The following is a 288,358-nucleotide window of genomic DNA, read 5'->3' on the forward strand; positions in this document are numbered from 1 at the left end:
CTGATCTACGTTCGTCAGCCCAATTCTCCTATCACCCTCCACAATTGCATTCACTCCCATTTGACCATGCGTCGGCATGGGATTAACATTAACATTTGGAGATGGTGCAAAATTGATGGCCTTAGAATCCACCAGGTCCTGAACAACATGTTTAAAAGCTTTACAATTCTCCATGTTGTGTCTAAGGGCACCCGAATGAAATTCGCATTTGGCATTTTCATCATAGTTGGCAGGCCTCTGGTCTGGTCTCAACGGAGCCAACGTCCTCAGCTGAACCAACCCCAAATCTTTCAATTTCTTCAGCAAGAATGAGTATGTCACAGGTGGCCTATCAAATTGACGATCAGTCATTCGCCCTCTCACCTGATACCCGGCCCTCTGCGGTCTCTGTTGAAATGGTTGTCGTTGCTGTTGCGGTTGTTGTTGTTGATGTTGTTGTGCAGGCTGATTATCAGTAGGAATTGTTACCGCAGCAGTGTGCTGGTAGTAACGATCCCTACCTTGTCCCCTCTGGGCATACACGGCACTCGTATCACCCTCCTTCTTACGTTGGCCATTACCAAAGGGTTTCTTCGATCCAGACGACGAAGCACTACCCTGTATCTTTCCCATCTTCAACCAGCTTTCAATGCTTTCCCCAGCCACCACTATGTCTGCAAAGTTGGTAACCGGGCATCCCACCATTCTTTCTGCAAACGTCCCCTGAAGGGTACCCATAAACAGATCAGACATCTCCCGGTCTACCAACGGAGGTTGAACTCTGGCAGCTAACTCTCTCCATCTCTGTGCATACTCTTTAAACCCTTCATTTGGCTTCTGAGACATACCCTGCAATTGGGTACGGCTAGGAGCCATGTCAGCATTGAATTGGTATTGTTTAAAGAATGCATCCCCCAGATCCTGCCAGCTCTTGATATCCGACGACCTCAATTTGGTATACCATTCCAGAGACCCACCAAACAAGTTGTCCTGGAAGAAGTACATCCAAAGCTTCTGGTCCATTGTATAGGCAGAAATCTTTCGGACGAAAGCCTGGAGATGAGTTTCCGGGCAAGAACTCCCATTGTATTTATCAAACGCAGGCGCTTTAAACTTCTGCGGGATTACAATCCCCTCGACTAGCCCCATGTTCGACATATTAACAACCCCAGGAGTAGCATAGCTTTCCAAAGCTCTGATCTTCTCTGCCAGCACCTGAATCTCTTTATTTGGCGGTTGAACACCCCACTGACCGAACTGTTCATTCATCATGGAGAACTGATCCGCTTCCTTATCTTCCAGGGCTTCAAGGAAAGGAGGAAACTGATTATCCTTCAGATTATTGCCCATAGGACCTGGTCCACCACCTGCAGCGAAACCAAAACCTCCACCGTTATTGAGCACCACATCAGCAGTAGTCTTCCTTCTGGGATCACCACCATCCCTAGAACCACCAAGACCATTGTTGGAAACACCCTCTAGATTGTTACCACTGTTGGCAGCCGAAGCCCGCTCGAGCTTTTCCACTTTCTCAACCAGTACCTTCTGCCCCAAGGCGAACCCTTGCATAACATTGATCAACTCTTCCATCTTCTCTTTCAGCTCGAGAATATCTGCGTTGGATGTATCCATCAGTTTGGATTTGTTGTGTCTGGTAGGATATCGGTGTGGACGTGCTACGTGCAAGGGAATGATTCTACGTGCGCGAGCAATGATTCCTGAAACAATCAAACACGTTAGAAGCTGATACCTGCAAAATAGAAGACATGTTATTATGATTATGCATGAATGCAATATCTATCCATATGAGGAACACTCTGTCTTTCGATCCTGGTTTCATCGAGACAGATAATAATTTGACAGCAACATTCTGACATCAATCATCTGGTTTCATCATACAGAGCAGAGAATTATGATTTAGCAAAGATATCACCCGACCATGTGTGTGCTGTGTCAGTGAAGCATGGCAAAGCACATAAAGCTTTGAGATCAATCAATGAATGATAATAACCACTGTATCAAAAGTGCACTATACGTGCAAGAGTCATACATCAAGCTGATACAAATCAAATCACAATTCTCCAGAAACAGAAAGGAAATACAAGCAAGTGAATTTCGTCAACATGCCTGACGGTAATCCACACATAACAACAAAAGTCTAATCTGCAGAAGGTCCCACAGAAGGCCCTACATCATCAACCATCTTGGTAAACTTCACGGCGAACCTGAGCTCAGTGTTCTCCTGCTGCAGTCTTCCCACCTCCTTCTGGTGAATCTTCATCGGAAATAATGATCCCTCTCAGCAAGATAATGATCTCTCTCAGCCATAATCTTCGCTTTCTCCGCTTCCTATTCTGTGGTAAGGACTTTGGCTCTAGCTTCCCTCTGAGTCTTCACAAGGATTTGTATTCTCTTCTCATCTTCAATGACCTTCAAAGCTCTAGCCAACTTCTCCTTGGTAATGTCATGCTCCTTCGTAGATGACTCCAAAGCTTGGCTGACCTTACGATAATAGGCGGTGTCTATCTCAAAACACTTCACCGCAAGAGCATGTCTCTTATCCTGGTCTTCTATTTTCCCTTTGATTTCCTGATTAGCCATTAGGATTCTAGCAACACTCATCTCCAACTCAGTCTTCTCTGCATGCAGATGATCTCTCTCCCTCTTCATCTCAAGGAACTCTTCCATATTGACAGAAGAACGGGATTCCTCAATCAGCGGATACCAAAGATCACCCACAGGAAATGGTAGACGAGTGAGCTCAACTCTCCTTCTGAGCCAATCATCAAACAGAGGAAAAGACCTACTATTAGCTCTACCAAAAGGAATCTTGCCTTTCCTCTGAACATTACGCCACGCCTCAGATACTATCTCCAATCCTGACCGGTTTCTCTCAACAGGGAAATAACAAGAGTCCTGAATCTCATACTCGAGAGGAGGAACCTCCATAGCAAATCCCCTTTGTCTCTTAAGAAGCGTCGGGTTATAACTGATACACCCTTGAACTCCTATAAGAGGCACATTAGGAAAACTCCCACAGCTGCAAATGAAATCTCGTCCAGCCTTATCAATGTGAGTCCAAGCTATGTCCTTGACTCGCAAACCCATCAACTTGGTTGCCCAGCTGACCGTATGGTCAAGAAGAACAAAGGCACCCCTGGTAGGCAAATATCCCATGAACCACTTGTATAACAACTGAGCACAACACCTAATCAATCCCCCACGCCGCTTCTCATTCCTATTATGGACCGAGTAATAGACATCCCCCACCAAGGTAGGAATGCGATTCCTCTGAGCGAACACCCGGATGGCATTAATGTCTACAAAGTTCTTCTGATTAGGGAACAAGATGATTCCATAGATGCTCACAGCAAGCAGAGCACAGACAACCCTCCAATTACCCAAAACAACATACTCCTTGGCTTTAGCCTCCAAGAAACTCAAGTGAAAACTGGGCAACTTTCCCTTCTCCTTCAAACCTCCTTTAGTCACTTCCTGGCTCAAATAAAGAGCGCGAGAGATCTCACCCACATTTGGTTCTTCCTTAGTGGCAAAGAAAGGAGCCTGGTTTCTGATCTGAATACCCAGGATGCCGGTATAGTCCTCCATCAAAGGCCCCAACAAGTAATCCGGGAAAACGAAACACCTCAAACCAGGATCATAAAACTGGAGAAAAGTATGGATGGCGTCCCTATCCTCATCTGTGAGCCTGAAAACCATCTTCAGAATACCACCATAAACCTCACGGAACATCCCCACATGGTCAGGAGTGATCAATGCTATCATACCCTTTAACACGCTGATCTCGGGATCGAAGAAACTGTATACAACATCAGCTTTCAAGTCAGTCCTCATATCTGGAACATGGATGTCTCTCAACCAGGATCTCGATCAAGAATGTACCCTGCATATGGATAAACATGAGTTAGATGCGGATAAATGCAAAATGTGAATGATGTTGATGCATGAATGCAATGCACTGTGCCATCCTCTAAATCATCTGAACATCAACTGTACGAAAGCCTTGGTCTCTGAACTGATCACAACCATCTGAGGGACTGAATAACCATAAATCCAACTTGGGAGATTCCGAAATAAACGAAACCAGAGGACATATCACCATCATCACCAGAAAATCACCGATTTGATAACAACAAAATCATCTGTATCAACCCAGGGAATCCTGAAATAAACGGATCCCCACTGATAAATACCGCGGACAGAACTCCGGCGTCTCAGAAATAAATATCCATGATCCAACTGAACCAGAGTCACCATCAAATAGTCACCAACAGAACAGGCATCTGTAGGAATCAACCCTCCCCTCACAGGTGAATTCTAACAAGGTCATCCTAAGGCGGATAATGGTCTCGACAATCGGACAAGATACTCAACGGGTTTGCCCTTTCAGGTGTGCCGTTGCAGCTCTCATAAGATCGTCTAACCCAAAGATCCGGGAAAGAACGGTCACCGAAGTCAACAACTCCAAAGAGATAAAACTCAACCATAGTGGAAACTCCACAAGGAAGAGCCCTCTCAGAAGAACCTCGTTCGGCTTGTGGTATGTCACGTCGCAACAATCATGTTAACCCAACATGTGAGGAACGTGAGACCACGCTAATCCTAGGTGTATACTCGGGTCTGGGTTTTAGCCCCACTCAGAACACCCACCCCAAATCAAAGGAACCAAACCTGTACAGAATCCAGCACAATGATAATATGATGCATGCAAACATATACGCAAATATATACAGTCACAGTATATTAATCATAAATGCAATAAATAGAACAGCAAAAGCAACCAAAACTACCCTAGAGAGCGCTAGGAGTGACTCGCTTAGGGAAGATGGACCAGCAAAAGGTCAACTTCTAGTCCCCAGCAGAGTCGCCAGCTGTCGCATACGCGAAAAACAACCGGCGGGAAAAAACAAAGCAAACAGAGCCGCCACCGTGCGTTATTTATCCCAAAGAAGGGAAAGGAAACCCTCGAAGTAAACCTGGAAAGGAATGGTCTTACGACCGGAGATTACAAGGTACGGGAGTCGGTTACGCAAGGGGAAGGTATTAGCACCCCTCACGTCCGTCGTACTCGACGGGATCCACGCTCAAGAGAATAGAATAAGGTTGCTAAATAACTGCTCAAAAGAATGCACACACACTGGAATAAAACACAGATGGATGAAGACGGAGGAAGCGGACTCGGCAGGATGTCGCATCTTGGGCCTACGTAGTTTGTCGGAACAAACATAAGAGTCGACGTAGTTCGGGGAAATGGGAAACAGGATCGCTAGGATATCGCATCCTATGCCTACGTATCTCATCTGGAATGAGAATCAGAGCTGTCGTAGTTCGGCTAACGCACGCCGAAACAAAACACAACACAAAGACGCTGAGACGTCAAAATAAACACACAAAGGAAACAGACTGCCAATGGCTGGTCTTACGTCCGACTCCGAACAAAAGAAATGCAAACAACACAAGGAAACTGAATGCCAATCAATGGGCTTACATCAGACTCCACAAACAAACAACAACAGTAGGAAACGGAATGCCAATCGCTGGGCTTACATCCATCTCCTAACACACATAACACAAAAGGGTTGAAAAAAGAAAAAGGGCGCCCGGAGAGATCTCGCACGATCTCCTGCCTACGTACCTCATCTGGTATGAGGATCAGGGCGACGTAGTTCCCCTTAACAGGGGAGAAACTTCCTTCTAACCAGAGACCGAGGGAATAACGAAGTAAAAGGGAGACTGACTCGAGCCTAATAGTTGTTATACAATCCACAATAGCCCTAGGTTGAGGTATCTAATCAAGATTTTGACTCACACAAGAAGTGAGTCAACTCAAGTCCTAATTCTACATACGTTCAACTTCCTCGAAAGTTAAACGTACGATTCCTACAGAAAAGGAGGTGAGAAGCAAAAGCAGATAAACATCAAAAGCAATCACCATACGCTATATGCAAACAAGCGGCTCATACAAGGCTGGGCTTTAGTCAAGGGGTCATATCAACCTCGACAAACAAGCCAACACTGGAAGGGGTGTATGATGCTCTTAACCACTGACATTGACCTTCAGGGTGAGCAGATGAAAGGTAATGAGGGTAAGACCTCATAGCTCTTAACCCTGGCCTGGGTGAGCTTAAGACAAAGAAGGTGTGGGGGTCCAGAATGAGGGACCCTATTCCACCTGACTGACTCTATATACAAGATTTTGGGTGTTTATTCAAAATGCGTCAGCACTTAGTGTGAGCAAAGTGAAAGACTCAACTGAATAGTAGGGGATGGATTGCACATCCCTTCTATCTGCCAATTTCCTCTTCACTTAGGAGGACTTGAAGTACATGGCACAAATATAAACAATCACAGACATTGCCTCTTAAGGAGGACTTCAGCCAAATGCCTGCCAAACATAAACGACAGGGCTTCCAGACTACATGGAGTTAGAGAGATTACCTAAGTGGTATGCCAACCACAAGCAAAGCAAAGCAACTCAAGTAATGAGTTAAAGCTACTAAAGTACCTGTAAGAAAATCAAACAAGTCATTATTCACATTCAGACAACCCAAACAATTAACAACAGTTAGACATTCCCAATATGTACAACATGTAAGCCATAAGAGGCAAACACTCAAGTGAGTTAGCCACCAAAGGACCTACAACATAACCAAGGGTTAGCAAACAAAGCAAAATCATCTCAAGCAAGGAGATCACATCATCCATTAGAACTAATTGCTTGAATTGTGAGTACAAACCCCTGGGGCAAAGCCTGGGGTCAAGGGCAAAGTAAAAAGTCAAAACAGCAACCAATATTCAACATAAATCTCATTTAAACAAGTAAGAACATGTCCTAAAAAGGACCAAGTCTAAAGCATCAAGCAAAGTCATTACATGAGCAACATATGGCAAAGGCAATTACAAAGCACACAATTGGACATCAAGAATCAAAATTCCATATTAAAATAGAAATGAATCAAACAATCATGAAATTTTTTATGTGCACACAACATGTTAAACACAATCATCATGCCAAAAATTAGAATCAACATAGCTCAATTGGCCTAGAAATGAAAATGCCCAAGTATGACATCAAATTGTGTGACACACATTGTCACACCATACAATCATGTGTCTAAAACAGAGATGAAAAATGATAAAAATGCACAACCAAGTCTCAAAAATCATGCAACATGTTGGGAATCAGCATACCAAATTTCAAATCAATTGGCCAATGTATGATCATTTCACAATAGAATGAATGAAGCATGTCACATTTGCATACAAGTTCAAATAACAGTCCACAATTAAAATTCCAGAAATGATAAAATCATGAAATCAGCATCACAAAATAATAGACATCCATATGAACATGTAGCAAAAAATTTGGATTTATTTGGATCAATTTCAATTTGTTATGATTTTTGGAAGTTGGAGAAAATATTGGAATAATGTGAATCATGCATAAGAAAAATATGGAGGGAAATGAAATGATTTGGTTAATTTGAAAATATGCTGGAGGCTAGAATCGAACCGTGTGTGCAAGTGAAAATAAGCGCTGAACAAAATAAATCCCAAATCTGCAATCGCCAGGAATCGAAGAGAGGTAATGGTCAAAACACTGCACTTCACTAATTGAAGTGGCAGCCTGGTCAGCAGTCAAATGCCATGCGTGGACACGGTCAAGGAACGGTAGCCTATGGATTTGCCACGAAGCGCTTGCGTGGACACACGCTGGATAAACCCTAGCGCCAACAAGGCCTGTTACAGACGGCGGCTGGTATGGTGGTTTCCACCGTCTTCTTCGTGAAGACGGCGGAGCTACAGTGATCTCAACCAAAATAATTTCCAGAACTAAGCAATATGTACATCATTGGAAAGCTCTTATCAAGCACAACATGGATCGAGCAATAATCTGGCCTAAAACTCAATGAATAAAGAGAATCGAACCAAAACATTTTTGCATCCAAAACTTCAAATCGTCATAACACAGTCAATACTTCACCATTTTTCATGAAATTTATATCAAGATGCTCAACATGGAAAGCTCTACAACATTATGTGCATAAAAAGGAGAAATAAGAGGTTCGAAATTCCAACCTCTTGAAGAGCAGACACTGGAAACAAGCGATTCAAGGCCTTGCAAGTGTCTAAATCCAATCCTGAGATGATATTATGAAGCTTTGTGCGTGAATTGAAGCTTGAAACGAACTTGATCTTGATTAATTTGCCACTTCCATCTTCATGTTCTTGAGCTTGCACAACTTGATTTCTACTCGAATTCTTCAATCAAGGCTTGATCTGCACTCAATGATGATCAGAGAACACGAATATCCAATAAAATTCAAGTGCTATGTGGAAAAAAATCAAGTTTCAATTGAGAGAAAAATTTGGAGGGAAGAGAAATTTTGGATCTAGAATGTTCAAAACTGTGAAATTCTGTTACAATTATCTATTTATATGACATGTTAATTATGCTACTAATCACACTTAAGCTTGGCTAATGAAATTTTAATGAAAAATGAAGTGTTATGCACAATTGGAAAATTCACCCTATGCATGGTGAATGAACGTGAACAATACCACATGCATGATCAAAATCACTTAAAATCATCTCATGCACATGTTGGAATTGGAATTTTGTTCATATGATGCACCAAATTTGAATTTGGTATTTTCCCTCCAAAATGAGCATGCATGGCCAAATGATTATATGAGACAATTTCATGCAATGCCATGATATATTTGGAAAATATGAGTCATAAGGAGCATAATGCAAAAAGAGGCACTCATTTTGGAGCTTTGGTTCAAAAGTTATGGCTTGTTGAAGTTCCATGCACCCTTGGCAATCATTTGATCATAATTCTTCAACCATTCATCAGATACTCATGATCTTGGACTTTTTGGAAATGGGAGAGAAAGATCTTAAACTTTTATGTTGGACAAAATTTCATTTTAAGCTTATTTGATGTTGGAAAGTCAAGTTGAAGATGGTCCAAAAACTTACTATTTTTGGAAACTTGAAATTATAGGTCACTTTCCATTTTGGGAAACTTTTGACTTGACCTCAAAATCTTCAATATATGTGTTTGACATGATGAATAAACCTCTTCAAGACATGAATGAAGTGTCTCAAACCATTTCTCCCCCTCCTAGCCCTCAGTTGACTTGAAAATGCACTGTGGACTTTGAGCCTCTACCACCTGAGGAAATGGCTCAGAAATGAACCCCTAGCTCCAATAAGCTCTCCACATGACCATGTGATCTCCATCTCAATAGAATACTTCACTTCCTTTAAAATCCCTGGTTGGAATAGAAGATTGATTAGGGTTGACCAGAGGTCAAAACCCTAATCCAAAGGAACTTGAGCAAGCACAATGGAGCCCTTGAGGATGACATAACCATGATGATGGTAACATATCCTTGCAGGCAAGATAATGCTCAACCTATGAAGTATTAGGAAAACCCTAATTGAAGTGCACACCCTCAGGTAGTTGGAAATCAGTCCATAGAAACCCTCAAGCTTGAATCATGCAGCCTCTCATCTTCTGAAAAAGACTTTGGAGGATGACTTCAATATTTCCACATGATATGCAATATGCAAATGCCTAATGTCCTAAAACATGAAATGCAATATGTTAAACTAGTCCCAAGAAGAGGAGGGCAAATTTTGAGGTGTTACACCATGAACTTCCCCATTTACTCACATGGCGGGCGCCATGGAGGGGTGGCGGACGCCACCTTTGAATTCCACATTCCCACTAAAGAGCAGTTGAAGGGCATCCCGGTCTTTGCATGTTGTTGAATTCCTCTAGAAATAGGTCGTTCTAGTTCACTTCAAAATCATCCAACTTAATTTATAACACTAAGACTATAATATAATCTGTAAAAGCGGTAATCCGTCACATCGAGGGGTTATCGCACCTTAGTGTAATTGAGTTGGAGCACTTTGATTTTGCCGTCATCTTTATTTTCAAAGTCAAAGGTTCATTTACTTCCTTGTACCAGACTTAAAGCCTCCATTTGGAGAAGGTTCTAATTTAATCGCCTTTTCATTTTACTTGTCATGCCTTACTTTATTTAATTCCTTGTCATGCTTTACTTTATTTAATTTCCTGCCATTATCTTTACTTTATTTAATTTCCTGCCATTGTCTTTACTTTATTTAATTTTCTGCCATTGTCTTTACTTTATTTAATTTTCTCGCCATTATCTTTATTGCTCGTTTTAATTTTTTTACATGCTTTACTTGTTCTTCACGCCTTACATTCTAAACTTCTTTTCATCATGTTCAATATCGTTGTATTTGTTTGTATTACCATGTCTGGCTAAATCTTTCAGAGGTTAGAATGTAAGGATCGCGGTTAAAGAGATGTTTCACATATTGCATCTGTAGAAATGCTTTAGGGGCTGTTTTGATATTTAATTCGAGTTTTCTAAAAACAAACTTCGTTAATTTTAACTACTCAAGGAGTGCGAAAGCACCTTGGCTTAGTTAACTAGGAATTTTTATCACTTTAAGGAAAAACGATTTTTCAAACTGTTTTCGGACGCGTTGATAGATTTAAAATCAGGAAACTCCTTGGTGTCGCAACCTGAAAAATGGAATGCGAAAAAAAACAACCGGCGAAGAAAGACAGGAGAGTCGCCACCGTGCGTTAATTATCCCAAAGGAGGGAAAGGAAACGCTCGAAGTAAACCTGGAAAAAGGAAAGGACAAGACAGGGTCTCGCAACCAAATCTTGGGTTCGGGAGTCGATAATGCGAAGGGAAGGTATTAGCACCCCTACGCATTCGTAGTACTCTACGGGATCCACTTTTGCAGTTCTTGTCTAAAGGGTGTGGGTTTATCTAATGTGTTATTTACTAAAAAAATGGGTCAAAAGAAAATGACTCGCATGGATGTCGCATCCACTGCATACGTATCTTATCTGAATATGAGAATCAGAGTCTTCGTAGCTCGGCTACCTAGGGGTTAAGGGTAATTGTGCTCGCTAAGACATCGCGTCTTATGCCTACGTATCTCATCTGGAATGAGAATCAGAGCAAGCCGTAGTTCGGCTAACTACGGGGTTATGAATTGGGTTTTGGACGAACGACGTCACTACGCAATCTACCGGATGCTCGACCTTTGGAGACTTACTCGCCTGTAGTAGAAGGAGTTAACGTGTTGCTTTGGGTTTTAAGGTTTGGGGGATGCTCAAGGGAAAAAGGGCAGTCCTCGACGAAGGAACCGCGCTACCTGTGGGGATACGAATACATACAAAACAAACATGCATAAAGTAAATGAGCCAACAAGGCAATCAGAATAAATCTCCCAAATGGTATCCCACGAGCAAAGTGGAATATCCAGCGAGCTATCCCTGCAAAAGTCATGTGAGCCTTCACAAAAACTCAACAAAAGGGTTAGTGAAACACGATAAGGATTAAGCATTCAAGGCATTATTTATACATTCATATACATTTAAAACCCGTGGGCAAAAACCTAATGAAATTCATCCATCATACCTCATACATTCAGATGATCCAAATTAAGAGCATAAAGGTAATGGGAATAAGGGCAAACTTGATTGGAGAGCTTGATTGAAATTGAGTTGCACCCGTGAGGTTTACAAAACAATCTTTAGGGTTTATGTGAGGCAGAGGTGATTCTGTGCAGTTGAGTTCCCTTCAGGGTTTGGAGGTTGCTCTGAGTTCTCTATCAGGTTTCTCTCCAGGTTTTGTCTAGGGTTTTGTTCCAAGGAAACCTCAGAGTATTTTGCTTCTCTTCCTTTTTCTCAAGTGAAGCCTTGGTATTTATAGACTAATATTGGTAGCTTAGTGGGCTTTTGAGAGAGGTCCAAGTTTGAGATTTTTTATTTATTTATTTATTAAATTTTTTTTTTCGTTTTCTTTTATCATTTTTTTTAAAATAAAGTTTCTTGGATCTGATTCTGATTGACATGATGAAATGCAATATGAAATGTTAAATGACCTAAAAATGAATGCATGAATGAGGAGGGCAAATTTTGGGGTGTTACAGCTGCCCCTATTCGATCATCAGCTAACCCGAGCAGGATGAAAGCGAACAGCTTATCAGACAAACAGGGTGAGCTGTGATTGAATACCAAAGACAGACCGAAAATTTACGCTCTGAGAACACCACAAAAATGCTGAAATACACTGCGCTGTTTATTTTTCTTCCGATCCTCTGGCTAAATCTGAATCAGTCTTCTGACTTAATCTGGAGTTTCAATCCTCTGGCTGAATCTATACTCAATTTAGTCCTCTGGTTGGATGTTAATTTTGATCCTCGGGCTGGATACGGTTTCAATCTTCTGGCTAGATCTTCTTCGATCTTCTGGCTAGATCTTCTTCGATCTTCTGGCTAGATCTCCTTTGTTTCGATTCTCTGGCTGAATCTATTTTCTTTGATTCTCTGGCTGAATCTACTTCGATCTTCTGGCTAGATCTGAATTGTTTCGATTCTCTGGCTGAATCTATTTCCGGTCTTCGGGCTAGACCTGACTTCGATCTTCTGGCTAGATCTTCTTCGATCTTCTGGCTAGATCTGAATTGTTTTGAATTCTCTGGCTGAATCTATTTCCGGTCTTCGGGCTAGACCTGACTTCGATCTTCTGGCTAGATCTTCTTCGATCTTCTGGCTAGATCTGAATTGTTTCGATTCTCTGGATGAATCTATTTCGATCTTCTGGCTAGATCTGAATTGTTTTGATTCTCTGGCTGAATCTATTTTCTTTGATTCTCTGGCTGAATCTACTTCGATCTTCTGGCTAGATCTGAATTGTTTCGATTCTCTGGCTGAATCTATTTCCGGTCTTCGGGCTAGACCTGACTTCGATCTTCTTGCTAGATCTTCTTCGATCTTCTGGCTAGATCTGAATTGTTTCGATTCTCTGGCTGAATCTATTTCCGGTCTTCGGGCTAGACCTGACTTCGATCTTCTGGCTAGATCTGGATTGTTTTGATGATAAATTCCCATCATCAGGATCTCGCATCTAGGGCATGCGCTGGTTGACCCTTTTTCGAAATCTACAGTCTTCATGTTAGATATGCAGCTTCGAGAATATTCCACTTTTGGGCTTCGTACATATTCTTCAGGCTAGAACATGTTATAACGACTTTTCGATTAGACTTTATTTTTTTAATGCGATCCGCGGGCTGGATCCTCTTGTAGGTTGATTTTTTGTTGAGCTGTCAATCTATTCCTCCAGCTGGCTTGCTGGGGAAATAACGCTCGTAGTCGACTCTCTGGCTGAATCTTCAAAATGACCCTCAGGCTGGATCACTCGCGCTTGATCCTCTGGCTGGATCTCATGACTTTGGTTGTAAAGTAATTCTTCAGTCTGCTTGGAAGAACCTGTTTATCAGCTTATGTGTATGCTTGATATGATATGCATGCAAATGCAAATGTTATGCATGGTGCAAAAGAAAAAAAGAAATCTGCTTGGGGAAGCAACTATGGCAGGGAGCAGATCGCTGTATCAATCCTTGAATGCTCTGTGGGGAACGATCCGTCTACCGGGACCGGGGAGCCACCGAAAATAAATCGGCCTTTTTTGAAAAGTTGACCTTGCTGGGGAAGTATCAACTATGGAAACTTTGATTGACGAGGCTCTGCGAGGAGAGTCTGTGAGGAAAGCACTTCTTGGGGAAATGTCGTAGGAATCGACCTTTGCTGGGGATATGAACTTGCTAATCGTCCTCAGCCTGGGGATTAAAACAAATCTGTTAAAAATAATAATCTGCTTGGGACGATATGAACACTGGGAACACCACCCTCTTGTCTGTTAGGTATGCGACTACTCCGCTGTTGCTGGGAAGATACAGTCTGGCACTGTCGACTCCGGTGGGGATATACAGTCTGGATACTGTCAACTCTACTGGGGATATACAGTCTGGATACTGTCAACTCTAATGGGGAACCTGCTCTGTAGAGGAGAGGCTTTGTCAACCGCTTAGGGGTGAGGATTCATGACTTGGCATCCGGTTCTTGTGACCTGTAACCAAAAAATACACGTATGCCCCGGGGAATTACTCGGTTTGAATTCACCGTCCGGGATTAAGCACATTCAAAGCAATTTTGACTGTTTTCCTGCGCAAGTCATATGCAAAAGCCACCATTACATTCAGATGCAATATGTTTCCTTAAGAATTCAGACATCTTTTGCAAACAAAGTGATAAATGAAAAGTAAAGAGGCTTTTTAACTGAATTATTCGACTTTTGTTGGTTGAAAAATTTATGCCAGGAATAGGCGAGTACATCAGGAAGCTGATCCCTGGAAAGAGGCGATCGCTATAAATTGAACAAGAGAAACTATCATAATGGCAATGTGGAAACGGGGTCCCACCGAGTTTCGACTCTGCTATGACTCGTATGTCCTCAAGATGCTCTGCTCATCTTGCTTTCTGAAGTGGATGATTAGTCGATCTTTTACCTTCGAAGATTGCCGGATTGAATGAAACGGTGATATAACACGGATGAACTCAGATCGCAGTTATTCGCTTATTCCCTAATTTTTGCGTGGACCGCCCTTTTGGGTTTTCAATCCACCGGGATACCCTTTTTTGCCTGAGCCGCCCTTTCGGGTTTTCGACTCACCGGGTGTACATTTTTTTTTGATTTTTATATCCCTAATTTTTGCCCGAACCTCTTCATTCTCTTTTTTGGTTCGTCGGGATGCCCCTTTTTTGCCTGGACTATTCTTTTTACTGTCCAGCGGGTCTATTTTATGCGAAGTACTTTTTAACTGGGTCTGAGTTGACAGGGGACGGGAAGTCTTCGCCATCCATGGTTGTTAGCATCAGAGCTCCGCCAGAGAAAACTCTTTTAACCACGTATGGACCCTCGTTGTTCGGTGTCCATTTGCCCCTGTGATCTGTGTTGGGAGGAAGAATTCTTTTGAGTACCAATTCACCGACTCGATACTCCCGAGGGCGCACTTTCTGATCAAACGCTCTCTTCGTCCGTCTCTGATATAGCTGGCCATGGCATATAGCTGCTAGTCTCTTTTCCTCAACTAGGCTTAGCTGATTGTATCGAGAACGGACCCATTCTGCTTCGTCCGACTTCATTGTTGGTGCAGGGAAAAGTTATTCTGGCACAAAATGGCATATGAACCCCCTCCGGTGTGATCAACACTGCACCAACTCCGCGACCATTGACGTTGACCGCCTCATCAAACATCATAATCCATTTGGATTCAGGGTCAGGCCCCTCCTCCGGGAGTGGTTCCTCGCAATCTTTCGATTTGAGAAACATGATGTCCTCATCAGGAAAGTCGAACCTCATAGGTTGGTAATCATCAATCGGTTACGCGACAAGATAGTCTGACAAGACACTTCCTTTGATGGCTTTTTGTGAAGTGTATTGGATGTCATACTCTGTCAGCATCATTTGCCACCCAGCAACCCTGCTGGCTTTTCAAAAATATACTTGACTTGATCCATCTTTGATATCAATAGAGTCGTGTGAGTCAAGATATACTGTCTTAGTCGGCGAGCAGCCCATGCCAAAGCGCGGCAAGTTTTCTCGAGCAGTGAGTATCTTTGTTCACAGTCGGTAAACTTTTTGCTAAGGTAGTATATTGCATGCTCTTTTCGACCTGACTCGTCATGCTGACCGAGCACACAACTCATTGACCTTTCTAACACAGTCAAGTACATGATCAACGGTCTTTTCCTCTCGGCCTGTAGACTGGCCCCGATCTTGATCTCTTTCTTGTCGTCTTCGGTACCAATGTTGATGGTCTCAACCACCTCCTGATAAGGTGTGATAGCTCGGTCCTCCTGTTTCAACAACCTGGCTAACTCCTCAGGCAATTCACAATCTTCCTCAACCCCTTCTTCGGCTTGATAGATAGGATTGTCGAAGTCATACTTGGCCATAGCAGTGTCGTTAGTAGTGAGATCCGGGTGATCAGTTTTACGAGGTGTTTTTTGGAAAGAAAAACGAAAAAGAAACATGAAAAAGAAACATTGTCGTTTTTGTAAAAGTAAAAATAATTGAAAGAAAGAGAACACAAAATTGTTTGCAAAAGCTGTCCTTTGTTGATGATGAAAATAATTGCGAAATATAACTAAATGGATGGCCCTACAGATGAGTCATTACACCTTGGTCAAAGTGTAAGACTTTATTATGCATGTGATAAAAGGAAAACAATAAAAATGACCCCTTCAGTAGAGTAAACCGGACGACTTTTTCAGACGACCAATTGTCGAGCTTTTCTCCTGGGGCACACGGGTGAATCCAGCTATCTAAGTCACAGTCGCTGTCAGCCTTGTCTTCATCTGCAGCATTGACGGTGTGGGGAGAAACCAAACCCCCGCTGGAGAAAGTACCGGCTTCATTTGTAACACCCTTCTAAAATACCCCAATAATTAATTAAAACAACAAAATATGAATCAGAGTAGATATGCAATTTCAGGGTGTCACACTTGGCACTTCACACCATTCACCAAAATAACTTGTCATGCTCATTTATTAATCACAATAAAACATTGCACAATTCGCAGCGGATAGAAATCTAACAACATGCAAACCATGTAACACATTTCATGTAAAATTGTTCAACAACCAAAATTGAAAACAAAGTAAAACATCCTGTCCCGATGTTACATATACCAGAGCATGACCCACTAAGGAACTACACTAGACTCCAAGCACTAGCTTCTACTCAATCACTGCTCGTTACCTGAAACATAGTTGTAAGGGTGAGTTCGTCAATCGATATAATAAGCATTATAAAATATCATGTAATGCTAAGTAAATTAACACATTCATCACCCTAATCATATCACACATTCAGCAACGGCAACATCAACTCATAATCATACTCAACACAAACACAAAACACACGTATAATATTGGAATACATCCATTCATATTATACGCCATACATACATTATGAAATGAGACTCCATGCATGCGGTACCGACTATTCGTGAACACATAGTTCAACCTCACCGATCAAACCCAGATACGGCTACCAAGCTCACTAGTCCCACTCATTTGAGACCTAGTGACTCCCTCACTAATTCCTCACCATGGGAATTAGCTACCACCATAAAGGCTATACTATGCACGCTAAATCACCTAGCATGCAAACATCAACAACAATCCACAATGGACATATGCTCACACTCTAAGCCATAAACAGTCCATCCACAATTGCATACATAATAGATATATTCACAGCATTATGCATACCATCATACATCATCAGCATATTTATCACAGAATCATATCATGTCATGCCAAATAATAAATCACAGTATTAACACACTTTACTAATACCTATACTGCTCAAAACAACGGGAAATGATCCCTACTATATCATACATCAGCTAAATTACATCACTCAGCTGAAACGACCAAAACTGCACAACAACAGCTCAGAAAAATCAAACTTCTGCCCATACACGTATCCCTCATGCCCATACGCGGATGGCACATTTCCTAGCCAAGCCCATACAATATGTACACATAATTCCATTCCAAAACGTACACAATATTTAAATATCAATTTTTCACTTTTCAAACAGTGTTAACCTGTTAACGCAATTGGTTAACCTGTTAACGCAAGACAGAATACAAATTTTACAGTATTTCAACAGTGTTAACCGGTTAACGCCCTGGGTTAACCTGTTAACGCAAGACAGAATGCAATTCTAACAGTATTTCAACAGTGTTAACTGGTTAACGCCCTGGGTTAACCTGTTAACGCAAGACAGAATGCAATTCTAACAGTATTTCAACAGTGTTAACCGGTTAACGCCCTGGGTTAACCTGTTAACGCAAGACAGAATGCAATTCTAACAGTATTTCAACAGTGTTAACCGGTTAACGCCCTGGGTTAACCGGTTAACGCAAGACAGAAGGCTGTTCCTGCGCTAACAACGAACAGAATGCAGAATTACCCGCATTTTTCGCCGTTGGAGGACTTCCGGACCTCCGATTTCGATTCCGTAAAAAGCTACACGTCCAGAAAATTATGACTCATCTAAATATAGATTCATTCACAGTTTAACGTAATTTATTCATCACAATTCAAGGGTATTTATCAAAACCTAATAATTCCAATTCAAGCCAATTAAGGATTTCAACCTAAAACATGTTCCTACCCATTGACCCAATCATACTAACCCATAATAATAAGGATTTCCCCCCCTTACCTGAGTTAATCCGGCAAATCCTTTAACTTCAAGCTTTTCCCTTCTTCAACCCTTTTTCTCTTGCTCTTCCTTTTTGCCCTTTTTCCACTTTTTAGTCGCTTCTCTGTTTTCACGTGTAAAAACCTTTTTACTAAATGGGACTCTTTACTGATTCCAAAAATCGTTCCAATTCCAACTTTATTATTCCAATAATAATAATCCAATAATATTCCAATTATTTAATTAAATTAATAAATATACTAATAATAATATATATGAATGGTTTATCTTTTATTTTGAAAAATAATACCCTCTCATTCATATTATCATCATAATATACTATTAAACTTAAATTAAATAATTATCATATTTTATCGGGGTGTTACAACTCTCCCCCACTAAAAGAGTTTTCGTCCTCGAAAACATACCTCAAGCGAATAACTCTGGATAAGACTCCTTCATCTGACTCTCAAGTTCCCAAGTCACATTGCCACCTGCTGGTCCTCCCCAAGCTACCTTTACCAAAGCAATCTCTTTACCCCGCAACTGCTTCAACTCTCGATCCTCGATCCTCATAGGTGATGTTTCAACAGTCAGGTTATCTCTCACCTGTACATCGTCTACTTGGACCACATGCGACGGATCAGGAATGTACCTCCTCAACTGAGACACATGAAAAACCTCATGCAAATTCGCAAGTGACGGCGGTAAAGCGATACGATTGGCTACCTCCCCTATCCTCTCCAAAATCTGATAAGGACCAATAAATCGAGGTGTCAACTTCTTCGACTTCAAAGCTCGACCAACCCCAATTATCGGAGTAACACGAAGAAACACATGATCTCCCTCTTGAAACTCAAGTGACTTCCTCCTCTTGTCGTGATAACTCTTCTGACGACTCTGAGCAATCCTCATCTTCTCCTGAATCATCTTAATCTTTTCCGTAGTTTGTTGAACAATCTCCGGTTCAACCACAGCACTCTCACCGGACTCATACCAACATAAAGGTGTCCGACATCTCCTACCATACAAAGCTTCAAACGGTGCCATACCAATGCTCGAATGAAAACTATTGTTGTAGGTAAACTCAATCAAAGGTAAATAACAATCCCAAGCACCTCCCTTTTCCAAAACACAAGCCCTCAAAAGATCCTCCAGTGACTGAATCGTCCTCTCAGTCTGACCATCAGTCTGCGGATGATATGCAGAACTCAATCTCAGCTTAGTTCCCAAAGCCCTCTGCAAACCTTCCCAGAACTTCGATGTAAATCTAGGATCTCTGTCCGAAACAATACTCGACGGAATACCATGCAAACTTACAATTTTCTCAATATACAACTCAGCTAATCTCTCTAACGGATAATCCATTCTGATCGGAATGAAATGAGTCGATTTTGTCAATCTGTCAACAATCACCCAAATAGCTTCAAAATTCTTAATTGTCCTCGGTAAACCAGAAACAAAATCCATACTGATACTATCCCACTTCCACTCTGGAATAGCCAACGGTTGCATTAGCCCAGACGGCTTCTGATGCTCAATCTTGGACTTCTGACAAGTCAAACAAGAATAAACAAAACTCGCAATTTCTCTTTTCATTCCCGGCCACCAAAATAACTTTTTCAAATCATGATACATCTTCGTAGCCCCAGGATGAATACTCAGGCCACTACGATGTCCTTCCTCAAGAATACTCTTCTTAAGTTCGGTAACATCCGGAATACACACCCGATTACCAAATTTCAAAACACCATTCTCATCAACTCTGAATTCACCACCTTGACCTTGATTCACTAGAGTCAACTTATCAACCAAAAGCACATCGGATTTCTGACCCTCTCTAATCTCATCCAGAATACCACTCGTTAACTTCAACATTCCCAATTTAACACTATTGTGAGTACTCTCACACACCAAACTCAAGTCTCTAAACTGCTCAATTAAATCCAATTCCTTAACCATTAACATAGACATATGCAATGATTTCCGACTCAATGCATCAGCCACTACGTTTGCTTTACCCGGATGGTAATTCAAACCAAAGTCATAATCCTTCAGAAACTCTAACCATCTCCTCTGTCTCATATTCAGCTCTTTCTGATCAAACAAATACTTTAAACTTTTATGGTCACTGAAAACCTCAAATCTTGACCCGTACAAGTAATGCCTCCATAACTTCAGAACAAATACCACAGCTGCCAACTCTAAATCGTGTGTCGGATAGTTCCTCTCATGAACCTTCAGTTGTCTCGAAGCATAAGCTACAACCTGCTTATTCTGCATCAAAACACCACCCAAACCCAACAATGAAGCATCACAGTAAACCTCAAATGGTTCCGACGGACTTGGTAATATCAGAATAGGAGCAGTAGTTAACCTTCTCTTTAACTCTTGGAAACCTTCTTCACATTTTGAGTCCCAAACAAACGCTTGCCCCTTTCTAGTCAACATCGTCAACGGTAACGCCAACTTAGAAAATCCCTCAATGATTTTCCTATAATAACCTGTAAGTCCAAGAAAACTCCTTATCTCAGAAACTGACTTCGGAGCTTCCCACTTAGATACCGCTTCTATCTTAGAAGGATCAACAGCAACACCACCTCTTGAAACCACATGACCAAGAAAACTAACCTCTTCTAACCAAAATTCACACTTGGACAGTTTAGCAAATAACTTCTTTTCTCGTAGAACTCCTAAAACCACTCTCAAATGTTCAGCATGCTCTTCTTCAGATTTCGAATACACCAAAATATCGTCAATAAACACCACAACAAACTTGTCTAGGTACGGATGGAAAATCCTATTCATATACTCCATAAATACCCCAGGCGCATTAGTCACACCAAAAGGCATTACAGAATACTCATAATGTCCATACCTTGTTCTAAAAGCAGTCTTCTGAATATCCTCAGTTTTCACACGTATCTGATGATACCCCGATCTCAAATCTATTTTGCTGAACACACTCGCACCAACCAACTGATCCATCAAATCATCAATCCTCGGCAAAGGATACCGATTCTTGATCGTCACTTTATTCAGTTGCCTGTAGTCCACACACAACCTCATAGTACCTTCTTTCTTCTTAACCAATAACACTGGTGCGCCCCACGGTGACACACTCGGACGAATAAATTTCTTATCCAACAGATCTTCCAGCTGACTCTTCAATTCAGTTAACTCAACAGCAGACATACGGTACGGAGCCATCGATATCGGCCTAGTACCAAGTACCAAATCAATCTAGAACTCAACTTCACGCTCTGGCGGTAATTCATTCACTTCTTCAGGAAACACATCAGGAAAATCACACACCACGGCTAGATCGCAAATCACCAGTTTATCTTTAGCCTCCAAAGTCGCTAACAACATAAACAACTCTGCCCCATCTGCTACTGCCTCATTCACCTGCCTTGCTGATAGAAACAAACTCTTTCCTTCCTCAATCTCAGGAAAGATCACAGTCTTATCAAAACAGTTGATATAAACTCGGTTAAACACCAACCAGTTCATACCCAGGATAACATCAATCTGCACTAGTGGAAGACACACGAGGTCCATCCCAAAGTCTCTACCAAAAATACTCAAAGGGAAATTTAAACAAACTGAAGTAGTAGTCACTGAACCCTTCGCAGGAGTATCAATCACCATACTCCCATGCATCTCAGATATCTCTAATTTAAGTTTCACAGCACAATCCAAAGATATAAAGGAATGAGTCGCACCTGTGTCAATAATAGCTACAAGAGGAAAGCCATTAATATAACACGTACCTCGGATCAAACGATCATATGCAGAAGTCTCAGAACCCGATAAAGCAAAGACCTTGCCTCCCGACTAGTTCTCTTTCTTCGGCTTAGGACACTGTGGACTGATATGACCCACCTCTCCACAGTTGAAACAAGTCATAGTCTTCAATCGGCACTCTGCAGCTAAGTGACCACCTTTGCCACACTTGAAACACTTCTTCTCAGTACTGGTACACTCATGGATACGATGTCCAGCCTGACCACATCTGTAACACTTAGCAGGGGCACTGGAGTCTCCCCCACTAGGTCTCTTCATCCCACTCTGTCTCTGGAAACCTTTGCCAGCTGCATACGGCTTCCCACGATCATTCTGATTCTTGCCTTTCCTATCAACCCTCTGCTGATAGCTCTCCGCTCTGGCCTTGGTATCCTGTTCAAAAATCCTGCAACAGTCAACCAAGTCAGAAAACACTCTAATCCGCTGATACCCAATAGCCTGCTTGATCTCGGGACATAACCCGTTCTCAAACTTCACACATTTTGAAAATTCCCCAGTAGCCTCATCATAGGGAGTGTAATACTTCGACAGCTCTGTGAACTTAGCAGCATACTCAGTAACAGACCGGTTGCCCTGCTTCAATTCTAAGAACTCTATCTCTTTCTTTCCTCTGACATCCTTTGGAAAGTACTTCCTCAGGAATCTCTCTCTGAACACCGCCCAAGTGATCTCAGCACTCCCAGCAGCTTCCAACTCAGTGCGGGCAGCAACCCACCAATCATCTGCTTCCTCTGACAGCATATGCGTACCGAACCTGACCTTCTGGTTATCGGCACACTCAGTCACTCGGAAGATCCTCTCGATCTCCTTCAACCACTTCTGAGCACCATCTGGATCGTATGCTCCCTTGAACATTGGAGGATTGTTCTTCTGGAACTCACTCAGTTGACGAGCAGCTCCCAATCCCACAACATTCGGATTCCCTCCAAGTACTCCAGCTAGCATACCCAGAGCCTCAGCAATCGCAACATCGTCTCTACCTCTTCCAGCCATCTCTATTCTGAAAACCCAACAAGCTAAAACAATAAGTACTGATAGGGTTACACAACACCTATCACATACAGGGAAAACAGAATAATTACGACTCGACTCGACCGACTATGCTCTGATACCACTAATGTAACACCCTTCTAAAATACCCCAATAATTAATTAAAACAACAAAATATGAATCAGAGTAGATATGCAATTTCAGGGTGTCACACTTGGCACTTCACACCATTCACCAAAATAACTTGTCATGCTCATTTATTAATCACAATAAAACATTGCACAATTCGCAGCGGATAGAAATCTAACAACATGCAAACCATGTAACACATTTCATGTAAAATTGTTCAACAACCAAAATTGAAAACAAAGTAAAACATCCCGTCCCGATGTTACATATACCAGAGCATGACCCACTAAGGAACTACACTAGACTCCAAGCACTAGCTTCTACTCAATCACTGATCGTTACCTGAAACATAGTTGTAAGGGTGAGTTCCTCAATCGATATAATAAGCATTATAAAATATCATGTAATGCTAAGTAAATTAACACATTCATCACCCTAATCATATCACACATTCAGCAATGGCAACATCAACTCATAATCATACTCAACACAAACACAAAACACACGTATAATATTGGAATACATCCATTCATATTATACGCCATACATACATTATGAAATGAGACTCCATGCATGCGGTACCGACTATTCGTGAACACATAGTTCAACCTCACCGATCAAACCCAGATACGGCTACCAAGCTCACTAGTCCCACTCATTTGAGACCTAGTGACTCCCTCACTAATTCCTCACCATGGGAATTAGCTACCACCATAAAGGCTATGCTATGCACGCTAAATCACCTAGCATGCAAACATCAACAACAATCCACAATGAACATATGCTCACACTCTAAGCCATAAACAGTCCATCCACAATTGCATACATAATAGATATATTCACAGCATTATGCATACCATCATACATCATCAGCATATTTATCACAGAATCATATCATGTCATGCCAAATAATAAATCACAGTATTAGCACACTCTACTAATACCTATACTGCTCAAAACAACGGGAAATGATCCCTACTATATCATACATCAGCTAAATTACATCACTCAGCTGAAACGACCAAAACTGCACAACAACAGCTCAGAAAAATCAAACTTCTGCCCATACACGTATGCCTCATGCCCATACGCGGATGGCACATTTCCTAGCCAAGCCCATACAATATGTACACGTAATTCCATTCCAAAACGTACACAATATTTAAATATCAATTTTTCACTTTTCAAACAGTGTTAACCTGTTAACGCAATTGGTTAACCTGTTAATGCAAGACAGAATACAAATTTTACAGTATTTCAACAGTGTTAACCGGTTAACGCCCTGGGTTAACCTGTTAACGCAAGACAGAATGCAATTCTAACAGTATTTCAACAGTGTTAACCGGTTAACGCCCTGGGTTAACCTGTTAACGCAAGACAGAATGCAATTCTAACAGTATTTCAACAGTGTTAACCGGTTAACGCCCTGGGTTAACCTGTTAACGCAAGACAGAATGCAATTCTAACAGTATTTCAACAGTGTTAACCGGTTAACGCCCTGGGTTAACCGGTTAACGCAAGACAGAAGGCTGTTCCTGCGCTAACAACGAACAGAATGCAGAATTACCCGCATTTTTCGCCGTTGGAGGACTTCCGGACCTCGGATTTCGATTCCGTAAAAAGCTACACGTCCAGAAAATTATGACTCATCCAAATATAGATTCATTCACAGTTTAACGTAATTTATTCATCACAATTCAAGGGTATTTATCAAAACCTAATAATTCCAATTCAAGCCAATTAAGGATTTCAACCTAAAACATGTTCCTACCCATTGACCCAATCATACTAACCCATAATAATAAGGATTTCCCCCCCTTACCTGAGTTAATCCGGCAAATCCTTTAACTTCAAGCTTTTCCCTTCTTCAACCCTTTTTCTCTTGCTCTTCCTTTTTGCCCTTTTTCCACTTTTTAGTCGCTTCTCTGTTTTCACGTGTAAAAACCTTTTTACTAAATGGGACTCTTTACTGATTCCAAAAATCGTTCCAATTCCAACTTTATTATTCCAATAATAATAATCCAATAATATTCCAATTATTTAATTAAATTAATAAATATACTAATAATAATATATATGAATGGTTTATCTTTTATTTTGAAAAATAATACCCTCTCATTCATATTATCATCATAATATACTATTAAACTTAAATTAAATAATTATCATATTTTATCGGGGTGTTACATCATTCTTCTGAGACCCCGGAATATACCCTAATCCAAACTTGTCTTCTTTTATGATTGGCTCCACAAATTTGCCCCAGCCTTGGGCATTACCAGCCTTAACCACTTCAACAGCTTGCTTGTATAAAGAGATGGAAGTCCCGACCTTCTCAGACTCAGGTGAAAAGACAGTTTCCGGCACGACCTCACTGATGTTTATGGCTTCGAAGCCCTGACACAGCATCTCATGCATCTCGCCATCCATCTCCACATACTTAAATGTAGACAGGTGGCTAACAAAAATATCCTCTTCACCACAGACGGTGACGATCTGACCTTCTAGTCCATATTTGAGCTTCTGGTGGAGAGTAGAAGTAACAACACCGGCAGCATGAATCCAGGGTCAACCTAGCAGACAACTATAGGCAGGCTGGATATCCATCACATAAAAGGTACTCTTGAATACCTGCGGTCCAATCTTAACTGGCAACTCAACTTCGCCACAAACAGCTCGCTTAGAGCCATCAAAAAGCCCTTACAACTAAATTACTCGGCCTCAGGGTGGCGTCATCGCAATCCAACTTCGTTAAGGCTTTCTTTGGGAGAACATTCAGAGAAGAACCTGTATCAACCAAAACATGGGAAAGCACCATCCCTTTGCATTCCATTGTGATATGCAAGGCTTTGTTGTGATTCGTGCCCTCAGATGTTAGGTCATAATCGGTGAAACCTAGCGCATGGCTAGTGTATACATTCGAAACTACCGACTCCAGCTGGTCAACAGTTATCTCTGGTGGAACATAGGCCATATTCAGTACTTTCAATAAGGCTGCTATGTGTGCCTCAGAGCACATCAATAGTGAGAGAATGAAGATCTTTGAGGGTGTCTGATTTAGCTGGTCGACTACCTTGTAGTCACTTTTCTTGATAATCCTCATAAACTCATCCACTTCCTTCTCGAATGCGGTCTTAGAAGGAGCTTCCTCGGTAGTAACCTCTTCGGTGGATACCTGTTTTCCTTTAGCCTTGGCAGCTGCCTCAGCTTCAGCATTCGTGTGCAATGTTGATGGTGCAAATAGGCGTCCACTGCGAGTGAAGCCACCAATTCCTCCAACATTGTCTACAACGGAGCTACCAATGTCAATGTCTTCTTCGTTAACTTTCTGCCCCTGGCAGTAGATATCAGCCCCATAGTGCCACGGGATAGCACTATCTTTCTCATACGGAACAAGTCCTGGTACCGTGATGGTGACCGGACTAATCAAAGTCGGTTGAGGGTTGTCAGAGTAAATTGGTGCTGGACTTTCTGGGAATTATATTGTTGTCGGAGCGGGTCTCTCGGGAACATGTATTTCTTCAGGAGTGAAATAAAACGTTACTGTCGAGACATCATTCTTCACTGGACGAGTCTGATTGAACTGAAGACAACCTTCATCTATCAGTTGCTGAATACCCCTTTTCAAACTATCACATCCGTTCTCGGCGTCTTGACAATTTCTGCACTCTTCCCCACAGCCCGGGAAAATCCGTCCTTTCAAGAGTCGGTCTTTGACCACCGATAGCGAAGTCTTCACTTTAGTCACATCAGAAACCAAATTCAAAGTTTCCCCACTATCAACAGCATTAATCCTCTGCCCGCCGTGAGCTGGCATCGGGTTTTGGATAATATTAGGCACCGGAGAAAAATTGATGGCCTGGGCATCTCTCAAATCTTGTACCTTTACCTGGAGAGCCTTGCAATTATCTGTAGTATGGCCAGGTGCGTTGGAGTGAAAAGCACATATGGCGTTGACATCATAACCTCTAGGCAGATTGTTGGGATCGACCGGTGGGGCCAGAGTTCTCAACGTAACCAGATTCATGTCAATCAGCTTGGGAAGTAATATAGAATAAGGCATTGGGATTGGCTCAATGACCCGGTCCTCCTTCCTTGGACGTTGTTGATAGGGTCTCTGCTGACCCGGATTACCTCCTTGTTGTTGATTGTTGTACCTGAGTTGCTGTTGCGGATGATACTACGGTTGAGGAACAGGTGTTGGAATAGTGACTGCGGCCACTTGATCTTGATAATAATTAGGGCGTCCTCTTCCCCTGCCTCTTCCGACATATAAAACGCTCGTCTCACCTTCTCTTCTTCGCTGACCGTTACCAGCAAACGGTTTCTTGGGAACTGATGAGTTGGAAGCACTGTTGTCTTGAATTCGGCCCATCTTCAACAGACTCTCGATCCTTTCTCCAGCAATCACTATCTCTGCAAAGCTGATTGACGGGCAAGCAGCCAATCTCTCGATATAATTGCCTTGAAGAGTGTTCATGAACATGTCCGCCATCTCCCTTTCAGACATAGGGGGTTGGACGGATGCAGCAATCTGTCTCCAACGCTGAGCATATTCTCTAAAGGTTTCCTTGGCAGTCTGATACATTCCTTGCAACAAGGTCCGATTTGGAGCCATGTCCAAGTTGTATTGATATTGCTTGACAAAAGCCTCTGCCAAGTCTTTCTAGCTCTTGATGGTAGTACGAGACAAATGAGAATACCATTCACGAGAAGCTCCAGTTAAACTGTCTTCAAAATAGTACATCCACAACTTTTCATCTTCAGTGTGAGCTCCCAACCTTCCCAGATAAGATTGGAGATGAGTGCGTGGGCCAAAAGCCCCGTTGTATTTCTCAAAAGTAGGGGGTTTGAACTTGTGAGGGATCCTTACTCCCTGAACCAGACCAAGATTGGTGACATCAAAACCTAAGGAATTTTGAGACTCCAAAGATTTGAGCTTCTCAGCAAGCTCATCCATACGGCGAGAGGTCTCGAGGGCCTCGTCGTGCAAAGAAAATTGTTCATACTGACAATCTTCAGTAACGGGGCGCCCGTTAATCCGAATCCCTTGATTCACATTGTACCTTCCGCCAATACCATTCCCAACATTTCCCGTGTTGCCAACATTACCCGGGTTTCCATCAATATTTGCGTTACCCGCGTTTCCAGTGTTCACAGGGTTATCAGTGTTCCCAGGGTTACCAGGGTTCCCCTCAGCACTTGGTATTTCCACCACTGGATCGGGCCTCGGTTGCTCAACCAATTCCTTCAGCTTCGCCAGGCCTTCTGCCATACCAGTCATCAATGTCATGAACTGATCCATCCTTTCACGCATATCAGCCAGTTCTTTCTGTATCTGGTCCATTGCTAGTTGTGGACGGTTTTCCTTTGTCGGGTACCTGTGAACTCGCTTGGGACCAATAATTGCCTGCAACAGGGAACAAACATTAGACACTGCGGTGACACCTGCAAAACAAACAAGGGTTAGTATGTATGGTATGCGATGCACTGCTTATTCGATTTTAAGGCCCCCCTTAAAAAGGGAATACCCTGCAAATGAATAAGCATGAGATGTTGGATGCAAATGTGCAAATGATGTTATGCAATGCAATGGCATGTCAATCAGAATTGCTGGATCCGCTTGAACATCTGTCAGGTTGCACTGCCTGGAGAGAAATTAAGAGGATCAAGCAAAGCACACCAAACAAAGGTCATGGGATGGATCATGTTATCCTTAATATCAACCATCCATTTTTGGTGGATTATGGTTTACACCTTATAAACACCCAAGTTTCATTGATATTAAGGATACCTGAACGGATCAACCATGAATCAAGGGTTTGTTGCAAGTCACGAGCATGGAGTTTAGGTTAAGAACCACCCAAAGGGAGTGTACTAAGGTTTAAACCTGCCAAACATGTTCTACAAAAGGTTCCCATAGTCATAATCCCATCTTTCGGATATTATCGGAGGAACGACTACTCATATTCCAAAAATATTCTCAAGAGAGACTCTTATGAGTGTAGTATCGCGTAACAATCGTATCAAATCTTACACTTGAACGACTTTCGCACTGCGTCCTACGAATAGGCCAAGATGGGTTTGGTAAACTAAGGTCCTTGGCTTCTAAGGTCTATATTGGAAAAAGTAATGTCTAACCACAACTTACTTGTGTGACATTATTGATCCCAACATGACCTCCACCAAGTGAATGGGCTTGCAAGTCAACTTGCTAAGGAGTAACTCCACACAAGTCAACAAGACTATGCCATTCTCCTATCCTAAGTGCACTCGAGTTCGGGTATAGAACTCATCTCACAAACATAACCAACAGATACGGCAGTCATATGTACACAATGCAATAAAACAGGTAAATGCTGAAAGATAAATAACTGTACAAAAGAATAAACACCCAATAAACAAACAACCTACAAAAGCTAGGAGGGACTCGCTTAGGGAAACCGGGTCCCCAGCAGAGTCGCCAGCTGTCGCAACCTGAAAAATGGAATGCGAAAAAAAACAACCGGCGAAGAAAGACAGGAGAGTCGCCACCGTGCGTTAATTATCCCAAAGGAGGGAAAGGAAACGCTCGAAGTAAACCTGGAAAAAGGAAAGGACAAGACAGGGTCTCGCAACCAAATCTTGGATTCGGGAGTCGATTATGCGAAGGGAAGGTATTAACACCCCTACGGATCCGTAGTACTCTACGGGATCCACTTTTGTAGTTCTTGTCTAAAGGGTGTGGGTTTATCTAATGTGTTATTTACTAAAAAAAATGGGTCAAAAGAAAATGACTCGCACGGATGTCGCATCCACTGCATACGTATCTTATCTGAATATGAGAATCAGAGTCTTCGTAGCTCGGCTACCTAGGGGTTAAGGGTAATTGTGCTCGCTAAGACATCGCGTCTTATGCCTACGTATCTCATCTGGAATGAGAATCAGAGCAAGCCGTAGTTCGGCTAACTACGGGGTTATGGATTAGGTTTTGGACGAACAACGTCACTACACAATCTACCGGATGCTCGACCTTTGGAGACTTACTCGCATGTAGTAGAAGGAGTTAACGTGTTGCTTTGGGTTTTAAGGTTTGGGGGATGCTCAAGGGCAAAAGGGCAGTCCTCGACGAAGGAACCGCGCTACCTGTGGGGATACGAATACATACAAAACAAACATGCATAAAGTAAATGAGCCAACAAGGCAATCAGAATAAATCTCCCAAATGGTATCCCACGAGCAAAGTGGAATATCCAGCGAGCTATCCCTGCAAAAGTCATGTGAGCCTTCACAAAAACTCAACAAAAGGGTTAGTGAAACACGATAAGGATTAAGCATTCAAGGCATTATTTATACATTCATATACATTTAAAACCCGTGGGTAAAAACCTAATGAAATTCATCCATCATACCTCATACATTCAGATGATCCAAATTAAGAGCATAAAGGTAATGGGAATAAGGGCAAACCTGATTGGAGAGCTTGATTGAAATTGAGTTGTACCCGTGAGGTTTACAAAACAATCTTTAGGGTTTATGTGAGGCAGAGATGATTCTGTGCAGTTGAGTTCCCTTCAGGGTTTGGAGGCTGCTCTGAGTTCTCTGTCAGGTTTCTCCCCAGGTTTTGTCCAGGGTTTTGTTCCAAGGAAACCTCAGAGCATTTTGCTTCTCTTCCTTTTTCTCAAGTGAAGCCTTGGTACTTATAGACTAATATTGGTAGCTTAGTGGGCTTTTGAGTGAGGTCCAAGTTTGAGATTTTTTATTTATTTATTTATTTATTTAAAAAAAAAATCGTTTTTCTTTTTCGTTTTTTTTTAAAAAAAAATAAAGTTTCTTGGATCTGATTCTGATTGACATGATGAAATGCAATATGAAATGTTAAATGACCTAAAAATGAATGCATGAATGAGGAGGGCAAATTTTGGGGTGTTACACTTGGGTAAACTTTCCGAATCAAAATCACTTTTCAACTAAGCTTACGAGTCTTATTTCTTAAAAATAGATTTACTACTTTAGCGTTTTGCGCACCGTTTATAAGTGACAATAAAAGGCCTTAATTTAAGGGTAAACTCGGTTCTGAATACGCGAAAGCGACAGTTCCTGTTAAATGGATTCTTTTCAAGAGTAGAAAATATTTCCCCATAAGTAGTTCTATTTAGACAATCGAAGCATTGTTTAACTGACGCGAAATACATTCAAGCCTATCTTTATCTGCATTGTATTTATCATTTTCTTTATTTACTTTTATTTTGCGACATCAATATCTCATTTGTACCGCCTTAGATAAACATCGTAACAATAGTAATCGATAGATTGACGATTTGGTCTCTGTGGGATCGATAATCTTTTGTATTACTCTGACGCGATTTGTGCACTTGCGAGTACAACGATCACATATATAAATGATCAAGATAGTTCAATTAGATAGAAATGATATTACCTCCAATGACAATAAACGATGAATGACCTTACATAGCTCACACTTATCAAAGTTATTAATCAAATAATAGACAAGCATAGATATAGAGCAAGCATCATATATAAATTTAAAAGAGATTCGAGATATCGAGAACACCAAGTTCCCTACGGATGTGGAAGAAAGGTTTTGTCGCAAGTGGTTTTGTGAAAATATCGGCAAGTTGATATTTGCTATCAACGTGCTCGAAAACGACATCACCTTTCTCAACATGATCCCTAAGGAAGTGATGCTGAATTTCAATATGTTTAGTGCATGAATGTAGTATAGGACTTTTGGTTAGATTAATGGTGCTTGTATTGTCACACAAAATGGGAATACGTTCAAGTTGAACATTGAAGTCGAGTAATTGTTGTTTGAGCCATAAGATTTGAGTACAACAACTACCGGCTGCAACATATTCCTCCTTGGCTGTTGACAAAGCAATGGAAACTTACTTTTTATTGTCCCAACTCATTGAGGAATTTGAATAAAAATGACAAGTACCACTAGTGCTTTTCCTATCCGATTTGCAACCACTAAAGTCGGAATCAGAGTATCCAACCAAAGAACAATTACTTCCCTTAGAAAACCAAAGCCCATACTTTTAAGTACCACAGAGGTATCTAAGTATGCGTTTGACGACCTTTAAGTGTGACTCTTTGGGACATAACTGATACCTAGCACACATACATACACTAAACATAATATCTGGACGAGATGTGGTAAGATAGAGGAGGGAACCTATTATACCTCTATACCTTTTTATATCTATGGCCTTGCCATTTTCATCTCGGTCTATATTTACCGCAGTAGGCATTGGAGTGTCGATTACTTTGGAGTTTGCCATATCGAAGCGCTTGAGTAAATCATTGCAGTACTTTGTTTGGCTCACAAAAGTTCTTTCTTCAAGTTGATTGATTTGAAGTCCGAGGAAGTAATTTAACTTCCCCATCATGCTCATTTTAAATTCTCTCTGCATCAACTTAGAGAATTTTTTGACCAAATTTATGTTAGTAGATCCAAAAATAATGCCATCTATATAAACTTGAACTAAAATAGAGTATTTTCCTTGACGCTTAATAAAAAGGGTTGTATCAACCTTTCCTCTTGAGAATCCTTGTTCTAGTAGAAACTTGTTAAGACGCTCATACCAAGCCCTAGGGGCTTGTTTGAGATCGTACAAGGAACGCTTAAGCTTATAAACATAGTTAGGATGCTCATAGTTTTCAAAACCGGGAGGCTGAGATACATAGACCTCTTCATTGTATCCGTTTAGAAAAGCACTCTTAAGATCCATTTGAAATAATTTGAAGTTTTGAGAACAAGCATAGGAAAGCAAAAGGCGTATAGCCTCGAGTCGGGCGACCGGAGCATAAGTCTCCTCATAGTCGATGCCTTCCTCTTGGTTATACCATTGAGCAACAAGGCGAGCCTTGTTGCGAGTTTTAAACCCATTTTCATCTAACTTGTTCCTAAACACACATTTAATACCAATTACTCGATGGCTTTGCGGAGGGGGGACAAGATCCCACACCTCATTTCTCTTGAACTGATTAAGTTCCTCTTGCATTTCTAAAAACTAATGTTCATCGAGTAATGCGTCTTTGGAGTTTTTAGGCCCAATTTGAGAGACGAAAGTGAAATGATAACAAAATTTACTTATCTTTGACCGTGTGATGGCTCCCTTTGAGACATCTCCTAGAATATTATCGATGGGATGATTCTTAGAAGATTTCCATTCTAAAGGAAAATCATTGTTATTAATTGGATGATCCTCCTCTTTCTTTTCAGATACATGATCCGGCTCCTCCTCGAATTTTTCTGGATTGGGTTCAACACTCTTTTCTTCTTGATCTTTTATTATGTTTTCGGAAGGAACACCTGCACCATCAACAAAACTACTTTTCCCGACAATTTTTGGATAAGATTCATCAAAGGAAACATGTACGGATTCTTCAACGATACATAAATTTTTGTGTACACCCTATATGCTTTACTAGATTGAGAGTATCCGAGAAAGATACCTTTATCGGCTTTTGAGTCAAATTTACCAAGGTTTTCTTTACCATTATTTAACACAACATTTACATCCAAAGACATGAAGACGTGAAACATTAGGTTTCCTACCCTTTAACAATTCATAAGGAGTTTTATTGAGAATAGGGCGAATGAGTATCATATTCAAGACACAACAAGCCGTATTTATGGCATCAGCCCAAAAATATTTAGGAAGGCCATTTTCATTGATCATAGTTCTTCCAAGCTCTTCTAAAACTCGGTTTTTACATTCCACTACTCCATTTTGTTGTGGAGTTCTTGGAGCGGAAAAATTCTGATCAATGCCATTTGTTTCACAAAATTCCTCAAAGAGGTGGTTTTCAAATTCATCTTCATGATCGCTTTGGATAGTAACTATACTAGTGTTCAATTTGTTTTGAGAAATCTTGGCAAACTTTTCAAAAGAGGAAAAAGTGTCACTTTTACTTGCTAAGAAAATGGTCCAACAAAATCTAGAGTAGTCATCTACAATAACAAAACCATAGTAGTTTCGACCTAGACTTTTAATTCTAGATTTCCGAAAGAGGTCCATATGGAGAAGTTCAAGGGGTCTCGTTATAGAAATAATGTTTTTAGATTTAAAAGATATCATTATTTTCTTTCCCATTTGGCACGCATCACATAAGTGATCTTTTGAAAATTTGATTTTGGGTAGACCAACTACTAAATCTTTTGCAACTACTTTATTTAGTAAGTCAAAGTTGACATGCGCTAATCGCCTATGCCAAAGCCAAGAGTCTTCACTCATGGATACAAGACACTTAGCGCTAGTTAAAGATACTTCATTTAAGTCAAGCATGTATACTTTATTTATCCTCAAGCCCTTAAACACATCATTCTTTTTGTTATTATGTTCAATCATGCAACAATCTTTTGAAAAGATATTTTATATCCTTTATCGCATAATTGGCTAATGCTAATAAGATTGTGCTTAAGGCCTTCAACTAAAAGGACGTCTGAGATAGTAGTAGAAGAGGGATTACCTACATTACATTTTCCGAGTATAGCTCCCTTGTTATTATCACCGTATGTTACAAATCCTTTCTTCTTAGCCACAAAGTCAAAGAATAAGGAAATGTCACCCGTCATATGTCTTGAGCATCCACTATCGAGAAACTATCTTCTCTCCGTAGCCTCAAGACATTCTACCTACAAATTAAACAAGGGAATGAGGTACCCAATTTTCGTTGGGTCCTTGTGTGTGAGTGAAACTTTGGTTGCATTTAGGCAACCATTGGAAAATGCCTTTAGGAACCAAAAATCTCCTAAATCGGCATTTTGCAATAGTGTGTCCCCTCTTGCAACAATATAAAAAATTTAAGTTTGGATCAGAGTTGCTTTTGCTAACTTTATTTTTTACCACATAAGTGTATTTTTGATATGGATTATTCATGTTACTTGTAAAATGTGATTGATCAATAGTAAATATGACTTTAAGTTGTAAAACCTTGTCTAATTTAGCTTGAAGAGTTCTAACCTCTCTTTGCCAAATGTGACAAGTTTCAAATCCAAACCATCTAAACCAAAATACCCTATCATCTTCAGTTTTTCCTTTAGTAGCCTCTATCATAGATTTCTTAAGAGTTTCTAATTCCTTGTCGGAATCAGAAACCTTCTTTTCTAAATACCAGAAAATCTTCTTATTTGAGGCTAAGCGTTTAAAAGCTTCATTGGCCTCATTGTGTAGAGTACTAAAGGCTTTTTGTAAATCAAAATAAGACATTTTATCAACATGATCATATTTAGAATGACTTACATTCTTTTTCTTCTTTTGATGAGCCATAAGGCAGAGATTGACCTTTACTTCTTCATCACTTGAGTTACCATTTCTTGAGGGCTTACTATCGTTCTCCCATGCAATGTATGCTCTTCTAGCTTTGCTAGATTTCTTGTGACGTTTGTCTTTCTTCAAAAATGGACAATTCGGCCTATAGTGACCGGCCTTTCCGCAATTGTAACATGAGCCTCTTGACTTAGTTGTCTTACTCTCTTCTTGATTTGAGAATTTTGATTGCCTTCTATAGTTGACTAGATGTTTATCCGAATGTTGAACTTCATTCTTTCTAAGGTATCGGTTATTCCTATTTACAAACAACCCCATGTCTTCATTCGAATCTTTATCATCATCACTTGATTCACTCTCACATGTATCATTGGTGGATGACTTAGAACTTGAAGCCTTTAAAGAGATAGACTTCTTCTCGGTGTCCTTTGCTTTCTCATTCTTTTCCTTCTTTTGACTCTTTTCATGTTTCTCAAGGTTTATGAGCTCTTGCTCATGCTCTTGAAGCTTACCAAATAATGTTGTCATGTCTAATGTTATTAGATCATTGGCTTCCTTAATCGCGGTGACCTTTGGTTGCCATTTCCTGTTAAGACATCTTAAGATTTTGTTAGTAGCAACATCATTAGGGGTAATTTTATCAAGATCATTTAATCGATTGATTATATGAGATTATCACTTTTGCACATCAGCAATGGTTTCACCATCCTTCATATGAAAAAGGTAAAATTCTTGATTCAAAATGTTGATTCTAGCTAGTTTGACATCATTGGTTCCCTCATGGGAAATTTGAAATGAGTCCCACATAACTTTAGCACTAGTACAGTGGGAAACCCTATAATACTCATTAAAACCTAAGGCGGTGATGATCATATTCCTGGATTTCCAATCATAGCTGTACTTTTTCTCATCCTCTTCATTCCACTGTGCTTCAGGTTTAGGTATAACAACGCCATCCGCATTGGTCACAGTTATTTCCATAGGACCATCTTGGATGACTTTCCATACCTTCCTATCGACATAGTTGATATGAATACCAATACAATCTTTCTAATAATTGTAGTTTTCACTAGTGAAAATAGGTGCTCTATTGTACGCCCCTTTAGGATTGTTATCCATTTTCTAAAAAGTTATATGCGAAGCACTAGATGAACCGGTGCTCGTGATACCACTTGTTAGACGATATTACCAATCTAAAGGGGGGGGGGATTGAATAGATCAAGTATTTAAAAATTTAGCGCTTTTCAAAATTGTTTTTAAAGGTTGCGAAAGGTCCCTAGACCAAGATGGTCTAAACGATCTGTTTCTACAAAGATTGGATAACTAAGATAAAGCTAATCAACAATAATCTTAATCAATCGATCAAATACACAACTCCTTGGTGTGCACACTATACCAAGTCTTAATTTCACTAGAAAAATATTGAGAAAACACTTGGTGTGCACACTATACCAAGTCTTAATTTCACTAGAATTGATTGTGCATAATTTTCCTTAGTTACAACCAAAGTGATTGCAACCATTTATCAAACAACTTTAATGCACAACAATTAAGCGAGATGAAGTTACAAATTAGTTTCACACAAGATTCAATTTAAGCATAAACTAAAGAGTTAAAGAAAGAGAGAACAACACCAAATTTGTTTAGGCAGCTCCCCTTTCGTCCTCGCTTCGGGTACGTCTATCCCCAATTCTAGAACTAGAATTGAGATATTTATTACCAATTGCAAAGTTTATACAAGAGAAAAAATAATAACCACCAAGGAAACCTAGTGTTGTTGTAGATCCTATTCACTTCTCTCCCCTTGATTCGAGTTGAACCAAGTGATTCAAATGTTCCGAACAAACCTCCGATTTTAGCTACCTTATTGCAAGAACTCCAAGTTCTCCAAAACTCTAACTCGGCTGATTTCGATCGAATATGCGTGAAACCTCTGATTATAGCTAGATTATTGAAAGAACTCCAAGTTCTTCAAAACTCTAGCTCGACTAATTTCGATCACAACACGCTTGAACGCAAACCTTTCTTCGCAATCCTCTGGTTGACATTACTCGTTCACATGAACCCACCGTTCTTCAAACCTTTCACTTGGCTGAATCTATGAAGCAAAGGTTTGTGCAAAATCCCCCCAAATCTTGGAGGACAAAACCCTAAGATTTTATTCAAGAAAAACCCACTAAAAACCTCTACCAAAACCAAGATACACAATCCTATTTGGACGTTATCACCACAACAATGCACTATGATCAACAAAAATTGTTATGTGTAGTTGTTGAAACATGTAATGAAGAATGAAGATGAAGAGGAACTTTAGTGTATATCTTTCACTTTTCTTGTTGTTTTTGAAAATAATACTCAAGAATATAAGGCCAAAGTTTCTGCCTTTTGCAAAAGTGGTCAAAGTTTAGAGCAAAAATAATTCACACAAAGAAGATTTCGAAAATGGAGGGAGAGATTTTGAAATTAAAGAAATGGGGAGAAGATGAAGAGGCTACCCTATATACAAGAATTTAAAAGTTTAAAGTTGAAAAGATCTGACCAAATGGGAGCAATCCAATAGACAAGTATGTCAATAGAAACCCAGAATTGCCTTAGACTTTTAGAATCAATCAACACACAAAATACACAATTATATCAATCTTACAGAGCAAAGGCATCAAATAAAGATGGCCTTATCCAATCTTATCCACTTCAAAGATCTTCTTCAAAATAGCCCATGCAACAGATGAATTCCACAAGTCACAAGCTCAACATAACAGCTTAATAATGATCAATGTTGTAGATGAATCTGGAGGGATCTAGAATGATGTATCAGATGAATTCAAACTTGCAAGTTCTTGGTTCTTCAACAAATCGGCATTGGCCAAGTCCATTAGCAAGGGAATGTTGCATAAGTTCTAAGTCCAATTGGGGAGTTCAAACAACAATCCACTCAAATGTCTTTTAGGGTTTTTGTTATTATTATGTGCATTAATGGTCAAAGACCAATCAAACAAACAAATCAAAAAAGTATATAACACAATATGGTCCAAGTGGACAAAGTGAAAATTGCATAAACATAAACAATTAGAATGATATGTACAATGTCAAATAATAATAAAACAATAAAAGTAAATTGCATTAAAAGTAAAAGCTTGAAAGTAAAAGTTAATGGTTAGTAAGTTAATAGTTAGTTTTGTTTTGCTTTTTTATTTCAAGACATTCTTTGGAGAGCACTCAACCCACTTGCCACAAGCATGGATCCTTGAACCAAAACATCTTCCAAAGGAAGGAAAGAAGGCCAAGTTTCCACACAATACCATGGAAGATATGAGACTTACAATCTCACTAACTAGAATGCTTATGCCTTTTTATGTCATAAATTTAGCGCTATGTTAAGCAATCGTAATTGGACTTATGTAGAAGTCACAACTATTTGAGGTCGGGAAATGAACTTTTGGTGTTAATGCATGTTGGAGACACAATATTAAGAATTATGCTCATTAAACATACCACACACAAAAATATGCAAAAGAGTGTGGCCTAATCTCATCCATACTCATGTTAATCTTTCAATCAACTAGCATTAGGACTTTGAGATGTCATTGGCCAATGGAAATAAATGGATGAAGAAGGGGAATTAGATGAAGAGGGAAGGGATGAATGAGACCACAAATTGGTCAAAGGAGGACTTTTACCAAATTAATATTATTCATTCATTTTGGGAGATGGAATGTACATTCCATCAATCCCCTAAATCCAATAATATTAACTTGACAAAGTCAAATCAACCTTGACCAAGGCCCAACAACAAATGAGAAACTCAAATAAGTCAATCCAAATGGTCAACACAATTTAAATGACATTTATTCAATTAAAAATATTAAAATAATGCATTAAATTCAAATATGTTTTGCCCAAATCCTAAAATCACATCAAAACACCAAATAATTAGCCATGTAATTTATCATAGGTCAAACAAGGTCAAAGTACCTTGGATAAAAAATTTCATAACTTTTGGACACTTAAAAATATTTTAAACAATTAAAAACAAATGAAAATCAATTAATTCATGAAAAATATTAATAATGATCCAAAAAATAATTTTAATTCAGAATATGAAAGAGAAAAATATTTGAATTTTTTTGGTGAAAGTCTCATTTTTTTGGGTCAATATTAAATTTATTATGAATTATTGAAGAAAATAGAATTAAATGGAAAATCAAAAAATGCTAAAATACGTGGACCATTAGATCTCCCTCATTAATTGAGGTGGTAGATCTGATGACCCACAGCGCGCGTTCCACCAACACGTGAGTCAACTGCGCTGCAAACATATTAATCAAAAGGAACGGCTGAGATTATAACATGAGAAATAGATCACACGGTTTAGACCAAAGACATCTCATCACCGGAGCCAGAGCTCCGGTTGTCTTCTCCGGCGAGCTTCGTCGGACTGGTCATCATGAACCATCACCAAAATTTCAAACAGGGACATGATTTTAAAGAGAAAACATCACTGAGCACGAATATCACCTCCATTTCTTCCAATTCCAACTATATTGAGAGATATGTGGAATTGAAAAATGAGGTTCATGATCTGAGTTGCTTCGATTTGACCTCAAAGCAACTCAAACACCTTGCCTACGTTGGTAGGACTTCAGCCAACACAGTAATCAAGAGAATTGAGCAAGAAACAAGGAGAGTCGAAGAGATCAAATTTTCTGCAAATTACCTTCAATGGAGGTCTGAACTTGCTAGATCTTGATCTGAATCGCGCTTGGCTTCACTTTAATTGCTCGCAGAAGAGGAATGGAATGGCTTAGAATCAATGGACTCTTGGAGAATTGAATTCCAAAACATTGGAGATTCAAGCTCAAATTCAACTGAATTTTTCAGGTTTATCCTCTAAGTATGAAGGGTTTTCTGTGGGGATTCAAAGCTGGTGCAAGGTGTGTGTGATTTCTGAGCAATTGAGCTTCAATTTATAGAGAATCCAAATGATATTTGCACACTCTCTCAACTTTCCAAATTTGGCAAAATGATGCAAGCATGGTGCATGGGCGCGCATAGGCCCATGAAATGATTGTTTGAAAGTCCAAAATGAAGTTCAGATGCATTGGAGATGGATTGGATTGCAAGGTAATTGAGCATTGTCATTTGAAGTTTGATCCATGCCACATGATACCAGCCTGTTTAAGCCATGTGCAGCCTATGCATTCCTCATCCAAAATGCATGAATTTTAGGTCTTTGGGAAGGGGAGATCAAGAGGAACAAGTTTGATGCTGAACACTTTTTCATTTGTGTAGCGGTGTATTCGTCGCTATATGATTTATCGATTAAACCATAAGCAAAGCATACAATGAATTCGAGTCGCCACCGCACTTTTATTTATCCAAAGGACTGGCTAAAAAGCGAACAAAAGCCTAAGAAGTTTTACACGTAGAAAACTAATAAAAAGATCAGAGAGTCTGGGTAAGGGGTAAATTACGCAATGGGAAGGTGTTAGGCACCCATCACGTCCTAGGTACTCCTAGGGAGCCCTTTTCACACTTGTTGTATAAAATTGTTATTTGTTATGACATAAGTATTGTGCAAACATGATTGGGATGATGAGAAAAGAATGTACAAATTAGTTATTTTTGTGTTCGAACGGATGAACCCGTTGCCTACGTACCTTCCATTAAAGGTAAGGATCAAAACGCCGTAGTTCGGCTAAAAGATTTCCAAAAGTTAGTGGATTCAATTTTAAACAATAGCACTGAGGCTTTTCATTATCAATGGGAGAAAACTCGACCAAGACCAACATCCACCATGCGAGGATAGCTTCGACGTACTAGAGGGGTTAACCCTGTTTTCAGTACGGAAGTCTTATAGTCGACTCACTAGGGATAAGGTGAGGTTTACATCAACCACAATGATAATTGAAACCTATGGCTAATGCATGAAAAGATTTAACAATGGACAAAGCCAAAACAAGTGAATGGGTGAAGTTAACTGATTGTGATTATGAAAGTAGGGTCAAAGTATGATTAAGATTGATTTGAAAGAAGTATTATGAAATGGAGTTTGAAAAAGTCAAGGACTTGGGGGTCCAGGTTTTTAGTTTGAAAGCATGAAGATGTTTGCACAATATCTATGTCAAGTTTGAAAGTAAAGTGTGAAAAGGTTTAGGACATAATGGGGATGAATGGATGAAGGTGGATTGTAAAACTTCTTAGAAGGTTCACCTCTTGAGATCATATAGGAGATGATTCAAGTGTGTCCTTTGGAATAGGCAATGGATAATAATAAGGTAAGCAAGCAAATGATACCGGATGCCACTCAATGGTCTTACTCCAATCTCACAAACAAAAGCGGATACCGGATACCACTAGATGGATTTACACCAATCTCCTAAAACAGAACTGGATATCAGAGGCCACTCAATGGACTTATACTAATCTCCTAAACCAAAAAAACAGAAAGTAGATACCGGATGCCAATCTGTCTGGACTTATACCAATATCCAACATATGATCATAGGAAAGCAACAGCCAACTTGCAGGGACTTACAATTGCATCCTCACATACAACAAACAAAAGCCAAACAATGGATGTCAGATGCCAATCTATCTGGGCTTACTCTAACATACACAGTATGATCCTAGGAAAACAAATGCTAACTTGCAGGGACTTACAATTGCATCCTCTCATACAACAGACAATGCAACATGTGATCATAGGAAAGCAAATGCCAACTTACACGGACTTACAATTGCATCCTCACACACAATAAACAAATGCATCAAGCAGAGATAAGATGAGTGGCCAAGGAGATGGTCTTATACTCACTTCCATATCATAGGAACAATGGCCAATGGATGGTCTTACAATTGTCCTCAATGGGCAAACAACAAAGATATGTCATAAAGACAAATGAGATGGTTATGCATTAATGAGCAATAAATGATGGTGAGTGCACAAAGCATGCAAGCAAACACGTGTATATGAAGTAAGTGATCAATCAATAAAGTCAATCAGCACACACTATAACCACACAATGAGGCTCACACAAAAGGTTAGGCATTGAAGCCAACTGGAATAGGGTCAAAGGTGCTCTTAACCTTGCCATTGAGGGGCTAAGGTGAAGCAGATGAAAGGAGATGAGGGGTGTGCCTCATTGCTCTTATCCCTGGTCAGGGAGAGCATTTGAATATCAGAAGGTGTGGGAGTTCAGAAAGTAGGAACTCTCTCCACAGATTAGACTCTATAGATCTTGGGTTTGGATCTCAATGCTACAACCATGTAATGGGAGCAAGGAGAAGACTCACAGAATAGTAGGAGATAGGCTACATATCTCTTTGATCTACCAATTGCCTTATTTAAAGGACTTTTCCTGCTTGGGACAAATGTAAACACACACAAGCATTGCCTCTTAAGGAGGACTTCAGACAGTTGCCTGGCCAAGTAACAGGCCAGGTCTTCCAGACTACATGAAGAAAAGGAATTATACCTCAATGCAAATTGCTATAAAGCAAAGCAAAGCAAGTTCTTAAAGAACTAAGCAACTAAAGGTACCTGAAATAGTCAAACAGAATCAGTACACAGCTCAAAGTCAAAGCAAAATGAGATAAGGATCAACAGTTAACACAAACAGATAAATGTGCAAAGCACAAGGCTCAAAGCTTGTGAGCCAAGCAACCTACAAAACAAAGAGGTTAGCTCATGATAAACAATCAAGCTTAATCAAATTTGTATGATCTCTTTGAAGCAATTGTCGCTTAACCTGAAAACATGAACTCAAACATGAGCAACAAGACCACTAGGACAAGCCTAGGGTCAAAAGAGGATGAGAAAGTCAAAACAGCATGTGATATTCAACCAAAATCAAGTTTAAACAATCAAGAAGCAAACTCAATTGGTCCCACATTCATATCATTCATCATCATGATTTCATAAGCAAAATAAGTCAAAGCATGGCAAATGAAAGCTCATAGAAGTCAACAGCAAGACTTAGCTCAAAACCAATCATAAACAATTCGAAAAATCATCAAATAATTCATGGTCAATCATAATCCATAACATGACATGCATATAAAATTTCAGCTCAATTGGATCATGGGAAGATGGTCAATGAAAATCAGAAAGTCAAAGCAAGTTTAAGCATGCTCAAAGAAGTCAACCAAACATGTATCAACTTCAAAAAATCATGAATCAGTGACAACATATGATAAATGAATGGGATCAACACCATGGCAAAGCTTAAGATGTCTAGCAATCACATGTCAAATTTCAAGTTCATCCAATAAAGTATGAGAATTTCACAAATGAAATGGGAACATGTGTCACAAAAGGTCAACATATGACTAAACAGGGGAGAAAATCTCAAACAATTAGGAAATGCCACAAATAATTCCAAGAAAAATCACATGTAAACTAGACAAACACAAGTTCATTCATGCAAAAATTCACATCAATTGGAGGTCAAGAAGCATGGTAATGAAAATCATCAAGTTGCACATCAATGGTGTGACACAAATTGTCACACCCTAATTCAAAAAATCATAACTCAACAACCAGAGATGATAAATTCATAAACTTTAAACCAAAATCACCATGAATGTGTCTAGTTTATGCACAAAAAATTTCAAGGCCATTGGATAATGCATCATCATTTCACAAATGTTTTGGCAAAAGGTACAAAAAATGGATACATGTCACAAACCCTAGTTCCATTTAAAATCTATCCATGCAAAAATTCTGGAAAAATCATGATAAATAAGTAGAGATCAAGCAGAGCATAATGCAAAAAAATTTCATGAAATTTGGATTAACAATGGATGAGATATGATTTTTGTAAGTTTGAGCATTAAAATGAAATAAAATAGCAAAATAGAATGATTAAATGATTTATTAAATCCGGGAATGGCAAAATGGTAAATAGGTGGGAACATTAGTGAAACGCGGCGTTTGAGGAAGACCAATGAAATGTTCTGATTGGCTCATGCCAATAGAACAGTGCCCAGAACATGCAAACACGTGAGAGGAAAAAATCTGGAAAAATGGCAATTAGGGTTTGTGAGCTACAGTGCTTCCATCTTCTTCATTCAATCGTGGAAAATTAATTTGCCCAGAACATGAAATCAAGCATGGCAATCGAACCACTAAACAACCCTTATCAACATCCTAACATCAAAAATCATGAAATCGAGCTAGCAATGGAAGAACTAAGCAAAACATCATTCACATATCCAGTTTTAAGACAACATAACTTTCTTAATATGTAACCATTTTCGATGATGTAAAGCTCAAAACAATCAGCATTGCAAGATCTACATAATGCATAACATGGTTTTGGAAAATGAGAGATTCGAAAATCATACCAGATTTGAAGAACAATGGTGATTTGTGGTTTTCAGGTTGCAAAAGGCCAAAACAGATGCTCCTTGTAGTTGGTAATGATGAATGGATAGTGACTTGTAGCTCAACGACCCTTGGAATGTCCTCAAACCAGATCTGCCATGGCTGAGCTTTAATGAAAACAGAGTGGAAACGGCTTTACAGTCATGAAATCAAGCTTGCAATGAACTCCAAAATGATGGTATATGATGTAGCAAACAAAGCCAGCTCGAGTTCTCTTTGATTTTTCAGTAATAGTTCAAAAATGAGGAAAATGGGAATTGAGAGAAATGGAAAATTTGTTTGTCAAATGTGGCCGCTAGCTAGGGTTGTGTTCAGAGTGAATGTGATGTATATATGCTGTGATTAGTGTTTGTGTTAGTTGGTTAATGGAATGATAATTACCATTTGCTAATTGGAATATTTTTGCTAAATGGTGACATTCCACTCAAGTGGTGCATGTGCATGAGGTGGCTGCGAAAATGGGCTTTCAAACATGACCAAAATGCATTTTCTGAATGTTTCCAATTGGCAAAAATGGCTGGAAGTGGTTAATTTGGAAATTCATTTTTCAACCTCACTTGAAATTAATTCATGCTAGTTCAAAAATGCCATTTTGATTGGTAATGTTTTGGTGCATGATGATGACATCTTTGGAAAGAGGGGATCAAATGTGACTTGTTGCAAAAAACCCCACCCAATTTGGCCAAATGGTTTGAGAGATATGGCCTTTTGAAGTTCAAAAATTTTGGAGAATGAATTGATCATAACTTGCCAACCATACATGGGAATTGGGTGTTCTTGGACTTTTTGAAAATGGGAGAACAAGATCTTCAACTTTCATGTTGGGCAAAAATTCATTTGAAGCTTGTATCATGATGTAGGTTTAGGATCAAGAAGTTTCCATTTTTGGCAAATTCCAATTACAGGTCAACTTTCTATTTTTGGAAATTTCTTGTCTGACTTTATTTTCTTCACTGTGGATGCTTGACATGATATATGAAGCTTGTATGGACATGAATGAGACCTCCTAGACCAATTCCATCATCAAATCACTGATTAAATGGACAGTTGACCAAGTTTGACTTTCTAGGGTTTTGGGTGGCTGAACCATGTTCTGATGAATTCCAAACCCTAATTCCTTGAGATCTTGATTCCAAATGATGTCACAAGTCATATGAACTCTTGATTATTGATCATGGTGCCCAAATTCTTCAAGAATGGCCACCATCCACTGCAATGACTGACTTTGACTGATGATTGCTTCAGCTGCAAGTAACATGGTTAGATGACAATATTTTTGTACTTTTTGGTTAGTAAACATATGAAAAGCAAAGATATACAAATGCAAGACGTGCTTGGTGATCAAGAACCACACTCACAAGATAACCCACCCACTAGGAGGGAAGCTAGGGCATGCAAAGATCCTTGAGGCCATGATATGATATGATATGGGCCATGAGGGATCTTAGGGCCAAAATTGGGGTCTTACAGATGCCCCTATTTAAGGTCATTCTAGCCGGAGAAGTGAAGTTTAGAAATCTTCATCTCGACGCGGTAGAATGGGCTTAAATAACAGTAATGAGACAAATTTTGGTCCCTAAGAGACCTCATGATGCAAATGTATGTATGCAAAAGACACAAATTCTGTGGGAAATATGATTCACACAGAAGAAAAGACGATCCATCGGAGTAATACACTCACCAGGAACAGAGACTCTAACAAGACTCTAGTTGGGGATAAACAAAACTGACACAGCGTGAACAAAACACGACTCTGATTAGGGAAACAGAAATCAGACTGGAGACCTCACTAGGGAGCGAAGGACTCACACTGGGGAAAAGAATTCCAAAGGAAAATAAATCCATTGGAGAGACACAAGCTGACTCCTGGGGAGAAGCAACAAGAAGTTCCACTGGGGGAAGCACCAAAGAACGAGATGTTACCGGTATAAGGGTAACAAACTCAGGAAGAATGAATATCTAAGACCGGTATAAGGGTGAGAGATATCAATCAACCAAACATCTGAGAAAGACCTGGAAAAGGTACATAACCTCAGGAAAATCTGACTCCACAGGGGGACCGAGGTCATAATAGGGAGCAGAAAGGAAGGAAACCGAGGATACCGGGTTGTAGGTATGTAACAGGTGACCGACCAAAGACGTGAATTGGTGTGTGTTCCAAAACACTCATCATCCTGAAGAGAGCGAAAGCAAACTTGTTTATAGGATGGACATTTGATTCTATAAAGAATGCAAATCTTACTCAGTTGGGGAAACAAACAAAGTGTTTGACAAGAGAGTGCATGAGATATATTATCTATAGCCGTCAAAACGTAGATAATGTACTCGCATGGAAAGTTATCCTGAACCGGGTTGTAGGTTGTTATAGGATAAGATCCGAAATCGTGAATTGGTTTGTGTTCCAAAACACTCATCATCCTGAAGAAAGCTAGAACAGCAGACTTGTTTATAGGATGGATATTCAATTCCACAAGGAATATGAATCTTACTATGGAAGATTATCCTGAACCGGGTTGTAGGTTGTTTATAGGATAAGATCCGAAGACGTGAATTGGTTTGTGTTCCAAAACACTCATCATCCTGAAGAAAGCTAGAACAGCATACTTGTTTATAGGATGGATATTCAATTCCACAAGGAATATGAATCTTACTCTGCGGAGAAAACAATCAAAAGATTGACCCAAGAGCGAACGAGATATAATATCCATTACCGTCAGAACGTGGATAGAATACTCACATGGAAGATTATCCTGAACCGGGTTGTAGGTTGTTTGTAGGATAAAATCCGAAGACGTGAATTGGTTTGTGTTCCAAGACACTCATCATCCTGAAGAAAGCTAGAACAGCAGACTTGTTTATAGGATGGACATTCGATTCCACAAGGAACGCGAATCTTACTCGACTGGGGAAGATCAACAAAGGACTCCAACCAAAGAGCGCATGAGACATATTATTCATTACCGGCAGACCGTGAATAATATACTCGAAAGGAAAAGACACCAGAGATACCGAAGTATATAATAGGTGACTAACCAAAAAAGAGAGAGACAATCGATACCAAGCATCCGGGTAAACGAAAGACAACTCAAAGGGATAAATTGCAAGCATCCGGCAATTATCCGACAACAAAGAAATATTCGATTCCACAAAGGGAAATAACGAATCTTACTCAACAAAGAAAACACAAAAGGCTTCGACTGAAGAGTGCATGAGATATATTATTCATTACCGGCAGACCGTGAATAATATACTCGCATGGAAGATTATCCTTAACCGGGTTGTAGGTTGTTTATAGGATAAAATCCGAAAAGAAAGGCATCGGGATACCAGAATAGGTAGATAATGATGACCATTCAAAGGGAGCAACAGACATTACCAACAAGAGGGTGAATGAAAGAAGACTCGCTGGGGATGCATTGATGAAAATCAATGATCCGGGGAACATAATCATTGACAAAAGGTGAAAGGACCCGCTGGGGATAAAATTGCTAGCATACGGCAATTATCCACAAAAGACTTGCTGGGGATATAAGTGCTGATCTGAGCAACTTATCCAAGCAAAGGAAAATCAACATCAAGAACTAGATGAAGGTAACCACAAGGGGGAAATTGTCATCGGTTGGGATGAACAACAAAGTTAACTCTGCAAGGGGAGAGAACGGGATTTACGACTACCGATTCGTAGGTAGAAAAAACCGCAAAGATAGGACTTACGACTGCTGGTTTGTAGGCAGAGGGCCAAACTCTGGTGGGGATAACCACAAAATTAGGGTTTACATCTACCGAATACGGGGTAGAAGACCAACAACTCCGCGTGGGGATAGAACAAATCACAAATCCGCACGGGAAACCAAAATAGGGTTTATAACAAACCGCAAACTGCTGGAGAGCAGGAAAATAGGATTTACAACTACCGATATGAGGGTAGAAAACTAAAACTCTGGCTGGGGAATAAAAGGTGTATAACCACAAATTCTGTCAAGAAAGCCAGGAAAAATAGGACTTATAACTACCGGTATGAGGGTAGAGGCCCAAAACTATTCCGCTGGGGAACAACCCACTGGGAAGCACAAGACATTTGACAAATAGCCAATTCGGGAATAATCCGAAAAGACGGACTGAATCAAGACATGTCCTAATGAGGATGTAACTCAAATAGGAAAATCCATCCCAATATATGTGTTGGGAGGAAACGGAAGAAACCGTCATCCACGAGGATATATCTCAGTGGGGAACTGCAGAAGGAAAGACAACATTTTCTGCTTATGGGGTTGACTCTATATGGAGAGATTTTAACACCCGACATCTGCTTGGGGAGATTTGTAAAGAGATCTACATCACCCAAAAGCAGGGAACAACAAACAAAGGATACATGGCAAGAAATGCGACATGAATATCTGAATGTTTTATGAATATGCATGAATATGCGTGATTTATGTTTGATGAATGCTGACAAAACAGACAGTTCTAACACAACAGGTCCATGAATCAAACGTCCGGTATTATACTTCCAGGGGAAACACCAACTGGAGAGCCAATCTGCGGAGATCTTCATGCTGAGAAGCAAAGATCTGCGGGTACTGCTGAAGAAGCAGAAAGTCAGAGATATCAGGAAACAACCCAATCAGGGTACAGAAAGTCACAACGGGCAGAAGCTGCCACCAAGACAAATCTGTAGGGGAACAAGAGAAAATCCAAGATATCTGCAAGGGATCCCAGTGTCAACTGAGAAACAAAAGTGCATTGCATAAGCACGAACTGCTGTAGAAGCAAACTCCACATAATTCCGCTGGGGAACAACCCACTGAATGATATCATCCAAATAGAATCTAACTGCATAAGCAACTCTACTGGGGAAAACTGTCGGCTACTCTCTTGGGGAACAAACCACTGAGGGAGGACAGATCAAACAAGTAGATTCTGCAACGAACCACTCCACTTGGGGAGAATATACATAGCAAACTGATCACAACAAGTAGATTCTGCAATATAAGCCACTCTACTGGGGATCACAAACAGTCAGGAAATCAATCCATTCACTGGAGGCCAAAGCCATCATCCAACCATACTGGGGATTGAAAGAGTATTCAACAGGCAAAACTGCCACAACAAACGCTCTGCAGACTAAGCTGAGGAAAATATGGATGCAATACTGGGATATCAACCCAATCAACCACTGAATAGGAAAATAAATTCTGCTCTGCTGAAGAGAAAAACTCTGATGGAGAGATAGCAGCAATTCTGCAGACGACTTCGCCGGGGAAAAGGTAAAGTACCGGGTATCAAACCGCTGACTTACCGAGTCTTTAAAAAGAAAGCGATCGTGCTGAGGAAACAGACAATTCCGCTGGCCACTGCACTGGGAAGAGTGACAACAACTCTGCTCGCAAATCCGATGGGGATATCAATAACAGCTCTACTCATGACTGTGCTGAGGAGACAAATAAAGTCTGGGGCAGGCGACCCACTGGAGAAAGTGACGGGGCACCAAGATGATAAACCAATCAACCGCCGAAACTCACAAGGAAACACCCATGCTGGGGAAGATTGCTGCTGGAGAAAACGAAGTCTTCAACAACATTCTGCTTGCGACTATACTGGGGAACAACCCCAACAACAACTCTGTTTGAGGAACAACCCCAACAAAGATCTGAAGGAAGAAGATACCACCAAACCAGGAATATGAACAAATGTCTTACCTGTTGGAAATCATGCCACCCTCGGGAGAGCACTGAGATATTCTTGAGTATCCTTTCAATATTGTGAATGTTCACTTTGTTTAAAACAAATTTTTTTTGAAAAATTCATTTGTTTAAAACAATGACATTTTATCAATTTAAAACATGCAAAACATTTGTTGAATTGAAACAAATAAGAGTGCAAATAATTGGATAAAAAGCTCAAATTTATTTGATGGAATGGTAGCCTGCAAATGGCAAGACTCCATAGATCTGTACAAATTTGAAATCAGTGATATATACTGGAAGAGGGCTACATTGAACATAATGATCCTTTCTCTACCAATTTGAATCTCGATGTATCCGAAGCTTCGGTTGATGACGAATCGAGAATCTTCTGACGAAATGACGACTGTGAAACAGAAAGTCTTGTCAGGATGCAGTTACTTGCCAAATCCCTAACTTTTGCCTAGATTGCCTCAGGGTGGGGTACTCAATCTAGCGGGATGCAAATATTCCTTTTTTTTCAAGTCTCTAATTTTTGCCTGGATTACCCTTGCGGGTTCTCCACCGAGACGCTCATTTTTGCCTAAGCCGCCCTTTCGGGTTTTCAACTTAGCGAGCTATTCTGTTTTTTCATTTGCATATACTTTTTTTTCTAGGCAAAGTATCTCTTGACTGCATCTGAATTTACAGGACGAGTGAAATCCTCCCCATCCATTGTTGTAAGCATTAAAGCACCGCCTGAAAAGGCTCTCTTAACAACATATGGACCCTCGTAGTTTGGAGTCCACTTGCCCCTGGAATCGGGCGCGAAAGACAAAACTTTCTTGAGCACAAGGTCACCTTCTCGGAACACACGAGGCTTGACCTTCTTATCGAATGCTTTCTTCATTCTCTGCTGATATAACTGACCATGACACATGGCAGTTAATCGCTTCTCTTCAATCAAATTCAGTTGGTCATAACGACTCTGAATCCATTCAGCATCAGTCAACTAGGGACTTGAGGGTATAATTTTTTTTCTTTTGAAGAAATCTTGAAAAAAAATTCCTGGTTTTTGATTTTTTCATCTTTTTTTTTTTATTTTTACATTACATTTGTAATGCCCCAGTTTGACTGTTTAGCTGATTCTCATGATACAGCTGAATGAGTTTCTTTGGTGCTCAAGAAGGCGGGTAATCTCATCAGGAATCCCCTTCAACATCATCTTCCTCTGCTTCGAATACAAAGAATTCAAGATTGGGAGATGGCGTTGGATCATTATGTTCAATGGGTTTAGAAATCCCTGCATAATGATTCTGGTTAATGAAAAGCTTTTGAATTTAAACAAGCAAATCATTTATGCAGATGAAAAAGCTGTTTTTGTTTTTCAGGGTTTTTTGTGATCACTGATTTTATGCAAAAAGCAAAAAGTGAAAATAAAAGAAAAACAAATGTTTAACAATGCATTAATTGAATGAAAACATCATTGTATTAAATGCTGCCAACAATGTCATCACTTCTCCTTTTGGCATGGGAGAAGGGTTTTAAACAAAGTGAACAATTACTCTGATCTATGGATGACTGTAGGAACATCTACAACGACCCAATTGTGGCAGACACCACCAGGTATGATGAAATTGTTCAAATCTTCTGCATCCTCTTCCAAGATAGCAGCAGCTTCTTCTTTAGGTTGATCAGTATGGATGAATCCTCCACTTGTGAACAAACCTTGCTCATTAAATGCCCCAGAACAGTAGCCAATGCCAGCCCGGGATTGGATAACCAGGAATAAATCCATCAACAGCACTTAGTCTGGCAAATATCGCTCTGAGTTCACAATTCTCTTGCTCAGGATGATCCATCAATCTGGCAGAGGTGGCTCTGGTATAGTACCGGCAAAGTGCGTCTTCAAAATAAATGAAGATCGCAGAGTCGGACCACTGGATGGGAGACCGGAACAAAACACCTGCTTATGCAAATGATGCATGAAGTGTTTGGGCATATGCTTGTTTTTTATTTCAAAGGAACTCGAGGGTTTTACTTGCAAACTTTGAAATATTTAAGCATTTTAATCATATATGAGAATATCTCATCAGATATATCAGGTGAAAATTTTTTCCCGGTTTTTTCATGTTTGAGAATTTTTGCAAATAAACTCCTTTGAGTTCCTTGAAAATTTTCTTTTTCTGATGACATGAAGTGCAGATGAATGCGTGAATGCATGAATGCAACAATCACACTCAAGGATCAAGCAAGTCACACCAGACAAAGGTCGTGGGAAAGCTCATTGTATCCCTAATATCAATCATCCATTTTGGTGGATTTAGGTTTTCACCTTATCGACACCCAAGTTCCATTGATATTAACGGTACATGAACCGGTTCGGACATCCTTAATATCAACCAGCCGCTTTGGTGGATTTTAGGTTTTACACCTGATCCGGGTTCCATTGATATTAAGGTTGCTTGAACGACTCAACCACGAATCACGGGTTTGTTGAGAGTCACGAGCATGGAGTCTTGGTTAAGAACCACCCAAAGGGAATGTACTAGGGTTTAAACCTGCCAGACATGTTCTACCAGAGGTTCCCATAATCATCGTCCCATCTCTCGGATATTATCGGAGGAACGAATACTCGTATTCCAAAAATATTCTCAAGAGAGACTCTTATGAGTGTAGTATCGCGTGACAATCGCATCAGATCTGACATCTGAACGACCTCCGCACTACGTCCTAAAAATAGGCCAAGATGGGTTTGGTAAACTAAGGTCCTTGGCTTCTAAGGCACATGATTGAAAGAATAATGCCTAACCACAAATAACTTGTGTGACATTATTAATCCAACATGACCTCCACCAAGTGAATGGGCTCGCAAGTCAACTGGCTAAGGAATACTCCACACCAATCGACAAGACTATGCCATTCTCCTATCCTAGAGTGCACTCGAGTTCGGGTATAGAACTCATCTCACAGATCACCAAAGCAAACAGCAATTGTATATCAAGCAATTCAAACATTACAATCAATACAGTCATCCCAAATTGTACAAAAATATGTCATATAACAAATAATAATATATCACAACAAGGGTGAAAAGTAGGCAATACCACCAAGGACCGATGTGTACTCCCCAGCAGAGTCGCCACTTTTCTGTAGCGGTGTATTCGTCGCTATATGATTTATCGATTAAACCATAAGCAAAGCATACAATGAATTCGAGTCGCCACCGCACTTTTATTTATCCAAAGGACTGGCTAAAAAGCGAACAAAAGCCTAAGAAGTTTTACACGTAGAAAACTAATAAAAAGATCAGAGAGTCTGGGTAAGGGGTAAATTACGCAATGGGAAGGTGTTAGGCACCCATCACGTCCTAGGTACTCCTAGGGAGCCCTTTTCACACTTGTTGTATAAAATTGTTATTTGTTATGACATAAGTATTGTGCAAACATGATTGGGATGATGAGAAAAGAATGTACAAATTAGTTATTTTTGTGTTCGAACGGATGAACCCGTTGCCTACGTACCTTCCATTAAAGGTAAGGATCAAAACGCCGTAGTTCGGCTAAAAGATTTCCAAAAGTTAGTGGATTCAATTTTAAACAATAGCACTGAGGCTTTTCATTATCAATGGGAGAAAACTCGACCAAGACCAACATCCACCATGCGAGGATAGCTTCGACGTACTAGAGGGGTTAACCCTGTTTTCAGTACGGAAGTCTTATAGTCGACCCACTAGGGATAAGGTGAGGTTTACATCAACCACAATGATAATTGAAACCTATGGCTAATGCATGAAAAGATTTAACAATGGACAAAGCCAAAACAAGTGAATGGGTGAAGTTAACTGATTGTGATTATGAAAGTAGGGTCAAAGTATGATTAAGATTGATTTGAAAGAAGTATTATGAAATGGAGTTTGAAAAAGTCAAGGACTTGGGGGTCCAGGTTTTTAGTTTGAAAGCATGAAGATGTTTGCACAATATCTATGTCAAGTTTGAAAGTAAAGTGTGAAAAGGTTTAGGACATAATGGGGATGAATGGATGAAGGTGGATTGTAAAACTTCTTAGAAGGTTCACCTCTTGAGATCATATAGGAGATGATTCAAGTGTGTCCTTTGGAATAGGCAATGGATAATAATAAGGTAAGCAAGCAAATGATACCGGATGCCACTCAATGGTCTTACTCCAATCTCACAAACAAAAGCGGATACCGGATACCACTAGATGGATTTACACCAATCTCCTAAAACAGAACTGGATATCAGAGGCCACTCAATGGACTTATACTAATCTCCTAAACCAAAAAAACAGAAAGTAGATACCGGATGCCAATCTGTCTGGACTTATACCAATATCCAACATATGATCATAGGAAAGCAACAGCCAACTTGCAGGGACTTACAATTGCATCCTCACATACAACAAACAAAAGCCAAACAATGGATGTCAGATGCCAATCTATCTGGGCTTACTCTAACATACACAGTATGATCCTAGGAAAACAAATGCTAACTTGCAGGGACTTACAATTGCATCCTCTCATACAACAGACAATGCAACATGTGATCATAGGAAAGCAAATGCCAACTTACACGGACTTACAATTGCATCCTCACACACAATAAACAAATGCATCAAGCAGAGATAAGATGAGTGGCCAAGGAGATGGTCTTATACTCACTTCCATATCATAGGAACAATGGCCAATGGATGGTCTTACAATTGTCCTCAATGGGCAAACAACAAAGATATGTCATAAAGACAAATGAGATGGTTATGCATTAATGAGCAATAAATGATGGTGAGTGCACAAAGCATGCAAGCAAACACGTGTATATGAAGTAAGTGATCAATCAATAAAGTCAATCAGCACACACTATAACCACACAATGAGGCTCACACAAAAGGTTAGGCATTGAAGCCAACTGGAATAGGGTCAAAGGTGCTCTTAACCTTGCCATTGAGGGGCTAAGGTGAAGCAGATGAAAGGAGATGAGGGGTGTGCCTCATTGCTCTTATCCCTGGTCAGGGAGAGCATTTGAATATCAGAAGGTGTGGGAGTTCAGAAAGTAGGAACTCTCTCCACAGATTAGACTCTATAGATCTTGGGTTTGGATCTCAATGCTACAACCATGTAATGGGAGCAAGGAGAAGACTCACAGAATAGTAGGAGATAGGCTACATATCTCTTTGATCTACCAATTGCCTTATTTAAAGGACTTTTCCTGCTTGGGACAAATGTAAACACACACAAGCATTGCCTCTTAAGGAGGACTTCAGACAGTTGCCTGGCCAAGTAACAGGCCAGGTCTTCCAGACTACATGAAGAAAAGGAATTATACCTCAATGCAAATTGCTATAAAGCAAAGCAAAGCAAGTTCTTAAAGAACTAAGCAACTAAAGGTACCTGAAATAGTCAAACAGAATCAGTACACAGCTCAAAGTCAAAGCAAAATGAGATAAGGATCAACAGTTAACACAAACAGATAAATGTGCAAAGCACAAGGCTCAAAGCTTGTGAGCCAAGCAACCTACAAAACAAAGAGGTTAGCTCATGATAAACAATCAAGCTTAATCAAATTTGTATGATCTCTTTGAAGCAATTGTCGCTTAACCTGAAAACATGAACTCAAACATGAGCAACAAGACCACTAGGACAAGCCTAGGGTCAAAAGAGGATGAGAAAGTCAAAACAGCATGTGATATTCAACCAAAATCAAGTTTAAACAATCAAGAAGCAAACTCAATTGGTCCCACATTCATATCATTCATCATCATGATTTCATAAGCAAAATAAGTCAAAGCATGGCAAATGAAAGCTCATAGAAGTCAACAGCAAGACTTAGCTCAAAACCAATCATAAACAATTCGAAAAATCATTAAATAATTCATGGTCAATCATAATCCATAACATGACATGCATATAAAATTTCAGCTCAATTGGATCATGGGAAGATGGTCAATGAAAATCAGAAAGTCAAAGCAAGTTTAAGCATGCTCAAAGAAGTCAACCAAACATGTATCAACTTCCAAAAATCATGAATCAGTGACAACATATGATAAATGAATGGGATCAACACCATGGCAAAGCTTAAGATGTCTAGCAATCACATGTCAAATTTCAAGTTCATCCAATAAAGTATGAGAATTTCACAAATGAAATGGGAACATGTGTCACAAAAGGTCAACATATGACTAAACAGGGGAGAAAATCTCAAACAATTAGGAAATGCCACAAATAATTCCAAGAAAAATCACATGTAAACTAGACAAACACAAGTTCATTCATGCAAAAATTCACATCAATTGGAGGTCAAGAAGCATGGTAATGAAAATCATCAAGTTGTCACACCCTAATTCAAAAAATCATAACTCAACAACCAGAGATGATAAATTCATAAACTTTAAACCAAAATCACCATGAATGTGTCTAGTTTATGCACAAAAAATTTCAAGGCCATTGGATAATGCATCATCATTTCACAAATGTTTTGGCAAAAGGTACAAAAAATGGATACATGTCACAAACCCTAGTTCCATTTAAAATCTATCCATGCAAAAATTCTGGAAAAATCATGATAAATAAGTAGAGATCAAGCAGAGCATAATGCAAAAAAATTTCATGAAATTTGGATTAACAATGGATGAGATATGATTTTTGTAAGTTTGAGCATTAAAATGAAATAAAATAGCAAAATAGAATGATTAAATGATTTATTAAATCCGGGAATGGCAAAATGGTAAATAGGTGGGAACATTAGTGAAACGCGGTGTTTGAGGAAGACCAATGAAATGTTCTGATTGGCTCATGCCAATAGAACAGTGCCCAGAACATGCAAACACGTGAGAGGAAAAAATCTGGAAAAATGGCAATTAGGGTTTGTGAGCTACAGTGCTTCCATCTTCTTCATTCAATCGTGGAAAATTAATTTGCCCAGAACATGAAATCAAGCATGGCAATCGAACCACTAAACAACCCTTATCAACATCCTAACATCAAAAATCATGAAATCGAGCTAGCAATGGAAGAACTAAGCAAAACATCATTCACATATCCAGTTTTAAGACAACATAACTTTCTTAATATGTAACCATTTTCGATGATGTAAAGCTCAAAACAATCAGCATTGCAAGATCTACATAATGCATAACATGGTTTTGGAAAATGAGAGATTCGAAAACCATACCAGATTTGAAGAACAATGGTGATTTGTGGTTTTCAGGTTGCAAAAGGCCAAAACAGATGCTCCTTGTAGTTGGTAATGATGAATGGATAGTGACTTGTAGCTCAACGACCCTTGGAATGTCCTCAAACCAGATCTGCCATGGCTGAGCTTTAATGAAAACAGAGTGGAAACGGCTTTACAGTCATGAAATCAAGCTTGCAATGAACTCCAAAATGATGGTATATGATGTAGCAAACAAAGCCAGCTCGAGTTCTCTTTGATTTTTCAGTAATAGTTCAAAAATGAGGAAAATGGGAATTGAGAGAAATGGAAAATTTGTTTGTCAAATGTGGCCGCTAGCTAGGGTTGTGTTCAGAGTGAATATGATGTATATATGCTGTGATTAGTGTTTGTGTTAGTTGGTTAATGGAATGATAATTACCATTTGCTAATTGGAATGTTTTTGCTAAATGGTGACATTCCACTCAAGTGGTGCATGTGCATGAGCTGGCTGCGAAAATGGGCTTTCAAACATGACCAAAATGCATTTTCTGAATGTTTCCAATTGGCAAAAATGGCTGGAAGTGGTTAATTTGGAAATTCATTTTTCAACCTCACTTGAAATTAATTCATGCTAGTTCAAAAATGCCATTTTGATTGGTAATGTTTTGGTGCATGATGATGACATCTTTGGAAAGAGGGGATCAAATGTGACTTGTTGCAAAAAAACCCCACCCAATTTGGCCAAATGGTTTGAGAGATATGGCCTTTTGAAGTTCAAAAATTTTGGAGAATGAATTGATCATAACTTGCCAACCATACATGGGAATTGGGTGTTCTTGGACTTTTTGAAAATGGGAGAACAAGATCTTCAACTTTCATGTTGGGCAAAAATTCATTTGAAGCTTGTATCATGATGTAGGTTTAGGATCAAGAAGTTTCCATTTTTGGCAAATTCCAATTACAGGTCAACTTTCTATTTTTGGAAATTTCTTGTCTGACTTTATTTTCTTCACTGTGGATGCTTGACATGATATATGAAGCTTGTATGGACATGAATGAGACCTCCTAGACCAATTCCATCATCAAATCACTGATTAAATGGACAGTTGACCAAGTTTGACTTTCTAGGGTTTTGGGTGGCTGAACCATGTTCTGATGAATTCCAAACCCTAATTCCTTGAGATCTTGATTCCAAATGATGTCACAAGTCATATGAACTCTTGATTATTGATCATGGTGCCCAAATTCTTCAAGAATGGCCACCATCCACTGCAATGACTGACTTTGACTGATGATTGCTTCAGCTGCAAGTAACATGGTTAGATGACAATATTTTTGTACTTTTTGGTTAGTAAACATATGAAAAGCAAAGATATACAAATGCAAGACGTGCTTGGTGATCAAGAACCACACTCACAAGATAACCCATCCACTAGGAGGGAAGCTAGGGCATGCAAAGATCCTTGAGGCCATGATATGATATGATATGGGCCATGAGGGATCTTAGGGCCAAAATTGGGGTCTTACAATTTGGAACTTGGAACTTGGAGATATTTGAGGTGGAAGTCTGGAAAAATTTGACATATCATAAATTTTCTAAGTGTCAAGCCATATGTCTCAACATTCCACCTTGCTTAACGTTTTATAGGAGCTTCAAATGAGAAAAGTGTCTTCATCAAAGTTGTATCTCTCTCAAATACCTTCAAAATGGTCACCAATTTCATGTCATTTGGATTTTAAATGATAGAGTTATGTATTTTTGAAGTTTGGCAAAATCACTTGATCAATGGTATAGGTCAAAAGTGACCTATAATGTAGCCTCATATCACATGTTCAAATAATTTTAATTTGCTCCCACTCCAAACATCAAAGTTTAAGTAGACACATTGAATTTGATTGTTCAACTTGGAAATATTTCATATCATAATAATTGAGCAAGTTATGATCTTGGGAAGTTGACTTTCAAATTAGGGTTTAGACAAAATGACCTATAATGTTTCAATATAGAAAATGATTTTCCAAGCAAAACTAGCTCTAGGTATAAACATTAAAGTTGTTTATAATGTCATTTAGAGTAAGTTGTATCTTGGAATAATTTTCATATGGTGAAAATTATAGGAGATAGGGTCTAGGGAGACCCAGTTTTGATTAGATGAATTCATCTAGCCAACCACCATTTACCAACTTGCTAACTTCCAATTCTCTTGACTTTCTTGGCTCATGGTAGATCATATATGCATAATATGATGAATTTTGAAGTGTCCCTTGAGAAATTTGATCAATTGGTGAGATAGCTTGTTGGAGAAGTTACTCAAGATACCCAGTCAAACTAGGGTTTCCAAGGCAAATCACCCTCAAACTCTTGAAGCAAACTTGATCAATATAACATGTAGAAACAATTGGGACTCATATATGATGCTCATAACCAATATTGAATCAATTCTTGATTGTGCTCTTTGTTCATGAGGGCCTTAAACCCTAGATGTGATCAATGAATCAAGGAGATCATGCCCTATCTACAAAAGAGTTAGATAGATACAAAGATATATTTTTGGTATTTTGGTTAGTAAAATGATAATATACAAGTATGATATAATCACAAAGTGCTTGGTGATCTCTCCCAAAACAAACCCAATGAAAGAGGGGTAAGGAGGATGCCAAGGTATGATCCCAATGCTAATGCTTATGAGGGAAATGCATGAGGGATCTTAGGGTCAAAATTGGGGTCTTACACTCATTCAAATCATTTTGTACCTTTGTGCACTTTTCCTTTTAAAACATTTCTCAAGGCATTAGACATAAGTCATTTCCATAGTTGAGATATAATTCTCATATCTCCATAGTATTGATGATAATTATTTTTTCATATGTGAGAGCTAGTGGCATAATTGTTGATCCTTATCCAAGTTGGAGTCTTTCTCATGATGATGCAAAGTTCTTATACTTCTGGGTTACTAGTTGAGTATTCTCCTTAAAATGACAAAATGTATTTTCCCATAAAAATGAATCCAAAAAAAAATCCCTTTGTTATTTTTACCACGAACTACGAAGTTTTGATCCTCCATTGCACTTTGTTGGTATGTAGGCATGAGGCTTCAAAGTCTTGGCAAACACAAAAATAAGAAAAATATACTTATTTTCCCATCTCTCCGATCTTTTACAAACAACACCCTTTTAAAACCAAAATATACATATTTTTAAAGAGATTCCCATGGAGTACGATGAATGTTTAAGGTGTTAATATCTTCTCTTTGCATAACTAACCCCCAGACCCTTGTTCTCTTTTTATTAGTTTGTTTTAAAACTTCTTCGGGTTTTGTTCGTACTTTTTCCTTTGGAAACAATAAAAGTGCGGCGACGACTCTTGCTTTATGAGTTAAGTTAATCAATAGCTTAATCTCAACAAATTTACCGCTACAGGGCCCATGAAGTGGAAGCAAGTAGGATAGGGTAGTGAGTTGGCTTTGGTCAACTGTTTGACCAAAAAGTAAATAGTTAACCAAAAGTCAACTGTAGGTCAAACATGTGTAATATTGAGTAGACTTTTCAATTTGGATCTTTTGTAATGTAAATGGATTTGTTTTTGAAATGAATGACTTGTATCTTAAGAAATATGAACTTTCCCTTCAAAACCTAAATTTTGAAATTTTGAAATGTGTTTGAAATTACATTTTGATCTTGAATGTGATTGTGCCATGATATGCCTTGAATCTAAAACAAATAGACATACAAAACTAATATGCAAGATCCTAACAAAGAATGGTCAGCAAAAGTGACCTCTAATCCCCAATGCCATAATAAAATCAACATGATCCGGATGGCATAGACCAATGTTAGGTTGTTTTCAAGAGTTAACCAAATGATGACCATGATTAGTTTTTTTTTCCTAAAGACTTAAATTACAAATGCATCCTGAAACCCTAGTTCATGAATCATCCATAATCCACTAGTTTACATCATCAGTAACAAGACCTTTGAATCAATGATGTTTTTGTAATAAAATGAAATGTAGGAATGACCTAGATACCTAGGAGGACACAAATGAATCATAAACCAAAAAGTCAGATGAAAAATGAAAAGAAGAAGAGCAAATTTTGGGGTATGACAACTGCCCCTATTTAATCATCTTGGACTTGAACGTACGAATTGCGACAACTTTTGAGCATCAAGGTAGAAGAGGATTAAATACAAGAATATCAAAAAAATTGTCCGTTGAGAGTGGATGTAATGTGAGGAAGCTAAATGTATTAGGGATATGGAATGACATATAGGATTTTGTAAAGTCATTTGTTGGGGATTGACTGAAATGTTCTGTTGGGGACACAAAGCCAATCGTAAGAGAGATGTTTGATGTCCATGATACTCACATTCTACTTTCCTTTTTAATTCCTTTTTGTTTATCCAAGTCTTAACCCCATAGTCAGCTTTTCTAGAATAATTTTCTTGCAATTGTAAGGTTAAATCTAGTTCTAGGTTTAAAGGTCAGACCTAACTTTAAGTTCAAGGTTTCGAATTTCCACCGATGAAACTACACTTAACACGACTTCTCTGTTTGAGACACACGCAACTACATTACATAGTCTTGACACTAGCTGAGGCAAAATTATCTCGGTAACTTGCGAGATTAACTTGCCTGATTATTTGCAAGAACCTACACCTTGGTCAGGGTTTCTTAATCTTGGAATATCCATAAGTTTCTAATTCCACATTACTCTCCAAAGGTTATAACTACCTTCATCGACTTCCATGAATTGTATGTTGTGACCATACCAACACTATTTGTCCCTTATCGCTAATTCCCACAGTCTTTTCTTACTCATATCTTGATATCAGTCCTTCAGTCATTCGCAGACACTTCCATACACGAGCACGTCTATGTATCATTTAACATTTTTCATAAGTCAACTGGTGTTACCTTCATTAACAGGTCAACATATATTTAGCATCCGTATCAACAATCTTAGTGTTGTGAGGTACTACGACTCTATCACCACTGAACTTCACAGCAATGTCTAGTTCCATCTAACAACTCTGTTTGTTCTCAATAGTGAAGTCACGTCTGTAAACTCACTTCGTATGTTCGTGTGGTTTATGATAAATCATATATTGCGATGATTGGACGTCCGTTCTATTGGAATCCTTCTTCCAATTGTTATTGTAATTCAGGTAACAACTTTGAATCAACTCTCCAGTTAAGTGATCGTTCCCTATATCAACTTTTCATCCTGTCTTGATTCTATTGAACGGGTATCATGCCTGGTGGTCTAGTGTTCTAATATTGGTTGAGTTTCATAACTTCTAATATACATCTACTCATTGGGGAGTTAGTTACTACTATGGTTTCAATGATCTGACATAGGGCTAAGGTAATAGCTTACTATCTTAAGTTTGGTCTTATCATTATTACTATTCTGAAACGTATATCTTAACATTTATCCTTCGTTTGTAAGTTTACTACTCTGAGTCTTAAGCTTACGTCTCTCTAGAAATTACTGATCCTCTTGGAAGGGTATGAGGTGGAATTAACTTAGACTTCTTACATGAACAGGCCAATTGGTTCATTGGATAATTGCTGGAAATTTACAATCACTCAAGGTGCCTGAGTTTATCTATGGTATGATCTATAATGAGCTACTTATGCTTGGCGAGTCATTCACTTAAAATAGACTAACTAATTGTGGTATCGATTGAAATGAAATTTGATTTAGTACTTAGGAGGATCATTATCCAGGCTACTGCTAATCTGTACCGTTACTAAGGAATCAATCCACGTCTAAGATATAACGGTGTTTGGAAATATCTACTTGTCTGCAATAGAGGCTAATCAACTTAGGGGGAAATTGTTTAGATTACCCTATGGAGTCAATGTTACTATTCGGGTAAGTAGAATCAAGTTTTCAATGATGTTGTTTTGATGAAGACAATCAATATTCTGAAGACATGATCAAATGTTAAAGTATGAAGAAACTAGTAAAATGACTATGTTATACCATAATTCTCGAAAGGGAATAAATTCTACAAGTAAGGATTTATTATATCCTACTTATATTTATCAAAACTCAAATACTTGTATCAATACCTTCTTGTCCATGATTGTTGGAAAAAGAAAAGATTGTTTTATTTTATGTGTTGTAAAATCACAAGGTGGTTTTTCATTTTGATTTAGTTAGAAGCTTGTGTATAGAATTTAGATATAGGCTTGTATAAAGTTCTAATAATAGTAAAATCTTTTACACGGGTAATGGGACTATATGTACTCTCGGATTGTGAGGGAAACTAGTATAAGTCTCTAGGAAAAACTAGAAAATTTCAAAGTACCTAATTCACCCCCTTTTAGGTGCACTTTATACTAACAATGTCTGGTTTGAGTTGTTTAACTGTTTCCGGTGCAAGGTTTTGCAGTGAGGGTTACTACTTCGAATCTTAAAGGTTTCACTATGTATGCAAAATGTTTGGTTAATGTTGGTTTCCCGTACATTTCATTCATATTTCTAATGCTTTCTTAATGTTGGGGATCTATCTTCTTCATTGACATTGAGTTAATTTAGCTGATAATTTACTCAGTGATACTTTCTGTTATCTGTCAGTTATAAATGCCAGATAGATCTCTTGTTCACTTGCACCATTCAAGTTAAAATCTTCCTACATTGTTGCGATACATTGTCTGTTAACATCACAAAATCAAATTCTGAATCATGCTCTACTGATTGACCTTATTCCCTCGACCTTTACGAATCCTAACATTTATCTCGTAGTATAACTTCGAGACACACTACTTTCTATTTAACACTAAACTTTTAGGATTCAACATATCTACATATCCCTTCAATATATAGAGTGTGATTCCTTACTTTCTCGCTTCACTTAACTTTTAACTTATGGAAGTGTCTTACCGAGCCCAATCAATTGTGAACTCCAACTTAGTTGAGACTCCTTCTGAGGATTGGTTCCTTTTCTCAATTCCTCAAATTACTTAAGCTCTTCTTCCTTGCGCGGAAATACTTCAGGTACACACACTTACTTCTGTACCACTAGTGTTGATGTCTGAATTACTCTTGTGACTACTATGTCATATATCATTCGTTTATGATGCATTATGTTCAGAAGTACCTTTTTCATCTAAACACTGCATCATGTTACTCTACGTCTTAATCTAGGGTTTTCCGTTTAACCTTCATTCTGACTTTGCACATTCTCAGGGCTTGAATCCTTCTTGGTCTGCTTTGATTTCTTAACCATAGTTTCCTGCCTATCATACACAATATTGACTTAATTAGGCACAACATATGAGGATTTCATAATAGATGACTAAGACTCTGAATTGTCCGAACTAGTTATGGTTTGAATTCCAATAACCCATGACAAGGTCTGGTATGAACTGACCTGCTTTGATATCAATTATAACACCCTATATTGATTGACTAGTATATCAAATGGAATCTGCATAATTGAATTATTATACATAAGAAGTTAAAAAAAAATTAAAACTTAAATACATGGTACAAAAAAAGTTACAAAGAAATATAGTTGTACAAAATATACAGCGGAAGTTGTCCAAAATATGACATAAAACCTTAATATCATATAATTGTACAGTATAAGAACTGCACTTCTAATATAAATGTCTCCAGTTTTGTCTTGATCTCCAACTTCCTCCGCTTCTTATGTTGCTTAGACTGTTATTTGGAAAAAATGAGAAGGCATGGGATGAGACAACATGTCTCAGTGAGTTCCACTACATGTCTCAGCGTTTCTCACATTTATTAATGTGAGATATTGGATTACTCTAATATGATCGAAGGGTAGCTTCTTGGTTTGACAACTCGACAAGACCTTAGCATGTCGTCGATGTCTGTTCACATGTTGTAGTCGAAGTATGCTAGGTTTATTAGCATGTCGTATTGGGCCTATTTGTTATGTTCAATTATTTAAGTTAGTTTATTCTCTAATTTAACATGTGTAATGAGTATGTGTGTAAAAACCCATTAGTTTAATATGTTAGTTTTCTTATAAATAGCATACTAGTTTCTCATCATTGCATAATGCAAATCTTAATTAGGGTGAGATAGGTTATTTGTTATTCGGTAACACTTGTAATCTTGTTTCAAAGAGAAAGTAAAGAATAACAGTTTATAACCAATTTGATTGTGTTCTTATTTTTTTATTCCTTTCTATCCTTGTGGGTTTCTTATTGATCAAGAAAACAATTATACTTTGTAATTCCGACATTGTTTTCACAACAAATTTGTGTGGTGAGCCTGGAGAAAATACCGCAAACAAAATATGAGATTGAAAATTTCACCGAAGTGAATGATTTCGGTCTGTGACGCTTGAAGATGAAAACCCTACTAGTTCAGCAGGGTTGTTTAGAAGCGTTGAAGGGAGCCGCAACCACGAAATTTACGTTAAAGGATAAAGAAAAATTGACTATGGCAGAGAAAGCCCACAACGTCATCTTATTGAGCCTTGGTGATAAGATTCTTCGACAAGTTTCGAAGGAGACGATGGCGTCGGGTATTTGGGAGACATCAAAAGTTTGTACATGACCAAATTATTGGTCAATCGCCTCTACCTGAAGCAAACTTTGTATTCATTCAAGATAAGTGAAGACAAAGTTCTGGCTGACCAGTTGGATATGTTCAACAAGCTGATTCTTGATCTTAAAAATATCAATGTAAAAATCGAGGATGAAGATCAAGCGTTGTTACTGTTGCGTGCTTTTCCCAAAACACGTGCTCACTTCAAAGAAACTCTCTTGTATGGAAGAGAGTCTTTGACCTTTGAAGAAGTTCAATCAACCTTGTACTCTAAGGATTTGAATGAACGAAAGGACCACAAACCATCTTCGACTGGTGAAGGTCTGCCGGTTAAGGCAAAATTCACAAAGAGAGATGGCAAGTTCGAGAAGAAGAAGGGTAAAGGTCAGCAAAAGTCTTATAGTCGTGATGCATTTGGTATTCGATGTTATCATTGTAAGAAGGAGGGTCATACAAGAAAAGTATGCCTTGGGCGCCTGAAAAATCATGGAGGTAAGGATAATGGCAACACAACCATTGTTCAATATGATTTCTACTCATCTGATGTTCTTGTGGTTTCAAGTGGCGACTCAAGTAAAGAGTGGATTATGGATTCTGGTTGCACTTGGCACATGACTCTAAACAAAGACTTGTTCGAGGAACTATGTGATCAAGATGATGGCTATGTATTTCTTGGAAACAATAAAGCTTGCAAGATTGCAGGTGTTGGATCAGTGAGATTCAAACTTCATGATGAGTCAATAAGGTTGTTGGATGAAGTCAGGTATGTACCTGATTTGAAGAGAAATTTGATTTCTCTTGGTGAATTCGACAAGAAAGGATATGTTTTCCAAGGAGAGAAAAGTATCCTAAAAGTCATGAAGGGGTCGAAGGAAGTCTTAAGAGGCGAGAAGAAACAAGGCTTGTATACCCTTGAGGCTGAAGTTGTCAGTGGTTCTGCAGATGTTGTATCCATGAAACCTTTGTCAAAGACAAAAAATTGGCACATGAGATTGCGCCATACCATTGAAAGGGGTCTGCTCGAATTAGGGAAACAAAATCTACTTGGTGGAGACAAATTTGAAAAGCTGAAGTTTTGTGAACCCTGTGTACTTAGAAAATCATACAGTGTGAAGTTCAATAAAAGTAAACAAAGAATACATGGATCCCTTGATTACATCCAAGCTAATATTTGGGGGACCTGCGAGGTGTCCATCACATTCAGGAGCAAGGTATTTTCTATCCATAATTGATGATTATTCTATAAAGTTATGGGTATTCATCCAGAAGACTAAGGATGAAACTTTTGAGAACTTCAAAAGTTTGAAGACTCAGGTCGAAAATCAGACTCCCATAAAGGTCAAAAGGTTGAGAACCGGCAATGGCCTTGAATTTTGCAATGAGGCGTTCGACATTTTTTGTGCAACCTCTGGTATCCCAAGGCACATAACTACTACAAGTACTCCCCAACAAAATGGTTTGGCTGAAAGGTTTAATCGAACCATTTTAGTAAGAGTTGGATGCATGTTAACTAGTGTTGGGTTAAAGAAGGTGTTTTGGATAGAGGTTGTTTCAATAATAACATATCTAATAAACAAATGTCCTTCGACTGCATTAGATATGAAGACACCTGAAGAAATTTGGTCGGTACATCCACCAGATCTCGACACACTTAGAGTATTTGGCTGCATAACCTATGCTCACATTATGCATGACAAGGTTGAACTTAGAGCTTTGAGACTGGGATACCCTGAAGGAGTCAAAGCTTATAGGCTATGGTGCCTAGAGCCAGGTCACATAGGGTGTGTATCACCATTCGAGATGTAGTTTTCAATGAAGCTGAGATGGCTTTCAAGAAAACTGATGACGTTAGTCGAAATGCACAAATATCTAAAGAAGACATGGAACAAGAAGAGATTCCTATTAAGGTGGAACATGTCGATGCTGAATTGCGTACCCCATATCAAGTTGAAGAAGAAGCACAAGATGATGAAGACACTGAGGAAGATGAGGAAACTGTCGATGACTACCTGTTGGCAAGAGATAGGCTGAGAAGAGTCATCAAGCCACCTTAAAGACTTGGTTATACAGATCTCATAGCTTATGCCTTAATCTCTGCAAGTAAGGTTCTAGATGAAGAACCTAGAGATTATAAGGAAGTTATGAGGATTCGAAATAAGATTGAATGGCTGAAGACCATAGATGATGAGATGAAGTCTCTTCATGATAACCACACTTAGGAACTGATCAAGAAACCTGTTGGAGCCAGGTTAGTCATTTTTAAGTGGATTTTCAAAGTTAAGGAAGGAATCAAATGAGTGACATCGAAGAGATACAAAGCAAAACTGGTCGCAAGGGGTTTCACTCGGAAAGAAGGTGTCGACTTCAATGATGTGTTCTCTCCTGTTGTGAAGCATAGGTCCATTCGAATGTTACTTGCCATAGTGGCACAGTTCGACCTAAAATTGGAACAAATGGATGTGAAGACTGCTTTCTTATATGGAGATCTAGATGAAACAATCCCGATGAGGCAACCTGAAGGGTATGCAGCAAAGGGTAAGGAAGATTATGTGTGCAAGCTTAATAGATCTTTATATGGACTGAAACAATCTCCAATATAGTGGAATAGGAGATTCGATAGGTTTATGGCACACATAGGTTTAATTAGAAGACAGTTCGACCACTATGTTTCCTTCAGATTTCGACCTGGAAATTCATTTGTTATTTTGTTGCTTTATATGGATGATATTCTCATAGCAATAAACATTGTTGAGCGTGTAATGAAGGTGAAGGATGAACTCAATAAGTAGTTCGATATGAAGGATCTGGGAGAAACATTCAGGATTCTTAGGATTGACATCCGAAGACAGAAAACAGTCGAAATTATGCTTATCTCAAGAGACATACCTACGGAAGATTCTCGGCAAGTTTGACATGTCGAATTCAAATCCTGTTGTGACTCAGACAAACCCTCAATTCAAGCGCACGGATCAGTGTCCCAGTACTGAGGTCGAAAGAGCTTATATGAATAACATCTCATATGCTAACATAATATGTTATTTGATGTATGTTATGGTGTGTACTAGACCCGACATAGCATATGCATTAAGTCTTGTAAGCAGGTACATGGAGAATCTTGGAAAGGCTCACTGGCAAGTCTTGAAGTGGATTCTAAGGTACATAAGGGTCTGTGAACAAAGTCATGATTTACTGTGGAGCATGTGGTGAAAATAGTAAAGCAGAAATCGAAGGGTGTGTCGTCTCTGATTATGCAAGTTGTATGGATTCCAGGAAATCTATTTCTAGATATGTGTTCACTATGTTTGGCACAACAATTAGTTGGAAAGCAACACTTCCGAAGGTTGTTTCCTTATCAACCACTGAAGCAGAATATATCACCCTCATTGAAGCTGGGAAATAAGCATTATTGCTTGAAGGTTTTGCTAAGAAAATAAAACTTCAAGGTCGAGTTATCACTGTTAAATGTGATAGTCAAAGTTCTATACACCTTCAAAGAAATTAGCCTATCATGAGCGAACCGAGCACATCGATGTGAAATTGCATTTCGTCAAAGGGGTAATCGAGCATGTAGAAGTCCAAGTGCCGAAGGTTTCGACAGATCACAATGTTGTTGATATGGTCATCAATACATTACCAAGTTGCAAGTTTTTCCAATGTATACAATTGATAAAGTTGCATGAAGAAAGTTATTTTGTTCCCTTGATGGTATAGACTTTGTTCCAAGGTGGAGATTTGTGAGTTATTGGATCGAACTCTAGTATGGTCAAATGATAGCTTCTTGGTTCGACTATTCGACAAGACCTTAGCATGTCGTCGATGTTTGTTCACATGTTGTAGTTGAAGTATGCTAGGATTGTTAGCATGTCAAATTGGGCTTGTTTGTTATGCCTAATTGTTTAAGTTAGCTTGTTCTCTAAGTTAACTTTTTTAATGGGTCTGTGTGTAAAAGCCCATTAGTTTAGTGTGTTAGTTTTCTTATAAATAGCATACTAATCTCTTATCATTGCATAACACAAATCTTATTTAGGGCGAGAGAGGTTATTTGTTATTCTGTAACACTTGTAATCTTGTTTCAAAGAGAAAGTAAAGAATAGTAGGTTATAACCAATTTCATTGTGTTTCTACTCTTGTGGGTTTCTTACCGATCAAAAAATCAATTATACTTTATAATTCCGGCATCATTTTCACAATAATTAATTAATGAATTTTATTTTCGTTTCTGATATAAACGAGGCTATATGGTCCAAAGCCCACTAATTAACCTTTCATTTGTAAAATGAATGTTCATATACAATTTTTTTATCAATCCTAATCGTGTTCCTTAAGATTACTTATTTCGTTTCTTTTCACAACTTATCATTAAGGTCAAGCCTTAAATCTCAAAGTTTTATTATATAAGGTTTACATATTTAATTTCTTTCTCATAGAACTAAGTCTTAGAATCCATCCGATAATCCTAATAGGATTTACTTACCTAACCACATAGGTAAGTTGAAATAATCTATTATCTTATTCTTTTAATAGTGAGGTTTTAGGGTCTTATCTATCTATTTTTTACGAATTCTTAATCATTCTTCTACTTGAAGTAACATATCTAACTTAACTTATTCCATTTATCTTAATTCATTCCTATTACGATATGTGTATTAGTTCAATTTTTGTACCTAACCTTAATTCTTCAATATAAAGGTTTTTAGAAAAGCTTGGGATCAGTAGAATAATTTCAATGCTATTTATATTTAAAAACCTAGGCAAGCTCGCCCATCGAACCTCCCCTCACTAAGCGAAAAATCATTCTGCAAAGGTTTATGACTCTACTGTGCTCGCCTAGCGAGTTAGAGCTTCGCCTAGCAAAGTTGGCTTTTGCTGTGCTCGCTTAGCAAGCTGTAACTCTCGCTTAGCAAGGACTGCAGGGACATAACCTATAAATGGTTTTTTGAAAATAAAATGATGTTTTGCAATGCTTTTCTAATGATCCCAATACATTAAAACATTAATTCTTATAGAATAAATTAAGGATAGATACATAATCATAGATATACAACATTTAGGTGGATTAATCTTACTCTAATTCATTAATTTCTAATTCCCCTAATTTACGAAAATTATAACATAACTGTTTCCAACACTGCATGCAAGCTAAAATTGGATAAGATCAATTTAAAATTCTAACATAGTAATGACATAAAATCTATCCATAGTAATTTTCCAACACTGCATGTCTTCTCTGTTTATCGAGTGATTTCACATGGTTGATCAAGTTACAAAAAGAAACAGGATAAAACTACTCTGATGCCACCTGACACAATAGGAAACCCTACGGATTAGCAGATGCTAAACCTAGAATGAAAATACAGGTTGCAAGCAACAAACATGTCATATAAAGTTATGAAATCCACCAGATATAGAAGAATGTTGAATATTATTATGATGAAAAGTAATCATGACGGCCACGCTAAAAGTATTTGAATACAAAAACAAAGAATCCTTAATGGAATTTTAATCCAAAACATAAATAAAATAGAAAATTGCGTAAAATAGTAAAATCTTGATTTTGGGCCTGAAACAAACGCGGATGACTTAAAAAGCACATAAATCACGGAAAAACCGTGTGTTGGACCCGTGAGTTGATTCCTTATTTAAAAAGGTATAATAAAAGTCATTCTAAAATTGAATGCTAAACTTGCACAAAGCATGCAGAACCTTTTCGATCTGCAACTTCTTCTTCGATACGTGCAACCAACCTTCCTACAACAAAATTGTAATAAACGTATCATTCTCAATCACGTCAAAGATTTCATTCTCTGAACATATCATGGCATATAAAATTCGGTTTGATATTGAACCTCCCACCCGTAACGCATATTCCTAAGAGTACAATTGGTGTTTGCACATAACAATCGAGTTTTAGGACTCTATTGGTCCTGTTAGGTTAAATAAAACGTAAGGAATCCGATCATAAAAAAGATGAAGTGCTTATAAACTCTCCAATTGGGACACCATCTTTTTGTCCATTTTGTAGGTATAAACCCTCTATTGTGGAGGTTCATGTCCTAAATTCACACATGGATGGTATGTGGTTAATAACTTAGTAAATTTCGTGATAGAGTAAATTTTTTTATAGTTAGAGAATCATGCAATTTTAACTGGATAATCAAAACTTCAGTCTCATGTTCTGACTTTGGTAAATGAGGAAAACATACAAAGTAGAATCATGAGTTGTGAAAGCTTTATATGTGATAGTTCAAACACATGAATTCCAAATCGTACTTTATGTAGTTGAAATTGAATGAGCCATTGACATTGAACAATGAGGAAATTCAACCAATTAATGCTAAATTATTATCCTCTTTCATCAACTAATTTATCTTCTACCTTACTGTTATATTTGTAAAATTAATATCATAAAGCATCCTAAAATATGTATAAAGAAAAACTGTCATTTGTATAACATTATGGAATGTGAAAGAATCAGGTTTAATGTATATGTAAATATGTATACGAATTTTTAACTAATTGGGAACAACATGTCAGCTAATTAAAAAATATTAAGAATCCTTCTTGATGCAACAACACCTTGTTTAGTATAAAAACGTTTTATTAAATTTAGTTATATGGAAAGATTATAGTTCTAGATATATTTTATTTTTTTCCTTTTTCATTCATTTATGATGGGTTTGCTTCCTTCGTCATATTGTTTCTCGTAGTTATTAATTTCCAAAATATTGTAGATAAACTACTTTTATTTTTTATCCCATACATTTTATAATTTATTTAATATTTCAATTCAAAGAGTCAATGTCTCCCCTACAAATTATAAACATATCACATCATAACAAGGAACATTAGATTCATATGAAGTTAAAGATTTTAATGATTTGTTCAAAAATTCCTCGAGTGAAAGGTTTCTGAGTGTTTCCATTAACTCATGCTTCGAGAATCATTTTCAAAGCTTGATAGAATACCCACTACTAAAATTTGTAGCGAAGGATTTCAAAGATATGTTCCAAAATTCCTCGAGTTAAAGGTTTCTGAGTGTTGCCATTAAATATTGCTTCAAGAAACATTTTTGAATTATGATCACTGAAGTTTGATAACATGGCCACTAGTTTTCTTTGTATCCCCAATGCACGCATATCCATCACAAACCAAATAAAATACAATAAAAATATATTTTAGTGGTAGATATAATAACAATTCATATCAGATCTAGAAAAGAATAAATACACTATTATACCTGAGATCTACTTGTTATGGGAAAATCAAAATCAATAAATACGATGTCAAAATTCACAGTCGGTAACAAAAATTACATTACTTCTTGAGCACTGTTTGTAGGTTCTGTTCGAATGCCGATTGATTCATTATGAATAATAATAAAATATAAGAATATATGTAGCTTTGACTATAGGAGTGATCCTATAGTCCAACCACTTAAGTAGGATTAAATCAAGCATAAATGCAAGAATCCAGTACATACCTAACAAACATAAATTATAACCAGCTATCACAATCCATTGAACACACTTAACGAAACAAGTAAGGAAGAAAAATATAATTTCTTATTACAAACATTTGGCCTCAACAAAATTCTATAGCAGAAAATTCAAAATCCCAATGACAGCAACAATCATTAATTAGGAAAAAACTCACCTCATTTAATTAAGAAAATCACGGCCGTTGACACTGGAAAAAAAATCTCTGACAAAAGACCAATCAAATCGAATGAGAGAAATGTTGCGGTATGAATATACTGCATCTTTAATAGTTAGAATGAAGCTACATAATTTAAAATAAGATTTATTATAAATTTGAATGAAATTAAATAGATGGGGAATAAGATCAGAAGACATTGTGCAAATACATACCTATATTTAAATCAAATTTATGATAGCTTTTGTCTCCATTGATTCATGTTGAGTTATTATTAACAGTGGAAGGTATCTATGGCTGTTGCGAAATGGTTGAAGGAACCCAATTGAATATAAATGTAGGGTTTGGAATTATGTAATGGGTTTAAATATCAGAAGTTTCGTCGTAGGGCCGTCTCAACCAATATTGAGGGTTATAGCGAACTTTAAGTATTGGACCTTTATAAAATAATTTTTTTTAAGTATAATTAATTTGAAATTTTTTTATTTTTCAGATTTTTTGAGATGCAAAATTATTTATTAAACTATCATAATCGATTTCTCGTTAAATTTCTTTTCCAATGGATAGTAAAGTCAATCCATGTAATCTTGGTTAAGATATTTTGATATTGGATTAATTTTAATTAAAAAAAAATGTAATTAGACCATTCAATTATTTTATAGCAACATCAATTAAAAATTACCTATATTTTCATAGTTACTTTTTTTTTTCTTTGATAAATTTATCTAGAGTCCCTTTTTGCGATTTAATAAAAACTTCATTTTTTTTTGTTACTTTGAGTAACCTGATTCATATTTTTGAGTTGATATTAATATTTTAATATAAAAGAATAAAATAATTCATAAAATCTTAAAATTATTATAAATAAAAATAAAATAGAATAAATTAGAACAATAGAACGTGATTTTCATAGAATTAGGTGTTACATTGTTACTTGTCTTCTTTCACGTTCCGTCAAAAAGAAATTGTTGATCGATTTAAAGCCTAACCAATTGAAAAACATAACAAATAGTTTAAAACTTTATAACCGAAAGAATTAAATTAACAAAAAAAGGAAAATTCAAAAAAAAAATGAAAACGATGATTGAAAGAACTGAATCAAACACAAGACTGCACGCAAATAAATAAATTTAAAAAAATTGAATAATTCAACATAAACAACATATACTTTAAGATAAAACTTGGGATTTGGTGAGAACAACTTAATAAACAAATAGTTAAATAGACTTGTCAACAAAACTATAAAACAGGAAGTAAGTAAGGAAGAGGATGAGAGAAAGACAATGTGTAAACGCTAAAAAAATGTGTGACATAAATAACAATGTTAATAAAGGATGGAGTGGAAATTGCAAACACTATGGCTGAAAAATTGCAACATATATGGTATGACTATCGACAACGATAATTAAGAACGATAATTAAGTAGTGCAATTAACAAAATTAAAGATTTCTTTTAATTAATAATAATTGGAAAACTTTTTTCTTACGCAAAAATGAAGTCTTTCTTTGAATTTATAAATAACAATGCACGACAACTGATTGATTTTGAATTTATTGTTAAATAAGCTACAAAAACCTTCAAAATAAAAATTGGTGAGATAATTTGAGACATGCGATCACGTTATCCGTAAGGGTTTTATATGTAATACGCTAATCCTCTATGATTTAACAAATTCCTCTTGATAAGTCAATGATACATAAATTGCAAGCATAAATATTGTAACCTAAAATAGTTTTTTTTGTGAAATAATAATTTTAGGAAGTAATTTTAGGCGGTGCACATGCCTGGTTTTTTTAATGAGTGTTATATATATTTCACCAATATCTCATACTAAAGATCCTACTTGACACTCCTGTAGGTGATTTTATTAAATATGTGAAATACAATATTTGATGCGCTACCCATCACCACGATCTTCTTAATCAACAATGATAAAATATTTTATTTTTATTTTATTTTTTTCATATATAACAAACCTATATTTTTTTACTTGTATTTTATACATATATTACAAACTTAAATGTTTTTTACATCAAAGTTAAAAATATTATTCATAAACATATATTTACCCTTGTTATATATTACAAACATCAACGACAAAATGATATTTTACAAACATCAAAGTCAAAGTCATATATTAGCATCATTTCACGTAGCACATTGAAAAAGAATCGTCTAACGTCTACCGATGTCGTTTAAGGCATTGGGGGGGAAAGGTGTCATGTCGTTAAATGTCTACATAAAAAATTGAAAAAATTGAATATCACATGATTTGAAATATAATAGCAAACTTAAACATTAAGATATTATTATAAATATTTCATGACACAATATATATACATGATCCCAAGAATCAACGATGCTGACAGAGACAATGTTTAACATGTGTTTCATAACATAATACCCACTCGTATCCCTCTTCTTGTCTCCTCGTCTACAACATTTCATGAATATATAATCACACATGCATATATATATATATATATATATATATATATATATATATATGCACGTAAAAAGAAATCCACTTACCTTGGACATACAAAATGTGAGTTTTTTTAGAATTGTTCATAATATATTGTTGCTTCATAACCCTGTATATTGAAAATGATTTAAAAATATTACATGATAAACTAATTACAAAGTCAAATAAAATATTACTATAAGTCAAATAAACATAAACTTACCTAGTAATAATTTGTTTCATTATATGATCAAGTGGTTTAGGTAAGGAACATAACGTAGTTACCATATTTCTCTCAAGAGATATGATGATCAATTGAATATGTTCACTGAATAAACACAATCATATATAATCAGTATTTGGTAAATAATGGAAACTAACTATATTAGAGAAACCATAATTTAAAAATTACTCACACATCGAGAAATGATGTTAAGTATTAGTTTTTTCTCCCATCTAACTGTGAATCTATGAATGTTTGAATAGTTTATGGAATATTACTTGTAAATCGAATACTCACGGTATCCAAGAATTCATAAATATCTGGTTTATATAATTTTAATCAAACAAGGTGAATGTACCTAAATGGTTAAACAAAATTCAAAAAATAAGTGAGAAATTACTTCTATTAAAAATGACGAATGTACCAGAATGAGATATTCAATTCTATAATTACATGCACCAAATCTGAAGGATCCCTACATCCAACCACTGTTTTCCAATTATCAAATCCTTTATATATGTAAGATCGACATAGAAACACTCTAACTCTCGATCATGTTCTAGCTCAAGAGGAATTAGATATTTTTTATGCATAACGTCACATAATAATTAGGTTATTGATTCTTCAGAAAGAGCCAAAAACTCATTATGGATCTCATTATCGGCGGGGACGGTTGAACGACTTCCCTTTGTGCTTGTACCATGTACAACAGTTCTTTTAGGCAATTGATCATCACCATCTTCATGTGTACACTGTTGGACGCTTCCACAGATTCTCTACATCATAAAAATAATAGGAACACAAAAAAGAATCAACACAATATATATCATACATTTCTGATATCACAATATTCTCACATACCACATATAACTTTCATTTTTTCCACGTCTTTCCTTCAGTTTTCTTGCAACTTTGGCTAACGCATCTTCTAATTATTCATTTTTTCTTTCCAACTTCTTATCAAACTCTGCAATTTTTTATTTTTACATATGTATGGTTCTTTTTCTGGATGTACCATAGAATAATCTCTGGTCGGTTCCATCAACAACACCATGGACTCACCCACCATGCTCATTTGTTTCGATTGCTTGTATTAATATATCATATTGTTGTTCTGGAACAAAAGAACCATCACGGGCTAACATAAATAATGAATACTAAACAACATGGTAAAATATATATTGTTAATTACCAAAGATATTTAAATAACACATAACATACACACACAAAATCCTACTTACAATTTCTAAGTGACTACTCTTGAGGCATCTCAAGTGTACTCTCCATTTTCTCTTTTTATAGATGTCTTTCACTTCTCGTATTGTGATGGTGGAGATAAGGTGCGATCACGACTCATGGAGCCCTCATCTCCCATTTATTGTCTTTTTTTTATTAATGATTGTTTTTTGCAAGTTTCCTATAACCCCCATGAGACAACTTATGGGGGTATTTGTTTTTTTTGCCTTGTTCAACTTTCTTGCTTCACTTTTAAGTTGTTATAAACATAGAAAACTTATTAACTTGCATGGTTGTCTCAATAAATCATAAGCATAAAATTATCAAAATTAAAATTAGCACTAACTAGGAAATCCTCAGAACTACGAGACTTCACAAACTTTTTTCAAAACTTCTTGTCAAGAAAATTATATCTCACCCACATATGCATAATATCAGGCTTATGATCCATTATGTAATCACGCGTGAGTTGTAACTTAAAGCCTCTCCAGCACGTAAGAACATAAGTGATCTACCTTTTTTACAACTTATCATCTTCAGAATACTTAAACATCAACTATAGTTACATTAATAAGTATGTATTAGTAATTATTGAAAGTAATATTGAATCGATGAAAATTAAGCTCCGGAGGCTAGAATTATTTGAAGTTGGAAGCCCTTGCTTCCCAAACCGAGGTTGTATGGCTTCTCATGGTATTCTATGGACAACTTCAAATAATCTACCCATTTCTACGACACCAGATTCTTTGTGTTTCCATTATCCATGATCACACACACCTTGTTCTTGATAGAAAATATGTTTTAAACAAATTCTTATGTTTCCCTTTTACTTTTGGATGCTAGTGAAATTCTCCGCAACACCAAATTTACCTGCTAATCAGATTATTCCTCTGCAAACTTAACCTTTACATATTCATCATTCTCAACTGTAAATCCTTTTCTTTCCTCCTCCTCCTCCTCCTCCATTTCTTCTATAAAAGCATCAACTCTCCTTATTGGACAAACATTTTATATGTGACCTCTTACATTACAATGATAACATGTGTCTCTAATGGGTTTAGTGTATGGATTATTCCTCCTTTAGACTGGTGGTTTACTCTACTGCACATTGCTAAAGCTTCTAGCCCCTTATTTCATGGGTTGGGATCTTTGGTTGTTTCACTCTTTTTCCTTTTTACTCGATGTAATACCCTGTATATCCTTAAATACCCAAATTCCTATTAATTAAGATCAATTGAGTTCCTATGTGCTCTAAAAGTTATCAATCGGGATAAACAGAGTAAATAGTGAGTTCAGGTTGACATAATTAATATTAATTGGGACTGACCTTTTATTAATTTGGACATTTTGGTAACATTAATAATGAGTCAATAGCTCTGGTAGAACAAATATTACAAGTTTAGTTCCACTTGAGATATGTGTTGCTACTAGTAACCACTTTCTTACCACACATTTCTCATGGCCACTTGCTAATGATCTTTGACTAACTCACCACCACATGTTATTATCATATACCACCTACCATAAGCCACTTCATTTTCTCAATGTATCAGAAAGGTTAGTGGAGTAAAGAAGAAGCTCAAGAGAAGAAGAGAAAACAAGCTAGTGGAGAAGAATAAAAGCTTGGAACCAACACCATCATCTTCATCCTCATCTCATCTTCAACAACTTCTCCTCTTCTATTACTTGAGGTGGGTTCTAGTTAGAAACCCTAGGATTTCTAGAGATTAGGGTTGTAGAAACATAGATGAATCATGAAAGTCCATGCTATATGATGAATATCTCTCTTGTTTTTGTTGATTTCCATGAACATGTGCCTTGATGTGTTCTTATGATTGTTGTGATTACATGATTTGTTATGGTTGTGGGTAAGTGATTGGTTGTGGTTATGAACTTGAAATCCATGATATATATGTATATATGAGCATCTAGTATGATGGGTTTGCTGGAAGAAGGAGTGGGTGCTTTATTGGAAATGGATTAATAGAGGAAATGGTGTTCTGTGAATTGAAAATATGGAAATGTGTGAGGACCAATCGATTGGTCCCTGCAACCAATGGATTGCACAACCCTTTTGTTTTGCAGCAAATGGAATTTTAGTAGGACCAATCTATTGACAGTGTATTACAATCGATTGCACAAACTTTCTGTTTTGGAACAGTGGAAAATTTTAGTGAGCCAATCGATTGACACTGAGGATCAATCGATTGATCCTTTGTAAACTTTGAAAAACAAAAATGTGAGTGGAACCAATCGATTGGGCATTCCCAACCAATCGATTGACTTATGTTAAAGAATTCAAAATCCATTTCTTAAGTGTTTCTAAGTGAATTATTCCAACCATTAATCATTTGTGATGCTATGCTTGTGTTGAATACATGCTAATGGTGAAAATTATATGATGAATCTTGTAAGTTAACCTAGAATTGGTATTAGGCCATGAGTTAGGTTTATAACTTAGATAACATTGGATGATGGTACTCATTCGTACGACGCTTATGTGGAGGTCGTGGACGAATGGTTGCCATGATTGAGAATGAGACGCGTTGTATGGAACATGCCATGTTATTGTTTGTGTATTATGGTGAATGAAGTCACATGTGATTGATGGATCTTGTTATGGTTTGTGGTACCGATCATGTATTTAGAATGTGTGTTTTTCTGTGATGGTGCACATCTCTATTTGGTATGCTTAGATGAGTAAGCATTGGGATGTGAGACCGATGATTCGTGCCTCAATTGGGTTTGAGTCCCAACCACGACGAACGTGGGGGAAAGGTGGACATCTAAGTGGGTTAGATTCCCATACGGTGAAAGAGAACCTAAGTGGGTTAAAGTCTAATATGGGTGACAGTCTCCAACACTGCATGCAAGCTAGAATAAATTAAGGATAGGTATATAATCACACATTTACAACATTTAGGGGGTTTCTAATTCTCCTAACTTATTAAAATTATAACATAACAGTCTCCAACACTGCATGCAAGCTAGAATCAAATAATATCAATTTAACATTCTAACATAGTAATAGCATAAAATCTATCCATAGGCTGGTTCTAAAACTAAAGGAACTCACTTATTTGATTTTGAATCTTTCAATAACCCCAAAGCAAGTAACTTGAATGTAGAATTTAGAGAGAGAGAGAGAGAGAGAGACTGTTTCAATTTTTGTTCTATTCTTGAAATGGAATAAAAGGAAAGGAAATTACTCATATAGATACTACTACTATTCCCTTATATTTAAACAATTGCCATTCCTCTCTCTTTATGAATAGATTTAATTAATCTAATTATTAAGTTTATTAATAAAATGATTAAATCAATTTTACTCATCTTTAATTTAAGTTGGTTGTTACAGCTGATTCCAGATGTTGTTGGCATTGTTCACCTGAATTGTTAAAGTCGCCATTTGTTCATTCAAAGCTGTTAGAGTCGTGGTGAAAGTTGTGGTAATTCTCTAAATATCTTCCCTGTTCACCGAGTGATCTCCCATGGTTGATCAAGTTACAAAAAGAAACCATAGAAATCTACTCTGATGCCACCTGATGCAGTAGGAAACCCTACGTATTAGCAGGCGCTAAACCTAGAATGAAAATAAAGGTTTGCAAGCAACAAACCTGTCAGATAAAGTTATAGAATCGCCATATAGAGAAAAATGTTGAATATTATTATGATGAAAAGTCATCTTAACGGCCACGCCAAAAGTGTTTAAATACAAAAGCAAAGAACCCTTAATGGGATTTTAATCCAAAGCATAAATAAAATAGAAAATTGCGTAAAATAGTGAAAACTTGTTTTTGGGTCCGAAACAAACTCTGATGACTTAAAATCCCATAAATCACGGAAAAATCGTGTGTTGGACTCGTGAGAAATTCCTTTTTTGAAAAGGTATAATAAAATTCGTTCTTAAGTTGGACTGCAAACTTGCACAAAGCATACATAACATTTTCGATGCACGACTCCTACTTCGATATGTGCAGCCAACCTTCCTGCATCAAAGTTATAATGAACTTGTATACATTTCTCAATCACATCAAATATTCCATTCTCTGAACATACCATGGCATGTAAATTTCGAGTTGATATTGAACCTCCCACCCCCAGCTTCTGTTCCTAAGAGTATAATTGGAGTTTGCACATAACTATCAAGTTTTAGGACTGTATTGGTCTTGTAAATTGTAAGGAATATCATCATAAAAAAGATGAAATGCTTATAAACTCTCTGATTGGGACACCATCTTTTTGTTCATTTTGTAGATATAAAGCCTCGGTAATGGTATGTGGTCAATGACTTAAGTAAATTTCGTGATCTAGTAGATTTTTCTATAGTTAGAGAATCACGCAATTGGAACTGGCTGATCAAAACTTCATTCTCATGTTTTGACTTTTTAAATATGGAAAATATATAAAGTAAAAGCACGAGTTGTTAAATGTTTATTTGTGACAGTTCCCACACATGAAATCCAAATCTTACTTTATGTAGTAGAAGTTGAATGAGCCATTGACATTGAACAATGAGGAAATTCGACCAGTTAATGCTAAATTATTATTCTCTTACAGTAACTAATTTATCTTCTACCAGATTTCTTAACGGCTTAAACTTACCAATGTCTACGATGATGCCAATTTCTTAACGGCTTAAACTTGTCAATGTCTACGATGATGCCAATTTCTTAACGGCTTAATCTTATATTTGTAAAATTGACATCATAAACCATCCTTAAATATGTATAAAGAAAAATTGTAATTTGTATAACATTATGAAAAGTGAAAGGATCGGGTTTAATGTATATCTAATGACGAACTAATGAATTTTGCAGTATTGGTGAACAACGTGTCAGCTACTTAAAAACTGATTAAGAAGCGATCTTGATGAAACACCATCTTGTTTAGTATAAAAGCGTTTTATTAAATTTAGTTATTTGTAAAGATAATAGTTCTAGATATATTTTATTTTTCAGCCTTTGACTTTACATTCGTGTGTCTGTACAAGCATGACAAGTACATGCACATAACCAAAGAAAATTACCTAAGAAATACAATGTTAATAAAAATTTATGTTCTCTTGTTTTTACTATTTTATTTTGGCTTACTGGAGAGTACTTCTGGTGCTCCTAACTTGTTTTGTTAGTTCATGTAATGTGATTATTTATCCTAATTTATCATCTTTGCTATAAAATAAATACATACATAAAGTTAAAAAATGCACCCATTTAAAAGTTTTAATATAAATAACCTTAATACACATTTAAGCAATTTATTTGTAACAATCATTCCTTGCATATTTAAGCGAGTTATTCGTATTTATCATTCCTTAATACAAGTGAAGCCAGTACATGTGATACTATAACTAGAAGGTAGATCTTTAGACTTAAGATAATATACAAAATTGTCACTTTCAGGATGACATTGTAATAATACGACTTCGATAATGTAATTTAAAGATTCCGATAATGTAATTTAAAGGTGTGATAATGCAGCTTTGAGAACGAAATTGTGATAATGCAGCTTGGAGGAGGATCTGGTGAATCCAATGCCATCTATTGGCATTGTGATAATGCGACTTAGAGTGGGATCAGATGAATTCATATCATTATGTGGTATTGTGATTCGACTCGAAGGAGGATTAGAAAGTATTATATCTTGTATTCGCGATGATGGTCCAGTCATAGTTTTTAGCAATGGTTCAGGAATTGTCGATGGAGTAGATTCCACCATTTCAGTAACATTACCCCTTTCATTAGTTTATTATGGATTTGCTTTCTTCGTCACATTATTCCCGATAGTTATTAATTTCCAAAATATTATAGATAAATTACTTTTATTTTTTATCCCATACATTTCATCGTTTATTTAATATTCCAACTCAAAGAATCAATGTCTCTCCTACAAATTAAAAGCATATCACATCGTAACAATGAGGAACATTAGATTCATATAAAGTGAAGGATTTCAATGATGTGTTCAAAAATTCCTCGAGTGAAAGATTTTTGAGTGTTTCCATTAACTCCTACTTCAAGCCTCAAGAATCATTTCTTAATTATGATCACTAGAGTCTGATAGCATGCCCGCAACTAACGTTTGAAGCGAAGGATTTCAATGGTGTTCAAAAATTCCTCGAGTCAAAGGTTTCTGAGTGTTGCCATTAAATCATGCTTCAAGAAACATTTTTGAATTATAATAACCAAAGTTTGATAACTTGCGCACTATTTCTTTTGTATCCCCAATGCAAGCATATCCATCACAAACTAAATAAAATACAATAAAAAAATATTTTAGTGGAAGATATAATTACAATTCATCTCAGATCTAGAAAAGAAGAAATAAATTGTTGATACCTGAGGTCTAGTTATTATGGGCAAATCAAAATCAATAAATATGATGTCAAAATTCACACCAACCAATAAAAGTTGCATTACTTCTTAAGCATTGTTTGCAGGTTCTGTTCGAATGCCTATTGATTCATTATGAACAATAATAAAACATAAGAATATATATATATATATATATATATATATATATATATATATATATATATATATATATATATATATATATATATATATATATATATCTTTGAATATAGGAGTGAGACCCCTTTAATGTACATCCCAAAAGGAAATTAAAACATGTAGATAAATGCAACTAGAAATCAGACTTAATTGGGACATGAAACAATACACAAATTGAACTTATAATCCAACCACTTTAATATGATCAAATCTAACGTAAGTTCAATAATCCATCCACTTAAATAGGATTAAATCATATATTAGTGCAAGAATCTAACAAATACCTAACAATCATTTATTATAACCAGCTAGAACAATCCATCGAACACACTTAATGAAACAAAGAGAGGAGAAAAATATAATTTTTACTGACAAACATTTGACCTCAACAAAACTCCGTAACAGAACACTCAAAATCCCAATGACAGCAAAGATCATTAATTAAGAGAAAACTCACCTCATTTAATCAAGGAAATCACGGTCGTTGACTCTAGGAAAAAATATCTGACAAAAGACCAATTAAATCGCAAGGTAGAAGTGTTGCTGAATGAACAGACTTCATCTTTAACAGTTAGAATGAAGCTGTATAATTTAGAATAAGATTTATTACAAATTAGATTGGAAAAAATATATGGGGGAATAAGATCGGGAGAAATTGTGCAAATTATACCTATATTTAAATCAAACTTATGATAACTTTTGTCTCCATTGATTCAAGTTGAGTGGTATTAACAATGGAAGGTATCTACGACTGTTGCATAATGGTTGAAGAGACCCAATTGAATATAAAGGTAGGGGTTGGAATTATGTAATGGGTTTATACATATAAATGGGTTATTGTGTTTTTTTCCAATAATAAAAATATTAATGCGTCTGAATATATAAAAAAATTATAATAAAAATACAAGATATTGGAAGGAAGATTTTGGTAGGTGAAAAGAGTGTTAAAAGTATTTAGGGGAGGATGTGAAACTTTTGAGAAACGGAAGACTATCTTTATTATTGAGTGTTTATAACTTTTGGATTGATACAAACTCAAGTACATCACCTCTATTTATATTAGTGGCATTCTTAAATCAATGACTAGGATTTTCCCACCACAAACTTAATCTAATGACTATAAATCACTCTCTAGAATAAAAAACTTATCATTATCTTCTAGAGAGCTCTATAAATATCTCTAGAATAGGCTTCTAGAAGTTGGACCTACTACAACACAAGTTTGGGCTTAAAATTACTAAGGCCCAAAAACTAACAAACCCAAATTCAATTTAAACCCCCTTAAACTTGATTTTGTTACTCCAAAAAAATATCTTAACTTGATGAAGTTTCATGCTTGAAATTCTTGGTGAAGATATCAGATGCTTGGTCGCATGACCGTCTCAACCAATATTGAGGCTTTATAAAATTAATTTTTTAAATATAATTAATTTAAATAGAATTTATTTTTCGACTTTTTGAGATGCAATTTTTTATATTAAATTATCATAATCGATTTTTCATAAAATTTCTTTTCCAACGGATAGTAAAACTAACCCATTTAATCTTGGTTAAGACATTTTGACCTTAGATTAATTTTAATTTAAAAAAAATGTAACTAGAACTTTCATTTGTTTTATAGCAACATCAATGAAAAATTACCCATATTTTCATATTTATAATTTTTTGTTTATTTTAATGAATTTATTTAGAGACCATTTTTGCGATGTAATAAAAGCTTGATTTTTGTTGTTGTAATTTTGAGTAACCTAATTCATATTTTAAAGTAGACATTATATATTTTAAAATAAATCAAAAAAATAATTCATAAAATATATAAAAAATATTATAAATAAAAATTAAAGAGAACAAATTAGAACAATAGAACCTGATTTTCACATAATTAATTCTTACATTGTTACTTGTCATCTTTCATGTTCCGTCAAAAATAAATTGTTGATCGATTTAAATCCTCACCAATTGAAAAACATGACAAATAATTTCTCATCAAATATTCCATTCTCCGAACATACCATGGCATGTAAATTTCGAGTTGATATTGAACCTCCCACCCCTAGCTTCAGTTCCTAAGAGTATAATTGGAGTTTGCACATAACTATCAAGTTTTAGGACTGTAATGGTCTTGTAAATTGTAAGGAATGTCATCATAAAAAAGATGAAATGCTTATAAACTCTCTAATTGGGACACCATCTTTTTGTTCATTTTGTAGGTATAAAGCCTCGGTAATGGTATGTGGTCAATGACTTAGTAAATTTCGTGATCTAGTAGATTTTTCTATAGTTAGGGAATCACGTAATTGGAACTGGCTGATCAAAACTTCATTCTCATGTTTTGACTTTGTTAAATATGGAAAATATATAAATTAAAAGAACGAGTTGTTAAATGTTTATATGTGACAGTTCCCACACATGAAATCCAAATCTTACTTTATGTAGTAGAAGTTGAATGAGCCATTGACATTGAACAATGAGGAAATTCGACCAGTTAATGCTAAATTATTATTCTCTTACAATAACTAATTTATCTTCTACCAGATTTCTTAACGGTTAAACTTGCCAATGTCTACGATGATGCCAATTTCTTAACGGTTTAATCTTATATTTGTAAAATTAACATCATAAACCATCCTATAATATGTATAAAGAAAAACTGTAATTTGTATAACATTATGGAAAGTGAAAGGATCGGGTTTAATGTATATCTAATGACTAACTAATGAATTTTGCAGTATTGGTGAACAACGTGTCAGCTACTTAAAAACTGATTAAGAAGAGATCTTGATGAAACACCACCTTGTTTAGTATAAAAGCGTTTTATTAAATTTAGTTATTTGTAAAGATAATAGTTCTAGATATATTTTATTTTTCAGCCTTTGACTTTACATTTGTGTGTGTGTACAAGCATGACAAGTACATGCACATAACCAAAGAAAATTACCTAAGAAATACAATGTTAATAAAAATTTATGTTCTCTTGTTTTTACTATTTTATTTTGGCTTACTGGAGAGTACTTTTGTTACTCCTAACTTGTTTTGTTAGTTGATGTAATGTGGTTATTTATCTTGATTTTTATCATCTTTGCTATAAAATAAATACATACATAAAGTTAAAAAATGCATCCATTTAAATTTTTAAATATAAATAACCTCAATACACATTTAAGCAATTTATTTGTAACAATAATTCCTTACATATTTAAGCGAGTTATTCGTATTTATCATTCCTTAATACATGTGAAGCCAGTACATGTGATAATATAACTAGAAGGTAGATCTTTAGACTTAAGATAATATACAAAATTGTCACTTTCAGGATGACATTGTAATAATACGACTTCGAAAATGTAATTTAAAGATTCCGATAATGTAATTTAAAGTTGTGATAATGCAGCTTTGAGAATGAAATTGTGATAATGCAGCTTGGAGGAGGATCTGGTGAATCCAATGCCATCCATTGGCATTGTGATAATGCGACTTAGAGTGGGATCAGATGAATTCATATCATTATGTGGTATTGTGATTCGACTCGAAGGAGGATTAGAAAGTATTATATCTTGAATTCGCGATGATGGTCCAGTCATAGTTTTTAGCAATGGTTCGGGAATTGACGATGGAGTAGATTCCATCATTTCAGTAACATTACCCCTTTCATTAGTTTATTATGGATTTGCTTTCTTCGTCACATTATTCCCGATAGTTATTAATTTCCAAAATATTGTAGATAAATTACTTTTATTTTTTATCCCATACATTTCATAATTTATTTAATATTTCAACTCAAAGAATCAATGTCTCTCCTACAAATTATAAGCATATCACATCATAACAATGAGGAACATTAGATTCATATAAAGTGAAGGATTTCAATGATGTGTTCAAAAATTCCTCGAGTGAATGATTTTTGACTGTTTCCATTAACTCCTACTTCAAGCTTCAAGAATCATTTCTAAATTATGATCACTATGAATTATAGCATGCCCGCTACTAACGTTTGAAGCGAAGGATTTCAATGGTGTTCAAAAATTCCTCGAGTCAAAGGTTTCTGAGTGTTGCCATTAAATCATACTTCAACAAACTTTTTTGAATTATAATAACCAAAGTTTGATAACTTGCGCACTATTTTTCTGTGTATCCCCAATGCAAGCATATCCATCACAAACTAAATAAAATACAATAAAAAAATATTTTAGTGGAAGATATAATTACAATTCATCTCAGATCTAGAAAAGAAGAAATAAATTGTTGATACCTTAGGTCTAGTTATTATGGGCAAATCAAAATCAATAAATATGATGTCAAAATTCACACCAACCAACAACAGTTACATTACTTCTTGAGCATTGTTTCCAGGTTCTGTTCGAATGCCTATTGATTCATTATGAACAATAATAAAACATAAGAATATATATATATATATATATATATATATATATATATATATATATATATATATATATATATATATATATATATATATATATATATATATATATATATATATATATATATATATATATATATATATATATATATATATATATATATATATATATATATATATATATATATATATATATATAGCTTTGAAGATAGGAGTGAGACCCCTTTAATGCACATCCCAAAAGGAAATTAAAATATGTAGATAAATGCAACTAGAAATCAGACTTAATTGGGACATGAAACAATACACAAATTGAATTTATAATCCAACCACTTTAATATGATCAAATCTAACGTAAGTTCAATAATCCATCCACTTAAATAGGATTAAATCAAATATTAGTGCAAGAATATAACAAATACCTAACAAACATTTATTATAACCAGCTAGAACAATCCATCGAACACACTTAATGAAAGAAAGAGAGGAGAAAAATACAATTTTTACTGACAAACATTTGACCTCAACAAAACTCCATAACAGAAAACTCAAAATCCCAATGACAGCAAAGATCATTAATTAAGAGAAAACTCACCTCATTTAATCAAGGAAATCACGATCGTTGACTCTAGCAAAAAATCTCTGACAAAAGACCAATTAAATCGCAAGGTAGAAGTGTTGCTGAATGAACGGACTTCATCTTTAACAGTTAGAATAAATCTGTATAATTTAGAACAAGATTTATTACAAATTAGATTGGAAAAAATATATGGGGGAATAAGATCGGGAGAAATTGTGCAAATTATACCTATATTTAAATCAAACTTATGATAACTTTTGTCTCCATTGGTTCAAGTTGAATTGGTATTAACAATGGAAGGTATCTACGACTGTTGCATAATGGTTGAAGAGACCCAATTGAATATAAAGGTAGGGGCTGGAATTATGTAATGGGTTTATACATATAAATGGGTTATTGTGTTTTTTTTCCAATAATAAAAATATTAATGCGTCTGAATATATAAAAAAATTATAATAAAAATACAAGATATTGGAAGGAAGATTTTGGTAGGTGAAAAGAGTGTTAAAAGTATTTAGGGGAGGATGTGAAACGTTTGAGAAACGGAAGACTACCTTTATTATTGAGTGTTTATAATTTTTGGCTTTATACAAACTCAAGTACATCATCTCTATTTATACTAGTGGCATTCTTAAATCAATGACTAGGATTTTTCCACCACAAACTTAATCTAATGACTATAAATCACTCTCTAGAATAATAACTTATCATTATCTTCTAGAGGGCTCTATAAATCTCTCTAGAATAGGCTTCTAGAAGTTGGACCTACTACAACACAAGTTTGGGCTTAAAATTACTAAGGCCCAAAAACTAACAAACCCAAATTCAATTTAAATATTCAACACCCCCAAAAACTTGATTTTGTTACTCCAAAAAAATATCTTAACTTGATGAAATTTCATGCTTGAAATTCTTGGTGAAGATATCAGATGCTTGGTCGCATGACCGTCTCAACCAATATTGAGGCTTATAGTGAACTTTAAGTATTGGACCTTTATAAAATTAATTTTTTAAATATAATTAATTTAAATAAAATTTATTTTTCTGACTATTTGAGATGCAATTTTTTTTATTAAATTATCATAATCGAGTTTTCATAAAATTTCTTTTCCAATGGATAGTAAAACTAACCCATTTAATCTTGGTTAAGACATTTTGATCTTAGATTAATTTTAATTTTAAAAAAATGTAACTAGAACTTTCATTTGTTTTATAGCAACATCAATGAAAAATTACCCATATTTTCATATTTATAATTTTTTGTTTATTTTAATGAATTTAGCTAGAGACCATTTTTGTGATGTAATAAAAGCTTGATTTTTGTTGTTGTAATTTTGAGTAACCTAATTCATATTTTAAAGTAGACATTATATATTTTAAAATAAATCAAAAAAATAATTCATAAAATATATAAAAAATATTATAAATAAAAATTAAATAGAACAAATTAGAACAATAGAACCTGATTTTCACATAATTAATCGTTACATTGCTACTTGTCATCTTTCATGTTCCGTCAAAAATAAATTGTTGATCGATTTAAATCCTAAACAATTGAAAAACATGACAAATAATTTCGCATCAAATATTCCATACTCTGAACATACCATGGCATGTAAATTTCGAGTTGATATTGAACCTCCCACCCCTAGCTTCAGTTCCTAAGAGTATAATTGGAGTTTGCACATAACTATCAAGTTTTAGGACTGTATTGGTCTTTTAAATTGTAAGGAATATCATCATAGAAAAAGATGAAATGCTTATAAACTCTCTAATTGGGAAACCATCTTTTTGTTCATTTTGTTGGTATAAAGCCTCGGTAATGGTATGTGGTCAATGACTTAGTAAATTTCGTGATCTAGTAGATTTTTCTATAGTTAGAGAATCACGCAATTGGAACTGGCTGATCAAAACTTCATTCTCATGTTTTGACTTTGTTAAATGTGGAAAATATATAAAGTAAAAGCACGAGTTGTTAAATGTTTATATGTGACAGTTCCCACACATGAAATCCAAATCTTACTTTATGTAGTAGAAGTTGAATGAGTCATTGACATTGAACAATGAGGAAATTCGACCAGTTAATGCTAAATTATTATTCTCTTACAGTAACTAATTTATCTTCTACCAGATTTCTTAACGACTTAAACTTGCCAATGTCTACGATGATGCCAATTTCTTAACGGCTTAAACTTGTCAATGTCTACGATGATGCCAATTTCTTAACGGCTTAATCTTATATTTGTAAAATTAACATCATAAACCATCCTAAAATATGTATAAAGAAAAACTGTAATTTGTATAACATTATGGAAAGTGAAAGGATCGGGTTTAATGTATATCTAATGACGAACTAATGTATTTTGCACTATTGGTGAACAACATGTCAGCTACCTAAAAACTTATTAAGAAGCAATCTTGATGAAACACCACCTTGTTTAGTATAAAAGCGTCTTATTAAATTAAGTTATTTGTAAAGATAATAGTTCTAGATATATTTTATTTTTCAACCTTTGACTTTACATTCGTGTGTCTGTACAAGCATGACAAGTACATGCACATAACCAAAGAAAATTACCTAAGAAATACAATGTTAATAAAAATTTATGTTCTCTTGTTTTTACTATTTTATTTTTGCTTATTGGAGAGTACTTCTGGTACTCCGAACTTGTTTTGTTAGTTGATGTAATGTGGTTATTTATCTTAATTTATCATCTTTGCTATAAAATAAATACATACATAAAGTTAAAAAATGCATCCATTTAATTTTTTTAATATAAATAACCTTAATACACATTTAAGCAATTTATTTGTAACAATAATTCCTTGCATATTTAAGCGAGTTATTCGTATTTGTCATTCCTTAATACATGTGAAGCCAGTACATGTGATAATATAACTAGAAGGTAGATCTTTAGACTTAAGATAATATACAAAATTGTCACTTTCAGGATGACATTGTAATAATACGACTTCGATAATGTAATTTAAAGATTCCGATAATGTAATTTAAAGTTGTGATAATGCAGCTTTGAGAATGAAATTGTGATAACGCAGCTTGGAGGAGGATCTGGTGAATCCAATGCCATCCATTGGCATTGTGATAATGCGACTTAGAGTGGGATCAGATGAATTCATATCATTCTGTGGTATTGTGATTCGACTCGAAGGAGGATTAGAAAGTATTATATCTTGTATTCGCAATGATGGTCCAGTAATAGTTTTTAGCAATGGTTCAGGAATTGACAATGGAGTAGATTCCATCATTTCAGTAACATTACCCCTTTCATTAGTTTATTATGGATTTGCTTTCTTCGTCACATTATTCCCGATAGTTATTAATTTCCAAAATATTGTAGATAAAATACTTTTATTTTTCATCCCATACATTTCATAATTTATTTAATATTTCAACTCAAAGAATCAATGTCTCTCCTACAAATTATAAGCATATCACATCATAACAATGAGGAACATTAGATTCATATAAAGTGAAGGATTTCAATGATGTGTTCAAAAGTTCCTCGAGTGAAAGATTTTTGAGTGTTTTCATTAACTCCTACTCCAGGCTTCAATAATAATTTCTAAATTATGATCACTATGGTTTTATAGCATGCCCGCTACTAACGTTTGAAGCGAAGGATTTCAATGGTGTTCAAAAATTCCTCGAGTCAAAGGTTTTTGAGTGTTGCCATTAAATCATGCTTCAAGAAACATTTTTGAATTATAATACCCAAAGTTTGATAACTTGCGCACTATTTTTCTTTGTATCCCCAATGCAAGCATATCCATCAAAAACTAAATAAAATACAATAAAAAAATATTTTAGTGGAAGATATAATTACAATTCATCTCAGATCTAGAAAAGAAGAAATAAATTGTTGATACCTGAGGTCTAGTTATTATGGGCAAATCAAAATCAATAAATATGATGTCAAAATTCACACCAACCAACAAAAGTTGCATTACTTCTTGAGCATTGTTTGCAGGTTCTGTTCGAATGCCTATTGATTCATTATGAACAATAATAAAACATAAGAATATATATATATATATATATATATATATATATATATATATATATATATATATATATATATATATATATATATAGCTTTGAATATAGGAGTGAGACCCCTTTAATGTACATCCCAAAAGGAAATTAAATTATGTAGATAAATGCAACTAGAAATCAGACTTAATTGGGACATGAAACAATACACAAATTGAACTTATAATCCAACCACTTTAATATGATCAAATCTAACGTAAGTTCAATAATCCATCCACTTAAATAGGATTAAATTAAATATTAGTGCAAGAATCTAACAAATACCTAACAAACATTTATTATAACCAGCTAGAACAATCCATCGAACACACTTGATGAAACAAAGAGAGGAGAAAAATATAATTTTTACTGACAAACATTTGACCTCAACAAAACTCCATAACAGAAAACTCAAAATCCCAATGACAGCAAAGATCATTAATTAAGAGAAAACTCACCTCATGTAATCAAGGAAATCACGGTCGTTGACTCTAGGAAAAAATATCTGACAAAAGACCAATTAAATCGCAAGGTAGAAATGTTGCTGAATGAACAGACTTCATCTTTAACAGTTAGAATGAAGTTGTATAATTTAGAACAAGATTTATTACAAATTAGATTGGAAAAAATATATGGGGGAATAAGATCGGGAGAAATTATGCAAATTATACCTATATTTAAATCAAACTTATGATAACTTTTGTCTCCATTGATTCAAGTTGAGTGGTATTAACAATGGAAGGTATCTACGACTGTTGCATAATGGTTGAAGAGACCCAATTGAATATAAAGGTATGGGTTGGAATTATGTAATAGATTATACATATAAATGGGTTATTGTGTTTTTTCCAATAATAAAAATATTAATGCGTCTGGATATATAAAAAAATTATAATAAAAATACAAGATATTGGAAAGAAGATTTTGGTAGGTGAAAAGAGTGTTAAAAGTATTTAGGGGAGGATGTGAAACTTTTGAGAAACGGAAGACTATCTTTATTATTGAGTGTTTATAACTTTTGGCTTGATACAAACTCAAGTACATCACCTCTATTTATACTAGTGGCATTCTTAAATCAATGACTAGGATTTTCCCACCACAAACTTAATTTAATGACTATAAATCACTCTCTAGATTAATAACTTATCATTATCTTCTAGATAGCTCTATAAATATCTCTAGAATAGGCTTCTAGAAGTTGGACCTACTACAACACAAGTTTGGGCTTAAAATTACTAAGGCCCAAAAACTAACAAACCCAAATTCAATTTAAATATTCAACACCCCCTTAAACTTGATTTTGTTACTCCAAAAAAATATCTTAACTTGATGAAGTTTCATGCTTGAAATTCTTAATGATGATATCAGATGCTTGGTCGCATGACCGTCTCAACCAATATTGAGGCTTATAGTGAACTTTAAGTATTGGACCTTTATAAAATTAATTTTTTAAATATAATTAATTTAAATAAAATTTATTTTTCGACTTTTTGAGATGCAATTTTTCATATTAAATTATCATAATCGATTTTTCATAAAATTTCTTTTCCAACGGATAGTAAAACTAACCCATTTTATCTTGGTTAAGACATTTTGACCTTAGATTAATTTTAATTTAAAAAAAATGTAACGAGAACTTTCATTTGTTTTATAGCAACAACAATTAAAAATTACCTATATTTTCATATTTATAATTTTTTGTTTATTTTAATGAATTTATCTAGAGACCATTTTTGCGATGTAATAAAAGCTTGATTTTTGTTGTTGTAATTTTGAGTAACCTAATTCATATTTTCAAGTTGACATTATATAGTTTAAAATAAATCAAAAAAATAAATCATAAAATATATTAAAAATATTATAAATAAAAATTAAAGAGAACAAATTAGAACAATTTAACCTGATTTTCACATAATTAATTGTTACATTGTTACTTGTCATCTTTCATGTTCCGTCAAAAAGAAATTGTTGACCGATTTAAATCCTAACCAATTGAAAACCATGACAAATAATTTCTCATCAAATATTCCATTCTATGAACATACCATGGCATGTAAATTTCGAGTTGATATTGAACCTCCCACCCCTAGCTTCTGTTCCTAAGAGTATAATTGGAGTTTGCACATAACTATCAAGTTTTAGGATTGTATTGGTCTTGTAAATTGTAAGGAATATCATCATAAAAAAGATGAAATGCTTATAAACTCTATAATTGGGACACCATATTTTTGTTCATTTTGTAGGTATAAAGCCTCGGTGATGGTATGTGGTCAATGACTTGAGTAAATTTCATGATCAAGTAGATTTTTCTATAGTTAGAGAATCACGCAATTGGAACTGACCGATCAAAACTTCATTCTCATGTTTTGACTTTTTAAATGTGGAAAATATATAAAGTAAAAGCACGAGTTGTTAAATGTTTATATGTGACAATTCCCACACATGAAATCCAAATCTTACTTTTTGTAGTAGAAGTTGAATGAGCCATTGACATTGAACAATGAGGAAATTCGACCAGTTAATGCTAAATTATTATTCTCTTACAGTAACTAATTTATCTTCTACCAGATTTCTTAACGGCTTAAACTTGTCAATGTCTACGATGATGCCAATTTCTTAACGGCTTAAACTTGTCAATGTCTACGATGATGCCAATTTCTTAACGGCTTAATCTTATATTTGTAAAATTGACATCATAAACCATCCTAAAATATCTATAAAGAAAAATTGTAATTTGTATAACATTATGGAAAGTGAAAGGACCGGGTTTAATGTATATGTAATGACGAACTAATGAATTTTGCACTATTGGTGAACATGTCAACTACTTAAAAATTGATTAAGAAGCGATCTTGATGAAACACCATCTTGATTAGTATAAAAGCGTTTTATTAAATTTAGTTATTTGTAAAGATAATAGTTCTAGATATATTTTATTTTTCAGCCTTTGAGTTTACATTCGTGTGTATGTACAAGCATGACAAGTACATGCACATAACCAAAGAAAATTACCTAAGAAATACAATGTTAATAAAAATTTATGTTCTCTTGTTTTTACTATTTTATTTTGGCTTACTGGAGAGTACTTTTGTTACTCCTAACTTGTTTTGTTAGTTGATGTAATGTGGTTATTTATCTTGATTTTTATCATCTTTGCTATAAAATAAATACATACATAAAGTTAAAAAATGCATCCATTTAAATTTTTTAATATAAATAACCTCAATACACATTTAAGCCATTTATTTGTAACAATCATTCCTTACATATTTAAGCGAGTTATTCGTATTTGTCATTCCTTAATACATGTGATGCCAGTACATGTGATAATATAACTAGAAGGTAGATCTTTAGACATAAGATAATATACAAAATTGTCACTTTCAGGATGACATTATAATAATACGACTTCGATAATGTAATTTAAAGATTCCGATAACGTAATTTAAAGTTGTGAAAATGCAGCTTTGAGAACGAAATTGTGATAATGCAGCTTGGAAGAGGAACTGGTGAATCCAATGCCATCCATTGGCATTGTGATAATGCGACTTAGAGTGGGATCATATGAATTCATATAATTCCGTGGTATTGTGATTCGACTCGAAGGAGGATTAGAAAGTATTATATCTTGTATTTGCGATGATGGTCCAGTCATAGTTTTTAGCAATGGTTCAAAAATTGACGATGGAGTAGATTCCATCATTTCAGTAACATTACCCCTTTCATTAGTTTATTATGGATTTGGTTTCTTCGTCACATTATTCCCGATAGTTATTAATTTCCAAAATATTATAGATAAACTACTTTTATTTTTTATCCTATACATTTCATAATTTATTTAATATTTCAACTCAAAGAATCAATGTTTCTCCTACAAATTATAAGCATATCACATCATAACAATGAGGAACATTAGATTCATATAAAGTGAAGGATTTCAATGATGTGTAAAAAAATTCCTCGAGTGAAAGATTTTTGAGTGTTGTCATTAAGTCCTACTTCAAGCTTCAAGAATCATTTCTAAATTATGATCACTACGGTTTTATAGCATGCCCACTACTAACGTTTGAAGCGAAGGATTTCAATGGTGTTCAAAAATTCCTCGAGTCAAAGGTTTCTGAGTGTTTCCATAAAATCATGCTTCAAGAAACATTTTTGAATTATAATCACCAAAGTTTGATAACTTGCGCACTATTTTTCTTTGTATCCCCAATGCAAGCATATCCATCACAAACTAAATAAAATACAATAAAAAAATATTTTAGTGGAAGATATAATTATAATTCATCTCAGATCTAGAAAAGAAGAAATAAATTGTTGATACCTGAGGTATAGTTATTATGGGGAAATTAAAATCAATAAATATGATGTCAAAATTCACACCAATCAACAAAAGTTGCATTACTTCTTGAGCATTGTTTGCAGGTTCTGTTCGAATGCCTATTGATTCATTATGAACAATAATAAAACATAAGAATATATATATATATATATATATATATAGCTTTGAAGATAGGAGTGAGACCCCTTTAATGCACATCCCAAAAGGAAATTAAAATATGTAGATAAATGCAACTAGAAATCAGACTTAATTGGGACATGAAACAATACACAAATTGAACTTATAATCCAACCACTTTAATATGATCAAATCTAACGTAAGTTCAATAATCCATCCACTTAAATAGGATTAAATCAAATATTAGTGCAAGAATATAACAAATACCTAACAAACATTTATTATAACCAGCTAGAACAATCCATCGAACACACTTAATGAAAGAAAGAGAGGAGAAAAATATAATTTTTACTGACAAACATTTGACCTCAACAAAACTCCATAACCTAAAACTCAAAATCCCAATGACAGCAAAGATCATTAATTAAGATAAAACTCACCTCATTTAATCAAGGAAATCACGGTCGTTGACTCTAGCAAAAAATCTCTGACAAAAGACCAATTAAATCGCAAGGTAGAAATGTTGCTGAATGAACAGACTTCATCTTTAACAGTTAGAATGAAGCTGTATAATTTAGAACAAGATTTATTACAAATTAGATTGGAAAAAATATATGGGGGAATAAGATCGGGAGAAATTGTGCAAATTATACCTATATTTAAATCAAACTTATGATAACTTTTGTCTCCATTGGTTCAAGTTGAATTGGTATTAACAATGGAAGGTATCTACGATTGTTGCATAATGGTTGAAGAGACCCAATTGAATATAAAGGTAGGGGTTGGAATTATGTAATGGGTTTATACATATAAATGGGTTATTGTGTTTTTTTTCAATAATAAAAATATTAATGCGTCTGAATATATAAAAAAATTATAATAAAAATACAAGATATTGGAAGGAAGATTTTGGTATGTGAAAAGAGTGTAAAAAGTATTTAGGGGAGGATGTGAAACGTTTGAGAAACGGAACACTACCTTTATTATTGAGTGTTTATAATTTTTGGCTTTATACAAACTCAAGTACATCACCTCTATTTATACTAGTGGCATTCTTAAATCAATGACTAGGATTTTGCCACCACAAACTTAATCTAATGACTACAAATCACTCTCTAGATTAATAACTTATCATTATCTTCTAGAGAGCTCTATAAATCTCTCTAGAATAGGCTTCTAGAAGTTGAACCTACTACAATACAAGTTTGGGCTTAAAATTACTAAGGCCCAAAAACTAACAAACCCAAATTCAATTTATATATTCAACACCCCCTTAAACTTGATTTTGTTACTCCAAAAAAATATCTTAACTTGATGAATTTTCATGCTTGGAATTCTTGGTGAAGATATCAGATGCTTGGTCGCATGACCGTCTCAACCAATATTGAGGCTTATAGAGAACTTTAAGTATTGGACCTTTATAAAATTAATTTTTTAAATATAATTAATTTAAATAAAATTTATTTTTCAGACTTTTTGAGATGCAATTTTTTATATTAAATTATCATAATCGAGTTTTCAAAAAATTTCTTTTCCAATGGATAGTAAAACTAACCCATTTAATCTTGGTTATGACATTTTGATCTTAGATTAATTTTAATTTCAAAAAAAAAATGTAACTAGAACTTTCATTTGTTTTATAGCAACATCAATGAAAAATTACCCATATTTTCATATTTATAATTTTTTGTTTATTTTAATGAATTTATCTAGAGACCATTTTTGCGATGTAATAAAAGCTTGATTTTTGTTGTTGTAATTTTGAGTAACCTAATTCATATTTTAAAGTAGACATTATATATTTTAAAATAAATCAAAAAAATAATTCATAAAATATATAAAAAATATTATAAATAAAAATTAAAGAGAACAAATTAGAACAATAGAACCTGATTTTCACATAATTAATTCTTACATTGTTACTTGTCATCTTTCATGTTCCGTCAAAAATAAATTGTTGATCGATTTAAATCCTCACCAATTGAAAAACATGACAAATAATTTCTCATCAAATATTCCATTCTCTAAACATACCATGGTATGTAAATTTCGAGTTGATATTGAACCTCCCACCCCTAGCTTCAGTTCCTAAGAGTATAATTGGAGTTTGCACATAACTATCAAGTTTTAGGACTGTAATGGTCTTGTAAATTGTAAGGAATGTGATCATAAAAAAGATGAAATGCTTATAAACTCTCTAATTGGGACACCATCTTTTTGTTCATTTTGTAGGTATAAAGCCTCGGTAATGGTATGTGGTCAATGACTTAGTAAATTTCGTGATCTAGTAGATTTTTCTATAGTTAGGGAATCACGCAATTGGAACTGGCTGATCAAAACTTCATTCTCATGTTTTGACTTTGTTAAATGTGGAAAATATATAAAGTAAAAGAACGAGTTGTTAAATGTTTATATGTGACAGTTCCCACACATGAAATCCAAATCTTACTTTATGTAGTAGAAGTTGAATGAGCCATTGACATTGAACAATGAGGAAATTCGACCAGTTAATGCTAAATTATTATTCTCTTACAATAACTAATTTATCTTCTACCAGATTTCTTAACGGTTAAACTTGCCAATGTCTACGATGATGCCAATTTCTTAACGGCTTAATCTTATATTTGTAAAATTAACATCATAAACCATCCTATAATATGTATAAAGAAAAACTGTAATTTGTATAACATTATGGAAAGTGAAAGGATCAGGTTTAATGTATATCTAATGACTAACTAATGAATTTTGCAGTATTGGTGAACAACGTGTCAGCTACTTAAAAATTGATTAAGAAGAGATCTTGATGAAACACCACCTTGTTTAGTATAAAAGCGTTTTATTAAATTTAGTTATTTGTAAAGATAATAGTTCTAGATATATTTTATTTTTCAGCCTTTGACTTTACATTTGTGTGTGTGTACAAGCATGACAAGTACATGCACATAACCAAAGAAAATTACCTAAGAAATACAATGTTAATAAAAATTTATGTTCTCTTGTTTTTACTATTTTATTTTGGCTTACTGGAGAGTACTTTTGGTACTCCTAACTTGTTTTGTTAGTTGATGTAATGTGGTTATTTATCTTGATTTTTATCATCTTTGCTATAAAATAAATACATACATAAAGTTAAAAAATGCATCCATTTAAATTTTTTAATATAAATAACCTCAATACACATTTAAGCAATTTATTTGTAACAATAATTCCTTACATATTTAAGCGAGTTATTCGTATTTATCATTCCTTAATACATGTGAAGCCAGTACATGTGAAGCCAGTACATGTGATAATATAACTAGAAGGTAGATCTTTAGACTTAAGATAATATACAAAATTGTCACTTTCAGGATGACATTGTAATAATACGACTTCGAAAATGTAATTTAAAGATTCCGATAATGTAATTTAAAGTTGTGATAATGCAGCTTTGAGAACGAAATTGTGATAATGCAGCTTGGAAGAGGATCTGGTGAATCCAATGCCATCCATTGGCATTGTGATAATGCGACTTAGAGTGGGATCAGATGAATTCATATCATTCTGTGGTATTGTGATTCGACTCGAAGGAGGATTAGAAAGTATTATATCTTGTATTCGCGATGATGGTGCTTGAATAACAAGATTCATGGTCCCAATCCTCTGAGTTGAAGCAGCAGTCAGGTTACCCCATTGTTGACTGCTAACATCCAGAGGACTTATCTTCTAACACTCCATAGTACTCCAGAGAACATCCATCCATCCCTGATCAATCTACAGGAGTAGGACAAGCAGCAGGAACTTGCTCAATGTCACATCTCACCCAGCTCCACTTCTAGAGACCAGACCCCTACATGTGACCTTCTTGAGCATACACACAGTTGACCCTACCCTTGTCAACTTAGCCCACACAGGTGTCTCTTCTTCCCGGTCAGAAGTAGGATCCAAACAAGAGTATCCCTTTGTTTGACACCTAAAAACATCTGTTCTTCAACCAGCAGCTGCATACTTGTTGAACAACATGTTCTAACATCACATAGAACATTGGTTCCACCTCCTTGGAACACACCCTCCTTGAAAAACTTCAAGGTCTTCATATACACTACCCAAGAGTGTAAAAGCATCAGTGCTCAGGTGATTCTTACCATCCTGACGTGAGTACATCATGATGAGTGGACTTGAGGGGACTCAAGTAGCTTTGACATCTTCAAAGGTTCTGATGAAATCTTGAACACAGCAGCCTTTCATCCACATGAGGGGAAACTACATCAGAGTTTGAGTTTTGCCAGGTATTATGCAGCGGAAATCATAATACAACTCAGCCTACGACCACACTTTTCACCAGATCAGCCACAAGGACCATACCAAGTTTGAATGTGATTCAATACTGGCACAGTTGTCCCACACACAGGCCAATTGCCAACCTCCAGATACAGGTACACATTATTCCTGTCATGAACAGTCCATCCACCTACTTCAAGGGACCATTCAGGGAAATTACAGAACCTTCCACTGGTTCCAAAATAACTTCTTGCAAGATACCAGAAAGTATCACCCACTTTAATATGATCATATCTAACGTAAGTTCAATAATCCATCCACTTAAATAGGATTAAATCAAATATTAGTGCAAGAATCTAACAAATACCTAACAAACATTTATTATAACCAGCTAGAACAATCCATCGAACACACTTAATGAAACAAAGAGAGGAGAAAAATATAATTTTTACTGACAAACATTTGACCTCAACAAAACTCCATAGCAGAAAACTCAAAATCCCAATGACAACAAAAATCATTAATTAAGAGAAAACTCACCTCATTTAATCAAGGAAATCATGGTTGTTGACTCTAGGAAAAAATCTCTGACAAAAGACCAATTAAACCGCAAGGTAGAAATGTTGCTGAATGAACAGACTTCATCTTTAACTGTTAGAATGAAGCTGTATAATTTAGAACAAGATTTATTACAAATTAGATTGGAAAAAATATATGGGAGAATAGGATCGGGAGAAATTGTGCAAATTATACCTATATTTAAATCAAACTTATGACAACTTTTGTCTCCATTGATTCAAGTTGAGTTGGTATTAACAATGGAAGGTATCTACGACTGTTGCATAATGGTTGAAGAGACCCAATTGAATATAAAGGTAGGGGTTGGAATTATGTAATGGGTTTATACATATAAATGGGTTAATTTGTTTTTTTCCAATAATAAAAATATTAATGTGTCTAAATATATAAAAAAAATTATAATAAAAATACAAGATATTGGAAGGAAGATTTTGGTAGGTGAAAAGAGTGTTAAAAATATTTAGGGGAGGATGTGAAACTTTTGAGAAACGGAATGTAACAACCCGTATAATATATATCTAGAATTATATCATACAAGTGTTAAATTTTGGTACTGTCACAACATAAGTTCCTAATGGCATCAATATATATACATGTCCAAACTAAAAACATCAATGGAACATGTTATACAATAATGCCTAAATAATAAAAATCTAAGAACTATGTATGAAATTCTGGTGTAGTCAGAATTCAGATGTTCTACTCCAAGTCATGACATCTGATCTAACATTGTAACTAATACAGCAAGATAGTTATTAATCACTGTACTGATATGCACACGTTCACAGATGTCACGACATCTCATTCTAAGTCACCCTAGAATGTATGAACACCTGGTGTTGTGCATCAGGAATAAGGATTCAACAGAAATCAATCCTAACACTCACTTCTGTTGTTTTCTTCCACAGTTATCAGCCTGATGTCTTACTGTTGATCAGCTGTTACATTGTTCCAGTGTGTTTGTATTTTACTTGTATTTCCTGAATTAAAGGTTGAACACGTTAATCTAATTTTCACTCATTAGATTGCTAACAACTAGGCTACTTGTTAGGTTCATTAATTGTAGGTTAGTAGTTGGTTTCCTGGTTTTTCTCTAAGCTGTTGAATCCCTGAAGAATAGCCTGAGAAAAATACTGACCCAGAAAAACCAATCATCCTACACTTTAGCTCCTGCTGTTGGGAATGAATGTCACAACATTCAGTCCGACATCCAGAACATATGCAGATTCTGTTATGTTCCTGGAACTGTACTGTGCTAAGTTTGCAGTACTGTAAAAGACTAACTAGTCTCTACTTCAGTATCAACCTTCAGTATCAACTGTCAAAACATCCAGTTTGACAGTTTCACATTGATCCTTCAGCCAGGTCTGTTATCCTTGAAAAGAACAGACTTAAATAAATACTGAACTGAAATTAACCTGCTTATCATTCAGTATCTACTGTCCATGATGAATGTTACAACATTCTGATTGACATTCAAACAGAAGGCTATATGCCAGGTCTGTTATCATCTTGATAAGCTGACTGGAATACCTACTGAGTTATGACAGTAATAAAAACACATGCAGAAGGAAAACAAACACAGGAAATTGTTAACCCAGTTCAGTCCAACATGACCTACATCTGGGGGCTACCAAGCCAGGAAGAAGATCCACTATTAGTAGTATCAATTCAGAGTTAAACTCACCCGTTTACAACTCCTCACTTAATCCCTACCCAATGCAATCTATACCTAGGAACTCCTAGATAGAAACCTCCAGTTTCCATTCCTATCACTACAAATACAATGTAATGTTAACACACCTTGAACTTGCTTCACAGCTTCATTCAAGAACAAAATCACTCTTGCCTACAGGCTTTGAGTTACAAAACTCTCAGCTTTTACCACTGAGAAACATATGGTAACCTTCCCACAGATTGGGAGGTTTACCTCACACACACCCCTAAATTTTCATTCTAAGAGGCTTACAAATACTAGGTTACAATCAGCTATTTATAACCTAATCACCCAACTGGATTTGGGCCTTCAGAAATCGCAGCAGACTTGTTCTTTGCTGTTACAACTTCAGCAGAAAAATTCTGCTACAAACAAGGTCTTCAATCCTAGAATCTCTCCATATATATCTCCATATTTTGAGCCTATATATCTTCTGATTGAGTCTTCAAGACCTCCACATGGGAGTTAGGATATTCACCAGATATCCTTGCTGATCCCAGAATATATACTGAATTAATTAATTCAGTTTTCTACACATGTGCGATGTCACAGCCCTGATGTCGTGACATCGTACATGACATATTGGTCCAGATGTTGAATTTCTTCAACCCAACATATTAAAACAACAGAGATGATTACATTATTTGTTTTCTAAAATTAATGCCAATCCTAAGGAATCAACAATCTCCCCCTTTGGCAAATTTTAGCTAAAACAAATAAATAGTACACTGGACAAAGCATTCCAATCTGGGAATGCTCTTCATCTCCGTCATTGGCTCCACCACCACAAACACCAAAGTTGGTGTACATGGGGAAGAAGAGGGACAAGACTTAGTTGTACCAGAACCCTTCCCCTTAACCGGAGAGCTTCCTGAAGAATATGTAATACTGAGTACATAGTCAATGTAACTCAGATCACAAGGCACAACTGTCTTCTTAACTCATATCACAAGACACAAGTGGTAAACCCAGTTGGTGGATCTTGTGCCTGATGCCAACTTCTGTTTGCTGCCACATCCACAGTTGGCTTGCTTCTGGTACATTCTCAACCCCAGGACTATATTTCTCTCCCCCTTTTTAGCTAAACATTTGTAAAGGTATCCTTCACAAAACCAGATCCAGGCGCAGCTTGCCCAAACCTTAACATACCCCATGATTCTGAGAATGGAGTGTTTTTCTTGTGAGAGGAAGAGGGCTAGTGCATCCTTTAAATAGTCCAACCCGTGCCTTGGAATTTCAGGAAGAAATAAATGCTTGGTCAAGATGCATTTATTTTTGCTGAGAAACAGTCAGAGAATCACCAACAAAATCTCAGATTATCTTTGAATACCTTTTATAGCTCTTGACTGTTTCTTTTCCAAAACAGCCGTTCCAGTGCATGGAGACTATTCCATATATGCAGTCAGACACGTTGCACGCGATGTCTCAACATTTCCTGCATTCTGCTAGTACTCAACATTTTCCAAGGTTCCTGTCATACCTCCAGAAGAGACTTGACATCTGGCACTGATACAGTCAAATTCCCACACTTCAGCAGATGGTTACTCCCCCTGTTCCACACAGCTGTAGCCATCTGGCTTATTCTGATTTACCAGAATTTGACACATCACCTTCACAATTCCTACTGACTTTAAGTTTTAGAAGGAATTATCAGCATTTTCCAGGGCAATGTCATGACATTCGGTCAGACATTCTTCAGCTTACTCAGCCTTGACACAGCATCCTGATAACTGACAAGGTGCCATACCTGGTTATCTGAGTACACATAGACCACAAGCTTGATGATTACTTGCAGCTTCAAGGACAGAACTCCCCCTGTCATGGACGCCCTACTCTCCTCTTGAAGCTTGGAGATCACACATGAGCATATCCAACACCCCAAAGTTGGACCTTCACATACTTCCTGATTCAAAGAGAATCCAGACCACTTGATGAATGGAAAACGTAAGACGCATCTTCATGTCTTCAAGAGCACACCCTCTGTTCAACCCTCTTAGCTGAACACATTCACACTCTGTGTCAATCTCTCTTCTAATCAGAACAGAAGACCACTTCACAAGATGTTCCAACATCAGTTGGGACATCCTTCACAACAAGGAGCACCATCTGATAGTCTTCATATATCACTGAGTCATCAGCTTGATTAAGAAGACCCCAGACCTAACTTGGGACATATACATTTTCATCCCATTACAAGAGATAATCTTCCATAGATGGCTCAGAACTTCTACCACAAGCTCCAAGGAATGAATAGAAAGCACCTCCTTTAGTCTTCAACTTACTACTTTTCTACTCAAGAGTAATTTGTCTCAGACTTTCCTCAAGAATAATCAGCTGCCATATGTTGATTATCTTGATTCTTCGAACTCACTTCTGAGGTAACTCAATTGCCACTGGTTGATTACCTCCTTCATGAATCCTCATGTGAAAAGGTCAAAAGCTGCTTTTTGACCTCCCTAAGTTTATCAGACTTCTCCCAAAGATATTCTGACCTTCCAAGTGAGACTAGAACTTCAAGCTTTTTGAAGTATCCAATCTACAACCCTGTAGACCTTTCTATCTCAAGTTGATGTGCCACCTCACCAACTAAGAATTTGATGTTGAACCAAATGTCACAACATTGTGTTTTGACATCTAGCTGTTGAATTCAGCTCCTTCTTCTGCCACTTGAAAGAACTTCCTCCCTTCACAGAACTGAGTTCAATGTTCTCATAGACTTGATTGTGGAACCAAGTTTGAGTAAACACCCTCCATCCTGCAGGTTTGCAGTTAAGTCATCCAAGCTCACACCTTGATGAATCCCTGCTTCTTCTCCAAAGACATCAGACACTCTGATGTATGAGTCTTCAGAAGGACCAGTTAGAACCAACCCTTCAGCTCTACCAAGGATTCCATATCCTAAGGCAAGGCTGTTTCCATGATGTCAAGACTGTTGCCACTAGTTCTTGACTCCACAGTGTGCATAAGCTAATGCACTTCCTTACCTGGATCAGAAATAAACTGATCCAAGCAACCACCATCAAGACTATGATGTCTCCTTCTTCTTGTACATACCAAGGGTGAGTCATGTTTCTTGCCAGGAAACCTTTTCAGAGATCATATGCTTTTGCTGCCACCAAAGATATAGATCATAAGCCAATGTACTATCCTTCCTGTGATTTTGCACAGGGTCTTGAAGAAGCGATGTTCCAACATCTTTAAGAACATCCGTTATCTTGAGCTCCAAAGATAATCAATTAAACACTTGTACTTGACACAAGTAGACATTGATCTTAAATCCTTTCCCAATTTTCCTTTCAGATACTTCCACCATAAGAATACTTTGAAAGTACTCTTCTTGTGTCAACATCTTCTGCTTGCAAGCACCTAGACAATTTTGAAAGTCTTCCCAGATTAAATTCACCCTTAGGAATGAGAGAGATGAATTCTTCCTTGCACATTGTGTCACACAACTACCAGAACCCATGTGACACAGGTCAACAGCCAACCAGATCCTAGGCTGACCATAAGTACTAGATGAACACCAGTCAATAGCAGATATGCATTGCCAGAGCATACTTCATCAACCAACCTATGAATCTTCATATTCTCACTCCTTGAGAGAACTGCCACTTCTGATCGTGGTGCTTGAATAACAAGATTCATGGTCCCAATCCTCTGAGTTGAAGCAGCAGTCAGGTTACCCCATTGTTGACTGCTAACATCCAGAGGACTTGTCTTCTAACACTCCATAGTACTCCAGAGAACATCCATCCATCCCTGATCAATCTACAGGAGTAGGACAAGCAGCAGGAACTTGCTCAATGTCACATCTCACCCAGCTCCACTTCTAGAGACCAGACCCCTACATGTGACCTTCTTGAGCATACACACAGTTGACCCTACCCTTGTCAACTTAGCCCACACAGGTGTCTCTTCTTCCCGGTCAGAAGTAGGATCCAAACAAGAGTATCCCTTTGTTTGACACCTAAAAACATCTGTTCTTCAACCAGCAGCTGCATACTTGTTGAACAACATGTTCTAACATCACATAGAACATTGGTTCCACCTCCTTGGAACACACCCTCCTTGAAAAACTTCAAGGTCTTCATATACACTACCCAAGAGTGTAAAAGCATCAGTGCTCAGGTGATTCTTACCATCCTGACGTGAGTACATCATGATGAGTGGACTTGAGGGGACTCAAGTAGCTTTGACATCTTCAAAGGTTCTGATGAAATCTTGAACACAGCAGCCTTTCATCCACATGAGGGGAAACTACATCAGAGTTTGAGTTTTGCCAGGTATTATGCAGCGGAAATCATAATACAACTCAACCTACGATCACACTTTTCACCAGATCAGCCACAAGGACCATACCAAGTTTGAATGTGATTCAATACTGGCACAGTTGTCCCACACACAGGCCAATTGCCAACCTCCAGATACAGGTACACATTATTCCTGTCATGAACAGTCCATCCACCTACTTCAAGGGACCATTCAGGGAAATTACAGAACCTTCCACTGGTTCCAAAATAACTTCTTGCAAGATACCAGAAAGTATCACCCACTTTAATATGATCATATCTAACGTAAGTTCAATAATCCATCCACTTAAATAGGATTAAATCAAATATTAGTGCAAGAATCTAACAAATACCTAACAAACATTTATTATAACCAGCTAGAACAATCCATCGAACACACTTAATGAAACAAAGAGAGGAGAAAAATATAATTTTTACTGACAAACATTTGACCTCAACAAAACTCCATAGCAGAAAACTCAAAATCCCAATGACAACAAAAATCATTAATTAAGAGAAAACTCACCTCATTTAATCAAGGAAATCATGGTTGTTGACTCTAGGAAAAAATCTCTGACAAAAGACCAATTAAACCGCAAGGTAGAAATGTTGCTGAATGAACAGACTTCATCTTTAACTGTTAGAATGAAGCTGTATAATTTAGAACAAGATTTATTACAAATTAGATTGGAAAAAATATATGGGAGAATAGGATCGGGAGAAATTGTGCAAATTATACCTATATTTAAATTAAACTTATGACAACTTTTGTCTCCATTGATTCAAGTTGAGTTGGTATTAACAATGGAAGGTATCTACGACTGTTGCATAATGGTTGAAGAGACCCAATTGAATATAAAGGTAGGGGTTGGAATTATGTAATGGGTTTATACATATAAATGGGTTAATTTGTTTTTTTCCAATAATAAAAATATTAATGCGTCTAAATATATAAAAAAAATTATAATAAAAATACAAGATATTGGAAGGAAGATTTTGGTAGGTGAAAAGAGTGTTAAAAATATTTAGGGGAGGATGTGAAACTTTTGAGAAACGGAATGTAACCCGTATAATATATATCTAGAATTATATCATACAAGTGTTAAATTTTGGTACTGTCACAACATAAGTTCCTAATGGCATCAATATATATACATGTCCAAACTAAAAACATCAATGGAACATGTTATACAATAATGCCTAAACAATAAAAATCTAAGAACTATGTATGAAATTCTGGTGTAGTCAGAATTCAGATGTTCTACTCCAAGTCATGACATCTGATCTAACATTGTAACTAATACAGCAAGATAGTTATTAATCACTGTACTGATATGCACACGTTCACAGATGTCACGACATCTCATTCTAAGTCACCCTAGAATGTATGAACACCTGGTGTTGTGCATCAGGAATAAGGATTCAACAGAAATCAATCCTAACACTCACTTCTGTTGTTTTCTTCCACAGTTATCAGCCTGATGTCTTACTGTTGATCAGCTGTTACATTGTTCCAGTGTGTTTGTATTTTACTTGTATTTCCTGAATTAAAGGTTGAACACGTTAATCTAATTTTCACTTATTAGATTGCTAACAACTAGGCTACTTGTTAGGTTCATTAATTGTAGGTTAGTAGTTGGTTTCCTGGTTTTTCTCTAAGCTGTTGAATCCCTGAAGAATAGCCTGAGAAAAATACTGACCCAGAAAAACCAATCATCCTACACTTTAGCTCCTGCTGTTGGGAATGAATGTCACAACATTCAGTCCGACATCCAGAACATATGCAGATTCTGTTATGTTCCTGGAACTGTACTGTGCTAAGTTTGCAGTACTGTAAAAGACTAACTAGTCTCTACTTCAGTATCAACCTTCAGTATCAACTGTCAAAACATCCAGTTTGACAGTTTCACATTGATCCTTCAGCCAGGTCTGTTATCCTTGAAAAGAACAGACTTAAATAAATACTGAACTGAAATTAACCTGCTTATCATTCAGTATCTACTGTCCATGATGAATGTTACAACATTCTGATTGACATTCAAACAGAAGGCTATATGCCAGGTCTGTTATCATCTTGATAAGCTGACTGGAATACCTACTGAGTTATGACAGTAATAAAAACACATGCAGAAGGAAAACAAACACAGGAAATTGTTAACCCAGTTCAGTCCAACATGACCTACATCTGGGGGCTACCAAGCCAGGAAGAAGATCCACTATTAGTAGTATCAATTCAGAGTTAAACTCACCCGTTTACAACTCCTCACTTAATCCCTACCCAATGCAATCTATACCTAGGAACTCCTAGATAGAAACCTCCAGTTTCCATTCCTATCACTACAAATACAATGTAATGTTAACACACCTTGAACTTGCTTCACAGCTTCATTCAAGAACAAAATCACTCTTGCCTACAGGCTTTGAGTTACAAAACTCTCAGCTTTTACCACTGAGAAACATATGGTAACCTTCCCACAGATTGGGAGGTTTACCTCACACACACCCCTAAATTTTCATTCTAAGAGGCTTACAAATACTAGGTTACAATCAGCTATTTATAACCTAATCACCCAACTGGATTTGGGCCTTCAGAAATCGCAGCAGACTTGTTCTTTGCTGTTACAACTTCAGCAGAAAAATTCTGCTACAAACAAGGTCTTCAATCCTAGAATCTCTCCATATATATCTCCATATTTTGAGCCTATATATCTTCTGATTGAGTCTTCAAGACCTCCACATGGGAGTTAGGATATTCACCAGATATCCTTGCTGATCCCAGAATATATACTGAATTAATTAATTCAGTTTTCTACACATGTGCGATGTCACAGCCCTGATGTCGTGACATCGTACATGACATATTGGTCCAGATGTTGAATTTCTTCAACCCAACATATTAAAACAACAGAGATGATTACATTATTTGTTTTCTAAAATTAATGCCAATCCTAAGGAATCAACAATGTACAATATCTTCATTGCACACAACTCCACAGCGGAAGATCATAATGAACAACAACTCTTGAAACATCCATAACAGTTTCTCTTAGATTCAACCTGTAAAGAATACCTGGAAAATAACAACAATAATGGGATGAGATAATAATCTCAGTGAGTTCTCCTATCCTATGGGTCCACTCGGCTCTACAGGGTTTTCTAGTCAATATCCAACTCATATCCAACTCGAGTCAACAAGGGAACGAAGACTTGAGCGATGGGGAAACTATCTCGCAATTGTATGGCAACATGCATCTGAGTTCTCATAACTCAACCACGATCATTATTCAGATCATGACGCATCAATTCCCGAACGGACTTACGTCTAAGCCAGGCCCGGTTCATGCATGCTCGTATGATTCGACTTTCGCGGTGGATATCTGGTTCCCCTATAGGACTCAAACCCACTTTTAAGAACCATCACTCGTATGGGACTCGAACCCACTTTGAGTATCTTTCACCGTATGGGACTCTAACCCACGTGAGCATCTTTCACCGTATGGGACTCTAACTCACTTAGGTGTCCACCTTTCCCCCATGTTCGCCATGGTTGGGGCTCAAACCCAATTGAGGCTCGAATCATTGGTCCCACATCCCAATGCTTACTCATCTAGGCATACCACAAGAGATGTGTACCACCACAGAAAAACTCACATTCTGAATACATGATCGGTTCCATAATCATTGGTTCCACGAACCATAACAATTCATCAATCGCGGGTGACTTCATTCACCACAATACACAAATAATAACATAGCATGTTCCATACAATGCGTCTCATTCTCAATCATGGCAACACTTCGTCCACGACCTCCACATAAGCGTCGTACGAATGAATATCGTATTCTCATACATATATCTCACATGTTCCATAACCTAGATTATATTTCTAAGTTATTAATCACGTTATTCTCCTAGATTTCCTCACTCATCTTTGTAAGATTTTTAATCATGTTACTTCACCTTCCACATAACAACAATATTTAATTTTCATCATGATATAATTCATGGCATTTATAAATCACATAATATTTGATAACATGGAACAATAATAATAGCCCTTTCTGATAACTCTCTCCCCTTCTATCCTACCTACCACCTCTCTTCTTATCCACTTCTTTTTTTCTTCTTTATAACCACATAAAATACATATATAATATTTATAATATCAAGTAGTAATACAAAATATCCCAATTGATATTTTGTCTTCCAGTACCAATTGACCAATTATTAATGTTACCAAAAATGTCCTCTCTTGTACTTATTAATATTGGTTTGTCTCTTTATTAATAATTAATCCGTTCAGAGTTCACTGGTTACTCTATTGGTTCCAATTGACAGCATTTAGAGCACATAGGAGCTCTAATTGTTACAACTAACAAAAGATATAGTACACAGGTACTCAATTGATCTCAACTGACAACTAATTGAGCATTTAAGGGAATATGGGATATTACACGGAAGACTACCTTTATTATTGAGTGTTTATAATTTTTGGCTTGATACAAACTCAAGTACATCACCTCTATTTATACTAGTGGCATTCTTAAATCAATGACTAGGATTTTGCCACCACAAACTTAATCTAATGACTATAAATCACTCTCTAGAATAATAACTTATCATTATCTTCTAGAGAGCTCTATAAGTCTCTCTAGAATATGATTCTAGAAGTTGGACCTACTATAACACAAGTTTGGGCTTAAAATTACTAAGGCCCAAAAACTAACAAACCCAAATTCAATTTAAATATTCAACACTCCCTTAAACTTGATTTTGTTACTCCAAAAAAATATCTTAACTTGATGAAGTTTCATGCTTTAAATTCTTGGTGAAGATATCAGATGCTTGGTCACATGACCGTCTCAACCAATATTGAGGCTTATAGTGAACTTTAAGTATTGGACCTTTATAAAACTAATTTTTTCAATATAATTAATTTAAATAAAAATTATTTTTCAGACTTTTTGAGATGCAATTTTTTTATTAAATTATCATAATCGATTTTTCATAAAATTTCTTTTCCAATGGATAGTAAAACTAACCCATTTAATCTTGGTTAAGACATTTTGATCTTAGATTAATTTTAATTTCAAAAAAAAAAATGTAACTAGAACTTTCATTTGTTTTATAGCAACATCAATGAAAAATTACCTATATTTTCATATTTATAATTTTTTGTTTATTTTAATGAATTTATCTAGAGACCATTTTTGCGATGTAATAAAAGCTTGATTTTTGTTGTTGTAATTTTGAGTAACCTAATTCATATTTTAAAGTTGACATTATATATTTCAAAAAAAGTCAATAAAATAATTCATAAAATATATAAAAAATATTATAAATAAAAATTAAAGAGAACAAATTAGAACAATAGAACCTGATTTTCACATAATTAATTGTTACATTGTTACTTGTCATCTTTCATGTTCCATCAAAAATAAATTGTTGATCGATTTAAATCCTAACCAATTGAAAAACATGACAAATAATTTCTTATCAAATATTCCATTCTCTGAACATACCATGGCATGTAAATTTCGAGTTGATATTGAACCTCCCACCCCTAGCTTCTGTTCCTAAGAGTATAATTGGAGTTTGCACATAACTATCAAGTTTTAGGATTGTATTGGTCTTGTAAATTGTAAGGAATATGATCATAAAAAAGACGAAATGCTTATAAACTCTCTAATTGGGACACCATCTTTTTGTTCATTTTGTAGGTATAAAGCCTCGGTAATGGTATGTGGTCAATGACTTAGTAAATTTCGTGATCTAGTAGATTTTTCTATAGTTAGAGAATCACACAATTGGAATTGGCTGATCAAAACTTCATTTTCATGTTTTGACTTTGTTAAATGTGGAAAATATATAAAGTAAAAGCACGAGTTGTTAAATGTTTATATGTGACAGTTCCCACACATGAAAACCAAATCTTACTCTATGTAGTAGAAGTTGAATGAGCCATTGACATTGAACAATGAGGAAATTCGACCAGTTAATGCTAAATTATTATTCTCTTACAGTAACTAATTTATCTTCTACCAGATTTCGTAACGGCTTAAACTTGCCAATGTCTACGATGATGCCAATTTCTTAACGGCTTAAACTTGTCAATGTCTATGATGATGCCAATTTCTTAACGGCTTAATCTTATATTTGTAAAATTAACATCATAAACCATCCTAAAATATGTATAAAGAAATAATGTAATTTGTATAACATTATGGAAAGTGAAAGGATCGGGTTTAATGTATATCTAATGACGAACTAATGAATTTTGCACTATTGGTGAACAACGTGTCAGCTACTTAAAAACTGATTAAAAAGCGATCTTGATGAAACACCACCTTTCTTAGTATAAAAGCGTATTATTAAATTTAGATATTTGTAAAGATAATAGTTCTAGATATATTTTATTTTTCAGCCTTTGACTTTACATTCGTGTGTCTGTACAAGCATGACAAATACATTCACATAACCAAAGAAAAATTACCTAAGAAATACAATGTTAATAAAAATTTATGTTCTCTTGTTTTTACTATTTTATTTTGGCTTACTGGAGAGCACTTCTGGTACTCCTAACTTGTTTTGTTAGTTGATGTAATGTGGTTATTTATATTAATTTATCATCTTTGCTATAAAATACATACATACATAAAGTTAAAAAATGCATCCATTTAAATTTTTTAATATAAATAACCTTAATACACATTTAAGCAATTTATTTGTAACAATAATTCCTTACAATTTTAAGTGAGTTATTCGTATTTATCATTCCTAAATACATGTGAAGCCAGTACATGTGATAATATAACTAGAAGGTAGATCTTAAGACTTAAGATAATATACAAAATTGTCACTTTCAGGATGACATTGTAATAATACGACTTCGATAATGTAATTTAAAGATTCCGATAATGTAATTTAAAGTTGTGATAATGCAGCTTTGAGAACGAAATTGTGATAATGCAGCTTGGAGGAGGATCTGGTGAATCCAATGCCATCCATTGGCATTGTGATAATGCGACTTAGAGTGGTATCAGATGAATTCATATCATTATGTGGTATTGTGATTCGACTCGAAGGAGGATTAGAAAGTATTATATCTTGTATTCGCGATGATGGTCCAGTCATAGTTTTTAGCAATGGTTCAGGAATTGACGATGGAGTAGATTCCATCATTTCAGTAACATTACCCCTTTCATTAGTTTATTATGGATTTGCTTTCTTCGTCACATTATTCCCGATAGTTATTAATTTCCAAAATATTATAGATAAATTACTTTTATTTTTTATCCCATACATTTCATAATTTATTTAATATTTCAACTCAAAGAATCAATGTCTCTCCTACAAATTATAAGCATATCACATCATAACAATGAGGAACATTAGATTCATATAAAGTGAAGGATTTCAATGATGTGTTCAAAAATTCTACGAGTGAAAGATTTTTGAGTGTTTCCATTAACTCCTACTTCAAGCTTCAAGAATCATTTCTAAATTATGATCACTATGGTTTTATAGCATGCCCGCTACTAACGTTTGAAGAGAAGGATTTCAATGGTGTTCAAAAATTCCTCGAGTCAAAGGTTTCTGAGTGTTGCCATTAAATCGTGCTTCAAGAAACATTTTTGAATTATAATCACCAAAGTTTGATAACTTGCGCACTATTTTTCTTTGTATCCCAAATGCAAGCATATCCATCACAAACTAAATAAAATACAATAAAAAAATTAGTGGAAGATATAATTATAATTCATCTCAGATCTAGAAAAGAAGAAATAAATTGTTGATACCTGAGGTCTAGTTATTATGGGCAAATCAAAATCAATAAATATGATGTCAAAATTCACACCAATCAAGAAAAGTTGCATTACTTCTTGAGCATTGTTTGCAGGTTCTGTTCGAATGCCTATTGATTCATTATGAACAATAATAAAACATAAGAATATATATATATATATATATATATATATATATATATATATATATATATATATATATATATATATATATATATATATATATATATATATATATATATATATATATATATATATATATAGCTTTGAATATAGGAGTGAGACCCCTTTAATGCACATCCCAAAAGGAAATTAAAATATGTAGATAAATGCAACTAGAAATCAGACTTAATTGGGACATGAAATAATACACAAATTGAACTTATAATCCAACCACTTTAATATGATCAAATCTAACGTAAGTTCAATAATCGATCCACTTAAATAGGATTAAATCAAATATTAGTGCAAGAATCTAACAAATACCTAACAAACATTTATTATATCCAGCTAGAACAATCCATCTAACACACTTAATGAAAGAAAGAGAGGAGAAAAAAAATAATTTTTACTGACAAACATTTGACCTCAACAAAACTCCATAACAGAAAACTAAAATCCCAATGACTGCAAAAATCATTAATTAAGAGAAAACTCACCTCGTTTAATCAAGGAAATCACGATCGTTGACTCTAGGAAAAAATCTCTGACAAAAGATCAATTAAATCGCAAGGTAGAAATGTTGCTGAATGAACAGACTTCATCTTTAACAGTTAGAATGAAGCTGTATAATTTAGAACAAGATTTATTACAAATTAGATTGGAAAAAATATATGGGGGAATAAGAACGGGATAAATTGTGCAAATTATACCTATATTTAAGTCAAACTTATGATAACTTTTGTCTCCATTGATTCAAGTTGAATTGGTATTAACAATGGAAGGTATCTACGACTGTTGCATAATGGTTGAAGAGACCCAATTGAATATAAAGGTAGGGGTTGGAATTATGTAATGGGTTTATACATATAAATGGGTTATTGTGTTTTTTTCCAATAATAAAAATATTAATACGTCTGAATATATAAAAAAAATTATAATAAAAATACAAGATATTGGAAGGAAGATTTTGGTAGGTGAAAAGAGTGTTAAAAGTATTTAGGGGAGGATGTGAAACTTTTGAGAAATGGAAGACTACCTTTATTATTGAGTGTTTATAATTTTTGGCTAGATACAAACTCAAGTACATCACCTCTATTTATACTAGTGGCATTCTTAAATCAATGACTAGGATTTTGCCACCACAAACTTAATCTAATGACTATAAATCACTCTCTAGAATAATAACTTATCCTTATCTTCTAGAGTGCTCTATAAATCTCTCTAGAATAGGCTTCTAGAAGTTAGACCTACTATAACACAAGTTTGGGCTTAAAATTACTAAGGCCCAAAAACTAACAAACCCAAATTCAATTTAAATATTCAACACCCCCTTAAACATGATTTTTTTACTCCAAAAAAATATCTTAACTTTATGAAGTTTCATGCTTGAAATTCTTGGTGAAGATATCAGATGCTTGGTCGCATGACCGTCTCAACCAATACTGAGGCTTGTAGTGATTTTTAAGTATTGGACCTTTATAAAATTAATTTTTTAAATATAATTTATTTAAATAAAATTTATTTTTCAGACTTTTTGAGATGCAATTTTTTCAATTAAATTATCCTAATCGATTTTTCATAAAATTTCTTTTCCAATGGATAGTAAAACTAACCCATTTAATATTGGTTAAGAAATTTTGATCTTAAATTAATTTTAATTTCAAAAAAAAAAATGTAACTAGAACTTTCATTTGTTTTATAGCAACATCAATGAAAAATTACCTATATTTTCATATTTATAAATTTTTGTTTATTTTAATGAATTTATCTAGAGACCATTTTTGCGATGTAATAAAAGCTTGATTTTTGTTGTTGTAATTTTGAGTAACCTAATTCATATTTTCAAGTTGACATTATATATTTTAAAATAAATCAAAAAAATAATTCAAAAAATATATAAAAAATATTATAAATAAAAATTAAAGAAAACAAATTAGAACAATAGAACCTAATTTTCACATAATTAATTGTACATTGTTACTTGTCATCTTTCATGTTCCGTCAAAAATAAATTGTTGATCGATTTAAATCCTAACCAATTGAAAAACATGACAAATAATTTCTCATCAAATATTCCATTCTCTGAACACACCATGGCATGTAAATTTCGAGTTGATATTGAATCTCCCACCCCTAGCTTATGTTCCTAAGAGTATAATTGGAGTTTGCACATAACTATCAAGTTTTAGGACTGTATTGGTCTTGTAAATTGTAAGGAATATCATCATAAAAAAGATGAAATGCTTATAAACTCTCTAATTGGGACACCATCTTTTTGTTTAGTTTGTAGGTATAAAGCCTCGGTAATGGTATGTGGTCAATGCCTTAGTAAATTTCGTGATCTAGTAGATTTTTCTATAGTTAGAGAATCACACAATTGGAACTGGCTGATCAAAACTTCATTCTCATGTTTTGACTTTGTTAAATGTGGAAAATATATAAAGTAAAAGCACGAGTTGTTAAATCTTTATATGTGACAGTTCACACACATGAAATCCAAATCTTACTTTATGTAGTAGAAGTTGAATGAGCCATTTACATTGAACAATGAGGAAATTCGACCAGTTAATGCTAAATTATTATTCTCTTACAGTAACTAATTTATCTTCTACCGGATTTCTTAACGGCTTAAACTTGCCAATGTCTACGATGATGCCAATTTCTTAACGGCTTAAACTTGTCAATGTCTACGATGATGCCAATTTCTTAACGGCTTAATCTTATATTTGTAAAATTAACATCATAAACAATCCTAAAATATGTATAAAGAAAAACTGTAATTTGTATAACATTATGGAAAGTGAAAGGATCAGGTTTAATGTATATCTAATGACGAACTAATGAATTTTGCACTATTGGTGAACAACGTGTCAGCTACTTAAAAACTGATTAAGAAGGGATCTTGATGAAACACCGCCTTGTTTAGTATAAAAGCATTTTATTAAATTTAGTTATTTGTAAAGATAATGGTTCTAGATGTAATACCCTAATTTTGACCCTAAGATCCCTCATGGCATCATATCATTGCACATTGCATTTGCCTCAAGGGTCATAGCATCTTGGCTCTTTAACCCTAGGGTTGGGACTTGTGCGAGTTGGTTTGAGACCACCAAGCATGCTTGAATTGTATATTATTGCTTTTCTTATTTTGTTTACTAACCAAAAGCACAAAAATATGTCACTAACTTGTTTTGTTTTAAAGCTTAAGCAGTCATGTAATCCAAGGCTCCTAGAAGGCCCCTATGCCCATTGAAGTGGCCAGATGAAGATGAAAGCAAGCATGACAATGGTTCCCAAAGCTCTCAATCATCATATATGTCTCCCAAGTATCTCAATTTGTCAATTTTATCAATATAAACCAAAGGGCTTGAGGATTGTTTCCCAAGGAAACCCTAATTCAATTGTGCATTGACTGTGCCTTGCTCATGAAGCAACCTCAACCTATGATCAAGTTCAATCAAGGGAAGTTCTTTCATTCATAATTTTATGCATATATGAGCCTATGTGAGTGTCCTCAATCATTCATTCATCAAGATTTGAAGTTTGGCTTTGAGAAGTGTATCAGTCAAGTCATCTAACTATTTTAAAATCCACTGACACCTAACTTTTGATGTGTTTGTCATATGATGATGACCCCAAGATAAAAAATGTTATTAAGAACCATATTAACAACTTTCAGGTTCATCAAGAATCCATTTGAAACTTAGAAGGTCATCATTCATTTCAAAACATTATAGGTCATTTTGACTAAAACCCTAATTTTGGGTCAACTTCCAAAGGACCTAAGTCACTCATTTTTTATGATTTTGAGGTGATACAAAGTGCATTATAAATTTTACGATGTCTACTTCAAATTTTATTTTTTTACAAAATTTCATAATCCTAAAAGAAACACATGTGATAATACAAAACATTATAGGTCACTTTGGACCAAAGCCATTGAATCTTGAAAAAGTCCAACTTAAAGTGCCCATAACTTTTTCATCAAAAATCAAAATGATGCAAAATTTAAGTTCAAATTAATTTTCTTGAAAAGATCTACAACTTTTATGTTGAAGGTTTTTGCAAATACATGTTTTGTACCTTGAACTTCATGGCCAGTTTTCATAAATTTCCAAACTCCAAATGGATTTTTGTTCAACATAGATTTTGTTCCTTATGTCAAGACCTTTCCAACCATTACTCATATGCCTATGTTTGGATTTTCCAAATGGAATTTTCGAAGAGAGGGACTTTTGTGACCATTTATGCATTTCATGTTGAAACTTCATACACAAGCCAATGCCATGCAATTTGCACGTCCAAACTTGCTTCAAATCATTTCAGCTTGCAAAACCATTTGATTTTGGGCCTCAAATGCGCCTGTACAGGCCCATGCATGGAGGACCCAATTCTCATGCACACAAGTTTGTCACACTCTCCCTTGGATCTCAGCTATAAATAAGCACCTTACTTCATTCAATTGGTAATCCGAAGGCGCCTGAAACCCTACTGGAATCATTTTCGAACCTTTCACCAAAGGAATTTGAATTTTCATTTCTCTTTTTCAAGTTTGATTTTCAACAACATCAGTTGATTTTCAATACTAATTCCTAAGCCTTCCACTCATACCATACATCAAGATCAAGCTGCAAGCAAGCATTTGGTTGGATCGTGTTTATCAAAGCTGCACTTCAAAGGTTTGCAGCTCAACTGTTTTGCTTCGAATCTCACTATATATTTTGCATTGCTTGTGCTGGTTTGGTTTTCTGAAGTCCTCATGTGAGAGGCAAGCCAATGGTGGCTATAATTTTGTGAATTGTTGAACTTCAAATCAAGTACCTAGATTTTCCATCTCTGATTTCTCCTTCCATAGAGATCTAGAGAACAATCCAAGGTTACAAGGGTGATGTACATCACCCCAACTTTAATTTGGTATAAGGATCGTGTGATTTGGTTGAGGTTGCAAAACCTGCAACTGGTGGGCGGATTTTGCCTTCTCACCGGAGAAGACGGTGGTTTCCATAACCGTCCCCACGTGTTTGAACCATGGCCTTTGGATCCAGCTCTCCAGATCTAATCTTGACCTTTGTTTGTTTTGACTATTTTTAATTCATGGTGTGATGTTGTTGACTCATGATCACCATGCGCGCGCGCCTCATGTCCCTTAGATTAGCCACGTCAATTAATGAATGTTGATCCAACACTTCCTGATTTTCCTATTTTCTTAATTTCTGTTTTATTTTCTTTAATTCTTTTTATTTTCAAAAATTCATAACTTCTTTATTTGGAATCACAAAAATATGGGACCAATTGCAAAAAAATTCTCTTAAATTCTAGTTTCATAATCTGATTTTTAATTATTTTTGTGATTCCATTTAATTTTTTGTGTGAATTATATCATTTTTGATTGTTTTTAATTCATTTAAAATACCTTTTGATATTCAAAAATGCCAAAAATATTTTCTTAACATCTTTGGATGATGATAAGTCTATGAAAAATATTCTCATCAATTTCTTAATTGATTTGAGATTTTATTCCAATTATGTTATTTTTCTTCATTTTTAATTGTTTAAAATTAGTTTCTGTTTTCAAAAAATGTTGAGAAAATTTGTCAAACCTTGTTTGACCATGTTAGACTTATGATGATCCAATTGGACTTATCCAAGTTGATTTGAATTGGATTTGAAGTTTGACCTCATTTTGTTTGTTTTATTTTATGTATTATTTTAATTCCAAAAAATACCAAAAATATGTTTGACCTTTCTTGACTTCTAATATTCATTTCACTTCTGTTTACCATTGATTGATGTTGATTCCATTCACATTTGATCATTGTGCTTTGGTTATGTCATTTGAATTTTCATTTTGTACATTCCATCTTCATCTCTCATCTTCTTCTTTTTCTTTTGGCCAATGAGTTAATGATTTGTGGTTAGCCTTGACATATGAGGGACTTAACCTTATTTGATCCAAATTAAATTCAACTTGATCAAAGATCAAGTGAGTTGCTTTGTGTCCAAGATAGGTTACTTCTTGGTCAAGCAAAAAACCTAAAATCCATACAAGGTCATTCTTCTTTTCTTTTGGCATGGAAAGTTGTAGGAGCTTGGCTTACTAGTCATGGTCTCTAACTTGTGTTTATTTGCCTATAGTTTTATTGATCGGCCTCAGATAGGTGTGACTACTACATTAGCCCACTTACGATTGCTTAACATAGCACTAAATTGCCTTATGGCACACTAACACTAACTACTAATTACTAACTTTTAATTCAAGCATTTAATTCTTGCAATTTACTTTAATGCAATTTAATTTCTTGATCATTTATTCATATTGCCCTTTTCCTTTTGCTCACTTGAGCTCATGTTTATGTTTATGCCATTTGCCTTTTGCTCACTTGAGCACATTATTGTGTAAATATACTATTGCCTTGTGCTTTGTTTTGTCTTTGTTTGTGTGAGCCCAATGCAAAAAGGAGAAAGGACTTAGAACTAGGACCTTACCTATGCTTAATGGAGTTCAAGAGCAACTAGGCCTCATGCCTTTAGAATGCTTAATCTTGAAATTGACTTGAAAGGACCCCTAATCTAAACTCTCTTTGTCCATTCCTCTTATTGCACTGTGAACTTTTTGAGTGTTTGTTCTTGTGTGATAGGGATTCCAAGCTTGAGCTAATTAGAAGGACCATTGTCATGAACATCCAAAAGAGAGACAAGCCAAATGGAGATCCTAGGAGCTTGATTGAATATTTGCTTGATTTCTTGAGTTAATGGCTTATTGCTTGCTAAGTCCAAAGGAAAGGAGCATCTTGAATCATCTTTATGATCTCAAGAAAGGAACTCCAAGGGTTTTATTCTCTTCTCTCATCTTTGCATGCTTTAGGACTAGCCCTTCTCTTCTTCTCTCCACTCTAACCCAAGCCAAACTCATTTTGTGCAAACATTGACATTGTTTTCAAAAATTAGAAACCTAGGCCATATGCCTTTGATTTTTCAAACTCTTTTCATTAATACTTATTTTGAATTGAATCTTAAGTCAACTTTGACTTCATTTTGTGAATACTTCTAATTTGTAAATACAACTCACTTCAAGTGCTTTTTTTTGTGGTTCCAATGGCCACCTTTGTTAAAACTTTTTCATAAACATTAGTCATAGGTTTGAGTTATCATAGTGGTTGATGTAGACCTCACCTTATCCTTAGTGATTGGACTATGAGTCTTCCATACTTATTATAGGGTGGATCCCTCACTAGTATGTTGAAGCTCTCCTCACATGGTGGATTGTTGGTTTAGGTTGAGTTTTCTCCTTTTGATAACAAAAGACCTTAAGGCTTTTGTCCAAATCAATTCACCAACTTATTTTGAGATTTTTACCCTGAACTACAAGGTTTTGATCCTACCTTTGTGATGGTACGTAGGCAATGGGTTTATCCATTCAAACAACAAAATTGTAAATAATTTGTATATTCTTTTCTCATCTCCCCAATCATGTTTTCACAAATATTTTCACAAATACCAACCTACCATACAACATTTGCAAAAAGGGCTCCCTTAGAGTACTAAGGATGTTTTGGGTGCTTAAAACCTTCCCATTGCATAACCAACCCCCTTACCCAGATCTCTGACATTTTTATTAGTTTTTGATTTGATAAAACTTCTTACTTGGTTTTTGTTCGCTTTCTAACCGTTCCTTTGGATAAATAGAAGTGCGATGGCGACTCGAATTGTATCATTTACTTTTGATTTAGTCAATAAATCTAAAGGTAACGAATACCCCGCTACACTAGATATATTTTATTTTTCATCCTTTGACTTTACATTCGTGTGTCTGTACAAGCATGACAAATACATGCACATAACTGTAACACCTCAAAATTTGCCCTCATCTCTTGGGACTAGCATTAACATATTGCATATCATTTTAGGTCATTAGGCATTGCATATTGCATATCATGTGGTTACATTGTGCCAGTCATCCTCACAGGTCTTGTTCAGAAGATGAGGAAGTCTAAGTGCAAGCCTAGGGTTTATTGACTGATCATGGCCATCTGAGGATTGGGCTGTGAATTGGGGTTTTATGATTCTCAATGGATGTTGGTCTTCATCTTGATTGCAATGATACATCATCATCATCATGGTTGGATGTCATCAGGAGATTGAAGAAGATTCCTTGAGATTAGGGTTTTGACCACTGGTCAACCCTAATCAGTTGCATTGGGCCAGTCAGGGCATGATCAGGAGATGGGGTTTATGATGGATAATATAGTTATATTGTGCTTATTGAGACTAGGGTTTCACCCTTGAGCCATTTCAGTTGAAGATTGGAGCTCAAATTGATCTATGCATTGCCAAATTCATCTGTCAGATGAAAAAGTCAACTGTGGTCAACTGTACATGATCTGATGGATGTGGAGGTGAAAACAAGTTGAAGACACTTCATTCATGTTGGAACAAGTGTTATTTGACATCTCAAAACTTAAAAATGAAGAAAATCAAGTCAGGACAAAAACTGCCAAGAATAGAAAGGGACTTGTAATTGAAGTTTCCAAAAATGGAAAGTTTTTGACCTCAAGGCCACGTGTCCAAGGAAGCTTCAAATGAAAAATTGTTCAACATGAAAGTTGTAGATCTTGTTCTCACCTTTCCAAAAAGTCCAAGAACTTGAAAATCCAATGTATGGTTTGAAAATTAGGGCTCAGTGAAATTCAAAAATGACCTGTAATCAGGAGGCCATAACTTCCACATGGTTTGTCCAAATTGCAAGTTCTTTATATGCACAAACTCCATTTGACATGTACTTTCATGGTGCATAATTGGATTTTTCCAAAAGTGGTCAATGCAAAAGGTCAATTTTCAACTGGACAGTTAAATTGGACCAAGGGCAAAATTGTCCAACTTTCAAAATAATTGGAATTTTTGAGTGGGGATTTTTGCTACACCTCATGAATGACATTTAAAATGTGTTGGAATAATCATTTCATGGCAAAGGCTTGTGGTTTGGAATTTGGCTTGAAAATGGAAATGGTTAAAATTGGATATTTTGCTACCACATAGTGAAATTGAGAAATAAGCATCCAATGAGAGTGAGGCAAGTGGCAATGGATTACACATGATATTTAGAGTTTGCATGAGCTGTCAACAGGTGTCATTGAGCTGGCATAGTAAAATTCCATTTTTGCCCTTTCTTGCAAATAACCATTTTCACTTACAATGTCAATTTGGTTAACAAGGTGATTAATCATGGATTAAGAGCAGCATATAAAAGCTTAATCATCTTCTAAACACAAGAGAATCATCATTTCACCAAAATTCAGATCTAAAACTCTCCAATTCTCTCACATTTTCTCAAGAACTCAAGAACTTCAATTTCACCAAACTTCATCATTCTTCAACCAAACCTTGAAATTCCTTTTGCATTCATCTTGTATCATCACATGCTTGATCTGTTTTTGCTCTTTATCATCAATCAAGCACTGGTTCATGACTGTTCAACATCACATCATCCATGGCAAATCCGAACTGTGGACACTAGGAGCAAAGGAAATTGAAGTTAGCACCTCTAATCACCTTCCCTATACCTCTAGTGCATCTGTTTGAAGGAATCAAGCGCCAAGGCCACGCGAATCATTGCTGCCATTTCCAGGTTGGTGTAATTTCGATTTTCACCAAATGCTTCATGCTTATGTGCGTTTGAAAGTGCTTCTCACGTAGAACATGGATATGCTTGTGGTTTATGAAATGGATGACTGTGTAGGGAGAAATCTAGGATTGAAATTTTGTGCCAAAACCCTAAGTGATTAGATTCGTTTGATTTAGGAATGGTTAGGCAAGATAGAGTTCATATTTGTAATCCTCATGCTTGGACGGTTCGAACGGTTACCTACTTGTTGATTTTGGTGAGGTTTTGAAAATTACGTGTTCTTGATGTTGCTGGTAATTTCTGAGTTGGAGATGATGATGAAACGTTGTTTGATCCACAAAACCATTTGAAAGTTTAAAAAACGTGTTTCCCTCCCGCGCCACAATATAATTACCAGAATGCCATTATGTATTTCAATTTAATTTAATTAATTGTCAAAAATTACCATGACCTTAAAAAATGCATAAAAAATAGTAGAAAATTCAGAAAAATATGGAGATTTTTTCTATGACTTCCTTGTTGACTTTAGGACTTTTTTGACCTATTGGTCAAAGTTGTGCTTGGTAGAAATTCCATTTGACTTAGACTTGTTTCACATGTATCCATTTTTGATACCTTGTACCATTTTGATTGTGAAATGCACATGCTTATAAATAAATTCTTGAAACTTTTTGTGATGATTGTTGACTGGATGCTGTTTATTTCCATGTAAATTTCATGAGTTTTTGATACCTGGCCATGGAGTTATGAATTTTAGAACTTAGGTGTGACAATTTGTGTCACACCTCTTTATGTCAATTTGCTGGATTTTTTGAGGGGCCTAGATTTGTTAGAATGAAGTGAAATTTTGCATGATGCTTAGTTGACATGTTAGGAAGCTATGAGAATTTTTGTGGAATTTTACATTGCATTTTCAATTTGATCATGATTTTTCATCTCTGTTGGTCACAATTGCAAGCTTGTATGATACATGTTGGTAGATTGAATGGGAAATCTTCATGTGGTATTGTATGATCATGAAATTTGGCATGCCTGTAATAGACACATAATGTGACATCCCTGTTTTGGTCTCATCCATTTCTTTGTTGTTTTCATTGAGTTATGAATTTTTGAAGTAGAAGCATGTGTTGATGTTGTGATTTGGAGCATGAAATTGTGACTGTTTTTGTTGATTTTCATTGACATGGTTCCATTTGCCCAAATGAGCTCAAATTTGACATGGTAGACCTTGAATATCCCCTGTTTAGGTGTGATTAATTTGAGAATTTTTAGATTTGTTTTGACGTGGATTTGAATGCAATAGTTCTGTTTGTATGTTTGATGTTTCATTTGAGCCAATTTGCCTTATTTTGTGCATAGCATGAGCATGATGAATGATATAAACATGAGACCAATGGTGTTTGCTCTTGTTTGACATTAATTTGAGTTTGGTTGGTGAATACCTTGCTGTTTAGGAATTTTTCTTGCCTTTGGACCCTAGGCTTGGCCTAGTGGTCTAGTTGCTAATATTTGATTGATTTTTCAGGATCAAAAGCACAATGCACATGGAGAATGAATCAAGTTAAATGCAATTGATGTTGTTGATGTTTGTACACTAACATAACATTGTTTTGTAGGTGGTGAAGCTTGGGCTTAAGCTTTGAGCTTGCTTTGTTGTGTATTGAGTTGTATAGACTGATTGATTGAACTTGTTGTTTATGGCTTGTCTGTCTGATTACTAACTGTGTTTGATTGTTTCCAGGTACCTTTAGTTGCTCAGTTCCTTGTGAACTTTTGCTTTGCTTTGCTTAAGCAACTTGCATAGAGGTATAACCTTCTTACTTCATGTAGTCTGGAGACCCGGCTGTTACCGGGCCGGGCAAATTGTCTGAAGTCCTCCTTAAGAGGCGATGATTGTGATTGTTTAATTTTGTGCCTAAGCAGGTAAAGTCCTTAATCAAGGCAATTGGTGGAAGGTAGGGATAAGCAATCTATCCCCCACTATTCAGTGGAGTCTTCTCCTTGCTCCCATTACATGGTTGTAGCATTGAGATCCTAGCCCAAGATCTTGTGCAGTGCACATTGTGTCAGAGTCTCTGAGTATAGAAGGGTTCCCCCATTCTGGACCCATGCTCATTTGTCAGAAGCTCTCCCTGGTTAGGGATAAGAGCTGTGAGGTCTGATCCTCACTTCACCTCTCATCTGCTTCACCTTAGCCTCGTAATGGCAAGGTTAAGAGCAAACCCAGCCCGTACAGACGACTCGCTTCGGCAGTCAAACCTATTGTGTGAGCCCCTTGTTTGGTTATAGTGCGTGCTGTGTGGATATCTGTTTGAGATGCTTGTTCTCATTTGATGTATGCTTGAATTATTTTGTATGCTTGTGTGCTGGCTTCTTTCCTGGATAGGAATAGTTTGCTTATGCAAGTAGGATAGAAAACCGAACTTAGGGTAAACGATGCATGACAACATTAGGCTCGAGTCTCAGCTCCCTAGTCGTGTGTCTTTCCCCGGTTTCTGGTTAGCAATTTAGTCCCTTTCAGGGGAACTACATCGCCCTGATCCTCGTGCCAGACGAGGTATGTAGGCAGGTGGTCGTGCGAGACCACTCCGGGCACCCTTTTCTTTTTTGCGTGTGTTTTGTTTGGCAGCTATCAGGCTCGAGTTCCCGACTCCCTGTTAGTCTGTGTATGCCTGGCTTGCTTGATGACTTGTAGGCTCGAGTTCCCGACTCCCTACTAGTTTGCATGTTCTTCCTTTCCCTTTCAGGGGAACTACATCGCCCTGATCCTCGTTCCAGACGAGGTATGTAGGCAGGTGGTCGTGCGAGACCACTCCGGGCAACCCTTTTCTTTTTGCGTGCGTTTACTTGTTATCTGACTGTGTGTTTGGGTTCGGATGCTGACATAAGCCCAGTGATTGGCAGTCGGGCTCCACGTTTGCCCTTTTGTGCGTGTTTTGGTTCGGATGCCGACGTAATTCCATCCAGTGGTTGTCGGGCTCCATGTTTGCCACCCTTGTGTGTTTGTGCGTTTTGTGTTGTTTGGCGTGCGTAGGCCGAACTACAGTGGCTCTGATTCTTGTTCCAGACAAGATATGTAGGCATAAGGTGCGATACCTTATCGAGCTCGTTCCTCCTAACCCCACCTGTGTTCCCCGTGTGTGTGTGTGATGTTTAGCAACCTTTTCTTTATTCTAGGACGTGGATCCCGTCGAGTACGACGGACGTGAGGGGTGCTAATACCTTCCCCTTGCGTAACCGACTCCCTTACCCTGTCTCTTTGGTCGCGAGACCATGTTCTTTCCAGGTTTCTCTGAGCGTTTCCTTTCCCTATCTTGGGATAAATAACGCGCAGTGGCGGCTCTGTGTGTTTTTGTTTTTGAGTCTCGCCGGTTGATTTTTCGCAGGATGCGACAGCTGGCGACTCTGCTGGGGAACATAACAGATGTAGACCTATGCTGGTCCATCGTCCCTAAGCGAGTCCTTCCTAGCGTTCTAGGATAGTTTAGGTTGCTTGTGTTGTTGTATCTATTGCATTTATTATTCTAACCAGTGTATATGTATTTGCATTAAATATTTGCATGCATCATTCTATCATTTTGTTGCCGTCCTCTGTGCAGGTGGTTCCTCTGTTTGGGGTGGGTGTTCTGAGTGGGGCTAAAACCCAGGCCCGAGTATACACCTAGGATTAGCGTGGTCTCGCGTCGCTCACATGTCGGTTGGGCATGATGTTGCGACGTGACATACCACAAGCCGGACGAGGTTCATCTGAGAAATGCTCTTCCAGTGGGATTTTCCACTTTGGTTGGGTTATCTCTTTTGAGCCGTTGACTCTGGTGACCGATCATTTCCCGGATCTTTGGTTTAGACGATCTCAGGAGAGCTACAATGGCACACCCGAAAGGGCAAACCCATTGAGTATCTCTGCCCGATTGTCGAGACTATTGTCCGCCTTAGGATGACCTGTTTAGAATTTACCTGTGAGGGGAGGGTGATTCTTTCAGATGCATGTTCAGATGGTGACTCAGATGGTGACTTTTGTTCCGTGGGTCTTATTTATAAGTCGGATTTATGGTCATTTATTGCCGAGACGCCGGAGTGCTGTCCGTGATTTATCAGTGGGGATCCGTTTATTTCAGGATTCCCCGGGCCGAGATTTATCAGTGGGGATCCGTTTATTTCAGGATTCCCCGGGCCGAGTTATTTATCAGTGGGGATCCGTTTATTTCAGGATTCCCCTGGCCGATTCAGATGATGATGGGTATCTGCTCAGAGATTGGTGATGGTGATGATGATGATGTATCTGTCTTCCGTTTATTTCGGAACCCTTGAGTCGGACTTATGGTTAATCAGTACCTCAGATGGTTGTGATCGGTTCAGAGATCAGGGCTGTGATTCAGAGCAACAGATGACCGGAGGACTTGGAGGATGGCCCAGTGCATTGCATACATCTGCATCATTCTCATTTTGCATTCATCTGCACCAAACTCACGTCTAGCCATATGGGGAGTATTATAGATTGAGAATCTGGTTGAGAGGCATCTTGAATTTCAGAATGTGGATGTCAAAACGTTATCTGTCTCGATGAAACCAGGATCGAAAGACAGAAGCTTCCTCGTATGGATAGACGTTGCATTCATGCATATTAACCTGTTTGCTGTTTTGCAGGAATCATTGCTCGTGCTCGTAGAGTTGTACCCTTGCACTCGACACGCCCTCATAGATACTTCACCAGGCGCAATACTCCTAGACTCATGGATCTTCCCAACGCTGACATCCTCGAACTGAAAGAGAAGATGGGAGAGCTGATCAATGTCATGCAAGAGTTCGCCTTGGGGCAGAAAGTAATTGCCGAAAAGGTGGGGAGGATTGAAGACTGGCTGAAGATGGGGAACATGCAAGGGAACGCTTCGTCGTCTGGACCGAAGAAATCTTTTGGTAATGACCAGCACAAGGATGAGGGTGAACCGAGTGCTGTGTATGCCCAGGGAGGACACGGTAGGGATCGTTACTACCAGCACACTGCTGTTGTAACCATCCCTGCTGGTAATCAGTCAGTACGACAGCAACGTCAACCACCTCAACAGAGAGCCGGGTATCAGGTGAGGGGAAAAGGGGTTGATCGCCATTTTGACAAGCCGCCCGTGACATATGCTGTTCTGTTTAAAAAGTTGATGGATTTTGGGTTGGTTCAGTCGAGGGCGATGGTTCCGATGAGATCAGATCAGAAGCCTCCTAATTATGATGAGAACGCCCAGTGTGAATTTCATTCTGGAACACTGGGGCATAACATTGAGGGCTGTAGAGCATTCAAGAATGTTGTTCAGGATCCGGTAGACTCTCAGGCTATCAGTTTTGCGCCATCACCGAATGTTAATGCTAATCCCATGCCGGCGCATGGTCAGGTGATGAGGGGTGCAATTGCTGAAGATTCAGATCACGCCTATACGGTGGGGGGAGAGGCTAACAGTGACTGGGGGACTGATCAATGGATAAGATCGTGCGTACCAGGAAGCTGGAAGGCTTAAAAAGGGATCAACACTGTCACTCGTCCGGAAGAGTAATGATTTCTGTTTTGATTTTATCTGCATGAAAGCCATACGTGTTGCCCGACACGCAATGGTCCATGGTAAGGGCCACCTCATGTTCATAAATTTGCATTTTCTGCATCATTAATAAAAGGATGTTTTTCAGTTAAAAAGCGGTGTTCCCTGTTTTTCATTTATTTTTGCAATTTAAAAACAAAATAAAAATGGCAATGTTTATTTTCATTTTTCTTTTTTTGATTTGTCTCGTCCCAAAATTCAAAAGTAATTCTCCGGATCTCGTTGATAACAATTTGGTTACCCCTCATATGACTTCGACAAACCGATCTATCATGCCGAAGAAAAAGGCGAAGAAGATTGTGATCTGCTGGAATTAGCCAGGTTGTCAAAACAAGAGGAGAAGGTGATTCAGCCGCATGCAGAGCGGATTGAGGTTGTTATTCCAAGCACCGCCGAGGTCAGGAAGGAAATGGAAAATGAGGCCGCTTCAGAGGCGAGTCGAGAGCAGAATGGTAGTCCGGTTGAAGGGACATGTGGATACCTTCGCCTGGTCGTGTCAGGGTACGCCAGGGTCGGATACCGATGTCGTTGTACACAAGCTACCATGAAGAGAAGACCGTCCTCTAAAGAAGCAAAACGCCAGTGCCTGTATCAGAGAGCCATGGTGACTTTGTTTCATGATATGATTTATCATGAAATCGAATGCTATGACATGATAGCAAAGTCCCAGACAGAAGAGGGGCATCTGGTTGAGATAATTCAAACTGAGGTTGAATTCAGATAAGTGCACTATCAGAGTGTGGGTCCGGTAAGATGTTGGGGTTCATCATAATTGTAAGAGAGGAATCGAGGTTCATCCTGCAAAAAAAAAAAGAAAAAAAGAAAAAAAGAAAAAAAGAAAAAAAAAAAAAACGCCTGGACCGAGGAAAAGAAAAGAGAGGTTCGTGGTTTCCTAGATGGATTGAACTACCTGTCATGGTTCACATCTCATCTAACAGCCACGTGTGAACCTATATTTAAGCCATTGAAAAAATTTAAACGGTCAGGTGAAATAATGATTGCCAAGGGGCATGGAAAAAATAAAAGAATAAGTTGCAGGAACCTCTGATTCCGGTGTCCCCTATGGAAAGCAATTGTTAATCTAGTACTTGACAGCCTTCGAGGGGTCTGCGAGGTGAATTGGGGAAGCATGACTAGTCTTGTCGAAAAGAGCATGCAATTTACCTAAGCAAAAAGTTTACCGACTGTGAAACAGTACATTCACTGCTCGGGAAAACTTGATGTACTTTGGCATAGGCTGCTCGCCGACTGAGACAGTATATGCTGGTTCATATCACTTTGTGAATTTCGAGATGGATCCAATCAAGTACATGTTTGAAAAGCCAGTATTGACCGGACGGGTTCTCAGAAAGCAATCAAGGAGTGTATTGTCTGATTACATTGCCTAGCAACCCATTGGAGGTTATCAACCGATGAAGTTTGAGTTCCCCGATGAGGACATCTCGAGGTACTCAAATCGAAAGATTGAGAGTGACCGATCCCGGAGAAGGGGCCGGACCCCAAATCCGAACGGATTCTGATGTCTGATGGGGAGGTTAAGGAGAATAAGATTTTGTTGCCCGGATAACGTTTGAATACACCAACGACGGTGTGATTGAGTAGGAAACTGGTATCCTGGGTATTGATCTTCGGTGTGTCTACTGGGGCAACTCCTTTCTCATTGGTATATGGAATGGAGGCGGTATTACCTGTTGAGGTTCAGATTCCCTCTTTGAGAGTCCGGATGGACGTGAAGTTGCAAGAGGCTGAATGGGTAAGGACCCGGTATGAAGAGTTGAGCCTGATAGAGGAAAAGAGGCTGGCAGCCATCTGTCATGGGCAGTTGTACCAGCAAAGGATGAAGCGTGCTTTTGACAGAAAGGTACGACCTCGGGTATATCACGTAGGTGATATGGTGCTGAAAAGGATCCTTCCTCCTCAAAACGATCGAAGGGGCAAATGGACACCGAATTATGAAGGTCCGTTCGTGGTCAAGAAGGTTTTCTCTGGCAGAGCCTTGTGGTTGACGACCATGGATGGTGAAGATTTTCCATCCCCTGTGAATGCGGACGCAGTTAAAAAATACTTCGCATAATTGACCCGCTGGACGAAAAGAACAAAATAGTCCAGGCAAAAATGGGCATCCCGGCGAACCAAAAACAGAAGAAAGGTTCGGGCAAAAATTAGGGATAAAATGAAAGATTGTACACCCGGCAAGTCGAAAACCCGAAAAGGCGACTTGGGCAAAAAAGGGTATCCCGGTGGACTGAAGACCCGAAAGGGCGGTCCAGGCAAAAGAGGGATTGAAACGAACAACTGCGTCTAGTATGATCGTTTGCGCTTTGGTTGAAGCATCATGGATAATACCCGGTGGGGATCAATCAGAAACGTCTTGTTCAGAAGGCAGAAAGCATGGAGAGTCTGAGGACATATGGGGTGTAACCGAGTTGGAACTCGATGAGATCACGGGTTTCACATTGCCATTAGGATAGATTTTTCCTTTTGAGCGCAATTACCTCTTTTCAGGAATTGCTTCCTTTGTATTGCTCATTTGAGCCACACTTTTTCCAATCAATAAAATGCATGTTCAGTCAAAAAAATTTTGTTTTTGTTTTTCATTACCGCTTTGATTGCAAAAACATCCAGATATTTTTGATAAAGAATTTTGCATTTTTAGACATACAGGTCCCTTCCGATGCATGTTTATAAGATTGAGAGCTTGAAATCTTATTTGGAAGGTTGAGTGACCCAAGTGTGGAAATCTTGACACGCCTGGGGCACGGTTTTATCTGACGATTTATTTTGCAGGAACTGTTAGATATTTTCACTCACTTGCAGGTTGTGATGTGGAGGCTTTGTAGCAAATCCCCAGAGAGTTCGCTCAGGAACGAATGAATGAAAGAATGGCGGAGACGTTGAGGCGTACGACGATCCTTGATGTTAATCAAGAAGACTTTTCAAAATCGGAAGATTGGAAAGTCTGTGGAAAATCCCCGCAGAGTCTGATCAGGGGCAAAGCAAGTTAGAGAACGGTAGAGGACGACGAGAGACGTCCGACGACCCTTGAAATTAATCAAGAAGACTCTTCAAAGTCGGAAAATTGAAATTTCTGTATAACTCCCAGGGGTACGCTCTCTCGTCGAGCACGGAGCGACTTGGAATAAAAGATGATGGAGCAGAAAAGGTCCAGACGAGTCTGGAGTTCTCAAAAGTGGGAAGTCGATACGAGATTGGGAGGTGGATACCGTGGTTCGACGAGTCGACGGGTGTTCTGTACCAACTTTTCTCATTTCCTCAGCTAGGTCCCCAAGCAGAGTTATAGGACTAGCTCCCCAGCAGATCCAAGGTTTGTGGACTTCCCCAGCCGAGTCAGGATGGTTATCCAGGCAGGTTCATAACGAGGTTTCCTCAGCAGCCAGGCCAGAAGGTTGCTATCCCCGAGTGGAGCGGGTTTCAATGAAATATATCTCCAGCAGTGTTCATCCTACCAGTGGATTGAACAAAGTCCCGTAGCGGACGGATTTTTGCATCACCAGCTGAGTTGATTCTACCTATGGGTTGCGCGGGCTGTCCCCAGCGGAGTAGTATTCGTTTCCCTAGTAGGGCCAGGATGGTTATCCCCAGCCGGTGGTAGAGTGATGCATCCCCAGTTGAGTCGGGAGATTGCTGTTTTCCCCAGCGGAGTATCTGTGAGCATTTCCTCAGTAAAGTCAGCAGGTATCTGTGAGGGTTTCCCGAAGCAGAGTTGGGATTGATATCCCCAGCAAGTCAAAAAACTATTGTATCCCCACAGGGTGTTGGTGGTGCTTATCCCCGCAGTTTCTCGAGTGGATTGGATGCAAAGGAGGTTCTTTCCCCAGCAAGAGATGCTTATTCCCAGCAGCAGTGCTTATTCCCCGGCAGGGTGGAGATTGGAGTAATGACGAGTTCCTCAACGGAGTGTCTCGTGCTCCCCAGCAGAACCCCTTGAGGGGGACGTTTTTATGCATTCATCATGTAGCGTAAGCATAGCATATTGCATAGAAAAATAAATCGCGTAGCATTTCCATAATTATGGAGCATTACGCAGAAAAAGATCATGCATCATTGTTGCAAGCATAGAGCTAGTCTCAAGCCGTGGTTACCGTTTGAGAAGTGGTTGTGTCAGACAGTGAAGGTGTTACTCCGAAGAGTTTAGCCTCATGATTGGATCAGAGATGTACCTCAGTAGTGCGATACTGGAGGAAGCTTTTCCGTCGGGCCGAGATGGGAATGAAGATTGGAGAATGTTACGCGATCAGCGCGATTCGAGCTGTGGTTACCGCTTGAGGATTGGTTTTGCCGGACAATGAAGACGATACTCCGAGGAGTTCAGCATTGTGAGTTTGGAACAACAGTATTTCCCAGTCATTGTTTAGTGTCTGGTCGAGCTTGATTGGTGTCCTGTAAAACATCATCGTTCGATGTTCAGTAAACGTCGAGTATTTCCCAGTCATCAGTAAGTGCCTGGTCGAGCTTTCTTTGGTGTCCTGTAAACATCATCATTCGATGTCCAGTAAAACGTCGAGTTATTTCCCAGTCATTGTTTAATGTCTGGTCGGTCATTGTTTGATGTCCTGTCAACATCATTGTTTGATGTCCTGTAAAACATCCTTGTTTGATGTCCTGTCAACATCCTTGTTTGATGTCCTGTAAACATCCTTGTTTGATGTCCTGTCAACATCCTTGTTTGATGTCCTGTCAACATCATTGTTTGATGTCCTGTCAACATCATTGTTTGATGTCTTGTAAACATCATTGTTCGATGTCCTGTCAACATCATTGTTTGATGTCTTGTAAACATCATTGTTCGATGTCCTGTCAACATCATTGTTTGATGTCCTGTCAACATCATTGTTTGATGTCCTGTCAACATCATTGTTTGATGTCCTGTCAACATCATTGTTCGATGTCCTGTCAACATCATTGTTCGATGTCCTGTAAACATCATTGTTCGATGTCCTGTCAACATCATTGTTCGATGTACAGTAAACGTCGAGTTTCTTCCCAGTCATCAGTCAGTGTCTGGTTGAAAGTGTTACTCTGAGGAGTGTGGTACCATGACGTCAGATCAGCAGTGTTCCCCAGTAGTGCGATATTGGAGGAAATGTTTCCGTCGGACAGAGATGGAAATGATATCAGAAGACGTTACGCGATCAGCGCGATTCCGGGGTTCAAGTGGAGAAAAGGAAATGTGGATACATTTTCTGGAGATCGGGGTTCAAATGGAGATAGAGTTGAAGATTATATCCAGGATGAGGTCCTTGGGATTATCTTCTGTTCATGTGTCACCTTAGACTTTGGCGGATGCCAGTGGAGGTCGTTACGGGTGTCTTCGGAAGAAGAGATGCACATGTTACCTTCCTTTTGTGAAGGTGTACCCTCTGATATGTCGCCCTCAGAGTGGTGTTTGGTGTTATTTCCGGCGTTGCCAGCGGAATTATCACGAGAGATTGGAGAACGGGGTTCAAATGGAGAAAAGAAATGCTGAGGCATGTTCTGGGGTTCAAATGGAGAAAGGGAGATGTTGCGGCATTTTCTGGAGAACGGGGTTCATATTGGCGATCGCGAGTCATCGTCAGGCGACTGGGGTCCAAATCGGAGAATGGGGTCCATTTATTTTGGCAAACAGGAGAGCGGGGTTCAAATGCAGAGATCCGAGGATCGTTTGCGCAGAGAAAAATTTCGGGGTTCAAGAAAATGAAAAAATAGAGAAAACCTTGGGGTTCAAGAAAAGCAGAAAAAGAAAATAATAATCCCGAGCGGATGAGTGGTGTTTAGGCCATGGTTATCCCTGTGTTACCATTTATTTTGGTACCCAGGTCGACGTTTTTCGAGTTTGTTTCTTCGCCGATGCTGACAGGCGTTGTTAATTATATCCCGATCAGAGTGCAAATTGTTCGTCTGTTTCTTGGTATTCAATCACTCTTCATCCTGATCATCCGAAAGCCGAGGCTATTCCGTATCGACAGGTTCACAGTGGATTGAATAGGGGCAGCTGTAACACCTCAAAATTTGCCCTCATCTCTTGGGACTAGCATTAACATATTGCATATCATTTTAGGTCATTAGGCATTGCATATTGCATATCATGTGGTTACATTGTGCCAGTCATCCTCACAGGTCTTGTTCAGAAGATGAGGAAGTCTAAGTGCAAGCCTAGGGTTTATTGACTGATCATGGCCATCTGAGGATTGGGCTGTGAATTGGGGTTTTATGATTCTCAATGGATGTTGGTCTTCATCTTGATTGCAATGATACATCATCATCATCATGGTTGGATGTCATCAGGAGATTGAAGAAGATTCCTTGAGATTAGGGTTTTGACCACTAGTCAACCCTAATCAGTTGCATTGGGCCAGTCAGGGCATGATCAGGAGATGGGGTTTATGATGGATAATATGGTTATATTGTGCTTATTGAGACTAGGGTTTCACCCTTGAGCCATTTCAGTTGAAGATTGGAGCTCAAATTGATCTATGCATTGCCAAATTCATCTGTCAGATGAAAAAGTCAACTGTGGTCAACTGTACATGATCTGATGGATGTGGAGGTGAAAACAAGTTGAAGACACTTCATTCATGTTGGAACAAGTGTTATTTGACATCTCAAAACTTAAAAATGAAGAAAATCAAGTCAGGACAAAAACTGCCAAGAATAGAAAGGGACTTGTAATTGAAGTTTCCAAAAATGGAAAGTTTTTGACCTCAAGGCCACGTGTCCAAGGAAGCTTCAAATGAAAAATTGTTCAACATGAAAGTTGTAGATCTTGTTCTCACCTTTCCAAAAAGTCCAAGAACTTGAAAATCCAATGTATGGTTTGAAAATTAGGGCTCAGTGAAATTCAAAAATGACCTGTAATCAGGAGGCCATAACTTCCACATGGTTTGTCCAAATTGCAAGTTCTTTATATGCACAAACTCCATTTGACATGTACTTTCATGGTGCATAATTGGATTTTTCCAAAAGTGGTCAATGCAAAAGGTCAATTTTCAACTGGACAGTTAAATTGGACCAAGGGAAAAATTGTCCAACTTTCAAAATAATTGGAATTTTTGAGTGGGGATTTTTGCTACACCTCATGAATGACATTTAAAATGTGTTGGAATAATCATTTCATGGCAAAGGCTTGTGGTTTGGAATTTGGCTTGAAAATGGAAATGGTTAAAATTGGATATTTTGCTACCACATAGTGAAATTGAGAAATAAGCATCCAATGAGAGTGAGGCAAGTGGCAATGGATTACACATGATATTTAGAGTTTGCATGAGCTGTCAACAGGTGTCATTGAGCTGGCATAGTAAAATTCCATTTTTGCCCTTTCTTGCAAATAACCATTTTCACTTACAATGCCAATTTGGTTAACAAGGTGATTAATCATGGATTAAGAGCAGCATATAAAAGCTTAATCATCTTCTAAACACAAGAGAATCATCATTTCACCAAAATTCAGATCTAAAACTCTCCAATTCTCTCACATTTTCTCAAGAACTCAAGAACTTCAATTTCACCAAACTTCATCATTCTTCAACCAAACCTTGAAATTCCTTTTGCATTCATCTTGTATCATCACATGCTTGATCTGTTTTTGCTCTTTATCATCAATCAAGCACTGGTTCATGACTGTTCAACATCACATCATCCATGGCAAATCCGAACTGTGGACACTAGGAGCAAAGGAAATTGAAGTTAGCACCTCTAATCACCTTCCCTATACCTCTAGTGCATCTGTTTGAAGGAATCAAGCGCCAAGGCCACGCGAATCATTGCTGCCATTTCCAGGTTGGTGTAATTTCGATTTTCACCAAATGCTTCATGCTTATGTGCGTTTGAAAGTGCTTCTCACGTAGAACATGGATATGCTTGTGGTTTATGAAATGGATGACTGTGTAGGGAGAAATCTAGGATTGAAATTTTGTGCCAAAACCCTAAGTGATTAGATTCGTTTGATTTAGGAATGGTTAGGCAAGATAGAGTTCATATTTGTAATCCTCATGCTTGGACGGTTCGAACGGTTACCTACTTGTTGATTTTGGTGAGGTTTTGAAAATTACGTGTTCTTGATGTTGCTGGTAATTTCTGAGTTGGAGATGATGATGAAACGTTGTTTGATCCACAAAACCATTTGAAAGTTTAAAAAACGTGTTTCCCTCCCGCGCCACAATATAATTACCAGAATGCCATTATGTATTTCAATTTAATTTAATTAATTGTCAAAAATTACCATGACCTTAAAAAATGCATAAAAAATAGTAGAAAATTCAGAAAAATATGGAGATTTTTTCTATGACTTCCTTGTTGACTTTAGGACTTTTTTGACCTATTGGTCAAAGTTGTGCTTGGTAGAAATTCCATTTGACTTAGACTTGTTTCACATGTATCCATTTTTGATACCTTGTACCATTTTGATTGTGAAATGCACATGCTTATAAATAAATTCTTGAAACTTTTTGTGATGATTGTTGACTGGATGCTGTTTATTTCCATGTAAATTTCATGAGTTTTTGATACCTGGCCATGGAGTTATGAATTTTAGAACTTAGGTGTGACAATTTGTGTCACACCTCTTTATGTCAATTTGCTGGATTTTTTGAGGGGCCTAGATTTGTTAGAATGAAGTGAAATTTTGCATGATGCTTAGTTGACATGTTAGGAAGCTATGAGAATTTTTGTGGAATTTTACATTGCATTTTCAATTTGATCATGATTTTTCATCTCTGTTGGTCACAATTGCAAGCTTGTATGATACATGTTGGTAGATTGAATGGGAAATCTTCATGTGGTATTGTATGATCATGAAATTTGGCATGCCTGTAATAGACACATAATGTGACATCCCTGTTTTGGTCTCATCCATTTCTTTGTTGTTTTCATTGAGTTATGAATTTTTGAAGTAGAAGCATGTGTTGATGTTGTGATTTGGAGCATGAAATTGTGACTGTTTTTGTTGATTTTCATTGACATGGTTCCATTTGCCCAAATGAGCTCAAATTTGACATGGTAGACCTTGAATATCCCCTGTTTAGGTGTGATTAATTTGAGAATTTTTAGATTTGTTTTGACGTGGATTTGAATGCAATAGTTCTGTTTGTATGTTTGATGTTTCATTTGAGCCAATTTGCCTTATTTTGTGCATAGCATGAGCATGATGAATGATATAAACATGAGACCAATGGTGTTTGCTCTTGTTTGACATTAATTTGAGTTTGGTTGGTGAATACCTTGCTGTTTAGGAATTTTTCTTGCCTTTGGACCCTAGGCTTGGCCTAGTGGTCTAGTTGCTAATATTTGATTGATTTTTCAGGATCAAAAGCACAATGCACATGGAGAATGAATCAAGTTAAATGCAATTGATGTTGTTGATGTTTGTACACTAACATAACATTGTTTTGTAGGTGGTGAAGCTTGGGCTTAAGCTTTGAGCTTGCTTTGTTGTGTATTGAGTTGTATAGACTGATTGATTGAACTTGTTGTTTATGGCTTGTCTGTCTGATTACTAACTGTGTTTGATTGTTTCCAGGTACCTTTAGTTGCTCAGTTCCTTGTGAACTTTTGCTTTGCTTTGCTTAAGCAACTTGCATAGAGGTATAACCTTCTTACTTCATGTAGTCTGGAGACCCGGCTGTTACCGGGCCGGGCAAATTGTCTGAAGTCCTCCTTAAGAGGCGATGATTGTGATTGTTTAATTTTGGGCCTAAGCAGGTAAAGTCCTTAATCAAGGCAATTGGTGGAAGGTAGGGATAAGCAATCTATCCCCCACTATTCAGTGGAGTCTTCTCCTTGCTCCCATTACATGGTTGTAGCATTGAGATCCTAGCCCAAGATCTTGTGCAGTGCACATTGTGTCAGAGTCTCTGAGTATAGAAGGGTTCCCCCATTCTGGACCCATGCTCATTTGTCAGAAGCTCTCCCTGGTTAGGGATAAGAGCTGTGAGGTCTGATCCTCACTTCACCTCTCATCTGCTTCACCTTAGCCTCGTAATGGCAAGGTTAAGAGCAAACCCAGCCCGTACAGACGACTCGCTTCGGCAGTCAAACCTATTGTGTGAGCCCCTTGTTTGGTTATAGTGCGTGCTGTGTGGATATCTGTTTGAGATGCTTGTTCTCATTTGATGTATGCTTGAATTATTTTGTATGCTTGTGTGCTGGCTTCTTTCCTGGATAGGAATAGTTTGCTTATGCAAGTAGGATAGAAAACCGAACTTAGGGTAAACGATGCATGACAACATTAGGCTCGAGTCTCAGCTCCCTAGTCGTGTGTCTTTCCCCGGTTTCTGGTTAGCAATTTAGTCCCTTTCAGGGGAACTACATCGCCCTGATCCTCGTGCCAGACGAGGTATGTAGGCAGGTGGTCGTGCGAGACCACTCCGGGCACCCTTTTCTTTTTTGCGTGTGTTTTGTTTGGCAGCTATCAGGCTCGAGTTCCCGACTCCCTGTTAGTCTGTGTATGCCTGGCTTGCTTGATGACTTGTAGGCTCGAGTTCCCGACTCCCTACTAGTTTGCATGTTCTTCCTTTCCCTTTCAGGGGAACTACATCGCCCTGATCCTCGTTCCAGACGAGGTATGTAGGCAGGTGGTCGTGCGAGACCACTCCGGGCAACCTTTTTCTTTTTGCGTGCGTTTACTTGTTATCTGACTGTGTGTTTGGGTTCGGATGCTGACATAAGCCCAGTGATTGGCAGTCGGGCTCCACGTTTGCCCTTTTGTGCGTGTTTTGGTTCGGATGCCGACGTAATTCCATCCAGTGGTTGTCGGGCTCCATGTTTGCCACCCTTGTGTGTTTGTGCGTTTTGTGTTGTTTGGCGTGCGTAGGCCGAACTACAGTGGCTCTGATTCTTGTTCCAGACAAGATATGTAGGCATAAGGTGCGATACCTTATCGAGCTCGTTCCTCCTAACCCCACCTGTGTTCCCCGTGTGTGTGTGTGATGTTTAGCAACCTTTTCTTTATTCTAGGACGTGGATCCCGTCGAGTACGACGGACGTGAGGGGTGCTAATACCTTCCCCTTGCGTAACCGACTCCCTTACCCTGTCTCTTTGGTCGCGAGACCATGTTCTTTCCAGGTTTCTCTGAGCGTTTCCTTTCCCTATCTTGGGATAAATAACGCGCAGTGGTGGCTCTGTGTGTTTTTGTTTTTGAGTCTCGCCGGTTGATTTTTCGCAGGATGCGACAGCTGGCGACTCTGCTGGGGAACATAACAGATGTAGACCTATGCTGGTCCATCGTCCCTAAGCGAGTCCTTCCTAGCGTTCTAGGATAGTTTAGGTTGCTTGTGTTGTTGTATCTATTGCATTTATTATTCTAACCAGTGTATATGTATTTGCATTAAATATTTGCATGCATCATTCTATCATTTTGTTGTCGTCCTCTGTGCAGGTGGTTCCTCTGTTTGGGGTGGGTGTTCTGAGTGGGGCTAAAACCCAGGCCCGAGTATACACCTAGGATTAGCGTGGTCTCGCGTCGCTCACATGTCGGTTGGGCATGATGTTGCGACGTGACATACCACAAGCCGGACGAGGTTCATCTGAGAAATGCTCTTCCAGTGGGATTTTCCACTTTGGTTGGGTTATCTCTTTTGAGCCGTTGACTCTGGTGACCGATCATTTCCCGGATCTTTGGTTTAGACGATCTCAGGAGAGCTACAATGGCACACCCGAAAGGGCAAACCCATTGAGTATCTCTGCCCGATTGTCGAGACTATTGTCCGCCTTAGGATGACCTGTTTAGAATTTACCTGTGAGGGGAGGGTGATTCTTTCAGATGCATGTTCAGATGGTGACTCAGTTGGTGACTTTTGTTCCGTGGGTCTTATTTATAAGTCGGATTTATGGTCATTTATTGCCGAGACGCCGGAGTGCTGTCCGTGATTTATCAGTGGGGATCCGTTTATTTCAGGATTCCCCGGGCCAAGATTTATCAGTGGGGATCCGTTTATTTCAGGATTCCCCGGGCCGAGTTATTTATCAGTGGGGATCCGTTTATTTCAGGATTCCCCTGGCCGATTCAGATGATGATGGGTATCTGCTCAGAGATTGGTGATGGTGATGATGATGATGTATCTGTCTTCCGTTTATTTCGGAACCCTTGAGTCGGACTTATGGTTAATCAGTACCTCAGATGGTTGTGATCGGTTCAGAGATCAGGGCTGTGATTCAGAGCAACAGATGACCGGAGGACTTGGAGGATGGCCCAGTGCATTGCATACATCTGCATCATTCTCATTTTGCATTCATCTGCACCAAACTCACGTCTAGCCATATGGGGAGTATTATAGATTGAGAATCTGGTTGAGAGGCATCTTGAATTTCAGAATGTGGATGTCAAAACGTTATCTGTCTCGATGAAACCAGGATCGAAAGACAGAAGCTTCCTCGTATGGATAGACGTTGCATTCATGCATATTAACCTGTTTGCTGTTTTGCAGGAATCATTGCTCGTGCTCGTAGAGTTGTACCCTTGCACTCGACACGCCCTCACAGATACTTCACCAGGCGCAATACTCCTAGACTCATGGATCTTCCCAACGCTGACATCCTCGAACTGAAAGAGAAGATGGGAGAGCTGATCAATGTCATGCAAGAGTTCGCCTTGGGGCAGAAAGTAATTGCCGAAAAGGTGGGGAGGATTGAAGACTGGCTGAAGATGGGGAACATGCAAGGGAACGCTTCGTCGTCTGGACCGAAGAAATCTTTTGGTAATGACCAGCACAAGGATGAGGGTGAACCGAGTGCTGTGTATGCCCAGGGAGGACACGGTAGGGATCGTTACTACCAGCACACTGCTGTTGTAACCATCCCTGCTGGTAATCAGTCAGTACGACAGCAACGTCAACCACCTCAACAGAGAGCCGGGTATCAGGTGAGGGGAAAAGGGGTTGATCGCCATTTTGACAAGCCGCCCGTGACATATGATGTTCTGTTTAAAAAGTTGATGGATTTTGGGTTGGTTCAGTCGAGGGCGATGGTTCCGATGAGATCAGATCAGAAGCCTCCTAATTATGATGAGAACGCCCAGTGTGAATTTCATTCTGGAACACTGGGGCATAACATTGAGGGCTGTAGAGCATTCAAGAATGTTGTTCAGGATCCGGTAGACTCTCAGGCTATCAGTTTTGCGCCATCACCGAATGTTAATGCTAATCCCATGCCGGCGCATGGTCAGGTGATGAGGGGTGCAATTGCTGAAGATTCAGATCACGCCTATACGGTGGGGGGAGAGACTAACAGTGACTGGGGGACTGATCAATGGATAAGATCGTGCGTACCAGGAAGCTGGAAGGCTTAAAAAGGGATCAACACTGTCACTCGTCCGGAAGAGTAATGATTTCTGTTTTGATTTTATCTGCATGAAAGCCATACGTGTTTCCCGACACGCAATGGTCCATGGTAAGGGCCACCTCATGTTCATAAATTTGCATTTTCTGCATCATTAATAAAAGGATGTTTTTCAGTTAAAAAGCGGTGTTCCCTGTTTTTCATTTATTTTTGCAATTTAAAAACAAAATAAAAATGGCAATGTTTATTTTCATTTTTCTTTTTTTGATTTGTCTCGTCCCAAAATTCAAAAGTAATTCTCCGGATCTCGTTGATAACAATTTGGTTACCCCTCATATGACTTCGACAAACCGATCTATCATGCCGAAGAAAAAGGCGAAGAAGATTGTGATCTGCTGGAATTAGCCAGGTTGTCAAAACAAGAGGAGAAGGTGATTCAGCCGCATGCAGAGCGGATTGAGGTTGTTATTCCAAGCACCGCCGAGGTCAGGAAGGAAATGGAAAATGAGGCCGCTTCAGAGGCGAGTCGAGAGCAGAATGGTAGTCCGGTTGAAGGGACATGTGGATACCTTCGCCTGGTCGTGTCAGGGTACGCCAGGGTCGGATACCGATGTCGTTGTACACAAGCTACCATGAAGAGAAGACCGTCCTCTAAAGAAGCAAAACGCCAGTGCCTGTATCAGAGAGCCATGGTGACTTTGTTTCATGATATGATTTATCATGAAATCGAATGCTATGACATGATAGCAAAGTCCCAGACAGAAGAGGGGCATCTGGTTGAGATAATTCAAACTGAGGTTGAATTCAGATAAGTGCACTATCAGAGTGTGGGTCCGGTAAGATGTTGGGGTTCATCATAATTGTAAGAGAGGAATCGAGGTTCATCCTGCAAAAAAAAAAAGAAAAAAAGAAAAAAAGAAAAAAAAAAAAAAAACGCCTGGACCGAGGAAAAGAAAAGAGAGGTTCGTGGTTTCCTAGATGGATTGAACTACCTGTCATGGTTCACATCTCATCTAACAGCCACGTGTGAACCTATATTTAAGCCATTGAAAAAATTTAAACGGTCAGGTGAAATAATGATTGCCAAGGGGCATGGAAAAAATAAAAGAATAAGTTGCAGGAACCTCTGATTCCGGTGTCCCCTATGGAAAGCAATTGTTAATCTAGTACTTGACAGCCTTCGAGGGGTCTGCGAGGTGAATTGGGGAAGCATGACTAGTCTTGTCGAAAAGAGCATGCAATTTACCTAAGCAAAAAGTTTACCGACTGTGAAACAGTACATTCACTGCTCGGGAAAACTTGATGTACTTTGGCATAGGCTGCTCGCCGACTGAGACAGTATATGCTGGTTCATATCACTTTGTGAATTTCGAGATGGATCCAATCAAGTACATGTTTGAAAAGCCAGTATTGACCGGACGGGTTCTCAGAAAGCAATCAAGGAGTGTATTGTCTGATTACATTGCCTAGCAACCCATTGGAGGTTATCAACCGATGAAGTTTGAGTTCCCCGATGAGGACATCTCGAGGTACTCAAATCGAAAGATTGAGAGTGACCGATCCCGGAGAAGGGGCCGGACCCCAAATCCGAACGGAGTCTGATGTCTGATGGGGAGGTTAAGGAGAATAAGATTTTGTTGCCCGGATAACGTTTGAATACACCAACGACGGTGTGATTGAGTAGGAAACTGGTATCCTGGGTATTGATCTTCGGTGTGTCTACTGGGGCAACTCCTTTCTCATTGGTATATGGAATGGAGGCAGTATTACCTGTTGAGGTTCAGATTCCCTCTTTGAGAGTCCGGATGGACGTGAAGTTGCAAGAGGCTGAATGGGTAAGGACCCGGTATGAAGAGTTGAGCCTGATAGAGGAAAAGAGGCTGGCAGCCATCTGTCATGGGCAGTTGTACCAGCAAAGGATGAAGCGTGCTTTTGACAGAAAGGTACGACCTCGGGTATATCACGTAGGTGATATGGTGCTGAAAAGGATCCTTCCTCCTCAAAACGATCGAAGGGGCAAATGGACACCGAATTATGAAGGTCCGTTCGTGGTCAAGAAGGTTTTCTCTGGCAGAGCCTTGTGGTTGACGACCATGGATGGTGAAGATTTTCCATCCCCTGTGAATGCGGACGCAGTTAAAAAATACTTCGCATAATTGACCCGCTGGACGAAAAGAACAAAATAGTCCAGGCAAAAATGGGCATCCCGGCGAACCAAAAACAGAAGAAAGGTTCGGGCAAAAATTAGGGATAAAATGAAAGATTGTACACCCGGCAAGTCGAAAACCCGAAAAGGCGACTTGGGCAAAAAAGGGTATCCCGGTGGACTGAAGACCCGAAAGGGCGGTCCAGGCAAAAGAGGGATTGAAACGAACAACTGCGTCTAGTATGATCGTTTGCGCTTTGGTTGAAGCATCATGGATAATACCCGGTGGGGATCAATCAGAAACGTCTTGTTCAGAAGGCAGAAAGCATGGAGAGTCTGAGGACATATGGGGTGTAACCGAGTTGGAACTCGATGAGATCACGGGTTTCACATTGCCATTAGGATAGATTTTTCCTTTTGAGCGCAATTACCTCTTTTCAGGAATTGCTTCCTTTGTATTGCTCATTTGAGCCATACTTTTTCCAATCAATAAAATGCATGTTCAGTCAAAAAAAATTTGTTTTTGTTTTTCATTACCGCTTTGATTGCAAAAACATCCAGATATTTTTGATAAAGAATTTTGCATTTTTAGACATACAGGTCCCTTCCGATGCATGTTTATAAGATTGAGAGCTTGAAATCTTATTTGGAAGGTTGAGTGACCCAAGTGTGGAAATCTTGACACGCCTGGGGCACGGTTTTATCTGACGATTTATTTTGCAGGAACTGTTAGATATTTTCACTCACTTGCAGGTTGTGATGTGGAGGCTTTGTAGCAAATCCCCAGAGAGTTCGCTCAGGAACGAATGAATGAAAGAATGGCGGAGACGTTGAGGCGTACGACGATCCTTGATGTTAATCAAGAAGACTTTTCAAAATCGGAAGATTGGAAAGTCTGTGGAAAATCCCCGCAGAGTCTGATCAGGGGCAAAGCAAGTTAGAGAACGGTAGAGGACGACGAGAGACGTCCGACGACCCTTGAAATTAATCAAGAAGACTCTTCAAAGTCGGAAAATTGAAATTTCTGTATAACTCCCAGGGGTACGCTCTCTCGTCGAGCACGGAGCGACTTGGAATAAAAGATGATGGAGCAGAAAAGGTCCAGACGAGTCTGGAGTTCTCAAAAGTGGGAAGTCGATACGAGATTGGGAGGTGGATACCGTGGTTCGACGAGTCGACGGGTGTTCTGTACCAACTTTTCTCATTTCCTCAGCTAGGTCCCCAAGCAGAGTTATAGGACTGGCTCCCCAGCAGATCCAAGGTTTGTGGACTTCCCCGGCCGAGTCAGGATGGTTATCCAGGCAGGTTCATAACGAGGTTTCCTCAGCAGCCAGGCCAGAAGGTTGCTATCCCCGAGTGGAGCGGGTTTCAATGAAATATATCTCCAGCAGTGTTCATCCTACCAGTGGATTGAACAAAGTCCCGTAGCGGACGGATTTTTGCATCACCAGCTGAGTTGATTCTACCTATGGGTTGCGCGGGCTGTCCCCAGCGGAGTAGTATTCGTTTCCCTAGCAGGGTCAAGATGGTTATCCCCAGCCGGTGGTAGAGTGATGCATCCCCAGTTGAGTCGGGAGATTGCTGTTTTCCCCAGCGGAGTATCTGTGAGCATTTCCTCAGTAAAGTCAGCAGGTATCTGTGAGGGTTTCCCGAAGCAGAGTTGGGATTGATATCCCCAGCAAGTCAAAAAACTATTGTATCCCCACAGGGTGTTGGTGGTGCTTATCCCCGCAGTTTCTCGAGTGGATTGGATGCAAAGGAGGTTCTTTCCCCAGCAAGAGATGCTTATTCCCAGCAGCAGTGCTTATTCCCCGGCAGGGTGGAGATTGGAGTAATGACGAGTTCCTCAACGGAGTGTCTCGTGCTCCCCAGCAGAACCCCTTGAGGGGGACGTTTTTATGCATTCATCATGTAGCGTAAGCATAGCATATTGCATAGAAAAATAAATCGCGTAGCATTTCCATAATTATGGAGCATTACGCAGAAAAAGATCATGCATCATTGTTGCAAGCATAGAGCTAGTCTCAAGCCGTGGTTACCGTTTGAGAAGTGGTTGTGTCAGACAGTGAAGGTGTTACTCCGAAGAGTTTAGCCTCATGATTGGATCAGAGATGTACCTCAGTAGTGCGATACTGGAGGAAGCTTTTCCGTCGGGCCGAGATGGGAATGAAGATTGGAGAATGTTACGCGATCAGCGCGATTCGAGCTGTGGTTACCGCTTGAGGATTGGTTTTGCCGGACAATGAAGACGATACTCCGAGGAGTTCAGCATTGTGAGTTTGGAACAACAGTATTTCCCAGTCATTGTTTAGTGTCTGGTCGAGCTTGATTGGTGTCCTGTAAAACATCATCGTTCGATGTTCAGTAAACGTCGAGTATTTCCCAGTCATCAGTAAGTGCCTGGTCGAGCTTTCTTTGGTGTCCTGTAAACATCATCATTCGATGTCCAGTAAAACGTCGAGTTACTTCCCAGTCATTGTTTAATGTCTGGTCGGTCATTGTTTGATGTCCTGTCAACATCATTGTTTGATGTCCTGTAAAACATCCTTGTTTGATGTCCTGTCAACATCCTTGTTTGATGTCCTGTAAACATCCTTGTTTGATGTCCTGTCAACATCCTTGTTTGATGTCCTGTCAACATCATTGTTTGATGTCCTGTCAACATCATTGTTTGATGTCTTGTAAACATCATTGTTCGATGTCCTGTCAACATCATTGTTTGATGTCTTGTAAACATCATTGTTCGATGTCCTGTCAACATCATTGTTTGATGTCCTGTCAACATCATTGTTTGATGTCCTGTCAACATCATTGTTTGATGTCCTGTCAACATCATTGTTCGATGTCCTGTCAACATCATTGTTCGATGTCCTGTAAACATCATTGTTCGATGTCCTGTCAACATCATTGTTCGATGTCCAGTAAACGTCGAGTTTCTTCCCAGTCATCAGTCAGTGTCTGGTTGAAAGTGTTACTCTGAGGAGTGTGGTACCATGACGTCAGATCAGCAGTGTTCCCCAGTAGTGCGATATTGGAGGAAATGTTTCCGTCGGACAGAGATGGAAATGATATCAGAAGACGTTACGCGATCAGCGCGATTCCGGGGTTCAAGTGGAGAAAAGGAAATGTGGATACATTTTCTGGAGATCGGGGTTCAAATGGAGATAGAGTTGAAGATTATATCCAGGATGAGGTCCTTGGGATTATCTTCTGTTCATGTGTCACCTTAGACTTTGGCGGATGCCAGTGGAGGTCGTTACGGGTGTCTTCGGAAGAAGAGATGCACATGTTACCTTCCTTTTGTGAAGGTGTACCCTCTGATATGTCGCCCTCAGAGTGGTGTTTGGTGTTATTTCCGGCGTTGCCAGCGGAATTATCACGAGAGATTGGAGAACGGGGTTCAAATGGAGAAAAGAAATGTTGAGGCATGTTCTGGGGTTCAAATGGAGAAAGGGAGATGTTGCGGCATTTTCTGGAGAACGGGGTTCATATTGGCGATCGCGAGTCATCGTCAGGCGACTGGGGTCCAAATCGGAGAATGGGGTCCATTTATTTTGGCAAACAGGAGAGCGGGGTTCAAATGCAGAGATCCGAGGATCGTTTGCGCAGAGAAAAATTTCGGGGTTCAAGAAAATGAAAAAATAGAGAAAACCTTGGGGTTCAAGAAAAGCAGAAAAAGAAAATAATAATCCCGAGCGGATGAGTGGTGTTTAGGCCATGGTTATCCCTGTGTTACCATTTATTTTGGTACCCAGGTCGACGTTTTTCGAGTTTGTTTCTTCGCCGATGCTGACAGGCGTTGTTAATTATATCCCGATCAGAGTGCAAATTGTTCGTCTGTTTCTTGGTATTCAATCACTCTTCATCCTGATCATCCGAAAGCCGAGGCTATTTCGTATCGACAGGTTCACAGTGGATTGAATAGGGGCAGCTGTAACACCTCAAAATTTGCCCTCATCTCTTGGGACTAGCATTAACATATTGCATATCATTTTAGGTCATTAGGCATTGCATATTGCATATCATGTGGTTACATTGTGCCAGTCATCCTCACAGGTCTTGTTCAGAAGATGAGGAAGTCTAAGTGCAAGCCTAGGGTTTATTGACTGATCATGGCCATCTGAGGATTGGGCTGTGAATTGGGGTTTTATGATTCTCAATGGATGTTGGTCTTCATCTTGATTGCAATGATACATCATCATCATCATGGTTGGATGTCATCAGGAGATTGAAGAAGATTCCTTGAGATTAGGGTTTTGACCACTGGTCAACCCTAATCAGTTGCATTGGGCCAGTCAGGGCATGATCAGGAGATGGGGTTTATGATGGATAATATGGTTATATTGTGCTTATTGAGACTAGGGTTTCACCCTTGAGCCATTTCAGTTGAAGATTGGAGCTCAAATTGATCTATGCATTGCCAAATTCATCTGTCAGATGAAAAAGTCAACTGTGGTCAACTGTACATGATCTGATGGATGTGGAGGTGAAAACAAGTTGAAGACACTTCATTCATGTTGGAACAAGTGTTATTTGACATCTCAAAACTTAAAAATGAAGAAAATCAAGTCAGGACAAAAACTGCCAAGAATAGAAAGGGACTTGTAATTGAAGTTTCCAAAAATGGAAAGTTTTTGACCTCAAGGCCACGTGTCCAAGGAAGCTTCAAATGAAAAATTGTTCAACATGAAAGTTGTAGATCTTGTTCTCACCTTTCCAAAAAGTCCAAGAACTGGAAAATCCAATGTATGGTTTGAAAATTAAGGCTCAGTGAAATTCAAAAATGACCTGTAATCAGGAGGCCATAACTTCCACATGGTTTGTCCAAATTGCAAGTTCTTTATATGCACAAACTCCATTTGACATGTACTTTCATGGTGCATAATTGGATTTTTCCAAAAGTGGTCAATGCAAAAGGTCAATTTTCAACTGGACAGTTAAATTGGACCAAGGGCAAAATTGTCCAACTTTCAAAATAATTGGAATTTTTGAGTGGGGATTTTTGCTACACCTCATGAATGACATTTAAAATGTGTTGGAATAATCATTTCATGGCAAAGGCTTGTGGTTTGGAATTTGGCTTGAAAATGGAAATGGTTAAAATTGGATATTTTGCTACCACATAGTGAAATTGAGAAATAAGCATCCAATGAGAGTGAGGCAAGTGGCAATGGATTACACATGATATTTAGAGTTTGCATGAGCTGTCAACAGGTGTCATTGAGCTGGCATAGTAAAATTCCATTTTTGCCCTTTCTTGCAAATAACCATTTTCACTTACAATGCCAATTTGGTTAACAAGGTGATTAATCATGGATTAAGAGCAGCATATAAAAGCTTAATCATCTTCTAAACACAAGAGAATCATCATTTCACCAAAATTCAGATCTAAAACTCTCCAATTCTCTCACATTTTCTCAAGAACTCAAGAACTTCAATTTCACCAAACTTCATCATTCTTCAACCAAACCTTGAAATTCCTTTTGCATTCATCTTGTATCATCACATGCTTGATCTGTTTTTGCTCTTTATCATCAATCAAGCACTGGTTCATGACTGTTCAACATCACATCATCCATGGCAAATCCGAACTGTGGACACTAGGAGCAAAGGAAATTGAAGTTAGCACCTCTAATCACCTTCCCTATACCTCTAGTGCATCTGTTTGAAGGAATCAAGCGCCAAGGCCACGCGAATCATTGCTGCCATTTCCAGGTTGGTGTAATTTCGATTTTCACCAAATGCTTCATGCTTATGTGCGTTTGAAAGTGCTTCTCACGTAGAACATGGATATGCTTGTGGTTTATGAAATGGATGACTGTGTAGGGAGAAATCTAGGATTGAAATTTTGTGCCAAAACCCTAAGTGATTAGATTCGTTTGATTTAGGAATGGTTAGGCAAGATAGAGTTCATATTTGTAATCCTCATGCTTGGACGGTTCGAACGGTTACCTACTTGTTGATTTTGGTGAGGTTTTGAAAATTACGTGTTCTTGATGTTGCTGGTAATTTCTGAGTTGGAGATGATGATGAAACGTTGTTTGATCCACAAAACCATTTGAAAGTTTAAAAAACGTGTTTCCCTCCCGCGCCACAATATAATTACCAGAATGCCATTATGTATTTCAATTTAATTTAATTAATTGTCAAAAATTACCATGACCTTAAAAAATGCATAAAAAATAGTAGAAAATTCAGAAAAATATGGAGATTTTTTCTATGACTTCCTTGTTGACTTTAGGACTTTTTTGACCTATTGGTCAAAGTTGTGCTTGGTAGAAATTCCATTTGACTTAGACTTGTTTCACATGTATCCATTTTTGATACCTTGTACCATTTTGATTGTGAAATGCACATGCTTATAAATAAATTCTTGAAACTTTTTGTGATGATTGTTGACTGGATGCTGTTTATTTCCATGTAAATTTCATGAGTTTTTGATACCTGGCCATGGAGTTATGAATTTTAGAACTTAGGTGTGACAATTTGTGTCACACCTCTTTATGTCAATTTGCTGGATTTTTTGAGGGGCCTAGATTTGTTAGAATGAAGTGAAATTTTGCATGATGCTTAGTTGACATGTTAGGAAGCTATGAGAATTTTTGTGGAATTTTACATTGCATTTTCAATTTGATCATGATTTTTCATCTCTGTTGGTCACAATTGCAAGCTTGTATGATACATGTTGGTAGATTGAATGGGAAATCTTCATGTGGTATTGTATGATCATGAAATTTGGCATGCCTGTAATAGACACATAATGTGACATCCCTGTTTTGGTCTCATCCATTTCTTTGTTGTTTTCATTGAGTTATGAATTTTTGAAGTAGAAGCATGTGTTGATGTTGTGATTTGGAGCATGAAATTGTGACTGTTTTTGTTGATTTTCATTGACATGGTTCCATTTGCCCAAATGAGCTCAAATTTGACATGGTAGACCTTGAATATCCCCTGTTTAGGTGTGATTAATTTGAGAATTTTTAGATTTGTTTTGACGTGGATTTGAATGCAATAGTTCTGTTTGTATGTTTGATGTTTCATTTGAGCCAATTTGCCTTATTTTGTGCATAGCATGAGCATGATGAATGATATAAACATGAGACCAATGGTGTTTGCTCTTGTTTGACATTAATTTGAGTTTGGTTGGTGAATACCTTGCTGTTTAGGAATTTTTCTTGCCTTTGGACCCTAGGCTTGGCCTAGTGGTCTAGTTGCTAATATTTGATTGATTTTTCAGGATCAAAAGCACAATGCACATGGAGAATGAATCAAGTTAAATGCAATTGATGTTGTTGATGTTTGTACACTAACATAACATTGTTTTGTAGGTGGTGAAGCTTGGGCTTAAGCTTTGAGCTTGCTTTGTTGTGTATTGAGTTGTATAGACTGATTGATTGAACTTGTTGTTTATGGCTTGTCTGTCTGATTACTAACTGTGTTTGATTGTTTCCAGGTACCTTTAGTTGCTCAGTTCCTTGTGAACTTTTGCTTTGCTTTGCTTAAGCAACTTGCATAGAGGTATAACCTTCTTACTTCATGTAGTCTGGAGACCCGGCTGTTACCGGGCCGGGCAAATTGTCTGAAGTCCTCCTTAAGAGGCGATGATTGTGATTGTTTAATTTTGTGCCTAAGCAGGTAAAGTCCTTAATCAAGGCAATTGGTGGAAGGTAGGGATAAGCAATCTATCCCCCACTATTCAGTGGAGTCTTCTCCTTGCTCCCATTACATGGTTGTAGCATTGAGATCCTAGCCCAAGATCTTGTGCAGTGCACATTGTGTCAGAGTCTCTGAGTATAGAAGGGTTCCCCCATTCTGGACCCATGCTCATTTGTCAGAAGCTCTCCCTGGTTAGGGATAAGAGCTGTGAGGTCTGATCCTCACTTCACCTCTCATCTGCTTCACCTTAGCCTCGTAATGGCAAGGTTAAGAGCAAACCCAGCCCGTACAGACGACTCGCTTCGGCAGTCAAACCTATTGTGTGAGCCCCTTGTTTGGTTATAGTGCGTGCTGTGTGGATATCTGTTTGAGATGCTTGTTCTCATTTGATGTATGCTTGAATTATTTTGTATGCTTGTGTGCTGGCTTCTTTCCTGGATAGGAATAGTTTGCTTATGCAAGTAGGATAGAAAACCGAACTTAGGGTAAACGATGCATGACAACATTAGGCTCGAGTCTCAGCTCCCTAGTCGTGTGTCTTTCCCCGGTTTCTGGTTAGCAATTTAGTCCCTTTCAGGGGAACTACATCGCCCTGATCCTCGTGCCAGACGAGGTATGTAGGCAGGTGGTCGTGCGAGACCACTCCGGGCACCCTTTTCTTTTTTGCGTGTGTTTTGTTTGGCAGCTATCAGGCTCGAGTTCCCGACTCCCTGTTAGTCTGTGTATGCCTGGCTTGCTTGATGACTTGTAGGCTCGAGTTCCCGACTCCCTACTAGTTTGCATGTTCTTCCTTTCCCTTTCAGGGGAACTACATCGCCCTGATCCTCGTTCCAGACGAGGTATGTAGGCAGGTGGTCGTGCGAGACCACTCCGGGCAACCTTTTTCTTTTTGCGTGCGTTTACTTGTTATCTGACTGTGTGTTTGGGTTCGGATGCTGACATAAGCCCAGTGATTGGCAGTCGGGCTCCACGTTTGCCCTTTTGTGCGTGTTTTGGTTCGGATGCCGACGTAATTCCATCCAGTGGTTGTCGGGCTCCATGTTTGCCACCCTTGTGTGTTTGTGCGTTTTGTGTTGTTTGGCGTGCGTAGGCCGAACTACAGTGGCTCTGATTCTTGTTCCAGACAAGATATGTAGGCATAAGGTGCGATACCTTATCGAGCTCGTTCCTCCTAACCCCACCTGTGTTCCCCGTGTGTGTGTGTGATGTTTAGCAACCTTTTCTTTATTCTAGGACGTGGATCCCGTCGAGTACGACGGACGTGAGGGGTGCTAATACCTTCCCCTTGCGTAACCGACTCCCTTACCCTGTCTCTTTGGTCGCGAGACCATGTTCTTTCCAGGTTTCTCTGAGCGTTTCCTTTCCCTATCTTGGGATAAATAACGCGCAGTGGCGGCTCTGTGTGTGTTTTATTTTCGAGCTTCGCCGGTTGATTTTTCGCAGGATGCGACAATAACCAAAGAAAATTACCTAAGAAATACAATGTTAATAAAAATTTATGTTCTCTTGTTTTTACTATTTTATTTTGGCTTACTGGAGAGTACTTCTGGTACTCCTAACTTGTTTTGTTAGTTGATGTAATGTGATTATTTATCTTAATTTATCATCTTTGCTATAAAATAAATACATACATAAAGTTAAATAATGCATCCATTTAAATTTTTTAATATAAATAACCTTAATACACATTTAAGCAATTTATTTGTAACAATCATTCCTTACATATTTAAGCGAGTTATTCGTATTTATCATTCCTTAATACATGTGAAGCCAATACATGTGATAATATAACTAGAAGGTAGATCTTTAGACTTAACATAATATATAAAATTGTCACTTTCAGGATGACATTGTAATAATACGCCTTCGATAATGTAAGTTAAAGATTCCGATAATGTAATATAAAGTTATGATAATGCAGCTTTGAGAACGAAATTGTGATAATGCAGCTTGGAGGAGGATCTGGTGAATCCAATGCCATCCATTGGCATTGTGATAATCAGACTTAGAGTGGGATCAGATGAATTCATATCATTCTGTGGTATTGTGATTCGACTCGAAGGAGGATTAGAAAGTATTATATCTTGTATTCGCGATGATGGTCCAGTCATAGTTTTTAGCAATGGTTCAGGAATTGACGATGGAGTAGATTCCATCATTTCAGTAACATTACCCCTTTCATTAGTTTTTTATGGATTTGCTTTCTTCGTCACATTATTCCCGATAGTTATTAATTTCCAAAATATTGTAGATAAATTACTTTTATTTTTTATCCCATACATTTCATAATTTATTTAATATTTCAACTCAAAGAATCAATGTCTCTCCTACAAATTATAAGCATATCACATCATAACAATGAGGAACATTAGATTCATATAAAGTGAAGGATTCCAATGATGTGTTCAAAAATTCTTCGAGTGAAAGATTTTTGAGAGTTTCCATTAAGTCCTACTTCAAGCTTCAAGAATCATTTCTAAATTATGATCACTATGGTTTTATAGCATCCCCACTACTAAAGTTTGAAGCGAAGGATTTCAATGGTGTTCAAATATTCCTCGAGTCAAAGGTATCTGAGTGTTGCCATTAAATCATGCTTCAAGAAATATTTTTGAATTATAATCACCAAAGTTTGATAACTTGCGCACCATTTTTCTTTGTATCCCCAATGCAAGCATATCCATCACAAACTAAATAAAATACAATAAAAAAATATTTTAGTGGAAGATATAATTACAGTTCATCTCAGATCTAGAAAAGAAGAAATAAATTGTTGATACCTGAGGTATACTTATTATGGGCAACTCAAAATCAATAAATATGATGTCAAAATTCACACCAATCAACAAAAGTTGCATTACTTCTTGAGCATTGTTTGCAGGTTCTGTTCGAATGCCTGTTGATTCATTATGAATAATAATAAAACATAAGAATATATATATAGCTTTGAATATAGGAGTGAGACCCCTTTAATGCACATCCCAAAAGGAAATTAAAAGATGTAGATAAATGCAACTATAAATCAGACTTAATTAGGACATGAAACAATACACAAATTGAACTTATAATCCAACCACTTTAATATGATCAAATTTAACGTTAGTTCAATAATCCATCCACTTAAATAGGATTAAATCAAATATTAGTGCAAGAATCTAACAAATACCTAACAAACATTTATTATAACCAGTTAGAACAATCCGTCGAACACACTTAATGAAACAAAGAGAGGAGAAAAATATAATTTTTACTGACAAACATTTGACCTCAACAAAACTCCATAACAGAAAACTAAAACACCAATGACAGCAAAAATCATTAATTAAGAGAAAACTCACCTTGTTTAATCAAGGATATCACGGTCGTTGACTCTAGGAAAAAATCTCTGCCAAAAGACCAATTAAATCGCAAGGTAGAAATGTTGCTGAATGAACAGACTTCATCTTTAACAGTTAGAATGAAGCTGTATAATTTAGAACACGATTTATTACAAATTAGATTGGAAAAAATATATGGGGGAATAAGATCGGGAGAAATTGTGCAAATTATACCTATATTTAAGTCAAACTTATGATAACTTTTGTCTCCATTGATTCAAGTTGAGTTGATATTAACAATGGAAGGTATCTACGACTGTTGCATAATGGTTGAAGAGACCCGATTGAATATAAAGGTAGGGGTTGGAATTACGTAATGGGTTTATACATATAAATGGGTTATTGTGTTTTTTTCCAATAATAAAAATATTAATGTGTCTGAATATTTTAAAAAAAATTATAATAAAAATACAAGATATTGGAAGGAAGATTTTGGTAGGTGAAAAGAGTGTTAAAAGTATTTAGGGGAGGATGTGAAACTTTTGAGAAACGGAAGACTACCTTTATTATTGAGTGTTTCTAATTTTTTGCTTGATACAAACTCAAGTACATCACCTCTTTTTATACTAGTGGCATTCTTAAATCAATGACTAGAATTTTGCCACCACAAACTTAATCTAATGACTATAAATCACTCTCTAGAATAATAACTTATCATTATCTTCTAGAGAGCTCTATAAATCTCTCTAGAATAGGCTGCTAGAAGTTGGACTTACTACAACACATGTTTGGGCTTAAAATTACTAAGGCCCAAAAACTAACAAACCCAGATTCAATTTAAATATTCAACACCCCCATAAACTTGATTTTGTTACTCCAAAAAAATATCTTAACTTGATGAAGTTTCATGCTTGAAATTCTTGGTGAAGATATCAGATGCTTGGTCGCATGACCGTCTCAACCAAGATTGAGGCTTATAGTGAACTTTAAGTATTGGACCTTTATAAAATTAATTTTTTAAATATAATTAATTTAAATAAAATTTATTTTTCAGACTTTTTGAGATGCAATTTTTTTTATTAAATTATCATAATCGAGTTTTCATAAAATTTCTATTCCAATGGATAGTAAAACTAACCCATTTAATCTTGGTTAAGACATTTTGATCTTAGATTAATTTTAATTTCAAAAAAAAATGTAACTAGAACTTTCATTTGTTTTATAGCAACATCAATGAAAAATTACCCATATTTTCATATTTATAATTTTTTGTTTATTTTAATGAATTTATCTAGAGACCATTTTTGCGATATAATAAAAGCTTGATTTTTGTTGTTGTAATTTTGAGTAACCTAATTCATATTTTAAAGTAGACATTATATATTTTAAAATAAATCAAAAAAATAATTCATAAAATATATAAAAAATATTATAAATAAAAATTAAAGAGAACAAATTAGAACAATAGAACCTGATTTTCACATAATTAATTGTAACATTGTTACTTGTCATCTTTCATGTTCCGTCAAAAATAAATTGTTGATCGATTTAAATCCTAACCAATTGAAAAACATGACAAATAATTTCTCATCAAATATTCCATTCTCTGAACATACCATGGCATGTAAATTTCGAGTTGATATTGAACCTCCCACCCCTAGCTTCTGTTCCTAAGAGTATAATTGGAGTTTGCACATAACTATCATGTTTTAGGACTGTATTGGTCTTGTAAATTGTAAGGAATATCATCATAAAAAAGATGAAATGCTTTTAAACTCTCTAATTGGGACACCATCTTTTTGTTCATTTTGTAGGTATAAAGCCTCGGTAATGGTATGTGGTCAATGACTTAGTAAATTTCGTGATCTAGTAGATTTTTCTATAGTTAGAGGATCCCGCAATTGGAACTAGCTGATCAAAACTTCATTCTCATGTTTTGACTTTGTTAAATGTGGAAAATATATAAAGTAAAAGCACGAGTTGTTAAATCTTTATATGTGACAGTTCCCACACATGAAATCCAAATCTTACTTTATGTAGTAGAAGTTGAATGAGCCATTGACATTGAACAATGAGGAAATTCGATCAGTTAATGCTAAATTATTATTCTCTTACAGTAACTAATTTATCTTCTACCGGATTTCTTAATGGCTTAAACTTGTTAATGTCTATGACGATGCCAATTTCTTAACGGCTTAAACTTGTCAATGTCTACGATGATGCCAATTTCTTAACGGCTTAATCTTATATTTGTAAAATTAACATCATAAACCATCCTAAAATATGTATAAAGAAAAACTGTAATTTGTATAACATTATGGAAAGTGAAAGGATCGGGTTTAATGTATATCTAACGACAAACTAATGAATTTTGCACTATTGGTGAACAACGTGTCAGCTACTTAAAAATTGATTAAGAAGCGATCTTGATGAAACACCACCTTGTTTAGTATAAAAGCGTCTTATTAAATTTAGTTATTTGTAAAGATAATAGTTCTAGATATATTTTATTTTTCAGCCTTTGACATTACATTCGTGTGTCTGTACAAGCATGACAAATACATGCACATAACCAAAGAAAATCACCTAAGAAATACAATGTTAATAAAAACTTATGTTCTCTTGTTTTTACTATTTTATTTTGGCTTACTGGAGAGTACTTCTGGTACTCCTAACTTGTTTTGTTAGTTCATGTAATGTGATTATTTATCTTAATTTATCATCTTTGCTATAAAATAAATACATACATAAAGTTAAAAAATGCATCCATTTAAATTTTTTAATATAAATAACCTTAATACACATTTAAGCAATTTATTTGTATCAATAATTCCTTACATATTTAAACGAGTTATTCATATTTATCATTCCTTAATACATGTGAAGCCAGTACATGTGATAATATAACTAGAAGGTAGATCTTTAGACTTAAGATAATATACAAAATTGTCACTTTCAGGATGACATTGTAATAATACGACTTCGATAATGTAATTTAAAGATTCTGATAATGTCATTTAAAGTTGTGATAATACAGCTTTGAGAACGAAATTGTGATAATGCAACTTGGAGGAGGATCTGGTGAATCCAATGCCATCCATTGGCATTGTGATAATGCGACTTAGAGTGGGATCAGATGAATTCATATCATTCTGTGGTATTGTGATTCGACTCCAAGGAGGATTAGAAAGTATTATATCTTGTATTCGCGATGATGGTCCAGTCATAGTTTTTAGCAGTGGTTCAGGAATTGACGATGGAGTAGATTCCATCATTTCAGTAACAATACCCCTTTCATTAGTTTATTATGGATTTGCTTTCTTCGTCAGATTATTCCCGATAGTTATTAATTTCCAAAATATTGTAGATAAATTACTTTTATTTTTTATCCCATACATTTCATAATTTATTTAATATTTCAACTCAAAGAATCAATGTCTCTCCTGCAAATTATAAGCATATCACATCGTAACAATGAGGAACATTAGATTCATATAAAGTGAAGGATTTCAATGATATGTTCAAAAATTCCTCGAGTGAAAGATTTTTTAGTGTTGCCATTAACTCCTACTTCAAGCTTCAAGAATCATTTCTAAATTATGATCACTATGGTTTTATAGCATGCCCACTACTAACATTTGAAGCGAAGGATTTCAATGGTGTTCAAATATTCCTCGAGTCAAACGTTTCTAAGTGTTGCCATTAAATCATGCTTCAAGAAACATTTTTGAATTATAATCACCAAAGTTTGATAACTTGCGCACCATTTTTCTTTGTATCCCCAATGCAAGCATATCCATCACAAACTAAATAAAATACAATAAAAAAATATTTTAGTGGAAGATATAATTACAGTTCATCTCAGATCTAGAAAAGAAGAAATAAATTGTTGATACCTGAGGTATACTTATTATGGGCAACTCAAAATCAATAAATATGATGTCAAAATTCACACCAATCAACAAAAGTTGCATTACTTCTTGAGCATTGTTTGCAGGTTCTGTTCGAATGCCTGTTGATTCATTATGAACAATAATAAAACATAAGAATATATATATAGCTTTGAATATAGGAGTGAGACCCCTTTAATGCACATCCCAAAAGGAAATTAAAAGATGTAGATAAATGCAACTAGAAATCAGACTTAATTAGGACATGAAACAATACACAAATTGAACTTATAATCCAACCACTTTAATATGATCAAATTTAACGTTAGTTCAATAATCCATCCACTTAAATAGGATTAAATCAAATATTAGTGCAAGAATCTAACAAATACCTAACAAACATTTATTATAACCAGTTAGAACAATCCGTCGAACACACTTAATGAAACAAAGAGAGGAGAAAAATATAATTTTTACTGACAAACATTTGACCTCAACAAAACTCCATAACAGAAAACTAAAACACCAATGAATGCAAAAATCATTAATTAAGAGAAGACTCACCATGTTTAATCAAGGATATCACGGTCGTTGACTCTAGGAAAAAATCTCTGACAAAAGACCAATTAAATCGCAAGGTAGAAATGTTGCTGAATGAACAGACTTCATCTTTAATAGTTAGAATGAAGCTGTATAATTTAGAACACGATTTATTACAAATTAGATTGGAAAAAATATATGGGGGAATAAGATCGGGAGAAATTGTGCAAATTATACCTATATTTAAGTCAAACTTATGATAACTTTTGTCTCCATTGATTCAAGTTGAGTTGGTATTAACAATGGAAGGTATCTATGACTGTTGCATAATGGTTGAAGAGACCCGATTGAATATAAAGGTAGGGGTTGGAATTATGTAATGGGTTTATACATATAAATGGGTTATTGTGTTTTTTTCCAATAATAAAAATATTAATGCGTCTGAATATTTAAAAAAAAATTATAATAAAAATACAAGATATTGGAAGGAAGATTTTGGTAGGTGAAAAGAGTGTTAAAAGTGAAGGTGAGAAAAACAACAAAGGGGGGTTTGAATTGTTTTGAAAATAAGCGCTTTTTCAAAATGAAAATCACACAAGGATTTTTATACTGGTTCGCTTATAACACAAAGCTACTCCAGTCCACCCGGCCAAGGTGATTTCGCCTTCAACAAGGACTTAATCCACTAATCTTGAAAGATTGATTACAAACAACGTCTAAGAGAAAGATCTCTCAGTCCTCTCAAGTATACAGACTACACAGAGTCACTTGAGGAAATACAACAAAGATAAAACTTATGTAATCTAGAGTGCTTCTAAGATAAGCAAATATTACAACAGTAAGAACAAAGTGTTTAACGTTTCAAGCAAAAGCTTTGTGAAATATTGAGAGAGATGAAGAATGTTTTTTGTGTATGCTTGCTTTCTCTAACCTCTCAAAGTTGATGTTTCAGTAAAATCTTGTGATGTTGTACTTGTACCTCTCAATGTTGATTTGCAGTCCTTTATATAGAAGAGAAGGATCCGTTGAAAAATCATAGCAGATAATAACTCTTGAATAATAATTAGTGCCATAACTTATGTTGCTTGTTGCCAAAGCAACTTTCTCTTCTTGAATGATTACTTTCCAAAAATAGTTCCTATTCATTTGAATTTGGAGTTAACGTCTCTTTCTGTATTAGGAAGTCCATTTCCATAACTTTATTTGAAGTTAACGTTACTCTTCCTTATTTAGCAATTCCATAATCAGAGTCTTCGTGTTTCGGAATCTTGCTATCTAACTTCTGATGTTGATCTCTTTTGAGTTCTAATGATTTCTTCAGATAGCGCTGAGAACTTCTGGAGTTTGACATACCGTTGTTCAGAGTCAGAACTTCTAGAGCGTACTTCTTGTTCAGATGCTTCTGATATTTTGCTGTTTTGCTCAGAGTTAGACTTTCTTGAACGTGTTTCTACTTCAGATGCTTCTGGTCTTCTGATAATTTGTATCTGATATGATTCTGTATCTGATGATTTCTTCCTTCTTTCCTTAGAACCCTACACACTTAGAAACTTTTCGTTAGGGTGCCATTTTTGGTTTCATCCTTTGTTATCATCAAAATCATGGAATCTGTTGTAGAACAATTTTTGTTCTTACAATCTTCCCATTTTTGATGATGACAAAACAAACTTAATTAGCAGATGAAACATAAACAATATCAGATCAGATAGACAAGAGCTCCCCCTGAGATAGGCTAGGGAGTTCAGAAGTTCTTACCAGAGCTTCCAAGCAATGAGGTTTCTTGATACCTTCTGCAATTTCTTAAGTCTAGTGTTAGATAAATTTATTTTTAAGAAAAATACGTTGCAGAGTGCTTAGGTATTTAGACAGTATTTTCATCAGAGCTATTAATGACTTCTCCCCCTTTTTGTCAGAATCAAAAAGACATAGCAAAAAATAATAATAATTCAAGAGAAAAACATTGTATTCAGATAAAAAGCAACAGAGGCAAAAAGGAACAAGTAAACATCAGAAACAAGGAAGGCAAAAACAACAAGCAAACAAAATCCTAAGTGCCTAGGGGTTGGGAGGCGGAGGCATTCTCTGAAGCAATAGAGCCAGCATGTTCTGAATGTTGTCATTGACAGAGTCTTGTTTATCCATTCTGGCACGGAGTTCCTGCTGATCTTTCTTAAGTTCTTCCAGCGTCTGGAGAACCATAGGAACAACAGATGAGGACTCCCCCTGAGTCAGAGCCTGCTGTGCTTCAGCAGCGGCCTTTGCTTCAGCTTCGGCAGCAGCTTGTGCCTCAGCTTCGGCAGCAGCAGCAGCATCAGCCAGAGCTTTAGCTTCAGCTTCCTTTGCCCTTTCTTTCTCTAGCCTTCTATCTTCTTCTTCAGCTTCCTTTGCCAATCTCTCTTCCTCTAGCCTTCTGGCTTCAGCTTCTCTTGCAAGTCTTTCCTGGAGTCTTGCCTCAGCATCTCTGATGTAGCCATTTCTGACTTGTTCAGAGATGTTCTTCAGTCTAAAAGCCTCAGAGGTCATCCAGCCAATGACTCTGTTCCAGTGTGTCCTTACAGATTCAGGATCATCACTGACTTCAGAGTTAATGGTTAGAGACTTGAACTTTTGTACTGAAGCCCCTGCGACCAGCATTATGGCTTCCTCAAGGGTAGGTACAGAAAGGTTAGGTTCAGAGGTTTGAGGTGAAGAGGTTGGAGGGCTGAGATTTAATGTTAGAGGTTCAGGTTCAGCTTCAGGTTCAACTTCAGGTTCAGGTTCAGGTTCAGCAGAGGTGTTTGGAGGGGTGATATCAGAGGTGTGGAGGTCAGAGGGTTGAGTTTCAAAAGGTTGGTCTTCAGAAGGTATGTTGGTTGTTTGTTCTGGGGGAGGTGAAGTTGCTTCAGATTGTGTTGGTTGTTGTGAAGCAAGGTTTTGAGCCTGAATTTGGGCTAAGGTTGGAGAGTTAGGGTCAGAGTATTCTTGGTCAGAGGAGAGGTCAAGGTATGGGGGTGATTCTGGGGCTGAAGATGATGAAGAGGAAGTGGTTTGGTTCATTTCTTCAGAACGTGGTAAAGATGTTTGGGCAAGATTAATTTGAGGTGGAGGTAGTGAGGTTCTGGTTGTAGAAGGTGGGGTTTCAGAGGTTGTGTATATGGGTGGTGTTGGGAGAGGATTAGAAGAAGCCATAAGTTGTTCAGAGGGAATAGAGGGAGCAGACGTACCAGTAGTTTCTTGCAGAGGCGCTGGAGATCTGGTTCCAGAAGTTTCTCCTATTCTTGCTCTCTTTGCCTTTGAAGACTTATTCTTAGAGGGACCTCTTTTGAATCTGACAAAGTCTTCTTCTGACTCTAGACTCTCATCCAGTCTGAAGTCAGAGATGTCGACTCCTTCATCCTTCAGACGCTGCATGTAGTGGAGGATTGCATCTACAGGTTCATTCTTGAAGAACCTTGCAAGACCATGGGGTAGCTTCCTCTGATCTTTCAAGGCATCCCAGGAGGTATCCATAGTGGGTCTGACTTGAATCTTCTTCAGAATTCCCATACTCTTGAGATTTCTGGCGTTCAAAGGTCTTCCAGTATCTATCGCCAGATCTTCCATCAGCCTGTTCTTCTCCAGATGATCTACCAACCCATTCTCAATGAAAACATCAGATATAAGCCTTCCCAGAGGGATGTAGGATCTGGGTTTCATGTTGTTTCTTGTCTCCCTTACAGAGTCTCTGAGATATCTGAAGAGAAGTGCAGGAAGGCAGAGCTTTACACCCTTGTGAATGCAATAAAGAATGCACTTCTGATCTGCATTGATGTAGTCAGAGGAGTTTGATGCTGGGCGATGATGAATGGTTCCCAGAATGATCTTGAGCCATACTCTGAGGTTCTGATGAAGCTCTTTGTTCTTTGAAGGATTTCCTTCAGTGTTGAGTTTGAAGATGGTTGGATTGATTACTTCAGCAATGCGCTTTGACCTAGGGTTGATGTTGTAAATCCTTTTTCTCTAGTTTTCTCCATGTTTAGTAAAGAAGCAATTGACTTTTCAGTAATCACTATCTTTACCCCTAATACGAAGGAGACGATGAAGTGGTCATCAGCATCAGCAAATCTCCAGAATTCTTTGATGAGATTTGGGTAAACAGGGCCATAAAGCCTTTGGAAGTAGTTTTCCCACCCTTGTATACGGAGTTCTTCAGTAAGATCTACTCCATTTCTCCTCATGTTGTCGAAGTCCACCAGTGTTTCACATAACACATCCAGTCCCTCAAAGGGAGTTGCTAGGTTAATGTGAGGTTGACGATCAAGAATATGGGGTTCCTTGTACACTGGAGTAATGGAAACGCCTGTAACAGTTGGAGTTGGAATGCTTGAACTTTGGGCAGTGGTGTTGGATTCCATTTGCTGAGAAAAGTTGAAAACTTGTTGTTGTTGAGCATCCATAGTTGATGAAGATGAAGGTGAAGATGAAGAGTTTGTAGAAATGCTTCAGAGAGGGTTTGAGAGTGAGTGAGAGTGATAAGTGTGTGAAATGTGAGAAAAGTGTTTAAATACCCTAAACGAAAAACACATGCAAAACGACACACTATTCAGCGTTAGCACAAAGCACAAGTTAGCACGCTTGGAGGAAAAATGATTAAGGCTCATTAATGAATGTCTAATCCCAACAGTATGCACACTGCTCGAGGAGATCTTAAACATTTTTCTTCTGGACAACTGTCTAGAAGTTCTAGGGTTAGACGCTAAGTGCTCCACGTGTTGATGTATCTGATCTTCAGGAATGCCAAAGGATTGGTTCCTGGAGATTTCTAACTCAGATATCTTCTTAACTGGTAGAAGTATCAGAGTCAGAGGCAGAAACACATTTGTTTATGTCAGAGTCTCATTTTACATCTTCAGAGCCACACTTCATTCAGGGCAATTTCGAATGTTCAGATTTTCTAAGATAAAAAGAAATCTATCTTCAGCTAGAGGCTTAGTAAAGATATCTGCCCATTGATGATCTGTATCAATGAACTTCAATGTTACTATCCCTTTCTGAACATAGTCTCTGATAAAATGATGTTTTATTTCAATGTGTTTAGCTCTGGAATGTAGAATGGGATTCTTACTTAGACAAATGGCAGCAGTATTATCACAGAAGATAGGAATGTTACTCTCAAAGATTTGCAGATCTTCTAACTGATGCTTCATCCAGAGCATCTGAGTTGTGCACAGTGATGCTGAGATATATTCTGCTTCTGCAGTTGATAGAGCGATAGTTGACTGTCTTTTGCTAGCCCAAGATATTAGATTGTTTCCCAGAAGCTGGCAATTTCCAGATGTGCTTTTTCGTTCTAGTCTATCTCCTGCATAATCTGCATCACAGTAACCAGAAAGTCTATACTCTGATGTTTTCTTATACATCAGGCCCAGGTTAGGAGTTCCTTTCAGATACTTGAGAATTCTCTTAACTGCTGTTAAATGAGATTCTCTAGGATCTGATTGGAATCTGGCACAGAGACAGACACTAAAGAGAATATCAGGACGAGTAGCAGTCAGATAGAGAAGAGAGCCTATCATACCTCGATAGAGCTTCTGACAAACCTTTGCGCTTACTTCTTCCTTTTCAAGAATGCATGTTGGATGCATTGGAGTTTTTGCAGAGTTGCAGTCAGCCATGTCAAATTTCTTCAGAACATCTTTAATATATTTGCTTTGATGAACATATGTAACTTCTGAAGTTTGGTTAATTTGAATTCCCAGAAAGAACTTTAGTTCTTGCATTAAGCTCATTTCAAATTCTGCCTGCATTAACTTAGAGAATTCTTGACAAACAGAGGCGTTAACTGAACCAAAAATAATATCATCAACGTATATCTGGCATATCATGAGATCATTGTTAAGTTTCTTACAGAAAAGTGTGGAGTCAACTTTCCCTCTGATAAAATTGTGTTCCAGAAGAAAATTGCTTAAACGTTCATACCAAGTGTCGCATCACGCGAAAAACCGGCGGGAAAACAAGAACAACAGAGCCGCCACCGTGCGTTATTTATCCCAAAAGAGGGAAAGGAAACGCTCAGAGTAAACCTGGAAAGAGCATGGTCTCGCGACCAAAGAGAATGGGATCGGGAGTCGGTTATGCGAAGGGAAGGTATCAGCACCCCTACGCATCCGTCGTACTCGACGGGATCCACGCACAATAGGAAGGGAAAATGGTTGCTAAAACACTACTCACACATACACTGGCTGAAGGAGACACAAGAAAACAGACTGAAACTGACTCGGCAGGATATCGCATCCTGGGCCTACTTAGTCTATCAAGCGTAGACATCAGAGTCAAAGTAGTTCGGACTGGGGAAACGACACATGCTCGCTAGGATATCGCATCCTATGCATACGTATCTCCTTTGGACGAAGGAGAATCAGAGCATCCGTAGCTCGGCTGACGCGCACACAAACAAACACAGGCAAGGGTAAACATGGAGCCTGAATGCCAATCACTGGGCTTACATCAGCATCCGAACCAAAACGCACACAAGGAGGCAAACGTGGAGCCTGAATGCCAATCACTGGGCTTACATCAGCATCCGAACCAAAACGCACACAAGGAGAAGGGTCTCGATTGCAACCAGGGCAAGAGAAAGGGGAGGTCTCAATCGCAACGAGGGCGAGAGAGAAGAATTAGTGTTAGTTGTTAGTCAAACTCGATAAGACATCGCATCTCGTGCCTACGTATCTCATCTGGACATGAGAATCAGAGTTGCCGTAGTTCGGCTAAACTATTCCTGTTGGTTTGTGTTTTTTAGATGGATAACGTCACTACGCAATCTACCTGATGCTCGACCTTTGGAGACTTACTCACCTGTAGTAGAAGGAGTTGACATATCCTTAAGAGGGGATAATGTTTGTTTGTGTTTTAGGAAAGCTCAAGCAAGAAAGGAAGTCCTATACGAAGGAACCGTGCTACCTTAATTGTCATGCAAACGAGACTACGCGGAGTCTAGCAAACCTAGGGGATACAATCACACCACACAAACATATACAGCATGAAATAAACACACCAACAAAGGGCTCAAACATCAGGGTTAGGCTTTAGTCGAGGGGTCATATCAACCTCAACAAACAAGCCTCTGTATCGGGGTCAGGTTAGCTCTTAACCTTGCCATTGAGGGGCTAAGGTGAAGCCGATGAAAGGTGATGAGGGGTGTGCCTCATTGCTTCTATCTCAAGTCAGAGAGAGCATCAGACAAGGGAGCGTGGGTCCAGAATGGGGGGACCCTTCTACGCTCAGGACATAGACTCGACTGTACAATGTACAAGATCTTGGGCTTGGATCTCAATGCTACAACCATGTAATGGGAGCAAGGAGAAGACTCACAGAATAGTGGGGGATAGATTGCTTATCCCTACCTTCCACCAATTGCCTCTTTTAGAGGACTTTCACCTGCTTGGCACGAAAAATAAACAACCACAATCATTGCCTCTTAAGGAGGACTTCAGACAGTTTGCCCGGTCAAATAACAGACCGGGTCTCCAGACTACATGAAGTTAGGAATTTATACCTCAATGCAAGTTGCTTAAGCAAAGCAAAGCAAAAGTTCACAAGGAACTGAGCAACTAAGTGTACCTGTACAAAAGTCAAACAAAATCAGCATCCCATTCATAATCAGACAACAATATAATGATTAATTAACAATCCCAATGATGTGCATAGCACAAGTCCATGTGGACCAACATCCTACAAAACAGCCACATTAGTTTACAAGTCAAGTAAGATAATCCCAAATGTGAAACATTTCCTTTAATCATTAACTTCTTAACCTGAAAAGCCAAAAACAAGTTCAAATGTAAGTGACAAGACCTCTAGGACAAGCCTAGGGTCCAAAAGAAGGAAAAATCCTAAAACAGCAACCAATTCATGATCAAAGTCAAGATATTTCGAATACTAAGGGATCCCAATTGGTCCCATATCCAAACTATACACCTATTTCAATTTATACGACATGTAAGGCAAAGTGAGCAATGTTAAACCACATATGAGCAATCAGCAAGATCACATCACAAAAAATACCAAAACAGCATGGAAAATTCCACAAAAATTATATCCTAAACAGAGGACATTCAACAAGCTACATGTCAATTTTCATACAATTTGGCCTAGTGGAACTATGGGAATTAATTCAACTTGACAAGGCATGCAAAAACACAATCAAATGAAGCTACAAAATGTACATTAACTTCAATTCAATGGTAAACAATGACATTACATGGGAAATTAGTAGGACCAAAGCCAAATGAAAGCTACACATGTCAGGAACTATTCTACCAAATTTCATGGTCATATCATTCATCATGCTCATTCTATGCACAAAATAAGGCAAACTAGTTCAAAGGAAGCACTAAGCCTACAAACAGAATTATTGCATTCAAACCCACATCAACACAATCCCAAAAATTCTCAAATAAATTACACCTAAACAGGGGATAATCAAGGGATGGCACACCAAATTTCAGCTTAATTGGGCAAATGGAACCATGTCAATGAAAATTAACAAAAACAGACGCAATCATAGGCTCCAAATCACAACATCAACACGTTCTTCCACTTCAAAAATTCATAACTCAATGAAAACAAAAAAGAAATGGATGAGACCAAAACAGGGAGGTCCTAACATGTGTCTTCTACAAGCATATCAAATTTCATGATCATACAGTGCCATATGAGCATTTCACAATGAATCTACCAATCTATGTCACACAAGCTTGCAAATTCAATCATCAGAAATGAAAAATCATGATCAATTAGAAAACACAATGAACAATTCCACAAAAATTCACAGAGGATCCTAACATGTCAATGAGCATCCATACCAAATTTCAATCAATTCTAACAAGTATAGGTCATGCAAAAAATTCCAACAAATTGGCATCATGAGGTGTGACACAAATTGTCACACCTAAGTTCAAAAAAATGTAACTCAATGACCAGGTATCAAAAATGCATGAAATTTATATGGAAATAAACCTCAACCAGTCAACAATCATCACAAAAATTTCCAATCATTTATTTTACATTATGAGAATTTCATGATCAAATTAGTCTAAGGTATCAAAATATACACATGTGGAAGAAACCCTAGGTCAAATGAAAAATATTCCATGCACAACTTTGACCAATAGGTCAAAAATCATCTACACTCAATGACAAAGTCAACAAAATTATTTTCACAATTTTCTGATTTTTCTATATTTTTCTATGAATTTTCTAAGGTGCTAAAGTATTTTTTAAGAATTAAAATGAATTAATTTAAATTCAGAATGGCAAAAGTGTAATTATTGGGCGCGGGGGAGGGAAACTCCCAATTCGAATTTTCAAACCAGTTTACGGATCAAACGCGCATATTATCATCATCTTCAACAATAAATTTCCAGCAAATATGAACAAGGCTCAAGAACACGCATTCTCTAAATCCTAACCAAAATGAACAAACCTATAGTCGTTGGAACCGTTACAACATGTAGATTACGAATATCAACTCCAATTAACCTAACAATCACTAAATCATGCAAATCGATCGATCTAGGGTTTTAGATTCAAACTTCGAGTCGCGATTTCTTGCGCTACAGTTGATCATTTTCAATTCTAAAAGTAGCATGATGATCTACGTAACCTATTCTACCACACGCACACAATCATTCAACGAAGCATGCGATTCGAATTTTGGACGAACCTGCTATGGCAGTGGTATAATCGGTGGAATTGGCGCGCGTTTGGATGAAACAGAAGCAGTGCAAGCTCGTGGCAGCAGTATGTGATGCTCAGGTTTGATCAACTTTGCTCCAATCGTTCAAAATCAACAATCACCATTGAAGAAGCTTGGATGTACAGTTGGGAACGGCGCGGCAATGGAGGTTCTCGTGCATAACAGATGGAGCAATGGCCAATGTGAGATCGCTGCAAAAAGAAAATTGCCAATTGATCCAAGATTGATGGAGTTTCGAGGATTTTGGTTTTTGTGGATTCTTGAAGATTTTGAGAGAATATTGATGATTTTGATCTGAATTTTTGGTGCAATGAATATTCTGTTATGTTTATGGAGTAATTAGGCTTTTATATGTCAGCTTAATCCACAATTAACCAAGGTAATTAACCAAATGGCATTGTAAGCAAAATGCATTTTCACTCAAAAATGGCCAAAACACCCTTCCTCTAAATCAGTCCATATGCCAGCTCAATTTTGGTTCCAACAAGTCTAAAATACCATGTGTAATGTGTAGAAACAAGTTTCATTTCAATTGGCCAAATATTTTGCAATTTCACCCTTTGATGGCATAATGTCCAATTTCAACCATTGCACTTTCCAAACCAAAACTCAATTTGCAAAGCCTAGCCATGAAATGAGGATTCAAACACACTCCAAATGTCATTCCTGAGGTGTTACAAAAGGTCCCATCTCAAAATTCCAAATATTTTGACATTTGGACAATTTTGCCCCTGATCCAATTTAACAGTCCAGTTGAAAAGTGACTTTTTGCATTGGCCATTTTTGGAAAAAACCAATGATGCACCCTTGAAGTACATGTCAAATGGAGTTTGTGCATATAAAGAACTTGCAATTTGGACAAACCATGTGGTAGTTATGGCCTCCTGATTACGGGTCTTTTCTGAAATTCACTGAGCCATATTTTGCAAACCACACATTGGATTTTTGAGTTCTTGGACTTTTTGGAATGGTGAGAACAAGATCTTCAACTTTCATGTTGGACAAATTTTGATTTGAAGCTTTTATGATGAAGTTATCTTGAGGAGAAAAAGTTTCCATTTTGGGCAGCTGAGATTACAGGTCCACTTGCCATTTTTGGAAACTTTCTGTCTGACCTCCAAATCTTCAACCTTGGTCTTTGGCATGTCAAATGAGACTTATATGGACATGAATGAGGCCTTTCAAACCATTTCCCACCTTCCAATCCGTAAAATCGGGCACAGTTGACCACAGTTGACCACAGTTGACTTTCTAGGGTTTCTGGTTGATTGAACAATGACTGTTGACTTCTGAGCATCCAACCTTTGGCCAAACCACTTCAAAATGATCCTTGGACCATATGAGCTTGAAAAAACCAACCCTAGGGCTTTGTCTCAATGAAAATGGCACTTGCTTGTTTGACTGACTGATTCTCCTGATCAGTTAGACCTGATTCATCAACTGAGCTTGCACTTGGGCAAATGGACAATGCAATGTTATGCAGTGGACATTGTTAATGCTATGACCTAATATGAAATGAATGTACAAAATGGTAGGGTGCAAATTTGAGGTGCTACAGCTGCCCCTATTCAATCAACTGGGAACCCGAATGGATGAGAGCAACGGCTGTCAGACTTTCAGGGTAAACAGGGATTGAATACCAAGTACCGTAGAAATTTGCACACTGCTGGGATTTGTCTTGTTTTCTTCTTTTTCTGCTTCAGAGGTACAACCACATCCAGACATCGACACACGATGACTGGGATCAGAAATCTCAACTAGATGCCAGCGGACAACTAGGAAAAACTCAACGTTTACCAAGACCAACGGAGAGGTAAATCAACTCTACTGGGGATAACCAGGAAAGGATACAACCATACGTCAGCGGACGTAATGGGAAAAACTCAACGTTTACCAAGACCAACGGAGAGGTAACCAGACATCATATGATGAATGGGAAGAGATATACAACCATACGTCAGCGGACGTAATGGGGAAAAACTCAACGTTTACCAAGACCAACGGAGAGGTAACCAGACATCATAGGATGAATGGGAAGACTCGACCAGACGTCATAGGATGAATGGGAAGAGATATACAACCATACGTCAGCGGACGTAATGGGGAAAAACTCAACGTTTACCAAAACCAACGGAGAGGTAACCAGACATCATAGGATGAATGGGAAGAGATATACAACCATACGTCAGCGGACGTAATGGGGAAAAACTCAACGTTTACCAAGACCAACGGAGAGGTAACCAGACATCATAGGATGAATGGGAAGAGATATACAACCATACGTCAGCGGACGTAATGGGGAAAAACTCAACGTTTACCAAGACCAACGGAGAGGTAACCAGACATCATAGGATGAATGGGAAGAGATATACAACCATACGTCAGCGGACGTAATGGGGAAAAACTCAACGTTTACCAAAACCAACGGAGAGGTAACCAAACATCATAGGATGAATGGGAAGAGATATACAACCATACGTCAGCGGACGTAATGGGGAAAAACTCAACGTTTACCAAGACCAACGGAGAGGTAACCAGACATCATAGGATGAATGGGAAGACTCGACCAGACGTCATAGGACGAAAGGGAGAAGCTCGACGTTTATCGACACCAACGGAGAAGGAGAAAACTCAGCCAAGACGTCATAGGACGAAAGGGAGACTCAATGTTTATCGACACCAACGGAGAAGGAGGAAACTCAACCAGACGTCATAGGACGAAAGGGAGACTCAACGTTTATCGACACCAACGGAGAAGGAGAAAACTCAGCCAGACGTCATAGGACGAAAGGGAGAAGGAGAAAGCCACTTCACGAGGGAAAGGCACCACAACCGGAAACCGAATAGGACGTCTACTGGGAATTCTGGTTGGGAAGTCAACCAGACATTAATGAATGACTGGGAATGGGGTATACAATCAGACGTTCATGGACGAATGAGAAAAACACAACGTTTATCGAAACCAACGGGGAGGTAAATCCACTTGGGGAAAGGTACAACTAGGCATCATAGGACGACTAGGAAAAACTCGACGTTTATCGACACCAACGGAGAGGAGGAAACTCTGAGGGGAATCATCTGGCATTACCAAATGACCTGCGGGGAATAAGCAACCAGACGTCATAGGACGTACAGGAAAAACTCGACGTTTATCGACACCAACGGAGAGGAGAAAACTTCTGGGGACGACCCTGTGGGGAAAGATATCAACTATACGCCAACGGACGCGTAGGAAAAACTCGACGTTTATCGACACCAACGGAGAGGAGGAAACTTCACTAGGGAAGAGTGAACACAACCAAATCATCAACGGATAATTGGGAAAAACTCGACGTTTATCGACACCAACGGAGAGGAGGAAACTTCACTAGGGAAGGGACGACGTTATGAACATCGAAAGATGATGTTTACAGACACCAAAGAATACCAGACACTACGCATGACTGGGAAAGCACCGAAAGATGGTGTTTACCGACACCAAAGAAACAACACACGCGGGTGCTGACAGGACGACATCTACACATGTCAAGGCAAGGCTACACACTTGCAGGGGATCTCACTGGGGATCAAGGTCACGACAGCGAGCCAACAGGAAGGAACACCAAGGATATCGGGTTGTAGGTGTGAAACAGGTGACCGACCAAACGTGAATTGGTTTGTGTTCCAAAACACTCAACATCCTGAAGAGGGCTAGAAAAGCAGTCTGGTTAGAGGATGGACATTCGATTCCATAGGGAATACGAATCTTACTCGACTGGGGAGGACGACTTCGACCCAAGAGCGCATGAGACATATCATCTATAGCCGTCAAAACGTAGATAACAGACTCGCAGGGAAGATTATCCATAACCGGATTGGTTGTTAAATGGATAAATCAACCGACATCATCCTGAAGAGAGCAAAGGCAAACTTGTTAAAGGACGGATATTCGATTCCACAAGGAATACGAATCTTACTCTGCTGGAGAAAACAATCAAAAGACTGACCAGAGAGCGCATGAGACATATTATCTATTGCCATCAAAACGTAGATAATATACTCGCATGGAAGATTATCCATAACCGGGTTGTAGGTTGTTAGATGGATAAACGACCGAAAAGAAAGGCATCGGGTACCAGGACCAGGTATGCAAAAGATGATCAATCAAAAGAGGATAAAGTTGCTAACTCGGAGCAAATATCCTAAAGGAAGGAGAGACCCACTGGGGACAATACTGCTTGATCAAGGCAAGTATCCAGAGGGGAAAAGAATATCAATACCGCAAACTGGATACTGATAACCGCAAAGAGGGGATTACATCTACCGGTTGGTAGGCAGAAAACCACGGAAAAGTAACCAGTCATCGATAAGATGAGCACACAGGGTTAGCTCCACCAAGGGGATGAAAGTGGGATTTTACAACTACCGATTTGTAGGTAGAAAACCACAAAGATAGGACTTACAACTACCGGGTTGTAGGTAGAAGCCAACCGACAGAATGAACCACAAAGGTTACCTCTGTGAGGGGATGAAAGTGGGATTTTACAACTACCGGCTAGTGGGTAGAAAACCACAAAGATAGGACTTACAACTACCGGCTTGCAGGTAGAGGCCCCAAATTCCGCTGAGGATAAGATGAATGAGTGCCGGTTAGTGAGCAACTATCCATTTATGCCCCAGGGAAAAACAGGAGACAGCCACAAGGAAGTCAATTCGGGATCGATCCAAAAAGGCAAACTGAACCAAGACATCCTAATGAGGAAAGAACTCACTAGGGAAAACCCATCCCGTGAGGGAGGGAACGGAAGCAACCGTCATCCACGAGGATGTATCTCAGTGGGGAGCGCGGAAAGGATTGACACTTTCTGCTTAAGGGGCATACTCTACATGGAGAGATCAGACACCCCCACATCTGCTAAGGAAAAAGATCCAAGCTGGCAAGATGCTACCAATTGGGGAGTAACAAAGATGGGGATACCCCCTCACTTACGGGGTCACTTGTTGGGAAAACACCTCTCTCAACCCTGCTGGGGAACCCAATTCTGAAATCGATCCAAGCGATGCTAAACTCTTTCCAACAACCCATTCTTGGTCAATTCACCACGGCCTCGGGCTAATGGATATGCTTGCAATGCAGATGCATGAGTTTTTTTTTTAGTGTAATGCCCCATGATTATGGAAAGGCTACGCACTAATGATGCAATATGCTATGTTTATCTACATGATGAATGCATAAACACGCGTCCCCTCCAGAGACAACATCGGGGAACTCCAGGGACTGTGCTGAGGATCTCATTGCCACGTCAATTTCCACCCTGCCGGGGAAAGACAATCTTCACTGGGGATGAACTCCATCGAACCCGAACTGCTTGGCGATTACCCTGCTAGGGGAGTCAACCCATGCTTGTCTCTACTGGGGATGATTCCACCGGACTCGGTCCGCTTGGGAACCTTGCTGGGGGAAAACCGACAACACAACTTCTGCTGGGAAGACAGCTTCAGACTTGGAAAACAATCATAACTCCGCTGGGGATATGGTAACCTTCAGGCCTGCTAAGGAGGCACTGATCTCGAATCTGCTGGGGAGATGACACTCTCAAACCCATTGGGGAACTACGGCCTATCGGACACGGGCCGCCCTTCGATTCGTCGAACACTGGTGTTCATCATCCTACCACAGTGTTGACTTTCCGCTTTTGAGAACTCCCAGACTCATCTGGACTTTTCTGATCCATCACCTTGTATTCCTGAATCCTCCGTACTTCACAGGGATCGAACTCCTGGGATTCATACAAACTTTCCAGTCCTTAGACTTTGAAGAGTCTTCTTGATTAGCTTTCCAGGATCGTCGCCACAACTCTGTCACGGGCTTTTCACCGTTCGTCTGTCCATTGCCCCTGATTGGACTCTGTGGGGATCTTTTGTCAACAGGCTTCATATCACTACTTGCCAGCGAATGAAGATACCTAACAGCACCTGCACAAGAGATTGTTAGATAAAATCGTGCCCCAGGTGTGCCAACACTTCAACATCTTGGTCACTCAAACTTCCGAATAAGATTTCCAGATTTCAATCTTATAAGCATGCATCGGAAGGGACCTCTATGTTTCAAAAATTGCAAATATTCTTATCAAAATAAACGGATGTTTTCGTAATCAAAGCGGTAATGAAAACAAAAACAAAACTATTTGACTGAACACACACTTTATTGACTGAAACAAAAAATGGCTCAGAACTGAGCAATACACCGGAAGCAAACCCTGGAAAGAGGTGATTGCGTACAAAGGAAAAAAAATCTACCCTAATGGCAATGTGAAACCATGATCTCATCGGGTTCCAACTCGGTTATACCTCATATGTCCTCAAGACTTTCCGCACTTTCTGTCTTCTGAACAAGACGCTTCCAATCGGTCTCTGTCGGAGATTAGCCGAGTCATCTAAAGCTCAAACGATCATGCTAGACGCAGTTGTTCGTTTCAATCCCTCTTTTGCCTGGACCGCCCTTTCGGGTTTCAGTCCACCGGGATACCCTTTTTTGCCCAAGTCGCCCTTGTGGGGTTTTCGACTTGCCGGGTGTACAGTTTTTTCATTATCCCTAACTTTTGCCCGAACCTTTTCTCCTTTTTCTGGGTTCGCCGGGATGCCCTTTTTTGCCTGGACTCTTGCATTCTTTTTGTCCAGCGGGTCTTTCTTTTTTTTCACGAAGTATCTTCTAACTGCGTCCGCATTCACAGGGAATGGAAAATCTTCATCATTCGTGGTCATCAACAACAAGGCTCTGTCAGAGGAGACCTTTTTGACCACGAACGGACATTCATAACTGTTTATCCACTTGTCCCACGATCGTCTTGAGGAGGAAGGATCCTTTTCAACACCACATCTCTTCCATGCTACCCACGAGGTCCCACTTCTCGGTTAACAACATGCTTCATTTATTGGGTACAACTGCCCCATGACAAGTAACTGTCGAACTCTTTTCTCAATCAGGCTCAACGCGTCATACCGAGTCCTCATCCACTCGCCCTTTTCTAACTTCTCATCCATCTGGACTCTCCACAATGAGATCTAGCCTCCAGCAAGCAATATCACTTCCATCCCATACCGAATGAGGAAGGCGTTGCCCCAGTAGATGCACGTATCGAAGTACGACACTCAGGATAACAACTTCGTACTCAGCCACCATTGTTGGTGCTTTCAACTGTTATCGGGGAAGCACTATCTCATTCACTTTAAACTCTCCCCGTCAGACATCAGAATCCGTTCGGATTCAGGGTCAGGCCCCTCCTCCGGGATCGGTCACTCTCAATCTTTCGATTTGAGTACCTCGAGATGTCCTCATCAGGGACTTCGAACTTCCTTGGTTGAGAATCATCGATGGGTTGTTAGGCGAGATAACCATACAATACCCTCCTCTTGATTGCTTTCTGGGAGGTATACCGAATATCGTATTCAGTCGACACCATTTGCCCTCTCGCAACCCGTCCGTTCAACGCTATCTCCTCAAGCACATACTTGATCAGATCCATTTTGGACATCCACAAGGTGGTATGAACCAGCATACTGTCTCAGTCGGCGAACAGCCTATGCCAAAGTACATCAAGTTTTCTCGAGCAGTGAGTGTATTGTTTCACAGTCGATAAACTTTTTGCTTAGGTAAATTGCATGCTCTTTTCGACAAGACTATTCATGCTGACCCAATACACACCTAATAGACCCCTTGAGGGCTGTCAAGTACCAGATTGACAGTTGTTTCTTCCAAGGAAGGCATCAGAATCAGAGGTTCCTGCTACTCATTTTCCTTTCCATGCCCCTTGGCAGTCACCATTCCACCTGACCATTTGATTTCTTTTCTTTTTCGGTTCAGGCGTTTCTTGTATTGTTTTTTTCTTTTCTTTTTTTCTTGCAGGAAAAACCTCGATTCCTCTTTCATTCACAACATGCCTCGGCAGCTTGCTGGACAGCACTCCATAAGTGCACTGACTTAGACTCAACAGTATGAGTTATCTCCACCGGTCAAACAGCTTGATCAAGTCCACCGGGTGCCCCTCTTCTGCTTGGGACTTTGTCATCATGTCATCAACATGGCATTCGCTTTCACGATGAGTCATATCATGAAACAAAGTCACCGTAGCCCTTTGATCCGTGGCACCGGCCTTCTTCTTCACTAGAGGATAGTCTTCTCTCGATGGTAGCTCGTGCCCCACAACATGGGTATTCCACCCTGGTGTACCTTGATGCAACCAGGTGAAGATATCAACCTGCTCTTTCAACAGGGCTACCATTCTGTTCTTGACTTGCCTCGGAAGCGGCTTCAACTTTCATTTCCCTTCTGAACTCGGCGGTACTCGGGATGACAATCTTGAATCACTCCTTGTGCGGTTGAATCACCTTCTCCTCTTGTTTCAACAACTTGGCCAATTCCAGCAGATCACAAACTTCTTCGCCTTCTTCTTTGGCATGATAGCTTGGATTGTCGAAGTCATATAGAGGTGTAACCAAATTGTTATCGATGAGATCAGGAGGGTGGTCGCTTTTGTGGATGGAACGAGACAAGTTCAAAAGGGAAAAAATGAAAACAAACATTGCCATTTTTATTTGTTTTTAAACTGTAAAAATGAATGAAAAACAGGGAACACCGCTTTTAATTGAAAAACATCCATTTATTTATGATGCAAAATGTTGCAAAATGAAACATGAGGTGGCCTTTACAATGGACCAGTACGTTTCGGGCAAAACGTATGGCTTTCATGCAAACAAAATTAAAACATAGAAATACTACACTTCCGGATGAGCGACAATGATGCTTTTGGAGGCCTTCCAATCGCCTGGTACGCACGACTTTATCCACAGCTCGAGCTCGCGGTCGCGGTCGATCTCTTCACTTACTGAACAAGCATGATCAGAATTCAGCATTCCTGCACTGACGAAGATGTACGGTGGACGACGTCCTCTGTTTGGTCTAGACGACTCTTGATCTGGATAACCAATCCCGAACATGTCTGCCTTCACCACTATGTCAATGATCCTTCCCCAGCCTCGGGCCTCTTTGTTCTTCACCACCTCTAGAGCTTGTTTATAGGAAGAAATGGACAGCTTCCTCTCTTTCTCAACAACAAGAGCGCTCTCCACCTGTACGGTTTCGATTGCTTGACTGGGCGTTTCAAGTATTTCACTATCCATTTCCACTTCTTTCATCTTCCGGGTCGTATCTCCCATCAATGTACACCCCCCTGTGGCAACGGCCGCACAACAATTATCAACAACAGGGAAAGCTCCATCCTGCATCAGAGGTTTTGAGACCGCAGGCATCAGACCCTTTAACTGATCTTCCTCAGTCACCTCCATTCCTTTCTTGACTTTTTTCACCATCTTCATCTTTGCAGGACCCTGCCTGGGTACAGGATTGACATCCCCATCCATGATCTGTGCCAAGCTGATGATCTTGGAGTCCACCATATCCTGGACAACATGCTTGAAAGCCCTACAACCCTCAATGTTGTGTCCGGGTGCCTCAGAATGGAACTCGCACCTGGCGTTCTCGTCATAGTGTGCAGGCCTCTTCTGTTGTGCTATGGGAATCAAAATCCTTGGCCGGACTAACCCCAAATCCCTCAATCTCCTGAACAAAAGGGTGTAGGTCATAGGTGGTTCCTCAAACTGACGCTCCTCCTTTTTCTTCTTCACCTGGCCCCTAACTCTTGGTGCCTTCTGTTGAGGTGGTAGTTGTTGCTGTGGTACAAGTAGATTACCGACAGGAGTGGTTAAAGCAGCAGCATAAGGATGATAACGATCCTTACTGCGTTCTTTCTTTGTTGGCACACCAACTGAGTCAACCTCCTTCTTGAGCGGACCACCGCCAGAGGGTTCCTTTGCTACAGAGTCAGAGGGATTTGTCACTTCGGATGATGGAGCTTTTCCCTGAACTTTCTCCTTGATCATCCAGTTCTCAATCTTTTCCAATCTCTCAGACATGGCTTTCTGCCCCGAGGCAAGCCCTTGCACAATACTGAACAATCCCTTCATCATCTCTTTCAGCTCAAGGATGTCGGCGTTGGGAAGATCCATCAGTTCGGATTTGTTGCCCCTAGCAGGATATCTGAGCAAACAAGCTACGCGCACCGGTTGACACCTACAAAACAGCAAATGGGTTAGTATGACTCACACATGCTATGTCTGTCCGTACTAGGAATATTCTGTCCTTGGATTCCGGTTTCATCGAGACAGATAAAATTTTATGAACAAGATTCTGACATCTGGTGTCTCTCAACCTGAGTCTCTGTTAAAAATAATGGACCCTGAGTACGGACAAACATGAGTTGAATGCAGATGAATGCGAAATGAGACCAATGCGAATGCATGAATGCAGGTCACTGTGCCACCAAGTCATCTGAAGACCCATCGAATCTCTGGACCAGTCACAGTCAACTGAGTCACCATAAATCCGACTTGGGGAGTTCCGAAATAAACGGAACCGGAGACTACATCACTATCACAGGAACATCCACTGAACGGATGACAGCCAGATTCTCTGAACAAGTACTTTCAAATTCAACCCGGGGATCCGAAATAAACGGAACCTGCTGATAAACCACGGACAGAACTCTGGCGTCCCAGAAATAAATGTCCATAAATTCGGCTGAACCAAAGTCACCATCACAGCACCGCTGACAGAAACCGTATCTGTAGAGATCAAACCCTCCCCTCACAGGTGAATTCTAACAAGGTCATCCTAAGGCGGATAATAGTCTCGACAATCGGGCAGAGATACTCAATGGGTTTGCCCTTTCGGGTGTGCCATTGTAGCTCTCCTGAGATCGTCTAAACCAAAGATCTGGGAAATGATCGGTCACCAGAGTCAACAGCTCAAATGAAGTAACTCAACCAAAGTGGAATATTCCACAATGGAAAGCACTATCAGATGAACCTCGTCCGGCTTGTGGTATGTCACGTTACAACATCATGCTGATTTAGCAAATGAGGAACGTGAGACCCACACTAATCCTAGGTGTATACTCGGGCCTGGGTTTTAGCCCCACTCAGAACACCCACCCCAGACAGAAGAACCACCTGCACAGGAGACAGTTCAATGACAGTATGATGCATGCAAACATACATGCAAACAATAAATGCAAACAATAAATGCACATATATACAATGAGTGCAATAAATAAACACAAAGCAACCAAGGCCCTAACCTAGAGAGCGCTAGGAGAGACTCGCTTAGGGAAGATGGACCAGCACAGGTCAACTTCTCGTATCCCCAGCAGAGTCGCCAGCTATCGCATCACGCGAAAAACCGGCGGGAAAACAAGAACAACAGAGCCGCCACCGTGCGTTATTTATCCCAAAAGAGGGAAAGGAAACGCTCAGAGTAAACCTGGAAAGAGCATGGTCTCGCGACCAAAGAGAATGGGATCGGGAGTCGGTTATGCGAAGGGAAGGTATCAGCACCCCTACGCATCCGTCGTACTCGACGGGATCCACGCACAATAGGAAGGGAAAATGGTTGCTAAAACACTGCTCACACACACACTGGCTGAAGGAGACACAAGAAAACAGACTGAAACTGACTCGGCAGGATATCGCATCCTGGGCCTACTTAGTCTATCAAGCGTAGACATCAGAGTCAAAGTAGTTCGGACTGGGGAAACGACACATGCTCGCTAGGATATCGCATCCTATGCATACGTATCTCCTTTGGACGAAGGAGAATCAGAGCATCCGTAGCTCGGCTGACGCGCACACAAACAAACACAGGCAAGGGTAAACATGGAGCCTGAATGCCAATCACTGGGCTTACATCAGCATCCGAACCAAAACGCACACAAGGAGGCAAACGTGGAGCCTGAATGCCAATCACTGAGCTTACATCAGCATCCGAACCAAAACGCACACAAGGAGAAGGGTCTCGATTGCAACCAGGGCAAGAGAAAGGGGAGGTCTCAATCGCAACGAGGGCGAGAGAGAAGAATTAGTGTTAGTTGTTAGTCAAACTCGACAAGACATCGCATCTCGTGCCTACGTATCTCATCTGGACATGAGAATCAGAGTTGCCGTAGTTCGGCTAAACTATTCCTGTTGGTTTGTGTTTTTTAGATGGATAACGTCACTACGCAATCTACCTGATGCTCGACCTTTGGAGACTTACTCACCTGTAGTAGAAGGAGTTGACATATCCTTAAGAGGGGATAATGTTTGTTTGTGTTTTAGGAAAGCTCAAGCAAGAAAGGAAGTCCTATACGAAGGAACCGTGCTACCTTAATTGTCATGCAAACGAGACTACGCGGAGTCTAGCAAACCTAGGGGATACAATCACACCACACAAACATATACAGCATGAAATAAACACACCAACAAAGGGCTCAAACATCAGGGTTAGGCTTTAGTCGAGGGGTCATATCAACCTCAACAAACAAGCCTCTGTATCGGGGTCAGGTTAGCTCTTAACCTTGCCATTGAGGGGCTAAGGTGAAGCCGATGAAAGGTGATGAGGGGTGTGCCCCATTGCTTCTATCTCAAGTCAGAGAGAGCATCAGACAAGGGAGCGTGGGTCCAGAATGGGGGGACCCTTCTACGCTCAGGACATAGACTCGACTGTACAATGTACAAGATCTTGGGCTTGGATCTCAATGCTACAACCATGTAATGGGAGCAAGGAGAAGACTCACAGAATAGTGGGGGATAGATTGCTTATCCCTACCTTCCACCAATTGCCTCTTTTAGAGGACTTTCACCTGCTTGGCACGAAAAATAAACAACCACAATCATTGCCTCTTAAGGAGGACTTCAGACAGTTTGCCCGGTCAAATAACAGACCGGGTCTCCAGACTACATGAAGTTAGGAAGTTATACCTCAATGCAAGTTGCTTAAGCAAAGCAAAGCAAAAGTTCACAAGGAACTGAGCAACTAAGTGTACCTGTACAAAAGTCAAACAAAATCAGCATCCCATTCATAATCAGACAACAATATAATGATTAATTAACAATCCCAATGATGTGCATAGCACAAGTCCATGTGGACCAACATCCTACAAAACAGCCACATTAGTTTACAAGTCAAGTAAGATAATCCCAAATGTGAAACATTTCCTTTAATCATTAACTTCTTAACCTGAAAAGCCAAAAACAAGTTCAAATGTAAGTGACAAGACCTCTAGGACAAGCCTAGGGTCCAAAAGAAGGAAAAATCCTAAAACAGCAACCAATTCATGATCAAAGTCAAGATATTTCGAATACTAAGGGATCCCAATTGGTCCCATATCCAAACTATACACCTATTTCAATTTATACGACATGTAAGGCAAAGTGAGCAATGTTAAACCACATATGAGCAATCAGCAAGATCACATCACAAAAAATACCAAAACAGCATGGAAAATTCCACAAAAATTATATCCTAAACAGAGGACATTCAACAAGCTACATGTCAATTTTCATACAATTTGGCCTAGTGGAACTATGGGAATTAATTCAACTTGACAAGGCATGCAAAAACACAATCAAATGAAGCTACAAAATGTACATTAACTTCAATTCAATGGTAAACAATGACATTACATGGGAAATTAGTAGGACCAAAGCCAAATGAAAGCTACACATGTCAGGAACTATTCTACCAAATTTCATGGTCATATCATTCATCATGCTCATTCTATGCACAAAATAAGGCAAACTAGTTCAAAGGAAGCACTAAGCCTACAAACAGAATTATTGCATTCAAACCCACATCAACACAATCCCAAAAATTCTCAAATAAATTACACCTAAACAGGGGATAATCAAGGGATGGCACACCAAATTTCAGCTTAATTGGGCAAATGGAACCATGTCAATGAAAATTAACAAAAACAGACGCAATCATAGGCTCCAAATCACAACATCAACACGTGCTTCCACTTCAAAAATTCATAACTCAATGAAAACAAAAAAGAAATGGATGAGACCAAAACAGGGAGGTCCTAACATGTGTCTTCTACAAGCATATCAAATTTCATGATCATACAGTGCCATATGAGCATTTCACAATGAATCTACCAATCTATGTCACACAAGCTTGCAAATTCAATCATCAGAAATGAAAAATCATGATCAATTAGAAAACACAATGAACAATTCCACAAAAATTCACAGAGGATCCTAACATGTCAATGAGCATCCATACCAAATTTCAATCAATTCTAACAAGTATAGGTCATGCAAAAAATTCCAACAAATTGGCATCATGAGGTGTGACACAAATTGTCACACCTAAGTTCAAAAAAATGTAACTCAATGACCAGGTATCAAAAATGCATGAAATTTATATGGAAATAAACCTCAACCAGTCAACAATCATCACAAAAATTTCCAATCATTTATTTTACATTATGAGAATTTCATGATCAAATTAGTCTAAGGTATCAAAATATACACATGTGGAAGAAACCCTAGGTCAAATGAAAAATATTCCATGCACAACTTTGACCAATAGGTCAAAAATCATCTACACTCAATGACAAAGTCAACAAAATTATTTTCACAATTTTCTGATTTTTCTATATTTTTCTATGAATTTTCTAAGGTGCTAAAGTATTTTTTAAGAATTAAAATGAATTAATTTAAATTCAGAATGGCAAAAGTGTAATTATTGGGCGCGGGGGAGGGAAACTCCCAATTCGAATTTTCAAACCAGTTTACGGATCAAACGCGCATATTATCATCATCTTCAACAATAAATTTCCAGCAAATATGAACAAGGCTCAAGAACACGCATTCTCTAAATCCTAACCAAAATGAACAAACCTATAGTCGTTGGAACCGTTACAACATGTAGATTACGAATATCAACTCCAATTAACCTAACAATCACTAAATCATGCAAATCGATCGATCTAGGGTTTTAGATTCAAACTTCGAGTCGCGATTTCTTGCGCTACAGTTGATCATTTTCAATTCTAAAAGTAGCATGATGATCTACGTAACCTATTCTACCACACGCACACAATCATTCAACGAAGCATGCGATTCGAATTTTGGACGAACCTGCTATGGCAGTGGTATAATCGGTGGAATTGGCGCGCGTTTGGATGAAACAGAAGCAGTGCAAGCTCGTGGCAGCAGTATGTGATGCTCAGGTTTGATCAACTTTGCTCCAATCGTTCAAAATCAACAATCACCATTGAAGAAGCTTGGATGTACAGTTGGGAACGGCGCGGCAATGGAGGTTCTCGTGCATAACAGATGGAGCAATGGCCAATGTGAGATCGCTGCAAAAAGAAAATTGCCAATTGATCCAAGATTGATGGAGTTTCGAGGATTTTGGTTTTTGTGGATTCTTGAAGATTTTGAGAGAATATTGATGATTTTGATCTGAATTTTTGGTGCAATGAATATTCTGTTATGTTTATGGAGTAATTAGGCTTTTATATGTCAGCTTAATCCACAATTAACCAAGGTAATTAACCAAATGGCATTGTAAGCAAAATGCATTTTCACTCAAAAATGGCCAAAACACCCTTCCTCTAAATCAGTCCATATGCCAGCTCAATTTTGGTTCCAACAAGTCTAAAATACCATGTGTAATGTGTAGAAACAAGTTTCATTTCAATTGGCCAAATATTTTGCAATTTCACCCTTTGATGGCATAATGTCCAATTTCAACCATTGCACTTTCCAAACCAAAACTCAATTTGCAAAGCCTAGCCATGAAATGAGGATTCAAACACACTCCAAATGTCATTCCTGAGGTGTTACAAAAGGTCCCATCTCAAAATTCCAAATATTTTGACATTTGGACAATTTTGCCCCTGATCCAATTTAACAGTCCAGTTGAAAAGTGACTTTTTGCATTGGCCATTTTTGGAAAAAACCAATGATGCACCCTTGAAGTACATGTCAAATGGAGTTTGTGCATATAAAGAACTTGCAATTTGGACAAACCATGTGGTAGTTATGGCCTCCTGATTACGGGTCTTTTCTGAAATTCACTGAGCCATATTTTGCAAACCACACATTGGATTTTTGAGTTCTTGGACTTTTTGGAATGGTGAGAACAAGATCTTCAACTTTCATGTTGGACAAATTTTGATTTGAAGCTTTTATGATGAAGTTATCTTGAGGAGAAAAAGTTTCCATTTTGGGCAGCTGAGATTACAGGTCCACTTGCCATTTTTGGAAACTTTCTGTCTGACCTCCAAATCTTCAACCTTGGTCTTTGGCATGTCAAATGAGACTTATATGGACATGAATGAGGCCTTTCAAACCATTTCCCACCTTCCAATCCGTAAAATCGGGCACAGTTGACCACAGTTGACCACAGTTGACTTTCTAGGGTTTCTGGTTGATTGAACAATGACTGTTGACTTCTGAGCATCCAACCTTTGGCCAAACCACTTCAAAATGATCCTTGGACCATATGAGCTTGAAAAAACCAACCCTAGGGCTTTGTCTCAATGAAAATGGCACTTGCTTGTTTGACTGACTGATTCTCCTGATCAGTTAGACCTGATTCATCAACTGAGCTTGCACTTGGGCAAATGGACAATGCAATGTTATGCAGTGGACATTGTTAATGCTATGACCTAATATGAAATGAATGTACAAAATGGTAGGGTGCAAATTTGAGGTGCTACACCAAGCTCTGGGAGCTTGTTTAAGTCCATATAAAGATTTTTTAAGTTTAAAAACATATTCTGGAAAATTTGGATTTTCAAAACCTGGAGGTTGGTTGACATACACTTCTTCTGATATATAACCATTAAGGAATGCACTCTCGACATCCATTTGATATAATTTAATAGAATGGTTAATAGCAAAAGATACAAGAAGACGAATAGATTCTAACCTTGCGACTGGAGCAAAAGTTTCATTATAATCAATACCTTCTTGTTGACTATAACCTTGAGCTACCAGTCGAGCTTTGTTTCTGACGACTTCTCCTTTCTCATTCAGCTTGTTTCTGAATACCCATCTGGTTCCAATAACGTGAGTGCCTCTGGGCTTTGGAACAAGATCCCAGACATCATTCTTTGTGAATTGATCTAATTCTTCTTGCATGGCTGAAACCCAGTCGTTATCTTGAAGTGCTTCATCACAAGACGTAGGCTCAATCAGAGATACTAGTCCCAGAGGAGTATCTTCAGAGGTCCTGAAGGTAGATCTGGTTCTAACCGGTTCGTCTTTGTTTCCCAGAATCAAATCTTCAGATACATTGATACGACTTTTAACTTTCTTTGGGATTTCTGGGGATTTAATTTCTTCAGAGTTCTGAGTGACAGTTGCTTCTGGAGTTTTATCAGATCCTGCAAGAGTGATTTCTAAATCTGCAAAATTTTCAACTAGCTTTGACTTTTCAGGGTCAAGCTTATCATCAAATCTGACATGAATTGATTCTTCCACAATTTTGGTTTCTGTGTTGTATACTCTGTAGCCTTTAGAGCGTTCTGAGTATCCTAACATAATACCTTTCTGTGCTTTGGAATCGAACTTGTTCAGATGTTCTTTAGTGTTTAAGATAAAGCAAGAACATCCAAAAGGATGAAAATATGAAATGTTTGGTTTTCTTCCTTTACACAGCTCATAGGGAGTCTTTTCCAGAATAGGTCTTATAGAGATTCTATTCTGAATGTAACATGCTGTATTTACAGCTTCTGCCCAAAAGTGCTTTGCCACATTAGATTCATTGATCATGGTTCTGGCCATCTCTTGGAGTATCCTATTCTTCCTCTCTACAACTCCATTTTGTTGTGGAGTTCTAGGGCAGGAGAAATCATGGGATATTCCATTAGAGTCAAATAATTCCTCAAAATCTTTGTTTTCAAATTCTCCACCATGACCACTTCTGACTCTAATAATTTTAGAGTCAAATTCTTTTTGCACTTTGGAGCAGAAACTAGTGAATACAGAGTGAGACTCACTCTTGTGCTTTAGGAATTTCACCCATGTCCAGCGACTGTAATCATCAACAATGACTAGTCCATACTTCTTTCCATTGACTGATGCTGTTTTCACAGGACCAAATAAGTCAATGTGGAGAAGTTCTAGAGGCTTAGAGGTAGAAACAACATTTTTCTTTTTAAAGGTTGTTTTTGAAAATTTTCCTTTCTGACATGCTTCACACAGAGCATCTGAAGAAAACTTCAGTTTAGGTAGGCCTCTGACTAACTCGAGTTTATTTAGCTGAGAAAGTTTCCTCATGCTAATGTGGCCCAATCGTCTATGCCACACCCATTGCTCTTCGTGAACAGTCATCAGACATTTGACATTTTGTTCTTTTAAATCAGAAAGATTGATTTTATAAATGTTGTTTTTCCTCTTGCCTGTGAATAGGACTGAACCATTGTTTTGATTTATGGCTTTACATGTTTTTTGATTAAAAATTACATCATAACCATTATCACTTAATTGACTTATGGATAATAAGTTATGCATTAATCCTTCTACATAAAGGACATCAGATATAGAGGGAAGAGTACCATTACCAATAGTTCCGGAGCCTCTGATCCTTCCTTTCTGATCTCCTCCAAAACCTACAAATCCAGCGTCTTTAAGTTCCAGACTTTGGAACATAGACTTTCTTCCCGTCATGTGTCGCGAGCATCCAGAGTCCAGGTACCATGACTGGTGTCTGAACTTTGCTGCATAGGATATCTGCAACATAAACAATCTTATCTTTCGGTACCCAGAATCTCTTGGGTCCTTTCTGATTAGTCTTCCCAGAGTTTCTTATAACTTTGGGTTTTCTAGCATTTTCAAATTTTTGTTCTTGTGTGTGTGTGTAGTGATATGAAAATGGAGATTTAAGTTGGTCACTAGAAGAAGTTTTAACTTCCTTAGGATCATACCCAATTCCCTTTTTATTGTTCTGACTGACTCCATAAATCATGGATGCCATAATACTCCTACCTATTCCATTTTTCAGAAATTCTTGAAAGGCTTCTTCGTATTCATAAATTAATTTATTTGAAGTTTGTGGTGCTTGAGACGCTTCTTCTAATTCTAAGCTTTTTCTTTTGGCTCCATCTCTTTCTAATGTTAAAGATCTGATTGTATCTTCCCGCTCTAGAATTGTCATCTCAAGCTTGCCACATTCTTCAAATTTTGCTTTAAAACAGCCTTTTATGTTTTTAAGCTTTTGTTTTAATTTCTGATATGAGCTAAGAGTTTCTGACAAGCATGATTCTAGATCAGATCGAAAGAGTTCAGAGAATACCTCTTCAGATTCTTCATCTGAGCTGCTCCTGGATGTGGTAGCCATAAGTGCCACGTTGGCCTTTTCATCAGAGTCAGATTCTGATGACTCAGATTCACTATCATCCCAGGTAGCCATCAATCCTTTCTTTGTCCTGAAGGTATTTTTCTTGAAGCTTTCTTTTCTAGAATTGTCTTTCTTTAGCTTGGGGCATTCATTCCTGTAGTGACCTGTTTCTTTACATTCATAACAAGTAATATCTTTGTTAGTTTTACCTTTTGAGGTTGATTCTGATCGATCCCCTCTGGGTCTTGGTCTTCTGAAGTTGTTGTTCCTCTTTTTCCAGAGTTGTTTAACTCTTCTGGTCAGGAGGGACAATTCTTCTTCATCATCAAAATCATCTAGTTCAGAGTCATCAGTATCTTCAGTTTCTTCCTGGAGAGCTTTGGTTCTGTCAGGTTTGCGTCTTTCATATCTGGACTTTAATGCTACGGACTTGTTCCTTTTCTGAGGCTCATCTTCCTCTAGTTCTATCTCATGGCTTCTGAGGGAGCTGACAAGTTCTTCAAGACTGATATTGTTCAGATCCTTTGACAGCTTCAGAGCAGTAACCATGGGTCTCAATTTCTTTGGCAGACTTCTGACTATCTTTTTGACGTGATCTGCAGTTGTGTATCCTTTGTCTAGAACTTTGAGACCTGCAATCAGAGTTTGGAATCTAGAGAACATTGCCTCTATGGCTTCATCATCTTCCATTTTGAAAGCTTCATATTTCTGGATAAGCGCCAGAGCCTTTGTCTCTTTGACCTGAGAGTTTCCTTCATGAGTCATCCTCAGAGAGTCAAGTATGTCTTTGGCTGTTTCTCTGTTGGTGATCTTTTCATACTCGTTGTAAGATATAGCATTGAGGAGTATGGTTCTGGCCTTGTGATGATTCTTGAAAACTCGCTTCTGATCATCTGACATTTTACTTCTGGGAACTTCAGCTCCATCCTCTATGACAGGAGGTTTGTATCCATCTGTGACAATGTCCCAGAGATCAGCATCATAGCCTAGAAAGAAACTTTCGATTCTATCTTTCCAGTAATCGAATTTCTCTCCATCAAAGACAAGAGGCTTAGCATTGTAACTATCCTTTTCATTTGTGTGGGCCATAGTTTTTCTCGTTCTGGATCTCTCTACACTGTTAAGTGTTTGATTAGAAAATCAATAACAGAGCCGGAGCTCTGATACCAATTGAAGGTGAGAAAAACAAGAAAGGGGGGTTTGAATTGTTTTGAAAATAAGCGCTTTTTCAAAATGAAAATCACACAAGGATTTTTATACTGGTTCGCTTATAACACAAAGCTACTCCAGTCCACCCGGCCAAGGTGATTTCGCCTTCAACAAGGACTTAATCCACTAATCTTGAAAGATTGATTACAAACAACGTCTAAGAGAAAGATCTCTCAGTCCTCTCAAGTATACAGACTACACAGAGTCACTTGAGGAAATACAACAAAGATAAAACTTATGTAATCTAGAGTGCTTCTAAGATAAGCAAATATTACAACAGTAAGAACAAAGTGTTTAACGTTTCAAGCAAAAGCTTTGTGAAATATTGAGAGAGATGAAGAATGTTTTTTGTGTATGCTTGCTTTCTCTAACCTCTCAAAGTTGATGTTTCAGTAAAATCTTGTGATGTTGTACTTGTACCTCTCAATGTTGATTTGCAGTCCTTTATATAGAAGAGAAGGATCCGTTGAAAAATCATAGCAGATAATAACTCTTGAATAATAATTAGTGCCATAACTTATGTTGCTTGTTGCCAAAGCAACTTTCTCTTCTTGAATGATTACTTTCCAAAAATAGTTCCTATTCATTTGAATTTGGAGTTAACGTCTCTTTCTGTATTAGGAAGTCCATTTCCATAACTTTATTTGAAGTTAACGTTACTCTTCCTTATTTAGCAATTCCATAATCAGAGTCTTCGTGTTTCTGGAGATCTTGGAATCTTGCTATCTAACTTCTGATGTTGATCTCTTTTGAGTTCTGATGATTTCTTCAGATAGCGCTGAGAACTTCTGGAGTTTGAGATACCGTTGTTCAGAGTCAGAACTTCTAGAGCGTACTTCTTGTTCAGATGCTTCTGATATTTTGCTGTTTTGCTCAGAGTTAGACTTTCTTGAACGTGTTTCTACTTCAGATGCTTCTGGTCTTCTGATAATTTGTATCTGATATGATTCTGTATCTGATGATTTCTTCCTTCTTTCCTTAGAACCCTGCACACTTAGAAACTTTTTGTTAGGGTGCCATTTTTGGTTTCATCCTTTGTTATCATCAAAATCATGGAATCTGTTGTAGAACAATTTTTGTTCTTACAAAAAGTATTTAGGGGAGGATGTGAAACTTTTGAGAAACGGAAGACTACCTTTATTATTGAGTGTTTCTAATTTTTGGCTTGATACAAACTCAAGTACATCACCTTAATTTATACTAGTGGCATTCTTAAATCAATGACTAGGATTTTGCCACCACAAACTTAATCTAATGACTATAAATCACTCTCTAGAATAATAACTTATCATTATCTTCTAGAGAGCTCTATAAATCTCTCTAGAATAGGCTGCTAGAAGTTGGACTTACTATAACACATGTTTGGGCTTAAAATTACTAAGGCCCAAAAACTAACAAACCCAGATTCAATTTAAATATTCAACACCCCCATAAACTTGATTTTGTTACTCCAAAAAAATATCTTAACTTTATGAAGTTTCATGCTTGAAATTCTTGGTGAAGATATCAGATGCTTGGTCGCATGACCGTCTCAACCAATATTGAGGCTTATAGTGAACTTTAAGTATTGGACCTTTATAAAATTAATTTTTTAAATATAATTAATTTAAATAAAATTTATTTTTCAGACTTTTTGAGATGCAATTTTTTTTATTAAATTATCATAATCGAGTTTTCATAAAATTTCTTTTCCAATGGATAGTAAAACTAACCCATTTAATCTTGGTTAAGACATTTTGATCTTAGATTAATTTTAATTTTAAAAAAAAATGTAACTAGAACTTTCATTTGTTTTATAGCAACATCAATGAAAAATTACCCATATTTTCATATTTATAATTTTTTGTTTATTTTAATGAATTTATCTAGAGACCATTTTTGCGATGTAATAAAAGCTTGATTTTTGTTGTTGTAATTTTGATTAACATAATTCATATTTTAAAGTAGACATTATATATTTTAAAATAAATCAAAAAAATAATTCATAAAATATATAAAAAATATTATAAATAAAAATTAAAGAGAACAAATTAGAACAATAGAACCTGATTTTCACATAATTAATTGTAACATTGTTACTTGTCATCTTTCATGTTCCGTCAAAAATAAATTGTTGATCGATTTAAATCCTAACCAATTGAAAAACATGACAAATAATTTCTCATCAAATATTCCATTCTCTGAACATACCATGGCATGTAAATTTCGAGTTGATATTGAACCTCCCACCCCTAGCTTCTGTTCCTAAGAGTATAATTGGAGTTTGCACATAACTATCAAGTTTTAGGACTGTACTGGTCTTGTAAATTGTAAGGAATATCATCATAAAAAAGATGAAATGCTTTTAAACTCTCTAATTGGGACACCATCTTTTTGTTCATTTTGTAGGTATAAAGCCTCGGTAATGGTATGTGGTCAATGACTTAGTAAATTTCGTGATCTAGTAGATTTTTCTATAGTTAGAGAATCCCGCAATTGGAACTAGCTGATCAAAACTTCATTCTCATGTTTTGACTTTGTTAAATGTGGAAAATATATAAAGTAAAAGCACGAGTTGTTAAATCTTTATATGTGACAGTTCCCACACATGAAATCCAAATCTTACTTTATGTAGTAGAAGTTGAATGAGCCATTGACATTGAACAATGAGGAAATTCGATCAGTTAATGCTAAATTATTATTCTCTTACAGTATCTAATTTATCTTCTACCGGATTTCTTAATGGCTTAAACTTGTTAATGTCTATGACGATGCCAATTTCTTAACGGCTTAAACTTGTCAATGTCTACGATGATGCCAATTTCTTAACGGCTTAATCTTATATTTGTAAAATTAACATCATAAACCATCCTAAAATATGTATAAAGAAAAACTGTAATTTGTATAACATTATGGAAAGTGAAAGGATCGGGTTTAATGTATATCTAACGACAAACTAATGAATTTTGCACTATTGGTGAACAACGTGTCAGCTACTTAAAAATTGATTAAGAAGCGATCTTGATGAAACACCACCTTGTTTAGTATAAAAGCGTCTTATTAAATTTAGTTATTTGTAAAGATAATAGTTCTAGATATATTTTATTTTTCAGCCTTTGACATTACATTCATGTGTCTGTACAAGCATGACAAATACATGCACATAACCAAAGAAAATCACCTAAGAAATACAATGTTAATAAAAACTTATGTTCTCTTGTTTTTACTATTTTATTTTGGCTTACTGGAGAGTACTTCTGGTACTCCTAACTTGTTTTGTTAGTTGATGTAATGTGATTATTTATCTTAATTTATCATCTTTGCAATAAAATAAATACATACATAAAGTTAAAAAATGCATCCATTTAAATTTTTTAATATAAATAACCTTAATACATATTTAAGCAATTTATTTGTATCAATAATTCCTTACATATTTAAACGAGTTATTCATATTTATCATTCCTTAATACATGTGAAGCCAGTACATGTGATAATGTAACTAGAAGGTAGATCTTTAGACTTAAGATAATATACAAAATTGTCACTTTCAGGATGACATTGTAATAATACGACTTCGATAATGTAATTTAAAGATTCTGATAATGTAATTTAAAGTTGTGATAATACAACTTTGAGAACGAAATTGTGATAATGCAGCTTGGAGGAGGATCTGGTGAATCCAATGCCATCCATTGGCATTGTGATAATGCGACTTAGAGTGGGATCAGATGAATTCATATCATTTTGTGGTATTGTGATTCGACTCGAAGGAGGATTAGAAAGTATTATATCTTGTATTCGCGATGATGGTCCAGTCATAGTTTTTAGCAGTGGTTCAGGAATTGACGATGGAGTAGATTCCATCATTTCAGTAACATTACCCCTTTCATTAATTTATTATGGATTTGCTTTCTTCGTCACATTATTCCCGATAGTTATTAATTTCCAAAATATTGTAGATAAATTACTTTTATTTTTTATCCCATACATTTCATAATTTATTTAATATTTCAACTCAAAGAATCAATGTCTCTCCTGCAAGTTATAAGCATATCACATCGTAACAATGAGGAACATTAGATTCATATAAAGTGAAGGATTTCAATGATGTGTTCAAAAATTCCTCGAGTAAAAGATTTTTGAGTGTTGCCATTAACTCCTACTTCAAGCTTCAAGAATCATTTCTAAATTATGATCACTATGGTTTTATAGCATGCCCACTACTAACATTTGAAGCGAAGGATTTCAATGGTGTTCAAATATTCCTCGAGTCAAACGTTTCTAAGTGTTGCCATTAAATCATGCTTCAAGAAACATTTTTGAATTATAATCACCAAAGTTTGATAACTTGCGCACCATTTTTCTTTGTATCCCCAATGCAAGCATATCCATCACAAACTAAATAAAATAGAATAAAAAAATATTTTAGTGGAAGATATAATTACAGTTCATCTCAGATCTAGAAAAGAAGAAATAAATTGTTGATACCTGAGGTATACTTATTATGGGCAACTCAAAATCAATAAATATGATGTCAAAATTCACACCAATCAACAAAAGTTGCATTACTTCTTGAGCATTGTTTGCAGGTTCTGTTCGAATGCCTGTTGATTCATTATGAACAATAATAAAACATAAGAATATATATATAGCTTTGAATATAGGAGTGAGGCCCCTTTAATGCACATCCCAAAAGGAAATTAAAAGATGTAGATAAATGCAACTAGAAATCAGACTTAATTAGGACATGAAACAATACACAAATTGAACTTATAATCCAACCACTTTAATATGATCAAATCTAACGTTAGTTCAATAATCCATCCACTTAAATAGGATTAAATCAAATATTAGTGCAAGAATCTAACAAATACCTAACAAACATTTATTATAACCAGTTAGAACAATCCGTCGAACACACTTAATGAAACAAAGAGAGGAGAAAAATATAATTTTTACTGACAAGCATTTGACCTCAACAAAACTCCATAACAGAAAACTAAAACACCAAGGACAGCAAAAATCATTAATTAAGAGAAAGCTCACCTTGTTTAATCAAGGAAATCACGGTCGTTGACTCTAGGAAAAAATCTCTGACAAAAGACCAATTAAATCGCAAGGTAGAAATGTTGCTGATTGAACAGACTTCATCTTTAACATTTAGAATGAAGCTGTATAATTTTGAACAAGATTTATTACAAATTAGGTTGGAAAAAATATATGGGGGAATAAGATCGGGAGAAATTGTGCAAATTAAACCTATATTTAAGTCAAACTTATGATAACTTTTGTCTCCATTGATTCAAGTTGAGTTGGTATTAACAATGGAAGGTATCTACGACTGTTGTATAATGGTTGAAGAGACCCAATTGAATATAAAGGTAGGGGTTGGAATTATGTAATGGGTTTATACATATAAATGGGTTATTGTGTTTTTTTTCCAATAATAAAAATATTAATGCGTCTGAATATTTTAAAAAAATTATAATAAAAATACAAGATATTGGAAGGAAGATTTTGGCAGGTGAAAAGAGTGTTAAAAGTATTTAGGGGAGGATGTGAAACCTTTGAGAAACGGAAGACTACCTTTATTATTGAGTGTTTATAATTTTTGGCTTGATACAAACTCAAGTACATCACCTCTATTTATACTAGTGGCATTCTTAAATCAATGACTAGGATTTTGTCACCACAAACTTAATCTAATGACTATAAATCACTCTCTAGAATAATAACTTATCATTATCTTCTAGAGAGCTCTATAAATCTCTCTAGAATAGGCTGCTAGAAGTTGAACCTACTAAAACACATGTTTGGGCTTAAAATTACTAAGGCCCAAAAACTAACAAACCCAGATTCAATTTAAATATTCAACACCCCCATAAACTTGATTTTGTTACTCCAAAAAAATATCTTAACTTGATGAAGTTTCATGCTTGAAATTCTTCGTGAAGATATCAGATGCTTGGTCGCATGACCGTCTCAACCAATATTGAGGCTTATAGTGAACTTTAAGTATTGGACCTTTATAAAAAAATAATTTTTTAAATATAATTAATTTAAATAAAATTTATTTTTCAAACTTTTTGAGATGCAATTTTTTTAATTAAATTATCATAATCGAGTTTTCATAAAATTTCTTTTCCAATGGATAGTAAAACTAACCTATTTAATCTTGGTTAAGACATTTTGATCTTAGATTAATTTTAATTTCAAAAAAAAAAATGTAACTAGAACTTTCATTTGTTTTATAGCAACATCAATGAAAAATTACCCATATTTTCATATTTATAATTTTTTGTTTATTTTAATGAATTTATCTAGAGACCATTTTTGCGATGTAATAAAAGCTTGATTTTTGTTGTTGTAATTTTGAGTAACATAATTCATATTTTAAAGTAGACATTATATATTTTTAAATAAATCAAAAAAAAAATTCATAAAATATATAAAAAATATTATAAATAAAAATTAAAGAGAACAAATTAGAACAATAGAACCTGATTTTCACATAATTAATTGTAACATTGTTACTTGTCATCTTTCATGTTCCGTCAAAAATAAATTGTTGATCGATTTAAATCCTAACCAATTGAAAAACATGACAAATAATTTCTCATCAAATATTCCATTCTCTGAACATACCATGGCATGTAAATTTCGAGTTGATACTGAACCTCCCACCCCTAGCTTCTGTTCCTAAGAGTATAATTGGAGTTTGCACATAACTATCAAGTTTTAGGACTGTACTGGTCTTGTAAATTGTAAGGAATATCATCATAAAAAAGATGAAATGCTTTTAAACTCTCTAATTGGGACACCATCTTTTTGTTCATTTTGTAGGTATAAAGCCTCGGTAATGGTATGTGGTCAATGACTTAGTAAATTTCGTGATCTAGTAGATTTTTCTATAGTTAGAGAATCCCGCAATTGGAACTAGCTGATCAAAACTTCATTCTCATGTTTTGACTTTGTTAAATGTGGAAAATATATAAAGTAAAAGCACGAGTTGTTAAATCTTTATATGTGACAGTTCCCACACATGAAATCCAAATCTTACTTTATGTAGTAGAAGTTGAATGAGCCATTGACATTGAACAATGAGGAAATTCGATCAGTTAATGCTAAATTATTATTCTCTTACAGTATCTAATTTATCTTCTACCGGATTTCTTAATGGCTTAAACTTGTTAATGTCTATGACGATGCCAATTTCTTAACGGCTTAAACTTGTCAATGTCTACGATGATGCCAATTTCTTAACGGCTTAATCTTATATTTGTAAAATTAACATCATAAACCATCCTAAAATATGTATAAAGAAAAACTGTAATTTGTATAACATTATGGAAAGTGAAAGGATCGGGTTTAATGTATATCTAACGACAAACTAATGAATTTTGCACTATTGGTGAACAACGTGTCAGCTACTTAAAAATTGATTAAGAAGCGATCTTGATGAAACACCACCTTGTTTAGTATAAAAGCGTCTTATTAAATTTAGTTATTTGTAAAGATAATAGTTCTAGATATATTTTATTTTTCAGCCTTTGACATTACATTCATGTGTCTGTACAAGCATGACAAATACATGCACATAACCAAAGAAAATCACCTAAGAAATACAATGTTAATAAAAACTTATGTTCTCTTGTTTTTACTATTTTATTTTGGCTTACTGGAGAGTACTTCTGGTACTCCTAACTTGTTTTGTTAGTTGATGTAATGTGATTATTTATCTTAATTTATCATCTTTGCAATAAAATAAATACATACATAAAGTTAAAAAATGCATCCATTTAAATTTTTTAATATAAATAACCTTAATACATATTTAAGCAATTTATTTGTATCAATAATTCCTTACATATTTAAACGAGTTATTCATATTTATCATTCCTTAATACATGTGAAGCCAGTACATGTGATAATGTAACTAGAAGGTAGATCTTTAGACTTAAGATAATATACAAAATTGTCACTTTCAGGATGACATTGTAATAATACGACTTCGATAATGTAATTTAAAGATTCTGATAATGTAATTTAAAGTTGTGATAATACAACTTTGAGAACGAAATTGTGATAATGCAGCTTGGAGGAGGATCTGGTGAATCCAATGCCATCCATTGGCATTGTGATAATGCGACTTAGAGTGGGATCAGATGAATTCATATCATTTTGTGGTATTGTGATTCGACTCGAAGGAGGATTAGAAAGTATTATATCTTGTATTCGCGATGATGGTCCAGTCATAGTTTTTAGCAGTGGTTCAGGAATTGACGATGGAGTAGATTCCATCATTTCAGTAACATTACCCCTTTCATTAATTTATTATGGATTTGCTTTCTTCGTCACATTATTCCCGATAGTTATTAATTTCCAAAATATTGTAGATAAATTACTTTTATTTTTTATCCCATACATTTCATAATTTATTTAATATTTCAACTCAAAGAATCAATGTCTCTCCTGCAAGTTATAAGCATATCACATCGTAACAATGAGGAACATTAGATTCATATAAAGTGAAGGATTTCAATGATGTGTTCAAAAATTCCTCGAGTAAAAGATTTTTGAGTGTTGCCATTAACTCCTACTTCAAGCTTCAAGAATCATTTCTAAATTATGATCACTATGGTTTTATAGCATGCCCACTACTAACATTTGAAGCGAAGGATTTCAATGGTGTTCAAATATTCCTCGAGTCAAACGTTTCTAAGTGTTGCCATTAAATCATGCTTCAAGAAACATTTTTGAATTATAATCACCAAAGTTTGATAACTTGCGCACCATTTTTCTTTGTATCCCCAATGCAAGCATATCCATCACAAACTAAATAAAATAGAATAAAAAAATATTTTAGTGGAAGATATAATTACAGTTCATCTCAGATCTAGAAAAGAAGAAATAAATTGTTGATACCTGAGGTATACTTATTATGGGCAACTCAAAATCAATAAATATGATGTCAAAATTCACACCAATCAACAAAAGTTGCATTACTTCTTGAGCATTGTTTGCAGGTTCTGTTCGAATGCCTGTTGATTCATTATGAACAATAATAAAACATAAGAATATATATATAGCTTTGAATATAGGAGTGAGGCCCCTTTAATGCACATCCCAAAAGGAAATTAAAAGATGTAGATAAATGCAACTAGAAATCAGACTTAATTAGGACATGAAACAATACACAAATTGAACTTATAATCCAACCACTTTAATATGATCAAATCTAACGTTAGTTCAATAATCCATCCACTTAAATAGGATTAAATCAAATATTAGTGCAAGAATCTAACAAATACCTAACAAACATTTATTATAACCAGTTAGAACAATCCGTCGAACACACTTAATGAAACAAAGAGAGGAGAAAAATATAATTTTTACTGACAAGCATTTGACCTCAACAAAACTCCATAACAGAAAACTAAAACACCAAGGACAGCAAAAATCATTAATTAAGAGAAAGCTCACCTTGTTTAATCAAGGAAATCACGGTCGTTGACTCTAGGAAAAAATCTCTGACAAAAGACCAATTAAATCGCAAGGTAGAAATGTTGCTGATTGAACAGACTTCATCTTTAACATTTAGAATGAAGCTGTATAATTTTGAACAAGATTTATTACAAATTAGGTTGGAAAAAATATATGGGGGAATAAGATCGGGAGAAATTGTGCAAATTAAACCTATATTTAAGTCAAACTTATGATAACTTTTGTCTCCATTGATTCAAGTTGAGTTGGTATTAACAATGGAAGGTATCTACGACTGTTGTATAATGGTTGAAGAGACCCAATTGAATATAAAGGTAGGGGTTGGAATTATGTAATGGGTTTATACATATAAATGGGTTATTGTGTTTTTTTTCCAATAATAAAAATATTAATGCGTCTGAATATTTTAAAAAAATTATAATAAAAATACAAGATATTGGAAGGAAGATTTTGGCAGGTGAAAAGAGTGTTAAAAGTATTTAGGGGAGGATGTGAAACCTTTGAGAAACGGAAGACTACCTTTATTATTGAGTGTTTATAATTTTTGGCTTGATACAAACTCAAGTACATCACCTCTATTTATACTAGTGGCATTCTTAAATCAATGACTAGGATTTTGTCACCACAAACTTAATCTAATGACTATAAATCACTCTCTAGAATAATAACTTATCATTATCTTCTAGAGAGCTCTATAAATCTCTCTAGAATAGGCTGCTAGAAGTTGAACCTACTAAAACACATGTTTGGGCTTAAAATTACTAAGGCCCAAAAACTAACAAACCCAGATTCAATTTAAATATTCAACACCCCCATAAACTTGATTTTGTTACTCCAAAAAAATATCTTAACTTGATGAAGTTTCATGCTTGAAATTCTTCGTGAAGATATCAGATGCTTGGTCGCATGACCGTCTCAACCAATATTGAGGCTTATAGTGAACTTTAAGTATTGGACCTTTATAAAAAAATAATTTTTTAAATATAATTAATTTAAATAAAATTTATTTTTCAAACTTTTTGAGATGCAATTTTTTAATTAAATTATCATAATCGAGTTTTCATAAAATTTCTTTTCCAATGGATAGTAAAACTAACCTATTTAATCTTGGTTAAGACATTTTGATCTTAGATTAATTTTAATTTCAAAAAAAAAAATGTAACTAGAACTTTCATTTGTTTTATAGCAACATCAATGAAAAATTACCCATATTTTCATATTTATAATTTTTTGTTTATTTTAATGAATTTATCTAGAGACCATTTTTGCGATGTAATAAAAGCTTGATTTTTGTTGTTGTAATTTTGAGTAACATAATTCATATTTTAAAGTAGACATTATATATTTTTAAATAAATCAAAAAAAAAATTCATAAAATATATAAAAAATATTATAAATAAAAATTAAAGAGAACAAATTAGAACAATAGAACCTGATTTTCACATAATTAATTGTAACATTGTTACTTGTCATCTTTCATGTTCCGTCAAAAATAAATTGTTGATCGATTTAAATCCTAACCAATTGAAAAACATGACAAATAATTTCTCATCAAATATTCCATTCTCTGAACATACCATGGCATGTAAATTTCGAGTTGATACTGAACCTCCCACCCCTAGCTTCTGTTCCTAAGAGTATAATTGGAGTTTGCACATAACTATCAAGTTTTAGGACTGTACTGGTCTTGTAAATTGTAAGGAATATCATCATAAAAAAGATGAAATGCTTTTAAACTCTCTAATTGGGACACCATCTTTTTGTTCATTTTGTAGGTATAAAGCCTCGGTAATGGTATGTGGTCAATGACTTAGTAAATTTCGTGATCTAGTAGATTTTTCTATAGTTAGAGAATCCCGCAATTGGAACTAGCTGATCAAAACTTCATTCTCATGTTTTGACTTTGTTAAATGTGGAAAATATATAAAGTAAAAGCACGAGTTGTTAAATCTTTATATGTGACAGTTCCCACACATGAAATCCAAATCTTACTTTATGTAGTAGAAGTTGAATGAGCCATTGACATTGAACAATGAGGAAATTCGATCAGTTAATGCTAAATTATTATTCTCTTACAGTATCTAATTTATCTTCTACCGGATTTCTTAATGGCTTAAACTTGTTAATGTCTATGACGATGCCAATTTCTTAACGGCTTAAACTTGTCAATGTCTACGATGATGCCAATTTCTTAACGGCTTAATCTTATATTTGTAAAATTAACATCATAAACCATCCTAAAATATGTATAAAGAAAAACTGTAATTTGTATAACATTATGGAAAGTGAAAGGATCGGGTTTAATGTATATCTAACGACAAACTAATGAATTTTGCACTATTGGTGAACAACGTGTCAGCTACTTAAAAATTGATTAAGAAGCGATCTTGATGAAACACCACCTTGTTTAGTATAAAAGCGTCTTATTAAATTTAGTTATTTGTGAAGATAATAGTTCTAGATATATTTTATTTTTCAGCCTTTGACATTACATTCATGTGTCTGTACAAGCATGACAAATACATGCACATAACCAAAGAAAATCACCTAAGAAATACAATGTTAATAAAAACTTATGTTCTCTTGTTTTTACTATTTTATTTTGGCTTACTGGAGAGTACTTCTGGTACTCCTAACTTGTTTTGTTAGTTGATGTAATGTGATTATTTATCTTAATTTATCATCTTTGCAATAAAATAAATACATACATAAAGTTAAAAAATGCATCCATTTAAATTTTTTAATATAAATAACCTTAATACACATTTAAGCAATTTATTTGTATCAATAATTCCTTACATATTTAAACGAGTTATTCATATTTATCATTCCTTAATACATGTGAAGCCAGTACATGTGATAATGTAACTAGAAGGTAGATCTTTAGACTTAAGATAATATACAAAATTGTCACTTTCAGGATGACATTGTAATAATACGACTTCGATAATGTAATTTAAAGATTCTGATAATGTAATTTAAAGTTGTGATAATACAACTTTGAGAACGAAATTGTGATAATGCAGCTTGGAGGAGGATCTGGTGAATCCAATGCCATCCATTGGCATTGTGATAATGCGACTTAGAGTGGGATCAGATGAATTCATATCATTCTGTGGTATTGTGATTCGACTCGAAGGAGGATTAGAAAGTATTATATCTTGTATTCGCGATGATGGTCCAGTCATAGTTTTTAGCAGTGGTTCAGGAATTGACGATGGAGTAGATTCCATCATTTCAGTAACATTACCCCTTTCATTAATTTATTATGGATTTGCTTTCTTCGTCACATTATTCCCGATAGTTATTAATTTCCAAAATATTGTAGATAAATTACTTTTATTTTTTATCCCATACATTTCATAATTTATTTAATATTTCAACTCAAAGAATCAATGTCTCTCCTGCAAGTTATAAGCATATCACATCGTAACAATGAGGAACATTAGATTCATATAAAGTGAAGGATTTCAATGATGTGTTCAAAAATTCCTCGAGTAAAAGATTTTTGAGTGTTGCCATTAACTCCTACTTCAAGCTTCAAGAATCATTTCTAAATTATGATCACTATGGTTTTATAGCATGCCCACTACTAACATTTGAAGCGAAGGATTTCAATGGTGTTCAAATATTCCTCGAGTCAAACGTTTCTAAGTGTTGCCATTAAATCATGCTTCAAGAAACATTTTTGAATTATAATCACCAAAGTTTGATAACTTGCGCACCATTTTTCTTTGTATCCCCAATGCAAGCATATCCATCACAAACTAAATAAAATAGAATAAAAAAATATTTTAGTGGAAGATATAATTACAGTTCATCTCAGATCTAGAAAAGAAGAAATAAATTGTTGATACCTGAGGTATACTTATTATGGGCAACTCAAAATCAATAAATATGATGTCAAAATTCACACCAATCAACAAAAGTTGCATTACTTCTTGAGCATTGTTTGCAGGTTCTGTTCGAATGCCTGTTGATTCATTATGAACAATAATAAAACATAAGAATATATATATATAGCTTTGAATATAGGAGTGAGGCCCCTTTAATGCACATCCCAAAAGGAAATTAAAAGATGTAGATAAATGCAACTAGAAAACAGACTTAATTAGGTCATGAAACAATACACAAATTGAACTTATAATCCAACCACTTTAATATGATCAAATCTAACGTTAGTTCAATAATCCATCCACTTAAATAGGATTAAATCAAATATTAGTGCAAGAATCTAACAAATACCTACCAAACATTTATTATAACCAGTTAGAACAATCCGTCGAACACACTTAATGAAACAAAGAGAGGAGAAAAATATAATTTTTACTGACAAACATTTGACCTCAACAAAACTCCATAACAGAAAACTAAAACACCAAGGACAGCAAAAATCATTAATTAAGAGAAAGCTCACCTTGTTTAATCAAGGAAATCACGGTCGTTGACTCTAGGAAAAAATCTCTGACAAAAGACCAATTAAATCGCAAGGTAGAAATGTTGCTGAATGAACAGACTTCATCTTTAACATTTAGAATGAAGCTGTATAATTTTGAACAAGATTTATTACAAATTAGATTGGAAAAAATATATGGGGGAATAAGATCGGGAGAAATTGTGCAAATTAAACCTATATTTAAGTCAAACTTATGATAACTTTTGTCTCCATTGATTCAAGTTGAGTTGGTATTAACAATGGAAGGTATCTACGACTGTTGTATAATGGTTGAAGAGACCCAATTGAATATAAAGGTAGGGGTTGGAATTATGTAATGGGTTTATACATATAAATGGGTTATTGTGTTTTTTTTCCAATAATAAAAATATTAATGCGTCTGAATATTTTAAAAAAATTATAATAAAAATACAAGATATTGGAAGGAAGATTTTGGCAGGTGAAAAGAGTGTTAAAAGTATTTAGGGGAGGATGTGAAACCTTTGAGAAACGGAAGACTACCTTTATTATTGAGTGTTTATAATTTTTGGCTTGATACAAACTCAAGTACATCACCTCTAGTTATACTAGTGGCATTCTTAAATCAATGACTAGGATTTTGCCACCACAAACTTAATCTAATGACTATAAATCACTCTCTAGAATAATAACTTATCATTATCTTCTAGAGAGCTCTATAGATCTCTCTAGAAAAGGCTGCTAGAAGTTGGACCTACTATAACACAAGTTTGGGCTTAAACTCACTAAGGCCCAAAAACTAACAAACCCAAATTCAATTTAAATATTCAACACCCCCTTAAACTTGATTTTGTTACTCCAAAAGAAATCTTAACTTGATGAAGTTTCATGCCTGAAATTCTTGGTGAAGATATCAGATGCTTGGTCGCATGACCGTCTCAACCAATATTGAGGCTTATAGTGAACTTTAAGTATTGGACCTTTATAAAATTAATTTTTTAAATATAATTAATTTAAATAAAAATTATTTTTCAGACTTTTTGAGATGCAACTTTTTTAATTAAGTTATCATAATCGATTTTTCATAAAATTTCTTTTCCAATCGATAGTAAACCTAACCCATTTAATCTTGGTTAAGACAATTTGATCTTAGATCAATTGTAATTTCAAAAAAAATGTAACTAGAACTTTCATTTGTTTTATAGCAACATCAATGAAAAATTACCTATATTTTCATATTTATAATTTTTTGTTTATTTTAATGAATTTATCTAGAGACCATTTTTGCGATGTAATAAAAGCTTGATTTTTGTTGTTGTAATTTTGAGTAACCTAATTCATATTTTCAAGTTGACATTATATATTTTAAAATAAATAAAAATAATAATTCATAAAATATATAAAAAATATTATAAATAAAAATTAAAGAGAACAAATTAGAACAATAGAACCTGATTTTCACATAATTAATTGTTACATTGTTACTTGTCATCTTTCATGTTCCGTCAAAAATAAATTGTTGATCGATTTAAATCCTAACCAATTGAAAAACATGATAAGTAATTTCTCATCAAATATTCCATTCTCTGAACATACCATGACATGTAAATTTCGAGTTGATATTGAACCTCCCACCCCTAGCTTCCGTTCCTAAGAATATAATTGGAGTTTGCACATAACTATCAAGTTTTAGGACTGTATTGGTCTTGTAAATTGTAAGGAATATCATCATAAAAATATGAAATGCTTATAAACTCTCTATTTGGGACACCATCTTTTTGTTCATTTTGTAGGTATAAAGCCTCGGTAATGGTACGTGGTCAATGACTTAGTAAATTTCGTGATCTAGTAGATTTTTCTATAGTTAGAGAATCACGCAATTGGAACTGGTTGATCAAAACTTCATTCTCATGTTTTGACTTTGTTAAATGTGGAAAATATATAAAGTAAAAGCAACAGTTCCCACACATGAAATCCAAATCTTACTTTATGTAGTAGAAGTTGAATGAGCCATTGACATTGAACAATGAGGAAATTTGACCAGTTAATTCTAAATTATTATGCTCTTACAGTAACTAATTTATCTTCTACCGAATTTTTTAACGGCTTAAACTTGTCAGTGTCTACGATGATGCCAATTTCTATACCTTACTCGCATGTTATATTTGTAAAATTAACATCATAATGTATAAACAAAAACTGTAATTTGTATAACACAATGGAAAGTGAAAGGATCGGGTTTAATGTATATCTAATGACGAACTAATGAATATTGCACTATTGGTGAACAACGTCTCAGCTACTTAAAAACTGATTAAGAAGCGATCTTGATGAAACACCACCTCACCTTGTTTACTATAAAAGTGTTTTATTAAATTTAGTTATTCGTAAAGATTATAGTTCTAGACATATTTTATTTTTCAACCTTTGACTTTACATGCACATAACCAAAGAAAACTACCTAAGAAAAACAAATACAATGATTTTCCTTAATGAGTAAATATAATAGAATTAAATATACATAGGAATACTAGATCCATTTGATAAACATTGAGATGGAGGGTGCTTTCCAGGTGAAGAAATTTGAATGGTAACGTGAGATGGAGGGTGCAAATATCTAATGTTCTGTAAAAAATTCCCCAAAGCATAACAAATAGCTTAAGTAATTATACTTAATCGCACAACTCAGTTTAAAAAAATAAGACTAAAAATTTATCATCTTTGCTATAAAAAAATTATATATATAAAGTTAAAAAATGCATCCATTTAAAATAATCTTAATATACACTCAAGCAATTTGTTTGTAACAATCATTCCTTACATATTTAAGCGAGTTATTCGTATTTATCATTCCTTAATACATGTGAAGCCAGTACATGTGATAATATAACTAGGAGGTAGATCTTTAGACTTAAGATAATATACAAAATTTTCACTTTCAGGATGACATTGTAATAATACGGCTTTGATAATGTAATTTAAAGGCTTCGATAATGTAATTTAAAGTTGTGATAATGCAGCTTTGAGAATGAAATTGTGATAATGCAGCTTGGAGGAGGATCTGGTAAATCCAATGCCATCCATATCATCCTGTGGTATTGTGATTCGTCTTGAAGGAGGATGAGAAAGTATTATATCTTGTAGTCACGATGATGATCCAGTCAGAGTTTTTAGCAATGGTTCAGGAATTGACGATGGAGTAGATTCCATCATTTCAGTAACATTACCCCTTATATTAGTTTATTATGGATTTGCTTCCTTCGTCACATTATTCCCGATCGTTATTAATTTCCAAAATATTGTAGATAAATTACTTTTATTTTTTATCCCATACATTTCATAATTTATTTAATATTTCAACTCAAAGAATCAATGTGTCTCCTACAAATAATAAGCATATCACATCATAACAATGAGGAACATTATATTCATATAAAGTGAAGGATTTCAACGATGTGTTCAAAAATTCCTCGAGACAAAGATTTATGAGTGTTGCAATTAAATCATGCTTCAAGAAATATTTTTGAATTATAATCACCAAAGTTTGATAACTTGCGGACTATTTTTCTTTGTATCCCCAATGCACGCATATCCATCACAAACTAAATAAAATACAATAAAAAAATATTTTAGTGGAAGATATAATAACAATTTATCTCAAATCTAGAAACGAAGAAATAAATTGTTGATACCTGAGGTCTACTTATTATGGGAAAATCAATATCAATAAATATGATATCAAAATTCACACCAATCAACAAAAGTTGCATTACTTCTTGAGCACTGTTTGCAGGTTCTGTTTGAATGCCTGTTGATTCATTATGAAAAATAATAAAACATAAGAATATATATATAGCTTTGAATATAGGAGTGAGACCCCTTTAATGCACATCCCAAAAGGAAATTAAAATATGTGGATAAATGCAACTAGAAATCAGACTTAATTGGGACATGAAACAATACACAATTGAACTTATAATCCAACCACTTTAATATGATCAAATCTAATGTAAGTTCAATAATCCATCCACTTAAATAGGATTAAATCAAGTATAAGTGCAAGAATCTAACAAATACCTAACAAACATTTATTATAACCCGCTAGAACAATCCATCGAACACACTTAATGAAACAAAGAGAGGAGAAAAATATAATTTTTACTCACAAACATTTGACCTCAACAAAACTCCATAACAGAAAACTCAAAATCCCAATGACAGCAAAAATCATTAATTAAGAGAAAACTCACCTCATTTAATCAAGGAAATCACGGTCGTTGACTCAAGGAAAAAATCTCTGACAAAAGACCAATTAAATCGTAAGGTAGAAATGTTGTTGAATGAACAAATTTCATCTTTAACAGTTAGAATCAAGCTGTATAATTTAGAACAAGATTTATTACAAATTAGATTGAAAAAATATATGGGGGAATAAGATCGGGAGAAATTGTGCAAATTATACCTATATTGAAATCAAACTTATGATAACTTTTGTCTCCATTGATTGTCAAGTTGAGTTGGTATTGACAATGGAAGGTATCTACGACTGTTGCATAATGGTTGAAGAGACCCAATTGAATATAAAGGTAGGGGTTGGAATTATGTAATGGGTTTATACATATAAATGGGTTATTGTGTTTTTTTCCAATAATAAAAATATTAATGCGTCTGAATATATAAAAAAAATTATAATAAATATTGGAAGGAAGATTTTGGTAGGTGAAAAGAGTGTTAAAAGTATTTAGGGGAGGATGTGAAACTTTTGAGAAACGGAAGACTACCTTTATTATTGAGTGTTTATAATTTTTGGCTTGATACAAACTCAAGTACATCACCTCTATTTATACTAGTGACATTCTTAAATCAAAGACTAGGATTTTGCCACGAGAAACTTAATCTAATGAATATAAATCACTCTCTAGAACTCTCTATTATTCAACAAAAATAATAACTTATCATTATTTTCTAGAGAGTTCTATAAATCTCTCTAGAATAGGCTTCTAGAAGTTGGACCTATTACAACAAAAATTTGGGCTTAAAATTACTAAGCCCCAAAAACTAACAAATTCAAATTCAATTTAAATATTCAACACCCCCTTAAACTTGATTTTGTTACTCCAAAAAAATATCTTAACTTGATGAAGTTTCATGCTTGAAATGCTCGGTGAAGATATCAGATGCTTGGTCGCAGGACCGTCTCAACCAATATTGAGGCTTATAGTGAACTTTAAGTATTGAACCTTTATAAAATTAATTTTTTAAATATAATTAATTTAAATAAAATTTATTTTTCAGACTTTTTTTAATGCAATTTTTTTTATTAAATTATCATAATCGATTTTTGATAAAAAAAAAATTCCAATGGATAGTAAAACTAACCCACTCAATCTTGGTTAAGACATTTCGATCCTAGATTAATTTTAATTTCAAAAAAAATGTAATTAGACCTTTCATTTGTTTTATAGCAACATCAATGAAAAATTACCTATATTTTCATATTTATAATTTTTTGTTTGTTTTAATGAATTTATCTAGAGACCATTTTTGCGATATAATAAAAGCTTGATTTTTGTTGTTGTAATTTTGAGTAACCTAATTGATATTTTCAAGTTGACATTTAATATTTTAAAATAAATCAAAAAAATAATTCATAAAATATATAAAAAATATTATAAATAAAATTAAAGAGAACAAATTAAAATAATAGAACCTGATTTTCACATAATTAATTGTTACATTGTTACTTGTCATCTTTCATGTTCCGTCAAAAATAAATTGTTGATCGATTAAAATCTTGACCAATTGAAAAACATGACAAATAATTTAAAATTTTATAACTGAAAGAATTAAATTAACAAAAAAACTTAAAATTCAAAAGAAATGAAAATGATGATTGAAAGAACTTAATCAAACACAAGGCTGCAAGCAAATATACAAACTTAAAAAATTGAATAATTCAATATAAACAATATATACCTTTAAATAGGGATGTAACACAAGGCAAAACTTGGGATTTTGTGAGAGCAACTTAATAAAATAAAGAGTTAAAAAACTTGCCAACAAAATTATGAAATTGAGAGTAAGAGAGGAAGAGAGAAAGACAATGTGTGCGCATGTGAATAACAATGTTAATAAAGGATGGAGTGAAAATTGCAAACGCTATTTTTGAAAAATTACAATGGGTAAGATATGACAACCGACAACGATAATTAAGTAGTGCAATTAATAAAAATAAAGATTTTTGTTAATTAATAATAATTGGCAAACTTTTTTCTGATGCAAAATAAAATCCGGTGACATTATTTGAGACACATGATTGCATCGTCCTTAAGGATTTAAGCGTAATACGCTAATCCTCTAGGATTTAACAAATTCTAAGACGAGGATACTGAAATTGCAAGGATAAAGATTTTAACCTAGTAGTAGAGTGTTTTTGTGAAATATTAATTTTAGGAAGTAATATAATTCTGGAAGACTTTTGTGATTTTCACCATATTCAAAGTTTTTTCACATTTTGTATATATATGGTGAGAGTAGAATCAATCAATAAAAACTTATTAGTTACTTACGATCAATTTTCATCATAACCATCTTAATTTGTCTTATTGCAGGTTCAATTTGCAGCATAACATATCCAAAATGTACCGTATGTAAATTGATAAAAAATGATGCATTTATTTATTAAAATTAAATTTATTTAATTTCATTAAAAAACATTAAAGAGTTAAATTGACCTTGTGATTTTATTTAAATATTATTCATAATATTATTCTAGTAATTATCAATAAATGAGATTTAACTTAAATAAAAATATAATTTATTTATCAAAAAGTTATTTTAAATTATAACAATAATAATTATTTTTTATATAGATAATAACTACAACAGTTCCCTACATATAAATAAAATAATTAAGAAATATTATAAAAAATTGTTGGACTGACATTATATATGTAATGCGTCAAACTGATGTTCCAAACTATAAGAATCAATCCTAGAATGATAAATTTAACATATTGTGACATTTGTGTAGCAAGCTATATGAACCAAAGACACAGTATATGTTAGAGGTCTACCACTCGCATCACACCCCTCATATTTCTTTCTGTTGACGTTGTGGTGCGCTATTAGGTCATGCACGTGTCTGATTTTTCTAATGAGTATTATAGATATTTCGCCAATATCCCATACTAAAGGCACTACTTGACACTCATGTGGATGGTTTCATTAAATATATACTGCAAACACTACTATGGAAACCCCATTTTACAAAGATTGGAAAATGGATACGGTTAACCAACCGTTGGGAGGTAGGGTGTGGTTGTAAGTATGATATTTTCCACCACGGGTGTTTGATCGTTGTGATAAACTAAGTAGCATGTTACCTATCACAACGGTTATAGTAAACAATCGTTGTGCAATATATAAAGGTCATGACTTTGATTCCTATAGATGGTATCTTATACAATATTTAGTGTGCTACCTATCACCACAGTCTTCTTAATCAATCATGGTGAAATACTGTTTTATTTTATTTTTCCTTATATAAAAAACCTATATTTTATTTACCTATATTTTATACATATATTACAAACTTAAGTATTTTTTGTCAAAAATATTATTTACAAACATATATTTATCCTTGTTACAAATTACAAACATCAAAGATAAAATGATATATTTACAAACATCAAAGCAAAAATCATATATTAGCGCCCTTTTCAAGTAGCATATTGAAAATAAACGCCCAACGTCTACAGATATATTTTAAGTAATTAGGAGAGAAATGTGTCTTGTCATTAAACGTCTATATAAAAAGTTTAAGAAAATTGAATATCACACTATTTGAAATATAATAGCAAACTTAAACATTAATATGTTATTATAAACATTTCATGACATAATATATATATATATATATATATATATATATATATATATATATATATATATATATATATATATATATATATATATATATATTTGATCCCAAGAATCAACAATGTCGACGGAGACAATGTTTAACATGTGTTTCATAACATAATACTCACACTCGTATCCCTCTTCTTGTCTCCTCGTCCACAAATTTAAACATTTCATGAATATATAATCACACATGCATGTAACTATACATGTATATAAAATGTAATGCAATTACCTTGGGCGTACAAAATGTGAACTTTTTCTAGAATTGTTCATAATATAGTGTCGCTCCACAACTCTGTATATTGAAAATATTTTAAAAATATTACTTGATAAACTAATTACAAAGTCAAAGAAAATATTATTGAAAGTCACATAAATATAAACTTAGTTAGTAATAGTTTATTTCATCATAGATTCAAGTGGTTTGGGTAAGGAACAAAGTGTAGTTATCATATTCGTCCCAAGAGATATGATGATCAATCGAGCATATTCACTGATTGAACACAATCATATATAATTAGTATTTGGTAAAACATGGAAAGTAACTATAATAGAGAAACCACAATTTTAAAATAACTCATACATCGAGAAGTGATGCTAAGTCTTTGTCTTTTCTCCAATCTAACTGTGAATCTATTGGTGTTTCAATCTTTTTTGGACTATTAGGTGTAAATCGAATACTGGCTAAATCCAAGAATCCATAAATATCTGCTTTATTTAAATCTATACAAACACGATGAATGTATCTAAATGGTTAAACAAAATTCAACAAATAAGTGAGGAATTAGTTCTATACAAAACGACAAATATACCATAATGAGATATTCAATTTTATACTTACGTGCACCAAACCTGAAGTATCCCCACGTCCAACCATTATTTTCCAATGATCAAATCCTTTATATCAGTAGGATCGACATAGAAACACTCTAACTTTTGATCATGTTCTAGCTCAAGAGAAATTAGATCTTTCTTATCCATAACATGAAATAACAATTAGGTTATTGATTATTCAGAATAAGCCAAAAACTCATTATGGATCTCATTATCGACGGGGATGGTTGAGTAACTTCCTTTTGTGCTTGTACCACGTACAACAGTTCTTTCATGAACTTGATCATCACCATCTTCATGTGTACACTATTGGACGGTTCCACGGATTCTCTACATCATAAAAATAACAAGAACACAAAATAGAATCAACATAATATATATCATACATTCCAGATATCATAATATTCTAGCATACTACATATAAATCTTTCATTTCTTCCACGTCTTTCCTTCGATTTTCCTCCTCCTTTGCTAATGCATCTTCAAATTATTTCTTTTGTCTTTCCAACTTCTTCTCAAACTCTTCAATTGTTTCATTTTGCGTAGGTCAGGTGCTTTTTATGAATGTACCATAGAATAATCTCAGGTCGGTGCCATCTCTAACACCATGGACATGCCCATCATGCTCATTTGTTTCGATTGCTTCTATTAAAATATCATGTCGTGGTTTTAGAATAAAAGAACCTTCAGGGGCCAACACAACTAACGAATCCTAAACCACATGATGAGATATATATTGTTACTTATCAAAGCAATTTAAATAACACATGACACACTACGCCAAACAAGACCTTAGACAGCGCTTTTTTTAGCCTTAGACAGCGCTTTAAAGCGCTGTCTAAACCTCCGCTGCTAAAGGTTTAGACAGCGCTTTTTGAAATCTTAAAAGCGCTGTCTAAGCCCCCCCCTTAGACAGCGCTTTGGCCTAAAGCGCTTTCTAAGACCCTCCTATTTTAATTTTTTTAGGTATACCTTAGACAGCGCTTTTGGCAAAAGCGCTGTCTAAGGTATACCTAAAAAAATTAAAATAGGGGGGCTTAGACAGCGCTTTTTGAAAAGCGCTGTCTAAGCCCCCCTATTTTAATTTTTTTAGGTATACCTTAGACAGCGCTTTAGGCAAAAGCGCTGTCTAAGGGGGGGGCTTAGACAGCGCTTTTCAAAAAGCGCTGTCTAAGCCCCCCCCTTAGACAGCGCTTTTGCCTAAAGCGCTTTCTAAGCCCCCCCTTAGACAGCGCTTTTTCCAAAAGCGCTGTCTAATGTATACGAAAATTTTTGTAGCTTTTGTTTTAAACCACATTTTTTCCAGGTTTATAAACCAGAATTTCTACCTGTTTTCAACCAGATTTTGACAGACAGAATCACATTTTATACATGCCATTTTGGCCTTTTTTCTACCAATTTTTGGCTAACAAATATATATATACCAATTCAAACCAATTTTGCCTTAAATGTATCAAAATATATACAAATTTATGTACACATTTACAAGTCATTACCTATACTCGAAATTTATGTACACATTTACAAGTCATTACATATATTACAAATATACTACAAAATTACACAAATTTATGAAAAAACTTTGAGCTCTATCATGAATTGACACCACTCCTCTTTGATTTCGTCCACTTGATCCTTTGTATAAAATGCACACTTGAATTCCTCAAAGTACTACATATGAAGCAAAAAATATTTTGAATTAATTCCAACTATTTAATTATATGAGATATGTGTAAATATAAAATTAACTCATAAGTTAGTAATACATACATCGGTGGGAATCACTAATCGGCCCAAAGCAAGAGTATCCCGCATAAACCTCAACACGAAATACCCGCAATCTATTTGATTACGTTGTTGAGGACACTACATGAAAAAAAAATATGGATTATAAATCCTAAGTTTTATCAAGTGTCATCACTAATATAATAAAAAATGTGGTAATTAAAAATATACCGCCACTTTAATCCATGTAATGCGGTTGGCGCCCCTCCTTGAGGTTTGGATATCTCGTTGGGCCCGAAAAGCTTGTAGGATGCTAATAAAATAAAAATGAAGCAATTAGAACAATTAACATAAACTAAGAAAAATTTTGAACATTCTCACTTACGTGTCAATTAGGCGCTTCATATCCGGGTATGTTGTCCAATCATTTCCTAACGAGTCAAGATAATACACAATTTCTCGGATAGGATTGATTGCGAGCAACAACCAATGTCCACTGTAATGATTAGGCAAATGTTAGATGGTAACTTGGAAAATAATTATAAAATATGAATTTAGAATGAAATGCTAACCCGGTATTAAACGGTATAAAAAACAACTTCTCCGCATTTTTATTGTCATTGAGGATCCGAAGAACGTACTCCGTCACGGAATCCGGGTTATTTAAGATTGCACCTAAGTTGATGCTCGCTGGTGCTAAGAATCCGAATGACTGGTCCAAATCATTGGGGCGCATCATTTTGTCATACAAAAACCTAATATAAAAACATCATTAACACCTCTTTTGAAACATAAAGTAAACCGGATTAACATAAAGTAAACCGAATTAATAAAACAAAGTAGACCGGATTTACCTAATATATGTATTGACAACGTTGACGCCGATTTCTTCATGACCAAATACTTGCATGAAGTCTTCATTACCAATCATTTGGTCGTGAGCAAAGCCGAAAATCCCTTCCTCCATATGTATAGTCCGAACACCTCCGGTCGGTATATCGGTCATCTCTATAAATGTCCTGAGGCACGACCTATACTTGGTGGTAGGTTTTTTCCTAGCTACGGTCTTCTTAGCACCAGAACTTTTTACCCGTGCGGAGGCGTTCTTAACCTCCTTTATTTGTTGTGCGGAGGCATTGCTAACCTCATTTTCTTGAACCTACATGTCATATAAATAGTTAGATCAAATTAAGAATGTAACAACTTCCATGAATATATGTCATATAATTGTATATTACCTCTTTTCTTGATTTGGATTTTGTGGGAGTCTATTTAACATAATCAAGGAAAATATGTAAGTAAAATTTTAAGCATAAATTTTAAACTTTGAATATACACATTAAAGTTAACATAAGTTTTAAGCATACCTCATATCCTACGCATATGAGGTTTGTCGGCCATGCAACAAACGAACCTACTGCTTCGTGCACCGTTGTTGCATCCGAATCATCGCTAGGATATGGTAATAATGCATTCGGGTCAACTGCAATATCAACTGATACCTTCAAACATCCAGCAGGGAGCTCTCTAGTGTGGAGTAATACTCCGCTAACGTTATGCACTTTTCCCTTGCCAACCATCCGATAGTGTGGTGACGACAAATACAGCTGACAATGGGAAATGCCCTAAAACCAATAATAACAAGAAATCGTTAATGTGTATATATGTCAAATACATAATTTAAGCAAACAGTTCAATTTAAGACAATTATATGTAATTACCTCTGGAATGTTCGGCTGAAAGGTACAGTTGATACTGTTTTTGTCCGAAGCATCTCTGTATACCGTTGAGGCGCTAGCCTCTCTTTCTCTCCTCAGTGCATCAAGCTCAGCTTGCATGGCTTCCAATCTTGCATGAAGCTCCCGATTACTAGGAGCCTTTCCTTTTCTAACACTGAGGGAGGTCGGAGTGACTCCAAATCCCTTACCCCTCACCCGACCAGAATACTCAGGGACATCTAATGCCCGACTAAGTATGTTCTTAGTATCATCGGGAGATAGAGTCTGAGATAGCTCCTCCTGAAAAATCAGATGAATACCGTATACTTGTCAAATATTTGTGTATAAAAATGTTATTCAATTAATGAAAAAATGTTATACTTACACATTTCTGGTATACGTTTAAAACGTCTTCTTGAGGAACTCCGGATTTGCCCACACGGGCTTCCTTCCACAAAACATGTGCAGGAAGAGATGTTTCTGAACTTTCCTCCTTCTGCAGCTACACATTAAGTCATACAATTTGATCAGATAAAACTAATATATGATGAACAAATTTGTTTTCGCAATTTATAAATACTTACCATGGATTGTTCTAAGCGTCCATATCCGACACGTCCTTTTCGGTACGGATATGCGGGACTCGATGCTCTTTCCCGATTCGTAGCACTTATTCTTTGAAAAGTCGGATCTTGTCTTTTGGATTTGAAAGCTTCCCATTCTTCAGCCGATATCAAACTTTCATATTTTCTAGGAAGCTCCGCATCCACAAAATTACCATCCGCATCCTTAAGGAACTTGGATGATAAAAATGTCCGAAACCCTCTAAGAAGCTTTCCGGCCAATTTCATGCAAAACCCTCTTCTTTCTTCTTCGATGTTAAAACATCGCTAAGAAAAACATACAGATTGATAGTTAGTATCGGTAATTGAAAAAAATATAATTGATACGGTATAATTAAGGGCCAAATGATTGTACCTTTATCTCACTCCAAATTTTTTCTTTGGACTCTTTCAACTCTTTATTTCTCCAATCATCACACGTAATGGGAATTTCATTCCTTACTAGTGCACCGATGAAACTAGTTAAGGTATGCCCATTAGGTTCTATAAGTTGTCCCTGGTTGTTCCAAGAGACATCTAGTATGATGCCTCGAGATCTTCCTTGGACCACCCTTCGCATTACTGTGATGCCTCTTCGGATTTCTTCTTCCGCGGATACTTTACTAACTTCCTCATGTTGGTCATCAGCCATGTCTAACCTGTAATAAACCAAGGAAACCATCAAATATCAAATATAACTTATAATCAAAACAATTGAAAACAAAAAAATAAAGAAATCATGCATTATCAGATATAACTTATAATCAAAGCAATTGAATACAAAAATATAATGAAATCATGCATTACCACATATAACTTATAATCAAAACAAATGAAAAAAAAACATAAAGAAACCATGGATAATTTACCTAAGTCACTAACATCTCTTTCTTTTCTTTGTTGGAATATTAATCACTTGTTTCTTAGCAATGCGTACGGATGAATTGATCCAAATTCCCTCATTATGATCGTTTCTTATATATGACTCATCCGGTATAAGATCCTCAACTTCATCATTTCTATTCAACTCATTCCGTCTAATGCATGACTCATTCTCAACATCAATATCACATTGATCGACACCGCTATCATCAGTCACTTTGTTAGAGAAAAGCACTATAGACCATTTTGTACTCTTCGGGTCATTCACATAGAACACTTGTTTAGCTTGAGATGCTAGAATAAAAGGTTCATCTTTGTACCCCACCCTAGTAAAATCAACTTGCAAAAATCCAGACTTATCCATTTGTATGCCACTACTACTCACCCACTTGCAACCAAAGATGGGAATCTGAAACTTCTCGTAATCAAACACCCAAATATGCTCTATAACTCCAAAATATGACAAATTTGCATATTTGGGGTTTAAGTCCTTCATACTTGATATATGCATTGCTTCAGCTAGCACGGTGACACCACTATTTTGCATAGTACTCTTATCATCTTGTTCTTTGGTATAAAATGTGTATCCATTAATTGAATATGCGCTATGAGAAAACACATGCAAACTTGGACCATACGCCAAACATCTCAACCTTTCTGTTACCGAAGAAGGATCTGAAGAGCGCTTCAAATAAATATGATCCTTCAACCATTGTATGAAACTTTGATTGTGCTCTATAACTATCCAATTTTCATTTCTGTTCGGATTTAACATTCGGAGTACATCCTTGTGCATTTCAACATATGGCTCAACCTCATTATTATTGTGCAGAACATACAAATGAACTTGATCCCGTTCATCCCTTGATATTGTCACAATTTTATTCCCAATTAATTTTTTACCTTCCATTTTGTCGAAAATCTGAGCTCTGGGGAGTCCAATCGATTGAACGTTAGACAAATATTCAGTACAAAACTCAACAGCTTCTTCAACAATGTATCGTTCAACAATACAACCCTCTGGTCGACTTCGGGATTTCACGTACCCTTTTAATATTTTCATGTACCGTTCAGCAGGGTACATCCATCTCATATATGCTGGTCCACACAACTGTGTCTCTTTCACAAGATGAACAACTAAATGAACCATTATGTCAAAAAAAGACGGAGGAAAATACATTTCAAGCTCACACAAGGTAATTACAATCTCTTTTTGTAGTGTTGGTAAGATCTCGGGATCGATCACCTTACTACAAATTGACCTAAAGAAAAAACACAATTTAGTTATGGCACTTCTTACTTTTTCTGGCAAAATAGAACGTATACCTATCGGTAGAAAATGTTCCATTATAACATGGCAATCATGTGTCTTCAAATTCTTCAACTTGAGGTCTTTCATAGAAACAAGTCTTCTGATATCAGATGAGTATCCTTCTGGAACCTTAACTTCACTCAGAGACTTACACAAAATTTTTTTCTCCTTTCTAGATAAAGTAAAAGCAGCAGGTGGTAGATATGTTCGTCTTCCTTTCTTCACGGGTGCTAATTCAGTTCTCATTCCCATTTTTAACATGTCCTCCCTTGCTTTAAGGCCATCCTTAGACTTGCCTTTTATATTGAGTAATGTACCGATAACACTTTCAAATACGTTTTTTTCAATATGCATAACATCGAGAAAATGTCTCACGTACAAAGACTTCCAATATGGCAATTCAAAAAATATCGACCTTTTCTTCCACCCACCTTTCACAATCTTATGTGCAAAAGGCTTGCCAAACTCAGTACGCACATCTTTCACCTTTTCAAAAACTTGTTCACCTGACAATGCGGGTGGAGCTCTACGATGTTCGGTGTCTCCATTGAATGCTTTTCTCCACCCACGGTAGTGATGTTTAGAATGTAAGAATCTACGATGACCGAGAAACACATTCTTCTGGCAAAGTTCCAATCGAATCGTATCGGTTCCGTCTTCACAAACAGGACACGCACGTTGACCTTTAATGCTATACCCAGATAGATTCCCGTATGCTGGAAAATCATTAATTGTGCCAAACAACATCGCCCTCAAATTGAAACTTTCTTTCCTATATCCATCATAAACCTCCACACCGTTCTCCCACAAAATCTTTAAATCTTCGATCAGAGGTGTCAAGTATACGTCAATGTCATTCCCTGGTTGTTTAGGCCCAGAGATTAACATAGATAACATCATGTACTTACGCTTCATACATAGCCACGGAGGTAGGTTATAAATCATAAGAATCACAGGCCATGTGGTATGTGAGATACTTTGAAGACCATGTGGGTTCATTCCATCAGTAGATAATGCCAATCGAAGGTTTCTTGCTTCTGATCCAAACTCAGGATAATCATTATCAATCTTCGACCACTGTGGTGAATCAGCCGGATGCCGATACATTCCATCAATAATTCTTTCATCTGCATGCCAAGTAAGATGTCTTGCATCGGTTTCACTACGAAACATGCGCCTAAATCTCGGAATTATCGGAAAATACCATAAGACTTTTGCGGGAGATAATCTTTTCTTATATCGAGACAAACCGCATTTAGGGCACTCATTTAACATTGCGTATTCGTTACGAAACAAAATGCAATCGTTAGGACAAGCATGTATCTTATCATAGCTCATGCCAATAGAGCACAACATTTTTTTTGCCTCATAGGTTCGATTAGGAAGAACATTATCATCCGGTAGCATTTCTCTCATAAGGGCCAACAACTCTGTGAAACTTTTATCCGACCATCCATTGCCCGCCTTTAAGTTGTACAACTTTAATACCGCAGAAAGTCTTGAGAATTTAGTGCAACCTTTGTACAACGGTTTCTCTGCATCGCTTACCATCCTCTCAAACATTTCAGGACAATCATGAAGATCTTCTTCCAGTGCTTCTACAATCTCTTCAACTCGATCACAATCGTATGTTTCCGTGTCTTTGTCGTATGAAGCATAGGTCGTACTACTTTTTCCACTCGATTCAACATTCTCGTTAATTTTCTCACCATGAAATATCCAACACTGATAACTTTGATCAATTCCATGCCTCAGCAAATGCGATTTCAATCCATGTGCGTCAACCTTACCAATATAACAACAACGCAAGCAAGGACAATGCATTCGTCTGGGGTTTTCAGCGTGTTGAACAGCATACTTAACGAATTCCAAAACCCCACTCTCGTACTCTTTGGTCATTCGATCGGCACAGATCCATGTTTTATCCATGGTTTCCCTACTTATTAAAGTAAACAATTAATCCAGACGAAAATACATAACTAAAGTAAACACTTTCAAGGTTTGATAGCTAGGATGTTTGTTATAAAGAGCATGGTATGGTGAATCAAACTTAGTGAGTATGGATGATGGTAACCTATTGATCAAATAAACTGCAGTGGAAAAACTATGATCCCAATAGGTTACAGGAATGGATGAATGAGCAAGTAGGGTGAGGCTCATTTCAACTATGTGAATGTGTTTTCTTTCTACATATCCACTTTGGTGAGATGTATGTGAGCAGGTAAGCCTGTGACTTATGCTTAGGTCTACTAAGAACTTGGAGAAAGATCTAAGTTTACCTCCATAGTCAGATTGGACTGACTTGATAGTTGTCTTAAATTGAGTTTGAATAAACACATGAAATAGCTTAAAGGATTGTAGAGCTTCTGACTTTTGTTTCAGAAAGTATAACCAAGTATACCTAGTGTGACCATCTACAAAGGCAATGTAATATCTATAGCCAGGACTAGACGGATTAGGAGAGGGACCCCACAAGTCAGAATAAATAATATCAAAGGCATTATCATAGACAGTAGTTGAAGTAGGGTCATGTAATCTATGAGCTTTGCCTAGATTGCAAGATTTACACAACAAAGAATCATGTTTATTAGGTAGAGAAACATTACACTTTCTGAGAATTTGTTTGACAGAATTGAAATTGGCATGACCTAATCTATGATGCCATACAGCCAAAGAATTACAAGAGGAAACCTCATCTAAACTAGGTTTGACAACAGTGTAGCCTTGAGCATCAAGCTGTGTAGGCAAGGATTTATTTAAGCAATTGAACCCTGAGAGCTTCAATGAGAGCTTGGGAAGGCAGTGCAAGCCATTATTATCAAGGAATCCCTCAATAAGAACTTGTTTAGAAACCTGACATTTCACACAATTTGTCAACCCTAAACTCAAAAACAACATTGTTATCAACAGAAAATTTGGAGACAGATATCAGGTTCCTAGTGATAGAGGGCACATGAAGAACATTGTCAAGCACTAACTTATGGTGAGATACTACCTTAGTCACCACAACTCCAATCAAAATTGTATATGAACTAGTACAACAATCAGCTACTTAAAAGCTAAAGCTTCACAATGATGCATAAGGGAATGACGCTGCAGAATGTATGAAGTGGTGGGTACTGTACTTGAAAAACCAGTTGTAATAACATGAACAATAGAAATGAAGAAAGATTGAAGAACATACCGCAAGTGTATTCGTGTTCGCTGGTGTTCGCCGTTAGGGTTGTCGCCGCTGGTTTTCGCCGTTAGGGTTGTCGCCGCTGGTTGAAGCTTGAAAACAAAAGAACAGAGAACGAAAATAGAAATGAAGTCTGAAATTTTATTTTAATTACACCTTAGACAGCGCTTTTGTGGAAAGCGCTTTCTCAGGTATGCCTTAGACAGCGCTTTCCAAAAGCGCTTTCTAAACCCCCCCTTAGACAGCGCTTTTGGTTTTAATTTTTTTTTAAAACTTAAAGACCTTAGACAGCGCTTTATCAAAAGCGCTGTCTAAGGTCTATATTTAAAAGCGCTTTCTAAAAGCGCTGTCTAAGGGGGGGTCTTAGACAGCGCTTTTTAAAAGCGCTGTCTAAGACCCCCCCTTAGACAGCGCTTTCATTATTTTCTTGGAACATTTTCAGCGCGCTATTTTAATTTTACCCTTAGACAGCGCTTTCTTTTAAAAGCGCTGTCTAAGATGCGCTGTTAAAAGTCATTTTTGCCATAGTGACATATGCAAAAAAAAATCCTACTTACAATTTTCTAAGCGATTTCTCTTGAGGCATCTAAAGTATACTCTCCATTTGGTCTTTATCAAGCTCTCTTCCACTTCTCATGTCGTGATGGGTTGCGATCACAACTTATGGGATCCTCATCTCCCATTTGTTGTCTTTTTTCATTAATCATTGTTTTTTCAAGTTTCCTGTAACCCCACGAGACAATTTATGTATTCTTTTTTCGCCTTGTTCAACTTTATTGCTTCACTTTTAAGCTGTTATATACATTCGAAAATTATTAACTTGCATGTTTGTCTCCACAATTCATAAGCATAAAATTATCAGAACATAAAATTCACACTAACTAGGAAATCCTTAGAACTACAAGACTTCACAAACTTTTTCCAAACCTTCTTGTCAAGAAAATTATATCTCACCCACACATGCTCAAGATCAGGCTTAGGATACATCATGTAAACACGTGTGAATCGTGACTGTAAACCTCTCCAACAAGTACCAACATAAGTGCTCTATCTTTTTTTCCACATATCATCTTCAGAAAACTAAAATGTCAACTATAGTTACACTAATAAGTATGTATTATTAATTATTGAAAGTAATATCGAATCGATGAAAATTAAAATTAATATCGATATGCTTGTCCATATGCTCTCTTTCACATCCTATGGTGCTTCTTTCCAATCATTTATCAATGTGTTGACTTTGCTACGTCCAAAGAAGGGATCTTGATGAAACACCACCTTGTTTAGTATAAAAGTGTTTTATTAAATTTAGTTATTTGTAAAGATAATAGTTCTAGATATATTTTATTTTTCAGCCTTTGACTTTACATTCGTGTGTCTGTACAAGCAGGACAAATACATGCACATAACCAAAGAAAATTACCTAAGAAATACAATGTTAATAAAAACTTATGTTCTCTTGTTTTTACTATTTTATTTTGGCTTACAGGAGAGTACTTCTGGTACTCCTAACTTGTTTTGTTAGTTGATGTAATGTGATTATTTATCTTAATTTATCATCTTTGCTATAAAATAAATACATACATAAAGTTAAAAAATGCATCCATTTAAATATTTTAATATAAATAACCTTAATACACATTTAAGCAATTTATTTGTATCAATAATTCCTTACATATTTAAGCGAGTTATTCGTATTTATCATTCCTTAATACATGTGAAGCCAGTACATGTGATAATATAACTAGAAGGTAGATCTTTAGACTTAAGATAATATACAAAATTGTCACTTTCAGGATGACATTGTAATAATACGACTTCAATAATGTAATTTAAAGATTCTGATAATGTAATTTAAAATTGTGATAATGCAGCTTTGAGAACGAAATTGTGATAATGCAGCTTGGAGGAGGATCTGGTGAATCCAATGCCATCCATTGGCATTGTGATAATGCGACTTAGAGTGGGATCAGATGAATTCATATCATTCTGTGGTATTGTGATTCGACTCGAAGGAGGATTAGAAAGTATTATATCTTGTATTCGCGATGATGGTCCAGTCATAGTTTTTAGCAGTGGTTCAGGAATTGACGACGGAGTAGATTCCATCATTTCAGTAACATTACCCCTTTGATTAGTTTATTATGGATTTTCTTTCTTCGGCACATTATTCCCGATAGTTATTAATTTCCAAAATATTGTAGATAAATTACTTTTACTTTTTATCCCATACATTTCATAATTTATTTAATATTTCAACTCAAAGAATCAATGTCTCTCCTACAAATTATAAGCATATCACATCATAACAATGAGGAACATTAGATTCATATAAAGTGAAGGATTTCAATGATGTGTTCAAAAATTCCTCGAGTGAAAGATTTTTGAATCTTGCCATTAACTCCTACTTCAAGCTTCAAGAATCATTTCTAAATTATGATCACTATGGTTTTATAGCATGCCCACTACTAACGTTTGAAGCGAACGATTTCAAGGGTGTTCAAAAATTCGTCGAGTCAAAGGTTTCTGAGTGTTGCCATTAAATCATGCTTCAAGAAACATTTTTGAATTATAATCACCAAAGTTTGATAACTTGCGCACTATTTTTCTTTGTATCCCCAATGCAAGCATATCCATCACAAACTAAATAAAATACAATAAAGAAAAATTTAGTGGAAGATATAATTACAATTCATCTCAAATCTAGAAAAGATGAAATAAATTGTTGATACCTGAGGTCTACTTATCATGGGCAAATCAAAATCAATAACTATGATGTCAAAATTCACACCAATCAACAAAAGTTGCATTACTTCTTGAGCATTGTTTGCAGGTTCTGATCGAAATCCCGTTGATTCATTATGAACAATAATAAAACATAAGAACATATATATAGCTTTGAATATAGGAGTGATACCCCTTTAATGCACATCCCAAGAGGAAATTAAAATATGTAGATAAATGCAACTAGAAATAAGATTTAATTGGGATATGAAACAATACACAAATTGAACTTATAATCCAACCACTTTGATATGATCAAATCTAACGTAAGTTCAATAATCCATCCACTTAAATAGGAATAAATCAAATATTAGTGCAAGAATCTAACAAATACCTAACAAACATTTATTATAACCCGCTAGAACAATCCATCGAACACACTTAATGAAACAAAGAGAGGAGAAAATATAATTTTTACTGACAAACATTTGACCTCAACAAAACTCCATAACAGAAAACACAAAATCCCAATGACAGCAAAAATCATTAATTAAGAGAAAACTCACCTCATTTAATCAAGGAAATCACGGTCGTTGACTCTAGGAAAAAATCTCTGACAAAAGACCAATTAAATCGCAAGGTAGAAATGTTGTTGAATGAACAGACTTCATCTTTAACAGTTAGAATGAAGCTGTATAGTTTAGAACAAGATTTATTACAAATTAGATTGGAAAAAATATATGGGGGAATAAGATCGGGAGAAATTGTGCAGATTATACCTATATTTAAATCAAACTTATGATAACTTTTGTCTCCATTGATTGTCAAGTTGAGTTGGTATTAACAATGGAAGGTACATACGACTGTTGCATAATGGTTGAAGAGACCCAATTGAATATAAAGGTAGGGGTTGGAATTATGTAATGGGTTTATACATATAAATGTTTTATTGTGTTTTTTTCCAATAATAAAAATATTAATGCGTCTGAATATATAAAAAAAATAATAATAAAAATACAAGATATTGGAAGGAAGATTTTGGTAGGTGAAAAGAGTGTTAAAAGTATTTAGGGGAGGATGTGAAACTTTTGAGAAACGGAAGACTACCTTTATTATTGAGTGTTTATAATTTTTGGCTTGATACAAACTCAAGTACATCACATCTATTTATACTAGTGGCATTCTTAAATCAATGACTAGGATTTTGACACCACAAACTTAATCTAATGACTATAAATCACTCTCTAGAATAATAACTTATCATTATCTTTTAGAGAGCTCTATAGATCTCTCTAGAATAGGCTTCTAGAAGTTGGACCTACTATAACACAAGTTTGGGCTTAAAATTACTAAGGCCCAAAAACTAACAAACTTAAATTCAATTTAAATATTCAACACCCCCTTAAACTTGATTTTGTTACTCCAAAAAAATATCTTAACTTGATGAAGTTTCATGCCTGAAATTCTTGGTGAAGATATCAGACGCTTGGTCGCATGACCGTCTCAACAAATATTGAGGCTTAAATTCCAATGGATAGTAAAACTAACCCATTTAATCTTGGTTAAGACAATTTGATCTTAGATTAATTTTAATTTCAAAAAAAAATGTAACTAGAACATTCATTTGTTTTATAGCAACATCAATGAAAAATTACCTATATTTTCATAATTATAATTTTTTGTTTATTTTAATGAATTTATCTAGAGACCATTTTTGCGATGTAATAAAAGCTTGATTTTTGTTGTTGTAATTTTGAGTAACCTAATTCATATTTTCAAGTTGACATTATATATTTTAAAATAAATCAAAAAAATAATTCATAAAATCTCTAAAATATATTATAAATAAAAATTAAAGAGAACAAATTAGAACAATAGAACCTGATTTTCACATAATTAATTGTTACATTGTTACTTGTCATCTTTCATGTTCCGTCAAAAATAAATTGTTGATCAATTTAAATCCTAACCAATTGAAAAACATGATAAATAATTTCTCATCAAATATTCCATTCTTTGAACATACCATGGCATGTAAATTTCGAGTTGATATTTAACCTCCCACCCCTAGCTTCTGTTCCTAAGAGTATAATTAGAGTTTGCACATAACTATCAAGTTTTAGGATTGTATTGGTCTTGTAAATTGTAAGGAATATCATCATAAAAAAGATGAAATGCTTATAAACTCTCTAATTAGGACACAGTATTTTTGTTCATTTTGTAGGTATAAAGCCTCGGTAATTGTATGTGGTTAATGACTTATTAAATTTCGTGATCTAGTAGATTTTTCTATAGTTAGAGAATCACGCAATTGGAACTGGCTGATCAAAACTTCATTCTCTTGTTTTGACTTTGTTAAATGTGGAAAATATATAAAGTAAAAGCACGATTTGTTAAATCTTTATATGTGACAGTTCCCACACATGAAATCCAAATCTTACTTTATGTAGTAGAAGTTGAATGAGCCATTGGCATTGAACAATGAGGAAATTCGATCAGTTATTGCTAAATTATTATTCTCTTACAGTAACTAATTTATCTTCTACCGGATTTCTTAACGGCTTAAACTTGTTAATGTCTATGCTGATGCCAATTTCTTAACGGCTTAAACTTGTCAATGTCTACGATGATGCCAATTTCTTAACGGCTTAATCTTATATTTGTAAAATTAACATCATAAATCATCCTAAAATATGTATAAAGAAAAACTGTAATTTGTATAACATTATGGAAAGTGAAAGGATCGGGTTTAATGTATATCTAACAACGAACTAATGAATTTTGCACTATTGGTGAACAACGTGTCAGCTACTTAAAAATTGATTAAGAAGAGATCTTGATGAAACACCACCTTGTTTAGTATAAAAGCGTTTTATTAAATTTAGTTATTTGTAAAGATAATAGTTCTAGATATATTTTATTTTTCAGCCTTTGACTTTACATTCGTGTATCTGTACAAGCATGACAAATACATGCACATAACCAAAGAAAATTACCTAAGAAATACAATGTTAATAAAAACTTATGTTCTCTTGTTTTTACTATTTTATTTTGGCTTACTGGAGAGTACTTCTGGTACTCCTAACTTGTTTTGTTAGTTGATGTAATGTGATTATTTATCTTAATTTATCATCTTTGCTATAAAATAAATACATACATAAAGTTAAAAAATGCATCCATTTAAATTTTTTAATATAAATAACCTTAATACACATTTAAGCAATTTATTTGTATCAATAATTCCTTACATATTTAAGCGAGTTATTCGTATTTATCATTTCCTTAATACATGTGAAGCCAGTACATGTGATAATATAACTAGAAGGTATATCTTTAGACTTAAGATAATATACAAAATTGTCACTTTCAGGATGACATTGTAATAATATGACTTCGATAATGTAATTTAAAGAGTCTGATAATGTAATTTAAAGTTGTGATAATGCAGCTTTGGGAACGAAATTGTGATAATGCAGCTTGGAGGAGGATCTGGTGAATCCAATGCCATCCATTGGCATTGTGATAATACGACTTAGAGTGGAATCAGATGAATTCATATCATTCTGTGGTATTGTGATTCGACTCGAAGGAGGATTAGAAAGTATTATATCTTGCATTCGCGATGAAGGTCCAGTCATAGTTTTTAGCAGTGGTTCAGGAATTGACGATGGGGTAGATTCCATCATTTCAGTAACATTACCCCTTTGATTAGTTTATTATGGATTTTCTTTCTTCGTCACATTATTCCCGATAGTTATTAATGTAACAAGCCGTATAATATATATCTAGAATAATATCATACAACTGTTAAATCTTGGTACTGTCACAACATAAGTGCCTAATGGCATCAATATATATACATGTCCAAACTAAAACATCAATGGAACATGTCATACAATAATGCCTAAACAATAAAAATCTAAGAACTATGTACAATATCTTCATTGCACACCACTCCACAGCGGATGATTATAATGAACAGCAACCCTTGAAACATCCATAACAGTTGCTCTTAGATTCAACCTGTAAAGAATACCTGAAAAAATAACAACAATAATGGGATGAGATAATAATCTCAGTGAGTTCTCCTATCCTATGGGTCCACTCGGCTCTACAGGATATTCTAATCGATATTCAACTCATATCCAACTCAAGTCAACAAGGGAACGAAGACTTGAGCGATGGGGAACTATCTTGCAATTGTATGGCAACATGCATCTGAGTTCTCATAACTAAACCACGATCATTATTCAGATTCACGCAACATCGATCCCCAACCGGACCTACGTCTAGGCCAAGGCTTGGTTCACGCATGTCCGTATGATTTGACTTTCGCGGTGGATATCCGGTTCCCCTATGGGACTTAAACCCACTTTTAAGAACCATCACCCATATAGGACTCTAACCCACCTAGGGTATCTTTCACCGTATGGGACTCTAACCCACATAGGTGTCCACCTTTCCCCCATGTCCTCCATGGTTGGGGCTCAAACCCAATTGAGGCTCGAATCATTGGTCCCACATCCCAATGCTTACTCATCTAAGCATACCAATAGAGATGTGTACCACCACAGAAAAACACACATTCTGAATACATGATCGGTTCCACCAAACATTGGTTACACGAACCATAACAAATTCATCAATCATAGGTGACTTCATTCACCATAATACACAATAATAGCATGGCATGTTCCATACAATGCGTCTCATTCTTAATCATGGTAACAATTCGTCCACGACCTCACATAAGCGTCGTACGAATGAATACCGTATTCTCATACATGTATCTCACATGTTCCATAACCTAGATTATCTTTCTAAGTTATTAATCAAATTATTCTTCTACGTTTCCTCGAGTCAAAGGTTTCTGAGTGTTGCCATTAAATCATGCTTCAAGAAACATTTTTGAATTATAATCACCAAAGTTTGATAACTTGCGCACTCTTTTTCTTTGTATCCCCAATGCAAGCATATCCATCACAAACTAAATAAAATACAATATAAAAAAATTTAGTGGAAGATATAATTACAATTCGTCTCAGATCTAGAAAAGAAGAAATAAATTGTTGATACCTGAGGTCTACTTATGATGGGCAAATCTAAATCAATAAATATGATGTCAAAATTCACACCAATCAACAAAAGTTGCATTACTTCTTGAGCATTGTTTGCAGGTTCTGTTCGAATGCCTGTTGATTCATTATGAACAATAATAAAACATAAGAACATATATATAGCTTTGAATATAGGAGTGAGACCCCTTTAATGCACATCCCAAAAGGAAATTAAAATGTGTAGATAAATGCAACTAGAAATCAGACTTAATTGGGACATGAAACAATACACAAATTGAACTTATAATCCAACCACTTTAATATGATAAAATCTAACGTAAGTTCAATAAATCATCCACTTAAATAGGATTAAATCAAATATTAGTGCAAGAATCTAACGAATACCTAAGAAACATTTATTATAACCCGCTAGAACAATCTATTGAACACACTTAATGAAACAAAGAGAGGAGAAAAATATAATTTTTACTGACAAACATTTGACCTCAACAAAACTCCATAACAGAAAACTCAAAATCCCAATGACAGCAAAAATCATTAATTAAGAGATATCAGACGCTTGGTCGCATGACCGTCTCAACCAATATTGAGGCTTATAGTGAACTTTAAGTATTGGACCTTTATAAAATTAATTTTTTAAATATAATTAATTTAAATAAAACTTATTTTTCAGACTTTTTGAGATGCAATTTTTTATATTAAATTATCATAATAGATTTTTTATAAAATTTATTTTCCAATGGATTGTAAAACTAACCCATTTAATCTTGGTTAAGACAATTTGATCTTAGATTAATTTTAATTTCAAAAAAAAATGTAACTAGAACTTTCATTTGTTTTATAGCAACATCAATGAAAAATTACCTATATTTTCATATTTATAATTTTTTGTTTATTTTAATGAATTTATCTAGAGACCATTTTTGCGATGTAATAAAAGCTTGATTTTTGTTGTTGTAATTTTGAGTAACCTAATTCATATTTTCAAGTTGACATTATATATTTTAAAATAAATCAAAAAAATAATTCATAAAATATCTAAAAAATATTATAAATAAAAATTAAAGAGAACAATAGAACCTGATTTTCACATAATTAATTGTTACATTATTACTTGTCATCTTTCATGTTCCGTCAAAAATAAATTGTTGATCGATTTAAATCCTAACCAATTGAAAAACATGATAAATAATTTTTCATCAAATATTCCATTCTCTGAACATACCATGGCATGTAAATTTCGAGTTGATATTGAACCTCCCACCCCTAGCTTCTGTTCCTAAGAGTATAATTGGAGTTTGCACATAACTATCAAGTTTTAGGACTGTATTGGTCTTGTAAATTGTAAGGAATATCATCATAGAAAAGATGAAATGCTTATAAACTCTCTAATTAGGACACCATCTTTTTGTTCATTTTGTAGGTATAAAGCCTCGGTAATGGTACGTGGTCAATGACTTAGTAAATTTCGTGATCTAGTAGATTTTTCTATAGTTAGAGAATCACGCAATTGGGACTGGCTGATCAAAACTTCATTCTCATGTTTTGACTTTGTTAAATGTGGAAAATTTATAAAGTAAAAGCACGAGTTGTTAAATCTTTATATGTGACAGTTCCCACACATGAAATCCAAATCTTACTTTATGTAGTAGAAGTTGAATGAGCCATTGACATTGAACAATGAGGAAATTCGATCAGTTAATGCTAAATTATTATCCTCTTACAGTAACTAATTTATCTTCTACCAGATTTCTTAACGGCTTAAACTTGTTAATGTCTATGCTGATGCCAATTTCTTAACGGCTTAAACTTGTCAATGTCTACGATGATGCCAATTTCTTAACGGCTTAATCTTATATTTGTAAAATTAACATCATAAACCATCCTAAAATATGTATAAAGAAAAACTGTAATTTGTATAACATTATGGAAAGTGAAAGGATCGGGTTTAATGTATATCTAACAACGAACTAATGAATTTTGCACTATTGGTGAACAACGTGTCAGCTACTTAAAATTGATTAAGAAGCGATCTTGATGAAACACCACCTTGTTTAGTATAAAAGCGTTTTATTAAATTTAGTTATTTGTAAAGATAATAGTTCTAGATATATTTTATTTTTCAGCCTTTGACTTTACATTCGTGTGTCTGTACAAGCAGGACAAATACATGCACATAACCAAAGAAAATTACCTAAGAAATACAATGTTAATAAAAACTTATGTTCTCTTGTTTTTACTATTTTATTTTGGCTTACGGGAGAGTACTTCTGGTACTCCTAACTTGTTTTGTTAGTTGATGTAATGTGATTATTTATCTTAATTTATCATCTTTGCTATAAAATAAATACATACATAAAGTTAAAAAATGCATCCATTTAAATATTTTAATATAAATAACCTAAATACACATTTAAGCAATTTATTTGTATCAATAATTCCTTACATATTTAAGCGAGTTATTCGTATTTATCATTTCCTTAATACATGTGAAGCCAGTACATGTGATAATATAACTAGAAGGTATATCTTTAGACTTAAGCTAATATACAAAATTGTCACTTTCAGGATGACATTGTAATAATACGACTTCGATAATGTAATTTAAAGAGTCTGATAATGTAATTTAAAGTTGTGATAATGCAGCTTTGGGAACGAAATTGTGATAATGCAGCTTGGAGGAGGATCTGGTGAATCCAATGGCATCCATTGGCATTGTGATAATGCGACTTAGAGTGGGATCAGATGAATTCATATCATTCTGTGGTATTGTGATTCGACTCGAAGGAGGATTAGAAAGTATTATATCTTGCATTCGCGATGATGGTCCACTCATAGTTTTTAGCAGTGGTTCAGGAATTGACGATAGAGTAGATTCCATCATTTCAGTAACATTACCCCTTTGATTAGTTTATTATGGATTTTCTTTCTTCGTCACATTATTCCCGATAGTTATTAATTTCCAAAATATTGTAGATAAATTACTTTTATTTTTTATCCCATACATTTCATAATTTATTTATAATTTCAACTCAAAGAATCAATGTCTCTCCTACAAATTATAAGCATACCACATCATAACAATGAGGAACATTAGATTCATATAAAGTGAAGGATTTCAATGATGTGTTCAAAATTTCCTCGAGTGAAAGATTTTTGAGTGTTGCCATTAACTCCTACTTCAAGCTTCAAGAATCATTTCTAAATTATGATCACTATCGTTTTATAGCATGCCCACTACTAACGTTTGAAGCAAAGGATTTCAACGGTGTTCACAAATTCCTCGAGTCAAAGGTTTCTGAGTGTTGCCATTAAATCATGCTTCAAGAAACATTTTTGAATTATAATCACCAAAGTTTGATAACTTGCGCACTCTTTTTCTTTGTATCCCCAATGCAAGCATATCCATCACAAACTAAATAAAATACAATATAAAAAAATTTAGTGGAAGATATAATTACAATTCGTCTCAGATCTAGAAAAGAAGAAATAAATTGTTGATACCTGAGGTCTACTTATGATGGGCAAATCAAAATCAATAAATATGATGTCAAAATTCACACCAATCAACAAAAGTTGCATTACTTTTTGAGCATTGTTTGCAGGTTCTGTTCGAATGCCTGTTGATTCATTATGAACAATAATAAAACATAAGAACATATATATAGCTTTGAATATAGGAGTGAGACCCCTTTAATGCACATCCCAAAAGGAAATTAAAATATGTAGATAAATGCAACTAGAAATCAGACTTAATTGGGACATGAAACAATACACAAATTGAACTTATAATCCAACCACTTTAATATGATAAAATCTAACGTAAGTTCAATAAATCATCCACTTAAATAGGATTAAATCAAATATTAGTGCAAGAATCTAACAAATACCTAAGAAACATTTATTATAACCCGCTAGAACAATCCATCTAACACACTTAATGAAACAAAGAGAGGAGAAAAATATAATTTTTACTGACAAACATTTGACCTCAACAAAACTCCATAACAGAAATCTCAAAATCCCAATGACAGCAAAAATCATTAATTAAGAGAAAACTCACCTCATTTAATCAAGGAAATCACGGTCGTTGAGTCTAGGAAAAAATCTCTGACAAAAGACCAATTAAATCGCAAGGTAGAAATGTTGTTGAATGAACAAACTTCATCTTTAACAGTTAGAATGAAGCTGTATAGTTTAGAACAAGATTTATTACAAATTAGATTGGAAAAAATATATGGGGGAATAAGATCGGGAGAAATTGTGCAGATTATACCAATATTTAAATCAAACTTATGATAACTTTTGTCTCCATTGATTGTCATGTTGAGTTGGTATTAACATTGGAAGGTATCTACGACTGTTGCATAATGGTTGAAGAGACCCATTTGAATATAAAGGTAGGGGTTGGAATTAGGTAATGGGTTTATACATATAAATGTTTTATTGTGTTTTTTTCCAATAATAAAAATATTAATACGTCTGAATATATAAAAAAAAGTTATAATAAAAATACAAGATATTGGAAGGAAGATTTTGGTAGGTGAAAAGAGTGTTAAAATTATTTAGGGGAGGATGTGAAACTTTTGAGAAACGGAAGACTACCTTTATTATTAAGTATTTATAATTTTTGGCTTGATACAATCTCATCACCTCTATTTATACTAGTGGCATTCTTAAATCAATGACTAGGATTTTGACACCACAAACTTAATCTAATGACTATAAATCACTCTCTAGAATAATAACTTATCATTATCTTCTAGAGAGCTCTATATATATCTCTAGAATAGGCTTCTAGAAGTTGGACCTACTATAACACAAGTTTGGGCTTAAAATTACTAAGGCCCAAAAACTAACAAACCCAAATTCAATTTAAATATTCAACACCCCCTTAAACTTGATTTTGTTACTCCAAAAAAATATCTTAACTTGATGAAGTTTCATGCCTTAAATTCTTGGTGAAGATATCAGACGCTTGGTCGCATGACCGTCTCAACCAATATTGAGGCTTATAGTGAACTTTAAGTATTGGACCTTTATAAAATTAATTTTTTAAATATAATTAGTTTAAATAAAACTTATTTTTCAGACTTTTTGAGATGCAATTTTATATATTAAATTATCATAATAGATTTTTTATAAAATTTATTTTCCAATGGATTGTAAAACTAACCCATTTAATCTTGGTTAAGACAATTTGATCTTAGATTAATTTTAATTTTAACAAAAAAAAATGTAACTAGAACTTTCATTTGTTTTATAGCAACATCAATGAAAAATTACCTATATTTTCATATTTATAATTTTTTGTTTATTTTAATGAATTTATCTAGAGACCATTTTTGCGATGTAATAAAAGCTTGATTTTTGTTGTTGTAATTTTGAGTAACCTAATTCATATTTTCAAGTTGACATTATATATTTTAAAATAAATCAAAAAAATAATTCATAAAATATCTAAAAAATATTATAAATAAAAATTAAAGAGAACAATAGAACCTGATTTTCACATAATTAATTGTTACATTATTACTTGTCATCTTTCATGTTCCGTCAAAAATAAATTGTTGATCGATTTAAATCCTAACCAATTGAAAAACATGATAAATAATTTTTCATCAAATATTCCATTCTCTGAACATACCATGGCATGTAAATTTCGAGTTGATATTGAACCTCCCACCCCTAGCTTCTGTTCCTAAGAGTATAATTGGAGTTTGCACATAACTATCAAGTTTTAGGACTGTATTGGTCTTGTAAATTGTAAGGAATATCATCATAGAAAAGATGAAATGCTTATAAACTCTCTAATTAGGACACCATCTTTTTGTTCATTTTGTAGGTATAAAGCCTCGGTAATGGTACGTGGTCAATGACTTAGTAAATTTCGTGATCTAGTAGATTTTTCTATAGTTAGAGAATCACGCAATTGGGACTGGCTGATCAAAACTTCATTCTCATGTTTTGACTTTGTTAAATGTGGAAAATTTATAAAGTAAAAGCACGAGTTGTTAAATCTTTATATGTGACAGTTCCCACACATGAAATCCAAATCTTACTTTATGTAGTAGAAGTTGAATGAGCCATTGACATTGAACAATGAGGAAATTCGATCAGTTAATGCTAAATTATTATCCTCTTACAGTAACTAATTTATCTTCTACCAGATTTCTTAACGGCTTAAACTTGTTAATGTCTATGCTGATGCCAATTTCTTAACGGCTTAAACTTGTCAATGTCTACGATGATGCCAATTTCTTAACGGCTTAATCTTATATTTGTAAAATTAACATCATAAACCATCCTAAAATATGTATAAAGAAAAACTGTAATTTGTATAACATTATGGAAAGTGAAAGGATCGGGTTTAATGTATATCTAACAACGAACTAATGAATTTTGCACTATTGGTGAACAACGTGTCAGCTACTTAAAAATTGATTAAGAAGCCATCTTGATGAAACACCACCTTGTTTAGTATAAAAGCGTTTTATTAAATTTAGTTATTTGTAAAGATAATAGTTCTAGATATATTTTATTTTTCAGCCTTTGACTTTACATTCGTGTGTCTGTACAAGCAGGACAAATACATGCACATAACCAAAGAAAATTACCTAAGAAATACAATGTTAATAAAAACTTATGTTCTCTTGTTTTTACTATTTTATTTTGGCTTACGGGAGAGTACTTCTGGTACTCCTAACTTGTTTTGTTAGTTGATGTAATGTGATTATTTATCTTAATTTATCATCTTTGCTATAAAATAAATACATACATAAAGTTAAAAAATGCATCCATTTAAATATTTTAATATAAATAACCTAAATACACATTTAAGCAATTTATTTGTATCAATAATTCCTTACATATTTAAGCGAGTTATTCGTATTTATCATTTCCTTAATACATGTGAAGCCAGTACATGTGATAATATAACTAGAAGGTATATCTTTAGACTTAAGCTAATATACAAAATTGTCACTTTCAGGATGACATTGTAATAATACGACTTCGATAATGTAATTTAAAGAGTCTGATAATGTAATTTAAAGTTGTGATAATGCAGCTTTGGGAACGAAATTGTGATAATGCAGCTTGGAGGAGGATCTGGTGAATCCAATGGCATCCATTGGCATTGTGATAATGCGACTTAGAGTGGGATCAGATGAATTCATATCATTCTGTGGTATTGTGATTCGACTCGAAGGAGGATTAGAAAGTATTATATCTTGCATTCGCGATGATGGTCCACTCATAGTTTTTAGCAGTGGTTCAGGAATTGACGATAGAGTAGATTCCATCATTTCAGTAACATTACCCCTTTGATTAGTTTATTATGGATTTTCTTTCTTCGTCACATTATTCCCGATAGTTATTAATTTCCAAAATATTGTAGATAAATTACTTTTATTTTTTATCCCATACATTTCATAATTTATTTAATATTTCAACTCAAAGAATCAATGTCTCTCCTACAAATTATAAGCATACCACATCATAACAATGAGGAACATTAGATTCATATAAAGTGAAGGATTTCAATGATGTGTTCAAAATTTCCTCGAGTGAAAGATTTTTGAGTGTTGCCATTAACTCCTACTTCAAGCTTCAAGAATCATTTCTAAATTATGATCACTATCGTTTTATAGCATGCCCACTACTAACGTTTGAAGCAAAGGATTTCAACGGTGTTCACAAATTCCTCGAGTCAAAGGTTTCTGAGTGTTGCCATTAAATCATGCTTCAAGAAACATTTTTGAATTATAATCACCAAAGCTTGATAACTTGCACACTATTTTTCTTTGTATCCCCAATGCAAGCATATCCATCACAAACTAAATAAAATACAATAAAACAAAATTTAGTGGAAGATAAAATTACAATTCATCTCAGATCTAGAAAAGAAGAAATAAATTGTTGATACCTGAGGTCTACTTATGATGGGCAAATCAAAATCAATAAATATGATGTCAAAATTCACACCAATCAACAAAAGTTGCATTACTTCTTGAGCATTGTTTGCAGATTCTGTTCGAATGCCTGTTGATTCATTATGAACAATAATAAAACATAAGAACATATATATAGCTTTGAATATAGGAGTGAGACCCCTTTAATGCAGATCCCAAAAGGAAATTAAAATATGTAGATAAATGCAACTAGAAATCAGACTTAATTGGGACATGAAACAATACACAAATTGAACTTATAATCCAACCACTTTGATATGATCAAATCTAAGGTAAGTTCAATAATCCATCCACTTAAATAGGATTAAATCAAATATTAGTTCAAGAATCTAACAAATACCTAACAAACATTTATTATAACCTGCTAGAACAATCCATCTAACACACTTAATGAAACAAAGAGAGGAGAAAAATATAATTTTTACTGACAAAAATTTGACCTCAACAAAACTCCATAACAGAAATCTCAAAATCCCAATGACAGCAAAAATCATTAATTAAGAGAAAACTCACCACATTTAATCAAGGAAATCAAGGTCGTTGACTCTAGGAAAAAATCTCTGACAAAAGTCCAATTAAATCGCAAGGTAGAGATGTTGCTGAATGAACAGACTTCATCTTTAACAGTTAGAATGAAGCTGTATAATTTAGAACAAGATTTATTACAAATTAGATTGGAAAAAATATATGGGGGAATAAGATCGGGAGAAATTGTGCAAATTATACCTATATTTAAATCAAACTTATGATAACTTTTGTCTCCATTGATTCAAGTTGAGTTGGTATTAACAATGGAAGGTATCTACGACTGTTGCATAATGCTTGAAGAGACCCAATTGAATATAAAGGTAGGGGTTGGAATTATGTAATGGGTTTATACATATAAATGGGTTATTGTGTTTTTTCCAATAATAAAAATATTAATGCGTCTTAATATATAAAAAAATTATAATAAAAATACAAGATATTGGAAGGAAGATTTTCGTAGGTAAAAAGAGTGTTAAAAGTATTTAGGGGATGATGTGAAACTTTTGAGAAACGGAAGACTACCTTTATTATTGAGTGTTTATAATTTTTGGCTTGATACAAACTCATCACCTCTATTTATACTAGTGGCATTCTTAAATCAATGACTAGGATTTTGACACCACAAACTTAATCTAATGACTATAAATCACTCTCTAGAATAATAACTTATCATTATCTTCTAGAGAGCTCTATAGATCTCTCTAGAATAGGCTTCTAGAAGTTGGACCTACTATAACCCAAGTTTGGGCTTAAAATTACTAAGGCCCAAAAACTAACAAACCCAAATTCAATTTAAATATTCAACACCCCCTTAAACTTGATTTTGTTACTCCAGAAGAATATCTTAACTTGATGAAGTTTCATGCCTGAAATTCTTGGTGAAGATATCAGACGCTTGGTCGCATGACCGTCTCAACCAATATTGAGGCTTATAGTGAACTTTAAGTATTGGACCTTTATAAAATTAATTTTTTAAATATAATTAGTTTAAATAAAACTTATTTTTCAGACTTTTTGAGATGCAATTTTTTATATTAAATTATCATAATAGATTTTTTATAAAATTTATTTTCCAATGGATTGTAAAACTAACCCATTTAATCTTGGTTAAGACAATTTGATCTTAGATTAATTTTAATTTCAAAAAAAAAAATGTAACTAGAACTTTCATTTGTTTTATAGCAACATCAATGAAAAATTACCTATATTTTCATATTTATAATTTTTTGTTTATTTTAATGAATTTATCTAGAGACCATTTTTGCGATGTAATAAAAGCTTGATTTTTGTTGTTGTAATTTTGAGTAACCTAATTCATATTTTCAAGTTGACATTATATATTTTAAAATAAATCAAAAAAATAATTCATAAAATATCTAAAAAATATTATAAATAAAAATTAAAGAGAACAATAGAACCTGATTTTCACATAATTAATTGTTACATTATTACTTGTCATCTTTCATGTTCCGTCAAAAATAAATTGTTGATCGATTTAAATCCTAACCAATTGAAAAACATGATAAATAATTTTTCATCAAATATTCCATTCTCTGAACATACCATGGCATGTAAATTTCGAGTTGATATTGAACCTCCCACCCCTAGCTTTTGTTCCTAAGAGTATAATTGGAGTTTGCACATAACTATCAAGTTTTAGGACTGTATTGGTCTTGTAAATTGTAAGGAATATCATCATAGAAAAGATGAAATGCTTATAAACTCTCTAATTAGGACACCATCTTTTTGTTCATTTTGTAGGTATAAAGCCTCGGTAATGGTACGTGGTCAATGACTTAGTAAATTTCGTGATCTAGTAGATTTTTCTATAGTTAGAGAATCACGCAATTGGGACTGGCTGATCAAAACTTCATTCTCATGTTTTGACTTTGTTAAATGTGGAAAATTTATAAAGTAAAAGCACGAGTTGTTAAATCATTATATGTGACAGTTCCCACACATGAAATCCAAATCTTACTTTATGTAGTAGAAGTTGAATGAGCCATTGACATTGAACAATGAGGAAATTCGATCAGTTAATGCTAAATTATTATTCTCTTACAGTAACTAATTAATCTTCTACCAGATTTCTTAACGACTTAAACTTGTTAATGTCTATGCTGATGCCAATTTCTTAACGGCTTAAACTTGTCAATGTCTACGATGATGCCAATTTCTTAACGGCTTAATCTTATATTTGTAAAATTAACATCATAAACCATCCTAAAATATGTATAAAGAAAAACTGTAATTTGTATAACATTATGGAAAGTGAAAGGATCGGGTTTAATGTATATCTAACAACGAACTAATGAATTTTGCACTATTGGTGAACAACGTGTCAGCTACTTAAAAATTGATTAAGAAGCGATCTTGATGAAACACCACCTTGTTTAGTATAAAAGCGTTTTATTAAATTAGTTATTTGTAAAGATAATAGTTCTAGATATATTTTATTTTTCAGCCTTTGACTTTACATTCGTGTGTCTGTACAAGCATGACAAATACATGCACATAACTAAAGAAAATTACCTAAGAAATACAATGTTAATAAAAACTTATGTTCTCTTGTTTTTACTATTTTATTTTGGCTTACTGGAGAGTACTTCTGGTACTCCTAACTTGTTTTGTTAGTTGATGTAATGTGATTATTTATCTTAATTTATCATCTTTGCTATAAAATAAATACATACATAAAGTTAAAAAATGCATCCATTTAAATATTTTAATATAAATAACCTTAATACACATTTAAGCAATTTATTTGTATCAATAATTCCTTACATATTTAAGCGAGTTATTCGTATTTATCATTTCCTTAATACATGTGAAGCCAGTACATGTGATAATATAACTAGAAGGTATATCTTTAGACTTAAGATAATATACAAAATTGTCACTTTCAGGATGACATTGTAATAATACGACTTCGATAATGTAATTTAAAGAGTCTGATAATGTAATTTAAAGTTGTGATAATGCAGCTTTGGGAACGAAATTGTGATAATGCAGCTTGGAGGAGGATCTGGTGAATCCAATGGCATCCATTGGCATTGTGATAATGCGACTTAGAGTGGGATCAGATGAATTCATATCATTCTGTGGTATTGTGATTCGACTCGAAGGAGGATTAGAAAGTATTATATCTTGCATTCGCGATGATGGTCCACTCATAGTTTTTAGCAGTGGTTCAGGAATTGACGATAGAGTAGATTCCATCATTTCAGTAACATTACCCCTTTGATTAGTTTATTATGGATTTTCTTTCTTCGTCACATTATTCCCGATAGTTATTAATTTCCAAAATATTGTAGATAAATTACTTTTATTTTTTATCCCATACATTTCATAATTTATTTAATATTTCAACTCAAAGAATCAATGTCTCTCCTACAAATTATAAGCATACCACATCATAACAATGAGGAACATTAGATTCATATAAAGTGAAGGATTTCAATGATGTGTTCAAAATTTCCTCGAGTGAAAGATTTTTGAGTGTTGCCATTAACTCCTACTTCAAGCTTCAAGAATCATTTCTAAATTATGATCACTATCGTTTTATAGCATGCCCACTACTAACGTTTGAAGCAAAGGATTTCAACGGTGTTCACAAATTCCTCGAGTCAAAGGTTTCTGAGTGTTGCCATTAAATCATGCTTCAAGAAACATTTTTGAATTATAATCACCAAAGTTTGATAACTTGCACACTATTTTTCTTTGTATCCCCAATGCAAGCATATCCATCACAAACTAAATAAAATACAATAAAACAAAATTTAGTGGAAGATAAAATTACAATTCATCTTAGATCTAGAAAATAAGAAATAAATTGTTGATACCTGAGGTCTACTTATGATGGGCAAATCAAAATCAATAAATATGATGTCAAAATTCACACCAATCAACAAAAGTTGCATTACTTCTTGAGCATTGTTTGCAGGTTCTGTTCAAATGCCTGTTGATTCATTATGAACAATAATAAAACATAAGAACATATATATAGCTTTGAATATAGGAGTGAGACCCCTTTAATGCAGATCCCAAAAGGAAATTAAAATATGTAGATAAATGCAACTAGAAATCAGACTTAATTGGGACATGAAACAATACACAAATTGAACTTATAATCCAACCACTTTGATATGATCAAATCTAACGTAAGTTCAATAATCCATCCACTTAAATAGGATTAAATCAAATATTAGTTCAAGAATCTAACAAATACCTAACAAACATTTATTATAACCTGCTAGAACAATCCATCTAACACACTTAATGAAACAAAGAGAGGAGAAAAATATAATTTTTACTGACAAAAATTTGACCTCAACAAAACTCCATAACAGAAATCTCAAAATCCCAATGACAGCAAAAATCATTAATTAAGAGAAAACTCACCTCATTTAATCAAGGAAATCACGGTCGTTGACTCTAGGAAAAAATCTCTGACGAAAGTCCAATTAAATCGCAAGGTAGAGATGTTGCTGAATGAACAGACTTCATCTTTGACAGTTAGAGTGAAGCTGTATAATTTAGAACAAGATTTATTACAAATTAGATTGGAAAAAATATATGGGGGAATAAGATCGGGAGAAATTGTGCAAATTATACCTATATTTAAATCAAACTTATGATAACTTTTGTCTCCATTGATTCAAGTTGAGTTGGTATTAACAATGGAAGGTATCTACGACTGTTGCATAATGCTTGAAGAGACCCAATTGAATATAAAGGTAGGGGTTGGAATTATGTAATGGGTTTATACATATAAATAGGTTATTGTGTTTTTTCCAATAATAAAAATATTAATGCGTCTTAATATATAAAAAAATTATAATAAAAATACAAGATATTGGAAGGAAGATTTTCGTAGGTAAAAGAGTGTTAAAAGTATTTAGGGGATGATGTGAAACTTTTGAGAAACGGAAGACTACCTTTATTATTGAGTGTTTATAATTTTTGGCTTGATACAAACTCATCACCTCTATTTATACTAGTGGCATTCTTAAATCAATGACTAGGATTTTGACACCACAAACTTAATCTAATGACTATAAATCACTCTCTAGAATAATAACTTATCATTATCTTCTAGAGAGCTCTATAGATCTCTCTAGAATAGGCTTCTAGAAGTTGGACCTACTATAACACAAGTTTGGGCTTAAAATTACTAAGGCCCAAAAACTAACAAACCCAAATTCAATTTAAATATTCAACACCCCTTAAACTTGATTTTGTTACTCCAAAAAATATCTTAACTTGATGAAGTTTCATGCCTGAAATTCTTGGTGAAGATATCAGACGCTTGGTCGCATGACCGTCTCAACCAATATTGAGGCTTATAGTGAACTTTAAGTATTGGACCTTTATAAAATTAATTTTTTAAATATAATTAGTTTAAATAAAACTTATTTTTCAGACTTTTTGAGATGCAATTTTTTATATTAAATTATCATAATAGATTTTTTATAAAATTTATTTTCCAATGGATTGTAAAACTAACCCATTTAATCGTGGTTAAGACAATTTGATCTTAGATTAATTTTAATTTCAAAAAAAAAATGTAACTAGAACTTTCATTTGTTTTATAGCAACATCAATGAAAAATTACCTATATTTTCATATTTATAATTTTTTGTTTATTTTAATGAATTTATCTAGAGACCATTTTTGCGATGTAATAAAAGCTTGATTTTTGTTGTTGTAATTTTGAGTAACCTAATTCATATTTTCAAGTTGACATTATATATTTTAAAATAAATCAAAAAAATAATTCATAAAATATCTAAAAAATATTATAAATAAAAATTAAAGAGAACAATAGAACCTGATTTTCACATAATTAATTGTTACATTATTACTTGTCATCTTTCATGTTCCGTCAAAAATAAATTGTTGATCGATTTAAATCCTAACCAATTGAAAAACATGATAAATAATTTTTCATCAAATATTCCATTCTCTGAACATACCATGGCATGTAAATTTCGAGTTGATATTGAACCTCCCACCCCTAGCTTCTGTTCCTAAGAGTATAATTGGAGTTTGCACATAACTATCAAGTTTTAGGACTGTATTGGTCTTGTAAATTGTAAGGAATATCATCATAGAAAAGATGAAATGCTTATAAACTCTCTAATTAGGACACCATCTTTTTGTTCATTTTGTAGGTATAAAGCCTCGGTAATGGTACGTGGTCAATGACTTAGTAAATTTCGTGATCTAGTAGATTTTTCTATAGTTAGAGAATCACGCAATTGGGACTGGCTGATCAAAACTTCATTCTCATGTTTTGACTTTGTTAAATGTGGAAAATTTATAAAGTAAAAGCACGAGTTGTTAAATCTTTATATGTGACAGTTCCCACACATGAAATCCAAATCTTACTTTATGTAGTAGAAGTTGAATGAGCCATTGACATTGAACAATGAGGAAATTCGATCAGTTAATGCTAAATTATTATTCTCTTACAGTAACTAATTTATCTTCTACCAGATTTCTTAACGGCTTAAACTTGTTAATGTGTATGCTGATTCCAATTTCTTAACGGCTTAAACTTGTCAATGTCTACGATGATGCCAATTTCTTAACGGCTTAATCTTATATTTGTAAAATTAACATCATAAACCATCCTAAAATATGTATAAAGAAAAATTGTAATTTGTATAACATTATGGAAAGTGAAAGGATCGGGTTTAATGTATATCTAACAACGAACTAATGAATTTTGCACTATTGGTGAACAACGTGTCAGCTACTTAAAAATTGATTAAGAAGCGATCTTGATGAAACACCACCTTGTTTAGTATAAAAGCGTTTTATTAAATTTAGTTATTTGTAAAGATAATAGTTCTAGATATATTTTATTTTTCAGCCTTTGACTTTACATTCGTGTGTACAAGCATGACAAATACATGCACATAACCAAAGAAAATTACCTAAGAAATACAATGTTAATAAAAACTTATGTTCTCTTGTTTTTACTATTTTATTTTGGCTTATCGGAGAGTACTTCTGGTACTCCTAACTTGTTTTGTTAGTTGATGTAATGTGATTATTTATCTTAATTTATCATCTTTGCTATAAAATAAATACATACATAAAGTTAAAAAATGCATCCATTTAAATATTTTAATATAAATAACCTTAATACACATTTAAGCAATTTATTTGTATCAATAATTCCTTACATATTTAAGCGAGTTATTCGTATTTATCATTTCCTTAATACATGTGAAGCCAGTACATGTGATAATATAACTAGAAGGTATATCTTTAGACTTAAGATAATATACAAAATTGTCACTTTCAGGATGACATTGTAATAATACGACTTCGATAATGTAATTTAAAGAGTCTGATAATGTAATTTAAAGTTGTGATAATGCAGCTTTGGGAACGAAATTGTGATAATGCAGCTTGGAGGAGGATCTGGTGAATCCAATGGCATCCATTGGCATTGTGATAATGCGACTTAGAGTGGGATCAGATGAATTCATATCATTCTGTGGTATTGTGATTCGACTCGAAGGAGGATTAGAAAGTATTATATCTTGCATTCGCGATGATGGTCCACTCATAGTTTTTAGCAGTGGTTCAGGAATTGACGATAGAGTAGATTCCATCATTTCAGTAACATTACCCCTTTGATTAGTTTATTATGGATTTTCTTTCTTCGTCACATTATTCCCGATAGTTATTAATTTCCAAAATATTGTAGATAAATTACTTTTATTTTTTATCCCATACATTTCATAATTTATTTAATATTTCAACTCAAAGAATCAATGTCTCTCCTACAAATTATAAGCATACCACATCATAACAATGAGGAACATTAGATTCATATAAAGTGAAGGATTTCAATGATGTGTTCAAAATTTCCTCGAGTGAAAGATTTTTGAGTGTTGCCATTAACTCCTACTTCAAGCTTCAAGAATCATTTCTAAATTATGATCATTATCGTTTTATAGCATGCCCACTACTAACGTTTGAAGCAAAGGATTTCAACGGTGTTCACAAATTCCTCGAGTCAAAGGTTTCTGAGTGTTGCCATTAAATCATGCTTCAAGAAACATTTTTGAATTATAATCACCAAAGTTTGATAACTTGCACACTATTTTTCTTTGTATCCCCAATGCAAGCATATCCATCACAAACTAAAAATACAATAAAACAAAATTTAGTGGAAGATATAATTACAATTCATCTCAGATCTAGAAAAGAAGAAATAAATTGTTGATACCTGAGGTCTACTTATGATGGGCAAATCAAAATCAATAAATATGATGTCAAAATTCACACTAATCAACAAAAGTTGCATTACTTCTTGAGCATTGTTTGCAGGTTCTGTTCGAATGCCTGTTGATTCATTATGAACAATAATAAAACATAAGAACATATATATAGCTTTTAATATAGGAGTGAGACCCCTTTAATGCACATCCCAAAAGGAAATTAAAATATGTAGATAAATGCAACTAGAAATCAGACTTAATTGGGACATGAAACAATACACAAATTGAACTTATAATCCAACCACTTTGATATGATCAAATCTAACGTAAGTTCAATAATCCATCCACTTAAATAGGAGTAAATCAAATATTAGTGCAAGAATCTAACAAATACCTAACAAACATTTATTATAACCTGCTAGAACAATCCATCTAACACACTTAATGAAACAAAGAGAGGAGAAAAATATAATTTTTACTGACAAAAATTTGACCTCAACAAAACTCCATAACAGAAATCTCAAAATCCCAATGACAGCAAAACTCATTAATTAAAAGAAAACTCACCTCATTTAATCAAGGAAATCACGGTCGTTGACTCTAGGAAAAAATCTCTGACAAAAGTCCAATTAAATCGTAAGGTAGAGATGTTGCTGAATGAACAGACTTCATCTTTAACAGTTAGAATGAAGCTGTATAAATTAGAACAAGATTTATTACAAATTAGATTGAAAAAAATATATGGGGGAATAAGATCGGGAGAAATTGTGCAAATTATACCTATATTTAAATCAAACTTATGATAACTTTTGTCTCCATTGATTCAAGTTGAGTTGGTATTAACAATGGAAGGTATCTACGACTGTTGCATAATGCTTGAAGAGACCCAATTGAATATAAAGGTAGGGGTTGGAATTATGTAATGGGTTTATACATATAAATGGGTTATTGTGTTTTTTTCCAATAATAAAAATATTAATGCGTCTTAATATATAAAAAAATTATAATAAAAATACAAGATATTGGAAGGAAGATTTTCGTAGGTAAAAAGAGTGTTAAAAGTATTTAGGGGATGATGTGAAACTTTTGAGAAACGGAAGACTACCTTTATTATTGAGTGTTTATAATTTTTGGCTTGATACAAACTCATCACCTCTATTTATACTAGTGGCATTCTTAAATCAATGACTAGGATTTTGACACCACAAACTTAATCTAATGACTATAAATCACTCTCTAGAATAATAACTTATCATTATCTTCTAGAGAGCTCTATAGATCTCTCTAGAATAGGCTTCTAGAAGTTGGACCTACTATAACACAAGTTTGGGCTTAAAATTACTAAGGCCCAAAAACTAACAAACCCAAATTCAATTTGAATATTCAACACCCCCTTAAACTTGATTTTGTTACTCCAAAAAAATATCTTAACTTGATGAAGTTTCATGCCTGAAATTCTTGGTGAAGATATCAGACGCTTGGTCGCATGACCGTCTCAACCAATATTGAGGCTTATAGTGAACTTTAAGTATTGGACCTTTATAAAATTAATTTTTTAAATATAATTAATTTAAATAAAACTTATTTTTCAGACTTTTTGAGATGCAATTTTTTATATTAAATTATCATAATAGATTTTTTATAAAATTTATTTTCCAATGGATTGTAAAACTAACCCATTTAATCTTGGTTAAGACAATTTGATCTTAGATTAATTTTAATTTCAAAAAAAAATGTAACTAGAACTTTCATTTGTTTTATAGCAACATCAATGAAAAATTACCTATATTTTCATATTTATAATTTTTTGTTTATTTTAATGAATTTATCTAGAGACCATTTTTGCGATGTAATAAAAGCTTGATTTTTGTTGTTGTAATTTTGAGTAACCTAATTCATATTTTCAAGTTGACATTATATATTTTAAAATAAATCAAAAAAATAATTCATAAAATATCTAAAAAATATTATAAATAAAAATTAAAGAGAACAAATTAGAACAATAGAACCCGATTTTCACATAATTAATTGTTACATTATTACTTGTCCTCTTTCATGTTCCGTCAAAAATAAATTGTTGATCGATTTAAATCCTAACCAATTGAAAAACATGATAAATAATTTTTCATCAAATATTCCATTCTCTGAACATACCATGGCATGTAAATTTCGAGTTGATATTGAACCTCCCACCCCTAGCTTCTGTTCCTAAGAGTATAATTGGAGTTTGCACATAACTATCAAGTTTTAGGACTGTATTGGTCTTGTAAATTGTAAGGAATATCATCATAGAAAAGATGAAATGCTTATAAACTCTCTAATTAGGACACCATCTTTTTGTTCATTTTGTAGGTATAAAGCCTCGGTAATGGTACGTGGTCAATGACTTAGTAAATTTCGTGATCTAGTAGATTTTTCTATAGTTAGAGAATCACGCAATTGGGATTGGCTGATCAAAACTTCATTCTCATGTTTTGACTTTGTTAAATGTGGAAAATTTATAAAGTAAAAGCACGAGTTGTTAAATCTTTATATGTGACAGTTCCCACACATGAAATCCAAATCTTACTATATGTAGTAGAAGTTGAATGAGCCATTGACATTGAACAATGGGGAAATTCGATCAGTTAATGCTAAATTATTATTCTCTTACAGTAACTAATTTATCTTCTACCAGATTTCTTAACGGCTTAAACTTGTTAATGTCTATGCTGATGACAATTTCTTAACGGCTTAAACTTGTCGATGTCTACGATGATGCCAATTTCTTAACGGCTTAATCTTATATTTGTAAAATTAACATCATAAACCATCCTAAAATATGTATAAAGAAAAACTGTAATTTGTATAACATTATGGAAAGTGAAAGGATCGGGTTTAATGTATATCTAACAACGAACTAATGAATTTTGCACTATTGGTGAACAACGTGTCAGCTACTTAAAAATTGATTAAGAAGCGATCTTGATGAAACACCATCTTGTTTAGTATAAAAGCGTTTTATTAAATTTAGTTATTTGTAAAGATAATAGTTCTAGATATATTTTATTTTTCAGCCTTTGACTTTACATTCGTGTGTCTGTACAAGCATGACAAATACATGCACATAACCAAAGAAAATTACCTAAGAAATACAATGTTAATAAAAACTTATGTTCTCTTGTTTTTACTATTTTATTTTGGCTTACGGGAGAGTACTTCTGGTACTCCTAACTTGTTTTGTTAGTTGATGTAATGTGATTATTTATCTTAATTTATCATCTTTGCTATAAAATAAATACATACATAAAGTTAAAAAATGCATCCATTTAAATATTTTAATATAAATAACCTAAATACACATTTAAGCAATTTATTTGTATCAATAATTCCTTACATATTTAAGTGAGTTATTCGTATTTATCATTTCCTTAATACATGTGAAGCCAGTACATGTGATAATATAACTAGAAGGTATATCTTTAGACTTAAGATAATATACAAAATTGTCACTTTCAGGATGACATTGTAATAATACGACTTCGATAATGTAATTTAAAGAGTCTGATAATGTAATTTAAAGTTGTGATAATGCAGCTTTGGGAACGAAATTGTGATAATGCAGCTTGGAGGAGGATCTGGTGAATCCAATGACATCCATTGGCATTGTGATAATGCGACTTAGAGTGGGATCAGATGAATTCATATCATTCTGTGGTATTGTGATTCGACTCGAAGGAGGATTAGAAAGTATTATATCTTGCATTCGCGATGATGGTCCACTCATAGTTTTTAGCAGTGGTTCAGGAATTGACGATAGAGTAGATTCCATCATTTCAGTAACATTACCCCTTTGATTAGTTTATTATGAATTTTCTTTCTTCGTCACATTATTCCCGATAGTTATTAATTTCCAAAATATTGTAGATAAATTACTTTTATTTTTTATCCCATACATTTCATAATTTATTTAATATTTCAACTGAAAGAATCAATGTCTCTCCTACAAATTATAAGCATACCACATCATAACAATGAGGAACATTAGATTCATATAAAGTGAAGGATTTCAATGATGTGTTCAAAATTTCCTCGAGTGAAAGATTTTTGAGTGTTGCCATTAACTCCTACTTCAAGCTTCAAGAATCATTTCTAAATTATGATCACTATCGTTTTATAGCATGCCCACTACTAACGTTTGAAGCAAAGGATTTCAACGGTGTTCACAAATTCCTCGAGTCAAAGGTTTCTGAGTGTTTCCATTAAATCATGCTTCAAGAAACATTTTTGAATTATAATCACCAAAGTTTGATAACTTGCACACTATTTTTCTTTGTATCCCCAATGCAAGCATATCCATCACAAACTAAATAAAATACAATAAAAAAAAAATTAGTGGAAGATATAATTACAATTCATCTCAGATCTAGAAAAGAAGAAATAAATTGTTGATACCTGAGGTCTACTTATGATGGGCAAATCAAAATCAATAAATATGATGTCAAAATTCACACCAATCAACAAAAGTTGTATTACTTCTTGAGCATTGTTTGCAGGTTCTGTTCGAATGCCTGTTGATTCATTATGAACAATAATAAAACATAAGAACATATATATAGCTTTTAATATAGGAGTGAGACCCCTTTAATGCACATCCCAAAAGGAAATTAAAATATGTAGATAAATGCAACTAGAAATCAGACTTAATTGGGACATGAAACAATACATAAATTGAACTTATAATCCAACCACTTTGATATGATCAAATCTAACGTAAGTTCAATAATCCATCCACTTAAATAGGATTAAATCAAATATTAGTGCAAGAACAATCCATCTAACACACTTAATGAAACAAAGAGAGGAGAAAAATATAATTTTTACTGACAAAAATTTGACCTCAACAAAACTCCATAACAGAAATCTCAAAATCCCAATGACAGCAAAAATCATTAATTAAGAGAAAACTCACCTCATTTAATCAAGGAAATCACGGTCGTTGACTCTAGGAAAAAATCTCTGACAAAAGTCCAATTAAATCGCAAGGTAGAGATGTTGCTGAATGAACAGACTTCATCTTTAGCAGTTAGAATGAAGCTGTATAATTTTGAACAAGATTTATTACAAATTAGATTGGAAAAAATATATGGGGGAATAAGATAGGGAGAAATTGTGCAAATTATACCTATATTTAAATCAAACTTATGATAACTTTTGTCTCCATTGATTCAAGTTGAGTTGGTATTAACAATGGAAGGTATCAACGACTGTGGCATAATACTTGAAGACACCCAATTGAATATAAAGGTAGGGGTTGGAATTATGTAATGGGTTTATACATATAAATGGGTTATTGTGTTTTTTTCCAATAATAAAAATATTAATGCGTCTGAATATATAAAAAAATTATAATAAAAATACAAGATATTGGGAGGAAGATTTTGGTAGGTAAAAAGAGTGTTAAAAGTATTTAGGGGAGGATGTGAAACTTTTGAGAAACGGAAGACTACCTTTATTATTGAGTGTTTATAATTTTTGGCTTGATACAAACTCATCACCTCTATTTATACTAGTGGCATTCTTAAATCAATGACTAGGATTTTGACACCACAAACTTAATCTAATGACTATAAATCACTCTCTAGAATAATAACTTATCATTATCTTCTAGAGAGCTCTATAGATCTCTCTAGAATAGGCTTCTAGAAGTTGGACCTACTATAACACAAGTTTGGGCTTAAATTAGTAAGGCCCAAAAACTAACAAACCCAAATTCAATTTAAATATTCAACACCCCCTTAAACTTGATTTTGTTACTCCAAAAAAATATCTTAACTTGATGAAGTTTCATGCCTGAAATTCTTGGTGAAGATATCAGATGCTTGGTCGCATGACCGTCTCAACCAATATTGAGGCTTATGGTGAACTTTAACTATTGGACCTTTATAAAATTAATTTTTTAAATATAATTAATTTAAATAAAATTTATTTTTCAGACTTTTTGAGATGCAATTTTTTATATTAAATTATCATAATAGATTTTTTATAAAATTTCTTTTCCAATGGATAGTAAAACTAACCCATTTAATCTTGGTTAAGACAATTTGATCTTAGATTAATTTTAATTTCAAAAAAAAAATGTAACTAGAACTTTCATTTGTTTTATAGCAACATCAATGAAAAATTACCTATATTTTCATATTTATAATTTTTTGTTTATTTTAATGAATTTATCTAGAGACCATTTTTGCAATGTAATAAAAGCTTGATTTTTGTTGTTGTAATTTTGAGTAACCTAATTCATATTTTCAAGTTGACATTATATATTTTAAAATAAATCAAAAAAATAATTCATAAAATATCTAAACAATATTATAAATAAAAATTAAAGAGAACAAATTAGAACAATAGAACCTGATTTTCACATAATTAATTGTTATATTGTTACTTGTCATCTTTCATGTTCCGTCAAAAATAAATTGTTGATCGATTTAAATCCTAACCAATTGAAAAACATGATAAATAATTACTCATCAAATATTCCATTCTCTGAACATACCATGGCATGTAAATTTCGAGTTGATATTGAACCTCCCACCCCTAGCTTCTGTTCCTAAGAGTATAATTGGAGTTTGCACATAACTATCAAGTTTTAGGACTGTATTGGTCTTGTAAATTGTAAGGAATATCATCATAAAAAAGATGAAATGCTTATAAACTCTCTATTTGGGACACCATCTTTTTGTTCATTTTGTAGGTATAAAGCCTCGGTAATGGTACGTGGTCAATGACTTAGTAAATTTCGTGATCTAGTAGATTTTTCTATAGTTAGAGAATCACGCAATTGGAACTGGTTGATCAAAACTTCATTCTCATGTTTTGACTTTGTTAAATGTGGAAAATATATAAAGTAAAAGCACGAGTTGTTAAATCTTTATATGTGACAGTTCCCACACATGAAATCCAAATCTTACTTTATGTAGTAGAAGTTGAATGAGCCATTGACATTGAACAATGAGGAAATTTGACCAGTTAATTCTAAATTATTATGCTCTTACAGTAACTAATTTATCTTCTACCGAATTTTTTAACGGCTTAAACTTGTCAGTGTCTACGATGATGCCAATTTCTATACCTTACTCGCATGTTATATTTGTAAAATTAACATCATAATGTATAAACAAAAACTGTAATTTGTATAACATAATGGAAAGTGAAAGGATCGGGTTTAATGTATATCTAATGACGAACTAATGAATATTGCACTATTGGTGAACAACGTCTCAGCTACTTAAAAACTGATTAAGAAGCGATCTTGATGAAACACCACCTCACCTTGTTTACTATAAAAGTGTTTTATTAAATTTAGTTATTCGTAAAGATTATAGTTCTAGACATATTTTATTTTTCAACCTTTGACTTTACATGCACATAACCAAAGAAAACTACCTAAGAAAAACAAATACAATGATTTTCCTTAATGAGTAAATATAATAGAATTAAATATACATAGGAATACTAGATCCATTTGATAAACATTGAGATGGAGGGTGCTTTCCAGGTGAAGAAATTTGAATGGTAACGTGAGATGGAGGGTGCAAATATCTAATGTTCGGTAAAAAATTCCCCAAAGCATAACAAATAGCTTAAGTAATTATACTTAATCGCACAACTCAGTTTAAAAAAATAAGACTAAAAATTTATCATCTTTGCTATAAAAAAATTATATATATAAAGTTAAAAAATGCATCCATTTAAAATAATCTTAATATACACTCAAGCAATTTGTTTGTAACAATCATTCCTTACATATTTAAGCGAGTTATTCGTATTTATCATTCCTTAATACATGTGAAGCCAGTACATGTGATAATATAACTAGGAGGTAGATCTTTAGACTTAAGATAATATACAAAATTTTCACTTTCAGGATGACATTGTAATAATACGGCTTTGATAATGTAATTTAAAGGCTTCGATAATGTAATTTAAAGTTGTGATAATGCAGCTTTGAGAATGAAATTGTGATAATGCAGCTTGGAGGAGGATCTGGTAAATCCAATGCCATCCATATCATCCTGTGGTATTGTGATTCGACTTGAAGGAGGATTAGAAAGTATTATATCTTGTAGTCGCGATGATGATCCAGTCAGAGTTTTTGGCAATGGTTCAGGAATTGACGATGGTGTAAATTCCATCATTTCAGTAACATTACCCCTTTCATTAGTTTATTATGGATTTGCTTCCTTCGTCACATTATTCCCGATCGTTATTAATTTCCAAAATATTATAGATAAATTACTTTTATTTTTTATCCCATACATTTCATAATTTATTTAATATTTCAACTCAAAGAATCAATGTCTCTCCTACAAATTATAAGCATATCACATCATAACAATGAGGAACATTATATTCATATAAAGTGAAGGATTTCAATGATGTGTTCAAAAATTCCTCGAGTCAAAGATTTCTGAGTGTTGCCATTAAATCATGCTTCAAGAAATATTTTTGAATTATAATCACCAAAGTTTGATAACTTGCGGACTATTTTTCTTTGTATCCCCAATGCACGCATATCCATCACAAACTAAATAAAATACAATAAAAAAATATTTTAGTGGAAGATATAATAACAATTTATCTCAAATCTAGAAAAGAAGAAATAAATTGTTGATACCTGAGGTCTACTTATTATGGGCAAATCAAAATCAATAAATATGATATCAAAATTCACACCAATCAACAAAAGTTGCATTACTTCTTGAGCACTGTTTGCAGGTTCTGTTTGAATGCCTGTTGATTCATTATGAATAATAATAAAACATAAGAATATATATATATATATATATATATATATATATATATATATATATATATATATATATATATATATATATATATATAGCTTTGAATATAGGAGTGAGACCCCTTTAATGCACATCCCAAAAGGAAATTTAAATATGTAGATAAATGCAACTAGAAATCAGACTTAATTGGGACATCAAACAATACAAAATTGAACTTATAATCCAACCACTTTAATATGATCAATTCAAACGTAAGTTCAATAATTCATCCACTTAAATAGGATTAAATCAAGTATAAGTGCAAGAATCTAACAAATACCTAACAAAAATTTATTATAACCGGCTAGAACAATCCATCGAACACACTTAATGAAACAAAGAGAGGAGAAAATATAATTTTTACTGACAAACATTTGACCTCAACAAAACTCCATAACAGAAAACTCAAAATCCCAATGACAGCAAAAATCATTAATTAAGAGAAAACTCACCTCATTTAATCAAGGAAATCACGGTCGTTGACTCTAGGAAACAATCTCTGACAAAAGACCAATTAAATCGCAAGGTAGAAATGTTGCTGAATGAACAGACTTCATCTTTAACAGTTAGAATGAAGCTGTATAATTTAGAACAAGATTTATTACAAATTAGATTGGAAAAAATATATGGGGGAATAAGATCGGGAGAAATTGTGCAAATTATACCTATATTTAAATCAAACTTATGATAACTTTTGTCTCCATTGATTGTCAAGTTGAGTTGGTATTAACAATGGAAGGTATCTACGACTGTTGCATAATGGTTGAAGAGACCCAATTGAATATAAAGGTAGGGGTTGGAATTATGTAATGGGTTTATACATATAAATGGGTTATTGTGTTTTTTTTCCAATAATAAAAATATTAATGCGTCTGAATATATAAAAAAAATTATAATAAAAATACAAGATATTGGAAGGAAGATTTTGGTAGGTGAAAAGAGTGTTAAAAGTATTTAGGGGAGGATGTGAAACTTTTGAGAAACGGAAGACTACCTTTATTATTGAGTGTTTATAATTTTTGGCTTGATACAAACTCAAGTACATCACCTCTATTTATACTAGTGACATTCTTAAATCAATGACTAGGATTTTACCACCAAAAACTTAATCTAATGAATATAAATCACTCTCTAGAACTCTCTATTATTCAACAAAAATAATAACTTATCATAATTTTCTAGAGAGTTCTATAAATCTCTCTAGAATAGGCTTCTAGAAGTTGGACCTATTACAACAAAAATTTGGGCTTAAAATTACTAAGGCCCAAAGACTAACAAATTCAAATTCAATTTAAATATTCAACACCCCCTTAAACTTGATTTTGTTACTCCAAAAAAATATCTTAACGTGATGAAGTTTCATGCTTGAAATGCTCGGTGAAAATATCAGATGCTTGGTCGCAGGACCGTCTCAACCAATATTGAGGCTTATAGTGAACTTTAAGTATTGAACCTTTACAAAATTAATTTTTTAAATATAATTAATTTAAATAAAATTAATTTTTCAGACTTTTTGAGATGCAATTTTTTTATTATTAAATTATCATAATCGATTTTTGATAAAAAAAAAATTCCAATGGATAGTAAAACTAACCCATTCAATCTTGGTTAAGACATTTCGATCTTAGATTAATTTTAATTTCAAAAAAAATGTAACTAGACCTTTCATTTGTTTTATAGCAACATCAATGAAAAATTACCTATATTTTCATATTTACAATTTTTTGTTTGTTTTAATGAATTTATCTAGAGACCATTTTTGCGATATAATAAAAGCTTGATTTTTGTTGTTGTAATTTTGAGTAACCTAATTCATATTTTCAAGTTGACATTTAATATTATAAAATAAATCAAAAAAATAATTCATAAAATATATAAAAAATATTATAAATAAAATTAAAGAGAAAAAATATTATAAATAAAATAAAGATTTCTGTTAATTAATAATAATTGGCAAACTTTTTTCTGACGCAAAATAAAATCCGGTGACATTATTTGAGACACATGATTGCATCGTCCTTAAGGATGTAGAGTGTTTTTGTGAAATATTAATTTTAGGAAGTAATATAATTCTGGAAGACTTTTGTGATTTTCACCATATCCAAAGTTTTTTCACATTTTGTATATATATGGTGAGAGTAGAATCAATCAATAAAAACTTATTAGTTACTTACGATCAATTTTCATCGTAACCATCTTAACTTGTCTTATTGCAGGTTCAATTTGCAGCATAACATATCCAAAATGTACCGTATGTAAATTGATAAAAAATGATGCATTTATTTATTAAAATTAAATTTATTTAATTTCATTAAAACACATTAAAGAGTTAAATTGACCTTGTGATTTTATTTAAATATTATTCATAATATTATTCTAGTAATTATCAATAAATGAGATTTAACTTAAATAAAAATATAATTTATTTATCAAAAAGTTATTTTAAATTATAACAATAATAATTATTTTTTATATAGATAATAACTACAACAGTTCCCTACATATAAATAAAATAATTAAGAAATATTATAAAAAATTGTTGGACTGACATTATATATGTAATGCGTCAAACTGATGTTCCAAACTATACGAATCAATCCTAGAATGATAAATTTAACATATTGTGACATTTGTGTAGCAAGCTATATGAACCAAAGACACAGTATATGTTAGAGGTCTACCACTCGCATCACACCCCTCATATTTCTTTCTGTTGACGTTGTGGTGCGCTATTAGGCCATGCACGTGTCTGATTTTTCTAATGAGTATTATAGATATTTCGCCAATATCCCATACTAAAGGTACGACTTGACACTCACGTGGATGATTTCATTAAATATATACTGCAAACACTACTATGGAAACCCCATTTTACAACGATTGGAAAATGGATACTATCACGGTTAACCAACCGTTGGGAGGTAGGGTGTGGTTGTAAGTATGATATTTTCCACCACAGGTGTTTGATCGTTGTGATAAACTAAGTAGCATGCTACCTATCACAACGGTTATAGTAAACAATCGTTGTGCAATATATAAAGGTCATGACTTTGATTCCTATAGATGGTATCTTATACAATATTTAGTGTGCTACCTATCACCACAGTCTTCTTAATCAATAGTGGTGAAATACTTTGTTTTATTTTATTTTTTCTGATATAAAAAACCTATATTTTGTTTACCTATATTTTATACATATATTACAAACTTAAGTATTTTTTGTCAAAAATATTATTTACAAACATATATTTATCCTTGTTACAAATTACAAACATCAAAGATAAAATGATATATTTACAAACATCAAAGCAAAAATCATATATTAGCGCCCTTTTCAAGTAGCATATTGAAAATAAACGCCCAACGTCTACAGATATCTTTTAAGTAATTAGGGGAGAAATGTGTCTTGTCATTAAACGTCTATATAAAAAGTTTAAGAAAATTGAATATCACACTATTTGAAATATAATAGCAAACTTAAACATTAATATGTTATTATAAACATTTCATGACATAATACTCACACTCGTATCCCTCTTCTTGTCTCCTCGTCCACAAATTTAAACATTTCATGAATATATAATCACACATGCATGTAACTATACATGTATATAAAATGTAATGTAATTACCTTGGGCGTACAAAATGTGAGCTTTTTCTAGAATTGTTCATAATATAGTGTCGCTCCACAACTCTGTATATTGAAAATATTTTAAAAATATTACTTGATAAACTAATTACAAAGTCAAAAAAAATATTATTGAAAGTCACATAAATATAAACTTAGCTAGTAATAGTTTATTTCATCATGGATTCAAGTGGTTTGGGTAAGGAACAAAGTGTAGTTATCATATTCGTCCCAAGAGATATGATGATCAATCGAGCATATTCACTGATTGAACACAATCATATATAATTAGTATTTGGTAAAACATGGAAAGTAACTATAATAGAGAAACCACAATTTTAAAATAACTCACACATCGAGAAATGATGTTAAGTCTTTGTCTTTTCTCCAATCTAACTGTGAATCTATCTGTGTTTCAATCTTTTTTGGACTATTAGGTGTAAATCGAATACTGGCTAAATCCAAGAATCCATAAATATCTGCTTTATTTAAATCTATACAAACACGATGAATGTATCTAAATGGTTAAACAAAATTCAACAAATAAGTGAGGAATTAGTTCTATACAAAACGACGAATATACCATAATGAGATATTCAATTTTATACTTACGTGCACCAAACCTGAAGTATCCTCACGTCCAACCATTGTTTTCCAATGATCAAATCCTTTATATCAGTAGGATCGACATAGAAACACTCTAACTTTTGATCATGTTCTAGCTCAAGAGAAATTAGATATTTCTTATCCATAACGTGAAATAACAATTAGGTTATTGATTATTCAGAATAAGCCAAAAACTCATTATGGATCTCATTATCGACGGGGATGGTTGAGTAACTTCCTTTTGTGCTTGTACCACGTACAACAGTTCTTTCATGAACTTGATCGTCACCATCTTCATGTGTACACTATTGGACGGTTCCACGGATTTTCTACATCATAAAAATAACAAGAACACAAAAAAGAATCAACATAATATATATCATACATTCCAGATATCACAATATTCTAGCATACTACATATAAATCTTTCATTTCTTCCACGTCTTTCCTTCGATTTTCCTGCTCCTTTGCTAATGCATCTTCAAATTATTTCTTTTGTCTTTCCAACTTCTTCTCAAACTCTTCAATTGTTTCATTTTGCGTAGGTCAGGTGCTTTTTATGAATGTACCATAGAATAATCTCAGGTCGGTGCCATCTCTAACACCATGGACATGCCCATCATGCTCATTTGTTTCGATTGCTTCTATTAAAATATCATGTCGTGGTTTTAGAATAAAAGAACCTTCAGGGGCCAACACAACTAACGAATCCTAAACCACATGATGAGATATATATTGTTACTTATCAAAGCAATTTAAATAACACATGACATATGCAAAAAAAATCCTACTTACAATTTTCTAAGCGATTTCTCTTGAGGCATCTAAAGTATACTCTCCATTTGGTCTTTATCAAGCTCTCTTCCACTTCTCATGTCGTGATGGGTTGCGATCACAACTTATGGGATCCTCATCTCTCATTTGTTGTCTTTTTTCATTAATCATTGGTTTTTCAAGTTTCCTGTAACCCCACGAGACAATTTATGTATTCTTTTTTCGCCTTGTTCAACTTTATTGCTTCACTTTTAAGCTGTTATATACATTCGAAAATTATTAACTTGCATGTTTGTCTCCACAATTCATAAGCATAAAATTATCAGAACATAAAATTCACACTAACTAGGAAATCCTTAGAACTACAAGACTTCACAAACTTTTTCCAAACATTCTTGTCAAGAAAATTTTATCTCACCCACACATGCTCAAGATCAGGCTTAGGATACATCATGTAAACACGCGTGAATCGTGACTGTAAACCTCTCCAACAAGTATCAACATAAGTGCTCTATCTTTTTTTCCACATATCATCTTTAGAAAACTAAAATGTCAACTATAGTTACACTAATAAGTATGTATTATTAATTATTGAAAGTAATATCGAATCGATGAAAATTAAAATTAATATCAATATGCTTGTCCATATGCTCTCTTTCACATCCTATGGTGCTTCTTTCCAATCATTTATCAATGTGCTGACTTTGCTACATCCAAGGAATGTGATGACATTCCTCCATTGCATATATTTAGTCGAAGAATCAGATCAAAACAAGTGAAATTGGAGATAAAATAAAGAAGAATGACCAAAGAATGAGGAAAAAATAGCTAAGTGTGAAAATTGTGGACTTAGTGAAAATTAGAGTGAAAAAGGAGAAAAAAAAGGATGCAGCTTCAGAAATAATCACATGCACCATCGTGCGTGATGCAAGGTATCATGTACACGATAGAAACTTGTTATGGGTTGTTCTAACGCACTCTGGTCCATTATAACACCTTTAAAAAGGGATTTTCTGCACTTTCACAAGGGTTATGATTTTGGAAGATTGAAGCACGATTTTGAGAGCATAAGTAGTTATTTTTAGAGCATTTGAAGCCATTGGAGGTCATCACTTCAAGGGACTTCTTATGTTATTTTCTTCTATCAATTGTGGTATTGTTATTTGCATTATGAATAGCTAAGCTCCTCTAGGTTAGGTTGTGTTATGGTGAACCTATTTCTATATCGTTGGATTCTATGTTCATTTGACCATTGTATGAACCTATAGATCTATAATCTTATTCAATTTCTTCTTGTTTGTAATGCTTTTTCATGTAGACGACCTTTTAATCTAATTTTGGGCACATAGGGAATACTGACCATTAGTCTATGTGTTGGACCTAGGGAAATTTTTGTACTTACACTAGTTGAATGGGAATAGGAGACCCCCGCATAGTGGCATAAAGAATTAATGTTCTATACATCGCCTAACACAGATTATGTTAGTGTACTTGGGATAGAAAGCTTCGAGTAGTGGTTAGTGAGTTATCGACTATAACGGTTTTGTTAATTCTCTGTAAGATTATAGTGATCAGATCATTCATGGAGGGAATCAAACATCAATAATAGAGGAATATGGATTTTATAACACAACCTGAACGCTTTCATGATGTTGTTTACTCGTTTATTTACTTTTCGCACTAAAACTCGAAAATCCCCCTTTTTACTAATTTTCTATATATTGCACACATTTTTTCTTGCTTTGAGGTCGTCCTTGTGGATTCGGTGTTTTTATTACTTCGACATTACTGGTACACTTGCCGAGATGTCATCAAGTTTTTGGCGTCGTTGCCCTGGACTGTTGATTTTTCAACAACATGATGTTTGTGCAATTTTTAATATTTAGTCTTTTTTATTTTATTTTAATTTTCTTGTTTATCATAGTGCTACTGAGGTATTTTTTTATTTGTATATGTGCAATTCAGAATCATCATTAATACCATTCGATCTAGAAATTGAAACAACCGCATATGCTCTCAGAAAAGAAGCTAGAGAAGCAACTTTGGATGGCCGAATACTAGAAGAATATCAACTACCGAGTTCTTCTCACTCTGAAGAAGAGGTCATCATGGCAGCTACACAACCCCTCACTATGGGGGACTACTGTAAACAAACCGATGAAGGACAAGTTCCTAGGGGGGTTGTATCAGCATACCCTACTAACTTTGTGTAGCGGGTGTAGCACCTCAAATTTGCACCCTACCATTTTGTACATTCATTTCATATTAGGTCATAACATAACATAGGCCACTGCATAACATTGCATTGTCCATTTGCCCAAGTGCAAGCTCAGCTGACCAATTGGGTCAAACTGAACAGGAGAATCAGTCAATCAAGCAAGCCAGTGCTATTTTCATTGGAACAAAGCCCTATGGTTGATTTATCAAGTTCATATGGTCTAAGGATCATTTTGAAGTGGTTTGGCCCAAGATTGGAGGCTCAGAAGTCATCAGTCAAGCTGAATTTCAGCTGGAACCATAGAAAGTCAACTGTGGTCAACTGTGCCTGATTTTATGGATTGGAAGGTGGGAGATGGTTTGAAAGGCTTCATTCATGTCCATATAAGTCTCATTTGACATATCAAAGACCAAGGTTGAAGAATTGGAGGTCAGACAAGAGGTTTCCTAAAATGGCAGGTGACCTGTAATTTCAGCTGCCCAAAATGGAAAGTTGAAGATCTTGATCTCACCATTCCAAAAAGTCCAAGAACTTGAAATTCCCATGTGTGGTTAGCAAGATATGGTCCAATCATTTTCCAAAAATGCCCGAAATCAAAGTGCCATAACTCTCACATGGAGTGGCCAAATTGGATGGTTTCTCTTTGAGCAAATCACATTTAATGTGTACTTTCATAATCCATCATCACATTTTGCAAAAGCCTTCACATAAAAAGACCATTTTTCAAGTGCACTAATTAAAATCCAAGGGCAAAATGGTCCAATTTGAGAAATACTTGGAATTTTGGCATGAGGCTTTTTGCAACACTTTCTAAATGTCATTTGTGACCTGTTGGAACCAAGTTTGGACAGAAAAATCAGCTGCATTAACCAAGGGCATTTTGGCCAAAAGTGGTGAAATTGCACATTAACACTAATCATGTACATTTAGCTAATCTTAATTAATTTGTGATTAAGCATTGGTATCAATAGATAATTGTAACTGTAATCACTAAGCACTAATCACAATTTTCAGATCAAAGCCAAAAACTCTCCAATTCTCTCAAAAATCTCACAATTTTCATTCACTTTTTTCATCAAATTCTTCAATAATTCTCCATTGTTTTGGCAATTTCTTGGTGATTTCTTCATGTGCAGATGATGCTAAAGATCTGTTTGTAGCGATTGAAGCAAGAAACACACAAAAATTCCAACTGTCCAAGCTTCACTCTTCAATGGCAGTCGCGATTTCACACGGATTCAAGCACTTGTGAGCTGGAAATTCTTCACCAATCACCTTCCTAATCCTCATTCTTCATCTGTTTCCGCGAATCAAGGCCAAGAACACACGGATTTCGCAGCTGTTCATCAAGAAGGTTGGAATTCAACCTCTTTAATTCTTGTAATTACCATATGGATTAGATAGTTCATGGAATGTAGGTTAATTTGATGTTTGAATCGCGCGATTCCGTTAAGTATTGAGCTAGATATGTTGATCCGAATATTTGTGTGTGAAACTTCTTTCGATCAGATCTTTTTGTACGTTAATCTTTAGACGATTCCATGGCCATATCCTTGATCTACGTTGTGAGAGGAAGAGTTTGGTATACGGCTTGTGCAGTTTGGTTGAGGTTTGCTCGTAACCGATGTCGGCACGATGAACATGAAGAACGGTGTGGAAGCTTCGGGAAATCTGGAAATTCCTTGCGTTTGATCCATCATTTTCGCTGGCCAATTTCGAATGCTGTTTCCCGCCTGTAACTTCCAAGCACCGGCCAATAGCGCGCTGACACGTAATAAATGAAGAACCTGCATTTTGGCTTGGCTTTGGAATGTCATGTTACTACTATTGCCATCCACTGTACCATTAATTCAATTAATCCATATTAATTCGTAACTCATTAAATAAATATCACAATAAATTAACAAAACTTAAAAAATTCATAAAAAATTCAATATTAGTCCAAATTAGGTGGGATTTTTTTTGTTAGTTTCCAAATTTTATCTACTTTCTTTTGGGCATAGTAGTGTAAGTTGTGCCTGGTAAAATTTTGGAATGGTATATTGATCTTTGACATGTGTGACATAATTGTATGTTTTACCATTTTAATCACCAAATGCTCATACATTATCCAAAATTAATGAAATTTCATATGGTGATTCTTGACACATTCCTGGAGATTTTCATGTATCATTTGTGATTTTTGGACCTCTGGATTGGTAGATATGATTTATTCAATTTGAGTGTGACAATATGTGTCACACTATGCCATGCTGAGTTCATAAATTAATTTACCATGCTTCCACTAGGCCTATGGCTCTGATTTTTTGCATGAGATACAATGTATATGTTAACTTTCAACATGAATTTTTGTGGATTTAATTGATCCATTTTCTATTTGATTAGGATTTTTGATTGCTGTTTAGCAATTTTAGGGCTTTGTTTGTGTGACAATTTTACATATGTTGCTAAATCCTCATCCCTAATCCTATGATAATGAAATTTGGTGGAGTGGTTCCTAACATGTGTAGCTTCCATTTGGCTTTGGTCTCATTAATTTCCCATGTGATATCACTGTTTTATGAATTGTTGAAGATGATGCTTATGTGGAGGCCTTGAATTGGCTTGTATAATTGTGTCTGGATTTCTTGATTTTCATTGACCTAATTTCTTTTGTCCAATTGAGCTGAAAATTGACATGCTATACCTTGAATGTGTCCTGTTCAGGTGTGAATTTTTGTGGAATTAATTGAATTGATTTGGTATGCTTTTGAGTGAGATAGTTCTGTTTGGTTATTTGAAGTTGCAAATTGCATGATTAAGGTTAAATTGTGCATGAAATGATAATGGTGAATGATATGAGCATGGGACCAATTGCATTTTCTTTTGAATTGTTTTAATGTGATTTTGGTTGAATATTACTTGTTGTTTAGAACTTTTTATCCCTTTTGGACCCTAGGCTTGGCCTAGTGGTCTAGTTTCTCACATTTGGTGTGGATTTTCAGGATGAAATGCACAATGCTTAAGGAGATTGCTTCAAGGAAATTTGAATTGAGTTTTGTTGGTGTTTATGAACTAACATGACTTTGTGTTGTAGGTTTGATGCTTGAGCTTGGGCTTGTAGCTCGCACTTGTGTGCATTGACTTGTGTTGTCTGTATAGATTAACATTTGCTGTTTATTGTTGGTTTGTCTGAGTACTGATGATACTTGATTGATTTCAGGTACATTTAGTCGCTTACAGTTCTTTAAGAACTTGCTTGCTGTTGCTTGGTTTTTAAACCACTTGAGGTAGGACTTCTATTCTCCATGTAGTCTGGAAGACCTGGCCTGTTACTTGGCCAGGCAACTGTCTGAAGTCCTCCTTAAGAGGCGATGTTTGTGGTTGTTTACATTTGTGCCCAAGCAGGTGAAGACCTCTATGAGGCAATTGGCGGAACCCAAGGGATATGCAATCTATCCCCCGCTATTCTGTTGAGTCGTCCCTCTGCTCACACGGCTGTGTGTTGATGCATTGGGACACAAACCCAAGATCTTGTGCTGTTGCACAATCGAGTCAGAGTCTTGAGCGTAGAAGGGTCCCTCCATTCTGGACCCACGCTCCTTTGTCTGAAGCTCTCCCTGGTCAGGGATAAGAGCTGTGAAGTCTAATCTTCACTCACCTTTCATCAGCTTCACCTTAGCCCCTCAATGGCAAGGTTAAGAGCTAACCTTACCCCGATACAGAGGCTTGTTTGTTGAGGTTGATATGACCCCTCGACTAAAGCCTAGCCCTGATGTTTGAGCCCCTTGTTGGTGTGTTTATTTCATGCTGTATATGTTTGTGTGGTGTGATTGTATCCCCTAGGTTTGCTAGACTCCGCGTAGTCTCGTTTGCATGTCAATTAAGGTAGCACGGTTCCTTCGTATAGGACTTCCTTTCTTGCTTGAGCTTTCCTAAAACACAAACAAACATTATCCTCTCTTAAGGATACGTCAACTCCTTCTACTACAGGTGAGTAAGTCTCCAAAGGTCGAGCATCCGGTAGATTGCGTAGTGACGTTGTCTACCTAAAAAACACAAACCAACAGGAATAGTTTAGCCGAACTACGGCAACTCTGATTCTCATGTCCAAATGAGATACGTAGGCACGAGATGCGATGTCTTGTCGAGTTTGACTAACAACTAACACTAATTCTTTTCTCTCGCCCTCGTTGCGATTGAGACCGTCCCTTTCTCTTGCCCTAGTTGCAATCGAGACCTTTCTTCTGCCTGTGTCTTCGTTTTGTGTTGTTGTGTGCTTGGAAGCTGATGTAAGTCCATCGAGTGGCATTCGGGTTCCAGTGTGTGTGTGTTTTGGTTCGGATGCTGATGTAAGTCCAGTGATTGGCATTCAGGCTCCACGTTTGCCTTTGCCTGTGTTTGTTTGAGTGCGTGTCAGCCGAGCTACGAATGCTCTGATTCTCCTTCGTCCAAAGGAGATACGTATGCATAGGATGCGACATCCTAGCGAGCATGTGTCGTTTCCCCTGTCCGAACTACTTTGACTCTGATGTCTATGCCTGATAGACTAAGTAGGCCCAGGATACGATGTCCTGCCGAGTCAGTCTTGTTTGTTTCCTTGTGTCTCTTTCAGCCTGTGTAGATGTTTATTTGAGCAGTGTTTTAGCAACCATTTTCCTTCCTATTGTGCGTGGATCCCGTCGAGTACGACGGATGCGTAGGGGTGCTAATACCTTCCCTTCGCATAACCGACTCCCGATCCCATTCTCTTTGGTCGCGAGACCATGCTTTCTCCAGGTTTACTCTGAGCGTTTCCTTTCCCTCTTTTGGGATAAATAACGCACGGTGGCGGCTCTGTTGTCTTGTTTTCCCGCCGGTTTTTCGCGTAATGCGACAGCTGGCGACTCCGCTGGGGATAGAATTTGAAGTTGACCTGTGCTGGTCCTTCTTCCCTAAGCGAGTCTCTCCTAGAGCTCTCTAGGTTAGGGTTTTGGTTGCTGTTTGCTGTTATTTATTGCATTCATTTCATTTACTGTTTGCATTCAATGTGTGCATTAATGTTTGCATTCATTCATTCCATCTGTTGTGTGTAACACCTCAAAATTTGCCCTCCTCTCTTGGGACTAGCATTAACATTGTACATTTTTAGGTCATTAGGCACTGCATATTGCATATCATGTGGTTACATTGTGCAAGCCATTCTCTCAAGTCTTGATCAGAAGATGAGGAAGTTAAAGTGCAAGCCTAGGGTTTATTGACTGATCATTGGCCATCTGAGGATTGGGCTGTGAATTAGGGTTTTGTGATTCTCAATGGATGTTGGTCTTCATCTTGATTTCAATGATACATCATCATCATCATGGTTTGGTATCATCAGGACATTGAAGCTCATTCCTTGAGATTAGGGTTTTGACCACTGGTCAACCCTAATCAGTTGCATTGGGCCAGCCAGGGCATAATCAGGAGATGAGGTCTATGATGGATATGGGGTTCATTATATGATTATATTGTGCTTATTGAGGCTAGGGTTTCACCCTTGAGCCATTTCAGTTGAAGATTGGAGCTCAGATTGATCTATGCATTGCCAGATTTATCTATCAGATGAAAAGTCAACTGGGGTCAACTGTACATGATCTGATGAATTTGGAGGTGGAAATGAGTTGGATACACTTCATTCATGTTGGAACAAGTGTTATTTGACATCTCAAAGCTTAAGAATGAAGAAAATCAAGTCAGGACAAAAACTGCCAAAAATAGAAAGTGACTTGTAATTGAAGTTTCCAAAAATGGAAAGTTTTTGACCTCAAAGCCACGTGTCCAAGGAAGATTCAAATGAAAATTTGTTTAACATGAAAGTTGTAGATCTTTTTCTCACTTTTCCAAAAAGTCCAAGAACTTGAAAATCCCATGTATGGTTGGAAAGTTGTGGCTCAGTGAATTTCAGAAATGACCCATAATCAGGAGGCCATAATTTCCACATGGTTTGTCCAAATTGCAAGTTCTTTATATGCACAAACTCCATTTGACATGTACTTTCATGGTGCATAATTGGATTTTTCCAAAAGTGGTCAATGCAAAAAGTCAATTTTCAACTGGACAGTTAAAATGGACTAAGGGCAAAATTGTCCAACTTGTGAAATAATTGGAATTTTTGAGTGGGGATTTTTGCTACACCTCATGAATGGTATTTAAAATTTGTTGGAATCATCACTTCATGCCTAAGGCTTGTAATTTGAGATTTGGCTTGAAAAATGAAATGGCAAAAATGGACAAAGTGGCATTCACATGTGATTTTGCAAATTACACAACCAATGAGAGTGAGACAAGTTTCAACAGCTCACACATGGCATTTGGAAGTTGTGTGAGCTGTCAAATAGGTGGCATTGAGCTGGCAAGTGAAATTCCTATTTTGCCCTCACTTTGAAAGTTAACCATTTTCACTAATACACTCCATTTGGTTAATGACATGATTAAACTTGGTTTAAGGTCACATATATAAGCCTAATCACTTTCTAATCCTGATAGAATTTCACATTCACCAAGATTAGATCAAAAACCTCTCAAATTCATCAAAATCTCAAGAACACCATAAACACACAAATTCATCAATCTTCACCAATTGTTGATCAATCTTCATAATTCCTTTTGCATCAAACTCCAATCATCATCATATACATCTGTTTTGGAAGTTTGGAAGAAGAAGAGTATGGAATCGCAACTGTCCAAGAGTGCATTATCAATGGTGAATTCGAGTTGTGAGCACTAGGAGCGAAGGCAAGTGAATTCGAGCGTGTCAATCATCTTCCCTATCTTTCTTCTGCATCTGTTTGGGAGAATTGAAGCTCAAGAACAGCTGGAATTACACTGCCATTCCAGGTTTTGTCATTTTTCGAATCTCATCATGTGTTAAATGTTTATGTGCGTTCTATAGGTCATGCTATGTAGAGCATCGTGATGCTTTTAGATTTGCAAATGATGAACTGTAGGCTGAGAAATCTAGGTTTGAAGTTTCGATCCAAAACCCTAACGCGATCGATCCATGAGATAGAGGAACTTTTAGGCAAAATTAAGTTGATATTCGTGTTCTATGTTCTTAGACGAGTCCAACGGTTATACGCTTGTTCATTTTCGTGTTAGTTGATGGATCATCGAATTCTTGAAATTCTGGAAAAGTTGAGATGAAAACGATGATGAATTTGAGTTTGATCCGAAATTCTGTTTAAAATTTCAAATAACATGTTTCCCGCTCCCGCCATACTTATTTACAGAAATGCCATTGTGTAATTCTAATTAATTTAGTTAATTCATAAAAAATTCATTAACACCTTAAATAAGTCATAAAAAATCATAGAAAAATCCAGAAAAATATGGAAATTTTTGTGTTGACTTTGTTGTTGAGTGTAGAATTTGTTTGACCTATTGGTCAAAGTTGTGCATGGCAAAAATATTGTTTGACCTAGGCTTATTTCACATGTGTTCACATTTGATACATTTTACCATTTGGTTCATGAAATGCTCATAATGTAAAATAAATTCTTGACAATTTTTGTGAGAATTCTTGACTGGCTGATGTTCATTTATATGTAAATTTCATGAATTTTTGATACCTGGCCATTGAGATATGAATTTTGGAACTTAGGTGTGACAATTTGTGTCACACCTCTTGATGTCAACTTGCTGGATTTAATTGAGTGGTCTATACTTGTTAGAATGAAATGAAATTTTGCATGGTGAATCATTAACATGTTGAGATGTTGTATGAATTTTTGTGGAATTTTACATTGCATTTTCAAATTGATTGTGATTTTTCATCTCTGTTGGTCAAATATGCAAGTCCATGTGGTACATGTTTGTAATTTTGATGTGAAATGCTCATATGGTATTGGATAATCATGAAATTTTGCATGCTTGTAATAGACACATTGTGTGACATCTCTGTTTTGGTCTCATCCATTTCTTTTTTGTTTTCATTGAGTTATGAATTTTTGAAGTGGATGTATGTGTTGATGTTGTGATTTGGAGCCTATAATTGTGTCTGTTTTTGTTGATTTTCATTGACATGGTTCCCTTTGCCCAATTAAGCTGAAATTTGGTGTGCCATACCTGGATTAGGCCCTGTTTAGGTGTAATTTATTTGGGAATTTTTGGAAGTGTTTTGAGGTGGATTTGAATGCAATAGTTCTGTTTGCATGTTTGGTGCTTCATTTGAACTAGTTTGGATTGTTTTGTGCATAACATGAGCATGATGAATGATATAAACATGAGACTAATGGTGTTTGCTCTTGTTTGACATTAATTTGACTTTGGTTGGTGAATACCTTGCTGTTTAGGAATTTTTCTTGCCTTTGGACCCTAGGCTTAGCCTAGTGGTCTTGTTGCTAATATTTGCTTGATTTTTCAGGATCAAAAGCATAATGCACATGGAGAATGAATCAAGTTAAATGCAATTGATGTTGTTTGATGTTTGTACACTAACATAACATTGTTTTGTAGGTTGAGAAGTTTGGGGTTGAGCTTTGAGCTTGCTTTGTTGTGCATTGATCTGTATAGATTAATTGGTTGGTACTTGCTGTTTAGTTTTGTCTGTCTGAGTACTAACTGTGTTTGACTGTTTCCAGGTACTTTTAGTTGCTCAGTTCCTTGTGAACTTTTGCTTTGCTTTGCTTAAGCAACTTGCATTGAGGTATAACTTCCTAACTTCATGTAGTCTGGAGACCCGGTTGTTACCGGGCCGGGCAAATAAATGTCTGAAGTCCTCCTTAAGAGGCGATGATTGTGATTGTTTAATTTTGTGCCTAAGCAGGTAAAGTCCTTAATCAAGGCAATTGGTGGAAGGTAGGGATAAGCAATCTGTCCCCCACTATTCAGTTGAGTCTTCTCCTTGCTCCCATTACATGGTTGTAGCATTGAGATCGCAAGCACAAGATCCCGTGCAGTGCACATTGTGTCAGAGTCTCTGAGTATAGAAGGGTTCCCCCATTCTGGACCCATGCTCATTTGTCAAAAGCTCTCCCTGGTTAGGGATAAGAGCTGTGAGGTCTGATCCTCACTTCATCCTTTCATCTGCTTCACCTTAGCCTCGTAATGGCAAGGTTAAGAGCAAACCCAGCCCGTACAGACGACTCGCTTCGGCAGTCAAACCTATTGTGTGAGCCCCTTGTTTGGCTATAGTGTGTGCTCTGTGGATATCTGATTGACCTGCCTGTTTGAGATGTTTATTCTCATTTGATGTATGCTTGTATGTTGTTTGCTTGTGTGCTTGCTTCTTTCCTGGTTAGGATAGGCTTGCTTATGCAAGTAGGATAGAAACCTGAACTTAGGGTGACTTTGCATGACAACATCTAGGCTCGAGTCGTAGTCTCCCTAGTGTCGTGTCTTCCCCTGGTTTCTGGTTAGGAATCTTTTTCCCTTTCAGGGGAACTACATCGCCCTGATCCTCGTGCCAGACGAGGTATGTAGGCAGGAGACAGCGCGAGCTCTCTCCGGGCACCCTTTTCTTTTTTTGCGTGTGTTTTGTTTGGCAGCTATCAGGCTCGAGTTCCCGACTCCCTGTTAGTCTGTGTGTGCCGTTTCTTCTGACGTCTCAGCGTCTTCTTCTGGTTTGCTTGATGACTTGTAGGCTCGAGTTCCCGACTCCCTACTAGTTTGCATGTTCTTTCTTTCCCTTGAGGGGGAACTACATCGCCCTGATCCTCGTGCCAGACGAGGTATGTAGGCAGGTGGTCGTGCGAGACCACTCCGGGCAACCTTTTTCTTTTTGCGTGCGTTTACTTGTTATCTGATGGTGTTTTGGCTTGGATGCCGACGTAAGTCCAGTGATTGGCTGTCGGGCTCCACGTTTGCCGTTTTGATTGTGTTTTGGTTCGGATGCCGACGTAATTCCATCCAGTGGTTGTCGGGCTCCATGTTTGCCACCCTTGCTTGCTTGTATGTTTTGTGTTGTTTGGCGTGCGTAAGCCGAACTACAGTGGCTCTGATTCTTGTTCCAGACAAGATATGTAGGCATAGGATGCGACGTCCTATCGAGCTCCCTTCTCCTAACCCCACCTGCGTTCCCTGTGTGTGTGTGTGATGTTTAGCAACCTTTTCTTTATTCTAGGACGTGGATCCCGTCGAGTACGACGGACGTGAGGGGTGCTAATACCTTCCCCTTGCGTAACCGACTCCCTTACCCTTTCTCTTTGGTCGCGAGACCATTTCCTTTCCAGGTTTCTCTGAGCGTTTCCTTTCCCTATTTTGGGATAAATAACGCGCAGTGGCGGCTCTGTGTGTGTTTTGTTTTCGAGCCTCGCCGGTTGATTTTTCGCAGGATGCGACAGCTGGCGACTCTGCTGGGGAATATGCTGATGTAGACCTATGCTGGTCCATCGTCCCTAAGCGAGTCCTTCCTAGCGTTTTAGGACGAGTTAGGTTGCTTGTTTTGTGTTATTTATTGCATTTATTATTCTAACCTGTGTATATATTTGCATTAATGTTTGCATGCATCATACTATCATGCTGTTGCCGTCCTCTATGCAGGTGGTTCTGTTATTTGGGGTGGGTGTTCTGAGTGGGGCTAAAACCCAGGCCCGAGTACACACCTAGGATTAGTGTGGTCTCACGTCGCTCACATGTCGGTTGGGCATGATGTTGCGACGTGACATACCACAAGTCGGACGAGGTTCATCTGAGAAATGCTCTTCCAGTGGGATTTTCCACTTTGGTTGGGTTATCTCTTTTGGGCTGTTGACTCTGGTGACCGATCATTTCCCGGATCTTTGGTTTAGACGATCTTAGGGGAGCTACAATGGCACACCCGAAAGGGCAAACCCATTGAGTATCTCCGCCCGATTGTCGAGACTATTATCCGCCTTAGGATGACCTGTTTAGAATTTACCTGTGAGGGGAGGGTGATTCTTACAGATGCGTGTTCAAATGGTGACTCAGATGGTGACTTTTGTTCCGTGGATCAGAGTCCTATTTATAAGTCGGATTTATGGCCATTTATTGCCAAGACGCCGGAGTGCTGTCCGCGTGATTTATCAGTGGGGATCCGTTTATTTCAGGATTCCCCGGGCCGAGTTATTTATCAGTGGGGATCCGTTTATTTCAGGATTCCCCGGGCCGATTCAGATGGTTGAGAATGTCTGCTCAGAGATTGTCAGATGATGATGATGATGTATCTTTCTTCCGTTTAATTCAGAACCCGTGGGTCAGATTGGTTACATTTCTCCTCAGATGGTAATGATCAGTCCAGAGGCCAGATTCAGTACAGAGGATCAGATGACTTGGAGGATGACCCAGTGCATTACATACATCTGCATCATTCTCATTTTGCATTCATCTGCACTCAAACTCACGTCTAGCCATATGGGGAGTATTATTGATTGAGAATCTGGTTGAGAGACATCTGGATGTCAAAATGTTATTGGTGAAATGTTATCTGTCTCGATGAAACCAGGATCGAAAGACAGAAGCTTCCTCGTATGGATAGACGTTGCATTCATGCATATTAACCTGTTTGCTGTTTTGCAGGAATCATTGCTCGTGCTCGCAGAGCTGTACCTTTGCACTCAACCCGTCCTCACAGATACTTCACCAGACGCAATACTCCCAGACTCATGGATCTTCCCAACACAGATCTCCTCGAGCTGAAGGACAAGATGACTGAGCTGATCAACATCATGCAGGGTTTTGCAGTTGGTCAGAAAGCTTTAGCAGATAAGGTTGAGAAGCTTGAGCGGGCTTCTGCAGCTAACAGTGTTGTTAATCTGGATGGTGTCTCCAGCCAGGGGCTGGGTGGATCCAGAGATGGTGAAAAGAGAGTAACTGTGGGAGTAGTGAACAATGCCGCTGGATTTGGGGCTGCTACTGGTGGTGGGCCCGGTGAGGACCAGAATTTGAAGGACAGTTTATTTCCTCCATTCTTTGGGGTTGATGATGACCGGGAGGAAGATAGAGAGGCTGATCAATTCTCCATGCATAATGAGCCGCTTGGGCAATATGGTGTTCAACCACAAGACAAAGAAATTCAGTTGCTGGCAGAGAAGGTAAGGGCTTTGGAAAGCCATGCTACTCCGGGGTTTGTCAACATGTCGAATATGGGGTTGGTTGAGGGGATTGTGATCCCACAGAAATTCAAGGCGCCTGCATTTGACAAATATAATGGGAGTTCCTGCCCGGAAACTCACCTTCAAGCCTTTGTCCGCAAGATCTCTGCATATACGACTGATCAGAAGCTTTGGATGTACTTTTTCCAGGACAGTCTGTCTGGAGGATCTCTGGAGTGGTACACCAAGCTGAAATCTGCTGACATCAAGAGTTGGCAAGATCTTGGAGATGCGTTCTTTAAACAGTATCAGTTCAATGCTGATATGGCCCCGAGTCGTACCCAGCTGCAGGGTATGTCTCAGAAAAATAACGAGGGGTTTAAAGAATATGCCCAAAGATGAAGGGAGTTGGCTGCCAGAGTGCAACCTCCTCTAGTGGACAGAGAGATGTCTGATCTCTTCATGGGTACCCTGCAGGGGGTTTTTGCCGAAAGAATGGTGGGCTGTCCGGTAACCAACTTTGCTGACATTGTGGTGGCAGGGGAGAGAATCGAAAGTTGGCTGAGAATGGGGAAGATACAAGGTAATGCTTCGTCATCAGGGTCGAAGAAGCCATTCGGAAATGGCCAAAAGAAGAATGAGGGTAATACCAGTGCGGTCTACGCTCAGAGAGGACCCAGTAGGGATCGTTACTTCCAGCGCACCGCTGCGGTAACCATTCCTGCTGACAATCAGCCTGCACAACAGCAACAGCAGCGTCAGCCATTTCAGCAGAGGTCTCAGAGGGCAGGATATCCAGTCAGGAGGAGGATGAGTGATCGGCATTTTGACAGGCCGCCTGTGACATACTCTGTCCTATTGAAAAAGTTGAAAGATATGGGGCTGGTACAATTGAGGACTTTGGCGCCTATGGGACCTGATCAAAGGCCAGCCAATTTTGATGAAAATGTCAAATGTGAATTCCATTCGGGTGCTCCCGGGCACAGTGTAGAGGACTGCAAAGCTTTTAAGCACGTAGTCCAAGACCTGGTGGATTCAAAGGCTATTAACTTTGCACCGTCTCCAAACGTTAATGCCAATCCCATGCCGGCACATGGTCAGGCGATGGTGAGTGCAATTGCTGAAGATTTGGATCACGCCTGTACAGTGGGTGAAGAGATTGACAGTAACTGCAAGTTCAATAGTTGGATAAAGCCATGCGTACCAGGAAGCTGGAAGGCCTAAACAAGATCATCACTGACACTCGTCCGGAAGAGTAATATTTCTTGTTTTCAGTTTATATGCATGAAAGCCATACGTGTTGCCCGACACGTAATGGTCCATTGTAAGGGCCACCTCATGTTCATAAATTTGCATTTTCTGCATCATTAATAAATGGATGTTTTTCAGTCAAAAAGCGGTGTTCCCTGTTTTTCATTTATTTTTACAGTTTAAAAAACAAATAAAAATGGCAATGTTTATTTTCATTTTTCCTTTTTTGATTTGACTCGTCCCAACTTCAAAAATAATTCTCCGGATCTCGTTGATAACAATTTGGTTACCCCTCATATGACTTCGACAATCCGAGCAATCAGGCTGAAGAAGAAGGCGAAGAAGATTGTGATCTGCTGGAATTAGCCAGGATGTTAAACAAGAGGAGAGGGTGATTCAGCCGCATGCGGGGCGGATTGAGATTGTTATTCCAAGCACCGCCGAGGTCAGGAAGTGAAATTAGAGCCGCTTCAGAGGCAAGCCGAGAGCAGAATGGTAGTCCTATTGAAAGAGCAGGTGGATATCTTCGCCTGGTCATGTCAGGATATGCCAGGGTTGAACACCGATGTCGTTGTGCACAGGCTGCCATGGAGAGAAGACTGTCCTCTGGAGAAGTAGAACGCCGGTGCTACTTATCAGAGGGCCATGGTGACTTTGTTTCATGATATGATTCGTCATGAAATCGAATGCTATGCTATGACTTGATAGCAAAGTCCCAAACAAGAGAAGGGCATCTGGCAGACCGGGGCAAGTCGTTTGACCAGTGGAGATAATTCAAACTGAGGTTGAATTCAGATAAGTGCACTATCAGAGTGCGATCCGGCAAGATGTTGGGGTTCATTATAAGAGAGGAATCGAGGTTCATCCTGCTTAAAAAAAAAAAAAAAAAAAAAAAAAAAAAAAAAAAAGGGAATGCCTGAACCGAGAACATAAAAGAGAGGTTCGTGGTTTCTTAGAAAGATTGAACTACCTGTCATGGTTCACATTTCATCTAACAGCCACGTGTGAACCCATATTCAGGATGTTGAAAAGAAGGATCAAACGGTCAGGTGAAATAATGATTGCCAAGGGGCATTGAAAAATAAAAGAATAAGTTGCAGGAACCTCTGATTCTGATGCCTCCTGTGGAAGGAACAATCGTTAATCTGGTATTTGACGGCCTTCGAGGGGTCTACGAGGTGTATTGGGTCAGCATGACGCGTCTTGTCGAAAAGAGCATGCAATTTACCTTAGCAAAAAGTTTACCGACTGTGAAACAATACATTCACTGTTCGAGAAAACTTGATGTACTTTGGCATAGGCTGCTCGCCGACTGAGACAGTATATGCTGATTCATGCCACTTTGTGGATTTCCGAGATGGATCCGATCGAGTATGTGTTTGAGAATCCAGCATCGGCCGGACAGGTTGCGAGAGTGCAAAAGAATGTTGACTGATTTGTGATACTCTCAGAAAGCAATCAAGGGGTATTGTCTGATTACATCGCTCCGCTACCCATTGAGGGTTATCAACCGATGAAGTTTGAGTTCCCTGATGAGGACATCTCGAGGTACTCAAATCGAAAGATTGAGAGTGACCGATCCCGGAGGAGGGGCTTGACCCCAAATCCGAACGGATTCTGATGTCTGATGGGGAGGTTAAGGAGAATAAGATTTTGTTGCCCGGATAACGTTTGAATACACCAACGACGGTGTGATTGAGTAGGAAACTGGTATCCTGGGTATTGATCTTCGGTGTGTCTACTGGGGCAACTCCTTTCTCATTGGTATACGGGATGGAGGCTGTATTACCTGTTGAGGTTCAGATTCCTTCTTTGAGAGTCCTGATGGACGTGAAGTTGCAAGAGGCTGAATGGGTAAGGACCCGGTATGAAAAGTTGAGCCTGATTGAGGAAAAGAGGCTAGCAGCCATCTGTCATGGGCAGTTATACCAGCAAAGGATGAAGCGTGCTTTTGACAGGAAGGTGCGACCTCGGGTATATCACGTGGGTGATATGGTGCTGAAAAGGATCTTTCCTCTTCAAAACGATCGTAGGGGCAATGGACACCGAATTATGAAGGTCCATTCGTGGTCAAGAAGGTCTTCTCTGGCGGAGCCTTGTTGTTAACGACCATGGATGGCGAGGATTTTCCATCCCCTGTGGATGCGGACGCAGTTAAAAAATACTTCGTATAATTGACCCGCTGGACGAAAAGAATAAAATAGTCCAGGAAAAAATGGGCATCCTGGCGAACCAAAAACAGAAGAAAGGTTCGGGCAAAAATTAGGGATAAAATGAAAAATTGTACACCCGGCAAGTCGAAAACCTGAGAAGGCGACTTGGGCAAAAAGGGGTATCCCGGTGGACTGAAAACCCGAAAGGGCGGTCCAGGCAAAAGAGGGATTGAAACGAACAACTGCGTCCAGCATGATCGTTTGCGCTTTGGTTAAAGCATCATGGATAATATCCGGTGAGGATCAGTCAGAATTGTCTTGTTCAGAAGGCGGAAAGCATGGAGAGTCTGAGGACATATGGGGTGTAACTGAGTTGGAACTCGATGAGATCACGGGTTTCACGTTGCCATTAGGATAGATTTTTCCTTTTGTGCAATTACCTCTTTTCAGGAATTGCTTCCTTTGTATTGCTCATTTGAGCCACACTTTTTCAATCAATAAAATGCATATTCAGTCAAATAATTTTGTTTTTGTTTTTCATTACCGCTTTGATTGCAAAAACATCCAGATTATTTTGATAAAGAATTTTGCATTTTAAGACATACAGGTCCCTTCCAATGCATGTTTATGAGATTGAAAGCTTAAAATCTTATTTGGAAGGTCGAGTGACCCAAGTGTTGAATCTTGACACGCCTGGGGCACGGTTTTATCTGATGATCTATTTTGCAGGAACTGTTAGGCATTCTAACTCACTTGCAGGTTGTGATGTAGAAGCTCTGTAATAGATCCCCAGAGAGTTCGCGCATGAACGAATGAATGAAAGGACGACGAAGAGACGTTGAGGCGTACGACGATCCTTGATGTTAATCAAGAAGACTCTTCAAAGTCGGAAGATTGGAAAGTATGTAATTCCCCGCAGAGTCCGACCAGGGACGAGTGCATGAAGAAAGAACGGTAGGAAGAGACGACGAGGGACGACCGACGACCTTTGGAATTAATCAAGAAGACTCTTCAAAGTCGGAAGATTGAAAATTTTGTATAGTTCCCAGGAGTACGTTTCCGTCGAGCACGAAGCGATTGGGAGTACAAGATGATGGAGCAGAAAAGGTCCAGACGAGTCTGGGAATTCTCTAAAATGGAAAGTCGATACGAGATTGGGAGGTGGATACCGTGGTTCGACGAGTCGACGGGTGTTCTGTGCCAACTTTTCTCATGTCCCAGCTAGGTCCCCCAAGCAGAATCGTAGGACTAGCTCCCCAGCAGAGTCCAGATCTGTGACTTCCCCAGCCGAGTCAGGATGGTTATCCCGGCAGGTGTAAAACGGTATTTCCTCAGCAGCCAGGCCAGAAGGTTGCTACTCCCCGAGTGGAGCGGGTTTCAATGATATATATCTCCAACAGTGTTCATCCTACCAGTGGATTGAACAAGTTCCCGTAGCGGACGGATATCTGCATCCCCAGCTGAGTTGATGTTATCTATGGATTGCATGGGTTGTCCCCAGCGGAGTAGTATGCGGTTCCCTAGCAGGGTCAGGATGGTTATCCCCAGCCGGTGATAGATTGATATTTCCCCAGCGGAATTGCTGTGAGCATTTCCCCAGTGAAGTCATCAGGTATCTGTGAGGGTTTCCCGAAGCAGAGTCAGGATTGATATCCTTAGCAAGTCAGATTGTTGTATCCCCACAGAGTGTGGGTGGTGTTTATCCCCAGCAGTTTCTCGAGTGGATTGGGTGCAAAGGAGGTTCTTCCCCAGCAAGGGTTGCCTTATTCCCAGCAACAGTGCTATTCCCCAGCAGGGTGGAGATCGGAGTATTGACGAGTTCCTCAACGGAGTGTCTCGTGCTCCTCAGAAGAGTCCCTTGAGGGGGATACTTTTTATGCATTCATCATGTGGAGTAAGCATAGCATATTGCATAGAAAAAATAATAAATCGCGTAGCATTTCCATAATTATGGAGCATTACGCAGAAAAAAATCATGCATCATTGTTGCAAGCATAGAGCTAGTCTCAAGTCGTGGTTACCGTTTGAGAGGTGGTTGTGCCAGAAAGCGAAGATGTTACTCTGTGGAGTTTAGCATCATGACGTCAGATCAGCAATGTTCCCCAGTAGTGCGATATTGGAGAAAATGTTTCCGTCGGACAGAGATGGAAATAAAATCAGAGGACGTTACGCGATCAGCGCGATTCAAGCCGTGGTTACCGCTTGAGGATTGGTTTTATCAGACAGTGAAGGTGTTACTCCGAGGAGTCTAGCATCATGGTTTTAATCAAGGATATTCCCCAGTAGTACGATACTGGAGGGTAAGTTTCTGTCGAGCAGAGATGGGAATGTTAATCAAGAAAGTTTCGGGGTCCAAAAAAAAGAAAAACAAGAAAGAAGATAATCCCCAGCTAAACGCGAAGTGTTTGTCTGCCAGGGTTGAATAGAGAGCAGTCAGCTCAGGGCTTGTCATCCTCAGCATGGGTCGTTGTGGCAGTCCGGTCAGTTTCCGATTTCCAGATCGAAGAGGTTCTCAATCATCAGGACGAAGAACTTGTGGCATTCCGGCCAGTTTCCGATTTCCAGATCGAAGAGGTTCTCAACCATCAGGACGAAGAACTTGTGGCATTCCGGCCAGTTTCCGATTTCCAGATCGAAGAGGTTCTCAACAGTCAGGACGAAGAACTTGTGGCACTCCGGCCAGTTTCCGATTTCCAGATCGAAGAAGTTTCCGATTCCCAGATCGAAGAGGTTCTCAACAGTCAGGACGAAGAACTTGTGGCACTCCGGCCAGTTTCCGATTTCCAGATCGAAGAAGTTTCCGATTTCCAGATCGAAGAAGTTTCCGATTTCCAGATCGAAGAGGTTCTCAACCATCAGGACGAAGAACTTGTGGCACTCCGGCCAGTTTCCGATTTCCAGATCGAAGAAGTTCTCAACAGTCAGGACGAAGAACTTGTGGCACTCCGGCCAGTTTCCGATTTCCAGATCGAAGAGGTTCTCAACAGTCAGGACGAAGAACTTGTGGCACTCCGGCCAGTTTCCGATTTCCAGATCGAAGAAGTTTCCGATTTCCAGATCGAAGAAGTTTCCGATTTCCAGATCGAAGAGGTTCTCAACCATCAGGACGAAGAACTTGTGGCACTCCGGCCAGTTTCCGATTTCCAGATCGAAGAAGTTCTCAACAGTCAGGACGAAGAACTTGTGGCACTCCGGCCAGTTTCCGATTTCCAGATCGAAGAAGTTCTCAACAGTCAGGACGAAGAACTTGTGGCATTCCGGCCAGTTTCCGATTTCCAGATCGAAGAGGTTCTCAACAGTCAGGACGAAGAACTTGCGGCAATCCGGCCAGTTTCCCGGTATCCAGACCGAAGTGGTATCCAGACCGAAGAGGTGTTCAGACCAAAGTGGTGTTCAGGCCAAGAAAATGAAAAAAGCAGAAAAATTTCGGGGTTCAAGAAAAGAAGAAAAGAAGAGAGAATGATAATCCCGAGCGGATGTGGTGTTCAGGCCATGGTTATCCCTGCGTTACCATTTATTTTGGTATCCAGGTCGACGTTTCTTTCGAGTTTGTTTCTTCGCCGATTCTGACAGGCGTTGTTAATTATTATCCCATCGGAGTGCAAATTGTTCGTCTGTTCTTGGTATTCAATCACTCTTCACCCTGATCATCCGAACGCCGAGGCTATTCGTATCGACAGGTTCACAGTGGATTGAATAGGGGCAGCTGTAACACCTCAAAATTTGCCCTCCTCTCTTGGGACTAGCATTAACATTGTACATTTTTAGGCCATTAGGCATTGCATATTGCATATCATGTGGTTACATTGTGCAAGCCATTCTCTCAAGTCTTGATCAGAAGATGAGGAAGTTAAAGTGCAAGCCTAGGGTTTATTGACTGATCATTGGCCATCTGAGGATTGTGCTGTGAATTAGGGTTTTGTGATTCTCAATGGATGTTGGTCTTCATCTTGATTTCAATGATACATCATCATCATCATGGTTTGGTATCATCAGGACATTGAAGCTCATTCCTTGAGATTAGGGTTTTGACCACTGGTCAACCCTAATCAGTTGCATTGGGCCAGCCAGGGCATAATCAGGAGATGGGGTCTATGATGGATATGGGGTTCATTATATGATTATATTGTGCTTATTGAGGCTAGGGTTTCACCCTTGAGCCATTTCAGTTGAAGATTGGAGCTCAGATTGATCTATGCATTGCCAGATTTATCTATCAGATGAAAAGTCAACTGGGGTCAACTGTACATGATCTGATGAATTTGGAGGTGGAAATGAGTTGGATACACTTCATTCATGTTGGAACAAGTGTTATTTGACATCTCAAAGCTTAAGAATGAAGAAAATCAAGTCAGGACAAAAACTGCCAAAAATAGAAAGTGACTTGTAATTGAAGTTTCCAAAAATGGAAAGTTTTTGACCTCAAAGCCACGTGTCCAAGGAAGATTCAAATGAAAATTTGTTTAACATGAAAGTTGTAGATCTTTTTCTCACTTTTCCAAAAAGTCCAAGAACTTGAAAATCCCATGTATGGTTGGAAAGTTGTGGCTCAGTGAATTTCAGAAATGACCCATAATCAGGAGGCCATAATTTCCACATGGTTTGTCCAAATTGCAAGTTCTTTATATGCACAAACTCCATTTGACATGTACTTTCATGGTGCATAATTGGATTTTTCCAAAAGTGGTCAATGCAAAAAGTCAATTTTCAACTGGACAGTTAAAATGGACTAAGGGCAAAATTGTCCAACTTGTGAAATAATTGGAATTTTTGAGTGGGGATTTTTGCTACACCTCATGAATGGTATTTAAAATTTGTTGGAATCATCACTTCATGCCTAAGGCTTGTAATTTGAGATTTGGCTTGAAAAATGAAATGGCAAAAATGGACAAAGTGGCATTCACATGTGATTTTGCAAATTACACAACCAATGAGAGTGAGACAAGTTTCAACAGCTCACACATGGCATTTGGAAGTTGTGTGAGCTATCAAATAGGTGGCATTGAGCTGGCAAGTGAAATTCCTATTTTGCCCTCACTTTGAAAGTTAACCATTTTCACTAATACACTCCATTTGGTTAATGACATGATTAAACTTGGTTTAAGGTCACATATATAAGCCTAATCACTTTCTAATCCTGACAGAATTTCACATTCACCAAGATTAGATCAAAAACCTCTCAAATTCATCAAAATCTCAAGAACACCATAAACACACAAATTCATCAATCTTCACCAATTGTTGATCAATCTTCATAATTCCTTTTGCATCAAACTCCAATCATCATCATATACATCTGTTTTGGAAGTTTGGAAGAAGAAGAGTATGGAATCGCAACTGTCCAAGAGTGCATTATCAATGGTGAATTCGAGTTGTGAGCACTAGGAGCGAAGGCAAGTGAATTCGAGCGTGTCAATCATCTTCCCTATCTTTCTTCTGCATCTGTTTGGGAGAATTGAAGCTCAAGAACAGCTGGAATTACACTGCCATTCCAGGTTTTGTCATTTTTCGAATCTCATCATGTGTTAAATGTTTATGTGCGTTCTATAGGTCATGCTATGTAGAGCATCGTGATGCTTTTAGATTTGCAAATGATGAACTGTAGGCTGAGAAATCTAGGTTTGAAGTTTCGATCCAAAACCCTAACGCGATCGATCCATGAGATAGAGGAACTTTTAGGCAAAATTAAGTTGATATTCGTGTTCTATGTTCTTAGACGAGTCCAACGGTTATACGCTTGTTCATTTTCGTGTTAGTTGATGGATCATCGAATTCTTGAAATTCTGGAAAAGTTGAGATGAAAACGATGATGAATTTGAGTTTGATCCGAAATTCTGTTTAAAATTTCAAATAACATGTTTCCCGCTCCCGCCATACTTATTTACAGAAATGCCATTGTGTAATTCTAATTAATTTAGTTAATTCATAAAAAATTCATTAACACCTTAAATAAGTCATAAAAAATCATAGAAAAATCCAGAAAAATATGGAAATTTTTGTGTTGACTTTGTTGTTGAGTGTAGAATTTGTTTGACCTATTGGTCAAAGTTGTGCATGGCAAAAATATTGTTTGACCTAGGCTTATTTCACATGTGTTCACATTTGATACATTTTACCATTTGGTTCATGAAATGCTCATAATGTAAAATAAATTCTTGACAATTTTTGTGAGAATTCTTGACTGGCTGATGTTCATTTATATGTAAATTTCATGAATTTTTGATACCTGGCCATTGAGATATGAATTTTGGAACTTAGGTGTGACAATTTGTGTCACACCTCTTGATGTCAACTTGCTGGATTTAATTGAGTGGTCTATACGTGTTAGAATGAAATGAAATTTTGCATGGTGAATCATTAACATGTTGAGATGTTGTATGAATTTTTGTGGAATTTTACATTGCATTTTCAAATTGATTGTGATTTTTCATCTCTGTTGGTCAAATATGCAAGTCCATGTGGTACATGTTTGTAATTTTGATGTGAAATGCTCATATGGTATTGGATAATCATGAAATTTTGCATGCTTGTAATAGACACATTGTGTGACATCTCTGTTTTGGTCTCATCCATTTCTTTTTTGTTTTCATTGAGTTATGAATTTTTGAAGTGGATGTATGTGTTGATGTTGTGATTTGGAGCCTATAATTGTGTCTGTTTTTGTTGATTTTCATTGACATGGTTCCCTTTGCCCAATTAAGCTGAAATTTGGTGTGCCATACCTGGATTAGGCCCTGTTTAGGTGTAATTTATTTGGGAATTTTTGGAAGTGTTTTGAGGTGGATTTGAATGCAATAGTTCTGTTTGCATGTTTGGTGCTTCATTTGAACTAGTTTGGATTGTTTTGTGCATAACATGAGCATGATGAATGATATAAACATGAGACTAATGGTGTTTGCTCTTGTTTGACATTAATTTGACTTTGGTTGGTGAATACCTTGCTGTTTAGGAATTTTTCTTGCCTTTGGACCCTAGGCTTAGCCTAGTGGTCTTGTTGCTAATATTTGCTTGATTTTTCAGGATCAAAAGCATAATGCACATGGAGAATGAATCAAGTTAAATGCAATTGATGTTGTTTGATGTTTGTACACTAACATAACATTGTTTTGTAGGTTGAGAAGTTTGGGGTTGAGCTTTGAGCTTGCTTTGTTGTGCATTGATCTGTATAGATTAATTGGTTGATACTTGCTGTTTAGTTTTGTCTGTCTGAGTACTAACTGTGTTTGACTGTTTCCAGGTACTTTTAGTTGCTCAGTTCCTTGTGAACTTTTGCTTTGCTTTGCTTAAGCAACTTGCATTGAGGTATAACTTCCTAACTTCATGTAGTCTGGAGACCCGGCTGTTACCGGGCCGGGCAAATAAATGTCTGAAGTCCTCCTTAAGAGGCGATGATTGTGATTGTTTAATTTTGTGCCTAAGCAGGTAAAGTCCTTAATCAAGGCAATTGGTGGAAGGTAGGGATAAGCAATCTGTCCCCCACTATTCAGTTGAGTCTTCTCCTTGCTCCCATTACATGGTTGTAGCATTGAGATCGCAAGCATAAGATCCCGTGCAGTGCACATTGTGTCAGAGTCTCTGAGTATAGAAGGGTTCCCCCATTCTGGACCCATGCTCATTTGTCAAAAGCTCTCCCTGGTTAGGGATAAGAGCTGTGAGG

General features: G+C 36.1%; 7 long non-coding RNA genes across 21 annotated transcripts; 1 reads left to right on the top strand and 6 right to left on the bottom strand.

The window, feature by feature from the left end:
• Positions 1-83,515: 83,515 nt before the first annotated feature.
• LOC127083488 (uncharacterized) lies at positions 83,516-198,214 on the bottom strand. Of its 8 annotated transcripts, none has more exons than XR_007788437.1 (4): positions 102,665-102,825; positions 98,092-98,216; positions 93,030-93,145; positions 83,516-83,916 (listed from the first exon to the last, which is right to left on the bottom strand). It is a non-coding gene; the product is annotated as an uncharacterized LOC127083488 (long non-coding RNA). The 8 variants fall into 8 exon arrangements; XR_007788435.1 differs by lacking the exons at positions 83,516-83,916; positions 102,665-102,825 and adding exons at positions 87,896-88,339; positions 197,875-198,214; XR_007788436.1 differs by lacking the exons at positions 83,516-83,916; positions 102,665-102,825 and adding exons at positions 87,896-88,339; positions 162,731-162,955.
• LOC127083493 (uncharacterized) lies at positions 102,695-211,339 on the top strand. 2 transcript variants are annotated; one of them, XR_007788446.1, is made up of 3 exons: positions 102,695-102,786; positions 162,853-162,995; positions 211,253-211,339. It is a non-coding gene; the product is annotated as an uncharacterized LOC127083493 (long non-coding RNA). The 2 variants fall into 2 exon arrangements; XR_007788447.1 differs by lacking the exon at positions 102,695-102,786 and adding an exon at positions 109,266-109,357.
• On the bottom strand, positions 209,356-211,242 carry LOC127083490 (uncharacterized). Of its 2 annotated transcripts, none has more exons than XR_007788441.1 (4): positions 210,996-211,242; positions 210,784-210,830; positions 210,226-210,341; positions 209,356-210,135 (listed from the first exon to the last, which is right to left on the bottom strand). It is a non-coding gene; the product is annotated as an uncharacterized LOC127083490 (long non-coding RNA). The 2 variants fall into 2 exon arrangements; XR_007788440.1 differs by having other exon boundaries at positions 210,784-210,908.
• Positions 211,340-226,334: 14,995 nt separating the features above from the next.
• On the bottom strand, positions 226,335-241,530 carry LOC127083491 (uncharacterized). 2 transcript variants are annotated; one of them, XR_007788443.1, is made up of 4 exons: positions 241,212-241,530; positions 240,999-241,123; positions 240,440-240,555; positions 226,335-227,353 (listed from the first exon to the last, which is right to left on the bottom strand). It is a non-coding gene; the product is annotated as an uncharacterized LOC127083491 (long non-coding RNA). The 2 variants fall into 2 exon arrangements; XR_007788442.1 differs by lacking the exons at positions 240,440-240,555; positions 240,999-241,123 and adding exons at positions 227,443-227,546; positions 228,001-228,125 and having other exon boundaries at positions 241,212-241,520.
• Positions 232,316-237,059, bottom strand: LOC127083492 (uncharacterized). Of its 2 annotated transcripts, none has more exons than XR_007788445.1 (4): positions 236,789-237,059; positions 236,576-236,700; positions 236,017-236,132; positions 232,316-232,421 (listed from the first exon to the last, which is right to left on the bottom strand). It is a non-coding gene; the product is annotated as an uncharacterized LOC127083492 (long non-coding RNA). The 2 variants fall into 2 exon arrangements; XR_007788444.1 differs by lacking the exon at positions 232,316-232,421 and adding an exon at positions 235,472-235,927.
• A 2,791-nt stretch (positions 241,531-244,321) lies between the features above and the next one.
• Positions 244,322-254,489, bottom strand: LOC127083487 (uncharacterized). Of its 4 annotated transcripts, none has more exons than XR_007788429.1 (4): positions 254,418-254,489; positions 249,821-249,945; positions 244,856-244,971; positions 244,322-244,766 (listed from the first exon to the last, which is right to left on the bottom strand). It is a non-coding gene; the product is annotated as an uncharacterized LOC127083487 (long non-coding RNA). The 4 variants fall into 4 exon arrangements; XR_007788428.1 differs by lacking the exon at positions 254,418-254,489 and adding an exon at positions 250,034-250,353; XR_007788431.1 differs by lacking the exons at positions 249,821-249,945; positions 254,418-254,489 and adding an exon at positions 254,205-254,261.
• Positions 254,490-257,042: 2,553 nt separating this feature from the next.
• On the bottom strand, positions 257,043-259,093 carry LOC127083486 (uncharacterized). Its single transcript, XR_007788427.1, has 4 exons — positions 258,747-259,093; positions 258,534-258,658; positions 257,913-258,028; positions 257,043-257,822 (listed from the first exon to the last, which is right to left on the bottom strand). It is a non-coding gene; the product is annotated as an uncharacterized LOC127083486 (long non-coding RNA).
• Positions 259,094-288,358: the final 29,265 nt, after the last annotated feature.

The sequence above is a fragment of the Lathyrus oleraceus genome, chromosome 5 (assembly GCF_024323335.1).
Source record: "Lathyrus oleraceus cultivar Zhongwan6 chromosome 5, CAAS_Psat_ZW6_1.0, whole genome shotgun sequence".
Lineage (NCBI taxonomy): Eukaryota > Viridiplantae > Streptophyta > Magnoliopsida > Fabales > Fabaceae > Lathyrus > Lathyrus oleraceus.